This window comes from Larimichthys crocea, chromosome X, assembly GCF_000972845.2.
Source record: "Larimichthys crocea isolate SSNF chromosome X, L_crocea_2.0, whole genome shotgun sequence".
Lineage (NCBI taxonomy): Eukaryota > Metazoa > Chordata > Actinopteri > Sciaenidae > Larimichthys > Larimichthys crocea.
The window spans coordinates 30,550,454-30,838,811 of record NC_040020.1 but is presented as its reverse complement, the minus strand read 5'-3'; the positions used below and the strand labels follow the sequence as shown (position 1 = coordinate 30,838,811).

The 288,358-nt window shown below is 38.9% G+C and overlaps 6 protein-coding genes across 8 annotated transcripts; 1 reads left to right on the top strand and 5 right to left on the bottom strand.

The window, feature by feature from the left end:
* Positions 1–3,045: 3,045 nt before the first annotated feature.
* On the bottom strand, positions 3,046–16,555 carry gtpbp1l (GTP binding protein 1, like). Of its 3 annotated transcripts, none has more exons than XM_019271720.2 (15): positions 16,431–16,555; positions 15,997–16,187; positions 15,445–15,556; positions 13,414–13,594; positions 12,802–12,985; positions 11,529–11,693; positions 11,307–11,430; positions 10,557–10,671; positions 10,157–10,301; positions 8,609–8,791; positions 8,236–8,371; positions 7,943–8,121; positions 7,682–7,819; positions 6,888–6,935; positions 3,046–5,135 (listed from the first exon to the last, which is right to left on the bottom strand). In XM_019271720.2, the coding sequence occupies exons 2-15, from the start codon at positions 16,183–16,185 to the stop codon at positions 5,022–5,024; spliced, it is 2,013 nt and encodes a 670-aa protein (XP_019127265.2). In that variant the 5' UTR covers positions 16,186–16,187; positions 16,431–16,555; the 3' UTR covers positions 3,046–5,021. The 3 variants fall into 3 exon arrangements, with proteins under 3 accessions (XP_019127265.2, XP_027139016.1, XP_019127266.2); XM_027283215.1 differs by having other exon boundaries at positions 16,323–16,447; XM_019271721.2 differs by lacking the exon at positions 6,888–6,935.
* A 1,671-nt stretch (positions 16,556–18,226) lies between these two features.
* lgals2b (lectin, galactoside-binding, soluble, 2b) lies at positions 18,227–22,315 on the top strand. Its single transcript, XM_010737924.3, has 4 exons — positions 18,227–18,259; positions 20,045–20,118; positions 20,579–20,750; positions 21,852–22,315. The coding sequence occupies exons 1-4, from the start codon at positions 18,257–18,259 to the stop codon at positions 21,996–21,998; spliced, it is 396 nt and encodes a 131-aa protein (XP_010736226.3). The 5' UTR covers positions 18,227–18,256; the 3' UTR covers positions 21,999–22,315.
* A 2,098-nt stretch (positions 22,316–24,413) lies between these two features.
* uts2r4 (urotensin-2 receptor 4) lies at positions 24,414–25,484 on the bottom strand. Its single transcript, XM_010738927.3, has one exon. The coding sequence runs from the start codon at positions 25,482–25,484 to the stop codon at positions 24,414–24,416; it is 1,071 nt and encodes a 356-aa protein (XP_010737229.3).
* A 1,867-nt stretch (positions 25,485–27,351) lies between these two features.
* zgc:92360 (arf-GAP with dual PH domain-containing protein 1) lies at positions 27,352–45,140 on the bottom strand. The gene is made up of 11 exons (XM_019271714.2): positions 44,625–45,140; positions 41,428–41,558; positions 40,029–40,120; positions 35,814–35,893; positions 35,620–35,732; positions 33,958–34,104; positions 32,843–32,926; positions 32,503–32,565; positions 30,186–30,257; positions 28,378–28,609; positions 27,352–27,977 (listed from the first exon to the last, which is right to left on the bottom strand). Exons 1-11 carry the CDS (start codon positions 44,710–44,712, stop codon positions 27,949–27,951), a joined length of 1,131 nt encoding a protein of 376 aa, XP_019127259.2. The 5' UTR covers positions 44,713–45,140; the 3' UTR covers positions 27,352–27,948.
* Positions 45,141–75,619: 30,479 nt separating this feature from the next.
* Positions 75,620–204,246, bottom strand: LOC104925983 (voltage-dependent T-type calcium channel subunit alpha-1I). Its single transcript, XM_027282657.1, has 36 exons — positions 204,028–204,246; positions 199,809–199,942; positions 182,819–182,916; positions 173,530–173,689; positions 164,115–164,457; positions 163,319–163,411; positions 155,200–155,539; positions 154,746–155,116; positions 148,000–148,151; positions 146,078–146,263; positions 144,927–145,044; positions 144,355–144,510; positions 142,223–142,310; positions 140,179–140,345; positions 136,618–136,688; positions 135,906–136,404; positions 135,141–135,241; positions 133,293–133,416; positions 132,718–132,786; positions 124,496–124,674; positions 123,318–123,444; positions 121,839–121,964; positions 121,199–121,288; positions 116,504–116,696; positions 115,360–115,511; positions 113,250–113,359; positions 110,519–110,652; positions 106,863–106,933; positions 101,499–101,577; positions 100,725–100,846; positions 99,275–99,724; positions 88,520–88,660; positions 85,108–85,242; positions 83,490–83,664; positions 80,969–81,183; positions 75,620–79,376 (listed from the first exon to the last, which is right to left on the bottom strand). The coding sequence occupies exons 1-36, from the start codon at positions 204,244–204,246 to the stop codon at positions 78,711–78,713; spliced, it is 6,654 nt and encodes a 2,217-aa protein (XP_027138458.1). The 3' UTR covers positions 75,620–78,710.
* A 26,361-nt stretch (positions 204,247–230,607) lies between these two features.
* On the bottom strand, positions 230,608–288,077 carry LOC109137319 (transcription initiation factor TFIID subunit 11-like). Its single transcript, XM_027283393.1, has 2 exons — positions 288,054–288,077; positions 230,608–231,179 (listed from the first exon to the last, which is right to left on the bottom strand). Exon 2 carries the CDS (start codon positions 231,163–231,165, stop codon positions 230,743–230,745), a length of 423 nt encoding a protein of 140 aa, XP_027139194.1. The 5' UTR covers positions 231,166–231,179; positions 288,054–288,077; the 3' UTR covers positions 230,608–230,742.
* Between the last annotated feature and the right edge of the window lie 281 nt (positions 288,078–288,358).

The window sequence follows — 288,358 nt, the reverse complement described above, 5'->3', positions numbered from 1 at the left end:
CAGTGCGACTATCAACAGCCACTGGAGTTTAAACAGTAAATCTCATTTATGTTGCCAACTGCTGGTTCATTTGATGATGATTGCATACCGCAGTGCTATTCCAACGTGTTGGTATGTGACTGACATAGTCTCAGTTTTTATTCAGTTTTAAAGTACTGACCACAGAGGTCAGGACAGGACAGCCTAGCAATAATGCAGATATTAGATTGTTGTACACAGTGTTCTTTATATTAGATTGGTGATAATTCATTTTTAAACAAGGGCATTGCACCCTTTAGATCTTTACTTGTTTTCTAAGAATAAAATTGACAGGGACGATTTGATTCAGACTAAAGTGTAAACCCACCATGATATCACTATTTGGCATTATGGTTTTGGAGCCATAAGTGACCATATTTGGTCAAGAGCATGCAGCCAGTAAACTAACATGTTTCTGTAAACATTTGAGTTGATAAATAGGCAATACAGTAACAGAATAGTTGATCAGTACTGCTTAGTTTAGCAGTTTGATGCAGATGCCAAGTCATACTTGGTTTTCAGACTGGCTGGATTACATTTAAATTTCATTGTTTTGGAGATTTAACTATATACCCTAAAAAAACAGTGGTGGTGAGGGGGTTGGACTTTATTTTACTGGATTTACAGTTTACAGGATGCAGGTGGTTGTGAGGACAGTTAAGAATATGTTTCTGATATGTACCTGCAAACATACAGTATGTGTCCAACAGCAACTTGGATCTATTGGGTTAAACTTCTTATAAAATGGACCAGATATTTGTATGATTCAGTGAAAATTATAAAAACCTATATCAGATATTTCTGTCTCAAAAAAGTGCACACATGAGGAGTTATGGTTGTAAATGTTAAAATGGATTTTTCTTACAAAAACAAAGAAATTTGGAAAATCTTCTAGTGAGGAGTAAATATTATCATTGTCTCTCTGCAGGCAATGTTGTCCACCAACTATCTGGCTTTTTCATGAATAATGGTGTGAACCTCCACGCTTCCACCATGTTGAAGTCAGAGATAAACAAACAATGTCTTGGCCGAAACACTGGGCAGAAAAAACATCCTATTGAGCTAGCATGTTGAGTGTGGTGGAAAAGGACAGGTTTATCTATACTTGAATGCACACAGACACATATTGTCCATTGTTTTAATAAAAGGTTCTCCTGCACTTGCTGAAAACTAGATGGATTAAGATGGTACTAAAATATAGGACCTTTAAAACGGTTGTCTTGGATGCCACCTTGTTACCATTTCCATTGTTTCAATGGCATTTCAATACATGTCAAGGTTTGGTGTTTAGTTACATTTTAACAATTATATTGATTTGACAATATGATATATAGTATGAATCATTTTCATATATTCTCTCTTAAAGAATATTCTGAGATCATAGTATTGACTTACAATGCTATCATCACATGCTTGTATTACACATGTATTACAGATTATTCAGTGTTATTTTTCCATGACACTCGTTGTCCATCACTCTGAGTAAGAGCATTAAATGTATAAAATGAAATGAAAAACAAAGACACTCAAGTTGCTGACAGCTCAGTCTGAGTTTGGCATTATACTCTTTGCCCTTTTAGAATCTCCGGTAAAGAAATAATCAAGTCATTTCGTATCACACTTAAGATGAAACCATGACTTTGCATATTTTGACAGCAAGTCCATTAAGTCCTGCAGACTTGGTAATGGGGCCCTCACACTGCATGGTGTATAAGCCAATAAAATCAGAGGGAGACATGGTGAATAACTGATGCGGTGAAATTCTGTCAGGGGAGAGAAGTTTCAAAAAGCAGTCTGGATAAATCCACAAAAGAAAAAGGGGATCAACAGAACGACACAGTGCTTTTAATACTTTCATAAACTGTTAAATCGTAACCTTGAATTGCCCACACTGATAGCCTATTTCATCAAGTCATTCATTGATCCCAGACTCTGCATCAAAGCCCATTTTTATTTTCATTTTTACACCATCTGGGTGAATACCACCTGAGAAAATGAGTTGATAAGTTCACAGAGGGAGACTTTGATTGAAATGATACTAAAGCAATCCGTTGTTACAGACTACCACATTAAAACCCACAGTGTTGGAAAACAATTGACCGGAAGGCTGATTCTTTGTGAACTGTTGAACAAATTTGTTTGAAACCCATTTCTATCAGTCCATGTTCCAAAGCCATGAAATGTTTGAATCTCACTTTATGATTTCCTGTTGATTGATACCATGTGGGGCAAAACTTATCATAGTCTATTTGCTCTCCTTCTAGCTCCAAATGAACAATGGAGTCGACTCATATTAACTGCGATGGAATTGGAGGGCAACAAGAAGCAAACTGAAACAATGAACAAAGACATCAAGGCATCTTCAAGGTAAAACACGACACTCGTGTAGGCTGTAGTAGGAGGTCAGTGCAGTGCAGCTGTTCTGCATCTGTAACTGGGCAGAGGCCATGAATAATATATTTCTTATTATCCTAGGTGAGGTGTTTTGAAGAAGAAAAAAAAAAACTCAGTAATGTTGGTACACTCAACAAAAAATATAAATGCTCCCAATTTTCATGCATTAAAGTGAAAGCATGAACCACAAGCACATGATGAATTGCTTGTGGTTCCTTTACCCATGAGCTACCCATTTGCATGCGTATGAAAAAGCTTAACTTCTTCCAACTATTATCATTTCCTGTTAGACAAATATTTGCCCCATGAATATCCCTTGTTGATGACGCGACTTTTGATTTGTTGTGAAGTTTGACTTTGTAAACAACCAGCAACATCATCAAGGGGCCCAAACATCATCTATAAGCTAATGTAGAATGCTTGTTGAATAATGATGGCATATAAACATCCAAAGCTATTATGTAATCTTAAAAATAAAGCTGGATTTACATATAAATTTACTCATAAATAATAGTCTTTTATTTCAGATCAGTCCTGTTAGGCTCAATTTGCAATAATCTAAATAGATAATCTAAATAAACTGAATTCTTATCAACTGAATGTCTTGTAATGTGAAAAAGAATCATCCACATGTCGGTTTTCTATAACATCTTTATTTAAAAGGATTTACAACACGAACTGGCAGCACTTAATTTAATGGCATCTTTCTTTTCTTTTTTTAAATCCTCAGTTCTGCACATCTTTGTAGTTTTGTACATACATACACACAAAATGTGTCCCTTCAGAAAACAAAACAATTTGTAGGAAAAAGATGAACAGAATTCAAAAGTAAAAAGGGTGGACATAATCCTGGCAGTTCAGTTCAGTCTGCGTAATAATGCCTAAATGTAAAATGCGTAATTCAGTGGCCTGAAGGCCTCTCAGAGCAAGGTGACCAACATTTACTCATAGAAAGTGTATGAAAGGGCAGATTGGGACTCCTGAATCAGAAAAAAAACACCCTTCAAACTCTGAGAAAGAATAACACCGTTTGGTTACCTTCCTCATATAAACTAAACTAATAAAATGTGGCAACTTGATTACATTTTTAGTTTAGTTCGATGTGATCAGCGGTTTGTGTTAGCTTATTTGAGACAATCTGAGATGACATGCGTTGTTAACTGACACCCGGCTGGTGTCTTGACAAAAACACCATACAGTATCTGTCTCGTGGCTTATCTGGCTGATTGACTATTAGAGTCAAAGCTGATATATAGAAATATCTGTACCAAAAAATATTTTATCTCTGGTCATGTAAGAAATTGAGTTCCCATGTCTGATACAAGTTTAATCTTTGATCTTTGAAGCTCAAAAATGTTTTATTGCAGCCACATTGCGATTTATTTAGAGTAGAAAGAGATAATGTCACAATAGAATAATTTTAAGTGAATTATTAAATCTGTTCTTACTTGGCTTTTAACATTTAAGGTGTGAAACACCACTTGAGTTTTTGCATTAAAGTAGCAAAATAGCTGCTGAGAGAATTCGTCTTTTGGATTTTTGGTGACAAGACTGCATCAAAATGGAAGAAAGTTGTGCTTATACTTGCTTGGTTTTAAGCAAGCTAAGTAGGTGACTTCACAAAGACTTAACACCCGACAAAGCCACTTTGACACTTAACATTACTTTGGGGGGGGGGGAAAGCAAATATTTCAGATCTCTTCTCTCTTGGCTGTGTGAACTGGATCTAGTAGAACTGCAACAGAAGAGCGAACAATGATAACTGATGATTAGACTGTGTGAGGTCAAATGGATGAGACTGTTTGCGTCTTCATCTACAAGGAGATATTCCATGACATGACAGGCGATGACTGGTGAACAACAGGCAAATAACTTGTCGATGAAATTCACCAAACTCTGGCATTTCACACCAGTAAAACAAACGCTCAGAAGGTGATTTCAAAATCAACAACCACCCAACAGAATGGCCTAATGTTACACAAGCCCTTGGTTCTGCCCGTCACAGAACGTGATTAAATGTAAGGATGGCGTAAATTCCCTTTCAATGAAATCCCAATGTGAATTCAAACTGCCAATCGCTCAAAGGTGAGAACGTCACTGTACACAGTCTAATTCCTCAAATGACTGATGTAACAGTAAGTGGACTCCAACTTTAACGCAGTCATGACAAAGCTGCCTGCTTGCTTGAAAGTTAGGTGGATGTGAACCGATTATGTAGATCGAGGAAAAGGAGATGAAGAAGAAGAAGATGAGCAACAGGAAAAAAAAAGTAGATTATGGAGGGCAGGGAAAGTGACAAATGTCTCTGCTGGCTGGGGAACCAAGTTAATGCTATAAAAAAACAAGATGAACACGCTCAAACTTGTATTAAAATAGAAAAAGTTATATCATGAAATCTACAAACTAAATAAAAACTCAACATCACCTTCAGCAGCCCACAAGTAATTACACCAATAAAGTTTTAAACTGACTTAATGTGGGAACGAATTCACTCTTATGATCCAAAATTTGTTGAATTATCATTTTATATTAAAGAACCATGTCCAGTCAGTCACCAGAGGGCCATGGGGTCACTTTCCCTCCCCTGTAAAAGAGACGGGGTCATGTTTTTAGGCTGTGCCTGCTGCTCCTGCAGGCACTGCTGTAGAGATTGCTGCAGGGTTCAGGCCTTTCCCTCGATGTCTTTGACCGCCTCTCCTGCGTCCTCCACCTCCTGACTTGAGCTGCAGACAGACAGGAACACGACAGTGAGCCAGACATTACATGAAATCAGGTCAGAAGAAGACAGCAGGCGAAAATTGGTTGGTCCACAGTGGTTCAGAAATGCATTTCTCACTTGTGTTTTAAAACTCAAAAAAAAGGTTAAAAGGATTAGGTTTTTCCTGGGGAAGAAATGAAATGAAAAAGTAAGTCCCAAAAGTTCAGTTTTTCCTTTAGGAAATGTTTAGTGGAGGTGAAAAGGCCCCTTCAATCGCTTTATTCATTAAATATACGACTTTTTGTGATGTGATGTAGCACCTCTGCTTTTATCTGAAGGTTAAGTCGCCTTTCCATCAAACACTTTCAGTATATTACCCTTGAAACGTGCGCCTAACCCCCAGATCTGTTTCACGTTTCCACTGCGGACGGTACAGCAGGCAGTACTCTTAAATGTACCAGGGCTTTAGGGCAAACACCTTTAACAGCAGTTGGGAATCAACACACCACATATGCAGCATTGCAGCTGCAGCGTTTATTAATGGACACAGTGTAATCTTCACTCTACATTTACTGCCAGATTCACAACTTACTGTTAACCTTTCCTCTGCTCCACTTGCATTTACAGTCACTTTTCGGCCATTCTCTCTCTGCCTCTTTCATTTTCCCCTCACGCTCGCTCACTCTCTACTTACACACAATATGTGGTTGTTTATTACAACAAGGACACGAGCTTTGTTTGAGAGAAAGGCGGCAGGGAGCAAGACAAAAGACAGCACACTGAACCGTCCCAGTTTAGTGTGCTCGGTACCTCGACAGAATGTTAATGAAAAAAATGTGACCGGTGGCCATCCGTAACTTTTGACAATGTAAAAGCATAAGACTCGTACTGAACCGAGCTGTACGGCTTGGTGGAAACATTTAACAGGTGTTAGAATTTCATCTCACATTAGTAGGTGTGCCCACTTCCACTAGAATACACTACAGAGAATCCAGCAACTGCAATTAGTTACAAATACAGTGATTCATTCAAATGCCGTAAAAAGGTCCAGTGTGTGGGATTTAGTGACATCTTGTGGTAAAGTTGCAGATTGCAACTAAATGAATACCACTTCCCTCACGCTCCCTTCTAAGTGTGTATGAGAAACTCGCCAAAAAATGTGAAAGACTCTCTAGAACCAGTTTTATTTGCCAGCTCTGGGCTACTGTGGAAACATCATCAACTTAAAAGAGGACCCACTCCCTCTGTAGATATAAAAGATTCATTCTAAGGTAACAAAAACATAACAATTCTTATTTTCTGATGATAACACACAAATGAAAACATACTTGTGAATATTACATTCAACTTCATGCCATATTCTGCCAGTAGATCTCGTTAAACCTCACACACTGAACCCATCAGGGGAAAAAACAGAGAAAAACATCAAAGCACGAGCTATGTATTTTTCTCTTTTTAAAAAAGGTAAGCACCTCAACTGTTTCCAAATCAAACACTACTGGGATTCAGTTCAATAACTACTTCAGCAATTAAGCATTTAATTGCCAAAAAAGTGAAGCTGCTCAGTGGCCAGCAGCAAAACACTGCAGTTGTACTGGAGTAGCTTCCGGGTGTGAAACTGAATATAAATAAGACTGCACTAAAGTTTGCATGCTAAGAAAACATCAGTTCATGAAGTTTAGAAAGTGAAGGAACCAACAACAAAAGAACAAAACATCCAAGCTTAAGAAGACAAGGACCCCATCACGACTCCCACAGTCTGCAGAAACGGCTTTACCTTGTTTTCTTTACTATCTTTACACAGAGGCTCCTCCTCTGCCACTGTCTTGACGCAGCATGCCAAGACGGGGAGAGAGAGAAAGTAGGAGAGATGGGAGCAGAAAAGCAAAGCGTTAGAGTTGAAGTGAAAGAACATGAACGCCGGATAAGGCAGGGAGAAAGGGGTGAAGAGGTGAGTAAATGAAAAAGAATGATGAGGGACAACTCGTAACCGTAATGGGGGGTGGAAGCAGGATCTTATGGGCAGGGTAACAAGGTCATTGAAAGCAGATATGGGGGGGGGGGGGGGGCGTGAGGCAGAACAATCACATGATTGATGAAGCAGAACAGAAAAGAGAGAGAACAGACAATTGAAAAAAGCAGGGAGAAAAGAAAACGTGCAGCTTCAACAGTGAGGTTGAAAACTGAACACTAGTGTTTTTGTTTTTTTTAAAAATACGAATAGCTTAAGATAAAGAATGCTGCCTTCATGACAGGAGATACTTTTTTGAATTTGTTTGTTTCGGGGCATCTTTCTAGCACTTTTTTTTTTTTTAGCAATCAACGATACAATGAATTGTCCTGCACTATGTAATGATACTGAATCAATAAAAAGAATAAAAATTAAATAAGTAAAACTGAATTAAAGTTCTGGTTTGGAAATGAATTCAAATGTTGGTGCATAAGGTCGACTCTGATGATGAATTTAACTTTGACTAATTACAATCTTGGATACATAAAACATTTTCTAACAAATGTTTGACTTAAACATATTTCACTTTATAAAGGCTCACTGAGCATGGATTTACTTACTGGTAGCTGTGCTGTGCTGGGACTAGGCGGCCGTGCTGTTGATCCAGCCTCCTCTGTGGCTGCTGGGCCCATTTTCTTACTGGCCTGCATCTTCGCCTGCTGGGCTTTAGCTGCCTGAGTGTTCACCGATTGGAGAAGCTGAAATCACAAAACACAGCCAGTGTCAGTTGACCTGCATTAATCAAGAGTTGTTGATATTAACACTTCAGTGACTGCACCCATCTTCACTGAAGTACAGAAGTTAACATAAAGCTCCAGTACCTTTATGATGGTGCCTACAGCTTTGGTGCGTCCCTCCCTGAACACCAGTTTCTGGTCACAGTGCAGGTACTCGGGAGTCTTAATGAAGCGGAAGTGGACTGTGGCCTTGTCTCCTGTTCGTAAGCAGTCTTTGTTCATGGTCAGGATGGTGGCTGTCTGTCTGATGCTGCCACAGTGGACTGGTGAGATGGAAAGAGGGTGTGACCAGTTAATCCTGGTAGAAATTGTTTCAGTGTGACCATGTTGTGTCCGAGTATAAGTGCACCCAGAATAATCTTCTGAAGATCACTAACCCATCGCCTGGTATCTCGGGGATATCGTGGTGGGGTGGTGTAACACCAGAATCTCAGCCTCAAACTCCCAGGTGGCCTGTGGCATCAGCTTTGGCGAGACCATCACCATGCCTTTCCTTATAGATGAACGTTTGATCTGAGACATGGAGAGAACGTATAAATGGAAAACAGCAGGAACAGTATGAGGGTGATGAAGCCACACTAGTATTAGACAGAACAGTGCCTTCACCCATACTTTCGGATTTGCATGCATTATAAAACGGATTACAAAGTTAGAGACCCAATTCATATCACATCCAAAGGTTTCAGAATGACTGTCCTTTGCAGAACATTTTAAAAAACTTTATATCAGGTTGTCTGTTCTGCTACAAACCTTTTTGAGGGCAAAAGACGCCGTCTGTCCACCACGGACCTCTCTAACAGGCATCCTCTTGCGGTGGATGGATTTTACAGCGATGGGGATGAAGGTGCCTAGAGGGTCTGGGCCTAAGAGCAGCGTGTCGTTGAGTCTAATCATCCCACGTAACGTAGTCCCTGAAACTACTGTGCCCACACCCTGCCAAGAGGAGATAAAGAGTGTGTCATACTGGTTCACTGCATTTTTTTTTTTGAGTGAGTAGTTCTCTACAAATCACGTCTGCACACAGAGTATTTTCTACGAGACAGTGTAGATGTAAAAGGTTAAAGCTACTCCACACCTTGTCATGAATTTTCACATTGCACAACACCCACAATCATCTTTTTATATCCAGAAAATAACAGTAAGCATTTTCACCGGTGTCAACTGCCACTGCTTTCACTCAAGCAACATTAAAAGAAAACTTGAAGCTTTTAATCCTGTCAAAGGTGTCGAGGAAGTGTACAGAACAGAACGTGCTGCTAAAAGCAGTGGCAGTCTCGCTGCACTAACATTTGCATACAGGTTTTTGACATTGAAAGCATAGATTCAGTTCATTGTTTTTGCTCAAAGACACTTTCACATGACACACTGCTGCTGAGAGACACACTGGCTTTTGTTATCTGTAGTAAACTGCAACAGCAGAGACTCTCAAACCACGGATGTCTCCCATCAGGACTTGACTTGAACATTTAGACCACTGTCAGCTATTCTCTTTGGTCCAGTTCCGCCTGGTCGGGAACCTTCTTCCATGTGTCTTTCAATCGAGGAAGCAGAAGAGAAAAGAAAGACACTGCTAAAACATCACCTCAACATCTTTGAGTGTGCAGCTGAGAGTGTGTTTGATCTCGTCTGTTTGCAACCACTTTCATATGTTGAAAAGAAAAGTGAGGAAGCAGAACAGAGTGACTGAGCTGAAATGTGTTATCAGGGTCTCTGCAGGTTTCAACAAGGCAAATTTAGGAGTTGTTTTAAGACCCATTTCACATCCTGGCAAAAAAGGACAAAAGATTTGAAGGAAAATCGGAACTCAGAATAAAACAAATATTGGCAAACATCGTAATAAAAAAACTCTACAGCCAATGGCCAATCGTGTGTGTGTGTGTGTGCATTCAATTGATTGTTCTTTGGCCACAAATCGTTGAACTTGCACTTACCCATCTTATACAAGTAATTCGGCTTTGCGGTGGGCTTTCGTTAAGTTTTCTCCGCTGCTATGTTTCGCTTGTGCTCGATAAATTCTGACCGGGCTGCCCAGGAACTTTAGTTCTGTTCTGTAGTTATGTTATAGCGTCCTAAAAAATCCAAACATTTTAAAGCAAGACTGAAGTTTATGCATTTGTTTTGAATAAAAGTAACATTAGTACATTTTTAAAGACCTTTTATAAATCGTATTTAAGACATTTTAGAGAGATTTAAAAGGCCTTAAATTGATATTATTGGATTTTAGACGTTTTAAGACTTTTTAAAGACCCCGAGGATACCCTGGTTATGAGAGTACAGCTGAGTGTGCGTGTTTCATACCGGTACTGAGTATGTGTCGTCTATTTGGAACTCTGCGGGCTCATCGTTGCTGAAGTTGGTCCTAGAAGAGAGGAGGTTGAGGAACATCTTCAGCAGGTCCATGTTCTCCCCCGTCACATTTGAGATCTGAAAGATTGGACACATCCTGCAGAGAAGAAGGGATTGAGAGAAGATAAAAGTATGAACAATGATTACATGACAAAATGGGACAACATGGGACTTAAACCCAGATCAGAAAACATCTGTTCTGCTTGCTCAGGTGTCCTTGAGGACAGCTTCCAAGCTCAATGACACAACTAGTTTAATAAAGGATTAAATAAATTGATCATCTTTCTCTCCATCTTTGGACTTTAGCTCTGTCTTTACTTCCCCTCTGCCCCCTCCTCTTCTTTGCCTTTACCTCTCAGAGCTGAAGTTGGAGGCTGTGACGATGACATCATCCTTGTTCTGGACCAACACAGGGATTTTCCTGCAGCCTGGTGACTTTAATAGCCTCTGTAATAATTTTAGCGTCTCTGCAGATACACACACACACGCAAAGGTAAATCAGCAAAAAAAGACACCACATGAGAAATCCTCAAAATAACCACCGTCGCAGTGTCTGAAGATACTACACAGCTGAACAGACTGCACAAATATTGAACATGAACGCGCTTCAAAAGGAGTACATGCATTACAATAAGAGCACTGAAGAAAAGGGGAGACCTTTAGCAGAGATAGCAATTTATGTCTGCCGTCCCCATTTTAAAAGCATGTTTAATCATATTTTAGTATGAAGACTCTTCTAAACTTCTCCGAAATGCTTTGTTAAAACCTTCCCTTAGAGATTTTATTGTAAGTGTTGAGTTTCATACACGCACTACCCAAACATCATTAAAGTGGTGTACAGAAGGAATTAGTGTTTAATAACATTTTAAAAACAGAATTTAAAGTCAATTCATTTTAAAGTTAATCAATTCCAGAAAGCACGAATTACGTGATGTAACTTCCGCAAGAAGTTACATCACGCAGACAAATGAGAATCGAATCGTTAAGCAGAATCGAAAATGGAATCTGAATCGTTAAAATCTTATCAATTACCATCCCTATTGTTAATAAGATGTATAGACCTAAGATCTACAGTTACTATCACTGTACAATGTTGTTTTACCTTGTAAGATGTTGGCTGGACACATGTCTATTTTAGTAACCACTACAAACACCGGCACATTAAGGGCCAATGCCAGACCCAGATGCTCTTTGGTCATGCCAACGATGCCAGCGTTGCTGCCGACCTGAGATGAGAAAGAAACAGAAGAGGAAATTGAATCCACTGACTAAGCAACAAGGCAAACACACACACTCTTTTCCAATCCTATCCTCTCTCTCTCACCATGAGCATGCAGAAATCAGGCAGGTGTCCCGTCATGCCGAACACAGTGGTTTTGAGGTACTTCTCGTGGCCAGCCAGATCGATGAAGGTGATGACTTTTGAGGATTTCTCACAGATCTTAGTCCAGTCTAGACCGCCGCCGTGGCTATCTGGCTTGTTCACCACCTGGAGAAACAGGCAGAGAGAATAGCAGATGACTTGATAACGTATGTGAGAAAAATGAATACCTGAGTAGAATAAAACTCCAAATGAAAGAAAATAAATACTACGAATGGCCTTTTTGGGACTACGGGGACGCTACATATGAATTTCGTTCATTGTGTAAATTAAACTGGACTTTTACTGTGAAAGGAAAGATCTTTTGTTTCCAGTCGGACCAGGTTACAGCCACAGGAAATAACCTGGTAATGATTCGACTGGAAACACTCTGACCTGGTCAACAAAATTCCAGGTTCTCTCTTTTATCACTCACCCCATGAACACCCCCTCTGAACCTCTGTGTCCTCTGCTGGTTAGCACACCGCTAACCAAGAGTGTAAACAAGTTAGCACCTGCAGCACTTTAAGAAGCAACAACTAGCAGCAAACCAAGCAGCAGAGGACTGCTTCCCTTTTGTCAATATGTATGTAAGTTATTGATGAGGTTTATCGTTGTGATCGCTTCCATGGTTAAACAGGAGGTTACTACCTAACTCTTGTTCTCTGCTACATAGTTGAGCTGATGTTACTTAGGTTATGGAGGTCCACAATAACACAAGGTCTTTGCATGCAAACCGCACAGATTACACACACGCATGCATGTTGAACTGGGACTTGAGCACTAGGTTTGTAGAGTGAATTTAGTCTTTCACCTCACAAGCAGCTCGATACTGTATAACAGTGAGCCATGCGGGGGGCATGTCTGTTTTTGTCTGTTTGGGGCATACTGTTTTGTGCAGAATGTAATAAAGTATTCTGGTTAATTATGCCACACTTAGTAGTATTATTAGGTTATTATTGAGTACTGATAACATTAAATATAAATATACAGTCACCTCTCTCCAAGCACTGTTGTGGATACATGATATTTAGTTTAAGGTCTTCAAAATCAGTAGGAAACTGCATTTGTATTTTTGCAGAAGATTTATCTATTTATTTATTTATTTTGTATCTCTGTTGGCAATAAGGACCCCCTCGAAAATGAGATGGTACATCTCAAGGGGTTATCCTTTGAAAATAAAGTACAAACTGAAAAAAACTCAAACATTAGATCTTGAGCATTAGCAGAAGCTCACCTGTCCCTCCTGGTCAAAACCCAGGATGTCATTGCCCACACTGCTTGTTCTGCCACTCTCCATTTCATGTTTGTGTCTGAAGAGCTTCTGGCGAGCGAAGCCTCTGCCATTGTCAAGCTCACCGTGGGTCAAAACCCCCAGCAGAGTGCTCTTTCCGGCATCAACATTCCCTACCACTGCCACTCTGTAGACAAGAGGAAGAACATGAATAAATGAGAACATGGAGAGTGAGGACTAGACACATCAGTACAAAGAAATATGGTGTTATGTTAGCAGTACGGTGAAGTGAGTACACATCCTCTCTCTGCCTGTAAATGCTTTGAGCCTCTACTTTATTGTCTTTTATTGTGTTTTACTAATCTCTCAGTTCCTGTTCTTGTATCGCTTTATTTCAACAGGCTGTTGCAATAAATCAACATGGATCTGCAGCACGACCTGCTCTGTATCAATACGTCTCTCAAAAATAATTTCCTCCTCAACATAAACGAAACCCCCACAGCACTGAGTGTTGAAAAAAACAGACGTCCAAACAGAATAAACGGCACCAGAAGCAGTAAATGAAAATATTACTTATTTATGTCCCACTGCCAGAACCTTAAATCATAATTTTACCTGACTTCCAGGAAATCCTGCTCACCCACACGCCGGCGGATGAGGTAGTCCTGAATCTTTCCACCAGTGTCTGACCTCTCCCTTAAAAAGATGAGGTCTGCCTCAATCTGTTCGCACAGCAAGCGCACCGTGGCTACCGATGCCTCCATGTCCTTCTCATCCAGACCATAGTCACCTCCATCTAAACAAGGAGAAGGGAAAGAAGGTGGGAGTGAAAGAGGGACCAAAGGAGTTATTTAATGTCTGCTTTCATCAAGCGCACAGAATGGTGAGCATAAACTTTCTGAGCATGTCTGGGAAATGTCAAGACTAACAAAGGCCCCTTGCCCTGAGAATGTCGCTAACTTGCTATATTACTGGGTGGTGACCAGGAGGACAAATACCACACCGGAGGTAGATTTGGTAGAAGAAACAGACCCATAAATACGCTAAAGGACAGGACATTTATGTTAAGGCCCACACAAACACACTCCCACTAACTGGCCACAATGTCTATTTACACTAGACTCAGACACGGAAAGGGCTCGTCAGTCCAGTCAGACAGACATGAACTGGTGAACTAGTGACAGTCCTTGTGCTGAGCAGGGAAAAAATGACACCCTTTCACAGACACATGCACTCTGACCCCCTCCCCAACAAGCCACATGAGTCACACATGTTGCTGTAGCAGGCAAAAAATAACTCTGGTTGCCAACAAAAGCCTTCACATTTGTGTGTGGGGCAGAATGAAAACTAAATAACAGACAAATGGGGGTTAGCTGCCTGGGAGGACACACCAGGCCACAGCTGACAGAGATGATGGCTCTGCTACTACAAACTGGTGGCTTGGCATTGCCCTAATAATATACGAAAAAAGAAAATGACTGGACCTTCCTCAGCTTTGTAAAACAACCTTCCTGTCCTGTACTGATCAATGTGTAAATGTCTTTACTGCTGGTAAAAGTTAAAGTTAGTGAAATACCCTTATGAAAATCTAGCTGGTAAGATGTTAAAAGTCTTTGGTGCCATCTATGGGATATGTTCTCCATACACACCAGATGACTACTAAGATTACTTTCTTAGCATCTTGTACTACCATTTTCCAGGTGCTGACAGAACATTTTTCTTATTCTTTGACTTTGAGGCAAGTCTAGTGCTGATATCAAAGATCCACGTGAGTTTAAATCATTTTAGTCAATAAAATACAAAACCCGTTTCATTGTTCATTCAGCTGTCGTCCAGTCTTTTATATGTGTGTCTGCATTTGGTGCATATTTGTCTTGACGTTTTTTTTAATCAATGATCATTTTTATTTTTTTATTAATACATCATGAAAGCTACTTACAATTTCCATTTGGTAATGAAAACGTATTCTTATAATTTATAAAAAAAAAGTGGTCGATAAATATATTTTGCCACCATGTTCATGAAATTTAAGCACCTCTGCTTCTTTTTTTAAATTATATTTCTAACACACACAGATTATTTGTGACAGTCGAACCACTACCAGCTAGTGAAAGCATCGAGTCCAGTGCAGCATCAGTGAAAGTCTGATCAGAGCTGAGAGCAGAGGAAGCGGTTGTTCTAGGACAAGACACTTTACCGTTGAACCTTCTGACACGACCAAGAGAAACGTTTATATTCAACGTGCATTTCCCTCCTTCTGACTGAGTTTGTCATTTACACTGCCTGCTGCTTTGTTCCAGATTTTCAAGATTTAATATGAGCACAGACGATTTTCGAGGTGCTAACAGAACATTACTAATTTACTTTATTGATCCCTTTATTGATTTACATAAATTTTTACCCTAAACACAAGCACACACACACACACACACACACACACAAAGGGCTCATAGACGTAGGTTGGAGCGTTGCTCAAGGCAGGAGATGAACTAGATCTAGCTACCAGTCCATTTTTCATACTTTTAGTCCATACCAGACAAACCGTGGAAACTATTTCATACTTTAAGGTGTAAAGCAAAACTTTAGCTGCCTTTCTAGTGAACTGTGCCGTTTGGTGGACCGAGTGTTCAATGGAAGTGAAGTTACCTGACCCCATCCCAACAACATAGATCGTCTCTCCACAGCCTTCATCTAATCGCTCCCTTAGATGCCGTAGTAATGAATCATACTGCTCCCCTGTCGGACTCACTAGGACCAGCTGGAAAGATGAGACAACAGAGAGACACGTGGAAAGGTCAAAGGGGACAAACAAGACGTGTTTTTTTTTGGAGTCACAACCTCAACAAGTAATAACAAACTGTGTTTTTTTTTGTTTTGTTTAAAAGATGTGCTCTGCAAATCAGTCGACAAACTGTGGCGATGTGTTTGGACAGCTCAGTCTGATAAAACCTTAAAGCTGTTCCTGCAACGTTTGCACATATAGTAAATAAAGCCTGCCAGCTGGATGCAGTTACACACGTAGTGCAACATACGTGTCACTTCTCTGTTGTTTTTGCACAGCCAGCAAAAAAAAAAAAAAAGCTATGTGAAACTAACCACCAGAGGAATTGTGTAAAGTCACTGCACATCACTCTAAAACAGCTTGTTTGAAAAACAATCTTAAAACGTTACTAGGTTGCAGTTTGCAGTGAGGCCCACCTTGCTGCTTAAGTCTAAATGATCCTCGGACTCGCCGTTTGTAGCCTCGCCGTCTTCAAAGCCCTCTGCGCCGCATGGATCGTCGGCACATCCCCGGTCCGGTGCAAACATACAAGCGGGCACTATGGACTCCGCTGCCGGCATTGCACCCGGGCACATCACTGGTTCTGTCGCCGTTGACGACGCCATTTCTAGAAGAGAGAAATGAAAATAAATAAACTCACCCCTCTTTAGTTAGCTTCACCAGCTAACCTGCAGCTAATAGCATGCACAGAAAGTTAGGTTGATTATCACAGCCGGCTGGCTAATGCTATCAAATATCACACCTGCTGTTGTAATACGTGACACTCGTAAAATAAATAAATTATAAATAAATGCCTATATGGATGATTTATCTATATAACTGGATATATATTTTTGAAATGAAGGCATACCAGAAGTTGCTAACTAGCTGACAAGCTAGCTTGGTTGTTTATTCGGTTTAGCTTCTGGACGCTGACTCGAGGACACGCCCACCACAGAATGGAGACACGGGATTGGTCGACGCACTGAAAGTCACCGCCCACTGTGATGAAGTACAACAGACATCAGCGTGCTGCTGCTCGGGTGACCCACTTCCAGACACACGCGCCTACTCACACACAAACACACACACCTCTTCGTGTGACATAATAATACGACATGAATTAGCATTTTGTATAGGTTTGCGAATAATACAGATAAACAGTGAATGGGTTTATTTGACAAACAGATACATCAGTTTCTATTTTCTTTTCTTAAATCGTGGTTTTATGCACTCCAGGAATGATCAGATTAGATTAGATTAGATATAATTTATTCATCCCACCACGGGGAAATTTACTTGTTACGGCAGCAGAGGAAAGTGTAGCATACTCTACAGAATTAGAAAAAAGTAGAAAAAGGCAAAAAACAAACAAACAAAAAACCCCCACAATTAAACAGACAGAAATATCTATATAACCTACACAATAAACACGAAAAACTTCATATTCATACTCATTTCATACTTGATTCATATTGTTTTATTTTTTTAAATTAATATTCCTATATACTTTTCCATTTAGTTCATAAATAATGCAAATTGTAATTGTAAAAAATAATTGTACCAGGGAATATTAATTTAACTGGTGTGGCTTATATTCTACATTAAATATAAAATACAATAGAATAAAATACTGATGTAGAAAAAATAAATAAACAAAAATAAAACACAGAATGGGACAAGGATACTTAAAAATGTTGTTCTCATTCAAGAAAGTGTTTAAAAAACAGACCAATTTATACTGAAATGAATAAAATGCATCATTTAATAGCTGTGGAAATGCTTATATTAGGTTTGTTTAGGCTAGTTAATGTAAATATGATGCCCATCTCTCATGTACCAATGAACACAAGAAGATTTCCCACAATTTTGAGAACCATGTTCCATAGAACATTTGTTTAAGCCATAACATGAAAATAAAGTGAATAATATAACACACTGCCTGAGCTGCTGCTATTCACCTGTGTCCTGAGGGGCCCCTGAACGAGGATGCACATAAAAATCACGACAGTAGTCCACTGAGTATTTAATAAAACACTCAGATATCTAAAGTGATATTATGGAATATGACATTTTCATAATGAGATGCATTTATCTATAATCATTGCATCTCTTTTACAGTACATTATTTTGCTTCTGGGGTCTTTCCAAATGGGGATTAAATCAACTAAATGTTGTTAAGTTACAGTAAAAAAAATGAGGCAAACCAATAGATAACACACTCTTCTCTCTTAAATCCAACTGTCAACAGTTTCTCATCTGAAATGCAGAACAAACTTGTCAAAAGTAAATCAGTAACCAGTTATTCTAGTTTGTTGTGAGGACACCACTTTCCTTATGGAGGATGACCTTTATAACAAGAAATATTCAATATACGAGGTGAGGTTTATTTTGGCGAAACATATGGATATGCTTTGTCATGTGGTCAATATTACTTTGAGTCAGATTTCCTTTTTAAAATATGTCTTTAACACCAGGAAGTTTATATCCAAAACTGTACTCAACATCCTATGAAACAGAAAAGTGTCAGTGACTGTGTCCTTTCACTGAGGAGGAAATAAGATTAAATATTTGTCTAAAGGCTAACCCCCCCCCCCCCATGGTTGCTTCCTCTCTTGTGTCACCAGGGTTATATAAACCACACACCTACCTGCAGAGTTGTGTTACTCGAGGCACAACCCACTGAAGACAGCCAAGATGGTAAGTGATGTGAAACGCTTAATTCCTAAGATATTTTTTCATTCTCCTGATGGACAAATTCAGTATCTTGTTATTCCTTATTGTAGTAATGTGATTATTCTAAGTTCAAAACAAGAATATTTTCTATTTTCTCCAACTTCTACAGCCATATTCTATAATCTAACTATTCAATGTTTTAATTTAATGTTTAACGTGCCTGAATTTCTAAATACACACAATGGAGAGATTTTCTTTCTGATTGGACCTTAACTAATCATCAATTCAAACATATATTTACTCATTTCAGATTATATAATTAAATATATGTGAGATAGATAGTTTGAAAGAGATTGTGATTAACAGTCATAAACACAGATTTTGTGAATGCGCTAACAGCTTAAGTCGCACCTTTCTAATGTTTTTGTATTTTCTCAACAATCATCACAGGGACACTGAAATATTTCTCACTTTTACAGTGTGATTTGGTTGTTGTAATTTTACATGTGATCAGTACAGAATCTGAGTGACAAATCTAAAATTCCCATTTATTTTTTGTGCAAGAAGTGCTTACCTTAATCTAAGCAAAGTAATAATTCTCAAAATCTCAGAGTCTCAGTGGTCAACTCAGTCACTTCACAGTAGAAAGTCCTAATCCTCTTTGACCCCTCTGAGACATGGATGTATTGTGAGGTATAAAATCATACAATAGGCTGTTAACAGAACACAGGCAATGTGCTGATGTTATACTCGCAGGGAAGTTTAACTTCCAGTCAATAATTAAATCAGTACTGATATGTGATAGGGGTTAAGACATGACTTCAAAGAATATATTGTGAGGTACGGTATCTATGGGTGTGTTACACGTATGTAAGTTCATGTGTAACCATGAGGTGATGCTCATCATATAGATAAGAAGCATAGTAGTGTATGGAATTTATTGCATTATTGATTAGATGAACAGGTGACTGGGAAGAACATTCCTGGTATGCCGTGGTGTTTTTTGGATTTTTTCTTTCCTGGAGTGCAAACTTTAAAATATGGGTGTTTTATTAGTTTGTTTTAGTTGTCTTATAGCCACACATATCCACACCTTTTAGAAAGGTGTGTTAGGGGTACCTATAATGTTTGCAGATCTAACATGGCATAAAGTCCGTGCATGGGCGTCTTTATATGGTTTTATTATCTTCATATGACGACCACATGTCAACGGACAAATACTGTGCCTTCCTGTTTCAGTACTTTTACAGCAGAGGCTACAATGTTCCACCCTGGTTGATCATCAACAGCTAAGATAAGAACACCCATGATCATTACTTCACCCACCAGTGCACAGTGTGCACATGGTCATGATTTGGCTGTGAAATATTCCTAAATTAAAAGCCAAAGCATTTTTTTTCAACCTGTAGATAAAGTGACAAACTAGATAAGATCAATAAACGTGTTCTCATTGCAGAAGGATTAACATGAGGGACAGAGCAGTCAGCAGTTCACATTTATCCCTGCATTTTGTAAAATATTTTTCAAGATTGGTGGTCTGGTCCAAACTTTAGTTGTACTAAACTAAAATAAAAAGACAATCAGTTCTGCAAATATCATTAAAGTATGTTCACTTTTATCCTGTGTGAAGTGAAGTTAGCTCTGAATACTGCTTTAAATCTATGAAAAACTCATTTTAGTTAAGAAGCATTTATCGATCCATCGATCGATCCATCGATCGATCCATCGATCGATCGATCGATCCATCCATCCATCCATCCATCCATCCAAATCAGTTCCCTTTTTCCTCTTTTTCATTTCCCTCTACAGAAAGTCAAGAACATGTCATTCAAGGAGGGGGCTGAGTTAAAAATCCGCATCAAGCCCAAGGATGACTGCAACTCGTAAGTTCTCCTAAGAAAGTTGTCAAGTCAGGAGCGTAGATATAGATTGTGCACACATTATGGTTACAATGGGTAATTCTACATATAAACTATTCAATTCAGTAAATAATTCCTTTAGTATTTTTATACAGATAGGCAGTGATGATGGCTGGGTAATATGCACATTCATGTTGTCCAATGTCATGATCATGTGACGACATACAATATATAGCTAGGGCCCATCATAATAGCCTGCACTGGGGCCTAACTACCTTATGCCACTTGGTCAAATGGTGAAGAACTTTCTGAAATTGTATCAGATCCATTGTCTCTGGTTTAGCCTTTAGATGTCAGTTCGATTACATTGAATTGGAGGAGGAGGACGCTGGCATAGTGTACTGTGAAACAGCTTAATGTTCCATCCACTTCTTTCCTTTTTCATTGCACTCTTTTGACCTCTGTGTTCTTGCCTTCACTGCAGCTTTGCTATCAACATCGGTCATGATGATGAGAACATCGCCATGCACTTCAACCCCCGTTTCGAATGCGGCTGTGACACTAATGTCATTGTCTTTAACTCCTTGTCTGGGGGATGTTGGGGTGACGAGCACCGCGAGGGAGTTTTCCCTTTCTCACGTGGGGAGGAATGCAAGGTGTGTTGGGAGAGTATGATGGTCTTTGTCCATGATCGGTCATGCTTCAAGTCGGTCTGATGCCAAACAGCAGAAAATTGAAGTCTTTTACATACATTTAAATACAAGGTTTAGTCTAAAGGAGGTAACTTTGGAACATTTAATACACATACAGTGTACTCTTTAGCCTTAACTTTAAAGTCAGACAAGGTAACTTTTGCTTAATATTAATCACTGACACCACACGATAACTTAAGTCATATAAATAAGTCACCGTAATCTACTCATGTAAGAACAAGAAAGGTTTTCTCAGCAAAAGATACGATAAGAGTATTTTGACCCGAGACAGGGTGTGTTTTATTGCTCACAATTTCAACCTTTCATTTGGAGAAAGTCCCTTTCATTTGGAGAAAGTCAAGTGCTCTTACTTCATATAGTCTCATTAAGCCTGTTTCCTTTTCACTCTAAATTGATGCTTGCTTAATTCAAGATTTAATTATACATCATCAATAGGATGACATCATAATATTCTTTATTTTTTATATATATATATATAGATATATTATATATATATATATTATATATAATATAATATCTATATATATAATAAAGAATAAAGACTGCTATAAATCAAAATGTTACTTTAAATATTTCACATCACATTGTGCAGCACCTAAAATGGCAAAATAGCTCATTCCACAGGCAAAACTGTCACAGCTTCTTATGATTTTATCGTTGTTTATACAACAAGGGCTCAAAGCTGCTTTTGGTTGTGAGCACAGTTCACACAAAGATCTTTCTGTGTTTGAAAGAATATTGTTGCGGACCACTGGCAAAGTACTTTTGCTGTAATCATTGCAGTCATTTGGCCTAAGTTCAGTTTTCGTAATGTCTTTTGCCATAAGGTTTGGTATATGTGCTGTAACCCTGTTAGGTCAACAGAGTTATACAATCATGAAGGGGTTTATGGGCTCATAAAATTTAATAGCCCCTGAGACAGAGCTTCACCTATCTATCTCAGTCATTCCCTTAACAATCATGTTCTCCTATCCTTTTGTTGCAACCCGTCTGACACGGAAACATTGAATTTTGTGATTTCTCTTCTTCTCTTTCTCTTCTTAGTTTTACATCAACTTCAACAATGAGCAGTTTTACATCAAGCTTCCTGATGGCTCCATGGTGAACTTTCCCAACCGTCTGGGAGACGTCAAGTACAAGTACTTTGATGTCAGTGGTGATGCAAGGATTGTCGGCATCAAGATCAAGTAGAGGCTCAACTCTGCTTAACCTTCTGACTCTTGATGATGGCCCATCCTTTTTTTGTTGGTGAAATAGTCTGTTTTACATTACTGAGCTCAGGCCTGCTTATTCATCTTTGCTCCTGCTAAGAGCTATGGAAAAATAAGCCTAAAAATGTATACCAACATGCATGGCATGCTGCTGATGTAATGAGAGTAATTGGCCTAAAGAGGGAGCCATAGCAGATCTTACCTCATTATGCTTGCTTGACATCTCATCGGTCTTTGGGTTTGTTAATAAATGCTGTGAAAAAGAAACAACAACAATAAAAATACAAGTGTAATCTCTGACTGTTTTCTTTTATTCAACATTCATTAAAACACATACCTTTTAAATAGATTATAAATATTGCATTGAAAACAAAGAAACTATCCAGACTTGTGTCTAAATCAGTTCATTAAAAATATCCCACCTGAAGAGTTGTTTCTGATTTTGGTCACTTTCACATGATCCTAATTCTGACCAGTCAGACTTGTGACAATTTGGCCTCAGTGTGTGCAGTCACATTAAAATTCAGGCATGTTTTAAAGGTGGGGCAAGTGATTTTGGAGAACACCATGATAAACATTTTAATATAGTGCAAATAACAACACAGCAAGTAATATATGTATGTTGTGAGTTTGCAAACTGCCTCTAAAGTTGCTGCTGCTCAGCTGACATGCAAGAAGGATGAGATGATTTCCAGAGGTATAAAGTAACAAATTACAACAAGTAGTTATGACACTATTTAATCTATTTTGTCACTTTTAAAATCATAATATGGAGTAGACCTACAATCTGAATTATATCCAAACTTTTAACCTGCATTTTAGTATCCAATTGCCAGGGACAGACAAGTGGCAAAAGTACTGTGAAGTGTCTGTTCTATTTTTCAGCTTGCCGCAGAAGAGTCTGGCAAGAAGAAGATTCTGTGGGCCAATTAAATTCATGCGTAGCTACTGTAGCTAAAATCACAATAACAGTATATCTTGGCAAACTAGTAAGTAAGCAAGTCATTTCACAATTTCTGACAAACAAATCCTGGCTGAAATAATAAGTTAGTGTTGTTGTGCTGTTTTGTGTGGCACGCCAAGCCACTTTATTATTCCCCATTAACAAAGCCAGGCTCAAGCTGGTGGACTGTAAAAAGATGTTCACTGAATAATAATAAAAAAAAGGTGTATTGTATTGGTTTCAAAGTCGGAATTTTGTGCAGGCACTTAACCAGATATAAACGTCAATACAGTGGAGCTGTAGATTATATTGCTCTTCAAGATTGTAAATGTAAATGTTATGTACTTTATTTATAGAGCCCTTTACAACAGTCTTCAGTGCATGCAAAATATGAAGTAATCAAATCAGTGCATGTTTGAAAAATCTAAAAAGAGATGTCAACACACATCAAAGTGAATTCAAAATCTGATAAGAGCCACAGATTCTGCATAATGAGCACAGATGATGCCTTCATGAAGTCTGTGACACTTATTATTATTTTCTTTAAAAAGGGTGCCCTGTTAAAACTAGACTAAGAAATTAGTAAAATATGTAATATGAACAAAAAAAGAGTTGAGCTATAATTCAGAATTCATCATTAAGGCTTGTAGCGTGAACAGACTGTAAGCATAGAGCAGATAATAGACGATGAAACCGAATAATGCAGAAGGAGGGACAATATACGAGAGAGGTGAGATGAGGCACATTCATATGGAGACAATTTGCAGGAGGACTCAAAGAAGGTAGCCTGAGGCTGAGGAATGTGGCACAATGCAAGCACATTCCCTGAACAGAGATGAAATATCCTTCACAGTACCTGTGTGAGTTTGTGCATGTGTGTAAGGTGTATGGCAAATGGGAGAGCAAAGAAAAAAACAGAAGCAGATAAGTAATTGATTGCACTGAGGAATTCTTGTGACCATTCAAACCTTGTTTAAGTTTGAAAATAAGTCACATTTTAACCTGATTTTCAGGAGCTTAAAGATCTTATCAAATGTGTATTTGTCAGAGTGATATCATTCGTGTCACGAGGGCAGAATGTGAGACTGTCAGAAAGGCATAATTTATACATGTAGGGAATAGGCTTTAGAATATACAAGAAATAACATCATTCAAATACTGTGTCATTTGTGCTGTTTGTCCCCTGAGCAGACCTGCAGCTGTGCTCATTTTCTCTGAATCCTTAACAACTCTAGTTACCCTTCTCAACAGAGCTGAAAATGTGTAGCATTACACATTACATACACATTTTTACACACACATTTTTTTTTTTAAGTGCTACATCAGATTATGACTTAAAAATTCAATTTTCCTGTACAAAACAATTATAGCAAAAATGCCCTCTCTCAGGCTGATGAGGGTATTAATAATTTCTCTATGTATGTCTATGCACTGTAATCATTTTTTCATTAACTAAAGCTCTTGCAGTGGCGTAGTCATAGCTGACCCGGGGTCAGCCCTGCTTGAACCCACTGACTGACCTTTCTGGGCCAAGTAATCTTTATAGTTCCGGGTCAGAAGAGTGTAAAGAAATGGATTGATACAGCTGTTCCCATAGGTTAGACATGTGACAAAGAAATTGACATAATTATGAGCAGCTGGGGACAATGCTTTGAGGGACTCTGGAGAGAACAGTTTGGCTAGTTGCCACCCCCAGAAAGGCAAGAAACAAGCCCAGTAGGCCACTACAATGCTAAAGATCATTGATACAACTTTTTGTTTGAGTCCTCTCCTCCGTGCAGAGCGACCACCACCTCCTAAACTAGCCTGCGCTGCCCAGTAGCGCCTGGCTAGTCCCACATACAGCCCAACGATGACCAATCCAGGAACTAAAACACTTGTAAGAAACAGGACGGTGATATAAGCCTTGAAGGCCTCAGGGGTCCATGTAGGGAAGCAGATCCTCTTGACCAAACCAGATGCAGTAGGTTTGCCCACTCTGAGTCGGATCATCACCATCATGGGAAGGGTTAGCACGAAAGCAACCCCCCAGATAATTCCTGCCATTAGCTTTCGTCTGCGGGATGAGGATCTGTGTGCACTAAAGGGCCTGGCCACGGCACGGTAGCGTTCCAGGCTCATCGCAACCAAAATGAAGACGCTGGCATGCATGGTGAGGAGGTCGAGACTGAGCAGGATGCGACAGCCAGCCTCACCAAACAGCCAGTCATGGGCAAAGTAGGTGCAGACCACGAAGGGAATGGTGGAGAGGTACAGCAGGTCAGCCAGCGCCAAATTGACAATGTAAACGTACATGGAACCTGTCCGACGCAAAGCGGCTGAGCGTGTAATGATGAGCGTGTACGTGTTGCCTGCCACACCCATGGCGCACATGATCATCAGTGTGGCACCAAGGAGGGACGTCACCCAAAGGCCCCCATTGCCTCCACCACCACCACCACCACTCTCCTGGGAACCTCCATCTCCAGCCCCTGGGCTGAGGACCAGCTGTGGAGTGATGGTGACATTAGGAGTGCAGTTCATTGCAGGTTCACAGACCAGAGGTCAAAGGTCAGGCTCTAATCTTTAAGAGCCAGTTTACACAAAGCTATATGATGGTTGGCTCCTGCATGAAATTGGAAAAGGTTTCAAAGTCTTTGTAAACATTTTCTGCTGTGAGGTAAGATGAACTTTTCTTATCACTCTTTTTTGTTCAAACCTTTAAATTGTTGGAGCCAAATCCAAGATATAGCATGAATGGGATGGAGGGATGACAAGGGTATTACTCCACAGAGAGGATATAAATAGATCACTGACATGAGCAGCTTCAGTTACTGCAGAGCTCCCTGCGGCTTGGAGCACTTATCCCTGGATATGAGGTCCTCCACAAAGCCATGATCCCATATTTCTCAAAAATCAAGTGAAAAAGCCTCCAGCAAAGATTTAAGACATCAAGAAGTCTCAGATATGAGAGGTGTTCCCATTACAGAGATTTTTTTCCATTGGGCTTTGAGATGAAGTAAAGCTGACAAAGGTCATTTGGGAGCAGCATAGTGGCACAGTGAGTCAGGACACTGCTTTCCAACTTGACAAACTGTGTTCGAAATCTCTGATAGAAAACTCCTACAGTGCCAACGTCTACTCGAGCAAGACTTCAGTTGCTGACATTTCCGGGAAGAGTCTCTTCATGAGGATTAGTTATCATTTTTAATATGAGAAAGAAAAAAATCCACTCTGCCTTTCTCTCTCCATCTGGCAACCACAACCAGTTTCTTGATTGTACTAAGTTGGCCTGAATCAACGACTAGTACAACATCCAGCCAAAATCTGTCTTGTCTTCTCTCTTCTAGACACCCAAGTAAAACAAACCATTTGCTTTATCCAAATGATCCAAGTTGTTGCCTCACTGATGCTCCTCTGTAAATGTGATGCATGGTAGATGAACCTTGAGTTTCTCCTAGGATCTTCAGTCCCTATTTGATTCCCAGTTTCGATAGAAGACTGTTGTGTCTGTAGTGCTTTGGAGTTCTCCTGGTTGTAGTCCCCTCCCTCCTCTTCTCCTCTCCTCTCTCCTCTGACCTCCCTCCTTCTCACCGAAGTGAAAAACTAGCATGGGCCTATAGATTTATGAGGTATTCCTCTCGGGCCTCAACCTGCTGTCTCTGACACGCAGAAATCACTGGCAGAGGCAGTTTTCCACAACCAGACACACATACCTAAGTAGCCAAACGCATCATATATAAAGGAGCGTATTTAAAATATTAATTTCAGCTTGTTTTCAAGATATAATGTGCCTTCAGAATTTTAAAAAACAGCAAACCTACTTTTTCTGTCAATTATATTAACTATGTAAGAATCTAATCTGATACCATAATATATTACAGAAAAAAAAAAAAAGGGTGGAACCTAGTTTTGGAATAACTCACCTTGAGTCTGAAGGGAGCGATAAATCATTCAATGCTATTAAATCCACACAAAATATGTACAGAGATTCCTTGACAACTTCCAAAGAAAATATTTTTATTTGTGATCATCAAAAAATGAATATGTTGTCAGTCAGCTATGGTCAAGCACAGAAATACTTTTGCTTAGAAAAAACGTTAGACACCAAATAATATGATTGCCTCTTTAACCAAAAACAGAAAAGGAAAACAATGAAAAATATAACTGGCTATTAAAAATGATGGAAAAAAAATAACTTATTATTGGAATTATTGTTTTAACAAAGAGTTAGTATATATATACTGTATGCCACATGGGGGTACTGTTACACCATGTAATGGCTTGCAGTATTTCCAGGTTTTCTACCAATGCATTTGCAAATCTCCATCTCTTTGTGTGTCTTTGACAGATGTATTCACACGTCTCAAAAACTGCTTACAAAATCAACATTTGCTGTGTCTTAAAAGAAAATACAAAATTATAGAAGTCATATTGACTTCATGACATAAACTGTACAAGTAGTGTGCCTGAAGATATTGCTTTGCTTTTGAGCTTTCGGACTGAAACAGCACAGCAAGTAGCATTATGTAGCTCATGCAGCTCATGACCTGGGCTGCAGTACTGTTGCTTAATGTAAATGTGTTAAGTCATAAAAGTAATTACAGCGTTTATGTGAAACAACAAATTAATAAAAATGCTTTTTTAAAATAAAGAAAAATCAAAAGCTATTCTGAATCCACACAAACAATTGTTTTCTATCGGGTGATAAACTGTACTGTTTTTATCCATTTCACTCCCTGTACCTTATTAGCATTAACAAATCATCACAAAATACTTAGATAAAGAATACTTAATAAAAGAGGACCAAGGCACTTGTCACCTTGGAAATGTCAATTAAATCATGCATAGAATGTCTAATGAACCTAAAATTCATCCATAGTGATTAGGTTTTGCAACAGTTTCCAAAAATCACTAAAAGAGTCAGTGGTGGAGGTGATGCTGATGAGCCTGTCAGATTGGTGATGGGTTGAGAGAAGAGGAAATGGTCCCTCAGGCCTCTGCTCCATCAATGCCTGTGCTTGAACAAGGCTTCCACTTGAAAACAAATTAAAGTCCAAAGTTAAAAGAAAACCCCCTTTTTTTTTTTACCCATGTAGACAAATCATTTTGAATGACATATACAACACAGCACTATTTGTGTTTCATTGATCTACAGTGATTTGCCCTCCAACATTAATTCCTGTGATTATTATTACGACATTATCATAAAAAGACAAATGTTGTCTTCCACTCCAGGACTGAAGCCTCTACACACGGGGCGGCCACTTAACCTACTACACTACCGACCGCCCCTGTTCACAAGGTAATTAACCCACAGCCGGAGCTGCCAATAATGGAGCAATAAGTAGTACTTTGAAAAGAAGAAATCTGCAGCTAATTATAGGCTTATAAGGCTAACAGCTAAGTAACTATTAAAAAAGTTTTGAATTCTTACTTGTGTACTCCTGAGGGGACATCAGAGCACTCATGACATCATTGAAGTGTTTTAGCCAATCCTGCTGGTCGCTTTCTGTTTCGCAAGTAAACAGGAAGCAGCGGTCAGGTGTTTCTATGGTGATGCCATATTGCCAGGCACCGTTGCAGTGGGTTCCAGCAGGCAAGCCAGGGGTGGCGCTGTAACCGTGGTCCTTGTTCCCCAAGAACACCTCACCTTTGGCAAAGGCATCCTTTAAACAGAGGGAGAATGACCGAAACAGAGGTCAGCACTAGAGTACAGACTCCTCATCATGTTCATCAACTAACCAACCAATCTCAGAACCCATCGGCTATCGTACGGTTATCAACATCATACACAAGAATGACAAGAAAGACATACTTCTGCTCATCTCTATGAAAAGACATCTGAATATAAATGTATACATTAATATGAATATACCTCTGAATTTAGGTTACTGTGACAAAAAGCACCAATCTTTAGTTTAGAGCTAAAGCTCCAATACAGTTGTTTTTCTTGGCTAGTTGGTCGCTCCACCATTTTGTTCTATATCTCAACAAATACTGAAAGAATTGCCTTTTCTTTTTTTCTTTTTTTTTTACAGATATTCATGGTAGCAAAAGGTTGAATGCTATTATACTGATACTCTAAATTTTCTTCACCAAAGTAGTGACTTTTTTGATTTTTTATTGACATGTCTACTACTGTAATTGACATGAAATGTGGTACAGACATTTAGGGCAGCAATTAAGGTTTGTATTATCACTTAATGTGCAATTATTATCTTGATTCATCTATCAATCATTCGGTCTATAAAAAACTGAAAAATAATCATCACAATTGCAGCAACAGCAAATTGTCTTTCCTTCAAACAGAAATCAACTTGCTATACATGCATATGACTGAAACAATTAATCAATTATTAAAATAGTTACTGATTATGTTATTTCAATTGACTAATACCTGCACTAAGGAACTAAAAGTTGACACAGTTGTGTCATGCATAATTTAGTTAGTATCAAAGTCATCTAATTACACTTGCTTTGAACTTCCTCCACATATTCCCAGTCCACACTCAACTTCATTAGACTTCCTTTTCCTTTCATCTACCAGTTTTTTCTTGTCTAACACTCTTGGGGTATGATGGACATTTCAGTCACTTAACACCTATAATTGTTGCACCTCTCCATTGAACTCTTACATCAGCAAGAAAGCTGAGCTAATCTTGCTTAGCTATCCAATGTGTAGTTAGCCAAGTATTGGGAAATCTAGATGGCAAGTGTCTAAGATAACCCCTGCAGTAAAAACTCCACTCTCATCACTCAATTAATCAGAATCTTTCACAACATCTCTACTTTTCAAGTGCTGATAACAGATACATTAAGTCCAACTTTGTACACAGAGTTCTTTGTCTAGATTACAGGATAGAAGTACTCTACATGCTAGCGTTTCAGTTCAGATTAAGGCAATCAATACTGTCAGTTCATGGCAATGTATGCCATATGTATAATAAAGTTACATACAAATGAAAACTACTTTAAACCATTCTCTGTCCACTGAGTTATGGCTTCATATCCTCAACATTGTCTACGTAATCTAATTTGCTTCATGGTAGGAACCCTCCTGCTCCCACATGGCGCTCATTTATATCTTCTCAGAGCACAAGATTGCCGTCAAGCCAATGCTGTCCGCAGTGATCAAAAAACTCAACCACAGTCACTCAGGCACCAACTAAATGCTTGAAATATAAACCAATGCCGATGCTAAGGTCTTTTTAGTGTGTGTAGGTGTGTGTAAAGATGCCATACCAGCGGATCTTTGAAGTACATGAGTCGTCTGTGGTCCAGAGTGAACCAGCGTTTCTTGAAGCCTTCCGTTTGCTGCAAAGACAAAAAGAGATGACAGTCATTCAGACATGAGGTGAGACAGTGAGACTCACCTTGAGATACAAGGAAACTGTATACAGACATAAAGCGGCATTGTACTTGTACCAAGGGTGGTGTCTGTCTGGTTTTTAATTCAGGAAGTGATTCATATGGTGCTTTTAAATTGGCCCTTTTGTATCAAGACTTTAAACGTCAAACATCTTTCCTGACACATCTATCTATCTGACATCTAGACTATGAATTACTGAAGTGGCGAAGGCTGCAACTCCTGATTATAAGTTATTGTTAAAGTCATTTTTAAATCTGTAATAAAAGAAAAAAATGGCCATCTGATGTTGTCAGAGCCCAAAGTGATTGAAAGTATTTGTTTTGTCCAACTAAAAGTAAAAAACCCAAAGGAAACCCTTCCATTTAAAACTATATAAATCAGAAAACCCCCCAGCAAAACCTCACATTTGAGAAGGTAGAACCAATTTTTCTAGCCAATTTTTTATTTCTGTTAGTGCTTATAATAAAAATGTTTTTTCTCCTTGGCAGACCTGTTTGAATGCTTATTGCATAACTTTCTCAACACTCTTGATACTGAATTGGAAATGTCACGGTTGAACGTTAACATCAGTGCAACAGAAATTCACAGCTGAAAGCAGGTATCTTGAAGCATGGCACCTTTACTGAAGTGCACAAGCAGCTTGAGCTCTTTCCAGAGAGCTGAGCTTCAAATAATGAGGATGCTAAGGTTCCCGACTGCTGCCAAATTGTCCCCATAAAAGTGTTTGATATTCATTGTGGCATAAGCCTGAACAACTGACTGTTACCGTCTCAATTCGTCAGTGACTCCTTCCACAAATATGTCTCGCATGTATGAGAGGGAAATGAATTATGACACCCATTTAGAAAATCAGCCCAACAGAGCAAGTTAGTACGGTAAGTCATTTCATCTGTCAGCCTGACAGACGGAGATTATACTCAGAGTCTGTGTGTGGCTGAATACAGAAGCAGTTGTGTTGCTGAGGATCAGGTTGCTTGGTGTCCCCTATGTCACCTACACAGGGAACAGTCTGAATCCTGTTTGTAAAAACACCTTTAGCTGTGTATATATTCTTATATAAAAGTGTCTGGGCAACAGTGCATGGCTGTATATGTACAAATGTCGCTTTGTGTTATTGCTTAATCCAAACATATGTATTTGAGGTTTTGACATTTAAGGATTAAGTTGGTTCCTCAGCTGAAAGCCATTTATTCCCTCCCAGAGAGTGACTGACAGACAGACGGACGGTGAGGCAGGCAGGTATGACCTCTCGGCTGTCAGTCAGCCTGTCAGGCAGCGGTGGAAAGCAGCCACTCTAACAGCTGGAATGCCCGTTCCATTAAAGCAGGGATTAATCCTGGTTTAGATAGCTATGCCAAAAAAAAGTCTCAGTTGTTTTCAAACCAGTGTACAATATATGATGGATGGGATTCACCACATTTTACTAATAGCTAATCTGTAGATTAATGTTTTTTATGCATAATTAGTACTAGACATTTCTACTCTTTTATATACAGTACAATGGCACAGCATGTGATTCTAAGATGCTGCCCAGCAGAGAAAAGTCAATCAAGCTGTGTCCACCCAATCTCTGTTTTGTGAAATTTTACAGCAGAGTGAAATCTCTGCTGGTTTTAAGGATTTTAGATGTGTCACTTTATAACTAGAACAAAAGAGTTATCACATTGTGAGGCTAAATTATAGTTTAAATAAGTCATGTGATTTAGTGCAGCAGTAGAGTCATATCTTTAACAAAGTATGGTTAGTAATTTGAGCTAAAGTTTGTACTTTATAGATGGTAAACATGGACATTTTTCTTGCAGTTGCAGCTTGCAGCTGATCTCCATAATTATTACAAATCAAAACACCCTCAGGTATTCGTCCCGTGTGAGCTGGGTTGGAAATCGACTTAATTGACAAATATGCTGTGATTAGTTCTGTACTCCGAGGGGAGGTTTGAAGATAGTTAATTGCTGCCTGTTATAATTCAAAGCTTATTATGAATTTAAAAGATCTACATTTACTAATTTACGAAAACATGAACTTGTGTATTTGATGCTGTCATTAGAGTGGACTGCTGCACTGGAAGAAACACACGAGGAAAAAATGAAGAGGGGAAGTATATAAAGGAGGGAAAATAAGAGTTCAAATAAAGGTTTAAGGTGTGTATCCATCTATCTGTATATATCCGTCTGTGTGTGTGATACTTGCCCTGGGACCTGTCTTTTCCATGTATCCTTCCTTCAGAAAGTTCCGGGTAAGTTTGGGTATCAGCTGAAAACAACAAGTAAAGCAAAGGGATAATGAACAACATGACGATACAAAGAGTTTCAGGGCTGAAGATCCATTTTGGAAAAAGGTCTGTCCAACATGTAGAGTAAGTATAAATAACATAAATGGAGTTCTAGTCATCTTGGACTTAGTATGTCACTAGCACAGACATAAAATCAATGTTAATATAATTTCAATCTCAGCAACCAGGTGTCCCTTCTCGATTACTGCAAATATAAAAATGAGAGGAATAAATTGCGTGTGTGCCTTGTGTGCTCACCTCAGCATCCGTCGCCCCAGGAAAGGCCACCTTTAGATAGTGAAGCTGAACTGCACGAATTGAATTAAACCAGTCTACGATCTCCTAATGCACAGAGAGGGAGAGAGAAGAAATGAGTTATTCCTGTTCCTTATTGCTTTTTGCCCTCCCCCTTTATCGTTTGGAGAAGATAACCCCAGAGATTTGTGGAAAGTCTCTGAGGATAATGCAGCTGAGATGCAGCTAAAAGTGTTATCTGATGACTGTTCATCCTAATCTTCACAAATAACTCTAACAGCTCTAACAAGTACAGCGTGTTTTGTGAGCATCTCTTTTGACTGACTGACTGTTTTCTGGCTCACACATAGGCATGCTAACCACAGGTGATGGATTGTAGCCTGCCTGGACGATGGGTCCAGTTTGGCCTTCTAAATGGCGAGTATACCATTCTATGAGATGTGATTGAAAGCCTCAAAAACACAATTGGACTGTGTGTTGGATTATTTATTTTTTTTCAAGCTTTTCTGAGGTCAAGAACAAACCTTCAAGCTACGGTTTGCTCATGAGCAGAAATGTTGTTTGACCAGTTGTTCACTAGTTCTTGTTGTTTACGTCTTCACCCTGAATCCAAATATTAGACAGAGACCAAATAACATTTGATAAAATGAATGTCACCCTTGTGCTTCTGTGATTTGGTAACTTGGTTTCAGTCAGAAGCTGAAATCAGCTGTAATGATGGTTGTGGGATTCCGTCTATTCATTCATTCATATCAGTTGTTGCTGTTTATAATTGCTAATTGCAGCTTTTATTTATAACCTTTGCTTCCACTCCAAGGCAAATAAGAGTTGCAAATAAATCATACCTCTTTCTAATCAAAACCACAGTTCACCTACAGGATTATATTTTCTTTAGTCTGCATTGTGTGAAATGTAAAAAAAAGACAGTGGAGTCTCAAGTCACAGATGCTGGACTGCCACAAATAAATGATGACAACACAGGATGTAAAGCTTGTCGTCACCTGGAAGAGTTGATGATAGATAACAGAAATCTCATGTGGATGGTAACCTGTGCTGAAATTTAGTCCGTTAACATAATTTTTTTTATCTCCTGTTTTGTGCACTAATAGACTGCAGACCTTGCCGTTGTCATGGTAGACAAAGATGTTGCGGGTGCTGTAGTCTTTGAGGTAGGTGATCTGCAGGCCGTTGGGGTTTCCTATCTTCTCAGGCTGGAAGGTTGCGTTCATGGTGTCCACCTTCAGTACTGCTTTGGGCTCCTTAGCCTGCAGGAGAGAGGAAGGGGAAGGAAATGAGGAGAGGTGGGTTGTGTGTGTGTGTTTGTCTGTGATTGTAACTCTGCCCTCTCTTCATCAAAACCAAGAATGGTTCCTGTAAATCTGATGATTTTAGGTTGAAGGTCACTATAAATCAAGCATAACTACCCAACTTAAAACATGTAATAAAAATGTATTTCTACGCTTTGTTTTGATTATTGGAATGAAATGCCTGTTGTCAATAAGCGACAGCTGACTATTTTATTCTATCTATATTTTTTGTACCTCTTTTAATCCTTTCGATTTGACCAACACAGTTTTTTCTTCCACTGCTTGACCAGTTATGGAGCCGCGGTGTGTGTATGGTATCAAGGCTTGGGGCCATAGTTTGTGCTCTTTCTAACCATGAAAATAATATCTAGAGCATTACTGATAACAATCATGTCTCAGACCAACACTAATGCCGACAAACCTGCTTGTGGAAGCTATGCTTTAATCTGACCTGAATTTAAATAAGACCTACCTATGTAACAGAATCTGCTTCTGGGTGTATCTTCTGCCCTTGACTTTAACAGATAACAGACACAGGTATGCTTATGTGACAGCTGATTAGATTTTACACTCTTCTCTCATTGTTAAAAAAAAGTGAGACTTTTACTAAGCAGTGACTCAGACTGTAACTTGTGCCTGAATATTTTAAACAACTCAACACTTTGTCTGAAAGCCAACAGGCTTTAGAAACCTGAAGCACCCGAGCGACAAGCGAGCAACACTTTCATCACCGTTGTGACTCTCTGAGGGTGTTTTTGTTTTACTGTTTTAGTATCATATCACAGTCACCAGAAGCATATATAGAAGCAGCAGTTAAATATTTCACAGGAGTCCTCCTGGAGAACAGGAAGAAACATTCACAAGAATAAAAGACATTTGTACGCCAAGACACATGCTTAAACACACTGTCACTATAATTTTATAATATGTATGTAGACTTTTTCTGGTCTTTTTAAATACATTAGTCCCACTTGACTTGAGCTGGTTAACTGTGACAAACAAAAAGCTCCCAGTGTTTCCGGCCCTAATTGGTGTACAGCTTAGTGAATCAGCCACACTGACAGAGATGACAGGCTGCTGGTTAAGCTTGTCTGAGCATGCTCAGATGCTGCAGAGAGTGCAGGTACAGATACGTCTTGTAGGCTTCTTGGTAGATGTGTATGCTTAGTAAGTTAACTGTGTGTGTATGTAAAAATCCTGCAGCACATAATGTGGGGGTGTTGTCTGCTGAATATTCTATGTCTTTGAAGTGCTCTCTAATTAAGGTATTCGCGTTGTGGTTGCATGTGTGTGTGGGTGTTGAACATGTGCTGGAAGTGAACTACTGCCTTCAAACAACACTAACAAGAAAGCTGTTTAATTACAATAGATTACAGGCATCCTATGTGGTATGGCTTTGTGTAGGGTCTGTGTTGGAAAAGTGTGTTTAACTGCATGTGGGCAATAAAACTCTAATCAAAAGCTGTTGCTTACGTCATATTTGGTGAAATACTTCAGAGTTCCCTCCCTCTCTGAGAGAACAAATCGTCTGCTTAGGAACTGCCCGTTGTCCCGTCCCCTCTTCATCAGCATGCCATCTCTAGTTCCTGCAGAAAACCAGCAAAGGTCAATTATTAGCATGGATGTGTTTTGTTCATGCATGCTTGTGTGTGTGTGTGCGCACTGACCTTCCTCATATGTTAAGTTTCCAGGCTCTGAGAACTCCTTCCTCTCATACTTTGCTCTTATCCACTGCTCCCTTAACACCCTGAAAAAAAACATGCCATCTGTAAGCAGACTAAGCAGACATCTTGCATACTCTGTGGTGGATGAGAAAGAGACTGAGCTGCGTGCATGATGAGCAGAAACCTAAATTGGAAGAGTACTATTTATTTATTCTGCTCAAGTAGATCTGGTAATCTGCCAAATTCACTGCCTAGCTCAATAAAAACAACAACGTTTTTTATATATTTTCTAAGTCTAAAATATGATCTGAATATGTCTACAATATGATGAATATCACTCATGTAATAGGGCTGCAACAAACTAGCAATTATTTTCATTATCAAATAATCTGTTCTGATAATTTTTGATTACTTGATAAGTTGTTTGGTCTATAAAATCAGCCACATGCATGCATGCATGTACTGTCATGCACAAGGAAGGTTAATTCCTAAAAATAAGATTATTTATTGCTGAATCCTGAACAGAACCGGTTCAGGAACCAGATTTAATTTGCTGTTCAAGGGATCCAAACCTGATCCGCACTTCTCTTCCTGATATTTTCTGTTGGAGCCACACTTCCAGTGTTTTTGAACCATTAATGTAACTAGGGCTGCCACAAACGATTATTTTGATAGTCGACTAATCACCGATAATTTTTTAGATTAGTCGAGTAATCGGATCATACGTAAATTCACTGTCCCGGAAAGAGGCCGGTAGGCGTGCGCTGTAAACCTCGCGGACTACTAAATTAGTTGTCGACGATTTTGTTCGTCGACATAATCGTGACTAATCGACTAATCGTGGCAGCCCTAAATGTAACCTCTGCTTACTATCTCATGTCACATTTTAACTAATCATGGTTGTATGTGAGCACTACATGAATGAACGTGTCTATATCAGGCTGATATTGAAACAAGACAATTCAGGGAATGCAAAATGTATTTTAAATTTAATTTTAGTGATGACTAGTTTAATTTAAATCAAAATGTTTCAGATGGTATGATATATTTTAAATGATTTTAAGCATAACATTTCAGAGATTTCTCCAAGTTACACTACGGGAAAGTCAAGTACCACCACTGGTACTCGTACCACAGTTTGAAAACCAGTGAACTAGTTTCATTTGAAACTCTGCTCAAGTGACAGCAAACCTGACTCAGGATTAAAACTCTGTGTGATGAATTCCTCTTCTTTGTCTTCAGTTTACTTCTTTACCCTTGTGTGCCTGTGTGTGTGTAGAGACAGCAGACAGACTCTCTCTCACTTTTAAAGACCTCAGAGAGTCTAATGGATCAAGTTGAATCCAGCTGATTCAGCTCTTTTTATATACTGAACCTGGAAGGAATGAGAGGCCAAGTGTTTCTTCCCTCTCTCTTCTCGCTCACATCCACCTTCTGCTGCACCCGTCTTTATTACTAATGATCAAAGAGCATGTGTGTGTGTGTAAGAGTGGGACAAGGGCGTGGAGAGTTGAGCTGTCCTCGGGCACATTTTTACAGACACAGTGAGTTACTCCTTCCAGACACACACTACATTTTTCATCATCGTACAGGGTGACCATCGCAGCTTATTGTGCTTTTTTTTTTTGCCACATGAGAAGGTTTTCTCATTTCCAAACGTTCCCAGCTTCACATTCATACAATTCCAAGCATTCCTGTCTGGTAGCTGCCCGATGCAACCACAGTAACACACACTATGAAACAGCCATACTGTGTATACAGGTAATCCAGAGGCTACCTGGAGACAGGAGAATGCATCTCTGCAGCAGCGAGACAGTCGACAGTCTGGTTTTAAAAGTGTTCGTATTGTGAACAGTGAAGCACAAATTGCTTTTTTATGTTGTTGCAAATCATAAAGTAGGTAAGCAAAATGATTGTTACAAACAAGGTCCTGTTTGCACTGGTCCTAAACCTTTTTGCAACAACCCAAAGAAGCTCTTAATGTAACAACATACATCTGGCTGTAATTATAAGTGTATATAATAAAAATAACATGTTTCTTATGTGATTGTATGTGGATGCATTTACAGCTAGTATGACAGCAGCAATGTTCAGTAACGGCGTGGCACACTAAAATAATGTTTAAAGAATCATGTCTTCACAAGTTCCAAACATTGGTATTGATTCACACACCCAGTGAAATGCTAACACTCAGGACTGAGTCATTTGGAAGTGTTATTACAAAATAACCAAAGGAAAAAAAAAAAAAACTTGATAATCACTGGGTTTAGTGAGAAATGTATTTCTCTAACTTTGCATGCAGATGGCATATGCTCTCGAGATATATGAATGTATCAAATGAAACAGATTTCAAACACAGAAGATGGAGAGAAACAATGAAAGCTGTTAGAGACCTGTGAGTTATTCCAGCTGTTAGAAGGGTTCAGGCATTGTTCTCTGTCAAGTATAATTAATTCACAGTGGAGACTAAAACATTAAAGCTCCTCAAACTGCACGTCACTGAAGATCAGATTTTGCCAACACAAACACACACACAGATGGTTTCAAACGTATTCACAAGTCATATTCATTCAACTTAGTTTCACTCCATATTTTTTTCACTCTCCATGCCCTACTTGCACGAAATTGGGGACACAGCTTTTGTCTCCGATGTCCCCAAAGGTAGGTAGAAGGTAGAAGTCAGACCCACACCCACACACACAAATAATCCTCCTGATGTACCCTCCTGTCTCACTGTAGATTCACTTTATTAATCATAGTATTGTGGAGTGTATATTAATGAAAGAAATTCCTTCCTGAGGTGAATGCTCAGCAATCCTTGTTTCATTATTCTAACTATTTTGGATGACGGCTACAGTTTAAATGTAGCTAGTGAGCCCTCTGTGTGAGTATACGGTTTATTAAAAATCTATTTAACCCTATTATAAAATCGTGGCACATATTAGCATTTAGCTTTTGCAATGTTTCCGATCATTGTAAATTTCTGGATTTTGGACAAAATAAGACATTTAAAGGTCTTTGTGCTTGTAAAACCATGATCATATTATTGATTACACGATTAATTACACACATCAACATGATGGCGGCCAAAATAACAACATTCAACAAAAAAATCCCAATTATCAGTTTTGCTATCATGGTTTTTGAGCCAAACTGTGTATGTAATGGTAGATTCAAATCTTTAATTCTATTTATAGAATTATTAATCTATAATCTCTGAAATGACTTAAAGAAACAACTTTTTCATATACACATTTGCTCTACAGCTTCAGCAGGCTTAATCAAATCTGTCTGGTAGAAAAGTAGAAGATCCCAAAATAGAGACATATCCAAGAGCCTGTGAATCACTGCCAAGAGGTGCTACAGTACAGTGCTGTCACAGGGGTTGAATACATCTGCATTTCACACGGAAACTGAGCTGAATAGCCTCTAAAGACCCTGCATGTATCTATAAGTAACTAGCTGCTCATAGTGTTAGAAGAACACAGCTTTCAGCCTTGCAACCTGCAAGTATTCTCCTTCTCAGTTAATCACTTAATCTCTTAATTTAAAAGTAGATAAAAAACTAAAATCAGTTGATAATGTCACTAGAATAACAGTGACAAGTATACTATCTTACATTTCTGCATGTCTAAAAATGACTAGACCCTTGTCATTTTGTTGTTTGAGTTGTGTACATTATCCCAAATGTTACCAACAATGTTGAAACCCAGAGGAATGTGTCATTTTCAAGGTTTGTTCGTGTCATATCTCTTTTACTTACACATGGGAGAAGTTTACCCAGTAACCAAATAGTAGTGATTTCTGTAGGTGTGGGAGTTATGATGATTTTATAGATTTTATATCGAGATCTGATCTAAATCAACCACAAAGCCACATTACATTAATGTAGACAAATAGATGGCTATGCTGAGTGCACCAGTTACTTCACATAGCTCTTCCTGGGGTGATATACAGTAAACAATGCAATTGAGTTATAAGTACTTGAGGTGTGTTAGTTAGAAATCTCATTTTATAATTATGTTATCCTTTGACTTCTGTTTATTAAGTACATCAGGAAAGCACACTCATGAATGCAAACAATCACACACTGGTACACATTTGAAAAGTAAAGGTTTAAAATTGTACATTTAGTAGCATATATGTATGTTATTTTACGTGTGTGTGTGCATGTGTGTATGCACACTTGTGTGTGTGTGTGTTGGCATGGGTACTTACTGGCAGTCTTTGTAAGTTGGTTTGTAATAGTAGACCGGGACAGCAGCCTCATATTTACTCTTCATCAGGTCATTTCCATTCTTACCCATGAACTAAAAAAACACACACAGAGACATACCAGAGACCGCTTATTCGACGATTAATGACAGCTTGGCATATTACCTGACAGATTTACAGTTAACATTTCTTTATCTGGTCAAAAGGGAGAAATATGCAACAGGTGTACAACAGTTTCCAATCTTTAATACACTAATAAATCATAGAGCTTTGATGATAAATGCAAGAAATGTTTTTTTTTTAGATAAAGATGTGCAAAGCACCAGTGTACAGTTTCAGGAATGCTGGGAAATGTGCTGGGCAGGAATGTGAATGATATTTGAAATGTTTCCCCATACATGCCTCAAAATGAAAACGTTTTTTTTCTCTCATGGTGCTTCTTAATTCTAAGGATTTCCATAATCCCCACTGCAGTAACATCAATCACAATACTGCATACTGTAGTAAATAAATCACTTTTATAAAGGTATGATACACTGGTATGATAAAGGATTTTTACATTTTCACTTTATTACAGCTATGTTTCACTCTTAGTGAAGTCACAGTAACTGTTGTGGTATGGGCAAAAATCAACTCTGGCATTTTTAAATAAAGGTTAAAAATAATTGAATAAACTGACCAGGTGTTTAAAGGCTATAGCTACACAACATTTCTTTAATGTGGTGTTACCTATATATTATCTTTGATAAGAGCAGATAGATTGAATAATGCGATTATGCAAGTCTTTATTTCAGGCATACTGACCTTCCAACTCTCAAGAAGATTATAAATTATAAATTAATATAAAATTGAATCTGTTTCTCTCAGCTTAGTAAAGATTCATATCATTTGTATTGATTGAAATGAGGCCACTGCTTACAAGCACCTCTGTAGCTCGCAAACCATCATTCATATCTTGCTTGGTAAAGCTGGACAAAAAAGAAATTATATGACAAATCACCATTTTAACATGTTGGGCTATTTCTTGGTTGGTACCATTAACATCCTGAAGTTATTGCTGGCAACTGGTCCCAGTTAAACATAATCCTCTGTAAAACAATGAGTTGTCATGTACATGTATACACTGTTTTTTATTGATGAAACAAAAATGATGTAAAAATCTATTAATTAGTGACATTTAGAGTTCCTACTGGGTAGATTTTATTCCTTTTGGACTGAGCCAAGTTAGTTGTTCCCCCCGTCTTCAACTTTTATGCTAAATTAAGATAATCTGTTTTAAATCATTTGGTAGTTTTTATCCTCTTCTAGTTTTCCTCTTCTATTTCTTTTGTTTTCCCTTATTAATGCCAGTGGAGAACCTGACATGCTGCAAGCAGCGGTTGTGCTGGCTCTGTGCTCTCACCTGCACCTCGTGGTCCTCCCAGTGGGAAAGGCTCAGGGACTTGACCTTGCTCATGTCAGGGATGTTGCGGTGGATGCCAGAGCAGGCCAGACAGATGAACACCCCCAGGGAGCAGGAGCCCCATGCAGGTTCTGCAGGAAAGGAATATGGAAAGAACAAATGTAGTATGGGCTACACATGGACAAAAGGAGCTTTAGGTTGGTGGATATCACCGGACAGAGACACAAATAGACAGAAAGATGGAGGGGCTATGAGCAAGTTTTGTATGGCTAAGAATTTAGGCAACAACTAATGATTAGTTTAGAATTTATTGATTTTTTCAATAAATTCATCAGTAATTTATTTTTAATAATCGCAATGCCCATCAACATGTGGACGTTCCAACTAATAAGTAATAAGCAGTCATAACTAATGATAACGTTAGTACTCACACCCACCTCATAAAGTAAAGTAAGGCAAGGCAAGTTTATTTGTATAGCACAATTCGTACACAAGGCAATTCATAGTGCTTTACAGAGGCAAGGAAAAACATTTGACATTAAGACAACAGAAATAAAAAATTAAAAAGAGATGTAAATTTAATTAAAAACATCAGAATGTCATTTAAAATCACTAAAACAGCAAATTTGAAAACAATTTAAAACAATAAACGAATCACTGGATTATGATTAATAATTCTTTAAAAGTTCTTTAAAGAGCTCAGCCATAAGCACGTGAAAATAGAAAAGTTTTTAACCCGGATTTAAAAGTGCTCAGAGTTGGGGCTGATTTCAGTCCTGCTGGTAGTTTGTTCCAGTTGTGAGCAGCATAACTGCTAAATGCTGCTTCACCGTGTCTGGTTTGAACTCTGTGCTCCACTATCTGACCTGAGTCAGTAGATCTCAGAGCCCTACTGGGTCTATATTCTGCTAACATTTCGTTTATGTATTGTGGGCCTAAACCATTCAGTGATTTGTAAACTAGTAGCAGAACTTTAAAATCTATTCTGTGGCTAACTGGGAGCCAGTGTAAAGACTTAAGAACTGGGGTGATGTGTTCTGATCTCTTTGTTCTGGTCAAAACTCGAGCTGCTGCGTTCTGAATGAGCTGCAGCTGTTTGATACTTTTTTGGGGGAGTCCAGTCAAAAGACCATTACAGTAGTCAAGTCTACCGGAGATGAAAGCATGGATCAGCTTCTCCTGATCTGTTTGGGACATAAAGCCCTTAACTCTGGATATGTTCTTAAGTTGGTAGAAGGCTGTTTTGGTGACTGATTTTATGTGACTGTTGAAAGTCAGATCTGAGTCTATCAACACGCCAAGGTTTCGGACTTGGTCTTTAGTTTCTAGAGACAGTAACTCAAGGTGTTTACTGACAGCAACCCTCTTCTCTTTATTGCCAGTAGTGTGAGAATACACATATTTAACTCATTTCGAACAGTTAAAACCTTAGGACCATTAACAACTAAAGGTAAGACAGCTGTCCATCATGACACAATTACTTTTTATTAATCTGTGAACACCTTTCTATCCAGGGAAGCGTAAGCTACACCGTGTTTTCTACTTCTAGAGTAGTTTGGGGTTTCCTTTCTTCCTTAAAGGTGACTCAAAAGAAATCTTTCAGGTTCGTTTATCTCCTCTTTGAGCCATAATAATACGAGAAATGTTTACTTTGTTTTAACCACACCTACGTCACCTTCCTGAAACACTACATCTTGGCAGTAAATGGAGCCTTTGTGTGAGACTCTGCCTTGCTCTTATCACTACCGATCACGGATGTCTGAGCAGAGAGAACAAGACATTCTTTACCTTCGCAATAGTGAACAAGATACTATTTTCTTTTTTTTTGCCACGTCACTATTTCCCAATTCCAGGGAGATTGCAGAATAAAAATGAACCAGCCTACACGTGCACATGCCAACTTGCCAAAGTCACTGCCGTTTGTCTCGGACCATGAGGAACAAAGGAAATGACAGGAATATAAGCCAGAATGTGACCGGAGGGACTGAATCTTGGAACTTGGCAGAGAAATGTGTCTTTGAGCAAAGTACAGTTCATGTAAGACAGAACGTGTACTGTGCAATCAGTCAGCCTTCTTTGGATAAATAAATACTGAAGAGATCAAGAGATAAAAGCTTGGCAGTGATATTATCTTTGTGGCACTGCTCAACTACAGCAAAACAGCGCCACAGGGCCTGGATTAAGTGATTTGACTGTGATTCACTGTAATGTAAAGTGTAATGTATATACTGAGGGTCTGTACTGCAACAAAGTCAAATACAGTTCTGCATATTATGGAAAAAAAAACTGAGTTAAGACCACAATCTGTCTGTTTGCTGTGTTTAATCTGCCACAGAAATGTAAAATGTCAAAACTAAACAAACAAACAAAACAAAACAAAAAATCCAATTAAAATTACTGAAGTGATTTGGTGAGGTTAAGCTCATTTGAAATCACATAAATGTATTAGTTTGAAGAATAATTCCTGACATTGCTTTAAATATAAATACTACATAAACCCATTTCATTTCCTTAAAAGGAACTACTTGAAAATGTAAAAGACGGCTGCTTGTTGCTTGCTAATTCTGTGAATTCACAAAAGATGAATCATTCTGCATCACAGGTCATGGCAATGATTTGGACAAATGATCCTTAAAGTAAAAAGCAGGCATCATATAAGCCTTTACACAGTTTGTGCTGGTCTGAAAACTACTTTTAACCTCAAATTCACATCTTATACTTGCTGTTGTAGTAGTCACAGTAGTTCTTATAATATGCCCAAAAGTGAACATATAAAAAAAGGGACATAAGACGACTTCTACAGTTGCTAAAAGCACCAGATGAGGGTGTATGCCTACACTCTGCATGTCAAGACTTGCTGCACTATGAAAGTTTTGCTCTCTTGCAGCCTCCAACCACAGAAAAACTGAAAGGCTTCAAACCTGCACTGTTACCTTCAAGTGCACCAGGAGAAGTCATGAGTTCCTAACTCACCTCGCCACGCATTACAAGTTCAGAGGAATAACAATATTCTAGTTTTTTTAACAGTCAAAAAAAAAATAAAAAGTGTATAAGCATTTATGTGATAATGATTAACTGCGAAAAAGCCGCACCTCCCTCCTACACGTCACATCTCAGCAACAGGAGATATGCTGTAAAGTTTGATTTCCCCGTTTGTTTGTTTTTTTACCTCTAATCAACAACATTTGTTTTCTTACCAGGTGCGCCGCAGTCTGCGCAAGTTTCATTTCCAGGCTTTTGCAGGATCTCCCTCAGTGCCCGGATTGCTCTCTCATTTGACGACATTTCAGTGTTCAGATCGGTTATTCCTTCGTTTTCCGAGAGAGAGAGAGAGAGAGGGAGAGAGAGAGAGAGAGAGAGAGAGAGAGAGAGAGAGAGAGAGAGGGTGGGGTAGGGGGGCGCCGTGGAGCCGCAAAAGGCGTGTCTCCTTCAGGATCGACTCCCCCACTTGAGTGTTACCTATACGGACAGGTCCGTACAGGTATGCGCCCTCGGCACACACACACACAAGCGAGGTGTGTGCCTCCCGATGTTTGAAAAATCAGTGTAACTTCATAAAGTTTTTTACGGAAACGTCCATTCTCTCTTCTCTTTTTCTGCTGCGTCCCACAAAACCACCATGGACACCTTTTAGGTAGGACTACGAGGCGTGACGGAGTCTCTAGTCAGGGGCCACAGTCCAGGACTGCTGTGTGTGTGTGTGTGTGTGTGTGGAGAGGAGGATGTTTGAAGTGTCACGAAAATCAACACTAGGAAGTGAGATGATAGGCTGTTCTAACTTGTTTTTCCGCATTATTTGAGGTCAGGCACTGCGCGTTGCTGCGGCGCCAACTGGTGCAGTATGCAAATGCATCCACTTACTTTTGAGTTACACGCGGCAAACAAAAACGTGGGTCAGATGGCCAATATAACATCAGCTGCCATGCATGTAATGAATTTCAGATTGTGATCACGCTAAAAGGGGAGGATGGGATATTATTCATTCAGTAAAACAAACGCTAAACGGCAGTGTTGACATCTCTTATGTAAAGGGATCATGGGTAATCTAAAAGTACTCAGTTACAAATAAGAAATACTACTTTCCAAATAAGACTTGAAGTGAAATTTGATTCATTTAGCTAATTGTATATTCTTATATCTTATGCTGCTGGATTATTTGGTAGTTTAACCAATCTTTTGTGAAAATGAGGGCCCCCCGTTCAAATGATGATGATAATGGGGTTCAAGACATGATTAATGGGATAGGAAAGAAAAAAAATACTACTCAAATCTATAATATATATTACATTTTTTTATATTACATATTTGGGTGTGGCATGGTGGTGCAGGGGTTGGCACCTTTGCCTCACAGCAAGAGGTTTTCTGGTTCGAACCTTAGCTGGGGCCTTTCTGTGTGGAGTTTGCATGTTCTTCCTGTGTCTAATTGGTGACTCTAAATTGTCCGTAGGTGTGAATGGTTGTTTGTCTCTATGTGCCCAATGATGAAATGGTGACTTGTCCAGGCTGTACCCTGTCTATCGCGTAAAGTCAGCCGGGATAGGCTCCAGCCCTACCATGACCCTGATGAGGATAAGGGGTTACATATAATGGATGGATATGATATTTTTGCCCTCTGCAGGCTTTGAACAGTTAATTTATTAAACCCATGTGAGTTTAGAGGGGAAATTTTGTTGTGGAGCTGCTAACAAGTCCAACAAGGAGCCCCAACTAGACAAAGTGGTTACGGTTCAATAACCACTTTATTTATTTATTTTTAAAATGTGTTGTATTTTTTTCATCTGATGAAATGTTTTTGTTTGTAACTAAAATGTTCTGGAGTAAAATGTCCATCTGAAATGTTGTGGAGGAAACGTGTAAAATGTAAATTCTCTTAACGTGATTTCAAAAATTGTACTTAAGTAAATTCACTTTTTGCAGCTGATAGCAATGTATTGTATTATATTAGCTGATCATAAATGAAACAGCCAAAAATATGTGAACAGTCCTGTACTGATCTCATACTTGTTCTGGGGCTATTTTAGTCCCCTTAGTTCCAGTCAAGATAACAGCATATTAATGGCCGTGGTTTTAGACTGGCATGTTCAAAAAACATATATGGGTGTATTGTTTGGTTGTTCATATGCTTTGAGTGGATGTCCACTTACATGGTGTATGATTTCCTTGTTAAATATGAATCTGAAAGTATAACTTTAGGTACAATATTTCCCTCAATGTATAAAGAGTTAATAGATGTATCACTGCATCTTTGGCAGTCTACAGCTCGTTGTAGCTCCATGTTCGGTCAGTAGGTGGAAACAGTTCACCATATTTCTCCCTGTGAATTATGAATATTGGGTTAGGCTCTGTGTGGTACATGTGTGGCTGCCAGTGCTGAATCTTTGTAGCCTGAATATATATATATGTTTTCTGACCAAATATCACTCCTTTCAGCGCCGTTAGAGACTGCTGCACTCTCTAATGGCGGTGCACAATTTGCCTGATATCACTAATAGTAAAAATGAAAATGATTGAAATGAAAGAAAATTGATATTCTGTGGAAATATGAAAGAAAAAAAAAGTTCTCTCTCTTACTGTAAGTAACCTCCTTCCACCCTGGACATTCATTACCACAATTTGGTTGCCTAAGTGAGACAGAAAGCAGTTAGTCTGATTTGACAGTCGGGGAGCAACCAGGGTTTGATGTCATTTTGCAGTACCAGATTTACCCTGTATCAACAAAAGCCTAATGCCCATTACCAAGCTCATTTGTCAACATCAGTCCAGCAGTCAGTGGCTTGTCTATTCTCTCCCACCTTGGTTCCATTTTTCTCTGCCAATTTTGGAGTTGGAAGCAAACAACTGTCAGGCAGTGAGGTAGGTGACACCTAATTGAGTGAGGTTAAAGTCTGTGCGTGTGTTTTAGAGACAGATGAGAAAGTAACCCATCCTTTCTACCCACTCTGGATGTGTTGCATAAGAGCATCAGGCAAGTGATTTTTTACAGACATCTTAAGGGGCACAAGCAAATGAATGAATTTATAGATACTGTACTTATATAATACACTCTTTCTTACCTTCTTGTCAATTGTAATGTCTTTTTGGCTTATAGTGACCCTGGAGTCTACTTATGCATGAAGCCAAAGGCGATTTTTTGTCCACATAGTGTGTGGTTGTATATTCGCCCTTTATTTGTAACAACAATTTGGAGCTAAACATGCACACTGTACCTCCTCTCTGTCTCGCTCCCTGAAGATTTACATGCACGCAGTTGGTGGCATTTTGAAGCTGGCTGGCTATGACAGGGACTAAATGGCAGCAAATTCAGGTCATTAGTATGTGTCTTGCTGGTTCTTCTGACATATCATGCCCTGTCTGTGGCCCTGCCTTTGAGTCTGGATTTCAATCTATTCTGTGGTATATAGTCATAAATTAGACTACAGGAGGAGTTGCCCGACAAAGTTTAAATCAATCCTCTAAACTGGGTGCTAAATGGTTGAAGACTTTTTAAAATTTGAATGGATTCTTTAGTGCTGACGTCAAGTCGCAATAGGAGGGTAAAAATATAACTGACTGGAAGACAAATTAGGATCGAGAGTATGCAGCATGAGACAGAAACAGCATCAACAGACATCAAGGGAAAAGACAAAAGCACATCAAACAGGCTTTGAAAATCTGTGGCTACTGACCTGGCCTTCATTAAAACACATGCCATTTTGTCTACTGCTTGGATATAGTACAAGCAGAACATAAAACTAACAATATGGTGCAAAAAAGTAATGTAATGCAACTGCAGCTGTGCAGGTCATGGGTGTCATTCACTTTGTGTTTACAATAGTCATTATATTCTAACCAGTTTAAACATATTCTGATTAAATTCACAATATGCATTACACTAGCTTTTATGTGATTGATTTCCTCCGGATGTGATTCCTCTCATACCTGTATCTATACACTGATGCTGTCACATTTAGTTTAGACACAACAGCAGTGTATTAGAAATAAAATCAACTCAACTCAACTTTATTTATTTATATAGCAGCTTTCATGCAGAGACGCAGCCCAAAGTGCTTCACAGAGGAGAATAAAAACAGAAATAGACAACAGCGAACAGTTTTTAAGGCAACAGAACAGCTGCATAAAAACTAGAAATTAGAACAAAAATAAAAGCATAAAACTACAACAAAACAAATAAAAGGTAAATTAAAACCTATAAGATAGATTTAAGATTTAAGAACATCTGCATAAAAAATAAAAACCAAAATAACAAAGATAGAAACTGCAACAATAAAATAATAAAAAAAATATATAAATAAAACAATATGATAAACAGGGAACGATCAGTAACTAAAAACTCAGCGGTGAATGGCAAGGCACCTTAAGTAAAAGCCAGGCTAAAACAATGTCATAACTTCTATATTCCTTCTCTTATTTTGTTCTTCTGAAAGGTTTTCTGTCATGAATCAAGTTTGTAATTGAATTTCTGCAAAATCTGCCGAAGAAAATGCAAATGAACGCTCAATATTGGGAGTTGGGTGCCAGTACACCACTGCAGAAAAAGGAGGCATGAGATGATGTAATTAAAAGAGCTCCAGTCAAACCTCAAATGATGAAAGTGCAAACATGATCATTTTAGGAACGTTACAGTTGAGTTGAGTCTCCTCATCATCAACACAGATCCGATGTTTAATTTGTTTTTGCCTCCTCGGTGGAGCTGAAGCTTGAGTAATTCACTTTAATGATTTATTTACTAAGAATGTTTCATTTGCCAATAACCAATCACTGGTTATTCCTCGTGCTCCTGCTCCTGCTTTTTCCTTGGAAAAAAGTGAAGCATAATCTTTGAAAATATGAACATAGAGTCATAAATCAAATGACTGCTGCATGTCAAAAATAATTATTTTCTATGATAAGCATCCAAACAGGGCATTTTATTAAACCAATACCATTTCAATTACATTTAAAACAAAAAATAATACAGTACTTTATACTAGAACTGACTCCACCGACTGCTCTTTCATGTCCATGTCTCCTACACGGATCATTAGCTGATAGGATACTGACTTTTCCCCTAGGACATGTAGCATTGCCTTATTCTTTTAGCCTGGTTCTTTAACATGAAGGGAAAGCTCGACAGGTGTAGAAATAATAATTAAGGGCTTAGTGAACAGTCAATTAGCAACTAAATTGTATATGATTTAGTTAAAAGAAAATGGTTTTACTGTGAACGCTGTAAATGGATTAACTAAACTTCAATCTTAATGTGGTTGCTCACAGTCATCAAGTTAGGTGCGCATGAGTGGACAGAGTTTGTGAGGTAAAGTTAAGAGGAATATGATGAGCGATGCAGGGAAAAACCACAAGAAGTAGAGAGAGGAAGAGGGCAACATTGGGGAATAGAAATTTAGAGGCAAAGGTGAAGAAATGGACAGACATATAAGACACAGGTACACAGAAAAAAGATGATCTAGTAAGAAGAAATGAAAAAAAAAGCAGGGATAAAAAGACTGAGTGAGTGATAAAAAGTGGTGAGAGACACGTATCCTGTGTAAAGGACAGAAAGGATGAAAGAGGCAAGAAGGGAAAGGACCAGAGTGAGACAGAGAAGAGGATATTGGGGGAAAAGACAGACCCAGAGAGGACAGAAAGAAAACGGAACAGAACATATTACTCGTGGCAGACTCTGTCATGGAGTTAATGGGGTTTTGCTACTTCCTATCATCCCAGTGCCTTTTGAACCGTGGCCTTTGCATACAGAAAGATCATTAACTCTCAGATCTAACTCTGCCTCCTTCAGGGGCCTCGTCTCCTCCTCGTCTGCAGGACGACTTGTCAGCAAGAGCCTGGTGCCTGCCTCCCTGTTTCCGTTTAAATGTGCACCACGTACTTGATGTAACAATACACCCATATTAGCAGCCTAGATCATAAATTAGCACTATAACAAGGAAGAGAGCACCATTCTGTCTAATTGAGATGTTGTAGATTCCCTCTTCTTGAAATTAAACTTTTGGATATCCACACAGTAGTGGTTAATATCTTAGGCCAAGAGTTTGAAAGTAACATAAAAACCTTGCTTTTAAATGCAACTATCAAGCATATGATGCATAAACTTCATAGACTGTATGCTCAAGGACTCCTGATCTTATATGATGTGATTTGTAACATCAGTAATCAGCTTCTAGAAGTCTAGTATTTACCTCATTACTGGATTTATTCACCTCAGTACCTGGTGGAGGAGGAAGACCTTGCTTATTACTAGAGAGTAAGCCAGAGCAGTGTCAGCGAGTGAGGAAAATGTAAAATGTTTAATAAGGTAGATTTAACCTTTTTTTTGCACAGTAGTTCGATTATTTAAATTTTTTTATTTTGTTTGACATTTTATGCTCTTTGGAAGTGAATATTGGACTTACATGTGTCACGTTGAGACAAAACAACAATACTAATGTTCCTATGTAGCTGCTGGATCTGTAAATAGCTCACTGTTTGCTTATAAATGATCTGTACTGAGGCGGTCGGTAGCATAGTGGGTTGTGCGGCCGCCCCGTGTGTAGAGGTTACAGTCTTTGTCGGTTTGAATCCCGCATCGGACGGCCATTTACTGCGTGTCATTCCCCCTCTCTCTGCCCCCTCCTTCCTGTCTATCTTCAGCTGTCCTATCATTAAAGGCCAAAAAATAATCTCAAAAAAAAAGTGATACTATATCAATTAATTATCAATTACAACAAATCAGTAGGACATCATTTGTTTGAGCGTCGAAAACCATTGCAAATCACTGCTGAAAAATGTCTATTATGTTATAGAACTGTGGTTAAAGTTTGGTGAAGTTCAGGCACCAAAACCGCTTGGTTGGGTTTAGGGATAATGATTGACAAAACATGTCAGTTGTTGATTTGAACAGGGCAATGAACAGCACTCTCACAAATCAAAGTCTGATTTGTTGATCCATCCTTCCATTCCAACCTCCTTTGTACAGTATGTGGACTTCCTCTACAACAACGTCACCTGACTTCCTCATTTGCTACCATCATAAATCCACTGGAGAGTTTGTCACTTGAACATAAACAAATGTCATTTTGGGACACTTGCTTAATAACCGTTGCTTCTTCGTGGGATAAATTCACCATACCGACTTGAAAGTCTCATCGTGTTTCTCCTGCCCTCAAGTGGCCAAGACAGTCAGTTATTGCAAAATAGCAAAATAGATTTTGTTGAAAACTTTTTCTTCTGTCACTACCACTTAAACCACGTCACACCTTGATTAGAAAGGGTAGTTGTTACGCTAGGGGGTGCAAACACAAAGCTGCTCCTGGGGAAAGTAAGGTCTTAAATGCTTTAAAATTCCAGGATTCCTAATTATAAGCAGCTACTGTTGCAATAAGCTCTGTGTTAAGGACTGAACCCCTGAGCTGTTTATGCTGACTGCGGCAGGGCAGGGATGGGGATAGAAAGGTAGGATACCTACCGGGTAATCAGGTGGATAAATCCTCAGTCAGGTGGTTGAGAGATGAATAAGGCAGAGAAGGAGGACCAGAGCCAGAGGGAGGTCACTGTCATACATCCCCCTCCTTCACCTCTCCTCCTCTAATTCGACAGAGTCACTTAATCCTGCTGCAATCAGAGCCTGAACACAACCCACACAGGTGTGTGTGCACATTTCTGTCTGATTGAACGCCTGATATTTTCTGAGAGAGGAGAGAAGGAAAAACAACTCACTTGCTTCTTATCTAAGCTTGAAATTGATTAAAAAGACACCTTTCACGCTAACACAATTAAACACCTCGCCTTGAGTTAGACGGCAGGTGAAACAAATAAGCAAAACAGTCTGGGATGTGTTACGTTCCTTTGTTGTTTATCTTCTTTCAGGATAAACTTTAACACGTCAGTGATTTTCAAACTTTGTGTTTCAAACTTACACATTCTGCAACTTTTTACTTAAAACACAGTAAATTTCATTGTAAGAGACGGTCGACAAAGTGCAGAAAACATCCTTTCACTTACATTTATTAGTGAGTCCTTATGTACTAATTAGTATTTTGTTATATGAACAACTGATCTATTTACTATGTAACGTGATATGGGTCACTCATGAGGAAAAATAACGGTTACTCACAGTATTTCCAGACTGAAAAATTCACTGTACACTACCTGCACATGCAGCACCAAACAGCTGACAGAGGCAGACCAGACATTTAGCTGCTAAAGAGCCGGGTATTTTAAGTATTTTTGGTGGGGAATAAAAACAGACCTAAAAGAAAAGTGGCATGAGATAATATAATAAGGAGATAATATGTCAATATTCTGTTTTCAGCATATTGCCTCTCAAAAATAAATCAAATTATCTCATAATCTTATAATTATCATCTTTTTTTTTTCTTTTTTTAATTTTATAAATAATGTGGGGAAAAAAACCCTTTTCATATCTAATAAATTCTTGCTCACACTTTATGTATCTTTTCTTTAAAAAGAGAAACACTCTCTCAGCTCCCGTTTCTACAAGATTGGACTGTACTTATTGTGGGTTACTTTAAAACAAAACATCTTTTTTTTTTATTAAACAAATTTAATTTCTCTTTAAGTCATGTGTTTATATAAAGTTGTTATAACAAATTAATTTCAGTGGAAAAAGATTTGTCCCACCAGCAGTTTTGTTGCTAGTAGCAACCACTACTGGCACAGGTCTATAGCAGCTGCTGCTATAGATAAATTATCTCACCTTTATCTGTTGGTACTACTTTTATTGCAGCTATTTTGTGATTGTTCAGTTTCAATGATCTACTTGCTGCTAAGATAGCTACCACTAGATGCCTGGAGCTAATGCAAAATTTTGTTTAACCTAATTTATTGTTGATATAACTGTTTCTTTTACTTACACTCTTGTGGAATCCATATTTATATTTAACATAATTACTGTGTGCTTCCTATGGGGACTTAATGTTCACTTGTGATACTAATTTGACGTCGAGTCTATAGTTTTGTGAATCTAGTTACTTTGTTGATGAACTAATACATTTTTAATACCTTGGGTCTGTTTATGCAATACTGTTTTCTAGTCACATTTTCACTGTGCACCTAAAGGCATAGTAAGGGCAGCAGTGCATGTCTGTGTAGTTTCTATGACACGGTTTGTTTGTGTCATATAGACAATACAGACAAAGATGAAGCAATCCCAACCTCTCCCTCACTTGACAAACCACACGTGACTAGCAGTAAACCACTGCACAAATCCAAATCCATCTCCACACCAGAAACAGCAGAGGCAAATTAGAGCATCTTTGTGGGACACCGGGAGATTATTCACATTCTCCTTTTTCAGCTCAAACCACCCTCTTCACCCCTCATTCATATAGGCTTTCCTGCCATATGTATTGCATTCTATTGTTTACACATCCCCTCTCTTTGCAAACAAGTTGATCATTTCATGTTGATGGAGCGCATGCGGAAGGGGCATGACACATGGATTACATGTTTAAGCTGTGTTTCTGGTTGAAATAATGCATGGCTTCTATTTATGGAGGCGTTGGCAAACGTGCTCATGGTTGTGTACCTTCATGGTGATTGCGATGGTGGAGATAGATCACAGGGGACTATTTATCCAGCCTTGTTTGCCTAGAGTATCTAGGCCAGATCAGCTTCTTAGGAATATCCTGACAGTGCTGATTAATCAACCAAATAAATGATATATATGATGCTTGATGCTTACTACTGCAGTGCACATGAAAGTCAAGGTTAAGCCAAAGGGCTGAAGAGATTAAATCCTAGGCAGGGAAGCGCTGTGAGTACTGTGTTCAGAAATCTTCCTCACATGAGACCATATGTCAATGTCAGCTCCTCACAGTGTGAGGAGTCTTGTGTCAGCACCTGGGAGGACAGACGTGTCAGGTACCATGGCAGGAAACAAGTCACGAGACCATGAGCTGTCCTGTAATTACAATGTGAAGTTAACAAATCTGCTAGGCATGGAGAGATGGGAAGTCAAACACAAAAAAAGTGTACGACAGTTCCAAGATTAATGAAGAAATCAGGTCAATGATTATTATGCTGCACATGGCACCAGCAGTTAATTACCTTGCTGAGAAGTTGGAGGTGTGCAATGTCACTGGCTGCTCCTCCACTGCTGAAAAAAACGACTGTTGTCTTGCTTTATAGACATATTTTTGATGCATTCAGAACTAACCTTGGTGGCAAATCCATTTTTGTTTCCTCTCGCTGCTCCACAATAGAAATCATCTGTATGTTGTCATTCCAATGCTTTTAGTGTGAAGCAGTAGCAGCGGGAAACGTTGGGTTTGCATCAGCAGATATCTGGTGTGGCTGTGGCAGAGTCAACAGTAAACAGAGAGGCTGATATCAATGAGATAAAATTTAAAAAAATAAAGAAAACAGTCATGCTAGATTACATGCATGACTGTTTCTTTGTGAAACCCTTGTGCGTGTAATGGCTGTTTCAATACAGCACTGGAATGGCGGACACTGCCACTAACAATGAAAACTGTGTAGAAAGGTAATTACTGAGTGTAATGTAGGGATTAGTGAGTACGCCATTATCTGAAATTTAATGTATTTAACAAAATAATGAAATTACCTCAAAGAGAAGAACGATATAATAATAACTACTGGCTCACACATTTGAAGATATTCTTTGTTACATACTGTTTGTTAATAATTTTTGAAGCTTGATGAAATGTGTGCTGTATAAATAACACTAAATAGAAACTATCCCAGGAAATAGTCATGAGGAGTAACAGGAATTTAATATGTTGTACTCAGCCTTCTGTGTGTTTTTCAGGCTGTTAGGAAAAAAAAATAAAATAAAGTCACTTTTACCAGGTAGACTAGGACTGTAGGATCAGGAGAGGAGTGTGTGTGCACCCACTCTGTGGAAAATAAAATAATCATTATAGTGTATGGCACTTGCATATTATTATTAGTATTTTTTACATATATTGTTTTTCTGACCTTTTATGCACAATGTTCTACACACACGCTACAGTATATACACTTTATATTATGTTGTTTAAAGGTGGTAGAGGAAATACATACAGTGCCGAAAGCTTCTGAGTCCTGGGTTTGTCACCAGTGATTTGAAAAAAAAGAACGGTCAAACAGATCCAAGTAAAGCCAGCCTTTAGGTCACATGTGAGGCCCAGTGAATATTAACATTAACTTGTGTCAGTTGATATTGTGCTTTAATGGTGAACTTTTCGGGAAAATTCACACATACAAACCAGCTGACACAGTTCTGGGTCCCTGGAGGAGTCGCCCACTCCCTCCCTCACTTTTTCTGATTGGTCCTCCAGTGTTGTATCTAGCTATATGTAAATAATAGGGCACCATGATGTTAGCAGCTATTGATTTTTCTCATCATTTTATTTCCTTAAACATTTAAAATATTTAACATCCAGAGGAAGCAGATGGCATATTATGCTAAATACTGCAACAAGATCCTGAAAAATCCATGACTGCTGTGGTATTGATCTCAGCACAGGCAGAGGAAAGTCATGCACGCGTCTCTTTTTTATTATTTTTTAGAAATATCAGGGGATTAGATTGAAATTAATTACTGGTTGCCATATTATATTTTATGAATTAGAACCTCAGACCTCCAAGAGCCAAACCACAACTCCAGTGACACCCTGTGGAAGCTCTTCATCTGCTGATCTCTGATCTATTTCACAGGTATTTGTTTTCCTGTATATTTTACTCCATTGTGTTGGTTTTAACAAGGATGCAACAGGAACTCAAAAGATATAACTTTCAGTTTACAAATACAGATAATTTAGCCATTACAGACTCTGCTTAAAATTCAGCACCAATTATATCATCATCATGGTCGAGAAATGCACAGCTAAATGCTTCCCTGAATAATAGGGTGCTTTTTAAACTAGCCTGCATACAGCAATGATCCTCTACGGCTCTAATCAACTATGGAATTTTCCTCCTCTTAACAATTTCTTCTCTGCTTCACTGCTTCCCATTTAGCAAATATCTCTGTTTTCTCTCCCTTTCATAGTTTGTTCCTTTGTCGTACTGTCATCATCACGCTGTGTGCAGCAAATATTTGCTGAATGGTAATTAAAAGTCAGTCTAATATGTGTTCGTGTGTCCTTGTGTTTTTTTGTTTTTTTATTATTCTTCTGCAAGGAGTGTGTGGACAAGACGGTTGAGCAGTTGGCAGTAAGATTGAATGAATGATAAATCTTTTTATCTGTTCAATTTCATTGCAGGTGTCAGTGTGAGTGCATGTGTGCGTGTGTTCTGTATACTTGCAACAGTTTGACATTTGGGCGTGGGAAAGGAAGATCAAACTGTGCTCTGCTTGGGTAGCATCTGTTTCCTCCATCTACTGGCAGCACGTCTTTTACTGTGCGTGTGTGAGAGAGAGTGTATGTGTGTGTGTGTGCATTCCCTCTCTGTGCAGGAAGATACAAACTCACAAAAAGACATCTTGATGTTGTCCTTCATTACTTCATTATGTACTTGTGCTGAAGCGTAACTAAAAAAACACATTCTTCACCTGTAGTTACACTTCAGCACAAGTATACCTCACCTTAGAAAAATGGTCTGTTACACATGACCTTTACAGACCTCAAAAATACTTTATTTTACATTCCACTGACTGTGAATGAAGCCATCATAATCAATAAACAAACTATGCAGTACTGACCATTCAATAAAGCCCACAGTAAGTGAGGAGCACGTGGCTATACGTGACAAGCTTTATGTTTTTGCATGGCACATAATGCATTTTACAATGATAACAGTGACAAGTTTACTACCTAGAATTTATAATCATTTTTTAAACAAAATAGGTCCTAGGTTGGCAGAGATCAATGACATCAGGGTGGGATTGATTGATCTTAGTACGTAAGTGTATTTCTCAAAATGCTAAACTCTTCCTTCAAGGTTTTTGTTGTACATTCTGCCATGCATTGTATCTGGATTACATTTTGGCGGAATGACACCCTTAAACATATTAGCTATTAGCCATATAAATCTCACACTAAAATCATGTGAATTCATCTTTTTGAATAGTATATAAAAGTTGTAAAATAAACACGCTTCTGTCTGGCAGTCTGAAGGCAGGAAATAACAGTGTTTGAAGAGAATAGAGCTGTAAAAAAAAAAAAAAAAAATCCATATGTGAGAAAACTCAAGGGCAAGCAGCTGGCATAAAAACAACTTCATCAGCACAGCTAAGCATGAAGCCGGCGCCCTTGAAATATTGATGCCAGTATTTTCAGTGCGTTGAGTTGTGCATGGTGTGTTGATGCTGTGGGTCCATGTACGGTGAGCTATAGGAGAGCTTGGAGGCTAGGGTGGACAGGGGCATTTCCAAGATAAACGTTAGGGAGCTTTTTTTTTTTTTTCAATATCACACTGGTGATATGTCTGAAAAAGGAGCAGAGGGAAAAAAGAGCTTTAAAGCAGAATGCAACAGGTTTTCAGTGTTGTTTGGGTTTATTGCTGTTGTCAGATTCTACTCGACTCAAGATTGTTTTGTTGTTTTCAAAAATATTTCTGAGCTGTGAAAAAAATGTTATTTTTTGTTTCGTTTTCTTGCCAAAGAATGACCAGAAACTGAATGTACAGACAGCTATAACTGGATTACTTTGATACTCAGGCCTATTCTTTGTACTGTCATTGGTTGATCTCCTCTCAGACAATCATAGCTCTTAAGACGCAGCTCCTACATACTCTCTTCTTCTTTGCATACAGGAGTAATTAACCGTCAAGACCTCAAACACTCCTCACTCTCTGTTTTTGGTGTGTATACATGTCTGTTGTGTGTTTACAGAAAACGCAGCAAGGGTTTCATTGAGTACATTGAGATTTCTAATCAGTCTGAAGATGAAGTGAACAAAAATGACTCCCTCCCTTCCTCCCTCCCTCCTCTATTCATTGCTCTATCCCTCTCTCTACCTCATCATTTAGATAACAAGATTACAGTGACACTGCGTAAGGCGCCCCCTAACATTACTTTACATCAGCTAAATAATTACTTTGCCCCTTCCTCGTACGTTTGTCATCGCAGAGACCCCACCGACAGAGCTTTTTTTTTTTTTTTTGCAACAATAGCTTTCACAATTGATGACAGAGAGAATTCACCACTACAGCAAGCAGCTTCATCAAGCTTCAGTCTATTTTTACTGAAGTGTGCATGTGTGAGTGAGACAGGGAAAGACAGACAGTGTACATTATCATGCTTCCTTTTATAGGACAGAATGGATTATGCGTTTTACTGTAGTGGGATAGTGAGAGAAAGAAAGACAATATATTATCATACTCCCACTTTTAGAACATAATTATTAACAATCTTGCTTTGCTGAATTTATCCATTTTCTCTCTTGTGCACGCATGGCTGTGGGGGTGCACACTGTATGTGGGCATAGGCCTGGAATATGTGCGTGCATGTGTGTAATTCCACTCCTTTAGACATTTCTGCAACATTGCTTTAATATGATATTAATGGCGTTTGAAGTGGTTGTCTCAACCACTTCAAATCTGTAGAATGAAGAGAGAAATAAGGCATAAAGGATAAAAAAAAATTGTGTCTGGAGTTTATTATGATAACAGGAGAGAGAAATCATCCAGAGAGGAGGACACAAAAGAAACAAAACACCCAGTTTAATTGGGTTCAATCTGCTAAGATTCTAACTTCCTAACAAGTCTGTAATTCAACAAAACCTTGTCTTCTGTTTTGTCTACACAAACTGTCACCAAAATATATATATGAAAAAACACAACTTAACTCCCTTTGAAGTTTGTAAGATAGCAGCTACTGCTGAAACCCAAGGGCAGCTAGATGAAATGCACCAATATGCAGCACCCTAAGGCACTTTGGATAAAAGTGTCCACCACTGTTAAAATGTTAACTGTTATTGAAAATTAAACTGGCTAATGTCTGCCACCCGGGCATCCACAAGGATTAGCAATTTTCACACTGAGAGGCATTGCAATTTTAAGAGGTTTATCCAAGTTACGTAACGTGGATGGAAAATTATTGCCCATCAACATGACAGGGGGAGATAGTGAGCCTCTGTATATATTTGCTCTCACGGGCTTTGGTTTATAGCAATATATGCATTTTGAAATGGAGAGAAGAGCCGAAGTGTGGGCTGAGGCTTAAACCCCACATGATATATTGCAAATTACTTATGGTAAAAGGGGAGGAGGAAAATTTCTGTATATACTCTACACTACACACGTATGTGTTTGCCACACTGTATGTGTCAGTGTGTTTGTGAGTCTTTTCATTTTTACATGAGGGAATGCTGGAAGGAAAACTGGGAAAAGGAAAATCCTAAGTAGTGAGGACAGCTTGTCTCCCTCCACTTTTTATGGCGTTAAAAAGGAAGCATTTTTTTGACAATGAGACCTAAAGGTGCTGTATACAACTTCCAAAACAGTTTCAGATATTAGGCTATTAGTTCAATTGCAGGATGATGCATCAGTGAGACACAAACTGTAGGTGTCTTACTGTATAAAAAAAAGGGAAAAGTATATTAAATTGTAGGCCTACCTGGATTTTATCTAGAATATAGTGAATGAACTGTCTGTTATGTTTCATCTGCCCTCTAGTTTCCTCTGTTGAAAATCCAATCACCTGTATTTCATCAGCAATCAGTCTATATAGAGCATGGTGTACAGCATAGCTCTTTCTTTGAAATGGAAAGGCCCCACAGGTCTGGTCAGTAACATTTGCAGATTGCCAACAGCCAACATAAGAGTAAACAATGATTGTTGCCTGTGGTATTACCTGGATAGTCCAACACATCAGCAAATGTGAATCTATTGTTGAAATCACCTATGAAACTTATAATAAAACTTTATGATATATTACTCTCTTCTCTGTTCTCTCTCTGGCTGTGCCCTGTTCTGGGCTCTTCTGTCCCTAGTCAGGTTTGGTTTGGTTTGGTTTAGTTCAGTTTGATATTTTAGGTTGTCCTTTGCTTTTGTTTCACACTACCAACACATGCACACTCACACTTGTCACTCACGTGCACCCTACACCACTGATACCACTGCTTCTACACACTCCATAACTTTAAATCCTTTAGGATTGTTTAATTTGGTTAAATTTGATTCATAAAGTATTGTTTAAACAAACGTACATGGTGTGAACTCCCTTTTTGCCATGACTCTCAGAGCCACATCATGACAATAGTTTGCTCCTTCTGGGGCATCCTGTCTAAAACTGGCATTTGACTGTGAATGCAGATTAAGGAAGGCCCTCAGACTTAAAAGTATCCTTTAATGCTGTAGGTCATGTGACATGCAGGGTTGAAGCCTGAGATCATTGTACTTACTGGGATTTCTCACTTAAATCACCCTGATGCGTGAAATGAATGCTGATATATGTGGTGAATCCACATACAGTACTACCTTCTCTTTCTATAGGTCGAGCTATAAAGCTGCATGGTGGACCCACCGACTGTGTTCAGCAGCTAAGGCTTTCTGACTAATGTGATGTCATGGGCTCACATTCACCATCCAGCTATTGGAGAAATGTGAATATCATTCATATTATTTCACACAACCATTTCAACAGTGGTGTATATATATATATAATATATATATATATATATATAATATATATATATATATAGATATATATAATAATATATATATATATATTATATTAAATATATATTTTTTTAATATTAAAAATATATGGTATTTCTTAAAATTTGACAGGAAATCATCACAGATCTCACGAAATGGAGTCCCACATCTCAAAGAAGCTCAGAACCTCGACCTCCAGAAATGAATCTAGCTCACTGAATTAAAAAGGTTACAGTCTCAAGGTCCACATTTCTGATTTGTGCTGTTCATGCTTTCTATTTCTTGTCTCTGGGGTAGCAGATCTGCAAGCTGCTGGTCTACAACAAGCTACTACAACACTTTAACCTGTTTTGATATCATGCTTTGCAGCTGTTTTGTTTCACATGTAGTAAGCTACTAAAACCCAATTGGTTGCATCCATTAACAAGATGAAGAAAACTGATTTCTCATACTGCTAACATTTTTGGTGCCTTTCAGCTGGAAATAAAGTGCTAGTGGCTTTAATCCAACCACCAATTTCATCTTTTTCTAGTTGCAAAACCAGGACTATGGAATGGAAAAACCTGATTGGCTTGATTTGGCAACCATTTAGAGCAATAATTTGACATGCTGACAGTCTTATTCCTCATCTGAACGTCAAATAAAACATTACAGAGGAAACTCACAGGTGGTGAAGTGTAAGATGTCAGAGACGCAAGAAGGCCCTCACTTCAGAGGATACAAGCATACCCTGGGACATGCTCGGTCAGTATAGGTAACACAAACACAGCCAGCCACCTTTACTCTTACTGGTCTCACACCTATCTGTCCAATAAAATGTCACAAAAATAAATAAAAAATGCACAATGGACATATAACATATAAACAACCTTGGAGCAGACCAAGGGACTGAGGTGACCTGTAGTCCTTGAGTCAATCAGCTGATATTACACAGAAATAGAGGTGGGGGGTGGTGAAGTCATGGTTCACTGATCTGATTGGTTCAAAGAGAGAAGCTGTCCACTCTCATCCGACAATATCACGTTCACTGGTCTGAGCACAAATTTCGCCTGATTGAGGTTGGACCTCTCCCTCTCTCGGTTTCCCTTTTTTCATGATTTTGTCATTCACAAGCTTGGTCAAATCTCTCTGAAAAATCAATGCGTATTCAGTGAGGCTGCCAGCTTGATCATATATATAAGTTAATACATTCAAATAGCTGTTCTAAAGTGAAACAGAACACAGGAAATTAAATAACTGTCTTTAAGCTTGCATCAGATTTTGTTTTGACAAAAAAGAATCAGGATCCAAGGCAGTCAGTAGAGTAGCAGTAGTATCAGTGTGTGCACACACGCCTCATCATGTCATATACGGATTTTATTGGCCTGATGACAGTGGGAATCAAATCACAAACCTAACAATTTGAATGCTTCTCCAGAACACCACACACCTACTACCTTCCATATACAGTTGTCCCTCACTATAACGCGGTTCACCTTTCGCGGCCTCGCTGTTTCGCTGATTTTTTTAGTATAATTTTGCATGTTTGTTTTTTTTTCAGCGTACTGTACAGTATGAACGCCCATTGTGTTCGGCGTCCTGATTGGCTAAGGGAGTACTGTACAAAATGTGTTCGGCTCGCCAGATTTACATAAATGTTCAATCTCTAGCAGTGTGACTCTGAAGTGCTGTATGTTTGCAGTCAGAGGGACTGTGAAATACGTGCGAGTTACTGGTAATAATTTCTTATGTGTCAAACCTTGTAGAATGATCATTATAATTACATTTGTTAAAAATGTTTTGATCTTTGGTTTCTTTTACTAATACAGTATAGTACTTATTTTTGTTAAATCTGCGAAAGTTTGAACTTTAAGAGTTTAAATAAGAGAGAAATGTGAGAAGATGTTAATGCCTGTCTGAGAAAAGTGTATAAAAAGTGTATATAAAAGTGAGTGGTTAGGGGTTTTATGGCCATAAAACATGTATAATAATTGCAAAAAATAAAGCTGATTTACTTTGCGGATTTTGTTTATTGCGGGTTATTTTTAGAACGTATCCCCCGCGATAAACAAGGGACCACTGTATCCGAGTTACCAATTCAGTCAACCACCTTTAAGACCTGGTTCCATATATAGTTCACAGCAAAATCCTTCCACGCAATTTTCTCAAAGTATATGGTTGCAGAAGGTGAAATAGTGACTTGTCACAGGGCTAGTTGGTAAACTACTGGGACTGGCATGGTAGCCAGCAACACACCCAGATAGAGACAGAGAGACAGAGTGGACATACAAAGGGAGAGCAAAGCAGCAGAAAACATTGGGAAGAGGGGAGGCAAAAGCCCCATTATAACATAGTGACACATAGTGCATTTAGATATAATTAAGTACTAATTAAGTACTACTAAGTAAGTACCACTTTGTCTTCCAGAGGAATACTGTACTATGTAAACTATTTTTTCCAATCAACATATCACTTTCATGTTAACCCGGAGCCTACAGTAATCATTTTATATGAAGAAAGTAATTACATGGAGCATTAAGACTTCAAGAAAATCCATACATTATTATCTATACATCTCTACTGCCCCTCCACTCATTAATGTTTGGGTACTGGAGTGTTCAGTGGAGGACTCTGATCCATCTGTCTGTTGAGGGAGTTCAGAGCTCTGGGTTAATTCCTTAACTCTGAGGCTCTCTCCTCTGCAGATTCACACTCCTCACTCCTCACTCCTCTCCAACTCGACCAGCAGATGTTTGCTTTTAATTAACAAGCTGATGTGGCAGATGCTGAGGTCGAGAGCTTGATGGTGTTCACGGCTGTCATCTTGCTGGGTACCAGATGAAAAAAAAAAGTTAGAGGGCTCAGTGTTGTGGACCCTGAGGGATTAGTGCATGGGAAATGCACCTGTCCATACTGGAGAGGGTCAGGCCAAAACACCGTGGCCAATTAGCGGCTCAACAAGAGATAAACCTATTTGTTGCCCTTTTCGAATACAGTCTGTGACATGTGACACAATGTGCACCAAAACATGAAGAATTACGGGTGAAAAACAAGTGCATGACAGATGAGCTAAACCTCTTTTTTTTCAAAGGAGTCCAGGTCAGTCTAAACAGTCACTGCTCTCAAGCTCTCAACCTCCTCACATTCTCACTGCCGCTCTCCATCCCCCCATCTGACGACAATGTGGCTTTCTCATTATAGACCCATTCATCTGTCACACCAGGCTCAACACAGGAGGTCCAGTTAGTTTTACTGTCACTCTCCCTGTTCAGCCTGCACGCCTCAGATTTGGGTCACATGGCACCAAATTTCACTTGAAAACATCACTTGCAATTTGAGATTTTACTGTGAGGTAAGATGATTGAATTCATTTACCTTCTACACAGGGAGAGGGTAGACATAAGACTTTTACCTGTCATGTGGGTAAATCTGAAAAAACAAAAAAAACAAAAAGCTAAGCATTCAAAAAAGCATTCATAAATGATTGAAATATAATAGTTCTTGCCAGGATTAAATGCATCCTTCTCTTCAGGACATAATCTTTACTGCTCCCAAATATAGACAAGACCAAAGGGGGTGAGTGAAAATAACCTCTCACATGGCCTGTCCCCTGTGATAACAGCAGCTGAGGTTACATCAAAATTACACAGACATTAGCTGACAGTGATAAAAAAGCTGCCTTTATGGGTGAGTGAGATGCATTAATGAGAGCCTGTGAAAAAGATACAACTCAAAATCCTTTTTCTTGTGTTATTTTGTTTCAATATCAGCCTGGTTTCTAGTAACCTTCATGCATGTAGTGCATGCATACATCTATGATTTGTTGGCAGAATATGACAGAAAGTAGATGAAAGTAGAATTAATGATCGAACACTGCAACTGCAACATGGCTTCAAACTACTTTAACTACACTCTAAATTAGCTCTGGTTCCATTCAGGATTCAACAACAGTCAACAGAATAATCTTTTTATTAGGAATAAAACTACGCTATGGCTATGCTACATCTAATCTATGTCTATGTTACTGTTTTTTAATGTTTCTGGGAAAGTCTGAGCAGTTCTGAGCTAACTGTTATATATTTTTTTTACTGTTATTGAAGCTATTCTTCTTCTGGCATTTTTGTTGGTTACTAAACAGCTTGCATTACCACCACTGGGGACTGGAGTCAGACTGATTTGCATGCAGCCCAGTGATGCATTGGTTGACCTACAACCCACAGGTCCCTGTCTCTCTTCCATACAAACACACACACACACACACACACACACACAATACCAGTTTCATTTGGTTATGGCAATTAAATATCACATTCTTTTATCTCTTTCTCATTCAGAAGATTTTTCGGACGGGAAAAGCCAATGAAAATGGAACAAAGAGGAGAAGATGTAAGAGAGACAGATACAAGGTGGGAGGAAAGAAGAAGAAGAAACCCAAACCAGAATCCATCTTTTCTTTCCATCTAATCACACTTCTATAAGGCTTGGAGATTAAATAAAGTTAAAGGCTTTCTCCACCAGTTTAAAACCAAACAGTTTACTACGCAACAGCCTGATTACATACTGTAGCATAAATAACATGCATGAGCAAAGGGGGGGAGATTTGGGTTAAGATAAATTTAACATAAGTAGAACATGTATGTAAGAGCCACTTAAGCCATATACCTTTATTTTGTTAATGCTGTCATGCAACTCTCAGTGTGCATGAGTGCCAGAAAATATGTGGTTAATTGGTTAAATAATTACACTATGAAGACTGCTGAGGTTTGGTTCGATATAAGTTTTTGACCGTCAGCACTGTTGTCATCGTCGTCTGTCTCACATTAAGGACTGCATCGAGTCGTAGTAGTGGAACGGTTTAAGATGTGTATTTTTGTACCATAATAAGTTGTCCATTTTCAAATAAATCAACGTTCAAGATCACCTTCATCTCTCTTCGTGACTGCAGTGGGTTTTTCGTAAGAGGATTGCGTTAGGTTCATGGACATGCATCAAAAATAAGATTCCTCAGTTGACTAATTGGCCTAGGCACCTGGGCCTTTGGTAAATGGCCACTGAGATGTAAGAGTTTTGTTTACTTGACCATATTTTCACCTAAATATTTTGTCACCATGTCTTAGCCTGTGGCTAAATTGAATTCCCGTTTGGGTAGTTAAATGTCAAATTATTCCCCTTCCAGATACAGCGTAGACCAATGTGGCATCAGCAATCTGTAGAGGCCTGAGGGCGTATTTTTAAAGGGTCCAGTAGGAACAGATTTTGGGGCGCTGAAATATTTTAATAACATAACCATTTCAGTAGCATCTTTGAGCAAATACAGTCTTACTTATCTCTTGTGACATCAAATGGTCTTGAAAAATATTCACGTTATATTATTATTTTTCCCTTCCAAAGTATATTTTTGGCCTGTGGTTCACACTGTTCACATGCATACTCACCTGCATACAAACATTTAGACAGTTTGTTCATACAGGTGTGAAATGTGACACAGAAAATTAATGATTGCACTGTAATGATGAGTGCCTCCTCCCCCCCCTTACACAAACACACACACATACATAAACATATCCAATTTGTCAAGTGACAGGTATGTCAAGATGGTATCATCCTGTTCTGTGGAAGTCATTACCATGTAAATAGGAGGAGAGGCCAAACAGAAAACCAGCCTAGTGACCCTTTTTCTCATTTAGCTCCAGTGGGCTAGACTCCTCAGATTGATGCTTTTGTCCTTTCTATTAAAATGCAACAAGGTTATTACGACACTGACCAATGAGCGCTCTCCTCCTCCTCCTCCTCTTATTCCTCTGTCAAACCATTTAGCCTGGGAATTGCCGTTTAGCTGGAATTACAAATGCTGTGATAGAATTTACACAGCGATGCCTTCAACTCTTAATCACACTGACGTGCACAGGCAGGTCTGCACATACACACGCACACACACACACACACACACACACACACACACACACACACCTCCAGTCATTCCACTTGAGAGCCAATAAAGTCATTGCAGTAATAACATGCTTCAATTTCAATCTCCCTCTACCCCTCTCCAGACTGCTCACACCTACATACAGGCTTCCATATACAGCCACATTGGCACTCAACACCTGCACATGATTAGCATTTGACAGCAAACTTTGCACCAAATTGAATGAATGAAATTGACTGGAAGTGTCGCAAAGGGGAATAAAGCAAATCTTTGCGTTGAATAAATTGTTATGAAACGTGTTTGCGTCACTGACCTGTCAGCAAATGTCAATAGTGTGGAGGTCTGTGCAAGTCCAAAACGGAGGCGGCTTGTTTCAGCTAATGCCATTGTTACTGCCAGACCAGTATCCCCTGCCAGTACTGTGCATGTGCAACCTTTAACAGAGATGAGAAGGAAGCGAGATGGCTCCCCTGTTAATACTTCAAACATCAGCTTAATGAAGAATGTTATTGATTAAGACCTTTTGCCTTGATTGCCTTCTGGATGGGTCTGAGCACCTCACACCAAGAAGGTTTCTGGTTCAGCAAAAGGTTCATGGTTTGGCTGGAGCCTTTCTGTGTGGAGTTTGCATGGGTTCTGTCCAGGCACTCTGGCTTCCTCTTTGGATTGTGTGGTGCATGTCTGTGGACAGACAAGATTAATTGGCAACTCTAATTGCCCATAATAGTGAATGTGAGTGTGTTTGTCAGCCCTGGCAACTTGTCCAGGATGTACCCCATCTCTCACCCAATGCCAGCTGGGATTGGCTTCAGCACCCTGTGACCTTGCTAAGGATCAGCGGTGACAGAATGGATGTAGTCTAGTTTCTGACGATGGAGGCGTAGTCTAGGCCTGGTTTTAGTTGTGTGGTAGCCAGCTTGCACAGCTAGTTACCTGTAACCAACTGTAGTTTGCTGTTTTGCTTGGATCTTGGTAAGCTTACCATTTCTCAGTCTCCTGAAATGGAAATTATAAGGTCATATTTTACTACATGGGAAGTTTGAGAATGTTTCACATTCAAATGATTTACTTGGAGTTTGAAAATAAAAGAGACTTAGTAAAACACATTTATGTTCTTGGTGAGAGACTAAAACATCCACATAATAAATTAAAAAGTAACACAAAACTTGTCAATGGACCACTTCTGCTATCATGGCACTTTACACTTTCAAAGTAGTGAATCAGTATACAGTACAGTGTTGCTCACATGGACTCTTGTGAACACTGCAAACACATCCACTTAACACACTAATAATTGCAATATTGCAGTTGGTGTAATTTTGCTGTTTTCACACTTTGTGGTGCGACCTGAACCTCACAGAACTGAATGTATCTGCCCACATAGTGTCGACATGTACGTGTTGACAAGCAGTGAAACAGATGCTTGAGGTGGAAAATTATGAATTACTTGCAGGCTCATATCATTTCATTCAATAAAGTTCAAAGACTCATAGTCACTGATTATGTAGTTCTACATTGTAATATGGTACTGACTCAGTCAGTGACAATAAGGATTCAGAGAGTTTTTTATTTAAATAAATAAATAAATAAAAAACACATAAGAGCAAAACTGTTGGTTTGTGTGATGGCCCGTGTATATATGAGCACAATTCAGTGTGGTCATATGTGCAAGAGTCAGTGCATCTTTCTCTGCCAGCTCCTATACAGAGGCCATCACTCTTTCATTGTCTCCCAGTGTTCGTTGGCTGCAGTAAGAAGACGACAATGTGCCAGACTGCGCACATGCTTGGCACCTCCACACAACTCCTCTTTAAACACTTTCTCCCATTGTTCCCCCCCCCCGTTCTGTGCTGAACGTAGCATTGGAGTATGAGCTTAATGTTAAGTCTGAGTCAGAGACTGGGGAGGTAGGGATGGTAATTGCATGTCGTGCTGCTCAGCTTCCCCCTTTTTTTTTTTTTTTGCCCTCGATGGCCCCTTATTGTGCAGCACAGAGCAGACAGAGAGGAAACACACATATGGCGATTTCTCTGATTAATTGGCTATCTGCGGCCCACCAGTTCACCCTCTGTGGCCTAATCACGTTTTTTTAATGGGAATACGAATTAAATTGAGAGAGCTCTTATCTTGTTATTGCACTGTAAATTCTATCAAGTGGTCACACGTGGTTTGTCAAGGATGTGTGACTGTGTATGTGTGTTTCGTCCAATTCCACCATGACTAAAACTACTTTTAGTATTTCGTCAAAGAAAGTATAGGAATTAGTACCATTCCTGACCCTGTGGTTACTTCTCAATATAGCACTGCCATGTCAAATTGAAGACTTTGAAATCAAATTTCTGATTATACCCTCGCTACTAAACTATGTGTAGGGCCAGCACATTTCTCTAAAGGGAGCCATTTTATGGTTATCATATTCTGTTTAATCCACTGTTGGAGCTACAAAGGCACAGATGGTTTGATGGGAGCTTGTTTTGTAAGTGGTCTTTTGGTAGTAGGATTCTTTATTTTAAATTATTCTTAAAAGGAAAATATTTTTGAGAGGCATTAAGGCAATTAATTAGGCAGCCTGAGTCTTTTAGAAGTTAAGCTGTCTCCACAAGTGGCCAGTGAAGTCAGTGAAGAGGGAGATTTATGTTTGTGTCAGAGTGTCACACAGCTTCAGACTTGTTACTGAAGCTGTGTGACACTTAACTTTTAAGTGACAACAGCTGATTGAACATCTCCTTGTTAAAGTTACCATTTAGGCGGTGTCGAAGCTGACTGCAGGTGGGCATTCCTGAAGTGGCAGGTACAAAGACTTCAATATGTCACTGCTGATGGAGACTTTCAGCATATGCTGTGAAGTCTGCAAACACATACGCACACACACACATACAGCAGTGAGGAGCAGATGTGGAGCAACAGTCAGAACAAGATGAAGCTCCTGGAGACCTCACAGCTGGTAAACATCTGATAACCTGCGACAGCTGGTGACTGGCTTCTATCTCTCTCTCTGTCAGTGACACAGTTTGAGAGGTCTGTTTGAGCGTTTAGAGGGATGACTCGATGAGTTAGGGCGGGATGTGATTCCACAGGTGTTTATTTTGGACTGAAATATGGATCAAAAAAAAGTATTGTCCATGTGTTGATTAAATGTTTGCCTAGTCTGTCTAAGATCTTGATCATCATGATGAAGGAAACAAATCCTTCTCTCTTTATTTTTTTATTTTTATTTCTGGAGTTTAAAGTTGTAATCCTGAGGACATTTGTACTTGTGCCCCTAGTTCCAATATATAAACTATAAATATCTCTGTGTGTTTGTCATAGTTAACGAGTCAATAACTTTGCTAACAGCTAAACAGCAGGTGCAACAACACAACAAGTGAGCTAGATCTTACTCAGAGCACATAGTAACACAGTGCAAGAACAAGTGTACAGGGTGACACGTGGGAATGACAGAGGCACTATTTACCTGATTACATATCAATGTAGCATAGTTACATACAGTAGGTGTTTTTTTTTAGTTGTTTGACTCCTGTTCTAACTTTTTTGGCACGTGTTGCGGGCATCAAATTCAGAATGAGTGTATTTATAGAAAATAAATAAAGTTAATCAGTTTGAACACTAAATATTTTGTCCTGTACTTTATTAAAGTAAATATAAGTTGGAAAAAAAATGCAAAAAAATGCATTGTGTTTTTATTTATTTAGTTTTAGTTAGTTTTGCACAGCATCCCAACTGTTTTGGAATCAAGGGTAGTAGTTTCTCTTTATTATCTGTCTGTTGTGTTCTGGTGACTCATTTAGGGAACACAGAAAGCAGTAAAATCAAACCCTGTATCGTTTTTCTCATTGTGGTTTATATAGTTGCTATGGAAACAAAGCATTGTTGCTGCCACTGACAGCCACACACTTTCTGAAAGCACTGTATAACAATGAAATAAAGCTACATAAAGAGGTGAATGTGAATGAACAAAAAAAAAAGGCCAGTCATGTCTTTTTAATTCTAGAGATCTACAGTACGAAGTCAATAGGTGTGTGTGCTTTTCCTTTAGCTCCCAATTATGTTGAAAAATCTTCAAATTATCAAGTTGGAATGATCAAAAAACAACTTAATGGTAAAAAAGAAAAAAAATACACTATTAGAAAACACTTGTTTTCAACACTTTTTCAATTGTTTCCTCGGTTGCTTTAAAGGACCACTGATTACTCTAGCAGTAGAAAAACTATGGTGGTCTCTGCTTTTTATTTTCAGGTGATTGTAAACCAACATAAAAAGACATAGTTATATGTTGCATGTTATATTCTATTTATGTTTTTTTTAAAAATGGAGCACCTTAAATGAGACACAATGGAAATACAACTTTATATAAAATAAAAAATGAATTGTTAATCTTGGTCCAGATTGGTCCAGAAGTTTGTGTTTAAGCACTATTGATATAAAGTTATTACCACCTGTTACACCCATTTTACATCCATACATTTATGTGTTCATCTGTCAATGAATAGCAATGACTTGACAGGATCATTCCACCCACCTTCATCTATCAGCCACCTCTCTTTGGCAGATTTATTTCTACACATGCATATTCCTCTCTCAGATGTTGGATTACTCTGCATGTGGGCCTCACTCTGATTCCTGGTCATTTCCAATTAATCAGGCTCTCATTAAAGACTGCTAAATTAGTTTGGACACCTAAACCTGTGAGCCTGCTGTTTGTTCACATGGAGCCTTTGATTAGAGTGTAGGTGTCCCAGGAGATGCACAGGTGCATGAATCTCAAGTGTGAGGTCTGCTTTATGCTAATTCTGAGCTGGAAAAAATCTGAGCTGTAGGATGTCTTGGCACAAATTCAAGCAGTTGCTTAAAGCGCGTGTTTGTGTATGTGTGTGTCTGCAGAAGCTTGCCCTCCATACATAACAGGATTGGCTTTGCTGGCAGAATTTTTTAAGTGACTTTAGCGAACCAGAGTCTTTTCATGTCTTACTTCCTGGGAAATGTTTGGCAGTGTCAACCGTGTTGTGGTGGTGTGTGTGGTGTTCACACTGTTGTCAGTGCACGGCAGCTGGTTTGCTGGTGAACTTCCATCACCTGTTAATCACATCACCTATTATCCATGTCAAAAACCCCACCTGTCGCTGCACCAGTATTGGCAGAACACCTAGTGCTTATTTTGAAAATACCACTCTCCTTTCACATCATATTTACTCTGCTTATTCCAGAGAAGGCCAACCCAATTTCACTTTCCAATAGAATAAAAAAAAACATGCTCAGAGCTGAGATGTCAGAGGTTTTTCATCATAAGTCCGTAGTTTGTTAACTTTACTAGTTGTTGCAAATGGCATGCTTACATCTGCAGAGTTAGTTTGCTAAGTGCTTGTAAAACAAAGAACTGTTTCTGTCCATCCCTGGGTATTAGCACTGGCCTCAACATAATATCTTGCTTTACAGCATATCATGTAAGCAGCATGGTTCAAGGGGTGGCAATGTTGGTCTGTCCACCAATCAACCACTGTGGTCCAGACTGATATATGTCAACTAGTGGATATAGTTAGAAACTTTCCATGGGACTTTAAGGGAATAAATGGGAATAAACCGTGAATTTACAAAATTGAAAGTTGGCCCTTAACAGGGAACTGAAATATAATTGGGGAAATATATATATTAGCATAATCTTGACTAAAACAACCTGATATCATGCAAGTACACTTGAATATCTGCTATTCCTCAATCACATTCACATAGCACACTGCTTACTGCAGGACTATTGAGGCCACATCCTCTACATGCACTGTGCATTCCTCCATCACATGCACAGAGGATTTCTACAACCCCTGGACCAGACTATTGAAGCCACACATTTGAGCCTGTGGACGACATAAAGTGAAGTAACTCATACAGTAGATAACTAGCTGATAAGTTAGATGCTAAATAAGCTATATCGAGCATCATTTCATTGACAATTTATGATGCTAGCATACCCACAATTACTAAATTACCCCAAATTTCCATCATTTCTATTCAAATGTTCATAAATTTCCATAATTCCCATGGAAAGTTTCAGGTTTGGTATATTTCCAAAATCCCCCCTCACTCTCTGGGAATTTACCAGGCATTTTCCACCCCTTTGCAACCTTATACAGGATTACTGTTTAGTTTCTGGAGCTTTAGGCCAAATATAATCAATGTGCATCAAGTGCATTGTGTTCTCTGCTGTAAGCACTGCACTTGATGGGCACTTGAAGGTAACAGAAATATACACAAAGAGCATCGAGGGATTGCACAGCTCATTTTTTCCTCAAGGCTGCGACTGATTTAATCCAGTCACACTTACAAATGTACATATCTTTTCATTCATACCGAAGGCAAAAACTTTACAGGTGTGACTGCATCTTTTAGTTTGCAGATGTGGTTTGTCTGCATACTCTGTACACTCGGTGCCACATGTCTACTGGAGGATTTATAAGAAAAGTGTAATCCAGCCCCGGGAAATCAGCAGAAAATAGAGTTAGAATTCATTTCTATTGAGGTTTATATGCTAGTGAAGCTGTGTCAAATATATTTCACTAATGACGTTTCTTTCAGAGTTGGCAGCGTCTCACTGTAATGGCCCAGGCCTGGGTGAGATCAGACAGGAATATAAGAGATGAAAGGGAGCGAGTGGCATCAGAGGAGTGAGTGGAGGCGCTTAGAGTGGATTTGAATGTAACTGAGGATGGATAGGGTGGTGAGGGTAAATGAGAAAAAATAAGAAAAGAGAGAATCATGTGTCAGTTACACCGGAGGAAGAGCGGTGACATGACTTTGTGTTCTAATGCTACCAACATGATTTTAAAAAAAGCTGAGTGAGTGCAACAGTCTGATTGTGATATGAGAGAGAATAATCAGAACCAGAAAGAATAACATTTTGTGTTTTAAATTTTCTGATAACAGCTCCATCAAAGACTAATCAAGTGACTAGTGTTACTATAACCACACCCACAGCCCCCTTTTTGATTAACAATGCCTCAGTCAAAGCTTTTGTTTTTCTAGAAGAAAATGATTCAGAATGTTTCTAAAAACAGTAAAACAGTGGACTCCCCTTCATCCCACACTGCCAGCAACCAAAACAAGCTGCAGGGTTTTTTAAAAATCCAGCACAGTTTCCAAAGCGACAGGCTTTTTTCTGGGTGGAAAAAAAAACAAAAACAGATTAAATATGAAGCAGTAATAGCAGAGCCTACATCTATTGTTTACAATGTACAAATATTTGTCAAGGAGATTATTTGCCAGGATCCCCAGCGACTAAGTACAGCACAAAAGAGTGCAGAGATTTCTTATTGTGTGTGGATGCTGGGATTGCAAGATGCCAGCTGAGGAATCCGTTTATTGGGCTGAAACTGAATAATGCCAGAGGTAGAACAGAATTTTTTTATGTAGTGAGAGAGAAATATTCTATCAACCAATCAAAATCCTGTGTGACTTATTGCACAACATCTATAAATGCCTCAACAGTTACAAATCACACTTTTAAAATAGATAGTTAACTGAAGTGCTATCAATGCTTTAATCCAACCCAGAGAGAAAACAACAAACGTTATCAGTAGTCTGCAGTTGACAATATTACACTGTGTCCCCAAAACGCAAACAGAACAAAACACTATTGCTAGTTAAAAGTATTTCCCATGGTGAATGGAAAGTTAGTGTTTAGTTAGTCTGCAGTGCAATCACAATGTAATTGAGAATGCTGGCTGGCAAACTTTTATACATATATGTATATAAACTGAAATAATCTGTCAGTTAATCACTTTGATAATGTATTAATTGTGAGTGATTTTAATGCAAACTGTGTATAGTTTCTACTTTTCTCTTTTGATAACGAACTGAACATTTTTGAGTTTTCATTTGAAGGTGTCATTTTTTTCTAGAGCTGTGACTGAAATTGACTCATCCAGAAAACAACTGACAAATGAATTGATAATAAAGGAAACAAAGGCAGGGACAACTGCAACTGCATTCATATTAGCTTCTGCTGGGTAAATCATGCCCTTTACCTTTCACCACATGCTGTGTCTTAGTGCAACAATGTCTTCATTCGAGGTGCCTCCTCAATAACTGGGTATAAAGAAGCCGGACAAATCGTCTGGGTGCAACCTGACATTTAGGACAACAATTATAATACTGCACCACATCATTTGTGTGCAGCAATTGAAATGGAAACAACAATAAATAAGAAATGATGCATCTCTAAATGTATAAATAAATCTGTACCATTATTTGTCAATGCAATGCCAGTGCAGTTAAAAATAAAGTACAAAGTAAAAAGTGTTTTTCCTCAGTACCTTTGTTAGCTGTATGAATGTTAGTCAGTTGAGGGCTAAGCTGCTGCTTCAAGGTAGGAAACTTATCAAAATGAATACAAGTTCTTACCTGTTTGAAATTATGGTTAAGTTATTACTGAATAACTGAATTTTCTCTAAGATAAATGCATGCACAATAAAAATATTCAGGCCTATTTAGCTTAATTTAATATAGCAACATATATATATAACAACCAATTATTTTTGATATTTTGCATCCAGTCATTCTACTAGGGACAGTGCTTAATAAGATAAATCACCTTTTTGTATTGTGAATAAAGAAGAAGCTGAGACCAACAACTCTGACACAACCTTGAAGAACAAAACAAACAGAAAAAAAAATGTAGCAACCTTCATTTAGAAAGAAAAACGTCAGGAGTCAGAGGTTGAAAAGCTATCTCACTTTTATATGACACTAGAATGACATTTAAGAAAACAGAAAAAAACAAAAAAATCCGACATGCATCTTGGAGAAATAAAATCTGTTTGGGGAGATGGAGGGTAAAAAAGAGAAAACATACTCTCCAACACGCTGGAATACATGAATACATCATCATCCTTTCAGTGACCTTTGAATTTCAGTGACATTTTATTCTAATACATGAATTCATAAATATAATCCTCTCTCACCATATACTCTATCTATACGAGTCTCATACATCTAACTGTACATCTAACTGTAGCATATTGCATATCTTGAATAGGGGGCTGGGGGTAGTCAATAGTCATTAAATATTTAATTTTATACTCCAACTTCTTTGCGGAAGGGAGATAATAGAATTGTATGGGAATAAGGAGGGAATGAAGACAAAGTGGAGAAACAGATAAGCACTGTCTCATCTCAAACTACAGAAACATCCTGCAGCGATGTGACAGTGACATCTTTGTATGATATGTATGACTGTTTATGTATGTGTACTTGTACTTTATGTATGTGCTTCAATGTGTGGTGTATATGCTGTGTGTGAGTGCATATATGTCCACCTGAGGTCTACCTGTTCTGGATTTCAAATATGACACAGCTATATATTATATGACGGGTCATTACAATTTGTCAAAAATGTCTGACAAACAACTGCTAAAAGTTGCAAGTTATACTAATTTAGATCTCATTGCTTTCCTTAATATAGGGTGTTTTCTAAACTCTTGCTACACTCAAGCAGACCTGAGTCAAATAACCATTTGGGTTTAACGCAGCAAACACAAACTGGGAATCCCATCTTTGGAATTCCTGGAAATCTGAAACCACAGAACATTCAAGAACTCTGTCCAGTGTTTAACACACACGTGCTGGGAAACCTTGAGTGTATTATCAGCTGTTAAAGTGTATTCTGTGTTATGGAGGCAGTTTAATGTCATTCAGTTTGCCTTGAATCTCCAAACTGGTCCCACAGAGCAATGCATGTCCAGTATATACTGGCATTAGTGCTTCCTTATATGACTCAAATGAACAACTGCACTGGGTGGACTAGACTGACTGATACTAAATCAGAGCCAACTTTGTTCAAAATACAAGTTAGCTGGCAACAGTGGATTTATCTTTATTGTTTGTTTGTGTGGCTCTTGGAGTTTGATTTAAAATCCCAGTGTGTTGTGGTGGCAACAGGTTGGAAGAAGGAAACAAGACAACTCCTATCTACAGTCAGGCTAGCATCTCTGTAAAGATGCCTGTGCTTTGTCAACAGCTGTGCTTTGAGATAAATACTAATGATAATGTTAAGCAGTAATAAAGGTTTTTTAATGTTCTATCATCTTAGTTTCACATGCGAGCATGCTAACGTGCCTTATTAAGGAAGATGGAAGTGTCATTAGTATATAAACAAACTGAAATTTTGACATGATTTTAAAATAATTTAAAAGGGGCAAAAGTTATTGAAATACGTGTTTATGGGGAACATGAATATCTGTGCAAGCTTTTGTGCCACTCCATGTATTGTATGAGATATTTCTAATACACGATATATAGCGCCACCTGTTGGTGATGCTGCATAAGTAATTAGCGTTCATCTTCTGGACACCATGAATCTTTCATGGAAAACCATCAAATAGTTAAGATCTTTCAGTCTGGACCATGTGGCATACCAATCGATAGGTCGACGATCATCTGTGGTTCACTGAGTCTATTAGCTCTAAGGTTTCAAGCTAAGCTACAAGTACATATTAAAATATCAGACAGCAACGACTGCATGAAGCAGAGACACTGTTGATGTGTTGCACAGAAGGATAACTTGGGGAAAAGTGGATGACATCAAACTGTCTTCTTCAGTTTATTAAGACTTTCATGTTCATATTATATATTTTAAGGATATTTTGTTCACCCCCTGCCTTGCAAAGTACATCTTTGACCTGTAGGAATCACTACGACCCATTTAACATGCAAATAAATGGTGTAGTTGTTAGGAAAGTCTTTATGTGTTACATATGATTTTTTAAAATTGATTTGTGTGTAAATCTATAAAATACAGTTTTCCAGTATTCCAAACTACAGTTTTACAAGTCAATGATTATTTCAGTGACATGTGCCTTAGCCTACATGTACATATTTTTTAGAATCGAAAGAATCGAAAGTAATGGATGTACCTTAAAGACACTTTCAAACAGTATGTTAGGTAGCAAAAGATTATTTGCCAATTTGGCCCAGGTCTGCACTCTGCACATTTTAGCCCTTTCATGGGTATGTAGAAAGCAAAGAGTCCACTCTGAAAGTGGCCAATGTTTCCACTAACAACCCACATGTATTCTCAGCAGCAGTCACATATCCATTTTACTATTTCAAGAGGCCGTCGTCATTTTTCAGACTAGCCAAGCTCCTTTTGCGTTCCTTGGTCTCCCTCTCTTTCACAAACGGAGACAAACGTGTCTACATTCACACAACTTCAACACAATGAAGCTGCAAAAGAACACACAAAATATACAGCCTCTCGATTTCCTTACCCACTGAATCTGCTAAAGAGGAAAAAAGGTTGGTAGATGCTACTGTCAGCGATGGTTATTACAAAAAAAAAAAAAAAAATCAAAGAAAAAAAAAAGCTGTACAAAGTTCAGTTCTTCCTCAAAAGAAGCTTCAGAGTTGCCATCTGTCCAATGTTGATGACACTGTTTTTGCACAAAGGGTTGAGGGCACGTTGGGTCAAGCAAGTCTGAAGTTCATCAATCTCTAATTTTCGGGCCTTTCCAAAAATTCTGTATTTCAGGATGGCTAAAATCTAAAGCCCAGAACTGCCACAGCTTTTAAGGCTGAATCCTGGTTAGGCTTAAAATCTAAACCCCTTGTCATTAAGTCCTTTGGAAAAACGACTACATATCCGGTGGAAAAGAAAGGATGTCAAAACTCAGAAGCGATTGTGATCTTTTGAGAAATGACTGATCCCAAGCAGCCAGATCCAAGGAGGAAAGAGACAGAACAGACGATTCAAAGACGAGAGAATTTCAGAATCAGGTTCACAGGACATGTACTGTAATAAAAGTCTCTCCCTGTTCTGTTCAAGGACCAGAAATGCAAATGTTACAGTGTTTCATCTATTTTTCCTCGAGCTTGTGTCTGTGGGCCGGCTGCTGCTTTTCAAGTTGAATCCTGTGATATCACTGTCCTCCTCACCTCTCGCCCTTCCATCCACCCAGGGATTGGACAAGTAACCATGGGCATCTATACCATACAAGTGCCGTCCATCTTTACTCCGGGCAGATAGATTGGTTTGGTCCAGTGAGCCTGTGCTGTTACATTTCTTCACCAATGGAGATGCCAGAGAGCTCGGGGTGAGCAGTGATGTCAGTGAGAGGCTATTCAGTGTTTCTGACAAGTGTTCGCTGTTGAGGGTCTGCCGGCAGCCATCCCCACCCGCCCCTGTGCCCATGTCCTCATCTGAAGGGTCCATGGAGTCCTGCCGTGGGCAGCCAGGGCTGGTGCTGCCACCACCGCAGCTGCTTTGACTCCTCTGGTGCCCCCTGGTGGCTTGGAGTTTAAAAGTAGTACTGCATCTCTTTAGTGAATGGTTTTCCTGGTCTCCTGTGTCCGGTCCCTGGGGGTGTAAGGGATGACTGGGGAGGGGGCAGAGGAGAGGCATGGGGAGGTCCAGATCTCGAGGTGGGGATACGCTGAAGCTGAGTCCTTCCTCTAAAGTGGTCTGTAGGCTGCCCTCTGAACTACCTGTGGCCAGGGAGGAGTCACTGTGGGACGGATGCTGCACACAGAGGAGGTGAAAGAAAATTAAACAAGCCATCATTGTTTAGTAGACAAAAAATATATATATTGATGGATTGAACCAACAGGAAATTCTACCGAAGATTAGGATTAAACTGTATTTAAAGTGATTGTCAACATCGCACCCATATCCAATCTCTGTTTAGGATGAAATGGATGGAGATATTCTGCTTACTCCATATACCAATAAGAATGATCAAGGTGTAAGTTTAGTAGCAAGTGGTTTACTTGCATGTGTGAGTAAACCACAAGACTGTCTGTCTGATGTACTGTCAAGCTTACATAAAAATAACAGTTTAAAGTTAAACAGAACAAGATTTTAAATTGCTATTTGAAAATGTGGACCATATGGCAGATTTGAATCATAACTGAGATACAAAATGTTTCAAAATTAAAACTTTTAATCAATTTAGAACTAGGTTTAAAGTAGTGCAACAGATGTGTAAAAGTTCATCCTGATTGGTGCAACACACCCATTGTGTCTTATAGTATAACATTTGTTTCACTGAAAATATAACATGGGAAGGAGGGTGTCAGTCGGTGGAGCGCAAGAGATTGGGAGAAATTGAGAGATTGTCAGAAAAAGAACCAGACGACAGAGGGCATTTCAGAGAAAGACTTAACAAGATGAAGGTAATACAAGAAAAGGGACAAGAGAGAATGTTGAATCACATGAGCCAAGAACAACAGTGTGCACAGAGTCGGTATCAGGCTCAGGGCTGGCCGGGCTAATTAGCTGAGTGCCGCAGAGCATTACTGTAGCAGCTGAGGATCACAGATGCACTCAGACATGAGCTAAACAAACCAAACAGGTAGAGGGGAAAGAAGAAGAAGAAGAAAAAAAATCTGTCTCCATGGTAACACAGGAACAAGAACTAAAATAAGGGCCTTTTCACTCTTGTTTGTTTCATGCAGGAGCCAGCAGAGGAAGGTGTTAGATTCAATAGGAATGAGATCCTAGCTTTAATTATAACTAAATAACTTCACCAGAGTTTCACACTACAGTGGGACATCAATGGAGGGTGGTAGGTGTCTCATTTTAGTAATACAACAAGTTGTGTATGCTCAGCTGTAATTAGCTACTGAAACCATTCGTACGTCTTTAGTTTCTGAATGATAAACCCCACAAGTTGCTTTTTCACATCTGATCATATCACTTTTTCTTGTTGTAATGTTGATTTCTGACAAAACTGATGTCTGTTGAAGCTCAGATACTATAGACAAATTGTAATAAAGTCATTTTAAATCAATACTTTCTATAAATATTTAGACTTTTGTCACTGTGTGTGCCCATATATTAAGGCATGTTACAGTATCAAGCTGCCAGATCACTGTATTTGGGCTGAAAAGCTCATTCTTATACCTCATTTGGCAACTCCCATCTGAATACCTGAAGTGTTTTTGATGCATGACAACTTTGGTTCACTGAACGTTCTCGTAGGAATTGTCTATTTACACTGCTCCATTATGTCTCTAATATTTTTGCACAGAGAGACTGATGTCAGGTCCTTATTTGTCTATTCACCCATCCATCCATTCAGACACACAAGTTCATCCATCTGTCCATAATACCTGAGAGCTCAGGGGCCTGCTGTTCGCTCCAGGCGAGCGAAGGGAGGCCCAGGAGGCTGGGGAAGCCAACCTGGACGGCCTTCTGTCTCCTGGGCCAACATTGTTCCCAGAACTGCCTGGATGAGCCGCGGCAGCAGGGTGGAAGAAGTCTGCTGGTAGATGAAAGACAGGTGAAAACTCACCACCACCTCCACTGCAACCTCCACCATCTCCATCTGAAAAGAAAAGGTATCATTTTCAATATAACAATGTCCACGCTAATGTTCATAATTTCGTTATATGCCAAGTGTCAAGACATTTGACACTTTCATATAGAGCCAATAGAGCCTCAATGCAAGACTACTGTATTGCCCTTGAGGAGTTCTGTTTAAAAAGAGTAAATATTTTTGTGGTGTGCCTCAAGGTTGAGACCTGGGCCTCATTGTTTTCTGTCTCTACATGCTGCCATTAGGTTCTTTCATCTGCAAACATAAAATTGGTTTCTATTACTACGCAGATGACACACAAATCAATATCCCTGCTTCTCCTGATGATATGACTCCTGTTGGCAATCTTAGTCATATCAATTACTGTAATGCATTAATGCACAGAATTATTACTATAGTGATGTGCACAATGTTGACTCCTTTTCGTTGCCTGAGCTGTTCCTCTGTGAAGGACTAAAACATAAGTCATAAATGCGTATAAAATGCCTTGTATGAATAACGTTTTCATATTATAATCAATAAGACAGACTGCAGAGACGTGTCCATATTATTAGAAGTGCACACTGAGTAGTAGAAAATGCACGGACAGTGCTAGATGGAAATTGCATTCTAAGTCACCAAAAAGTGGGCCAACATCATACCTCAGCGGTTTAACATTTTTGCCCCCAAAATATTTTGAAATAGCGATCTTAATATTGTTCACACTTGCACAGCTCACAGGAGACACATTAAAAGTACTAACATATCCTAAATCTTGCATATTTAAGAGACATAAAAGGTCAGTTTTAAAGCAAATATTTCATCCACAAACCTGATAGAATTTAGGTTATAGATATTCATTTATCAAATAATCATATTTTTTAAAGGTCGCTGAGTGAAGTAATATTTTTTGTTGCCATTAAACACACCTACTCTACGTCTTTAGTGACATCCTGTCTGCAACATTCTGTGATGTTGGAACAGTCCCCCTGAATTGACTTTGACTTGTGTTGCTCCATCTGTTCCAGTGATGACGGTCATGTTACGGAGGGTGGTGAGCCATCAGCATACCATAACATGTCATTCATCAACATCTCTGTGTCTGCATTGTCGCTGGCCTCATCTATCATTGCTTTAATTGCAGTGGAAGTCAATCAACTGTAAAGAATATGAGACACGTCCTTGTGTGTCTGCCGGCTCCAGAGCCATTCAGAAAAAAAGCCTCATCCTATTTAAATGATACTATCAATGTCGCGTCAAAGTCATGGCTTAATGAAATCGTGATGGTTAAATACCAGTAAGGGTCATAAAGAACACTGATAAGGATAATAAGAAACGCTGATGAAAGGTAACCCTTAGAGGGATTATTGTAATATCATTGGGTGAAAGATTGAACTGAACCATTTTGCTGCTGTTTGGATTAAAATAATGCAGGTTTTACCCGAAGGAAAAATGATTTTATTATTCAAATTATTCGACCCTTGACTGCAAATATTTTTGTATTCGAAAATGCATGAAGCACATGGGAGAAGTTTGCCTTCAGGGTATTTTGGCAGAAAGGCTTTCTGCCCTGAGGGTTAACTTCTTCTACGTGCTTATTACTAACTAACTAACTAACTAACCTTGAAGGGATTTCTTGTGAAAAAAATAAAAATAAAAAAACAAACTCATGTTTATGTTCCATGTATAATGTATGTATACAAAATTTCATTGTGTGTGTCTCTTCGATGTCTATCGAACGCTTTGAGATAGCTTTAAACTATTTGAAAAACTGGCAGCAGGACAGTGCATGCATTGCTACGCTACTCTAAATGCATGTGTTTTCTTGTGAGTTCACATGGGATACAAACAAATCAGGCATTTACTCATAAAACATTGAGTCATGCTGGTACGAATGGTCAGAAACCTAACAAATGTGTCACATCTCAAGTATCATTTCATGTATCATGAAATGATACTTGCTATTTGAAACTTTTTTTTTTAATTGTTTCTGTATACTGTTATATTATGTTGAACATTTGTGCTCATATAATATAAAATGCTATACAGTATAAAGGTCTGTCTGAGTTAAACATACACCAGTAACCTTGCAGACATCTGGTGTTCACTGGTTTATTTCAAAGATACTTTCCTCACCAGACAAACAAGACCATTTGTCGTCTCTTCAAACAACTCAAATAAGACTATGCTCATTTTAGGTTGAATAAAACAAACAAAAAAAATACTTATTTTGTTATTAAGGTGTGACAACTTAAGTATGTCACAGATTCATTCACTCTGTATGACAGCACTAACCAAATACAGTATCTCAGATGCTGTACTTTCATCATGTGTACCTGTGCAATGTGACGGACTTGGCTGCTCCAGCGAGGGAGTATTCAGCTGAGGATGGACGCCCACCTCAAATAACTCCTGGACCCCTTCCTCACTTCCTGATCTGGAGGGCTGAAGCCCTTTGTAGCCACCCTGGGTGGGCAACTCCTCCGAACTGTGGGAGTCACTGCTGCCCCTCTGACAGTGTCATCCATGATATGAAAAGGGAAGACAGAAATTGAAGATAAGAGAAGCCGGTGAAAGAGAGACAAAGAGACACGGGGAGAATACGCATGATATCCAGGTGCACGAATGTTTACTGGAGCAATCATGATATCAAACTGAATCCTTTCATTTCCCCTTGTCATAATGGAAATCTGAGTACAATTTGATTCCAATTTCAAAAAGCTCCCTTTTCATGTCCCTTCCATTATCCATCTATACGAGTCTGATTAAAACTGGATGTGGTAAAAAGAAAGTAACAGCAGGCTTCAAAGCTTCAAATTGCTCGGCTGTTGTTGTCAGTTGTGAACTGGATCAAATGAACTGGCCTTCAATAACGTAGTGATGAAACAGGCCAGGTGGAACCGCTGTGAGCTGAGAGAGAAGTGTTCATGGTAAGATATGAAAGTGTGTGTGTGTGTGTGTGTTCACACACATGCAGACACACACAACAGTATCCCAGCATGCCCATATCAAGAGCACGGAGGGAGGCAGGTGTTTTAATCAGGCAGTAAGGCATGTAAATAGTAATTAATGATGATTAGCAAGATGGAAGCAGTGTGATGACAAGAGCCCTGACTCCCCAAAGCCCGAAAGACACGTACGCATGTGTGTGTGAGTGATTATTACAGTTATGTACATATCAGGGGTTTAATCTTACAAAAATGGCTCCATGCCTCACTAGTTTTAATAAAGGTACATATTCATTGTTTGATTGTTGATTTTTAGAGCAGGCATATTTTGCCTCCCTGCACATTTCAAAAAGTATATAGGCGTTTATATACTGCTACTGTGTCACAGCCTCCACTCTTCCAGGCTTTCCATGTGATCTCTCAATCTGGCTGCAGGGATTTGCTCCCTTTCAGCCACAAGGGCACTAGTGAGGTTCAACACTGATGCTGGGAGATACGGTCTGTCTCACAGTCAGTGTTCAAGTTAATCCCAAAGGTTCGATGGGGATGAGATCGGGGATCTATACAGGCCAGATGAGTTTTTCCACGCCAAACTGGGAAAACCGTTGCTTTATGGACCTGGCTTTGTGCATTTGGGGACATTGCCATGCTGAAAGATGAAAAAGGACGTCCCCAAACTGTTGCCACATAGCTTGGGACACAGACACAGAATTGCCTAAAATATCATTGTATGGTGTAGATTTGTTACGCCCAAATCTTTTTGGCCATATGGCATACGTTTGTAAGATCAAATCTAGAATAATAAAATTGATGTGTAAACCTAAATAAAAAAAATAAAATAAAAAAAAGTAATTGTCTAAGTTTTTAATTGCAGTTTGCTTCATATCATTATTTTGGACAATTGTATGTTGTAAAACAATAACACAATGCGTGTGAGTGTAAAATCCATACGCGTGAAACAACAATACATGTTTGTGTGCGTTTCGATGTGTGTATGTGTGAGTACCTTGCTGTCTCTTACCAGCAGCTGGTAGCTGCTGTGTTCGTCCAGGCTGAGGTCATCAGGTAGCGCCAGAGAAGATGACTTGTCTGACAGCTGCTCTGACATCAGAGATGCCTGCTCCACCTCCGCCAGTTGTATCTGTCAGACCAACAACAAAGGACACACAGGCAAGTAACATCCATGGTATAATTTGTCAACAGGTAGTGATGCCACCACACAGCAGTATTAGACATTGACTGAGAGAGAAACAGCAAGGTATACCATAAAAGGTACATTATATTGAAACAATAATTTCGGTGGTATTTCTATTGCACAGTTTTAAAGGAAATTTGTTTTTAACAAAGTTATTAATATCAAAACAATTCTAACATACATACAACAGATATGATAGAAATGATTGCTTGTATGAGATTGCTATATGTGAAAAAGGTTTCTTTTTCTTATTTACTTAGGGTTAGGGGTCTATATTGATGACATATTGCCCGGTTAATTTTAATATTCTAGAAACCTTTAAAATCAAGGAAATTACTGTCACCAACCAACACTGACTACAGAACATAGGAAATAAATCCATAGCATAGAAAGCAAAGCAAAATGGATGTGTAGTATTTTAAAGATAATTCGTTACATTTTCATCTCACTGAAGATCAAATAAATATGAGATAAAACTTTGAGGGTTGAGAAAAAAGGAATACAAAAAAAAGAGAGCAAAAGATGAATGTACTGTATAAGAAATGAATACCACATTCGATTATGATAGCACATTTATCATTCATGTCAATACTTTTAGTAAGTAATTTAATGTGAGAAGAAAAGGAGCTGCCCAGGTGGGTCACACTTTTACATATGCAACTTAGTATCTAGAACACGTTAACAGTCAGCTGCTGTGACTCATACAGTGACCCCCCACTCACAAAGCTACAGATTGAAATATGCAATCTGCACATATATCAGGTCGAAATCATGGAAGCACCTCTGGTCTTGGCTGAAATTGGTTTTGCTTGTTATGTGTGACTGATGTCCTCACATGTCTGTGTGCGTCACGGCTGAATGTACTTGTTGAGCAACCAAGTTTAGAGGTCGTTTGGTAGTGAAACGCATGATTGGACCTTTGAGAGGGACATTGCGTGATTGTACAGGGCAGAGAAAAATGTCTGAGCATTATTACCAACTACAGAAATATGGAGCAGATTTTGACAGCTTAGCCCTCCAATATTGGATATAGGTATTTCAATCCTTGTAGGAAATAAAATCTGCGTATTACCGTATCTGATTTAATTCAAATGAAATGAAATCTTGCAAAATAGGGTGGTCAGATTATAAAAATACCACCTAAAGTGCATATATCATGAAACCTTACCTCTTTTGATGAGTTTTTGAACGTTAAAATGATTTTGTCAGTTAGTCATCAGCACCTTTTACTCGATACTGTCATGTTTTTCATGTTTTTCGTGATGGTAGCACATATTGCACAGTCCCTGAAAGTAAGAACACTCGTTTTTTTTTCAATTTGCTCAAAAAACACCAGAATGCCACATCTATGAAAATACTATTACAGTACTGTACAGTGCCTTGATTGCAATGCAGTGCTAATCTGCATATCTATTACCAGGATATCAAAGCGACCTTCTTCTTACACTGATGGGATTTTACTGGCGAAAATGGTTTGAAGGGATATTTTACTTTAATCTGAAGAAGCTGCATCGCCATCTTGGGTGTTACGTATTGCACAAGAAAGATTTTTGCTGCAAACCTCCTTTTAAAACAATGATATCTTATAATACGATAACTCATTTGAATAATTTATTTGGGTTTTAATAATTGTGCAGCTGAAATTAACTCAGCAGGAGTATCACTTTGCTCAGAGAAAAAAAAAAGAAAAGAAAAAAGTATATACTTGGTATCAGGTTAGGTTACAGGAAATCCCAGAGCATCGGAACGTGTGTAGAATTATTTACAGCTCATGTGTTATTTGAGTACACTGACTTTCTGTCTAGGGATAGATAAACAAATATATAAATAGATATCATTTTCTAGTGAACTGAACCGTACATGAAGAACCTGGGGAAATGGAGGACGATGTAGATTCACTGCGATATTTGATCTTATATTGACTGGGGGATACAGATATTTGCATCTGTGTGATTGCCACACACAGTTGTTTGTGATGTGGTTTGGTAGAGCTCTGCACATTCATGAGATTTAATCATGTGAGAATTTTCCTTCCATCCACTCACACACAGACACCATGGCTAATGTGATAGCTGCATATATTTATGGGAGAGACACACATTCCTCCATATACACTACAGTCTATATTTCAAACACAAACAGGCTGGATTATTTTTTTTTATTTCTGCAGACATGGTTTGTGTGAAGAATCAAACAGCTTTGATCCTGGACTGCACAAAATGGTGGACCACTTATTTTGCCATACAAAGGCTTGTCACTTGGGCAGTAACCTAGCACACTAGTACCCCTTGTTTATTAAAGTTGTTTACTTTTAAACTGTGGTGTTTACGTTAGTTCTGCAGAATATAGGCAATATCAAATATCCATATATGTCCAATTTATTAATGTCCTGTCCTGTCTGAAAGAGACAGTGCTGACAGATCAATCCCTAATGCTGCAGCAAGGATGTGATCCCTCACTGGCTTCCCATTAGCAAAGGCATTTTTTTTTGTGACCAGAAATTCAGAGTTCAACAGAGCAGAAACACTGCAGCCAGGCATTTAAACCAGGTCTCTGGACAAGTAATTACTGTGCTACAGTATTTACAGTAATGACACACTTAAAAAACTGCCCATTTAGTTTAGACTGAATTGGTACAAGGATTAAGCTATTAAATACTTATTTGCACCTTGTATGGTGGGCATATTCTGGGTCTATTATACTGTGTTTACAATACCTGGGAAAAACTTCGAAAAAATCGGACGATAGCCAATAGACAACAAAAGGTGGAATGTAAATAAACTGCAAATATGGGCCTTAAATATCGCTGTGCTTGGATCAGTCTACATGTGTATTAGCATACACAGAAATTATTACACTTGCTCTAGATGATGAAATTTTGTATGACGTATCACTCTCTGAGCACTGTGAACTACAAAGTGAAAAACAAAACAAAACACATATGTGATAAAAGGAGAAAATGAGAGAAGAGGAAAGAAAGTGCAATAGAGAGATCTGGACAGTTAAAAATACAATTGGCTTAACACTACTTAGTAAAAATAAATCTACATCTGATGCATGTGCGAATAATGTTAAAAAAAAGGCAAGTTTAAGCACAGTGCCCATTGGTATTTAAAGGCCTTTATAAACATGACTAATAACAAGAGCTTTCCAGCAAGAATGAACGAGACAGAAGGGATGTGTGTGTGTGTGTATGTGTGTTTGTGTGTACAACACCACTAACCTCTTGTGGGTGGCCCTTACAGTCCTTACAGACGGGAGCAGAGCAGTAGTGGTGGAAAACTGAACCGGAGAGGTTGTCAATCATGTCCCCTTCCAACGAGTCCTTAATAAGCAGAGACACACTGTCCAGCCACTGGCTCTCCTGCAAGACACAAGAACATGCACAGACACTGTCTTAACCTTTTGCTTTGTTTGTAATTAGCAGAAAGGATAATATTATTAATGTTAAAAAACATACCATGAACACATTATTTCAAATAATAGTTTAACATTTGGGGGAATTGGCAGACTCACTTTCTTTCAGAGAGTGAGATGAGAAAATGTATGTGTCTGCCCATAAAACTACAAATATAAATTCATTTTGTAGTTAATTAGTGGTCTTCAGAGGCGTTGGTAGACATATGCTCTCACCGGGCTAGTTGTTTCCCCCTGCTTCCAGTCTTTATGCTAAGCTAGGCTAATCTTGTCCTGGCACCAGCCTTGTACTTTAATGCACACAAATGACACTGCTATTGATCTTCACATTTCACTCTCAGGTGCAAATGCAAATATGTGTATAATGTTGAACTGGTCCTTTAAAATTTCTTGTAATCAGGGAATATCAGTTGCATGCAACCATCCAGAATTAAATGTTTTCTGGGGGTATGTCTTGGCAAGCATTGCCAGGAGTCCAATAAGTTACTGGTCCAGGCCAATAAATTTGGATACTAATTGTCTGTACAGACTAAACAAACCAGATACTGTATAATAATAATGTGTTAAGACTTTATTGCTAAGCTAAGCTGTCGCTTAGCAATCGCTTGTTGTCACCACTGCTGTGTATATGTAGAACACAGGCTGGGAAATTCAAGTACAATTTCTTGTTGCGGCCAATATCAAAAATATTATACATGTTTTACATCAAACACTTTCACACACTCAATGTCTTATCCATCTTTCTCATCTGCTCCAAATCTCGCCCTGTTCTCTTCTTTCTGGCTCTTCATCTCACTCTTTCTTCTTCTTTCTTTTTATACAACATCTGTAATTCAGACTAAAGCTTGTGTTGTTTAATTAACCACAATCCGTTGGAGCTGGTTTTATTTTCAGCTGCTTCAAGACAGATATCGATGACTACTGCCTGCTTTAAGCCATACCAAAGGAGCAGCAGATGAATGTCATTGTTGTAAGATTAATTGCATGGGGAAAAAAAAAAAAACTACACTGGTCTACTTTAGCTGAAGATGGCTTTGAATTCCCACTGAGTGGCACTGGAGAAAGATTCCTGTGAAGAATATTTTACAAAGTCAGCAGGATGTGTTGAGGAAATCTGATGAGAATTCAGTTATAATGTTGAATCTGGACAATAAATGAACAGAAGGATAGCTTTTTGAAGCTGCTTGTTTGTTCTTTTTCTTGGTTTACACTCAGGCTCCTTTGTGCTAGACCATCAGCCATCCTGGGACCCTCATCTCTTCCTTTTCCCTAGCTGTTGGCGCCTCATTCCAGATGTCTTGGCTCTGGATCTTCGGTCTCTAGGAGATTCATCCTCTCCTCATGTCTCTCTCTCTCCCTTGAGTACATGTTGTCCTTGTCTCTCTGTCTCCCTCTGTGTGTTTGTTTCCTCTCTCATCTCTGTGTGAATGGTGCTCTTTATATATGTTTACATTCTATCTATAATCTTGTTATCCTGATTGTCTGTACTGTGGTTTTCCTACTCAGTACATGTGACATATATTCTACTGCAAGAGGGATGCATCCTCATGTGCTCCCCTTGGGGTTCTTCCATTCCTTTTCCCGTTAAAGGCTTTTGTTCTGGGGATGGGTTTTCCCTTATCTGAAACAAGGTTGTAAAGTCCCTTGTGGCGATATTGAGCGTCATACAAAATAAACTTGACTTTACTGCTTAGATTTTCTATCGAGCACACTCAACCTTGGTTAGACCGAATCTGTGTGTAGTGAGCTTCAAAAACCATCATGACCAATCATCTGTCAGTGACTATGTAGCAGTTATGAACAAGGCGAAACATCCAACGATCAATGCATGAAAACATTCAGGTAAAAATGCTCCCATTTGTAGCCTGTATATATGTATAAACTCAGCTATTGTCATCAAGATGAACAAAGGCCTCAGCTGCATGTTCTAACCCTCAAGCATGCGAATTTACAAGGGCTGACCGTCCATCTATGAATGAGTGAGTAACCACAGTTTAAGTCTGACAGCCAGCAGTGGTAACCTGTAGCGTTGTAAAGTAATACACCAGCAGAACATAACAGCCAAAAACTAGAGAAAACAAACACTTTATTTTGAGGTTAATACTTTATCTGGCAAGGAACCATATACGGTAACTGTAAAAATGGTGACTCCACGTCTCTCAATGAAGTAGCAGAATCACGTGACTTTCTCCAGCCAATCAGTGAAGGTCAGGCTATGAGCCTTGAGCCTTTTGTACAATATTTCCTACACATATTTTTGTGACTTGAATTTGCAGCCTAAAACTGAAACGTTTTAAAAAATTAAAAAAGAAAAAAATGTCTTTTCACATTCACCAATAACATTTGAAATTTTAAATTTCCAGTATAAATGATTAAACTTTAAAGAAAAGCACCTGAATCTCTGAAAACACCTTTATAAGAACATTGTGTTTGCATAACCACTGTAATAAAATAAATCATAATTTAACTACAAAGTTTGTCTGTAAATCTTAATAGGTGTTTTGAATGGATGGTTAATGTAATAATCAAACTGTTAATTAACACTGCTCAAGTTTCTTTTCCAATCAGACAGTGGCTTCTCTGCTGTTCAAGATCTCAGCAATAAACTTGATTTGTAATGTTATCATAGCTATAGAATGAATAACAAAAATTACTCAACTGTTGTAATAAACTGGAATTATCCTTGCGGGCTATCAAGTGGTGAAAGATTATATTCTCGCTTTAAAATCCTAAAATCAGTTGTGAGAAGCTGAACATGTTGTTTGTCCATATTTTATACTTTTTGTAGAATATTAAAAATTTGATTCATGTTGGTACAAAATATTGTATACTCTCTATTCGGATTAGTTAATATTTTTCATGGTGTTCGCATTATTTATTTCTTGAAATGTAGTTGCGTACAAATATCTTTATTTTCTGTTGACTTTCACTTTAAAGCCTTGGATCCACATGAAGCTGGAGGCCTTTTCTTGGTCAGTCGGGGTTCCCAATTAACTATTCTCTTTCTTTCTCGTTCAAGTTGAATGTCAACTCTCATTTTCCTGCTGCCATGTCAAAAGTTTAAACTGCCTGTTCCTTCCAGTTGCTGCACTTTCCTGTTGTTTCTCTCTATCCTAAGAGTTTCTGCTGCGGGTGTGAGGTGAAGAGGGCAACCACAGTTGATAGCCAGACCTTGGCAGCACCCACTGATGTACTGTACACACACACACACATACACATTGTTTCAAGTGCAGGGAGATGCACAGAGAGGGGTGAGGCAGCCTGATTGATTGGCTAAGCTGGGGGCCTTGGTTGTGGTAAATGGTGCCTATGACCCTGTTTGATTCACTGCACTTCAATCTGGTTTCTATCATCCTGAATGCTCTGAACCTCCACACTGTGGATCTTCTCTCTTTAGTTATATGTTTATTCATCAATTCTTTACATTTTATTGTATATCTGTATATCTGTTTGTTGGTCATAATAGCCACTGCTGGGGTGGAGGTGGGTCCAATTATATCTGCTCAGTTATATGAACAGCAGCTGTAGCAGTTAGTGATTGCAACAATAGGCAGCAAAAGGGTGAGAACGATTTAAGAACACTATCCTAATGAGAAAACTACATTGGATATGTTGTAGTTCTAGTTTGAAGGCATCGCTTCATGTATGCACCACTTTTATATGCAGGACACAGAGGGACATGCCAGCAGCACAAAAGCAGCAGCTGCAGTCCTCCATCAGTGTCCACACTGAACCTGTGTGGACTACTGCTGTACTCTGAAGCACCGCATTTATTTTTACCACTCTATAAAAGAGTTTCTCTCTCTTGGTGTGTCTAACTTTCACTCTCCGGTGCCCTGCGAGCTTCATACAAACTAATTATGACAAGTGAGTGTCTGCTCAACTACATTTGATTGGCTTTTTCGATTCATCTTTTGTTCATAAATCACTATGATCATCTACTGCCGGAATCATTAGCAAGTTAAGTGTTTCCAAGTGCATGAACCATTAAATGGTACATGTTTTGTTAGGGATCAACTTATTCCAGATATTACACTGGATGCTTTATATTCTGCAGGGGTTCTACACCTGCATTTTAACTTCATCGTTAGAATAACAGAGCACAGAAAAAGGGAAGAAATTCACATTTTGACAATGGATAGATTCTTTTTATGAACTCTGGATTCTGCATGTGAGCTGTGCATTAATGTCTGAAAAGGCCAGCTTGTCTCCACAGGGAGAAGGAAGGAGCCACAGAAAGGTATATAACTCTGATTACTGCTTGATTTGTGCTTGTGTTGAAACGACTTTAAACTTTTTGATCAACGAATTTGTGACATGTAGAAGAAGATGTAATTCCTCTGTTGTATTCATTAAGTTGGACTTCTGTATGTTTAGATACTTTTATACAAAGTTTAACATAATTACTAACTCGCTCTTAGTTACTGCATGTATTTTATCTTGTATACTTATTTTCCTTCATCTATCTGAAGTGTTTCTAAATCTCAGTATAGATGCTCATAAAAATAGGCAGAACATTGCGCTTATAGCCTAACAAAGCCATTTGCTGGCTAATCAGAATATAGATTTAAAGCGCAGTGCATATAGGAAGACATATAAAGAGTCCCTCCTCTTTCTCATCTCTCTTATGCTCTTCTGGTTAAAAATACCAGTAGGCTGACAGACAATGAGCTATAAGCACAATGAGACTGTGGCGGAGCCTGCCACCCACTCACAATCTCCCTCTGTCTTCCAAGCCTTCCACAGTCAGCCTCTCTCTCTGTTCTCTCCTCCCTTCCCTCTCACCCATTGATTCAGTGTCATTCTTTAAGATGGATGACAGTATTAATTTCCCTTGGTCTGAACCAAAGTACAAAAGATTACTTAGGTTCATTAGGTTCACATACACAGTTCTAAACATAACAAGGCTTAATGGTACAAAATAAAAAAATAACAGAAGAAAAACGGACTCAAGTCCAGATAACTTCAGCTAAAATGGTGAACACACGTTATGCTTGTTGGGCCGATTATAGTCATGACAGTATGACAAGTGATCAGACAACATTTTGAGTCTATTTCAGTCTGTGCCAGATGGTGTTGTTGGTAGGGAGATAAATTCCTACAGTATGTCTGACAGTGATGTATTTTTTAGCCACTTGGAGGTAGCAGAACAAGCTGTAAAAACAAGACAAATCACAAAAGTTATTATAGCAAAAATGTTGGCAAACTGTTGCCTATTCACACATCGAGTACACAAGCGGCAACATGAACTTTAATTTAGAGTCATGTTTTTGGCACCTCAAGAATAATCCCAAAATGTTTGCTGCAGCTGGAGCAAATATCAAAACAATTATCAAAAATAGCCTGAATAGATCAGTCGAGCTGATGAGGACTGCAAAAAAACAATGTGCAATTATACTTCGGCTACACTGATTATACAATGCGTGCATACCATATGTGCAGCGCATGTTATACAGGTGTGTCATCAGCATGCACAAAGCCTTTGTTGTCGTGTCACATTGACTCTTGTTCCACCAAGCTGCCCCGAGTCTTTGCTCTCTCTCCATGTGAGCCATGTTTGAAAAGGCAGCGAGCAGCACGAGGCCGGAGCGACTGTGTCCGCTCATGTCACATGGCTCTTTAGACGGTATAAATTAAACTGGATGTAGTCTCTGTGGCGTCACCCACAGGTTTCTAAAGAGCCATTTTAGAACTCAGTGTGGTGGCTCTGGCCATAGTCATTTTGGCAGACATGACTCCACCGGCTCACGGCTAATCCAAAGATGTAGAGCGTGGGTGGAGCCAAATCGGGTTGAAAGAAGCGTGGCTAAAACCAGCCTTCTGTGACAGTGCCCGCCTGTCACTCAAAGTAGACATGCTCTGGAAATGATGCATAATATTAAGCTTTAATAAAATGTGAACAGGAAAATTGGCTATTGAGACTAAGACAGTTTTTCATACCAGGCTGTAAACATATTTATTTCTGCTGTGAAGTTTGCCATTTTAACATATGGAGTTATGACTCGTTTTGAAGCCAACCTTTAGTGGCCACTTGGGGAACTGCAGTTTTTTGGCACTACCGTGTTGGATTCATTTCACAGCTACGGAGGTTCCAGCTTGTATCTTTTTTTCCTGGCTACATGTGTTGTGCATTTATTGTGTAGGTTTGTGTGAACATGAGTGAGGTAGGAGTGCGGAAACACTCCCTAAAACCAGGCATAAAAATCATCAGATGATAAAAAAAAGTGTGAGCAGCAGAGAGAGACGGACGTGAATATCGGCAGAATGTGATCGATTTGACATACTTTATAACTTTCTTCGATCCATCAAGTCTAATGTTACTCTACAATTCAGCTGTTTATCAGTGAAGTGAACAACACTGCAGACTGAAGTCTCTGCTTACAGTTACAGACAGATGTGTGCTATATAGACTCATCTTCTATAAGATGCATCTGCATCCTCACTGCACTGCTTATTATATTCTACAGTGTGATGAACTGGTCGTGGGTCATGTCTCTTGCCTACTTCCAAATGCTGTCTCTCCCACTTCACAACTCCTGTAGTTCTCATGCATTAGTTGTCTTGTTGATTGTGTAGTTGCGGTGGCTACTTTGACTTAGTTGTCTTGTTGATTGTGTAGTTGCGGTGGCTACTTTGACAGGTATTCACGTTAAATGCCCACTGTGGTGCAAAACACTCTCAAATTGTTTTATCACCATTTGATATGTTATCCCAAGTTAATACAAAAAAAAAAAAATAATAATAATAATATAGTTGACCTTCTCTTAGCACGCACAACTTTGAGTGACTTCCAGTGTCCATGTGTGTGAGTCATAGGCAAAACAAGATGAAATGAGTTTTCATTTCTGGGAGTGTGTGGGATCGTGTCTACAGTTTTTGGACCTAGCACAGCGCTGTCACACTTCAACTTTTTCATAGAGTTTGTGTAATATGGGTATGTTAACATCTACACACTACAGCTGACTATTTAAAGGATAAAGTTACTAAGCAAACAATCATTCAGTCTGCTATTTCAGTCTGTCTCTCCTGACAGAAACAATAAATAATAATAGAAATCAAAACCAAACTTCCAATAAGCTAGAGACATATTCTGTACACTGGTAGTTTAATGTATATGCATATAAACACAGTTCTGTGTGAATGCCAGTGTTGCACCAGCTACTTTTTGAACAGTCCACATATGATATATGTTACTGACTACAAATGAAATATAGCAACTGATATGAAACTGTTTGCTATAAAGTTTGGGACATCAACATATATTACAGCTTATTAACAAAACATCAGTTACTGCTACTTATAAGTAGTAGGCAAGATCAGAACCAGACATCAGCTATACATTAAAAAAATAAAAATAAATAAAAAAGCTTTAAAAGCTTTATTACATAACTGAGGTACCAACACACGCACGGTGTTCTCAGGTACCAGTTCAGACTGTCACAGCGATAGTTAACGCTTGCAAAAGTAACAAATAAACAAAGCAGTTTTCTTTCTATATATGTTAAAAAATGGGAGCCTCTGATGGCAACCAAGGGCCAAGAATTGGACGTCAACTTCTCAAGAAATGATTGCTAATACCAACCTGGCGACCATTACTGTCAAGCCCTGATCATTTAGCACATTTCTTTGAATTTTGCCCAAATTGATTGAAATTGTTCTTGCTGGATTTGGGAAATTGTCTCTACTCGTTCAATCATTAGTGTTCCATTCATTCAATATATGTTCCTTCCTCTGCAAGTTGGTGGCAATGTTCAAGATATAAGACTGTTCCCAGCTTTAAAATGACAAATCAAATGTGTCGACTGAAAAATTCAGAAGTTATGAAGAAATAATGAGTATTAGTCCAGACTACCTTTTTGTTGTTATGGATTTCTAGGTATTCTAGGCCCAGTTGGCAATCAGATGCCAACACCCAGCTCCTTCTACTTCTACTAATAAGTGTTTGTGTTTACGGGATCATTTCTAATGAGCCACCTAGCAGTTTACTTGGCGCTGCTGTCACCTGCCCAAACACATTAAAGTTAAGGAGTAAACACTTGTAGCGTAGAGTCACTCCTTGCAAACACACCTTTAGTCACTCCGCACAATCATTCAGTCAGTCACTGACTCAAACACACTCATTTGTCACTCATTCAGCCACTTGCTCATTGACTTCCTACAGCAATTAGTCACTTGCTCTCCTCTCATTTTCTCTCTCCTGTTGCTCTCAACCGTCATCTATATTTGTGTTAATGTCTCTCGCCGTTTCCCAATTTGCTTGTTTCCCCCATCTCTCCTTTGTTTCAGCCTTTGTTTGTTTATTTACTTGTTTCTTTCGTTCTGCCTCAGCGAGCGTGCTCCTAAAAATACCTGTTCTCATCTGCAGGTGCTATAATTTTATGTAAGTGTGATTATAGATGAAGCTTGTACTGACTTGCTGTTTGAGATGCAGCAATCAGGGAGCTGACGAATGAAAGCCACCACTGTTACTGCTCCCACTTGTGGTATTTTTAGAATGGTGGAGACAGCGGCCATTTAATATCTTTTGCATCTTTGTGTGTATGTGCGCATGTGCACGTGGGTTCTCTGCAGAAGATTTAGAGTTCTGTGTGTTCTTAGCATGTTCATCATCAACACTTTGTATTTGCACAAGTGGAGCTGCAATATTTCATGAATACATACAACTCTAGCTGCTGTGCAGACGCACAACTGTTAATAAAGTTGATGACATCTTAAAATGATCAAGATTAACATACAAATCATGTATTGTTTAGTTTATTATCACAATCAGCATGTTAGCACATTAGGAAATTAAACAAATACTTTTGTTTTCTCATTTGAAATTTCTCTCCTTTTTTCAGCTATGCTACTGTTCCACGTTGAATTGACCAAACTCTCTTAACTGCACAAACTTGTTAGGAATAACTCATTTCAACCTGATGAATGGCACCTCTTCATGAGGAGGTGAATGCTCGTGAATTGTGATCATTTTCATAACTGCCCTTACCTTCAAACTGCTATAGGAAGCTAAGTCTTCTGCTCTGTTTGTGGTTAAGTTTCATTGACACAAATCAAAGTCTTGCTTTCAGAAATCAGGAGATGAAAACATAGCAGATGTACTCATGTTAGTATCTGTATCATCGGACTTGAAACAATTAGAAAATATTAATACTTAGGCTAACGATGTGTCGTCAGAGCAGCATTGGTGTCCAAATCAATGGTTTGACAAGATAAGTTAATCCTATAAAATGTTCCTCTGCACCTAAAATGGCCCATGACTTAGTTGAGAGGTGGTTGCAATACCACAACTTTGTCAGTATCTCTATGTGATGTACAAGACTGAAAATGCCAATCAGAAGTTCTGGGAGCCCAAGCTGACATTGCAAAATGTTTGTTTTGACTGACCAGCAGTCACAAACAATACATTTCCAAATTTGAGAACCATTGGATTCATTTTTAGTCAATTGACCGACTGGTTAATCAATGACCATTTTCAGGGCTCAGTTACTGATTTTCTAGAGTCCACTCACTCTGGGTGAGACCAGTGTCTGTTGGATCTAAAATGCTTACAAATGTGTAAATATGCTAAATAATTAAACTGCTTCCCTTTTGGCTGTTTTTAAGACCGAAAATTTGCACGGGGGGTTTTATTTTTAAATTCCACCAGATTCTCTATGCTGTTTCTGTGTCTGACTTCTGGCCAGCTTGAGCTGCTCTATGCAGATTGATGCGGGTTGCTGGTCCGTCAAAAATAGAACAGCCACATATTCTCCACAGAGGAGAGTGGAGATCCACTTCAGGGACGCTTCTCAAATGAACCGCGGCAGGGCCGGTGGGGTTTGAAACATTGACTAGAACCAGTGCCAGGTGGAATTTGGGGTTTAGATGTGCATGTGCAACCTTGAATAACACTGAATATTAACATCCATTGACAGGATCCCAGGGGTGTTAACCTAATCAGTGCTGTCTGGGAGAGATTTTGAGATTTAGATGATCACCATGTTAATGAATAATGAACATTTTAGATGATTGCAGTAAGCACTTTTGTACTCATTTCTTGTAGTAGCCCTGAACATACAAACCAAACACTGATCTACATAAGGTCTTTTGCTTTTAATGTGAATTTGGCAGCCAGAGTTTTTCTTACATGCTTGGAAGGATAGAGTTGAGGCGTGGGAGTATTCACTTAGGAGTCACTAAACTCTACACACTGGACCCTTAAACACAGATACAGTAATGCTAAATAAAATTAAAAAACGTTAAACATGTCACAAATAAATCTGACAGACAGCTGTTGTATAGAGGTTATATTTCTGTTCACTGACTGATCTTAATATGGTTGAATTGAAAAAAAAGGCCGGGGAAAGGGGAATGTCAGATCTGATAAAGAAATACCAATCAAACTCATTCCAATTTGATCAACATGGGAAGTAAGTGTATCTAAAATAATTGGGATTTGTATATTGGCATCATATAGAAACAAGAGCGCTGTATTGCACAGATCTTGCCTGCATCATCAAAGGTAGAAGTATGGACTGTGTCAGCAGTAATTACTCTCCTGAACGTGTGAAAGTGCTCTTACCTGGGTGGGAGAGAAGAGCCGACATCGATGATGCGAGTGTCCCTCATGAGCTGCACCGCCTCCTCCTCCATCTCGAAGCGGTGCAATCACCCCACCACTTGGACCCCCGACTGTCCCTGCTGTAATTGCACCAGACGCTCCTCCACCCACACCGGCCCCGCTTGCAGCACCACCTGTGGCCCCCGCGATGGCGCCGATGCCCCCCATCATGCAACAGAGGCCTCCCTGAGCCAGCTCCAGCTCGATCTCAGCATCCATCTCAGCGTCCTCCTGTGCCTCCTTGTTGGAGTCATCCAGATGCTTCATCAGCACGGCCACCACCACGTTTATCAGAACAAACTGAGCCGTAAGCACAAAGGAAACAAAATACAACGGAGAGATAAACTGCAGTCCAGCGTGGCAGCCGTAGTCGCTGCCTGGACCATCCGGTGGGCACTCCCTCAGTGTGTCCTAGTGGGTGATGGGGTATTGGGAGAGTTTAGGGGTGAGGAAGAGTGAGACAGAAGAAGAAGAGGAGAATAAAGTGAAAGAATAGTAGGATTTCAGTGAGATGACCAGAGAAAACAAAAGGGAAAAATTAAATCATACATTAAACTAATTGTTTCCGAACTAATGAGAGAAATAAGAAAGCAGTGATCAATGAGTGAAATGGTTGAAACCTTTAGCCTGTTTCTTTTACAAGAATTGTACTCTAAGGGAACAATCAAATGGGTAATACTTTTATGTCCAATAAAAAAGACGAATTCACAAATTTGAGCACTGAAGCAATTTGTAATGTCGTTACAGAACACACTGTCAAGCTCTCACAATCCGGCTCGAGGTCTGACAAAGTTTCCCATCTGTCTTCCTTTCATCAACAGTCAATCACTTTTTTTAAAAGCCTAATCAGCCCGTCCTGATTAACTTTCTCTCAGAAATAGGCTGTGATAAAAAAAAAAATTTAAGACCTCAAGGTACTTGGGTGTGATTAGTGAGTGAGAGATTAGAGAAAGATGAGGGGAATCGCATACTCAGATTTCGTTAGTGGAAATTTTAATCTTTATTCATCCGTAGGAGATTTCCGTTGAGTGCACATTTACGTTTTCAGCCCCATCTTTGCTAAAGCTCATTACTATTACTCATTACTAAATATTGTCTAATCCTGGGTTCCAAACTGAAGACCTTCAATTACAGTTCTGCCTGTTCACTTGCGTCTGTGTGGAGATTCAGGTACCAGCTCAGAAAAAACAAAACAAAACAAAACCAAATTATGCTTGTGCATATGTCTAGACTCTAAAGTAGAACAGCTTTAGACTTCTGCATGACCCTCATCTCAGAAAATGTGTGCTGTCTCCACTGGAGATGAGGTGACGGTGAGGAAAGTGAAAACCGATAAGCTTACTCGATTACATAGCCCAATCCAAATGTCTATAGACAAGAGTGATATGAACTCATTGTAATGCAGAAGTACCTTCATAATGCCATTCCAGTTGTCACCAGTAGAGACCTGGAAGAGTGTGAGGAAGGCCATCCCAAAGTTTTCAAAGGTGGCGTGTCGACTCATTCCTTCACAGGGGTAGTCAGCATTACACACTGAGAGAAGACATGATGAGAAAAGAAAGAGAACAAGGGAAATAAAGAGTTCAGAGAGTGAAAGCCTGGTAACGTCAAACTTTTATGAAGGTTATTTGAGAGATCAGAACTTTAAATTGGTTCCCTTGGTCAAAAGAGTTGCGGAAAAACATCTGTTATATCTGTTCTGAATTAGAAATGAGGCAGAATTTAGAAAACAAAATTCACACAGAAGAACAAAGGACACACAGTGACTCACAGCCTGTAATACAGACAAACATGTCTTCATCAAAGTCAAAATAGACAAAAACAGTGGTTAACCAAGAATGGGTGTACATTTGTCATCGGATGGTGGGTTGAACAAAAAATCCAATCTATGCCACATCTGCTGAAAGCCAGCACAATGGGAACCTGTTTGCCCGTTTTGTCCACAATGTACAATTTAAAGGATTTCTAGAAATGACTTGGGTAGTCTTTAAGAAAGGGATGACCAATAAACACAAATATTTCATTCTGTGAAGGAAATGTGGCAGTGGACATAATTCTTGTCCTTTAATTTGGCTAGTCAAAAACAAACTGAAAAGTTAATTTCCGATTTAGACAGCATCACCCACTTGTATACCCACTGACAGAGAAGCCTGTTAAGGCTTAAGTTGGTGTAGAGCACACTCACCCAGCTCTCCAAACAGCTCCACACCCAGAGCTGCGTAGATGAAAAACAGCAACATGAAGAGCAGACCAAGGTTTCCCACCTGCCACACAAAAAGGAACGGTCACATATTATATGAACAGTGATAACTCATGTATTTGTTTTTTACGATATTTAATTGGTTAATTTAGCATTCATGCAGTTGATCCCACTGCGATTTCTAAGTGTTAGTTAAACAGTACAAAGTAAACTCTTGTGAACTGTGAAACACAATCTCAACATTTGTTATTGTCCTTCAAACCCAAAATAAAGAGATTCCCTATTGGTTCATTGTCTTTTCAAGGTCCTAACAGCATTTACTAAAGCTCTAACACAACACAAGAGACACATTTCATCGAAACTACAACCATTGAAGCTGCTAAACTATTTAGGGTTTGTAAGATCTTCTGTCCTGCCCACCCAGCTGGATAAACAACACTCTGGACAGAAAGCCCTAACATTTCATGAAAAATGAAAACAGGCTTATGATGGTCATGCATTTTTGAAATGCTACATTAGGTTATGAAAGTTATTTTCGTGCTTAAAGATCATCAAAAAGGCACATCCTGCAAACATTCCGTCTAATCAGAATTAGTTTCAGAAATTGACAGGCTAACATAATGCAACCACAACAAAAGCACCCCCCTGCCTCAAACAGAGATAATCATTCTATTAAATGCTTTGGGGAAACTTTTACTTGATGACTCCTTAACAGCCATGAATCCATCTGTGTAGAGACCCAAACCATTCAGGAATAGAGATATGTAATGCAAATGAGAAAAGGACTCCCTGGGGTGCGATAGTAAGAAATAAGCAGAATGCCATTAGGTAAGTCACCTCACAGGGAAGGCAATGAGGTGCATTTGAATACATAGAATTTCATTAGATGGGCAAATAAACTGGAAGAGTAGATTGGGAAAGAATCAGACATATAGTTTTTATTGGAGGAGAAGCTGACATAGTAGACAGAGTGGAAATAATGACAGGATTTTGGGGAGGTAAGCAAAGCCTGAGGATAACTATCTTTCTCTCCCCAGTTGTGCATGTTGATGTTTCCTCGTGGGTATTGAAAGCAGTGATTTAGCCTGAAGCAGTTTGCAGCTTGTAACTTCAGCCCATCTGATGTCTTTAGATCCCTCAAGCAGAGAACTAAAGCACACTGCAGGGATGAGGATGCTGTGGTATATAAAACAGATTGTTAGATGCTATGGAAGCATTAGAGCTGGCAACTAGGCAACAGAAGCCTGCGTGAACTTTGATATTTATACATTTGGTTTCCATAGAGAACAAACCTGTACTGATCTGCAAACTTTTAAGACTATTTACTGAACATGTTCTTTTCTGCATTTAGACTAATGAGACCTTGACTCAGTCATCTGGGCATAGACATGGTGGGACCCATTTTTGTTTCAATTATGTTGGAAATTTGGCACACAATTTGACACATCACGTTGACATACAAAAGTCATTATCCCGACTTCAAACTCCAGTGACAATAGAGACCCTTTGAATAGAGGGGATAAGATGTTCTCAGGGGAAGTGGGGTCGTGATGTTTTTTTTCCAGATAGAGAACAATAGAAACTGACAGACCATAAATGTTGCACTCTTCTCAGAAAGACAATCTTCATACAGCATGTATGAAATTTAGAATATACATCATGAATCCATCAGTGGAAAGGATTATGGTGACCATGGGTAATTTAGATCTCAAAATGTCAATGTGTCCTGTATAATTTTCACATTTTTGAGGAGTGATACTTTAAGTCCTTAACAATAGTTTTAGTTTTGAGAAATTCTGACTGAACTTACTCACAGTCCAGTGGTAATTCTTTACACCTTTATGGAGAATCTACTTTACAAAAATGGAAAAGCTTGTGATTTAGTCAAACGTGTATTTGTGGCTTTACAAGGGGAAGTAGCCAGGAGAAAAAGTCAAGTGTTAATGAAAAGTCAATAAAGCCAAAACTTATCCAAGAGTGTACTAAGCTTTCTTCAGATTGCCAGCTCAAATCCATTTTTTGACATGAAATGCGATTTTTCAACTTGGATCCGAAGTACATTTGGAGTTGGTTTCCAAACGGGTTTCTAGAACATCTAGAACTATGGCTACTCATAGGACAGGATTTGATTTTAAGTGTCTTTTGAATCACTTGAACCACACAGCTGAGCAGGATCTTCCTGTTACTGGCAGAGTGGTATGGAGGACAACACAGAGACAAGGGCTTAGACAGACACTGAAATAACCTGTCTGATGCTACTTTAGGTGATGCTTCTGTATCTTCTGTACAGGTAAAGCCAACATCGCAATCCTTTCTAGTTACTGCCACCTAGGTTACCACAGCAACCCATGCAGATAGACTGGTGATGTCTGGACATGCAAATCACATCTAATCACTTCCAAATAACCTGATTTAAGAAACAAATCTGATTTGCCTGCAGGTTAAACAAAAATCTAAGCTGAAAAACATTACAAGGAAACAATAAGCAGTTCTGGTGCAATACATTTCTGTGAGGAAGGAAATTACTGGAGGATTGTTTGGTTGCAATCAATACTCTGATGATTCTCATGTTACTAACAAACAACAACAACAACAAAAATTCAAACAAACAAAAACACATTTTTCAGTGTTATTTAAGAATCAAAGGGAGGATTTTGGCAAGACTGCTGCTGCACTGTTTTCAAAGCACAACAGGTAATTTACACTCTTCTTTGATATCTATGTTCAAATGTTCAACATTTTTCTTTTTTTAAAGATTTTCTTTTGGCCTTTTCAAGCTCTACTTCTGATAGAGACAGCTGAAGCGCGACAGGAACGCGGAGAAAGAGCCACAGGTTGGACCAGAACCCCGGGCCTCCGTAGCAAGGACCGAGCCCCCACGCATGGGGCGGCCGCTCCACCAACCGAGCCACCCCCAAATGTTCAACATTTTTCACTTCCTATTGACCTGTGAGTGTGCGTTGTGTTTGTGTTTGCTAATGTTCACAACACACTAGGACAACAGTACAGTACTGTACCTCCAGCAACCCCTGATTAAATTTATGTGTATTTCTGTTGTGGCTTAAGCTTCCATAGCAGGAAACAAGAACAACAAAACCAATGAAATCTGGCCAAATGAGAGAGCAGGGACTGAGGAAAACAAGTTAAAGTGAATGGAAAAAGAAGACTATTGATTTTGAGGTACAACTGTAGTGATGGAGATTTCTGTCACTGTACATTATCCACGTGTGAGCCTGCATCTATTTGTGTGAATGTCTATACCTGTGTGTCTGTGTTGTCTCGGTGTATACATGTTTCTCTACCTGAGCATTATGGAGACAATTATTCTCCCAGAGGGGTCGATTCAGGACATTGATAAGGCAGCAGAACTGAAGAAATAAACCTCTGACTGCACACTGACTCACTTCTTTACAAATGTCTTTAATAAAGAGCTGTTTTAAAGAGAACAGCCAGTCCAGATCCATTAGTGTATTTCTCTCTGGTTTCTTCATGTTAAAGAAAGACACAAAGAAAGAAAGAGTCATAGAAGTTCTATGAAAATGCAGAGGATGAATAATGACGTCATTTTATCTTGGTATTGTAAAAAAGTTGTGAAGTGGCTTTTGCAGAATTCGGCCCTGAGACCTTGTAATCTCAGAAAATACATTTTCAAGCTAAAACATCTATAGCTTATTTGCAGCTTGACAAGGCTCATTATAATCAGAGAGAAAACTCCTTAATTGGCAATACATCTAGAAACTATTTGACAAAATATTTGACAGAAGACTTGCATCAAATGTGCAGTTTGTCATCTTTGTCTGCTCACATGTATGGTTTCTATTCCCCGGAGAAGTCCCAGTGGGCAAGTTGCTTTGTAGGCCGCTTGAGCAGAGCGTTATACAAAAACGAGCAACAGAGGCGGTCCACCACCCACTTTGATTATGCACCAACCCACATCGTCCTCAGCATTCCCAATACCAGTTCAACTGTTAGTCAGAGTTTTTCAGCAGAGGCCATAAGATAGAAGACAGTAAGGCTTCGATTACTTATCTTAGCTATAGACCTTCACTATTGTCTGAATGCAGTCATTGTAGTCGATCCTACTTGCAGGATCTGAGAGCATCATACAATAGTCCCAAATGAATTTCCTATATTCCTATTTACTATCCACTCCTAAGATATACACTGCCCAAATGTTTTAACTTCTTTTAAAAGAAAAAAACAAAAAAACATAAAGTATCTATTTGTGTCCCATTCTTAAGGATGAATGTCTTCAGGAGGAACTAATGGGCTTAAAACAGAAAGGGGAGTCAAAAGCAGCAGACTGATGGTTTGCTGATGTTAGTGTTTTTATGGGATCCGTTGACAATAACAGACAAATATTGCCAGACTTATCCTTCAATGCACCGTCTAAAAGCAGCACATCACCATTTGTACATATTAATGACAGAGTATATGTCATCTCTGGTAGGTTCTACTGGACAAATGTTTTCTTATTACAGAACATCCAAAGCCACTTATGATTAGTTGGGCAATTTGTCAAAGCAAATGTGCCAAAGATACATCATCATTTATCTGACAAAAATCCTTTCTGCCACTAACTGCTCTGTGCTTAATCTGTCTTCATCATTAAATACAGTGTCTGCTTCAGGCGTAGGAAACACAACTAATTAATAACTGAACTTATGGAGGCAGACAAAGCGACAGTGATGGAAAGATGTCCAGCTACAGAGACAGAACACAGAGTAAGGAGACTTAAAAGAACAAAAAGAGATAAAGTGAGAAAATAAAGCAAATGAGGCTTTTGAGGTTTTGTAAAACTCCAGTAAGGTTTCTCATTTCACACAAATTCAAAAAGTGACAAGTTTGGTTTCCAGTCCAGTAAAATCAATCTACACGGACCATCTAAAACAACTAATGTATGCAATTCCTGGCTGGTAGCTGCTCTTTAAAAAATCCTCAGTATGTCATTAATTATAGGACAAGCAAACACTGAATATATGAATCTGAGCAATGGCCAAAGTATAAAAAAATCTATCTTTTTGTGTACCAAGGGAGTAGAACTGTTTAACATGCTCTTTTCTCATCAACAGCCATGGGAATTAAAGCTTAAATTAATGCCATTAAGGTCTTTTTATTTCCTTAATAAATGAGTGGAATGATGTAACGTTAGCAAAGTGTCGTAACATTAGGGGCAAAAACTTTAGTTATAACCCGACTTCCTGAAAGTCGTAATTCTCAGGGACCTTCTATCGACACTGATCGTTTATCATTTCACAAATGTTAATTAACTCCTGTGTGTCCTTGTGATAAGCTAAAGGAGGATGTCTGTGTCTGTGTGTGTGTGTGTGTGTGTGTGATGACACATACCTGAGGCAGAGCCTGGACCACTGTGTCTAGCAGGGCTCTCATCCCGGTTGCCATTTTCAACAACTTCAACACTGGAGAGAGATCATAGGGTGAGATAACTATAGCATCCACACACACAGTGTGTGTATGTGCATGTGTGTGTCTGTGTGATACTTTGGACACAAGTGTTTGGGTGATAAACAACAGACACACACCTACAGAGTGAGAGAAAGTGAACAAAGGACACCACAGAGACAGAAGGGAACGATCAAGATAGATAAGAGGTAGGCAGAGAAAGAGGAGGATAGGGATAACAAATTGTCAATAGATGGAAAAGGTTTCAGGCTCTCCATTAGAGACCCTACATTATACCCAGTGGTCCAATTTCTGGAGGACCATGGTTGACTATGCGGCACAGTCAAACGCCGATGGCTGCTCAAAAAATCAAGCCTCCTGGGAGACTTCTGTCAGGATGGTTGGTGGTGGTTATACAGTAATTGTGTGTGTATGTGTGTGAGAGAGAAAAAGTGCATGGAGTTGTGGTTTTGGTGGTATGGCCACAGCAACTCTAAATCATTAGTCAGGTCTGTAAAGCCTCTGAAGGAACCTTCTCTCCAAACTCCTACACAATAGCATCACTTAGAAATGCTTTTTTGATGCAAAGTTTGTGTGTTGCACCCTCACATCTCGCCGACTGTTGTTCTTTAGATTTACTGTTGGTAAAAAACACAAAGTAGCGAACTTTTCAGAACAGTTTGAAGATCTTAGGATTTAACCTGGTTCCAAATTTGGTTTCTGGGCTGAATGTAAAGTTAGTTAGGTAAAGTAAAGTTGGGTTAGGGATGGATCAATGTACTATCAAGGTGGGGTCTGCAGGACAATACTTGTCATAAATTATAATAGCATATACCCCTCTGAAACTGATCCTATGTCTGAACATTGTGTCTCACATTTGTCAAAATTGTAAAAAGCCTAATCTCACAAATCTGAAGGGTTGTTGAGATGCTGTAGAAAAGCAAACATGTATGTGCTAATTGAACTGCAGTTCTTAGATTTAGTTCTTTGAGCTCCTTCCCTATCACAAAGATCTCATTTGAGTTTGGGTAAATGACTTGTTCCCCACTTATACCCTTGTCCTTGTACCTCATTAGCAACTGTTGCTAAGGCAGTCAAGCTTTCCATTCTAGCATGGCAGATAATGCAGGGCGACAAATTTATCACAAGAAAATTGCAGTAATTTTTGAACCTACGGGATTTCTATCTTTGATTTTTCACAGAAGTAAACAAAGGCAGAATGAAGATTAGCAGCAAAGAAGATTAGAGGTCCTGCAGAGATGCAAAGAGGAGAAGCACAGTGTGACCAGAAAGATTCTTGAATTTTTAAAATTTTAACATTTTAATATTCTTTCCCAGTGCTACACAAGTTATTTAACATTCAGGCAGAGTGGTAAAAATATTATAAGAGGAGCAGAAATACTATAAGTCACCGGTAACCCTCACACTCATCATCAAATACCCCACTTGCTTGTTAATTACCATCGGCTGCTGTTTAATTAGCATATTACCCATGGGTCTACTCAGCAGCCCCTGGGCAGTATTAAAGAGGGCAGAGGGCGATGGTAAGAGGGCGAGGCTTAACTGAGATTGATGTAATTAGCCTTTATCCTCCTCAGTGTGAAGTTAAGAGGAATTGGTGCAGCCCAGAGAGCAGTCATTTCCTCTGAATAATAAGAACAAAGGTGCTGAATAAGATTCCAATTAAAAAGCAGAGAGATTGAAGCTTTACCGTTATACACGGACAACAACAGGACTATAAACGACATGTGTATATGCCAAAGTAATCGATACAACTACAAATAGTTTCAATTTAAAATGAAGGTTGATGTGGCAAATGTTTTTGCTTTTAGAGAAATTAGTAATTTGTCTTACATTAGCATGCCTAGGGGCTTAGAAAGGTATTTAAATGTCTTAAAATAATAAAATAATAGAACATCCATCCATCCATTATCTGTAATCACTTATCCTCATCAGGGTCACAGTGGGGCTGGAGCCTATCCCAGCTCACTGGACGAAAGGCGTGGTACACCCTGGACAAGTCGGCATTCACATAGCCAATTTACAGTCACCAATTAACCTATTAAGTGCATGTCTTTGGACTGTGGGAGGAAGCCAGAGTACCCGGAGAGAACTCACCCAACCTTCTTGTTATGAGGCGACAGTGCTGCACCACCTTGCCACCCAATAGTAGAACAATTATAGTGAAATGTATCATGAACTCCAACTATACATTCTTGATTAACCTAAATAAAGTAATAATATGTAATAAGTAATAATAATGGTATGATATGGTAAGGAATCACAGGAATAAATAGTCCTAGTCCTCATTTATTTGAGTGGCTTGAGGTTAGTCCTAACCTGGTGTATCCAGAACATTCTTCCTGATAACAAGGACAAAAGGCTATTATCTGTGTGGCTGGGATCTCCGTTTTCCAGCATCTGTTATAGATGTCGTTTAAGCAGGATAGAGCACACAGGGCTAAATGAACCACTCTTTGTTCAGTACTGTTTCCATACCAAACAGTAATATTTCCTGTCAGGATGGTGCAGGAGGAGTAGAGATTCCTTAGTCGTTGAGAGGATATATGGAATATCCTCAAGCACCTGAGGTAAAACAGTTCATGCCTTGCCTTTCTCACCTATGCAGCGTCCAGCCCTCAGTGATGTGGACACCAAGGTACTTGAAGCTGTCTACTCTGTCAGAGGACCTGTTGATATTGCTGGAGAGTGTAATTCCTTCTCTTCTTATTCCCAAGATCTTGGGAGGACATTTTTTCAAGTTTTCTACTTCTTTTAGATAGTCCTTTTTATTGTTTTCAGTGATCAGGCCCATCACAGCAAGTGTGTACAGGGAGTAAAGAAGGGGACTCAAAACACAGCCCTGGGGTGCTCCAATGTTAAGGATAAAGGTGGATAAGGTATTTCCCATACCTTGCTCTCCGGGACAGAGTTCTATTGGAATTCCACTTTTTTTCCCTGTGGTCTCTTTTGTCACCTTTATTGCTGTTCTTAAATTGTAGATTGTTGCTTTACAATTGTCTATGTTGTCACTAGATTAAATGGCGCTGTCCATTATTCCAGGATTCAGCCAAGCTGCAGTGGTACAAAAGTGATTACAGTTCCTGATATCCCGTTGAAAACTGATACTCGAAAATTCTCCCGGCATGAAGGTTATCTAGTTACTATGTTGGCAAGCGGGATGCTTGGCAGAGAAGCTCTGTGTGCCAGTTTCCTTGGCTGGTGTTTAACCCCTCCACATTTTCCTTGGCGTTTCTTCTGAGCTTGATGCAGGAATAGACATAGAGATGGACGGCTTGTCTGTGTGGTCAGGATCATAGCTGGTCTTTATTTCATCCACTTTTTCCTTCTTTTCCACAATGTTTACTCTGATGTTTACATTTAAAAACCTCATCTCAACAGATAGCAGAGACAGCAGGAGGAGAGTTCACAAAGCAGGGAGTTGTTCATTTCCCTATTCTGATGATTGTACCTCTGTATTAAACTGTCTGAGGAGAGTGACTGAAACGGCTGTTTGTTTTCACAACAGAGAATGAATATGAACATGCATACTATGTATGTGTTTGAAATGTGTGTGTGTGTGTGTGTGTGTGTGTGTATACCTCGTGCTATCCTGAGTACTCTCATGATCCTGATAATGGTGGGATTGATGGGAAGGGAGGCGTTGATCTCAATCTCTTCCAGGGTGATGCCCATCACTGACAGCAGCACAATGGCTAGGTCCAACTGATTCCACCTATACATACAGGCACAAACAAACACACACTGAGTTTTTGACCTACCATACATTGTAGGGTTTGGCCAGAGTGAGGATAAGCCATGAACAGGAGAATCAGCATGAATTTAGTGTCTTGGCTCAGTGCGTGGCTCAATATATTAATACATATAACTATGAATATACATGATCTTAATGAATCATTTGCATGATTATACCATAGCTGAATGGGCAACAGCCTACTATTACCTGTAGGCCTACTTAATACTAGAACTCCTTCAACGCTATACAAACCTTTCAGGGCTGAACAACAAGCTATATGTTGAAATGTGATCTTGTTTTGATCAATATCAGATGCAGCTACATTTGTGAATATAATGGTCAATAATACATTTGTTTCATTGGTATGTTTGTATTTGACCACTGCAAAACTTCCAGTCCCTTCAGAAAATACAGGCTATACCAATACCAATGCTATCTGACATTTAAGCATCTAAAGAGCACGCAAACAAGCCATGAATCAATCTCAAATACCTTTTTTTTTTCTCTTTGTCAGTAAATATTTTCGGCCCAAATGCACACACATAGACAAAAAACTAGAGGACATTCTTCAGATGCAAAAAATAAATAATATAGATATCCAAAAGATGAAGTATGCAAGAATGTAGAGAGTAATGACCGTTAACAGTGGTTACTTTTCTTGGATTTTATATATTTAAAAGAAAGGTCATTTTCACATCTGAAGAGTGTCTTTTGATGTTTTGTTACTCTGTGGGCCATTTTATTTTTTTGTGATAGGACTGTTAATTTCAGCTACACAGATACATGTAGTATGTACAGTATACAGGTATGTACTGGTGTCTTGGAAGGACATTTATTGCAATACCATGAAAATTACAACTACCCTTCTCCAGTAGACTATGTATTCACCTCACAAAATGTGTTTGGTGGCGCTCTGATGAATGGTAAGATACATCATGTGTTTTCATGGGCTGCTTGGAAGCTCACTGTGTGTGTTTGCAGAGTAAGGAAAATTCAGTCAATATTTTGTGTTACTCCCATTTTTTGTATGTGTTTAAGTGGGTCATGTCTTATAATATGTACCTTTTTAGTTACTTTTTAACATTTGACAAGGGGAGGCCCACTGACATATTATATAACTAATGACATTAATCCAGCTGAGTAATAGACAGAATGCTATACTCATACTCCTGCTCTTGTCCACTGTATTTTGTAGGTATCATAGGCATCTATAAATTCTATGCCAAGCACTTCACAAAAAATAAAAAATAAATTAAGTACAAAAACTTGGATTTTGCCTAGCCCAAAGCTAGTTCAAGAGAGTGAGAAAAGCAAGCAAGGGAAACCTGTCCAACTGTCAAATCTACCCTTAGTCAAACCATCATCTAAGCCATACCGTAGTGTAACGTCTTGGTTACGAAGACAGTTGCACTTCTTTAAATCCATATTTTTAGTCTAGTGAAGTTACATTTTTACCTTATTTCAATGCAAAATTGCTGCCTGTGGTATATTCCTCCATACATAATGTGTCGTGTCCCAGATAATAATTCGAAAACAGCACAACTGTCACACAACTGGCTCACAGGGTGTAAAACACATGCAAAATGGGGAAAGGGAGAGAAATGGAAAGACACAAATTACAATGAAGAACAGAAGGAATAATATGACTAAAAATGTTTCCGTTTACATAAAGAGAGAGAGACGAAGAGGAGGATACAAAGAAACAGTGGGACAGGCAAAGAGCATTAAGATAGCTCGGAAGAAATAATTTTGCAAAGAAAAGAGGGCAGAAATATCCAACAGCAATTTCCTCGAGCACATCCACAATTCTAAAAATGGATCGGAAGATGCAATAATAAAATCTACATTGTAGGGTCCCTCAAATAATATTCACCAACAGCATCACAGCTGCTCCACATGGCTGTACACATGGATAGAGGACCCCTGGTTTGTGGGATTATTAAGGTGTTGGGTGGAGATATTGAAATCTATTAAAAATGAAAGTGTTTCTGCACCTGCACAGCCTTAATGTGAGTCATTTATTTAGTCTAGAACCAGTGTTTATATAAACTGTTCTACATATAACTCTGTGATTAACATCATCACCAATTTTTAGGCCTAGCAGACAGAGAGGACATCATATATTGGTCAGAAAATTAATCAGACCCTAGTGTGTACTCCGCCTCTCGCCCAATGCCAGCTGGGATTGGCTTCAGCCCCCTGTAAACTTGATATGGATATGAGGTTATGGAAAATGCATCAATTCTGAAAGAAACTTAATGCCATAGAGATTACATTTTCTGTCAACATAAGGATAGTCACATGCCTGAAGCCAATAAATTCCCCCCAAGAAAATGTACCTCAACCGTCACTGGAAAAAAAAACAGTAGTTCTACTCTCACTGGCTAGATGTCCCTATTCCCTATTAGTCAAATGTGTACAACTACTGCTATAAAATATTTCAGAATGTTGTGTATACCAAATACTAGGTTAAATGTTGGGAGACAGAGCTAGTATATTTGGTATTAGCAGTTTCATAAACCTCATCAGTACAAATCTAAACAGTCTTAACACAACATGGCGTGTCCCCGTTGTACCTGTCCTTGAAGAAGCGTCGGAAACCAAAGGCTACCAGCTTCAGTGACGCCTCAATCACAAAGGTGGAGGTGAAGAAGTAGTTGCAGTACTTCAGTGTAGTCTCCAGAGACTGACATAGAGACAAACAAGGGACAGAGATTGACAAAAAAGAACATAAAGCAGAAGTAATAGATTTCCTCTGTCTCCATCTCTGATCTTAATAAACTAATGAATTAATTTATGTTCTACTACAATTTAGAGGATAGCCCCTTCTTCAAAATAAGATATTTTAAACTGTTTTCTTTAGTTAATTGTTTTGTCACGCCAAAGAACATGAACCTTTGTATGAATTGAGAGAAAATGACATACCAAGGATTAGAGGTGTTGTTCAGTGAATCGTTTCTCTTCAGTGTAAGAAAAGTATCTTGCCAGTGAATCTCTTTTAATAGAAGTGAGCTTAATTGAGACAGACAACTAAAGCATGTCAGACTCTGGGGAGGAACAGAGAACATTTTTCTACAACACAAGCACTAATGAATCAGACAGAAAATGACTATCAAAAGCTTGTAATGTTTAAGGCACATATTAAACCTTATTATCACAACTAGTGCAGCCTGATTAAGGAAGAATATATATATATATATATATATATATATATATTCTATATATATATATATATATATATACACATTAAATGCGTGACAAGTTTTCACATAGTCTACTGATGTTGTTCAGTCCCTGTCATTAAATATGAAGTCAATGGCAGCATGGCTTAAATTTGCTTGTAGCACAGACAGATTTCATTTTTTGTACAATTAAACAAGATCCAAGATGAGATATAACACGTTCATTAGTGAGCTTCAAAAGGACTCAACCATGTGAGAGTGGCATTGATCTTCTCAGCTAAATCATCTCATTCATGCCATGTATTAGCTGAATAAAGTACAACTACTATAACTACTACAACTTTAGCATTTCCATAACTATACAAAAGTATAAAGTATAGTGTACTATATATTTGTAATAATGCGGGGAAAACATAGAAATCATCAGAAGGAGAAATATGATGTTTACAGTAGTTTACATTAATCTAATGTCAGATTGGTAAAAGCTGGCATAAACACACCGAAAAAGGTGAAACCAACCGAAAATAATGAGCTTTGTAAATTATCTGTTTGCAGCCAGCCAAAGCAGCTGCTACTATTTTATTTTATTTCATTTTATATTTTGTATCTTCAGCAGGTCAACAACCTAACAGCCTTACTGACAAAAAAAAAAGAAAAAAAGAAAAAAACATTTAGAGGACATCAAGAGCATATCTACAGTATTTCCTACAGAGGCATATTCAAGCAATTCAATTTCCTGCTGTGGGGGGCAACTGTGGCTCAGGAGGTAGAGTGGGTCGTCCACTAATCAGATGATTGGTGGTTCAATCCCCAGCTCCTCCAGTCTGCATGAAGTGTCCTTGGGAAAGATACTGAACCCCAAATTGCTCCCTGTCAGTCACTTCGGATGTTATAGTTCATTCTATTTCAGTGTTGACAGTGTGTAATGTATTCTGTTATTCAACACGTCTAAATGGAAAATGTCATTTTACTTATCTTTACTAGTCTGAAGTTTTAACATATTACTGTCATTCAACTAGATATCTATCCATCCATCCATAATGCAAAGAAAAGGACGCGGGCTCATGCAAAGCTTAAGACACATTTTCCCAAGAGGACAATAAAATATCAGAATGAGAATATAGCAGTATTGTTTACTGCCATTAAACTACAGGCCTGCTTTTTTTTCTTTTTTTCTTGGTTTGAATCAAAATTATTTTTTGTCACCCTCAAGAGCATCTCTGCCTCTGAGAAACATTTGACATAATGAATACCCCAATCTGCCAGATTGTTTGTAATCCAGCACGTGGATAAATGTTTTAGTTGTTGGCTGTTTTTGCTGCTGATTCAGAGCAGCAGGTTGGCAGCCTGCCTCTGGGAGTGCCCACTTAAAAAAAAAAAATAAATCTGCCCAGATGGTGTATCAACACCTACTCAGAAGCCCTTAAAAAAGACTGCAGTATCTGTCTCACTCCAACACCCACACCCAGACTGCCCTTCCATCACCAGCGAGAAGTGTGGTCACCTGTGGCTGGTTGTAGTGCTCCAGAGACATGGTGATGACATTGATGCAAATGATAAAGGTGATGACCAAGTCCAGATAGTGGCTGGTGCACAGGGTGTGGATAGCAAGCCGAGCTGGACCATATGACGCATAGTAGGGCAGCTTTTGGGCCTCTGGAGAGAATAAAAGTAAATAAAAGAAAAAAATCAGATAAATAAAAGAGGAAAAAAACAAGAGAAGGAGGGTTTCAAATCAGTGAGAAGGCAGGAAAACATCTTAGAGACAGAAAGATTGGAAAAGGGAGTTTCAATGTGGAGGGGAAGGAGGTTGGACAAGACGAATGTCAAAATGAAAGCACACAATCAAAGAATAAACAGAGGAAACACAAAAGACAGGAATAACAGAAAAAGAGCAAAAGAAAATGAGTTATAGAAGAGAGAAACAGATATTTGGTTTAAAATATGAAAAGAGTGTGGAGAAAGTGATGTAAAGTGCAAACAGAATGATTTATGTGGGCAAAAAGGGGTTAAACCTGAGGGGAAGAGACACTAAAAAAAAGCAGGGAGGGACGGATATAAAAAAAACAAAAATAATATGAGATAATATGAGAATAAAACGTGGAGGGAGGTTAAGTAGTTTTAAATGAGTTGATATAATGACTCATTCAAAGTATTTTTATTGAGTATAATAAAAAATATCAAGTTAGAAGTCTTGATCATGCCATTTGCATTGTAACCAGGGTTACAGTCTTTCCAAAGCTAAGTATAATTCTTGTTTTACATATTAACTAACTTTCTGGATTACATTTTATTCTGAAGTGGTAAACAGACATTTATTAATATATTTGTATATTATAAGCTATTTTCTTAATTTACTAATTCCCTCTATGCCCCATGAAGCTATTCCTCTTTTTCAAAAGGACTCCCATCCCTTCATCGCCCATTCCTCCCTCTACTCAGCCCTTTGTCTCCTCCTTCCCTCCCAGGAGATTTATGTGTCCATCTGTCCTTTCAGCTCTCCTTTCTTTCCCCTTGACCTCCTCTTCTCTGTATATTTCATCTCTTCTTTCTGTGTTCCAAAGCCTTTTCTTACTTATTTTCTCCAAACAACATTTTAATTCATCTCTCTTCCCTCTGCTTTTATTCCCCTTTTCCCTAGGTCTTACTTCTCCTCTTCTTCTCCATGCGACGCTGGCGTTTCTCCTCTCGTCTCCTAGCCTCCTCCACCTCCTGGTGCTGGCGGCACTTGTGGAAGTTCTCCACCACTACGCCCACAAACATGTTGAGGACAAAGAAGCTGACGATCAGGAGGAAGGAGATAAAGTAGAGCAGCATCCATGGGTTGTTGTTGATCATCGGCTGGAGGAGTGGAAGAGAGAGAGGAAGGAACAGAGCAAAAGAGGTGAGACAACAAACTTGTCTGGGAGTGAAAGTCAGAAAGACAAAATGGAGGACTGGCAGGAAAGAAAGAGAAGACAGAGTGGTGAACGGGAGGTTATTGGGGGGAGAATACCACAAATAAAAATGAAAGAAAAAAGGATAACAGATAGAAACAAAAGGGAAAAAGAAGATATATTATAGTAAATCCCATCTTACACAATAGATGTATAAGATGGGAAAGTGGCAGAGTGGTTGAGAAGCATTGATGGAGTCTGGAGGGAGCTCAAGGTAGCAACAGCCACCACTTATAATCTCCAAGCCAACAACAGCATGTTTGTCTTAATCAATGGCACTCAGCGGAGGGTGAATGAGACGGCAGAATTTATTTGAGTTATTTATATGCGTAATTTAATTCACAGAAGTTAAATAATATTAGACGAGAAAAAGAACATAAGAACTTGGAATAACAAGCAGCAAAGGTCCATGGCCAAACCAGAGACAGAACAAAAGCACTGTGAGAGATCTGACATTTCGCTCTGTTGTAAAATGTGTGTTTCCACTAATTTGCTTGCTTTATATTATTTTGTTATTGTACAATAACTTGTTTCAGGATGGTATGGTGGTTCAGTGGTAAAGATAGTCCTGGGTTAAAATCCAGAATGGTGTGTGCATGAAGTGTAAACCCACTGTGATGCCACACACTGGTTGTCGACAACCATTTTGAAGCCTCGAGTTCATTACGGCTCTTTGTTCATTGGAGCCACAAGTGACTGTATTTGGACTCATACTGTGAGTTGGGCTGCGCTTTGTTTTGACTTCATTTTCAAGGAGGAAGAAAGGTCCGCCCGCCGTTTCACATGTGTGTTTTGTGAGCCTGGTGTGTTGCACTGGATGGACTCACTGAGAAGGAGGTAACCATGGCATAAAGCACACTCTTGTTCATAACCATATTGTGTGGAAGAAAACAAGAAACTAGTAGTTGAGACCATAAACTTGCGAGTTTCCTGAGATATAAAATCATTTGGGGAAGTAGGGTAATTTCTCCATAAGAATCCATACAATTGGACCTTACTGTTGCAGATTTAAGCGCTTGCTTCACCTTACAGTCCCGGAAGCTTTGTTCACTAATTATATACTGTCAACGCATTACATTGACTGCCTCGACTTCATCCCACAGTGCAGACATATACAGATTAGGTGAATTGTAAATGTTTAATTGCCTGTAAGTGTTGGTATGTGAGAGTCATTGTTGGTCTGATTATATGTTAGCCCTGTAATAGATCAGTGACATGTACAAGATCTATCCAATGTAAACTGGGATTGGCACCAGCTCCTTGCGACCATGAACAGGATAAACACAGGATAAGGATGGAGCTATTTATACGATTAAATGCAGGATATACAAAGGAAGAAGTATGTAGACTTACATCTTCTTGTGCTATGATGTGCTATAATGTATTATATAATAATACATTTAATGATGTCTGAATGGTGCTGATTGCATATGTTGTGGAAATTTCTTTGCTGCTAATGAAGTATGAAATAGAGACTTCTGCCGGCCGACAAGGTTTTTATTTTCTTTGCAAAGAAAAGGTCAATCAACACGCGAGCGGTCAAAGGTGAAGAAACGCCCCGAGCATGGGGAGACCTAAACATTTATACTTGAGTATGTTTCACACCCATTTGTCTATTGCATGTATTGGCGCCAACCCCCCCGTGGGTGTGTCTTACACCTGGGATGTCCTGCAGGAACTTGTATTTAGGTACACAGTTGAGTCTAGACATAACACAAAAGAACCTGGTATGTTGTGTTAGAAAGGGGGAAGGTTGGGCACCTCAAGCAGTTGAAACAAAGAAATTGTAATTACCATTACACATATCAGTTTATTCTCTGAAAAATTCTGGATTCATTTATCATTGTCTTAAAAGGAACAAGCAGTGACTGAGTGGTACTCATCTATATTTGCCCAGTCTTGAGATACATTTTACCAAGCCAGTTCTCAACCAGTACAGTCCAAAAATTCTTTGAGCTGCCACTTATAAGAAAGGATTACAGGGGAAAGGGCAGGAAAGAGAGACAATGTGAAGAAACAATGAGGATGATTGGGTGTCAGTGTAGTCATTGCAGGAAGTCATTACAAAACAAAAATCAAGTTCAGGTGCAGTAAAACCGGAGATGAGCATCAGATTTTCAATTTGGAGGAGCGCTGAGTGTTGAAAGTGCATGGTGGAGTGCAAATGGGACTAGTCATTCAGAGCCATGCTGAAGTGCAGTGTGGCTTTGTCCCCCTGAGGTGGGGAAACTGAATCATCCAGAATGATGCCCTCGCTTTACCTTCGTTCATTCAACAGAATAAAACAAATACTAAAGGTAATCTCTTCACTTTGGAGATACGTCAGAAAACTGATTTGCATCGCAACATTCATGGACTTTGACATTATGCGTGTGAATGTGTGCTGTGCATGATTTGTGTTGTTAAAGGGAAGTTTACTTCTCTGAACTAGTGCATTATACACTGGGGTGACAATACTCTGATCTCTGAGACTCTTTTTTCATATGATACATTGATTTTGGGTAAATTAATGTATTATATGTGATGGATGAAAATAAAATAAGTTAAGTAAGTGCACTGAGGCCATTGCCTCCATCTGTTGACCATCTGGCAATGCAAGACATCTATCCCCCTTTTCTTGCAGGTGCTGAGCCTGCACAGAGGCAGTTTGGGCTGATTCTGGTCATGTGTTCAACCCTGGCTACCACCTGCAAGTTTTCCTTCCAAGCCTTGTCCGAGGAGGTGACCACACTATTTTTAATCTGGACATGGTAGCTCTGTCCTTGGTAGCTCCATGGTAGCTCTGTCCTTGGTAGCGTTTTAAAATCTGTCTTCTCTCCAGTGAGTTGATATACGCAAATATAAGAGTTTAGGGTATAATGCAACATACCCTGGGGTGTCTGTGGCTCAGAGGCAGAGCGGGTCGTCCACTAATCAGATGATCGGTGGTTCGATCCGGTCCGCATGTCGAAGTGTCCTTGGGCAAGATACTGAACCCCAAATTGCTTGCAAATTGCAATTGAACTCACCCCCAAAACACACGCACTCAAACATTCTCCCACCCAGCCATACTGAACCCCCAAATACCCCATAAATAACACAGAACATAGTATGCTCAATGAAGATCATGTTGTACATGTCTACACCTTATAAAACTTTGAAAACAGTCTACAGCACTGATTTGAGCTACAGTGCAGACAACTAACTTTGAACATGTAGGGGCGGTGTTTAGCTCGGTAGCTTAAGCAGCTGCTCCATATGCGAAGGCTCGCTGTGGAGGCACCCTTTTACCACATTTTAACTTGGATTTTCTTTGCTCCTCCTTTCCTCTTTTTAGAACCTCTGTCGTCCATAATTTATTGTAATTAATATTCGTGTAACATACAGTATGAAGTTTATCTATAGACTGTATATGAGTCTATCCCTGTTTCGGTTTCACATAAACCTAGTGGCTGCATGGACGCATCCATTTGAGGGGACAGGGGAGGTGAGGCGTAAATCGTAACTTCTGAACCTGTCATGAAGAGGCAAATATTAACTGATATTAGCCAGTGCAACCCAAAGCCTATTCCAAATGGATGCAAATGGGCGCAAGTTAATTTTGGGCTGCTGGGCAAATGTTGCAAAGGCTACAAAATAACAAATACATACATACAAAAAAAACATCGGAGGCCACTGGCCCAAATGTGGCCGAGATGGACCGGCCCATCTGGAATTTGCCTGGTAGCACAGACTGCCAGTCCGAGCCTGTCTGAAAGGCTGAGTGAAAAGCCAGTCATCACAGAGAGAGGATATTTAAGGTTACCATAACAAAAGGTAGTTTCAGTCTGTCCTGGAAGGAGTTCATAGTTGCACTCAACAGTTCGCATAAACAGTGCCAGAAACAGTTTTTATCAAAGAATAAAAAGAGAGCCAGAGAGAGAAATTCAAACCCAGGCTGATTTCACACCTCCGCTTTGCTGACCAATCACAGCATTAAGTGGGTGTGAATGTCGGTTTTTGGAAAGTTACAGAAATTGTGAGTGATTCAGCTGTATGCTGACAGCTCAAAGGTGACGACATGCATCAAAGATTCCACAGCAAAAATCCTGTTTGAGGTCAACTCTAAGAATGAGATAAAGAGTGAACTTTATTCTTTTGGGGCAAGTTGAGTCGGTTTGGTAATCGGAGCAGGATGCCTCTGTGTAAAAGATTTGTGGGCACATCCAAATGGGTGGAGATCCCAGGGTGAACAGACGGACGGATTCATATCCCATCTGGGTAGGATGCGTGGGATTCCCCAGAAAGATCTGGATATCTAGGCACATGGGCTAGTTTTTTTACACTGCAAACTGGACCCATATAAGTGGTGGAAAATGGTAGTACCAGCCTTAATGTATGTATGTACTATATATAATTACACACAAGATGTACAAGTGCAGTTATTACCTGCTTGTCTATTCCCACTGCATCCAGTCCATGGTACATGATGTTGACCCACCCATCTTTTGAGGCCAGCACAAACAGAGACATTAAAGCCTGGAGGAGACACACACAAACAAAACATACACACATCCACAAAACTTTATTTAGATTTAAACCGGTTATTATAGTGAGATGAAGTGCTTACAATAACACTGACTGAAAAGCTGCGAATTTGTAAAATTACTTTATACCCAAAACTAATACTACTAATTGCGATGTTGTGCATTCATCTACAGTATGATTCTATTTCTTTGTCTGTTTGTTTGTTCAATTTATTGTAGTGACAAAGTTGGTGCAAACTGTTCATTGCCGTCGTGTTCAGCCATGACAGCACTGCAGTTCTTTGTTTATTTGTTCCAAACAAGCAGCTGAACTTCAAACCCTTCCTGTGTGCCGGAGGACATTTACCTACCTATACCTTCCCTCATTAGATTTAGAAGCACTCCTTTTGTAATAGCCTATGTGTGCTTTACTATTGGTTATATGTCCTTTATTCATGTTATAGGAGAAAAGCTGTCCTATACAGTGTGGTAAAGAATTATTATTATTTTGTATGTGCACAGAATTAATAAGTTCAACACTATGCATCTTTTCTCTCCTGTACCTGTCCAAGGTTGTCAAAGTTGTATTTGTGATGAACCCATCGATAGTTGGCAGCCAGGCATTCGGACTTGTTAGTGATATTCTTCACATCGAAACCCACACAGTAGTAGAACTTTCCTTTAAAGAGCTAGGGAGCAAAAACACACACACACACACGCACAGAGAAGGACATGAGAGAGAGAGGCCCACAAAGATACATTTTGATGAAGTCATGACAACGTTTGTGTGTAACCATTTCTTTCATGCAGCTTTTGAAGTAATTTCCTAATTAGTGTCTGTAACTAGTGTGTGGACGAAGACTAACTGGAGCCCCTTAACAGCACTTGATATCAGCAGTGTGGTTTTCCTCCGGAGAGAAGATGTTTTTAATTCTCAATCATACTGAGCACATCAAAGAGGGGACTGAGTAAAATAACGCATAACGGTGGATCCAGGGAGAACAATAACGTGAAATGATATGGGGAAGATCATGGTGGGACTGACAACTAGATGCAATAAAAACTACGGGACTGCACTGATGAAAAAAAAATGGGAAAAGTTAGTGAGCTGTATGTTTGGAAGACTTATGGACTTGCCTGTGAACAGGATAAATTGCTAATGATGTCGGCTGTAGTGCAGATACTGTTAATATTGAGGACATATTGTGTAGTTTTATGAGCCATTTCTAACAATACAGCAAAGGAGACTTGAGTTGTTAAGGAGACATTTAAATTGGTTTCTTTTTGTATACATTCACTGTAATATACTGATTGATAGAGTGTATCTTGTTGGTTCTTTCTGTATCTTTAGAATGTTTGTCGTTTGAATATTTTGTTTGCACACTTTTTGACATTTAGGGTTATTTCTGTCTGTGTTCTTGAGTCCCGCAATTCATGTTAATTCCAAGATGTACATCAAACATGTCAGTTTTTGTCTGTAAAGGATGGATAGGGTTGTGGATAATTATATGACCATGTTTGGAGAGCAAAATTTGGTCCTTTAAAATCAGCCTGTTCTTTGTTTTGGCATGAAAATAACCCATGATTGTTGGATTTTTGCAGGTTGTTGTATTACCATTATGCCTCTTCCTGGTAGATTCTGCTCTAATTAGCCATCCTAGCCAAGCTGTGAGAACGAGATTTCTTTGTGGGTGCAAATAGGGCTACACAGTCTCGTCTCATTTTCTCCACCGTTCATGTTTCATCATCTGTTTCTTTGTTTTAGTTTTGGTTCTAGATGGAAGTGTAAGAACATAATTATGGCCCAGGTAGCATATTTTGACTCACTTTAGCTTTCATGAGCATACAAACTTAATAGTGCCATGGTGAGCATAGGGGTTGCAATGTTAGGTCATATTATATTTACAATAGTTTGAACATCTAAGGTCTAATTAAAAATCTTTCAGAGAGGTTTCATAAATTGTCAAAGGCTTGTGAGATCCCCTAACTAAAAAAAAATAGAATGATATAAAACAATGAAATCCATATCTGATGGTGTTTACCTGAACACCAAGAATACCAAAGATGATGAAGAAGGCACAGCAGATAAGGACGATGTTGCCAATGGGCTTGAGGGATGTGATGAGGGTCTCGACTACGAGCTTCAGCCCTGGAGCCCTGCTGATCACCCTGTAGGACCAAAGGGAAGATACAGAGAGAGAAAGACAGAGAGAATGAAACATGAAGAGACTTGAAGTCAAACCAGTTCAAATATTTAAACTTTTAGATCTGCTTTTATATCAAGAAATGGGATTCATCATGGAAAGGTGAACAGTTTCCCCTTTATTTCACTTTTATATGGGGTAAAGTAACAATATAGTATCAACGCATGTGTAATAGTTTGAACAAAGAGAGAGATACATCTGTAGAAGATAAACACTGTGTCTGGTCCCATTTGTGGCAATGATATGCAGCACTGACTGAATTCATCCAGACCTAAAATGACCTTAGTTGTATGTAATTTCAGCTCCCTGCTTTGTAGTTCACCAGCTGTAGCCATTTCAGCTATTCACTTAACTGCTCTGTCTGGTAATGTTTGGCACTAAATGGTTATAAAAATATCATAAAACAGTGGGAGTTGGAACTCCCATGAAGTGATGAATGGGACTTTTTTTTCTGATCTTTGCTTTTCATCTTGTGAAGTTAGTTATTCAAGTTATTCAAATAACAGGATACGGGAGTGAAAATTCAGTCTTTATTTGAATTGGACAACTCATAAACATACTTTTGAATGGCTGTATGGACTACTTTTCAATATACTGCATGACTGACACTACATAAAGTAATAATTTGACATTTTGGGAAATATGCTTGCTGAAAAATGGCAAGTAAGTATCTAGTAAGTATGAAGCTACTGCAAGTAGTAGTAGTAACTCAAAGACTGGAAACAACAGTAACAATAACAGTAACAAAATCTGTCTATCGGCATCCCAATATCACTAATGAATACATTATATCTTGTAAGTTTAATCAACCAAAATGTAAAAATGACACACAATACCTTTTAAGGAGATTTGTGTAATAGAGTCTCAACTGAACTGCTAAGAAAGCAGGCGAGCTGCTGCTCCTCAGATTTCATTACATTTGAAGAGTCAGACTAGTTGTTTGGCCCAGTGTCCAGTCTTTATGATAAATGGCCAATGGTGTTGTAACAGAAAACATGACAGTTTTTCCTCCTAACCTGAGGGGGCGTAACGTCCTGAGCAACCTGAGAACACGGAGAACCCCCAGGATCTTAGCCCCGCCCGCCATTGACACCACAATATCGATCAGAGACACGAACACGAGGAAACCATCTAAAATGTTCCAGCTGCTCCTTAGATAGGCTTTCTCCCCCAGGTACAGACCCATGGACACCACCTGGAGAGATGAAGGGAGAGAGAGATGCAGTATCCCACACAGGTAATGCAAAAGTGGCCAGATGCACACATACACATTCAGGCTTTGATATTTAGATTTCGCATTTATCTTCTCAAACAGGTAAGAGGAGAGGAGAGAGACAAGCAACTGTTCTTTAACTCCAATGAAAAAGAGTGAATACTCAAAAGAAAGAGGAAATAACAGACAAGAATAGGAATCAAGGAAACTAAGGGAATAGGGAAAAGGAAAGGAAATTAAAAGGTTAATTAAAAGTCTGCTACAATTTTAGGCAGCAGTGGAAATCTGGATAATCTACCAACACATCCACATTCAGATTTCATGGTCTCTGTGTGATGACTTTGCAGAAAAATCAAAGCGCTATGGTTTTGTTTGTGTAGTTAACCAGCTTTTATGATGACACTGATTTTTCGCTGACTCCGCTGTAACTGAGGGACATATCTATGATTAAAACAAGAATCCTTAAAGGAAATTTCAGTTAAGACGGTACTGTTTGACTGCTGACATCGCACCCAGCCACCCAGCGACTGCGGCTGCAAAAATTACAGCTGAGGAGGTTTCACTCATTCACTCAGACAAGACCTAATGGGGATTGAACCAGAGAGGGTAAAAGGAAGAGAATATTCTGGAAAAATATCAGTGAGGTGGGAGCAATCAACAACAGTAAGACGAGGAAGATGTGTGAGGAATAAGAGGCAGAAGTTAGGGGCGGAGGAGAAAGACAGAAGCAGCTCAAGAGAAAGTTTCTTGAAATCAAGACTTGGTGGTGAGGTTGGAGGAAAAGTTGCATGGCGGATGTTTCAACATCATTTGACACCTGCCAGCTACATTCATAGAAATAACAACTCGGTGTGTCTGTCATGTCGAAACAGCACTTCAAAGGCGCAACGGGGGTTTCGCCTTCCTTGTTTGGCAGAAAATGCCGCCAGAGAGATTTTTTTGGAATGATGAAAAATTCTGGAGAAGGTGGGATAAGCTACAGTGTTTGTGTGTCTGCACAAGCATTATGATGGCACACTGCTACAACATAAGCCACAGACAATAGATCTTTGAAGAATCAAGTTAGCTCCCAATGGCTTGAAAGGAGGCTATCAAATTGTGTAGTCGGATTCCAGTGTCAAACATCCATTGAGACTTCTGAAATCACACCTGCAACATAACCCAGTTCTCTGCAGCTGCTCCTTATCTGCCGCGTCTTCTTCCAGTTTTGAAGCTTACTGAGCTCTGTTGTAGAGAGTTTCTGGAATATTATATATAATAGCAGAGACGAATTGGGCTTGTAAGGAATGGTTCTAGAAGTTTCTATAGACCTTTTGATGCCATTTGGTTATATCAGTGGATCACTGCCGTGTCTTGAGTTGTCTTAAGAAATAAACTTTTCAGATCCAACTTTCAAGCCTCACACAGCGGGAGTTTGGTTTTTAAAAGATTGATTTTCACTTGTGTATTTTTTAAGGGAACAAGCGAAATTAATCTTAATGACCTCACTATACCGCCTCATAACTATGTGTCACCACTGTGAAAACAGCTCTGTCCTAAAATATCATGTTAGCAGTCCTACAGTATGTCATGATCACATCATAGTATTCAGACAATATTCATGAGCAACTCAGTAGGATAAACTCTTTAGGGCAGCTTCCTACTTGCAGTTCCAAGTTAGCAATATCAGAATTTTTTAACAGCGATGACACCTCTAACTTGGTGAAAAGAAGTACAGATAGGTCAGTAAAGTTTGTTTCCATTTGGTTTCCCTTGTTTATGAATCACCACATATACATAAGACAACAAAAGTAGATAGTTCAGGCTATATTTAAACAACGTGACTAAAGGCCAAGCAATGGGAGTGACACAATAACAGGACATGTTCCTGTACACTCTCATGTAGACATTCTTATTAGGTTTCAGAAAAAAAATAAAAAATAAATAAAAAAAAGACTGTCTGCCTTCTAGAAATACTTGTTGTAAACCGCCCTACCTCTGAAAAAAAAAACACCATGACTGTCACCACAGTGAGTGATGGTAGCAGCAGCAGCAGTGGAAGCATGATAGCAGGCACTGCCATGCCAACTGTTGTCAGGGCATCTTAACTATAGAAATAATGTGGAGGTTGAGGCGTCAGGGGGTGTGACAAAAAAAGAAAATGGAGAGTAATAAAGAAATGGGACAAAATGAAGACAAAGTGGAAGACAGGCAGATAAAGAGAGAAAGATGAGGAAAGAAAATGACACCTATGCATCAGAAAAGTAACCTAAGTAGTCAGTACAGCTCTGTTTAGGAACAGACAATCTTTCCACCTTGTTTTGACAACTAACATGATCCAAAACTCTCACTGTAAGAAAATGTTCCATCTGTCTTCACTTGTGAGATCTGCACAGCAGCGAGTCACTGTCATAACCTATAAGATAGGTCTTTTGTCATGTTTTGACAGGCTGGATAGCGAGTTACAATACATCTGCTCTGTTATTAATAGAAGCCGGCTATACTGAAGCCCCTTCGGGACTACTTGAGTGCTGTGGGGCCTCCATTAAGCAGATCAAATATCACCATGATAAAACATGATGCATGGGAAATCTATAGCTGCTTGGTGCCAGCGCAATCATCAAAGCCTGCTCTTTTCCTCTCACACTACCAGCCTGTCCTTTGGCTGACGGTGCAAGTATGTCACATTAAATTCCAATTTAAATTACATTTAAACTCCATTTGCAATATCACTTTGCGGAAAATATGGCAATTACTGTACTTGTCGCTTCAGCGTTATTTTTGTAATCTGATGTTTAAAATGAGATTTTGTGAGATCACATTGCTGCACATTGATTTGATCCTCTATACTATATTCTTTATAGTACTTTGTAGCCAGAATGTTATAATACTATAAAGACTTTTGGGTGATTAAGTCTGACTGGGTCTGATTATTCAAGTATCTGTCATATATCAGCCAATTTGTATCTGTACGAATTGACCACTGAATGTGTGTGTGTGTGTGTGTGTGTGTGTGTGTGTGTGTGTGTGTGTGTGTGTGTGTTTTGTTATTTTTAACCAAGTGGCCAAAGTAGTCGAGTGGGGTTAACTGTGGCCTAGCAACAGAAAGTTACACATGAGTTATCTCTGGCCTGTATATAGCTACACTTTGGGGTAGCTGACATGGGCTGGGAATCAGCTCAGTTTACCAAGCGCTTACAAATTACAACTGGATAATGTTCAATGGCAAAACACAATCAACATGAGGAAAAAAACTGCAAGGAGGTCGTCAATGACGCACCAGTACAGGGATTTGCATCAATGTATTTAGATTTGGACAACAAAGTTACTTTGGTTTTGGTTAAATGATGATAAGTAATGTCCTGTCTCATGCATCAAAGCACTATTTTGACTTTTTGTTAATATTTAACCAAGGTGACAGTCTTTGCATATGTGGTTAGCAACACATGTTGAGGTTAACACAACATGCTGATTGGTGTACCAGTCAGTCGCAGTATGGCACATAAAACACAACAGCTGGAAGACCCAACTACATCCTTTAAATCAGGTTTTTCGGAAACAATTCAGATTCCTGGTCAGTTCCACCAGGAATGGCGATAAAGTTTTCGATAAGACAAGTTCAGTGTGTTGACATTAGTCCACCGCTGTAGGATATGTGAAACAGTGGAAATGCAGTGCAATACATAAATAGTTGGGTGCTTGAATGTTTAAATATAGCCATGGGGGAAAGAACTGAAACACTTTTTAATTATCATTATGACCGCTTGCTTTTTGTGAAATGTTTTAAATGTTAAAAACTGAAGTGGAAAAAAAAAAAAAAAGCTCAGTCCCCAGGAAAAGGGCTTTGTCTGTCTTTGACACTGTCAAAATAAATGAAAAGAAATGTATCCATATGCATGTTTTTGTTTTCCTCACTGTGCTTGACTCACTGGAGTATGAACCGAACCCTGACTTCTGTGTTCTGTTATGCAGCTAAGTGAACATTTGGTTCGTTGTGCTCTGTGTGATGGTTTTAGGCATGCTATTTAAACTATTTTGACCATCTGGTAAGTATTAAGTGTGAATACAAACATGTTTGTTCTGCATGAGTCAGTAGTGATTAACATTCATACTTTATTTAATTATTAATTTGAAATTGATTCATCAGCTTGCTCATTAAAAAGCTAAATATTTTGTATTTCTTAGTGGTACACACTAATTACAAATCTAGTATTATCCTTCCTCCTGTAGCAGATATCAGCTGCATAGTGCAATCATAGATTTTGCAGAGCAACACCAAACAGGTCCAGTGGAGTAGTATGGAAATGTAGTATCTTGCTCAAGAGTTCTGATTTAAACAAGTAAAGAACCAAATTATTCATTTTCACTGGTTAGACCATCTCAGTCTGATGTAAAGAGTCTCAATGCAAGAGTTCTTACCAGGCAACACTTTCTGTGCTGCTGGAATGCACTTTAGGAAATGGCATTCATCGTGCTCATGTCTGAAGCCTGAAAAAGTTGCTTGGTAATGCTACTTAGAGCTAAAAATCCAGTCTGACTGCATTTCTTTTAGCTTCTGTCACTAAGCTGCTCAGTAAGTGATACGAAGCTGTTTTGAAGAAGAAGAAAACATAATTTATTGCTCTCTACTCAGCTCCACATATTTGAAGCTGTACAGCCTCAAGCGAATTGCTGTTTCATGACAGCCTCAGGGTTGAATGACTGAGAACCAACTGAGATGGGGGAAAAGAACAAATAGAAAAGAAGCTGCATACTGGAACTTTAAATTTGGCATGATGACAGTATAAACACAAATAGTGCAAATGAATGGCTGCTAAAATGCTTTAGTCTGTCAGGCCTGCTTCAGTTTATAACACTCTGATCACTTTTAGTAGGCAAAAGATGCAGTGTCACAAGAACAAGTCAACTCGGTACAAGTTAGTGTGAGAAAGACAGAGATAGACAGAGAGAGAGAGAGAGAGAGAGAGAGAGAGAGAGAGAGAGATGGGAAGACAGCAAAATCTACACTCCCCTTTTTGCCTCTAATTAGAGACTGATGTTCAAGGTCAGACTCACTGTGTGCAGGTAACACTGTTTACACTGATCACTACTGCTCATGTTTGTGTGTGTATGTGCATTTGTGTGCATGGACAGGAAATGAGAACAGGCCGTCTCTGTGATGGAGTGCATGTCGAGGAGGAAACTCTGTTTAATTAGTGCTCCTCAGAGAGAGATCAGACTGACCAGCCTGGTAGCGCAGATTAAGAGCAACAGCCAGAGAGAGAGAAGGATAGGAGGGAAGGAGGGTGCGATACAGTGAGAATAAAATCTAGTTGTTTTAGTCCTGTATTGACACAAATATGAGAGAACAAAAGGCACTCGAGAACATTACCTCAAGTGTCCATGAATTAATTCATTAGTGTTTTGTTCAAAGAAAATGTCTTACATTGCTTATCCGCACGATACATTTACTGTATAAACGGCATAATTACTTTTTTCCCCCATGGCAATGTTCCCAAGCACACAGCTCAACACGTGAATGCGTGTAGCATTTACTTAACAGATATAACAGAGACATGAAATGAAAGTAATTTGCCATGCATTTGTTTTGTACAGGGTGGCACAACAGTGTTGCAGTGGTTAGTGCTGTTGCCTCACAGTAAGAAGGTCCCTGGTTTGAACCTCAGCTGGAGCCAGTTTGCATGTTCTCCCTGTGTCTGCGTGGGTTCTCTCCAGGTAGTCTATATTGGGTAGGTATGGATTAGAGTTGCATGATACCCACGGTACCCTGCAGTGTCAAATCGTGACAGTTCCTACTATAGGCTACTAGAAATTCTACACGATGGTACTACCGTGGATTACTATACTACCGGTGCCAGTTGTAAGTCAGCAAGCCCCACTGTGACCCTGAGGAGAATAAGCAGTTACAGACAATAGATAGGATGGGATTTGTACATTACATAACTGGATCACGTTTGCTGGTGAAGACATTTAGCAAGATACCCAAACAACATATCCATTCATGTGGTATTTTGGTAATGTCAGTGAGTAAGCAAGCAGAATTAGCCGACATCCTCCGATCAAGACAGTATTCTGTCAACAGTTCATCTGCATGAGCAAGCTAACGTTAGCTAATAGGTGAACCAGCTTAAAACACATAATCACAATATATTTTGACATGCTTTGCTGCAATGTTAGTTTTGATTTTGGACTCGATGTTGTGGTGGCTGCTGGTGTTGCACAATGTTGACACCATAGGGAAGCAAAGAGTACAGAGGAAGTGAAAAAACACAACATCCATTTTGCTGGGAAAATTGTCCCACGTCCCTACATACAAAGCTATGTTACAACCTGTTTAGACACCAGCTATAATAAAGTGAATAAAACATAAAATTCATACATAAAATGCCCCAGAACCTTACATATAACATATGACATATACATACCTTACATACACATAAAATTACGTAGGTTAATAATTAAGTCACTAAGCTGGAAAATAATTAGAGGTAAATAATTAAGTAAGTAAATAGTTCAGCAAGCAAATTAGTTAGTAAGTTAATAATTAAGTAATTCATCAAGTAAGTTAGTAAGTAATTATGTAGGTACAGCAGTGTGTAAACAAGTAATGAAACCAACAAGTAGCCAGTTAATCTAAGGGTGTCATTGCTAAATGAGGCTTTTTCAGCTGCCTTGATAAAACTGATGTGTATGTTAAAATAATAAATGCTGACACAAATATATTAAGACAAATGAGTGTGTACTTGTGTACGTGTGGTGGGATTTTGACAGCTCTGATAATATTAATGTGCAAATACAAGTGGATTCTGTGGCAGTTCAATCACAGGACAATTACCTAATTATTGAGTAAGTGCGGTGGCCACACCTTTGATTCCACAGTGAGTGGAAGTTAATGCCACAGTACAGAAGTTGATATACTATTTGAGATAAGGACAAAGAGCAGCAGGAGTGTTCAGGGACCATATTTGAGTATGCAAATGAAGCAGGGCACAGATAACAATGGAGCTCGACTGATTAAATTACAAATGGAGGGACAAAAGAGCAGAGAGAATGATAAGAGACGGATGAATATGAAATTAATCAAATGAGCGGCGCAGAGAAGATAAGGCAAGTGAAAATGTGAGTGATCGGAAGACTGATCGAAGGAATGGAAGCAAATAAAGATACGAAGAGGAAAATACAGAAGAGAATAAATAAACCGAGCCAAGTTCAACCTGAGGCCAGAGGCATATATGTGCATATATGTGAACTCTGCACCACCACAGCGCTGAGCTGATCGACATGTCATTGTGCTACACATGTCTTCATTATCCCTGGCCATAAATAAATCACTATAAGGTTTCCACCAATGCAGAAAATGTCTGGAGACACAAGGTCCTTAAATAATGGATGATGCCCTGTCTTCTGGATAGCAGATTAGTGGATTAAAATGTGAATGTGTGTTTGTATGCGTGCATGTGTGTGCGTATGTTTATCGATGGGAGGTCCAGGGGTAGCTAAAGGCCAGCTGAAGAGAGATAGCCTTCTAATTAACTGCATTATCTAGCTGCCCATCGCTAATGGGACATGTGCATGTGATTAAACTGCAAGTTGCAGAGTTGTCAAGAAATAAGGAGGAGGGAGTGGAAAGGGATGGGAGGATAGACTGCAACAACTGGAGAATAGAGATAAGAAAGAAGACAAGGAGAGGAAAGAAGGGAAAAAGGATGGAGAGAGAGAGAGAGAAGTGAGAGTGAAGAATAAAGCAGATAGGAAATTAGGAGAGGAAAGAAGTGGGCAGGATAAGAGAAAGAGAAAAAGAATGTACAAAAAGACAAGTGTTTTGAAACGGAGAAGAAACAATACAAGCAGAGGAATGAAGATAAGAAGCAAAGAGGAAAGAGGAAGATGAGATGAGATACAAGGTCAACATGGGAGGGCAAAGAGGAAAAGAATAATGGAGGAGAGAGGAAAGGGATAGGGATGCATTGCAGGGTAAGGAAAGGAGACTGGAGAATGTAAAGAAAGTAGAACAGACCAACAAGAAAAAGGAAAGGAGAATTTTACCTTGACAGTCATCTCTGCAACAAAGATGGCAGTAAAGATGTAGTTGGAAATTGTGAGAAACACCCGTTCCTGTAACAAAAGAAGAAAGGGAGAGTTTTAAACGAGATGTGGAGGATGAAATGAGACAGAAAGAAGTGGCAGAAACACTGTAAAGTACGGAGAAGAAAAGCCCTTGACTCTACTCTTCAAAGCAGGATATCAGAATCACAATTAGTTCGGGTCAGATCACATCGCTTTGAATGTTTTGGTGATGCTTGATTGCAGAAAAGTGGTTTGATGTCAAAATCCAGTGAGATTGGAAGGAAAGAAGGAAGGCGAGATAACATTTTGAAGTACATTCATTGTATTAAATAACTACTGGTTTATAAGTCATTTGTAGAATTGTTTGTTTATAAAAAAATAGAATACATAACATACACAAATGTAAGAATATATATAAAAACATTGTTATAAGATCAATATTTCTAATGACAGCAGATTTCCAAACATAATAACATATTGGAGCAAAACTGCACTGTGTGTCCAACACATGTACTTAGTAGTAACCACGATCAGTACATGATGATAGTTCTTACCAGACTGCCTTGCAGTATTTTTGGCCTCTCCAAAGCCACAGTGATGCAGTTGAGAAAGATGAAGGCCAGGACCACGTAGTCAAAGAGCTTATGGGCGATAATGGACTGGCAGAGCAGTCTGAACCTGACAAGACAGAAAGATGGGGGGTTAGAGGGAAGCAGCAGATACGAGGAGGATTTAAGATTTATCCAAGAACTGTGCTTAAGGATATGCGTTCATGTGTAACTTCATTAAATATAGATGAAGATTTTTCAGTCCTCCTCCGAGAACAGTTTATTTAAGATATCCCTAAAATACACGCTCTCATGGGTTAAAGGGCATTCTTCTACTGTGATATTCTGCAGTGTTTCATCTGTTGAAAGCCACATGATTAAATGAACCAAAGGCATAAACAACTCCATCACACCGGGATGTTATCTCAGGACACTTTTTATATACAGCAGGTCTAGATCATACTCTCATAATATTATATACAGAGACTCAACAATGTTTGCATGCTGTGACCTGAACCACTGGTGTGGGGACAATAACACCCATAGACCCCTTGCAGGTTTGTTTTCAAATTGTCAGCTCCAGAGCCAGTAAAGGCAGTAAGCAGCTCTTGAGTGAAGCCCTCAACCGTCTCAGCTCATCTGCCAGCTATAAAAGGGAATAGAATATACCTACTGCTGCACCTGTTCTCCCCGGGTGAGGAAATCAATGTGCTAATCTGACTGCTTTTCCTCTAGACCTGGCAACTATGTCCCTTTATCTATTGATTCAAATCTGGCAACCCTGTCCCCTGATATCGATCGTGACCGGCGGCATCGCTGGCGTAGGCGCTTATCCCACCTGAGACCCAACTTCTGTTCTTGGCTTGTTTCTCGTTTTGTTTTGTTTGTTTGTCTTCTTACCTCACTTTAATTCTGCTTTAGGTACACTTGTTAGAGCAAACACACACATATGCCTACACACACACTGAGGCATATATAGTACACTGAGGCATAAACGCGCACATATGCTCACACGTTCCCACAAGCACATATGCAAAGTCCTCCACAAACGAACGAATGCATGAACACTACCAAAGATATGGCCTAATGCTAGTACACACACCACCAACACACACAGCCCTTGCTTGACAGATGGCACCTGCCAGGATGCCAAAACACAGCCCTGGGGCCTGGCTTCCCTTAAGTGGCTATCAGCAAGTAGGGAATCGGGTGAGTAAGCGAATGGATGAGTGATTTTTCTTTCATGTTGCTTTCAGGGGCGTTTCTACCAGCAATGCATTGACGGCTGGGAGAAAAACATAATGACACAAACACACACACACACACACAACTTGGAGCCTATAGTCAATAACACCATCTAGAACAAAAAAAAATAAAATGCTTTGGAGAAAGCGCACAGCGACATCACTTTAACAAGACATTTGTGAAACCAGAAAACAACTGTTTTTTGTGTGTGAACAGACAAATGGTTTGACTATGCAGCTCCCTGTTCTTCTGCATTATCAGGACAGCGCTGGTAAGGTTTTCTAACATTTGTTTTCTGGAGCATTAGTCTCGCTTGTCTCGCTAATCTTTCCACATTTGGCTTCTCTGCGCTTGAGCACAGCTCAGTAGTTTGGCCAAAGCAAACTATCACAAGTACTGACACATTCATCAAACACATTCATTAATCACATTTTTTGTTCAGACCATTTCCCACTGACCACTGTCAGGTTATCACCTGAAAATAAAATCTCTAAATCGAGGGTCTAAGGATAAAGGGTGTCATTTGCTGTATTCATATCATAAAGCCTCTTGAGACAAATATTATCTTCTTTTCCGGTGCTAATTTTCAGTTGCTTTGACTAAACTCACTTGTTCTGTGGGGAGAACAGGTAGACGGACCACTCCTCTCTGCTTTCACACCAGTCTGGCTTGTACACCTCCATCATCTTCTGGATACGGAAACACAAACTCTGGAGGAAAGAGGAGGGAAATGGGGATAGATATGAGAAGTGGGGGCACGTGAAAAGATCAAATTATTGAGCAAATCAATAAGAAATCTCAAATCATTTATAAACTGTATATCATTACTGTTTTTCTGTATTTCGGCTCATTGGAGCATCATTTTCTCTTAACTTGAGCAGTATCATACTTCTTGCTAAAAGTGCCACATGGATCAACACCCAGCACTACAGTGTATTCTCTCCATAACGCAAATACTATTAAGATGATGATTCATGATTCACCCGGATGAAATTAGAAGATCTCTGGCATGCTTGGAAATTTCATAAAGTGACTACCAACTCACTGCAGAGGTTAGATAAACCAATAGTGCTGCCTCATTTCTACTTTCTAACTCCCAGAGTGATTATGTTTTTATCAGTTATTATCTCGAAAAATCTGGGAACCAATAAAGAATTCCCCATTCATCCACTGCTAGCAGCTTCCCTGAGTGATGCCCTGAAGCTACTCTCTCATTTGGACACATATACAACAATAAAAAGATATACAACTGCTGTTTTAGCATCTAAAGTATCTAGTTTAGCACCTAGTTCATATAGAATTAAAGGAAGTGGCACCATATCACCTTAGGAGGTAATAATCATTTATTTATGTATTCTTTATTGAGTGACTTACATAATCTGTCTCTTCATCAAGGTCTGCTCTGTCCTTGCGAGCACTGACATGAGGAAAAACCTCAGCCATCAGTTGCGTGTGGGGACCCGGTGTCTTGCCATTACAGTCCCGGTGGTCCACTCCTAAACCACTACCAGCTCCAGACCCCCCAGTGATGGATCCCCCTGCCCCAGACCCACTCCTCCTCCCGGAGTCTAGGTGAACGGGGGGCAGGCCCGGGGGCTGTCCACCTGCCCGATGCAGCTCTGGGAGCTCTAGAGAAAGAGCCCGTCGATCCCTCCTCACAGCAAAGTGTCTGGAGAAGAACGATGGAGGTGGAGGTGGATGATGAGGGTGTAAAGGATGATGAGAGTGGGATGGGTGTGAGAGAAGAGACTCCTGCTCAGCGGCATAGGGGTAGGAGTGGGGGGAGCGGGTGCTGTGTACACGGAGGCTCCCTCCTACTATAGGAGCCCCACCAAATCCATAGCTCCTCCTGCCCAGACTGTTTGAGCTTGACCTGCAGAGGAGAAAAGATCATACAATTAAGAGGAATTTAATATTGATGAACAATTCATAATGCATTAATAAAGAGGTACTCAACACTGTTCTACAGGGTTTAGTCAGGAAGTTAATGATGTTAAGTTTTGATGTTGGTAACTAAGGTTCAAATAAGGTATTGAGAATTCATTAAGGCAATAACTGAACTCAAAAAGTAAATATTTTTGTCTACCTGCGGCTCCATGCAGACTGTGGAGGGAAAGGACGCCCCCAGTTGTGGTAGTTTGGACTGCGGCCATGACGCTAGAAAAGACAGCAGTGAAGACCCAATGAATATGTGCTCTAAACATGTATGGGCTAAGAAAAAAAGAAGCTATTGTGAAACCCCCGTATTGCCTTTATATGGCAAGATTTTTTTATCTTCTGTCTAAGCTTTTAAAAGACTGGACATGTGGCTAATTTGTCATATTTACATCATAATAATGTGAATGTGAAGCATAATTGCACCCTATTTTTGTGGCCACACCTCAAAGAATTTTGATGACAGATACAGGTGAGATTATCAGACTGTTGTAAACAAAGTCGCAGGTCAACCAAACCAATGGGAAAGAACAAACAAAAGCAAATAATTAAATTCATACCCAAACTGTAAACATTCAACCCAATTTGCAGGCAAACTTCCTGGTTCAGATTTGACCCATAAAATCTACCTTAGTTGTACAAGCAAATTTTTCAAGTACCATGAGAGATTACTACCAATAATATGGGTACACTAACTTCTTTGAATAAAGTCTGTGTAATAGCAAATCTGAGATTTATTTTAAATATGTTGGAAAATAGTTGCTGAAAACATGTGAAAAGACTTTAAACAACATATTACTCAAAGGTGGAGTTAGAGGTTTTTTACTGGATTTTCACCAGTTTTCAGTCCAGGATTTTTTTGGGCGGTCCTAAACGGCGGCTCAATGATACACTGGGACCACCCTGAGCATACCCCTGCACCCTTAGCAGAGAGATAGAGATGAATTCATCTCGCTCAGAGTGTTTTAAAGTTAGTCATGTCATTTTCTGAACTCATCTGACACATTCTAGTCTCAAAGTTTTAAAAATTGTTGCTTGACTGCTCCCACGAGTGGGCATGGCTTCAGCACATTCAGCGGACACGCCCCCACAGTCCTGGAGCTGAAAATACTGCTCATTTTCTGACACCTAATTTCATAAAATTGTTGATATGTTTAATCATTCAAATTTGGCTGGTTGGTTAATAACACTTTCTTTTTTGGTGTGACAAATTCAGAACACATATTTATTCTTCCTTTGCAGTGAATTAATATTGTACTTTTTGATGGTGTTAACGTATTTATTTATTTTGATAGTGAACTTTTGCTGGGTTTCTCCCTTTTACTTTTCACTTTTAAACTCATTAAAAGTTCTTAACTTGTCAGCCAGAAATACTCTTAAGCAAGTATCTCCCACCTCCTCCAATGGAAGTGCTTAGTGGCTGCCAGTATATAAAAAAAATGGATGTAGAGGGCATGACAGTGTGTTAATATGGAGCTATAGGGATAATTGGAAAAGAGCACGACTGCTACTGGTCAATCATTTATGAACAAATAAGTAAATGACTGAACAAATGAAATATAAACTGGGCTTTTCAAATGAGATTGCCGTTCACTCAGCAGGCTGTCATCACGTTTAATATGCAAACCCCTGAGTGCCAGTTCCACTTAGAGGAACATAACCAGTTGTGTTTGTTTCCGCGTGTCTAATCCTTTCAGCATGATAGGCCTAATTATACGTTTTACCCTTGGAAACGTACATGTCACCAATCACAGCCTGAGTCAGTGCCATATACCAGAGAATCTATGCATCCGTCTCTATAGAAACTGCAGTGAAGGGTGCACGCTTGCTATTAAATAACACCTTGGTCCTCACAGACCTGCACTGCGGCTCATTCAAGAGGAACATTAAGAGAGTGTGTGTGTGTGTGTTTGAGACAGCAAATATTACTGTCAAGGCAAGTTGTTTCACACTATATAGCAATTTGTTCCACACTATACGGCATAAAACCCCAGACAACATCTGATACTAATGTACTGCATATAATATAAGTCAGTCTGCTCGTTTGCTGCCAAACATACTGTAACTACAGCAACTTTTTCTTTTAGAAAAGGCAAGTGAATGTTACAAATTACCATTACATCAAATAAACCAACAGTTTATATCAAGATATACTGTATACCTCTGCATCAATGCAGTGTGTTGCTGAGCACAGGTTGTTTTCCAGTCAGTGAATGCTGCTTATTGTGTTATACTGTCTATTGATTTCTGTCAAAGTACAATTTTGCTGACACTGAACTGAGGTCAACTATGATACTCAAAACGGATTCTGCTGATCTAGGTTGTGTGGTCATTAAATATAAGTGAAGTGAAAAGAAAATCAAACTTTTTTTTAAATGTTTACAACACCATTCTTACTCTATGTATACATACTCTGTATATACATACTCTTTTATAGTGCTTTATTGAGAGCACCCTTTCTTTTTGCATTCTTTACTGTTCTGGAAACGCTACAGCTATTCACAGAAACAAGAAAGGAAAAATTTTAGATATTAACAATTGCTTTTTGACTAGTTGTAATTCCAAAACAACATCATTGGTAGCAATAATTACAAATATCTAGAACTTCTCACTACTGAAAATGCTTATTTTAGATTCATGCAACATAATTACAGCTAGTCAACTTTTACCACTGACTTGACTATTCAAACTCAATTACAGATATCTATAATTCCATATTGACATGTTATAATTCCAAGTCAACATATCCATAAGGTAATATTGACTAGTTTCAATTCTAATTGATATCTTAGCAAATGATAATTATTGATGTCAACAATTAAACATGTGTTGATATCAATAGTTCTATATTACTTCTTAGTAGTGGCAATGTTTATTGTAGATATCTAGGATTGTTCTTACATTATAGGTACCATGAATTCAATTTTTACATTGTCAAAATTAAATTAAAATCTATTTTGCGGCTTGATATTGCAACTAGTAAGAGTGCAATAGCAGATATCTAGGCAAATCCTTATGCAAACAAATTCTCAAGACAGAGCAGCACACCCATGACACTGATTGTTGTGATGCAGCACAATCAAGTCACAGAGTGATGAATCATCGGCTAATCAACAGTGGCTGATATACTGTGTAAGACAGTAAAACAAACAAACCACCCAACAAAGATGGAACTGATTCATACTGTAGTTTGAAATGATTTCATCAAAGAGGATCAAAGGCCCTTGGAGCTGCTGATAAAACTATTATAGGCATCTTTCTGAATGCTTATCATTGCAGTATTTGCTCAGAGTGATGTAAATGGTATCTTCTGATTTCAATTGACCTGAAGCACTACGAGAGAGGAGGAGGAGACTTCACAGTGAAGTGGATCTTCCACACGCACTGTGTATAACATTATAACCTTAGATTATCATCTCTGTAGCTTCCCATCTCTTTCCTTTACCATCTCTCTCTTCTGTTTTCCCCTCTCTACTTCTCTCTCACTTTTTCTGTGACTGAATAGAAGAGGGGGGCAGTCAATTAATATAAGTTGCCATGGCAACTGGATGCTGAGCCAAACCTTATAGTTTAACTGTTAGTTTAATTTTATCCCCCATAAGAATGCACACACCCTGGCATCATTGCTGTGTGATTTCAAGTGTTTGGTGTTGGTTCTGTAAAAGGTATTTGTTCATTTTCTCTCTCTGTCTACAAATGCATCTGTGCTTACCAGAGAGAGGGAGCGTCTCTCAAGGCTACTCTTGCCCAGGCTCATCACACTGCTCTTTCTGGACTCGATGGTGAAGCTCCGCCTCTCTGAGGAATAGGATCCTCTGGACCCTGAAAGACCACCCAGTTCCAGATGGCCATTGGGTGTCAGTGTGCAGATCCTTGGGTCTATAGGTAGTTGAAAGAGAGCAGTTAAGAGTATTTTCAATATTTTGTTTTTTGGCCATGCAATGTAAGCTGATTTATGACTTTAGTTAATTCCTGAAGTTATCTTGTGACAACCCTGTGTTACTCAATCTTTCTATTAGGCTCTCTTGTCTGTCTCTTTTTCCCCTTTTTTCCAGAATGACATTTGCCAATTGCTATACATGCAGCAATGCATATACAGCAACTAAGAAAGCTAGACAAAGCTCATGAATATCTGGAGAAAGTCAAAATGAATCTGGAAATCACAAACTTAAAAAAAAAAAATGGTTGCAAGTTTTGTAACTAAGGGAACTATCAGTGGTAAAAGTTCAATAAAAAAGAAAATCTCATTTTGTTTTGTTCACTAAATTATAAAAAATGAAAAAAGCTTTAATTGAATATCCTTCTCAAATGAAAAAAATATATATAGTTGGTTCAATTTTTAAGATTCCTACGAGAAACTGAGATTAAAAAAAAAAAATAGAGAGGCGAAGAACAAAAACTGACCCACATAAAATAAAGAAAATCCAAACTACCAAAATCAATCGCTCTGTGCTGTGTAAGTGGACAGACAGCAAAACACTTGTATTGTTGTATTCCCATCTACTGCAGAGTTTCATCTTTTGCTTACACTGCACTGCAGAGATCACATCTCCTCTGCAGCAGTAGCCCACTCGCACTATATAGAAGTGGTTCTCCCAGTCTCTGAACTCGTGTTTAATCCTCTCTCAACTGCATTTACTGGGTCTGTTGAGGAAGGCTGCATAGCTGGAACAGGTTGATTGTGGGCTCTGGATAAAGATAAAGCTCATTCATATTTAAAGTCGGCTGGATATTCTCTGAGTTTATGCAAGTTCAAAGCTTTTGGCACATACGTAGTTCGTAGGTCTTACTTTTTTGGGTTGAGCACATCTAACATCTTGAATCATCAGTGGGAAACAAAGATTGCTGGCTTGAAAGTGAGATTCAAACAGATTGTTGGTTGTGTTGTTCGGTTTTTTACAAGAATGGCAACATCTCTGATTGTGATATTAGTGAGGGAATTAAATTTGAGACATAACTCACAGAAACCAGGGATTTAGTTTTAAAATCTTAAAAGCACAGATTTAAAATAGAATTGCTTTCTAAATAATTGCCAGCAAACTGTGCTTTTAACTGTACACACAGCAAGCTTGATAGTATCAAAGGAACCAATGGTGCAAATAAAATACATGAATGTTACAGATAGCATTGCCATTGTAAATATCATTTAAATTTATTGTTCAGCATTCAGGAGCTTAGGCAAAACTTTTGACAGTTAATCCGCATTCAAATGAGCTTTGGGTAGTGTCCTGAAGTATCGTCACTGGCTGAAATTCAGTCAGAAAATGTGGTTGGGAGTTTGGGATGAATGCTTTTGAGGCAGCAATCATATAAACCGATTGCTGACACACATTGTATTTGCTTACTAACAGATAGCGACGTACAGCATATAGCTTTAGCAAGACAGAGAGTGAAAGACAGTGACGTCTTTTCTTTTGAAAAGAAAAAATAAAATGAGCAATTTATGATTATGAGCAATTCAATTATAATAACTTCATAAAAACTGGACTTTGGGGTATAATCAGAATATGCTGGAGAGATTATATATGTCACCTGGCATGGGAATAACAAAGCATCCCTAAGGAGAAGCTGAAAATGATGTCTGGACTATCTTGCCTTGCCTGCTGCTGTGACCTGGCTTTAGAGACACACCAACTAGCTAACGTATATTAAGTCACAGCCTGCAGTCAGATATTTTAAATTATGTTAAGGCACTGACGGATAAACCTCAAATCAAAATATACTTTAATAATGAGGATGAGAAGGAAACAGCTCACCAGACAACTTTATAGAGTCGTGTTTCTCGCTCTCGTCAAAGTTGGAAGAGGAGCGGTCATCATCCGAATAAGAACGATTGGCATCACCCTGGAGATAAAAAGAGGGTGAGAGACAGATAGGAGAAAAAAAGAGGAAAAAGAAAGTGTGAATTACACAGGGCCCATGCTAGAGGAGACTCTCAAAGTGCACTGTAACAGATTTTGACTTAGGACCTCTAATCTCCTGTGCGACATCAGTCAAACCAACAGACTCTGCTGTCTCTCTCCCAGCAACTGTCAGACATATTTAAGGTTATCAGAGTGGCTCAGATCTGTGTTACATCAGTGTTAAATTGGTAAAACCTTCAAACTGCTGACACACTACTCCAGTAACCCTACGGATTTGGTTTAAAAGACAATAGGATTTCTTTGTCACACTGGGAAAATCTGGAGTAAATTGTGTCAATAATCCTGAGTGTGTGGAAGAAGCAGACAGAGTGCGGAGAAGCAGCAAGGTGAGAACGCCACAGGGGGAAAGACCAACAGTGAGGGAAGGAGAGAGAGAGAGAGACAGAATGAAAGACTGATGGTTGCTTTTTGTTTTGGCATTTCCAAAAGATCAGTCAAAAGCCTTGTCACTCGTGTCAGCGCTTCGACTCACACATCATAGCCACATGACGTGAATATGATAATGCTTTGATCTATGTATGAAAACAACTGGATTACTCAACCACACTACAATTTTTCCAGTGATACATCTGAGAGTTTGACAGTTGACGGCTGACTGACGGCATTTTTTTTCCAGTGTTTTCCACCGAGATTGATGGCTTCCTAGGACACTATTGTGTTTAATACACCATTATTATGTTTTGACTGTTGATACAGCCTCTGACAAATATATGTAATTATTCTTTCTACAGTATAAAATTGATTTCATACCCTTTGCCTGCATAGCCACAGGACTTACCATACAACATGTATTTAAAATAGACAGTAGCCATGTTTCCATTTAAATTTATCAACGTTAACCACTGCTGACTGGTTCACATGATTACAGTAGCAGGAGATGATGCCATTCTGCTTTGACTGAGTTATGACTCTGAGAACAATTTAGCACAACTCATTGCTGTGAAAACAAATCTCCGTCTGGGACAATCTGGAACGATCAACATAATTGTTATACTGAATGTTTTTTTTACCAATTGGGTAACATGTTTTACTATGTCCTTGAAATTACAGATTCATGCCATAATACATTATCTATCAAGATAATATAGTACATTATGTCTATGGCTAATAGGGACTATTGATAAACTTAATCTATGCAACTTTTAACTTCTTTATTGTATCCCTCACAATAAATCCCACCTATACAAGACTATTTCTTACTTAACAGTGAGGGATAATAACAGTTGCAAGTACTGGTGGTTCAGTCTATAAGCTATATGAGAGTGTTTCATTATTAGAGACTCCGTGCATGTCAATCTGCCCAGTTCTGTGATTATGAAAATCAGCAGGAAACAAAAGCCTGGGTTTATTTTGGCTGTGAAGGTTGCTGACAAAGGTTAAAGTCTTTAGTCTTTGAAAAGCACAGACAGATGGATGTCAGCTGCTCATGGGGGAGGATGCTGTTCATCGAATAAACGAATGGATGGATGGAGATAAGCTAAACATAGAAGAGCTGTCAAAGTTTGAAGGTTTATGTAAATCAGAGACATCTTCAAATTAGAGGCCACGTTTTGCTAAATACCAATTCATCTCCACAATATTAGAAATGTGGCATTCATTTCGAATAGATTCTACTCCATCAATTTATAAGCCAAGGTTTGGTAAATTAAGATTAATTTGGACAACGTTAGAAACTTGACACTGGTTTAGAGTAAATAATTCAATAATTGTGAGGTAAGCGGTTGTTTATTTGCTGCACGTCCTTAGTTCTTTCCAAGCTCCTTGTTAAAGGACAGTAATACTTTGAAATATATCACCTCTTCTGGTGCAGGTTAAACCTATCAATCTTCTTAAAAGGATGAATAATGAATAAGATGAGAAATCTGGTCCCGGCACCTCAATCATTAATAACTAAATTATAATGTGGGCTAATGAAACAAGCTGACATCCCGCAGTTTAAGCCCATGTGGCATGTGTGTCCTTACCTCTGCCTGAAAACCTTCAACCAAGATGGCCACCAACAGGTTGAAGAGGACATAGTTTCCAAAGGTCATGAGGGCCACAAAGTAGAGAGCGGCAATTGGTGAAGTGGCTGCCATACCATTGTACAAAACCACATTCCAGTCCTCCTGGGTCAAAATCTGAGATAATTACGTATACAAACACAAACAGGGTGTTAATAGCACACAAGTAAACCACTTTAAAAAAGTTAGCAATTAAATATCAGTAGAAACAACAACATTTACAGAAAGTATCCCCATGCTATCTCAGAGTTATAGGATGCTTTAAAGACTTTTTGGTGTATTACTAAAAATATGGATCACTGCAAGCTTGAAAAACTTGGAAAATTTGATTCATAACTAATATGCAAAGGTTTACATCATTAGAGTTCTAGGTGGTTAGATATACAGGTTAAGGTATGTATGAAATATGCCGAAATGCATTTTAAAAAATAAGTGCAAGTCATCTGCATATATAGAGAAACGTAGATCATAGGCAGAGCAGTTATGTAGAGATATGTGCTAGCATGTTTGTGTGCCAGTGACATGTTGATTACCTGGAAAACAGTGACAATGGCCCAGAGCAGGGAGTCAAAGTTCTTCCTGTCTGGTACTGTGTCACCGGTCTCTGTCCTGAGACTGAATTTACAGCCAAAGATGTGCATTCCCAGGATACTGAAACACAACAGTAGATCCTCTGATGATGTTAACATACTGACTAACACTGAAAATATATCATCTGCTTTACCAGGCCGATAATGGAATGCAGATCTTTGCAGATTTAGGTAAGCATGATGAATGCAAGACCTACTTGTCTTTGAGAGGCTTTCAGTGATTAAAGCTTCTGTTTGTTCTCAACTGCATCTTGTTTTTCCCATGGCCTCTTTGCAGCTGTAACCTCCGTAAACATTTCAAAGTAACAGAATGGGTGTTTTTATAGATAATAGTTATAGATAATGATCTCTCACAGGGTATCCAGCAGCATTTGTACAAACTGTGGATATAAACTGCATATGAACTGTGACCAGCACCTGAGAACAGTCCAGCAATGTATAATATTTAAAAGAAAATTGTGTCATCAACCTTACAGTTTACATGGAGATAAATGGACAAAGCAAACATGTCATGAGCAAATGTTAATGGCAATGTTGCTGGGATGTGACATCGGAAACCTCATTATGGCAGTTCAGTTATAATAGCAGCTCAGTATCGAAGATGAGGAAGAAGTATATAGTTTTTGTAGTTTGTATTGTGGTTAGGTTGGGGTCAATTCCTCTCACATCATCTTTGAAAGCAAACTAGTTCAAGTGGAATGTGAAGCTGTAAGGGAGGAAAATAATAAAGACTGCAGCCATTGATTGTCCCCTTAAAGGTCTTTTAGGCCTTCAAAGCACTGCTGTAGCAGTGCTTCAGAGACAAGTAGACATTCAACAAATGTCTACTTGTTATCTTGATCCAGTTCTTTAAGTGACACTTGTTAAATTCTAACCACATTTTCAAGTGTCTCCTTGTTATTTTCCACCTAGGGTTAATAGCTGCTCAGGAACACCGTGACCTTCTGCTCTTCAATGACAGCTTTTAAGCAGGTACACAGGGCTTGGGGGGAAAAAAGACAGAAACCATCACAATACAACCATGCATAAAAGCAGAGGACGAAACAATAATCTAAACTAAAAAACACCGTTAAAAGTTGTGAGCATGACTTTACCTGAAGATGAAGATGAAGAGCATGAGCAGCATGCAGAAGGTGGCCACATTGTCCATGGTCTTCATGAGGACCACCAGCTGTCTCCTCAAAGCTGGCATGAACCTAACCAGCTTTAGCACCCTCAGCAGTCTGAATGTCCTCAGCACAGACAAACCACCGTCAGACTGGCCAACAATCTCACATACACTGAGAAGAGAAACAGACCACACAGACAACCACAAAAAAGAAAGCGTCTTTAAATTTGCTTTTTAACGGTAGGTATTATGATTCCCAATGATATCGGGAGATCCAGTGCATTATGTACATTTTATATCCAATGCTGATGTTTTTAACAATCTTGCTTTCGTAATTCGAATGCAAACTCTAGTATGGCTAGGGAAAGTGATTATAATGAATAAAATAAGGTTCATTTTTGGCAGATAAACATAAACATAAACTCCAGTCTCATGCATGAAAATCAGCAACATACCCATCCACAACCCTGACCTCTACACACTGCATTACTACACTTGAGGTTCACTACTTGATGTGTTGGCACTGGACAGAAGGTAGGTGCCTGAGCAGCAACAGCCCAAATGACTGAGTGCATGCGGCACTGACCACAAAAAAAACCTGCCTCATCAATTGGCCAGGACCGAAAATGAAAATCCATGCTTGTTTGCAACAAAAGCAAACTTCCTGTCTTTGGTTCGCTGGATAGTCCATTTGTATTCCAATTGTAAGCGAGCTGCACCAGGATTCACTTGCAAGCGAACCAGGAAACGCTTTTTTAGGCGGACCGGCATTCACTTGTTTGGTCCACACCAGAGTTTTGATGAGCTTTCATGCCTGCCCAAATGAAGCGGACTATGTGGGGAAATGAACTCTGGTCCATTTAAAGCGGACCAAACTGCTCTATTGTGAAAGCCCAGAAATGCCCATAATGTCACATTTACAGCTTACAAGGGTTCTTTTTATACCAAACAAATTAAGAAAACAAAAAGAAATAAACTAAATTTATCACAAATTCTAGGGCAACAAAAATAATTCTTTCTTTATCTTATCTTGCAGTAATGTGGTCCACTTAAGAAGTTACTAAAGTTTTGGACATTACAAATCAAGCTCTTGCTTAAATACTTAATGACTTTCTTAATTGCTGTTTGCTGCCACAGAACAACCACAAAAGGAGGGTAACAAAGGTTTTATCTATTCTTTGGGTTCTTGATCATGAGCAGAGAACTATTTCCTAGTATAAAATCTGGCTTTAAAGAAATTTGTCCTCTAATGGTGGTGCTTATCAAAGGCTTTACTCAGCACATCAAAATAGCATCGGCTCTGCATTGGCAAAGATTGAATAGGGGCACTTTTACAGAGCACCTCTGGATGAATAGCTGACTACATTCAGATAGATGAAGAGAGGGAAATTGGTAGTGGAGCGAGAGATAAGAAGACAGATGTAGATATGTTCAATCGACATGTATCTTTCTGTGACGGGCTGCACATTTGATCTTCTTCAGTTTTAGCTGCTTTGATGTGTATTTGATCTCTGGATTATAATGGGGATCACAGACAAAGGCGCTCAGCCAGATGAATTGGAAAAAAAATCGCTATCAGATCAAACACAGAGCCATTTACCTGAAGCTCTAGGCACAAATACAACAAAAGACAAAACCTGGTTACTGACGCTTTGGCATCCAAATACATACAGGTGGTACATTTGTAGCAATGTAAAACGCAGATGACAATTTGACAAAGCGTGACATGAATAATTTAACTGATCTCTTTCCAGAACAGTCTGGCAGACCAAAAAAAGTATACCTCAATTACACTATTCAATATTTCAGAAACATTATATTTTTGTCCTCCAAAAGCTGCGTCTTTCTTTTTTCCCACTCCATCTGCCAAAATTCTGTATACGCTGGATATTTATATCATGTAATTACCTTATGATGACAATGATTCCATCAAAGACATTGTAGGGGTTTCTCAGGTAGCTGAAGGAGCCAAACGCAGTGATTTTGAGGATCATCTCCAAGGAGAACATGCTGGTGAAGACGATGTTGCAGATCTCCAGAACATTAGTGAGCTCCTCTGGCTGACAGAGGACAAAGAATTGGACAATGAAAAGAAGATATAAGGGTGAAGCAAGAGGAGAAAGGGAAGAGAAAGCAGAGAGAAAGTTTAAGCAGAACAATTTGAAAGTGCGCTAAAACCACATCGGCTCACATACCAACAATTAAACATTGCCGGAGGACGAAAAGATATATAGATATAGCATATACAGAGATAATCTTGCTTCCTCACAGCTCCGTTTGGGAAAATACAAACTTTAGCACCAAAAGAACAGAACAGGTCAGGTCATGTCAGTTCATGTTTACATGGTTAAACTTTGACTCAACTTTCCTCTGTCTAAGCTGTACTTTGGCAACCTCAGCTGTGCTTTTAGCTGAAATGTATGAAATGTGAAATGTAAAGTTATCATGCTATGTTACCATCATTCATTCTATGTTCACATTAAACTCTTAGCTGATGCTTGTTAAAGGCTATTTAGTACAGTATGTTAACAAATTCTAACATATTAACTAACATGTAAAATGCTACTAAGAGTTTGTGTGGTAACATATCATCATATTTGACTAAGACATTTGTATAATTAGCCTTTTTTTTTTTTTTGATGACCCACCCTACTCTGCCTCTGGTATTGTTACCAACCCTACCAACAAATGCAACGACTGCCAGTCAGAGGCAGAATAGGACAGGTGATGACTTCGCCATCCTGAGATAAAACATTTGAAATATAGTTTAGCATGCTGGAGGGGATTTAGTCAAAGTTTTCAATGCAACTTATTGTGTTGTGACACAATAGGTATGACTTGTTGGTGGTGCAGTATGAAAAGTCACTAGTGTTGGACAAATAGACCAGCCTACCAGTACCTACCAGTTGACCTTCCTATACAAGCATGTTTTAAGCAGTAGCATAGCTTATAATAATTAAATTAAATTTAAGGCAGAAGGTTGACAGAAGAAACTGAATGGAAAGCTGGTGAAGGAAAGGGAAATGAGCAGTAACAGGGTAATACGTGAGGAAATGAGAAGCAGTACAACAAATACAGGGGGAAATAAAATGCAAGTGTAGACATCTGCGGGAACATTGTGGTCCCTTTTGTCATACAGCCACAAATAAGCAGTCTCAGTCAATCAATACTTTGAGGAAATGAAAGGCAATCATCTAGTGTCACTCTCTCTCAAACACACACACTGAGTGTACTATACACACTTGCAGCAAGGCTAGAATGTTCAACTATATTTCTGGTAAAGAAATAAATAAAATAAAAATGAAAAACGCTACAGGCTTCACACAATTTAGTTCATACAGTAGTTTATCTCCATCTATCACTTGGTCTGTTCACCATAGATCCAATGTTGGAAAGGGCAAGAAGGAGGACATCAGTAGTAGAAAACTGTATTGGTTAGGTGCCATTTTAGAACAGTACTGACAAATACAATGACATGCAGTAAAATAGCTGGTACATTGTTCAAATGTGTCTGCTTTTCTAGTGCAGCAGCAGGTAGCAGGCAAACAAAACTCAACACATTTCCCCATCAATTATGGATGTTGCATATGCTGCAATTAAAAAGGTCCAACATTTTACTCCTGCTCCCTTGGAGACAACATTTTTGCTCCTTAGGTTAGTCTGGGGAGCTGTGATGTTATACTGTATACTCATTCAGTTCTGGAAGTTACAACATCAAAGCAATTATTCATTTACTGTGAGAATGATAAAATTAGCACCCAAACACGCTGCCAGTAAGTCCACTTATTCTTGTTACCACATGAACATTGGCAGGAACTGTTGGATACATTTCTTTTTTTGCCTCCCACCGTATGCCTTTACAATACATTTCATTTTCTTTTACTTGCTGTCAGTCTCACGTCGTTAATGTGCATCAATGTCTGTCTTTTCAGCAACTCTGACACTGTTTGAGTTCGTCTGTCTCTTTGTCTTTCTGTTTCTGTCGGGCTTTGCTCAATATAAAGAAGACCACACACATGCACACACACACACAAAGAGCTAAATTTGGCACAATCATGATTTCCAGCACATCACTATTCCACAGAGCTCCTCTGTAACTGCGATGACGCTTCTGACATTTCACCGCCCCAGAATCAATGAGCACTGTGTGTTTTACATTTACACGTCTGTCTGTGTGCATGTGTGTATTTGTTTGTACTGCTATATGTGTGTGTGTGTGTTTGTCAGCACTAATGAGTGTTTAGCTGTGTGAAAACATGGGCTAATGATGCATGCCCACCAGTGTCAGTAACAATATGATGGCTGACCGCTGTTTGCAGACCAGCCAAACAATGCTGGCAGCCCCTGGAGATCCATTACTGCAGTCTCATTACTGCAGACCTGTGAACAGATCTAAAGACTTTGTTTCATCGTCAGCTGATGTACGGAATAAAATAAGAAGTGTGGGGATATAATATCACCCTGAGGACTCATATTTGGTTTAGGAAAGTGAGCAATATGTGACTTTTAAAAACTCTTAAAGCAATATCACTTCCCTGATTTCAAACAGATCCTAAAAACAAACAATATTGTGAGCAAAAACTGCTATAGGTTTCAACATCTTCAGTGTTTACCATACGATACTGTATGCCCTTAAATGCTTATTAATAGTAATTTGGGTCACACAAAATTAGCATTGGCATGGTTTCTAAAATGCAAATGCAAACAGGTAATTCTGCCTACCAGGTAGCTTGTACTGTCCTTGTTTAAAATCTAAAACACTGCAGACTCGTTGTTTTCTATAAATCTGACACTCTTCGGACAATAAGCACTTTTATTTGTCGGATACTTACTGTATTCTACTGTACTTTACTTCTGCTCTATAAATGACAAGTCTGTTTTGTGCTGCAGGCATTATTTGTTGCTCTAAGACTTACACAGGAGGTGGTGTGGTGGGTGTACATATTGACTTTGACACCAGATCCCGTTGTTTGCATCTGTGTCCTACCAACAGCTAATGCAGATTCATTTTAACCATGTGATCTTTCCCTAACTATAACCAAGTAGTATTTGTTGCTTAAACTAGGGCATTCCTGTGATGTGTGGTCATTTTTATTTTTACTTAACTTTTAGCACCAAGCTCAACATTTTTAACCTTTTCACTGCTCTAATGCTTTTAGCATCTGATGCACAGTGAGTCTGACCTCTGTTAGTGCCACACAATTTTCACCTGTCTCATGTAATATTCCTGTTATAGTGAATAACCCAAAGCCATTGCTGTAGTATCATACATATATGTCAGTAATGTGATAATGGAAATCATAACAAACCTAAATCTTCTAATGCATCCCCTTGTGTCAATCCTAATACAGTCAGATACAGTTTCCTGTACAGAGCGTGAAACAAATGTTTCTTATTGAATCTCTTCAATAAGAGCTTTTTATGTTTCATCAGCAACTTTGGTTAATGTAGATTATAACGTCATTTAATAATCCTTAAATAGGGTCGGATGGTTATCTACAACATACATTTTAGAAGCAGGATTTCAGTAACTGCTCTTGGTATTTGCTCTCATTTTCAATTCTAAGACATCCACCTGTTTTCTGTTAATTCATTCATTGTCCCCTAATACCCATTTATGATTATAATCTTTTATTCATAATTACGATAATCATGATGGCTGTCGCTGCAACATCAATCTGGTCATCGTGTTCTGCTTCCACCTTAGCATCTAATTTCCAATCTAAGACAAATTGTTTGAACAAAGAATAAGTCTTGGGAAGTCAAAACAATATTACGAGATAATTATATAATGTAAAAAAGAAACAAATCACACTGCACATTTTTCTTGATCATTTTGAAAGAAGAATCTTGAAAAAATGGTTCCTAAATATGCAAATAATGACCACACACTTGACTTTTGGCAAAGGTTTTTGACTAAGAATGCAGCCAAAGTTATACATGTCGCTACTGAGATCAGTCAGAAATTGAAAGAACATATCTGTTTGGCTGCTTTAGCTGAAAAAACAACTTTCAAATTGTATGTTTTCACTTTTAACATGACAAGAGTTAAAGTTTTTAGGATGAAGACAAGGACTAAAGAATGTGTTTCACAAACCTGACACTATCTCAGGTCATGTTGGTCAGGGTTGCTCTAGTCTAACTTTCCATATGCAACAAAGAGCAGGACAGGTGTGCTAATATTACCCTAAACTCTGATCTGATCACACAAAAGAGCATCCAGGACCGGCTTCTGAACAAAGAGGAAATACAACACAGTGTATATAGAGATTTTCTGATTAATAATCTTAGTTAGCATGGCATGTAAAGATTGCAGCTTATGTTAGAGCAAAAAAAACAAAAAAAAAAAACAAACAACATATAGAACATAATGCATTCCTTACTCTTCCTACACACCACATGTAATGAGAGAAGGTAGAGAAATATTGTTTTTGAGGTGCTCTGCTATAGATCTAATTTAATTGATATGAAATGTGTCAATGTGGGGGCCATCCTAAAACATCTAACACTCTTTCAAATAAACACACTTTATAAATTATGTCTGGTTGCCTGCCAAAGTGCTTGGTGGCCTACATCATATCTGCTACAGCCCAGAAACTTAAAAAAAAAAGCATTTGGCTGGCATTTTGGCTCACATTGGTCATCTGTTGTTCCTATAACAGACCTATAGAGCACAGGTGTCGTAGGACAGATGGAAGCACCTCACAACGGGCTGAGGATTGGAGAGATGATACAGATTAGGCCTCTGATACCACTGTTCAAACAGAGGGAGGCATGACTCCAGTTTGCTAAACAGACGGTGGAACCTCAGACATTCCAGCTAGCTATTTCCTCCCCATTAAAGGAGCAAAGTCTCTGTCTGCCTCTCTCGTTCTGTCTCTCTCTATTTTTAGCCGCCCCTGAGATGAGAGACGACCCACCACTGCGGCGATGGCAGGCGTGAGTGGGCGATGGTATAGCAAGAGCGAGAAATATTGATATAAAGACAAAGAGTGTAGAAGGCAGAGCGACAGCAGGGACAGGAAATAGAAGGCGAAAAAAAGGGGGGTTAAAAGAAAGTATGAGGCATCTTTTTTTTTATATATCACTAAGAGATTTTGGTGAGTGTGATAGGAACCAAAAGTTTGTTAAGTAGCCCTGCCTATATACTGCTCTGAGCAGAAACACATTATACCGGAATTATGAAGGGAGAGAATAACATAAGACAGAGAGATAGATATACAGGAAAAAGAATATAGTGAGGTTTACATTGCGAAAAGGTGACAACGAGTGACAGGGAGAGACACTAAAAGAGACTTGGATTGCAAACAACATGGTTGTCAGTTCACTCTCAAACAATTGTAGGAAGAAAGAGTGACAGCAAGTCATGTTTCTGCAGGCGAATCCTTTGTTTAATTACTTTGTCATAAATCTATATTGTTAGTTTGTTAGTACATGCTAATTGGGTGGCAAAAAACTTAAGATAAACACGCATATAGTAAATAAACAACAAGACAACAACTACAATACATTAACTCCAGCATTATCACTAATGGATGAAACATCCCTCCAGGCATTGCTAGATTGTTTTGTTCCTGTTCCCATTCAGCTACAAGTTGTAAAAGCCAGAGAAGCTAAGAATGTTTCTAATTGGGTCTCATTATTTTTCCTCTTGGCAGCCTGAGGAGTTGTTGATAGAATAAAAGCATGTGATTGATGACTATGAAAAGTTAGGACTGAATGTTTCATGGTTTTCAAAGAGTCTGGTAATATTCATCCATTTTCTGTAACCACTATCCTTATCAGGGTCGTCGGGGGGCCACTGGATGATACACCCTGGAAAGGTTGCCAGTTCGTCACAGGGCTGACACAAAGAGACAAACAACCATTCACACTCACATACCTACTTTAGAATGACCAATTAACCTGAATGTTTTTGGACAAAGAAAGGCCCAAGCCATGATTTGAACCAGGAACCTTCATGTTGCCATGTGCTAATATTCTATGTGGAAATAAAAAGTCCAAATTCAACAAAAAAGCAAAAAGGAAACTTTTGTGTGTGTGTGTGTGGGTGTGTGTGGGTGTGTGTGTGTGTGTGTGTGTGTGTGTGTGTGTGTGTGAGTAGCCTAACCTTTCAATAACACTTAGGCCTAAAAGCTTTTTATTTAAAAAAAAAAAAAAAGAAAGAAAGAAAGAAAAAAAAATCACAGCTGAACTTTTAATTCTCTTCTCTTTTGCTCCTCAAACAGTGTGAGTCTTCCATCTTTGGCATTCTGTTTCGAGTGATGATTGTCTTTTGACTCCTTTATGCCGTGGTAATGGCTAGAATTTTGGTTTTTGGAACATTTTGTCCTTTAATTAAAACACAAAAGCAACTTGGACATTTCTGTGCTGGATAACTTTTTATGACCATTAAAACAGCTAGCTTTGATTTGCTGTTAAGTCCTCGTCTGTGCCATGATGTCATAATTGACAACAATTTGTCAACAGATGTGTGAAAAACACATCTGTGATGCTGAAAACAGACAGCTGTGGAAAAGAAACAGATAGACAAAGAATGGCAGAGGTGACGCAAAAATGAAAGAGGTTATGTCAAAGAAAAGTGTGACTTAAAGACCAAAAGCATTTCAAACTTTTCTGCAACACAGAAGAAAAAAAGCGGCAGCTGTATGTACCTGCTCGTGGTGCTCAATGCCCATGCTGATGGTGTTGATCAGGATGGCAATCATAATGCCTCGATTGAAGTACTTGCTCTCCACGATTCCCCACAGCTTCATCCTTATGTCGTGCCACACATCCTTGCAACTTTTCTTCTGATTCTTCTGACCTTTCTTGTCCTTCTCCTTACTACTGCAATGTTCCCCCTCCCTGTCCGTTTCCTCCACAGCTCCCTCCTCTGCTTCATCGTTTGTACTGTGAACTGGTCCTACCCCATCGGTAAGTGACAAGGCTGCGGCACACTGAGGACAGCCGGCGGTGGCAGAGGCGGTGGTGAGGGCCATGGGTGAGGCGTGGTCTGGTTTATTATGGTGGGGACAGGGGGCTCCTAAAATGGTGCAAAGGTCAAAGAGTCAGTGTTTAAAGCATGCATCTGAATACTACTGTCTCAAGATTTTCACAGTTACATACCGTGCCTCCTCATTGCTCTCCTCTCACGTCCTCCTCTTCCATTGGCTTTTCTCTCCCTCCCTTCTCCTCCTCCTCTACCTCTACCGACACCCCGGAAGCCACGAGGTTTACCCCTCAGGGTGTTAAAAAGGGCAACAGTTTTCCTCCTGGCCTTGCGGAGGACGTGGCAGACCAGCTGGAAGAGCTCTTCATAGCAGTCCCCGGGTTCACTGGCCATGGTAGAGTTGGACGAACACTCTGCTCGCTGCTTCTGCATCAGCTGGTGCTCCCTTTGCTTGGTCTCTGAGAACTGGGTGGCGATGACCACGAGGCACAGGTTGATCATAAAGAAGGAACCCACCTGGGAGGATGAGAGCCATACATTGAAATACAGTTTTTTTTAAGACCCACGTGTTTGTGATCCCACCATATGTAAAATGTTTTTGAGTGTTACATTTGTAAACACTGGCATGAAATAGTCCTACAGTCATAATCTGAGCTATTAGCGGTCAGTTTCTGCCAACTAATATCACTGAATAAAGAACTCACAGCAAGATGGCTTGAGGCCAGTGGAGTTTAGCTGTTGCTACCTCTAGACTATTAGTCCACACATAACACATTGTACAATATGGTTGCAAACAAAACTGCTGTGTTTTCAGTGTATCCCCTGTCTTTTCTTTAGGAGTATGATGAGAATGTGCTTCCACAATCAGCGAGTTTAAGAACAACCAATGTTAACCTATGAGGAGATAAGCACAAACACCTACTATATACCTCGATACTGTTGCTGTTGTAATAACATTTTCTTTATTCATTTTCTTCTATTTTCATCATAACTTAAATCTTAGATTAAAGAATTACCCTGAAATATCATATGATTTTGAGAAATAACCCACAAGTGTCAAGGATTATGTTTTAATATTGAAACTTAACATATTCTAACCTAGGTTGGTACTAGTACGAGTTTCCAAGTAGAGGAAGCTATTTGGATCAGAGTTAAAAGTCGCATTCATTTTCTCCACAGTGCAGATGTTGCATGATTCACTGTTGGAGTACTTCCACAGATTGGATGGACATGAAACCCCTGTTTGAGTCATCCACCAGGAGAGAAAGGGCTTTACAAGAGGGGAATGATAATGAGGATAGAAGTGAAAAATGTACTCATGTCTAATCTACTGAACCTTGTGTTTAATTGTGAATGTATGCTTATTTAAGTGTTTGCTCTCTGGTGTGAAGTATTTGTATGTTCTGTATATCTGGGAAACATGTATATGAAGAACCAAAATCACAATCTCCCCCTAAGCCTAAGAGATAGCCAAATTAAAAGCTATGCTAAACTGACACTACAATCAATTTACTTTTAGTTTCAACTATGGCCTTGTGTTGGATATCAAACTGCAACAATTAATTATTTGGAATACGCTACAGCTCTGATTTGTGCCTCTAAAACTAATGATCATGATCATATAGGATTGTTACATTCAGTGTCCAGCATCCTCTTGTTTCAATGTTTGAGAATGTTATTAAAAGGAAAACAGGAGGAATGTACATGCTAAGAAAAACAGAAAGATACTTTCTTAATAAACAATTTAAAGGTCCAGTGTGTACGATTGCAGGCCTCATGCATGTTTGTCATGCATGTACAATCACCTTAAATCTCTTTGTTTTTGTTTCTTCATCATCTATTTATATCTACAGTGGGAGCGGGTCCTCTTCCATGGAGACTGCCATGTTGAAACACAGTGTTTCTATGGTAGCCCTGAACAAACAAACTAAATACTCACTCTAGACAGTTCCTTTCAAGTGTTGTTTCTCCTCTACACTAAGTAGGCGAGGGTGATGTGAGGAGATTGCAATGCAACAGATACGGCACTAGATACGACTAAATCCTACACATTGGGCCTTAAATAATTAATGCTGGTTTACACAGGAATAATGCTATCAGCATATTGTTATAATAACAATAAAGCGTGTGTGTGTGTGTGTGTGTGTGTGTGTGTGTGTGTGTGCGTGCGTGCGTGCGTGCGTGTGTGTGTGTGTGTGTGTGTGTGTGTGTGAATCCAAATTAGGCAAATAGTCATGTGTGAATGAGTGTTTGCATCATGGCATCACATGCTGAGACGTACACAACTTACATAGTTAGATGTGTATGTCACTGTCGTGATTGAGGAAAACACAGTTTTCACAGACTACAGTATATACAAGTAATATTTAAAAGACAAGAAAAGTCAGTGGAAAAAAAGAAGTCATCATATTCACCCCATTGTCTTACTCATCATCTATTTCTATTACTGCTGAACTCACACTAGGATTTCTTTAACTAAAAGCCGATCTCTGATCTACGCTACTTTGTCAAATTTAACCAAGTTCAATTCTATTGCAGTCATTGTTCAAACTTTAATATGTGAATAAAATATTGTGTTTTTTGTGTCAGAAAGCTGTAAGGTATGTGTGTTGCATGTTTTGGTCTCACTCTCTTTACAGGAGATAGCAGGTGAGACGAATATAGAAGGAGAGAGAAAAGAGGAGAAGAAAAAGGGCAAGGTCACCCAGAGAAGCAGAGCTAATGTGGACAAAAAAAGAGGAGGAGAGAGAAAGAGAGAGGGAGGGGGAAGATGGGAAGTCTAACGCTCTCTAGGCTGTGATCAATAGTGATTGTGAAGCCTGATAACCCCCTTCTGCTCTCCATCTGAACCACTGTGACAGAGACCATGGAAGAGCTGGATAAAACGTGTGTGCAAGCAGACTTATGTGTGTGTGTGTGTGTGTGTGTGTGTGTGTCAATGTGTGTTTTGTGTGTAACGCTGCTCTTCATTGATCCAAAGCAGAGATTTGTGGTCAGACTGGCTGGTTTTTAATGCCACCTCTACGGACTCGCGGGCTGAAAGGGAGGCACTGGGTCCCAGCACCCGTTCAGCACCCTCGCTGATCCCATCAAATATTTATACTCACACTCTGCTGGAGCCGCTGAAATACAATTAGATTAGTGTGTGGGTCTGTGTGTGTGTGTATGTCTGCAGCAAAGTGACATTAATGACTATGTGTGAGATGCAATGAGTATGTGTGGATGACAGTGAATGCATGCACTGTGTGTGAGAGTTTGTCACTGAGCAAGCCCCCATTTTTTAAAAGAATTACAATGAGTCATCTGTTATTTATATGTTTTATGGTCAAATAAGTTGGTGCATCTTTTATCTTGACTTTGCCTTATTATTATTATTCTTTTTTTTGTATTTTTTTTTTACTACTATTTATTTTTATTATTTATTAAATTGTGAATTATTTATTTTTCTTGGTGTTGTTCTTCCAATGTTCTATTAGTTTAATCTTGTAAAATGTGAAACTCAATAAAAAAGGTGAATCATAAAAAAAAATTACAATGACTCCTGAATATTAAACTCTACTAATCAATATTTCTTAACAAGGAATGTGAAAGGCAGATCTACAGAACTTTTTAGCCTCTTATTATCTTGTTTTTAGGCGGTTTTGCGTGGTTAGACACTCAGTTATTCTCACTTTGTTTTCTGTAATGTTTTTACTAAAACTGACTTTGATAAGCCAACAAGGATACAAGGATCAATCTAATGGTAAGTTGATGAAGAAATTCTGACATCAAGCTGCTAAACATTAAGATATATCTTTCTCAGGAGTTAATACAGATCGAACCATTGCTAAAAGAAGAATCAGTGTAGGACTTACATTCATCAAATGAACAGAAACATGACAAATGTTGCAGTGTGTTAGCTGGTATTGTAACCACACCACTGTTTGCTACTCAGAAACTTTATCAGCATATGTTGGATCATCTGTGTCTCTGCACCTTATTTGGTTGTGCCAAAAGTAGTAAGCTATTCGCATGGACAATCAGAATACCTTAGAGACCTGGAACAACCAAGATTATGTTCTCACTGTGAAATCAGTTTGAGTAAAACATTTGTGATTTTAACAGTTCCACCTGCAGTACAACCGGCACAAAACAGGGTTACATAAGAGTGCGGTAATTTATTATTCAGGTATGAAATGTGGACACTGACAGTGCATGAGAAATAAGTAATAAAACACACTGTTCCTGCCACGGTAAAAGAGCTCCAACAAAAGCTGAATCTGTGCATCACCTCCACCATGAACAGACATAAACAGTGCACTTTAATAAAACACAGAACATGGAAACACTACTTTTCTAGCAACCCTTTAAGAGCCACCGGAAACCCAACTCCAACTATAACTATGTAATTTAGGGTCTTATGCACATATTAGTATTAGTATTAGACAGTACTTTTAATCCAAATACAAAATACTGTCATTAAACTTGAATACTTTCTAGGCTACATTGCTTACCTTCCAAAATAAGTTCTTTTTTGAACTGGGTTTTCTAAAAGTGGATGTTTATTTTCACCCTTAATGAGGTTTAATGAGACACCCAGTGTGTCATGATATGCACTTTTACCATGTAAAGTCAAATTTACAGAGGCTTTAAACGTAAAGTGCCTTTATACAACAACTATTGTAGTGATTCCAGTCAGGTTTTGTTTATGGCTTACAAATGTAGCAAATGTAATTTAGATTAATTTCAAATATGGACCATACGTTTCTAAAACATATACCAGAGTATGTACGTCACATTACAGGTTCTCACAAATCAGAATAGTCTTTGTAGTAAAGGTAGAAATGGTTATATATCAACTAAACCATAGACAAATTTGCTGTTGTGCGTCCATAAACCACATGCACAGTAACAGGTGGGGGTATTACATGAGTTCAATGAACAGGTGTTTGTGTCCATATCCATGTATGGGCTGATGTTAATACCAGGGGTTAGGGAGGGCAAATAGAGGGCTTGCACAGCGTCAAATCAAAAGGCTTATCGCACTGTGTGGCTTTGTAACAAAACAGGATGAGGCTGGCATTTCTGGATGTTAAACCTTAATTCCACAGGGCCAAGCTATTTTCTATGGAAAGCCTTTAATTCCACTGACTCCTCTTGTGTAAACTGCCCTACATGAGGGTAATCAGTACACACCATCTCTCAAACCCTCTCCATCTTCATATCGCTTTTTTCATCTGTCTCTCCATCTGTCACACTCTCTCTCTTTTCGTCTCTCTCATCAATGTGTTCATCTCCCTTCTAGCGCCCTGGTATCACTCACTCTTCATCACACCCTTACCTCTCTCTCGCGGTTCAATTCGATTTTAACATGCTTAATCTGCATGAGCGTTGCGTGAGTGGAATTGTCAAAGCATCCAGACGCAAACTGAACTCCTCTCTCCGCCTATATCTCTCCTTCTGTCGCTCACTCGCTTCCGTCTCGCCATGCTTAGTGTCATGCACTATTAAAGGAAATATAATTAAAAGTCTCTTCATCTGTCTGCTAGTGAGATGAGGACAAGCTGGGATATGAACAGAACTTTTAACATGCGAATAGTAATGCTCAAATTGCATTCCTCCACTTGGTCTGTTTGTGAGACAAGCCTTGAGAGTTGCTGCAGCATCAAAACGAACAAGTGTCAGACTGTCAAATCATGTTTCTGTGGGGGGGAAAGGACAGACATGCAAATCCTACTATCGTTTAGATAATGTTCAGGCCTTTGTGTGTAAGTGGAACATTTTTCTTTGAATTCCAACAATTGAATTGGTTTTGTTCCTGAATCTGTAGAATGGTTCGAGTTAATGATTTAATTTGTGAAATACTTTACACATACCATAGAGGTTTTACACAAACATCATGACAAGACACTCACAGCTCCTGAGCATAAGAATAAAGTAAAAACAGAGAGAAACTGTGGTACATTTCTGGTCTTTTTAGTATTCTAAAGATGTTTTCTTAGGTGATCTGGAAGTGGTCTGCTAACCATTCCCGGAGTTTGCTTTGACTTAACTAAAAGACTTTATTCAAGTCTTTAATTTCTTTTAAAAGTGGTTTCTGCCCTCTTTATTTGTATTTTAATATCTTATGCTGTCTGCTACTGAATATTTTAATGCATCATGTGAAGAGCAGCTTTTCTTTCTGAAATGTACTGTATGCACAAACCTGCCTTCCCTTATTGCAAAAGCATTTTTATTCTAAAGGCTGGGGGACAGAAAGACATACTGTATGACACACTGATAAACTCGATGCTGTGATCAGTGGGCCTGCTCCGACCATGTGAGCCCAGGGGACATGCTGAGGGATTCACTCTAATTGATAACATTTAAGATCAAAGAGGGAGACCAACATGTGTGCACTTTCCCTCTCCCGTTCTCTAATCCTCCCTCTGATTTCATGCAGACACTCGAGTCCATCATCACCACCTCCTGGTTTCTTCTCTTTTATCGACCCATCCACCACCCATCCCTAGTTCACTTCTTCCCTTTTCATCAGCTTCACTCTTAAGCTCGCTCGCCATCTTCCTCCTCGCTTTCCCTCTCTCCTCCATTTTCCTTCCATCCATTTATTTTCATCATCCATCCTCCCTTTGATCTTTGATACTCTCCACCAACCCTTACTCCTGTCCCCAGTAATTTCCTTGTCCTTTCCTCCTCCCTCCACCACCCTGCCTCAGTGATGTTTACACATCAAATGGAACTACTATATCACAAATTGTCTGTAGCAAGGCAATTTCTGGTTGATGGAGAGATGAGAGAGTGAATAGTGTCCCAACAGTGAATCTAGGAAAAATGTGGGAAAAGGCCTTTTTCCATGCATGTGTGTCAATAAATGTGTTATATAACTGATAACTATTTTTAAGACTTGTGGAGCTAGATAAGTAGGAATGACAGCTGGATTACCGAGTGGACCATGACATTAAAAATTCTGCTGAGCCAGTGGGGTCAGTCACGGCAGTTTAGTATAAGCAGATACAATATGAGTCGCTGAGTATCTGCTCTTTGCTTGGGTGAGAGTGGGAGTTAAAGGCGGCTTAAAGGTAAGTTAGGTCAGGGCAAGAGAACGGTGTCGTCTGTCACGGGGCTCAGTAGATTAATGACGGCACAGCCCGATACCCACTGCTGGGCTTAGTGATAGGTCAAAACATCATTTAAAAAGAATACTTGGTTTCCAGAGGAATTGCTCACTAAACTTTTGGCACCTTTTACTGTGTATTAATAACAGGTGTGTGTGCCTCCTTTGAAAGGTTATGTGTGTGTTTCCGCGTGACTGGGAATAATGAGTAGAGTGACAGATACATGAATGATGCTCAGCGAGGATGGGGAGATGAAATGAAGGTGGATAAGGGGAGCCGGGAGGTGGCAGAGATGAAAGGGAAGAGACGGAAGGAGGCAGGGACGGAAGTGTTGGCAGAGGCAAGGGTTGATAGATGGCAGGAAAAGGTAAGAAAGGTGGGGTGGCAAAGAGCAGAGATTGACAGATTTATGGTGATGAAGAGAGTAATGGAAGAAAGAATGGAGGTGTAAGAAATGAAGGGAGTGCTGGTGAGACAAGAGGAGAGAGGAGAGGCAGAGCTTGCGTCTGAATCTGAAGGCAGGCAATTAAAAGTGTAATAAAAAGACAAGACAGCCTCTGGCTTGAGGAAGTAACCAGGACTGGCAGTCACACTGCATTATGATAACACTTTTGCATGCACACATCCTCTCCGACAGGATAAAAAAAGAAATATACTGAGGAGAACACGCATCAACAGTCACACACAAGAGCAATACACACCCAGTGTGGCACACACTTGAATTAATAAGTGTTTTATAAAAACAAAAGAGGGGAGAGGGGGGATTCTTCTGGGATTTCAGCTTAGCTTTCACTCTGACACTGACAGCCTGTAGTGTGTATTTGCTTACGTATGTGTGTCCGCATTGGTACTACAGTACGTGAGTGGGCTGACTACTACAACTTCACTGCATGTCTGTGTATTAATAAGTGTGTATCTGTGTGTATTATAACTCAATATTAGCTTTTTTCCAAAGTGGGATTGGACTCTAATGATATCGTTTCATCATATAAATTGTGAAATTAAATGAATGATTCCAAGCATGTTTTAATTAAAAACCAACAACATTAGTTTTTTTTTTTTTTTGGTTTGCTTTTTTTCTAATTTAATGCGAACTGAACACAATTTCATAGGTTATTTCATGTATGCTTTTGAATTTACCATATCCTGAACATCTCTGTGTTGACATGAATTTCAATGTTTGTGTATGAGTGTGACTTACAATAATCAGCAAAATGAAGTAGATGAAGTTGTAGAAGGAATGGGCATCCATCACATAGTACATGATCTCCACCCAGCCCTCCAGAGTGATCACCTACAGTCGAGACGGAAGATGTAGTGAGCAAACGATAACTGTATCCACGGGAAGTCTCCTGTTATAGAAATACTCTCATGTTTGTCCATTAAAAATAAGGATACAGCCAGTAACCAGTAAGCCTAACTTAGCATAAAGATGGGATACAGAGGAAAAAAGCTAGCCTGCTCTGTCTGAATGCAACAACATCATGTTCTAAACATGTCATATCTCATTTCTCAAAATCTGTTCAAGTGAAAATGAGGATTTTGCATCTTATGGGCACTTGTGTGTCTATTTCTTGGCTGGGAACAGAAATTTACTGAAGTCTCTTCTAGTTAAGTCAAGAACCCCTTGCAAAAAAGCAACCTGTTGTTTTCGCTGCTTGATTGATGCATGGGGGTTCAGTATCTTGCCCAAGGACACTTTGACATGCAGACTGGAAGGGATCGAACCGCCGATCTTCTGATTGGTGGATGACCTGCTCTACTGCCGAGCCACAGCCGCCCCAACTTTGGTTATATCACCATTTAAAGCTGTCTTGATATGAACTTTTGTTTTGTCAAGACTGTGCTGTGTATTTAACCTACACATTTAAGTTGCTATTGTCTGTGAAAAGATTGCTGATTATACTGCAAATATAGAAAATTAATTAAAAGTTGAAACAAATAGAGATCTAGTTGATGGTCTGCTTATATAGTACCACTTTCACCAAAATTCCCACCTGGAAGATGACAATCCAGGCGTAGGCAATGTTGTCAAAGTTGATAGCTCCTTTGTGAGGGTTGCTGTACCCTGTATGACACCGGGTGTAGTACCGGTTCCAGTTGACACAGAGGCCTGCGACACGGTCGGTCCCATTGGCCAAAGGCTCAGGACTCAGGCCCAGCGACTGGCGGTACAGGGCGTCGTCTTTGTCCAAGCAGCACATCCTCCCTCCCTCACGGCGGGCTGGGACGTCGGAGCAGGACATGATGCCGTTGTCGACTGGCAAGGAGCAAATGAAGGGTCGCTCATCATCCTCGTCAGCCATGTAGTAGGGCCGAGGGAGCCTGATACCTGTGTCCCTGGAAGTATAAAGGGAGGAGGTGGTGAGTATAAAGTAAAAATTATTTGTAACTCCTTCTTACAAACATGCGGCTAAAATTCTTAAAACAACACAGACAAAAATTAGAAACAAAAAGAATGATAATTTTCCAACACTAAAAATTAATAAAATCCTATAAAATGTAAAAAGTCAAATATTAAAATTATGAAGATAGTTTGAATTTCCTTTTAAAAAACAGATACAATCTCACTGACACATTTACATGGCCCTTCTACCATGTATAATAAAATTTGCTTTGAAATACAAACACAGTATGCAATATACTTATGAAATCTGAAAAGCATAAACAAAAAAAGAAAATAAGAAATGGTGACAATGAGAACAATTAGAAAAATCACAAGGTAAATACAAAGCGTCACATTAAAGCCAGTCTATTAAAATGAACATTTGTAACATTCAATATGACACCAAATGGGCAAAATAATTCTGAGATTATAAAAAAAAACTAAGTTGCCAGCAGGTGAAAAGTAGGACCTTCACAAGCTGCTGCATTGGTATCAACAAAAAAAAATATTTCTAAATACAAATACGTGTGTGGCTGCATCACTTCCAAAAGTTTCGAGTACACTTGTATTATGTTTGTGTCAATGAAAAGCTATGACATATTTAGTTGGCCTGTGTCATATAATAGGAACTGGGGTAACATTGGTATAACATCCAAACTAAAAAAGTTTTCTTTTAAGTACATTTGGAAAGCTACAAGATTTCCATTATGAAATTCAGACATCTTACTTCTTTGTCTAAACAGTAAGTCATATTGAAGAATGTGTAAAGGTCTGTCATATACTGCAAGTTGAAGCTGTGCATGATGAGTAATCAGTAAAATCTTCTGATCCCAGAATAAAAAAGATCATAAATCAATAGGAATATAGAGGTTTGTAGTAAAACATGCCATCAAAGGTAATGTGAGTTTGTATGTGTCTGTGTGTGTGTATGTGCATACATGCGATGGGAATTTTAGACAGGACAAAAATTACTTGTCCTTCGTGGCTATTTCCAACATTTGCGTGGTGTGAGATCGGAACTGAAAGTATAATAACTGCAGACATACTGTAGACATGAGTGGATGAAAGGATGGCGAGAAAGAGGGAAATGGATATAGAGAGTGACGATTATGCTTGTAATGGTAAAACTGAAAGAAAGTGACAGAAAGGTAGTGATGGAGACACGTTAACATTGACACCAAACTGATAGTCAGCTCTTTGATAGAGTTTTCCACCAGCATATGTTCGACCATATCCTGTAGATTTTGTGCTGTGTCAGACATCACTGGCTGTATTCTACACATATTCGCTGTGATCATTTTGACTGTGTTGAACTGGCAATGACAGAAGTCTGTAAGAGCTGTCTGACTGACTGTGACGAATCACTGACTTCACCCTTTTAATGTGACGTCTTCTTATTTTACACTTCTACCCTTTTGCCCATCGTACTGTAGGCAGAAACACAGCAGTGCAAAGCACAACTTCAGGATCTCTCTCAAGCATGAACTGTTAAATCAAATTCACAGCAGCGTGAAAACGGTTTCTTACAGTAGTTTGTTTTGTTTGCCTTCCTTTGATATCCTTTGGACTGTGAATATCAAGTACGGATACGCTCACAATGGTGTGCAGAACGTATATGCAGATCAGTGGCTGTTAAACCTTTACACTACGTGCAGTGTTTGAACAGATGCCCTTTGTCAGCGTTTTTTTTTATTTTTTATTTCCTTTTCTTTGCAGTGTCATGGCTTTTAGAGAGAAACAGACAGGAATAGGCTAAAAGCATTGTATGACTCTACTCCATTAAATGAGCTACAGCGAGTGTTGCAAGTTCAATGTTTGTGTTAAAAGAAGTTGGAAGTGAAATAGATGGAAACAAGGAGCAGAAGAGAGGGACAGTAGGGAAAGGCTAAATAAAATGTAAGACAGGAACACTGAAAAGAAAGTGAAAGATGGAAAGAAAGAAGGAAGGAATGATATAAAAGAGAATGATACATGTTAAAAAGAGAGAGCCATGACAAAGACAGAGGGAAGAAGGTGTAGAAAAATGAAAAAAAAACAAAACTGAATCAATAACTGAAAGACAGGGAGGGGAAAAACAAGAATATTATGTGTGAGGGAAAAAAAGAAAGAAAGAAAAAAGAGCAAGAGGGTCAGTTTGCCTTGGCATTACAAAAAGAGCAAGGTAGACACTAAAGACAGAGAAAGGCAAAGCTCTGTGTGATCTCACTTTAATCCAAGGGTGGGTTGCTATTTAAAGGGCAGACCGGAGATACAGATGAATGCAGGCTGTGGTTAGCAATTACATCTGACCTGGTATTTGAGAAGGCTCGATGTAAGCAGCATTGTGAGTACTACCCTGCTTCTCACTCAGTCTGTCTTAGACACGCTCTTTCTATGTCTGTCACTGACTCTGCCTGTCTGTATTGTACTTCACTGAAAAGAAGCTATTAGAGCAGACTTGCAGGATTTTTTTGTTTTGTTTGTTTCTTTTTTGTAGTGTATCCCTGGATATTTTCTGTCCACAGCTCTATTTTCTCATCTTTCTTTTTCTTTCTTCCATCATGTCAATCCTCACATCCATCACATCTCATCTTAGTTGCAACTATATTGGCTCACAGGGCCAATAAAAAACTAATCTAAATGTGCCACAAGCATATATATATATGTATATATATATACTCTACTATAAGTAAAATACCTGCATTCAAAGCTGACTAAAGACAATGTATTTTTTAGCTAATACATTAACCCATCTTAATCCTTCAGATTAACAGAAAAACACACATTCAAAATCTAAATTTCAAAATTCTCTGCATCTGAAGAGTATGGAAAATTGTCACCTGAAAGGTTACTAGTAACTGAAGCTCTTAGACTGAAGCTGTGGAGTAAAAAAGTACAATATTTTCTCTCAGATGCAGTAAAGTAGAAGTATAAATTTGAGTAAAATGGAAATGCTCAGTACAGTGCTTGAGTCGATGCACTGCTGAAAGTCAGCAAAGTTAGGTGAAGAAGGTCAAACATCTATCAGTCATAATAACTTGGAACAAATTTGAAGGCAGGGTTTTGGGTTTGTCAGCTTGCTGTGGAGTTCACAAAAAATCTGTCACTGCAGCTTTAGGTTGAACCTCTAAGTAATCAGTACAACATTTAGTGCAGTCTGTGCGCCCTGGCACACTATTAAAATCACACTCAACAGGTCTGAAGCAAGATGTTTCAGATACTTGGACTGGACGATTTCTTACACAACCTTCAATACGAATAATTAAATTTCCCTATTTTCAACCCAACAGTTATTTCCAGTTTTTAATCCATGACACTGTTCTCTTCTTCTCTTTCTACAGTAAATGCTGACGTCTTGTCTTACTGTGTTTAACTGTGCACGATTCATTAAAAGTGCTGATGTCTGGTCCTGTGTCTCATTATTTTGCACTCTGTTAAACAAGACTGTTTTTGTGTGATCACTTTCTATTTGTTTGTTGTTGTTGTTTTTTTTTGTTTTTAGTTCTTTAATCCTGAGGGTGCAATTACTGTCCTGGCCAAGCAAAAGCTGGCTACAAAAAACTGAAGACCTGCCCACGGCAGCTATAGGAGAATATGTTTCTCACTTTATTCAGAACCTTAATAACAAAAATGTGTTTTTTGTACAGTATGTATAAATTAGTAGCATACTTCCAATTAAAAACTTGAATACTTGAACAACAGATAATTATGTGAGTTGTGCTACAGTATGTTCTTTTGAGACTGTCTGTTGTCACATGGACCTCAAGGGGCTGAAACATTCTGTTTATCATACTAAGTAAAAGGAAATGATAATATCTAATTGTCTAATTGAATACTGATTCCTTTCTGTAAACATTTATGAATCTTCTTCACTGGACATCCCACACGCAAGAGTGCAAATACAAACTCATAAACAAATGGACAAAACTGTGGGCTGCAATACACCAGTATACAGAGCAGGGGATTTTAGTCTGTGGAAAAAGTAAGAATTTTTATAACAGACCACCAACCAGCGTGGTGAAATTACTTTTTTTATTCAACTCATAATGCTAGGTGGGAGATATGTCATACTGTAGTTATGATTACCACTCACAGACACTATTTGTTTTATCAACTAGCAGATGATTTGATCTAATATGAACCCAGCCTTAATAAAGAAAAAAGAAAACTCAAATACATCTGTATTAATTAAAAAAAAAATCCTGGCTGTGTTCACCTGTTGAGCCCATCTGCTCGGTATTCTCATATCAAAGACATCTGCTCAGCAAAGTTGAGCCATGTGTTTTCCACATGGCACAAAGAACCTGCATTACCCCTCGTGTCTGCATGAACAAACCTCTGCTCTCAGAAATGATTTCCTGTTGATCTTTTGTACTTTGGTCTTATTGCTAACCAGCAGACTGGGAACAGCAAATATATATCAGGAAAAACGTGACCATCCACCCACTTGTTCTACTCATCTTCTCATCGCACACCCCGCGCACTTAATCCACCTCCACGCGTGACCGAGGGATGGCAGACATCAGGGCCCTGCTCATTATCAGATTGGACATCAGTTTTGTGTCGCTGTATACTGAGGTGATTACGTTTACCACCAGACAGTGTCAGACAGACAGCAGTCATTTCACACATGAGGAGACGTTGGACTCCTGACAGCGGAGGCACCAGCCAAAGGTGTGTGTGTGTGTGTGTGCATGTGTTTTATACCTCCTGCTCTTGTTCCAGGAAACACTGATTTACAACCGTCACACATGGTTTGCATCAGCTCGGTGGCACAAGAGAAAAATCTGCTTGTGTGCATATTTTACTAACATTGGATGACACTACTGAAATTAACTCAGGTGGGTCAGGACATCCTATGATTACATCCCCTCTTCATCTCTGAATCGGTTACCATGGTGATAGCCTCCCCCAAAGCCTCTCATCAGATCATTATTTTCTCTCTGGACTCAGCAGCGCAGACCGTCGTCCAGCCTACTCCTCCGTGCAGCCAAACTGCCCTAATCAAACGCTTGGCCATGGATTTGGTCTCCCCGGGCTCTCGCTCACCACCGACCTGAATCTCAGTTATTGTCTGAGTTCTGTGTTTTCACAGCGGTATTAGCTGTACTCTTAATCATAGATGTGTTTGGGGACAAACAACACCTGTTAAGGTTCCAGATCCTAATTTGGCATTTGCTGTTACCAGGGGACATGAATGAGATGATGATGATGATCAATCTTTTTTTTTTTTTTTTTATCACCCTGCTGTCACACGTTTAACTAAACAGTTACCCTGCACAACAAATGTATTCCTGGATACTCGGAGGAGAACATTAACACACATACACATGCATCAATAAATATAATTATAACTTGTTTTTTCAACTCAAGTTGTCTGATTTCTTCCAAGGTGGTGTGGTACACTAGGTGTGAGAGTGTGATCAAAACCAAATGCATGACGGGAACCACTGAGATGAGACAGGTTTCCAGGAAAGTAAGTGCTATTTAAATTTAGGAACTTTTCAACATGTCCAGGCCCAATTCCCTCAATCAATCTAGTGAGGGTCCAACATGACATATTTTGAGACATGGATCAAGGTTAATTACTGTTACAACATGGAATTTTATATATATAATCAGAACTACCAGGGTTTACAGAAGCTCAAAGACAAAAAAACAAGAGAGGGCTGCTAGAATGTGTGAGCACTTCTCAATTAGGCTGTTCATAAATCATAAAATATATAAATCCAAGGACAAACTACCCTAAAATAATCAAATAATTGTCTCTATTATCCCAGTTATTTGTACCAAATTAATCTATTTCCAGGAAACTTCCAGGGAAATTATTATGAAATTACAGATAAGTAAGTATAATCCAGTTGAAGTAAATGAAACGTAGAGTATTAAAATAAAATACCTTCTATTTTTAAATTAAATAAATTAATATTAGTTAATACAAATTAACTAATATTCCATAATTTAACTCTTGGATTAGGGGTCTGTGTACTGTATCATAAACAAAATATGTAACAAAGTGCAACCTAAATATTTACTTTTTGAGAGCTTGGGTAATGGGTAAGCTAATTTGTCTTGTCCTTTCTGTTATGAAGGTGAAAGGACACCATTTTCCAATGTTTGTGCTTAGAGGTGGAGTGAAAACAGTGAAAGATCCATCTTTGACTGAGCACTTCTGATGGTTTAGAAAATGTGCACTTAATCGTCACAGAAACTCAGTTGTTCCATCTCCATTAAGATTTTATACATCAGCAGTTGATTGCTGTGTTGATGAAGCCTCACGTGGTCACAGAGCACTTTATACGATTTACATGGGCTGTACAGTAATACCGTTTACTGTTGAACATGCAATATTATAGTACAATGTATAATACTTAGATGTAATATTCTGGCTTTATTGGTTTTAGTGGTTGTATTGGTTTTACTGTTTTGTAACTGGTTTTAATGCTTTTATTGGTCTATTGGTTTTATTGTTGAATGTGTGAACACAGCTTTTTCATTCCATGTATTTTAATGAATGATTGTACGGATTCTACTAAATGTGTCTGTGAATGAATGTCATGTAATGGAGAGATGCTGAATCCAATTCAAATTTCCCCAGGGTGGACAATAAAACATATTGTATTTTACCTGAAGAATGTCATTTTGTAGTTTCAGAAACTTTTCTCAAAAGCTTGCTATGTCATTTTTAATAATACTGATTTTAAAATTGGACTTTTTCAAATTGCAGTTTTGGTATTAAAACAAAAAAGCACACTGTCATCTCATCTATTAAATTATCTTGCAAGGGAACTGTGATGTGGTGTGAAAATGTAATCAAAACCAGCTGTATGAAATCACCAAAAGATGCCCGATTTTATGGGCAGAAGTTGGAAGAAGGAGATTGACAGCTGTTGCTGCAAACAAAAACACACAAGTGTGATCCCTATGCTACTGAAAAACACAAGCAGAGAGTGTATCAGTGGCTGCCCTAAATCAAACAATAGCATTTGCACTCTTCTGATTTTGAAAAGACATGACAGAAGAGTAATTGAATTTTTGACACTTCCAACAAAATAAACAGCCCACAGCCATGGAGATACATAAGATTAATCCTGGAAATACCACTCAATATTATACAACAATAACGCTCTCAGACGTGCACCAAACCTTCACCAAAGAAATGGAAAGAGGACAAGTGAAAAGGTGAAAACTATAAAGGTTAGAGGTAATAGGAAGATAAAGGTTCAAAATGAGCCTGGTACATAGCTTTTCCAAAACCCCAGATACTCTGCTGTGTGTATCAGTGATTGTGTTTGTGTGCATCCTTGCAAGTGTGTGTCTTTTAGCAGAGTGTGTGTAGCAAGGGCATGTGTGTGTGCACAGCAGGGGATGTTTTGCCACATACAGTTATGGTAACTGCTAATCTGTGTGATATTGAGGAAATGATCCAAAGTAAAAGTTAAGCCAGTTAAGAACAGCAGAGAAGGGGAAAAAAAAGTTTTTATTTTATTTTTTCCTTAGAAGAACACAGGAAAAGAGGTCAGTGTGTCCAGCTTCTCTTCTAAAATGAGACAACAGGAGCGAGTTCAGTGAAACAAGTATTTTTTCTATACACAGTTTTGTGTCCAGACCCTCTAGAGACACTTTTTTCTATACACAGTTTTGTGTCCAGACCCTCTAGAGACACCTGAAAGTAGTGCTGCAGCTTGTGATAATCACTAAAACTTGTAGAAATAATAACTGTTATATTCTGAAAGACAAACTGATACACACAAAACATGTACAGAATACTTCAATGAATAGCTTAACTCAGAGTGTAATTATGGGAATCAATAAACCCCATACTAGGACTACTTTTTGTTTTTCATTTTTTCACTCACAAGCACCTCTAGTGCCCATTATATGAATGATCATTTTTGGAAGTATTACATTTTTACTGGCCAATCTTGAAGAGGTCAGGATGGATGGATGGTCAACAAAGTGTTGGACTAGACTTTTCTATCAGTAGTTAAGCGGTCACCTAATCTACAAAGTAGTTTTTGTTTAAACCTAACCAAACCTCCAAGTGGTGCAAAGCAAGGGGACAGGAATATAAATAATAATCTAGTGGACGATGGAGGACATTAACGATGTACTAATGCATTTCAAGGTTTAGAGAGAGAACATTACAAAATGTTCTTTGTTCTTTATTAGAAAACGACAAAGCACCTCTATCCTCGCTCTACACTGAGAACAGGATTATTGCATTTTAAACTGAGGGCCATATGAGCAATTTAACAAAGGAATGTTCAACCTACTGTACACACAAATAATAAACCACTCCAAAACATTGCTGAAAAGATGTGTTCACTGACCTTTCTATCGAGGTAATCTTCATATTGCTTTCTTTCTCGCTCTGATCTTGCCAATTTTTTTTTTCCTGCAAAGTTTCTACTGTATATCTTATTGCATTTATGCTAAAATAACATTAGTGATTTGACAGCAGAGGTTTGCGATTGGGGTGGGGGTAAAATAAAAAGAGCGTCAGTTTTTAATTAAGTGGCAGAATTGACTCTGAGTTAATGATATTTGCTTTGTGCAAATTTTGGTTTGCAATCACCCTCATTATATTAACACATGAGCAAGAGAGCGAGAGCAGAGACAGAGAGAAAGAGAGAGAGAGAGACAGAGAGAGAGAGTCTTCATCTCACTTTATGGTAATATCAGTGTATTGAGTAGATGGTGTAATTAATCTTCTAGAGTCACACTAAGGGAGGGCAGGTAATAAGAGGAGAGGTGATAGATCTGTGTACTAAACACACAAACACATATGTAAAAGCACATGCTGTGGCCACAGTGTGTTCTTGTGCATACTGTATACACTTTTCAATAACTAGTACACATTCACACCATTACACAATGGACAGTATGCCGGAAACAACAGAGCTGAAATATTACACCGACTCAGACAGGCAGATAAACTTTGAAGCTGACAGACAGACCAACATGTCACAGATCCTTGAGCATCAAAATGTTCCACGCTACTCTCTCGCAGTTTCTTGTTTACACCCTGACTGGAGGTGACTCACCGTGTGAAGTTCTCCTCCGGGTAGCAGCGGTTCCTCAGCAGCCCCGCCCACAGCTGCACCCCGATGATGCCGAAAATGAAGAAGACGAAGAAGCAGAGGAGTAGGACATTACCCAGCATGGGCAGAGTGTCCAGCAGCAGGTTCACAAGGATACGCATGCCTGAGGAGACAAACACGAAAACATTAATATTGTGACGCGTGTCACATAAGCTTCACGTACTTACCCTCCAAAACTAAATGTGACCCATCTCAAATCTGAACTTTAAAGCAGGAGGTGGACTGACTATTTGACACATTTCCCAACAGATGCCAAACTGCCCATATCCACTTTCCTCTAAGAACGTGTCCTACAAGAATGCAACCATGCCACCTAAACAGAATGGTTTGCTTCACAATAGCATCTTAATGAATTCAGGGGTCCAAGCAGCATCTACTTGGTCAACTTCCAAACTTATCCTTGCATCAAACAGTCAACAAAGTCATTGATATGAGTGGCCCATTTGGACAAGTTCTGTAATATATAAACATAAATGTACATAAACGAACATTTTAGAAAGTAGCGAAACTAATAAAAATAAAAATAATGAGTCTGACAGCTGTTGGAATGAAGGACCTGCAGTACCACTCCTTCCTACATTGCGGGAGTAGCAATGTTGCTGAAGGAGCTGCTTAAGGCCAACAATGTGTGGATCCGCCTTAATAAGAAATGGTCATCTCGGGGTATGGAGTATGCTAAAGGTTAAAGTATTCCTCCGAATTCACGTGAACGATAACCCCACTTCTCTTGCACATTTCAAGGAGCTGTTGTGATGACACAGCCTTGTTGACCTTTTAATGTGCAACGCATCAGACCATTAGTCTTTAAGGCAGCCTGAACAGGAACACAGCTTTTCTACACTCACACAAGCAGACGAGTCATAATTTTTCCTCTTGGGAAACCAGTTAGCCACAATTTAGCTGTCATTCACTGAGATAAAAATGACATGCTGTGTGTGAGAGACACCCAATAATTCATACTGCTGCCTTAAGGTGTCAGTCAGGTATTAAACTGATTTAGTTAAGCAGTGGGCCAACAACAGGTTTCTTCTATACTTGATGAATTCAGGAACAAACACAAAGATGCTTGTGTTTAATCTGTACACTCGTACACACACTTTCAGAATTATATCTTTTCCACCTGACTACCGTTTTCTCTTACACAAACACATTCTTGCTCACCCCTCTGCTCTTTTGCTCATGCTGGAATTAACACATTATGCTGCCATTTCCATATAAGCCATCGTATTATCATAATTAGCTAATCAATCCCTAATCTTCACACTAATTGGGATCCCATGGCCCATTACTTTGGCTCTGATCTGCAGAGGGAATATAAACCAGGGGTTAAATTCTATCCGTAAAATAGATCGAGAATTGATACAGCATTTAGCTGACTAATCAAGGGTAAGTGGGCAGGAAGTCCTCAGATTTTTTTCCCAGGGGTCCTGCCAAATAACATAATGATTTAAGGAGTTTTAGTCTGATGAATCAGAAGACAAGGAAGCTGGAAAACCTTAAAAAAATCCTTTAAGGATACCTAAATACTTGTTGATGAATGTAGTTCAAAAGCGAAGCATCAGACATGAAACATCAAACAAGTTCATGAAAAAGTACAGCAACATTTTTTTAGCATCCACATATAAATCATTTTGAGTTTAGATCTAAGCCAACCAACTAGAAGATGAGTCATGGCTATAAAAAAAAAAGTTGATTTAAAAAAGCCAAAAAAGCCAAAGAGGAAATCTTTACATATTTAATTTACTAGAGAAGAAACTGTTTATCCCATAAACCATTGCATGTACTTTCTCAATGATTTCCAACCTAATGATAGCATCTTCTTTCTTCTTGAATTTAACCTTTTTAATATTGATATTGTTAATAATAGTGCCGTCATATCTTGTAGGTTGTGTTGTGTGTGTGCTCAACTTCACTGTGTGTGCTCAACAATGAAGAATCCTCCTTTTAGCAATGGATGGAAGTTTTTAGGTTGATGTTTTCTTGTGGGGAATATTTTTCAGCTCTGCAGGAGGCGGCTAATCCAAACTGGGAAATACACATTAGAATTAAATTCCCCTAAAGGGAAGAGATTTCGGTTTTGTTGGGAAAAATATGATTTTTTTTTTCCTCTCTCATCCTCCTAGTTTAAACACAGACATACAACAACATGACCTTGGTTGAACTGTATGCTGAGTTTAGTTTGGATTTTTGATGTAAAATTGTAAAAAAAAATCATGATTTGTGGGCACTGAATTCCTCAAACTTCAAACACTTTAGTCTCAAAGCCAGTCAGGGCAAAACAATTATCAGTTTCTAAGATTGCCCTTGTTTTAATTAGTGTGATTATTGGCTTCAACTACATAACATGCCATTCAAATCATTCCAATTAAATGACACTAAACTCTGCTGGAACACTGGCAGTGTTTGCCAGATATTACACAGAGTCTGATTTCCTTTGAGAAAGTTGGAACTGCACTAATTACAGTAAGTCTGTTTGAAGGCAGCAGCAGCTTATAATGCAGCAATATCTCTCAAGTCACCATTATTAATCAACAGTAATAACAGTTAACTTTATGTCACAAAGAAGGAAACCAGACAAAAAAAAGACAAATAAAAATAAAATAGGTATAAAATAGCACATAAAAAGACAGGCTGTGTTTTAAGTGTCTTAAAACTGTGTTGTTGAGACACTTAAAAACACAGTTTTTAAGTTTGAAATGTAATTAAAACATGAAAAAGATTGTTCCCTTTAGGAAGTAAAATTAAAGTCACAGTTAATCACATTAGCCTGGCTATTTGATTGTGGGGTATTGCCAAGTGCTGACTAAATAGAACAACAAATGTTTGTTTTATATAAAAAGCAACTTTAATCATTTTAATCATTTACAACACACTGCTGATGGAGGGAGGAAAACATTAGGCGTGAAGAAAGGGGAAATAAGCAGAGCGAAAATGCAATTCAAAGTGAGAATAAACAGAATATAAATTGAAAGAGAAGTAGCAGAAGAGCATGTGCTGATGACTGTTACCTTGGCTGCTAATACAGCATTCTCCCAGGGGGAGGGTTGTGGGTAATGTAGTAAACAAACCTAGTCCTTTAAGCTGTGGCCAGTGGGAACCAGGCCTGGATAATTTCCATTAGTGTCCCATTAACTGCCCCTATGTTCACTTCACACATCATTCACAGAGTGTGTGTGTGCGCGCATTCAGTCAATGAGTGCCTACAACTGCCTGTATGCAAGTGTTTGTTGCTTTGCATGAGATATTGCCTGTGTGGTGTGTGTGCATATTCTGGTGTGTCTGTGTTTGTGTCTCTCCCACAGCATGGAGATTGAATTACCCCTGAGATGAGCTCTATGGTAAATTGTCTTTAATAAAGCAGAGTATTGCTTCTTTATTCATCCAACAAATAAAGACGGGTGAAATAACTGGCTTTTGGCAGCTGGTGCTGGCGCTGAGCATGACTGTGTTTGTTATAAAATGACCTTTTCATCCTGCGGCCACAGCGGCTTGAGGTTTACAAAATAACTTGACACTTTTATATTTATGCTTGTGATTGTCCCGTCAAGACTTGATGAAGCATAAATGAGCTATTTCATAACAGTTCAAGAAAGCTTTTATGCTTTCCTGGAACACTAATTTTGGAATGATTCAACATTAAATGAGGACATTTGTTAAGGTTCAGTTCTAAATTCAGGGAGATATTGATGATGTAAAGTCCTGTTTCACAGAGCACACAGTAAGAAAAGAGCAGGTTTAAATAATAAAAGGAATGATGGCTAAATTCCATTTTGTTTTGGGGTCCTACCATTGCCCATGCTGGCTCGCAGTCACACTAACATAGCTTACTGAGACACTCGAATAAAACAGAACCATGGTGATTAGCAAAACTTGTCTTTTACTTATCATCAAAACGTCTGCTGTGAGAAATACCATTATTAAGGTTAGGCAACGGAAAAAACATGGTAAAAAGTTAGGAAAACACTTTAACAAATAAGGCATCGTTGTCATTGCCATGTTTCCGAAAGGGAGTTTGTGCAAAAAGAAAGCGCAGAAAGTTTTAGTTCATGATTTTAAATATATATTTTTAAATGCTTTATCACCACTACAAAAACCTTAGATAAATGTACAAGTATGATGACAATTTGTCTGATGTTGACTGCTGTATGTTTGATTAATGGTTTACTGATGTGTGTATTGATTACTGCTGACAGTGGCTGATCAGGCTATTTATCAGCTATTGTACTTGATACCTGTCCTAATAGCAGTATGCTTTTTTCCAAGTCACATTAACATTTATTCACCCAGAAAAAGCTAATAATTCTCTACATAATATGATCTCCTCCTTCTGTCAGCTGTTGTGTCTCTGCTGTGTTACCGATTTTTCCACTCATGAATTCAGTTAAACCTGTGACTTCCTTATTGGTGTATTCATATATATGATGCTCCAAAATATAAGCGTTACACTCGATAGTGAGTCACAGTGAGCAAACAGCTTTATTGGTCATTTCTGAAGGCTCTGTTGAAGGAAATGGCACATTCAGGTGTTATTTGAATTCAACATTTCATGACAAACCTCTCCTTGCATGCCACTAATCTTGCACTCTTGCCTTCAGTGGTGCTTTGAGGAAAATAGTATAGTAGTAGACTGTTATGGAATTTTCTATCCTTAGGTTACACGAGGTCACGTGTGGGCCTTGAGGTCCTCGCCAGTATTAGCTTTGGTTGGGAACAGTAGGTGCCAGTCTATCTCAACACTGTGGTGGCAGGGGTCGAAGAGACCTACTGCCGCCTTCCCAGACATAATAGATAGCTTGCTGTTGACGTTCCAATCTGCGTAAACAGACATCTGTGTCTCCAGACTAGAATATGCTGACAATAGCACCTCCATGGGTCAAGACATTCTCTTTGACTAATTCTGGGTGTATGGTATTTGTGGTGTTATCTTGGGGTTTAAAGTCTATCCACCAGGATGAGTTTGGCAGAATGTGAGGCTGACTCAGGCACTTCTGATGAACTTTGAGAGTGTCTCTAATCCTCCTTGATCAAGTGTCAATAAATAATACAGCATAAGACATCAGAGGCTCCTGAACACTTTCTTCCTTCATGACCTCACCATTGACCTTTGACTTCAGCAATTTCTCCACAACAGTAGACAACATACAATTAATCTGGCAATGGTAATCCATCTAATAGTTGTTGACCCATTTCAGTTTGGACTAGAGTGGCAGACCAATCAACTGATTGACACTGCCAACCCTTGAGCTACATTACTATGATGGATTTAAAAGAAATCCAACATTAACTGTTGGTCTGTGACTGAAAACAAAGTCCTCTCTACAGCATTAAAGTTGAACTTGTCGATCCACCACCACAATTTAGCTTTTTGCCTCATTATATGAAGAAAACACTGCTCACATTGTGAATTGTGCACTGAAGAACCCAGCAATATCCTTTCACGCACAGGACGTAGCACATTTGGTTTTGTTTCTTCTAGGAACAGCTGTGGAAGCATCTGCCTTGTTAGTTTAGTTATGAAATAATCATCATGGATAAATAAGAAATGGATCATCAACCTAAAATGATGTTTTTAATAATCCGGTATCAACTTTTCTCCAGGGTCTCAATCATGACCCTCATATATGTCTGCATAGTAACACCATTGCTGTTACAAAGGTACAGAACATGAGAACATGAAAGCTTCAAGCGGTGTTTGTGTGTGAGTGTGTGTGTTTGTGTGTGTCGTTATCTCTCTTTCAAGGTCTGAAGAAAATTGCAACATTGAGATTTATGCCTCAATCTACCGCAGTTCATTTAAGTTGAGGAAAATTTATTACACTCGTGTGTGTGTGTGTGTGTGTGTGTGAGAGAGAGAGAGCATTTGTGTATGAAGTATGTATGAAGTGTTGTGATACTGCTCCTTGTCAATTCAGTTACATATTGTCAAGAAACTGAAAAAACAAAACCAAAATGAGTGCCTCTTCTTTCACTCTAATCGTCTCCCTTTTCTCATCTGGTCTTGCACTCTCCCGTTCTCCGTCCTCACTCTCCCTCGCTCATTTCATCTCTATTCATCCGTTGATTCCCACCATCCCTTGCACTTGTCTCCTCAGCTCGATCTATCATCGTAATAGCCTGCTCATCCGAGTCCCCCCACATCTCTCCTCTCATCATCCCTCTAGTCCGCTCGTCCATCTTTGCCTATCCTTCATGGAGCTGGATAATCCCTTTTTCCCTCCCTAGTTTGTCTCTCTTTGTATCTCTTTTTTTTCTCCTTTCTCACCTGCTTCTACTTCGCTTTTATCCTCCCTTAACCCAAATGCTGTGTCCTTATTGAAATGTTGCTGAATAGACAACAAAAAAAGCATCAATATAGTGTGACCAGAGGTGTTTGGTGACTTTCTTATACTGCCTCTTTACTTGCTCTGTTACATATGGGCTGATACAAGACACATTCACATTTCTAATGTCAAAAAGGAGAATTAGTGTTTAGACTGCCACCACTGCTCATAGAATTGCAGCTGTAAGTCTGTACTTTAATGACTTATTGTTTGCGTTTCCTCCCAACAGAGAGCTGTACAAAATAACAATTTAGTGGCAAATTAAGTCCACCTTGCATGTAAACATCGACAGCCATTAGGGACGTAATGAAACACAAACCTCTGTGTAATGCAAAACCTGCAGTGTGCAACATTTTATGTAATGTTGGGTAGTGTTTGGCATTTTCTTTGTTACACCAAGGAGTACAAAGTTAACAAAGATTAGTTTTGTTATGTTATGACAACCTCTCACACTCGGAATCAAAACTTGTTTGTCTCTCAGTGCCTTCCAAAGTGAACCATATGACTGATCATTCATTCAAGTTTTGTCATAATTACTGAATAAAATGGCAGAGCAGGCAGTCATTATTTCTGTGACAACAACAAACCTATAAAGCAAACAAAAACTGATAAAAAATGATGTGTGTGAACAAAACATGGCTGAGTCTTGCATGCAAGGGTTAGGTTTGGTGAGGTTTAGATACAAAAACAACTCGGTTCAGGAGATTTGGGTTAAAAAAAAAATACTGCAACTAGTTAGGAGGATGGTCTTGACTGAAAAAGCAACTTTATATAAAAAAGAGGCAATGCAGTAAATGTAAAAGGATAGAGGAGATCTGCTATGTCCCTTACAGAAATAATAAAAATGGACCAGGAAATGTGAAAGACTTGCTCTATTTTCATTATCGAACCAGGCAGAGGGGTAGAATGGACAGAAATTGGCAACAGACAGGCGGATGACATTGACAGAATTGACAAAGTTGTCCTCGACTCTAGATTCCCATTTCCCTGTGACCAACCAGATTTGCTACAATTCTTTGCAGAGAAGAAAAAAAAAAGAAAAGAAAAGTAAACTGCTCAGATAGTTTGTGCTGCAGATTTATGAGCAGTGGCAGGTTTGCAATTATGCTTATAATGAAAGCAAAACAACATTAACTTCAAGCACCAGCATATCCGACTTAGAGAGTACTCATAGCTTCTTAAAATGATTGCCTGCTAGGCACAATTTAGACACATAAAGGACAAAAGCAGCTAGAAGCAAGCTCTGGTTATTCTCATCAAAAAGTACAGAGACTAAGCAGCAGTCTCAGAGTTGAAGTGACAGGCTTGAGGTGCTCAAAACACTCATGTAGTGATTTCCTGCATTGCTCCAGTGATGGATTTGGAGTGCCGAGGAGATTTTGTAAAAAAAAATAAAACAGTTCAGCATGGATGAAATTACTTGTAAGGAGTTTTAACCCATATAATTACAGCCAAAACATCAAGGGATTTGGGCTGTATTTGGCAGTCAGGTTGGTGTTGACATTTATGGTGCAGTAGTTGACGGTGAAAAATTTCATGTGGCCAGTCACAATGAACAATGGACTGAAACAAAATCAGTGTCAATGAGAATAAAGGGAATTATGTGCGAGCAAGGTTACGCTGTGATCAAAAATAATATTAATCACTATTAAATCATTATCCAATCAGTGTCAATTCCTTGTGAGGAAAAGACACTTAAAATACAGCAATACAATTAAACAATACAAATAAAACAGGTGGTGAATTCTCAGACTGTTTTTAGCTACTGTTGAGAGATAAAATGTCTTCTCAGTCATCCCTGTGGCCCCCTCGAAGATCTATGTGAAATCAAACTAAAAATACAGTAGCGTATTCTTAGATGTCTCTCTCTAATTACTGCAGGATGACAGCCCACCCGGCTAATACTTTACTAAGGTGCTGAAAGCAGCAATGAGCCCAGACTGATAGAAAAGATATGCGTACACCGAGCTGCAAGCAGTGTTTCACTTTATTTGAGCTTTCGGTCCATCAGACTTTCATCAGAGCATACACTCTCTCTAATTATTAAAAATATTTTAATCTTACGAATCAGTCACTGACTGCAGTCTCCTCCTCACTCTCCCTTAGTATCAAAAGAAGACAGGATGTGACTGTTTTACTTCTGACGGGCCTAAAAATTATTCCAGTTCTGTGCAAGCCTTTAAAAGCTTTCTAAATAAACTTCAATTTTACATACATTACTACAAATTCTTGCTTTTGATTTCAGTCCAAAGTATAGAGAGTGGCCTCCTGTGGTTAACTGCGTGACCAAACTATGTGATAATATACTTCTGATACTTTTGGTAATTCTGCACACACGCCTGTAACTTGGAATCTCTACTGCAGATGCCTGGAAGAAAAAAAAACAGAAATCTTAAAGCCTAGCCTCCACAGGCACATTGAAGTAAGCTGCACAAAGTGTAGGTAGTCGGCTATGGGGCGCCAGTTAGCTCAGTAGGCAGTGTGTGCGGCCCATGTACAGAGGCTCAGTCCCTGCAGTGGCCCAGGGTTCAAATCCAACCTGTGGCCAGTTACTGCCTGTCATTTCCATGAACTTCAGGCAACCCCCGCTCCAATCAAAGCCAAATCCTTCTGCCTTCAAGTAATAAGTATAGCTTGTTGTCATCTAATCTGAACTTGAGGTATTCCTGGCTCAGCGACTCATATTCAGGACCTCGGACAGCAACCAGGCTGCTCTCGCAGGCAGCTGTCCATGGTTCTGAATGACATAGAGTGCATTATATGAATGAACATCTTTTTATCTCTCAGTTTTAAGGATGATCAGGCCATTTATTAGCATGTGTAGGCCTTCAAGGTTCACGTTTCTCCATTATAAAACATTGAATTCAATATGATAACAGCACAACCTAGTCTCAAGTTGAGATGTAACTTACTTGGCACCCTGTTGATTGCTCTGAGAGGCCGCAGTACCCTCACTGTTCTGATGGCCGTGAAGTTGACATTCTGTAGATCCAGCGAGTATTCAACCATCCTGGAAAACACACACAAAACATAGAGGAAGACTTGTTAACAACACAAATGCCTCCAGATGTCTCCGGTTTACGAGGGAATGAAAAGCAAGACCAACACAAAAAGAACAATTTGATTATTTGATTCAATATACTCATCCCTCCATGTTTGTTCATATTAGAAAAAAGCTTAAACACAAGCTCACACACCCTCACACAGTCAAGATCCTGCTGTGCTGATTCTAATATGAATTAATGAGCTGGAATTTGTGCACCTAATAAAGCGAGACATTCAAAGAAACAGGTCAGTGGCAAACTTCATAGCTTACTGCGCTTGCAAAAAGAAACTGTTTTCTCTGTGGGACAACACATCGAGTGAAGAAGTACAGTAGACCTCCCGCATCCTTGAAACTGGATATACCTTTTATAACGTGCATTGAAAGCATCAAAGCATGATGTCTGTTCGCAGGCGTGCTGAAGCATGAGAGGCGTGAGATTAAACCTGCAACCATCTGAGATCAAAGTGGGGCTTAGAAAGGAGCGGCAATTGGAGGTGGAGGGAATAAACAAGCTTGAAGTAAAACTAGGAGTGGGATAATGGAGACAGAGAAGGGAAACAGTGAGTGAGGATTTTGTTATTTGACCTATTTCTGAAAAAAAAAAAAATCATGACATGGAAAACACACTTTGCCTGTAGAATGGCAAAGAAAGAGAGAGCAGAGAAGGAGGGATAAAAACAGATAGGAAGAGAAAGAGAGGAGAAGAAACAGAGGGATCAGAAAGCAAAGCAAGTAAAGCACCAAGGGATGATTAAGTGCAATATAACGATGGCAATAAAGCGAGATTGAGAAAGGAAGAGGGAGAGAGCCTGAGGGTTTTATCAAGTGTTGGAGATAATTACAACGTTAGGAACAGAGAGACAGACAGAGGAGAGCAATATGCATATACCTGGCTGAACAGAATAAAGCTGTTCTCAGACTGGGAGTAGAAGGGTGGTGGGGGGTAGAGAGTTGTCAAGATATGGGAAAAAGAAGTACTGAGGCAAGTTTCAGGTATTTTACAGATTTTTAGATTTTCCAGCCTTTCATAATAACAAGCTCATTTCAGCGAGAGGCTGGAACACCTACCGGGTGATTTTTCAAGAGTTTAAAAAGCCCCAGGCAATTATTTCCTTTCAATCTTTTGACCTACACATTCGGAGAGGAGTCTTCAAAAAGTTTTTGATAGCAAAATAACGGTGAAACAGACAACATAAAAATCCTCCAATTCCCTGATGTTCCAGAGGGAGTTTCACAGCTTGAATAAATTAATAAATTGAATAAATTGAATCCTGCGAGGTTTCAAAGTTTGAAAACATGAATTTATCTTGTGTAAAGAAGTAACTCAAAAATGGTAAATGGACTGTACTTATACAGCGCCTTTCTAGTCTTCCGACCACTCAAAGCACTTTACAGTACGTATCTCATTCACCCATTTACACACATACAATGATGGCATCGGCTGCCATGCAAGGTGCCAACTGCTCATCAGTTTTTAGGAGCTAACCATTCATACACATTCTCACACCGATGGCACAGCCTTCAGGAGCAATTCGGGATTCAGTATCTTGCCCAAGGACACTTCAACATGCAGACTGGAGGGGATTGAACCGGGGATCGAACGGCCGATCTTCGTATTAGTGGATGACCCGCTCTACATCCAAACCACAGCCGCCCTACAAAAAAAAAAAAAAATCTGCCCATGTGAAAATTCTATCAGGATTTGATAAAATATAGGCACTGCCAACTTCAATTAAATGTCAAGTTACAAGAGCATAGGTCTTCCCAGATTCAGAAGTTGAAAAAACTTGATCAGGACAAAGTTTCAAAGTTGAAATATGCAGCTGCACTATAATATAACCAAACATCACTTTGAAAAAGCATCTTTAAGTTGTGGATCTAACTCAGTGAGCCATAACATATGAATCTCTCCTATTACCGGCGTATTACTGTAACCTTGGCTGTGACAGACGCCGACAAAGCTCTGATTCTGCTACAGCTCCCCCACAAATCACACCAAACTGTGCTAGTAAAACACACTGACCATGAAAAGTGAGGTCAGAGTTCGCAGAGTACCTGCATGTGGCCATATCTGTGTGAGATCACAGAGGTTGATTCTCAGAGTGTGGCCATGATCTAATCTGACAGGCCATTTTCTATGGAGGGAGAAAAGAAAAGAGCATACACATCATCCACTTACACAGTGAGAGGAAGAAAAAAAGGACATTGCATTTTTGGTGTGCAAGCCAGAGCACAGGGAGGAAAGGGAGCTGGAATAATACCAAAGCAAAACATTAAAAACCTTAAAGGTCCAGTGTGAAAGAATTAGGGGGCAGTATTTACAAAATAACAATGATTTCACTTAGGGTATATTGACGTGAAAATAAGCACCGCTGTGTTTATGACCTTAGAATGCATCCTCCATGTCAAACAACCATGTTTCTATGGTAGCCCAGAAAGGACAGATCTCTAAATAGGACCTTTTGTGTTTTTTTCTTGAGTTTCGTGACCATTGTACTTTCTCCTTGACACTAGGAAGGAGAGGGTTAGGCAAGTGGGTTGTATTTAGATGCCACTAAATCCCACACACTGGACCTTTAACAAAATCATATGTTTAAATGTAAAAAACATAAACATTTTAGTATCATTTTTTTAAAGGAGGAAAAGGACAAAATAAACTGGACTGGGAGTAAGTACAATAGTTTTGTGTACTATAGCTGCTATTTCAATAACTGTGTTGTGTTGTGTGTGTGTGTGTGTGTGGGTAGTGGTGAATATAATGGGGATTTGTCATTTTGAGTAATTTTCTGCAGCAATTTTAGATAAGACAGCCCATTTCGGCCACACATACACACACGATTGCACAAATGCAACGCACACGTACGCAAACAGACATGTGCACACAATAATATGCACAAACGCACACACACACACATGCAAAGAAACAGTATATTGTACACACACAGGCACAATGACACACAGAAAATACAGATAACCTCAGCATGACACCCAAATACAAACGCACACATCCACATCCACACAAACACTCTTGAGTAGAGAAAATGCTTGGGGCCGACTCCGGGCTCAATGCTGTTTCAAATCAGAAGACAAAGGTCACACACTTGCAGAAAAGCACAACCACACATCCGCACACACACTTTGTCTTTCTAACACTAACAAATACACACATGCACACTCCTAAAGAGTGTAATTATGTAAGCCATGAACCCACACACGAACTAACAGTACACACACATGCACCCACACACACACACACACACACATGCAGGCAATCACTCTCAGACACACACCGACACTATTGTACACAAGTAAAACTAAATTTAGTATCTGTCTGTGTTTGAGTAAGCGTTGCTCTCCAAACAAACAACTTCATTAATATTTGAGGGGAACTAGATTACTTTTGTTGCTAAGCCATGTTAGAGTTGGTGTGGATATCTAACTATTTCTTAAACATCGTCTTTCTGTAGCTTTTCTTGAGAGAGCTTCTCTGTCCCAACAGTTTACTTTACCCCCTGAAAAGTGCTGTCACAAGTTGGCACTGTGAAAATCTTACCATCAGAGAAGAACAGTGGGAGAGCTTTTCTCCAGGGATGCTTAGCTGGTTGGAGGGGGAAGCTTTGAATGTTGAAGATAATGCAGGTGTAGCCTTTGAAACCCTACACAGCATTCATAGGTATAGCAGTGTTGGGTGAAAAAATCCATATTGAAAGTGGAATTATTATCATTATTCTAATTTTTGTGAATTACATTTTAGAAACTTTATTAATATCGTTGAATGTGAAATTACTTCTCCACATTTAACAAATCCAGGCTGGCACCTGTTGGAACACACACATGCACAAGGTCGCACACACTCAGTGGATTCACTGGAGCGGGGAGCACCTCAGCCGTGACAATCTTTTTTGAGCAGAGGGGTATTGAATGACCGACTCTACCACTGAGCCATAGTCGCCTCCTAATTATCATTTTAATATGGCTTATACTATTACAGTATACTATAACTTATATAGTTGTGGACACAAGAGAGTATCCAAAGTACAGCAAAACCACCATCAGTGTCAAAGTCCAAAAATAAATACCAATTCACATAACTCTTAAAAGGTCTACAGTATTCCTAAAATTATAACTGCTATCAAATTGCAAAATCATTCAATATTGAAATTTCTGCCTTCCAAATTCATCTTCATGATGCCTCAAACTCAACCAGAAGAGGAGTCTAGAGGTTTTTCTTATTTAAAGTTTAATTTACCTTGGGACAAAAACTATACATCCACTTGGAGAATCTCTTCACAGCACACTCATTTTCCTTTGAATTCAGTCAAAACATGGTGTTCCCCACAGGTTTAATTATTTTGCTATAGCGCAGTGATCTTCAAAGGCAGCACTCACATCAGTCTGTGTTAAACACTGCACTTCGTCATCAGGGTGTGATACAAATAAAACCTGTATTTTTTTAAATATATACAATCATACAATAAAGAATAGAACTAATCTGCTTTTTTTCACAAATTGTATTAGTTATGCATTTCATTTCAGTGATTACCCCTACTTTATAGGCCCTGTGTTAGTATATAGAGCAGCACATTTGTTTAGGGACAGCAGCTAAATGCTAATGTCAGCATTTCCATTGTTTTAGTTTAGAATGTCTAGCCTTTCATCATTTTGATCACTTGCCAGTTTTTCAGGTATCTGATCAATACAGAAGATATTGGACAAATTAGAACTTTGACCTGATTCACCAGATGAAAAGTGAAGTGATACCCTAGACCCACAACGCTAGGATGGCAAACATGAGCAGTGGACTTCATATGCCGCTTTTCTGGTCTGCCGACCTCTGAAAACAGATTTATATACTTACGGCTGCCATGCAAGGTGCAAACTGTTCATCAGGAGCAATATTACAATATGACTCTTGATTAGCAATCAAAAGCTATTCAAGATCACAATAATACTAAACTTACCCATACACGCACACCAACCACCTTCACTAATATGCCATAGACGTTTATGTTTAGTTGACAGTGAAGTGAAGGCAACTAACTAGCTAATACTGAAACAAAACTGACTATTGATGGTGAACCCTGAAAGATCAACAGCTCTTTACTGGCCATATTAACTCATAATAGCTCTGAAGCATAGTTGTTTATCTGCCACAGTGGCCAAGACATGCATCCATACATTTACGGCACTTCCACAAGGTTAGGTTCACAAGCATTAACAGCAAAAGTCAGTCACATTAGGTGTGACATAAATTAACAAAAATTGGTGATCCAGGCTGTGGATGGCCTTGTAAAGCAAGATAAAGCAGCTAAATATATAGTGCACATTTAGGCGATTTTGCCGGCTGTACACTGACCTAACAGGCGTGAATAAACTAATATGGCAATTACGAGAGAGCAGTAAATGTCTCATTTTATGCCAACAGTCCAGGCCAAGCTCCATCTGGAGAAGACTGCATCAATTATTAAAACGTGATTAATGGATGCAGTAGATCTTCTGTCCCAGAAGAGGTTTGCAAGTCAGAGAAGATAGAGGGCCACACACAGGCATGCAGGCAAGTGAGCATGTTAAGACACACACTCATTTACAACAACTCGGAAGTACTTGTCTCCTGTCTCCATACCTTCTCCCTCCTCCCTTCCTCTTTTATCCTTTCTACCAAACTCCCAAACTTAAATATCTTCCTTTACTGCTTCATTCGTTCCCCACTTTTTTATTTTTTTTATTTTAGCTCTTCATCTGTTTTGTTTTGTCCACTCTCTCTCTCTCTGTATGCGTTATCTTCCATTCTCACATTCCTACCACTGTGTTGTTTGGTGTCAGAGTTCTAATGAGGTACTGTTACACCTCCAGCTGGGTACAGATGCTCATACACATGTCAATATATGAGGGTTTGTGTGTGTGTGTGTGTGTGTGTGATGCACTGAATATCTCGTCAAAGATGAAAGCCAGCTGTCCGCTGGAGGTGATGTCGTCACATGACCCATCTCTCTTCCTGTATAGTGTCCCAATCTCTTCCTGATTGACATGTCACACATGTCATCATCAAGCCTCTGAATTTATAATATTATGACTATAAAATAAAATGGGAGAGTTAATGATTCATATGTCACGATGGCAGTCGTGACTGTGGTTGTTTCTCTGTGTTTCCCCTTGTTTCCCTATCCTTGTGTTGTGTTTACTTACGTCTGTCTGTGTTGTGGGCGTGGCACTTTTCCCTGGGCCTCCTGGATAATCATCAAATGAAGCACACCTGCCGTTCCTCACCTCACCTGCCTTCCATCAACTCATCACTCCACCTGCATATTAACCCTGGCCTTCCTCCCACTCCTTGTCAGATTGTTTGTTCAGCCTCCTTGGTAAATCACAATCGGACCATCTTTAACTACCTGTTCCTTGTTGTTTTCCTGAACTCTAACCTCTGATCTCTTGTGCTCAGGTCCACCACCATTGTCACCTGCTTGCCTGCTCTCCATCCACCACCTTCAAACAGTCCGGCCTCCTCCATCCATTCCCACCACTGCATCACCTCAGCCATTCCCTCCACCTCGTATCGGGCCCTCTCCTTCCCCTCTCATCCCACACCTCAATAAATCCCATTCTCTCTTTGGTCCGAAGCCTGCATTCAGGGTCAACCTGTGCAACCATGACATCATAGGTATCTTTCCCAGTAAAACTGGAAGTGCATCAAAATCCAGCACATGTGACTAATTTTTACCTTTGAGGAGAAATAAGTGAAATACAACACCGTCGAAATGAAGTCATTTACATTTTTGTGATGGTGGGCTTTATTTTATGCATGTTTTTAATAAATATGGGTGTCCTAATGATTAACTGAACCTTTCACTCTTTCCGTGCAACCTTCCAGTTCTGTCATTCATTTGATTTTTAAACACAATGCCAGGTTTATCTTGACTGGCACTTTGATAACATATGAAACTTCAGACAAAGAAACATCACCTACAAGAATAGGACTGCATATCTGAGGAGTCACAGTACTGACCAAAGGGAAACCAGTATGTATATACAGTATATTCTCTACTAGTTATATGACAGTACAACTTATTAATCAGCTGTGAATGCATACACATCTGTTTAGACAGTTGGTGCTATGCCAGAATGATTCCCAGGCATCATTTACTATAACTCAAAAACTTTTCAGGGTCATTAACTCAATAACGTCATGCCTCATCTTTCAGTTAAAGTAATTACAATATGTGCATATGGCAACATGTGCCCCCATACACACACACACAACACAAACATATATACGATGATGGACGTATATTCAAAAGACTGAGCTTTAGTGAATCAAACATTCCTCATACTGTGTGTCCATCATTTGCAGTGCAAATGAGAGTAGCCTTTCATCATACGTTAACTCGGTTATTGACAACACACTTACAAGCACAAGCCAGATTGCTGCCGCATGCTTATGAACATGTGACACCATATGATGTTTATCTCAGATGGTGTCATTGTGGTAGTATCACATTTGCTTCAGTCAGCTTGTGTGTTTTTTTCTTGTGTTTTGCCCATAGATTATATGGACTGTAGGAAAAGCACTGGGACACACACAATGTGACTTTTAAAGTCCTCATCAGCTACTCACTTTCTATTTAGTACTTGCTGCTCACTTGATCAGTGATGGTGCTAAAGAGCGAGCAAGAAAGTCCACATTTGGTGAAAGTGAGCTGGATGGATGGTTTAATTTTTTTTTTCTTTTGTTTGCTTGTTGACCAAACAGCCATGCATCTAGAAAAAAACTAGACAGGTACCTACAGTGTCATAATTTGAAGTATAGGGCCACAGACCAAGCAGAATTTGACAAGTTAGGTTGATATACAATATTTGTTTGCAGGGTTTTATTGTTTACATAATTTTACACTTTAAATTATGTATATTGTTATCTTATGTATAGTCTTACATAATCATGTCCTCATATTTAGTTCATTAGTTTTGGCAATAATCTTGTCACAAGAACTGATTGCCCAGTTTCACCAGATGCTTCTTTCTGCAGATGTCAGAGTGACTTTTGAACTAACAACTCACAAATACAACCGCAAACATCCAAAGAAACCATCAGGGATTTGAGATGAGACATTGATGAAACACTCAAAAACCGCTTTGCCAACTGATGTTTTGATGCCAATAAAAGATTTTCTGGCATAGGTCCTTCTCAATAAGGTTGCAGACTTTTCCTTTTTTTTTTTTTTTTTTTTTACTGAGTAATGACTAGATGATATAGTGCCTGATTCAGCAGTACAGCAGCACAAGTTCTCTCTCTTCAGAGCTGATTCAGCAGTACAGCAGCACAAGTTCTCTCTCTTCAGAGCTGACAGAATGGTAGATTCACTAAAAACAATGAGGTTGCAGCATATGCGATGTGAATGGTCTACTGACTCAAGGTTCAAATCAGTGTGAGAGTTTCACAGTACAATCAAATGCAAAGCCTTTTATCCACCAAGAGAATTCACCTCTATTATATTTGTAGCCACCTTGGTCCCATAACTGGAGAATTCATTGATTTTGATAATGGGAGATTTTAGTCATATTAGATTGGAAAGGACGCCACTGAAGAAAAAACAGCAAGTGAAGGTCAACACCAGAATAAACAAAACTCAAACATTGCTACAGCTCGATAACACAGGCAGACTACACATTAGCTGGAATTCCTCTTAGGCAGTCAGATCACTAGTTGTCTTTAATCTCATCTCATCAATCAAAACGATTATCAGAGAAACATTTGGTTAGCAATTCAATCCAGTATCTAATATGCAAATGCAAAATACAGAAACATCTTCAAATAAAATAGATTTTGTCTTATCCACTATTTTATTTAAATTCTAAACAGTACTACTCTGTTTCAAAATCAGGACATTTGGAGACGACATTGTGCGTTATTGTTAGTGTGATCTTGTTACTTTTAACTTCAAGAACCGTAACTGATCCAATATTTCAAAAATCTATAAAAGCAGACAGCACTTATTTCTGTCAATAGGTAGAGGGAGAACATTTATACATGTGTAAATATAGTTCTTCCAACGCAGATCGGGATCAATTATGGTCTTCCATCTGCTCTCTTTACCAGTACAATGTTTGGCAGCTCAGAATATAAGAGGAAGACAGTTAAGAGATATACTCAAAGCCGACCAGAACAGAGAGACATAGACAAAAATCTAAACACAACAAACAAAAAAATATTAAATGGTTTAGACACAAATTTGACATGATATGATTGTTCAACTCTGATTGTTAAAAGTGAGACTCACTGAACTCATCAAGGAGATGACCTTGACCAACTTTCAACTTTGTTTTACTATCAAATATCCATAAACCAAATTTCTACATAAATTTTGATAAATGTTTTAGAAACAAATAAAACCAACATTTGGGGAGACAATATTATGTGCTGGACCCTGGAAAAGACAAACTAATAAATCATATAACTAAAACCAGTGATATTCACTAAAGAGGAAGCAATGTAAGTTATGCAGTCCGTATTTTGAATACCACTGACATGAGATAGATGCTACAGATTATCTTGTCTTTGGTCTATAGGAATCTTACAAAGGAACTGCAAAATGCTTTGGCTTAATCATTTTAGAATATCTACATCCATGTTAATATCTATTTCATAGTCATATTCTGGGTTATTTAAAGTATAAAGAACTGAATGTCTACAAATGTGTCTGTGTAGAAAGAATAAATATGACTTTATTGTCATTATTATTTAAAATCATCTGATAATATTCAAGGTGGCTGGAAAAGTGATAAATCCTTCCTGGCATGAAGGAAAAAAAAAAAAGAAAAAAACTTTTCTAGCCGAGCAAGAAATAAATTATGCGTGGAACACGGGATCATTTGCCACTGTGGTGACTAAGGCAAGCAGTTGGCTGGTTCAGATTGCCCATTGAACAGTGCTGCTTCTGCTCAGATGTGTAATACTCTAAGCCACTGAGGACACAGTCCTGGTTGTCATTCTTACAATAGGTTTGATAAGAATGCATTTAAATGTGTAAATTTATGAGCCCTGACATTTCTCCAATCATACGCTTTGATGTCCCTTCCTTTCTCCGTTATACTGCTAGTATTTTTCATTCATGCTCTCTCAACACATCAGCCTGTCTTTACCGCCTCCTCTGCTGAGTGTTGGAGACAGATAGAGGGCGTGAGGGGAGAGAGGAGGAGCAAATGAATGCATCCTGGGAGGGGAGATGTAAAGCTGGGTCTGTGCTCGCAGATAGCCTCTCCGACATTACCCTTAGATGACAGACTATCACAAAGGCACATACACAATAGTTTAAATATACAGTAGGCAAACATACACACTCCCATACAAACAATACATGAAGATAATGACGGGGCAGATTTAGTGATACAAACATTTCCGACACAAGAGATGCTTTAAGGGATAAAACATAGGAAAAAGAGGGTTAGAGAGTGAAGCGAAGTCTGTGTAGAAAAGGGGGCAGGGAGTAGGAAAAACAAGCTTTACTTGGTCTATATTAGGTGTGATGAAGCTGACCTTCAAAAGCATAGCTAACATAGGTAAGATATTTAAGACTGTCACATAAAACATGTATCTTTGGTAATTTGTAAAAGTCATTTCTGCATTTCAGACATTGTAGACTCTGTAAAACTGGTTCTTGCACTTTTCACAGCATTGTAGACTCTGTAAAACTGGTTCTTGCACTTTTCACAGGTGTTACGGCTTCCGCCGTTTCGCCCCACGCATATGTGTTTTTTCGCCCATAGGTAAATACAGGTGTGTGGTTCCCGGTCTCTGTTTGGCCCCAAACTGGAGGAGGCGGGGACAACATTTCGTCAGCTGCAGGGCCAGGATTGGTGCGGCATCTTTCCCACGCCGCCAATGAGAGCGCCCCCGCAGCAGCATCACCGGGCATTTAAACCGCAGCCGCCCGAGCATCGTGGTGGCTTCACTTGTTTGTGAGCTTGCCTCGTTTGTTGGTATTGGTAACTGTGGAGGATAGTGTATTGAATTGTTGGGACTGGGCAGGGATTAGTTTAGATATATATACTGATCACACTAGAGTGTATTTCTGTTAGCCCCATTAGTCTAGAGGTGCTGTTTTGATGTGTTTTTGTTATTTAGAGTTGGACTACGTTAGTGAGGTTTTTCTTTCTCGTTTTGATTTTCTAGTTAGATAATAGGCTCTGTTTAGAGTTCTTCTTTTGTTATATTGGTTTGTTCGTTTAACAGCACTTGCTCGCCCTTAGTTCCCTTTTGCCTCACCTCCTTTTGTTAAAACGATCTTATAAACTTTCATTTAATAAACTACTTTTGTTTAATAACCTTTAAAATCTGGTTCTTATGTTACTACTTTCATACCCTTTCATATGGTCGTAACAACAGGAAAGTTAATCCAAACCAGGATTTTCTTGACTTCCATTGCAGTTTCACATCCATAAGTGTACCCGCCAATCTCCTCATGCGGGCAAGGCAACAGTCCCAATGCTGAGCAATAGCAGGTGCCAACAGTAAAAGACTAAAGGCAGAAAAGACAAAACACCATCCGTCTCTTGCCTTTCCTTGCTTCACTTCCCTTTCTTTCCTGTCCACTCTGCTGCAGGCAGACACAGTGGTGCGGCGCACCAACAAATTAGCATCAGCGTCACTCATTAGAAGTAATGCTATTACTGTGACCAAGAGCCAAGAGCAGCTGTATATATAATCACCACGCAGAAGATCTGAACACAGAGAGACAGATATCTTATGGCACTAGTTTTGTTGTGCATAATGGAATTGCCATCATTACCTGAGCTGTAAGAGACCTCAGAGAAGAAAAAACTGATTATGAATATGTAAATGTATTCACTATAGTTAAATGTTCAATAAGAAAAAGACAAATGACTTCTTAGGTTTTACTGGGTTATGCACCAATTTGTAATGCATGTGGAATAAGGTAAACTAGAGTTTAAAAAATAAAATAAAATAATAAATAAATGTTTTAGTGTGTTTTTTTTTGTTGTAAAATGTGTGTCAAGATGCATGCCTTGTCTGCTGCAATCCAAATCTACCTACAGGTACAAATAAACTGACCTGAACCTGAAGTGTGTGTTAATGAGGGGTGAAAGAAGATGTATGCATGCGACAGTGCATGTATGCATGCATGCGCACATACAGACGCACTAAATCATCATCAGCTTGCAAAACACACACACACTGTGTCATTCAAGGACTCCCTGAGGGTTTTGCAGCATGTTGTCTTTTTACACATTAACATTGCGGAAAGGTTTGCACTTTTGACTCCAGGCCACGAAAGGAATGAGATCCCTTTTTGAATGTGAAGAGGTTCTTTTGTCATATCAGAGTCATTTTTTTTTTTTTTCATAACATTCCGTGCTGGACCTTTGTGACAAGTATGAACCCACAAGGGAGTGAAGCGGGAAACAGTGTCAGTAAAAGAATGCCCTTTATTTTTCAATGAAAAGATGAATACCTGCAGGCTGAATGCAGAAATTGTGTTTGAATAGGCAATAGACAGGTTTCCTGAAGTGTAGAATAAATCTTGATTCAACTAATGGTTTCTGCTAACACAATGGGTCAACATAAGACACTTGGTTCATGCTTTTATCTACATTTCTGAATTCAGTTGGACTGATTTGTATTTGGATGTTTAATATCACCAAATACTACAATTTAGCACACATTAGTAAAGGTCAGAAAATCTAGTAAAGATAAAAAAATTAGGACATTTTGTTTGTCAGAATTAAAAATGCCTAACACTCAGTGGGAGGGTTGAAGGGTGAAGGAGAATTTACACAAAAAAGCAAGCTTTTGGTTTAATGCTGGACGCCTGCCTTCTCCACGCCAGTCCACACACACACACACATCATGCTCACAGATTTCTCTATACAATCTAACTGTGTGCAGGGGTCTGGTTCAGCTGAACAGGCAAGCTAAGTAGAGCCTAGTGTGGAACTCATGCTGCTCCTAATCCCTTCCCTGCAGCTCGCCTACTGTTTGTGTTTGCAGCACACTTGTTCCCAGGGGTGCAACGTTTTATCACACCCACCCTCCTTGCAGCTACACGCGCTGCATGTGGTGGATGTAAGACTGGGGAGTAATTGGTGGTGGTGGCGGTATCTCTCTGGAACGCAAGCTCTGAGCATTGGGGTTTGGCACGTAGAGGCGAGGCAACAGATCTTTGTGGCTGCTGCTTAAAGGATGATGACGAGAGGAAAAGACGTGGAGAAGAAGGGTGAGGAAAGACATATGAGCCGAAACTGTGGAATCAGAGTCGAGGAAACGGACCAGATAAAACATTGTGAGAAAGCAAGATGGTGGCAGCAGTAGCTTTTCTAGCCTAGGGGCTGGAAGAATGCACTGGTGACTGTTGAAATGTATGGAAAATCAAGAGAAACCAGGGAAGTAAAACGTGAATGAAAAACCTTCCCTTGAGGGAAAAATAAGAAGAGAAGGAAAAGCCAGAGGAAGGGGAAGTGTGTAAGAAAAAAAAAACTTCAGAGGGGAAATCTTCATAAGAAAGATAGAAAAGAAATATATAAATCTTACATGCATACATTTTCTTTTGACGCAATATTTAAAGCTATTATTTGAATAAAGAATTAACACCCTGAAATGTTACTGAGGACATTGTGGGAAGAGAAAGGAGATGCACTTGTTGTATCATGCTGTGTGGTTTATAGTGTAGTTTGTAGTGTGGACTTTTTCCAAGCAGATTTGTTTTGGCAACCATAACAGTGTACAGAAGTAAAGGTAAGAGCAATCATGCACTCCAGCATTGTGCTGGTATGAGGGCACAGAGCTATAGCAGCTTAACTGTAGTGGCAACCAGTACAATAATATAAAGTTACAACCTTTGTGTTTTCATATTTGTCCTTGGAATTCATTTTTATGAATCCACCAACATGATACAGGGATATTTTATTCCATTGTTTACACACTTTATGCAACATCATGTAGCTGTTTAATTACAAAATCCAGTAATTGTACTACAATGAAAACTGCTTTAATAGTCATGGAAAGTTGAAAACAGTTACTATTTTCATAGTATAAAAGAATAATTAATTCACTGAGCTTTGTATACATAGTTTCATATTGGCCTGTACACCTTTAATCTGTATTGTATAGTTTAGTAAGGTGATATATGATGGCAAGTTTCCATTTAGGGCTTCATAACAACCAAAATCGAACATGCCATTCATGCTGAAGTGAATCAACAGCTCTGCGCCTGAAGTTACAACATGTCTGCAGACTAAAAAACACATAGTACGATACATTTCCATTTGAATTCAGCAACTACAGGATATCTGAAATGTCTGTTCTAACACTTGCAAGTTGGAATATGACTAAATTAAAGCTATCCACAGCATGTCCACTACTAACAAGAAATTATATCTTGTTTATATATAGTATGGATTTCACCCACTTGTTGAGTTTCTAAAAGAAATAGATTTGGCATTTGGAAAGTGTCCGACATGATGGGGAATGTCTCTTTAAAAAAGCTTCAGCCAACGGCAGACACAGATATGAGATATTTACACGGCATGCCGAGACAACCTGCTGGTGTCATCTCCTGTAAAGGGGTTTGTTTACTGATCACTGGGGGGGCTTCTACTCTGCGTGCTAATGATCACTTAACAAAAATCTTGAGAACATCAATGATGTGATACAACTTGATTGTTTTTCATCCATCAAATCATGTTAATTACTTTAATTCTTGTGTGCCAAGAGATAATGTAGTACCCCAGCTTTGGGAATGTCTGCTTCTTGCCAGAGCTTTTTCGGTTGTGTTTCTTATTCTGTCATAATCACTCTGACTATCTTATTTACTGATTTATTTATTTTGTTTTCAATCAAGTTAAAATCGCAAATTAAATTGAAAGCCAAATAGGCCTCAGTGATTATAAAAATGCAGAGTGCTTCCTGAATTCCTGAGATCAAATTGAGAGATACACACATACCTGTACTAGAATTACGTTAAGGAAGAACATAACTACCGCAGTTAAGATGATCTAATTTAGTGCTGTCAAGTACTGTAGTGTGATGTTGTATTTTGTGGCAATATAAAAAATAAAACATCTGTATTGGATTCTGTGTGTAAAGAAATAAGCTTACAATTTGACTTAGAATCATAATTCTGGCACTGAAGCACACCCAGGTTCATTCATTCATCATTAAGTTACTCATTCTGTCGCACTTGGCTATGAATTGGTAGTGATGTGTCTTTCAAACCTGACCTGTGGGCAATCAGTCTCATTGTTGAGCTCTGACATTATTCATTATTCATATCATATGAGGTCCGGTTGCAGTCTTTTCTTTGTGATCCATTTGTGACTCCAGAGAAAATAAAATAAACACATGAAGCAGAATAAAATGCACACATTTTGAGTTGTTTGTAATAAAAACAACAATCAGAACTACAAGGCAACGTAGTATTGGTATTTGGACAGTCTGCAGTATTTGTAACATTTGTAACAGCTCATTGGTTGAGATTCAACAAACATTTTTCTGATATTACAACACTGCGGTTAAAGTTTGGTTAGGGATATGCACTCAAATATCTTAGGTTAGGATGTCCATGAATTGTCAAATATACTATAATATTATGTTAAAGATGTCCCCATAAAAGGATCCAGTTGAAATGTTAAATATATATCAAATAAATGGTTACCTTTGTTTTCCCTCTTAGGCTGGACCAACTGAACTGAACTACAAAGTGTGGATGCTACATCAATGGGTTTTGGCAGAAGTTACAATACTACAATCACAGACTGTAACTTCCAAATAAACATCTCCAACTTTTGAAATCCTATCTTGCAGATAGAAAGAGAGATTTCTGGTCCTCATTGATAGATAAAACATCAAATGATTTAAAAAAGACAGAGCTTCTCTTGTCTCTCTGGTAGAACATCACTCCAGGAAGTCAAAGATGTTCAAAGGAAACTGAAAGCAGTACGAGTGTCCCACTGTCATAAATACAGATTGCAACAGGTGGATAACAAGGGCTCTGAACTAGATGGTAAAAAAGAAACTGAGACCTACAATGTATGAGATTAATGAACAAAATTGCATAGCTGAAATCATATTGCTTTATAAACAGGATGGGCTTAAGGTTAGGGTCATAGTGCAACATATTGAAGGGTTGATCTGATAGCTTACCGTTTCACATATATGACAGATTTTAAAGACCTAATTTAAAAAGGGTTATAGACCCATTTGTGATTAAAAAAAAAAAAAAAAAAGGGAATGCTACAGTCTTTATGAGTCCAATCAATCAGTTAAGTGCTTTCATTTTGCCAGCCAAAGGTTTTGGCTCATATTCGTGAAGTCAGCAGTAACGGTATGAGTGTGTGTGAAAACGATGACAGGGTAATTTCAGCTCATTCATTAAATTACATCGCAGTGATTAGCTCAGCTGAATTACATTATTGTTATGTTATTGTCCAGGCATGTCCCAGGTGAACATGTTAATATTTAATGTCATGTTACATATTTAATTCTGACATGATTGGCCATGCATGGTAGCACAATGGATCATGAAGTGTCAGGAAGACAAAAAAAGCAGAGCGGACAAATTATATTTGGTGGCTGGCCTTTAAATAGATGTATGATAAATCATAATTAAACATTTGAATGTTTAACTAATTCAAACATGCTATATATGGAAGCTGTAGGAATATAGAAAAATACATTGCTGTGAATCTGTTCCTATTTAAGTCCAACATGAGTTTTACAAATATGATATTGCCCATTATGTTTTACTTTGTTCTGAATTGTTGTAAAGCTTTTTTGTTTTTAACAAAACCTCACGTCAAGTCCTCTGACACACAAAAGAGTTTAAATAAAGTGAACAAGAGAACCTTACCCGGCCATGACAATAAAGAAATCCAGTCGGTTCCACGTGTCCCCGAGGTAACAGCGTTGACCAAAGATTCCCCGGGCGACCATCTTTATAACCATCTCCAGAGCGAAGAAGATGTAGATGAATGCATCAAAAGCCTGACAGAAAGACATAAAGAGACAATGTGTCAAGAATGAAAAAAGGATGTCATTAATCAAGATCAAGCTAAGGGGAAAGAAAGAAAAAAACAAAACCCTCTGCATTACTTTTCTCAGATTTTTCTCTAGTCTTTGTTTTTTAAATTACTGTTGACCATCTATTGGCTTCAAAATACGATTCAGATTGTCTGAGAAAGGAAAATCATTTGCTTTGAGAACAGCTCATAACTCATTGGCATGCACCCTGTGATGAGAGGGCGTTTCTGTGTATTACAGGAATCACTGAAATGTTTGATTTGATGTGATTGTTTATGCCGTTTCAAACAAAGCTTTTCCATGAAATAGAAAATCCTGTAATACAAATTATGTCAATGGTTTCATCGTGCCAGCTGTCAAAAAGGATGGAAGAAATGCTCTTTACTCATCTTCATCAAATAAGCATCACACCAAAATGTGCATACTAGATCATTTCAGGATTGCTGCAGCGATATGAACATCCCTGAATCCAAATTTCAGGACTTATAGACTTGCAAACTTAATAAGCTAGGTATGGTAGATACACTAGGTAAGTTTGTAAGGAGACTCAAGTGGACTTCCTTGAGTTGGTTTGTTTTATTTGACTTCTTGTTTAACTGGCCAGCTACATGTAACTTGGACAACTTTAAATATAAAATACAAACATTTATTTACAAAACCTTTAAGATACACTGTACATTCATAAATGTCATTGGTCAGTTCATAAATCTAATGCTTGATATTGCACACAAGCAAACAAGTTGATTGATTAATGATTACTTTTACAGCATGACCTTTTATGCATGTGATTAATCATATCAAAAACATTTACAGTTTCCAGCATCTCAAATGGGATCATTTGACCACCATGGTAGAGAGGAAGAAACAGTCCAAAACATTTTCTTTACATGAAGAAAGATGACAACAGGGCTAGCTGTAATGTTGATAAAATGATTATGAAGTCTACACAACATGGGGTTAAATTCTACAAATGCCATGCATTAGAAACTTGTTTTCCTCACAATAATTTGATCCAAGGGAATCGTTCCTGTAGACTTGAATCTATAATGGAATTGCCATTGGTATCAATAAAGTCTAAAGCAATTACTATCCCTACCATTTAATGATTTTCTTTGATTTTACAGACCAAAAACTAGATGATACAGCTGAGAAAATACAGCAAGTAGAGACAGTCAGCACTTCTGTATAAAAAGAAAGTGTCAAGGCAGCAACTTTAGACGGTGGAGGTTTGGATTCAGTCAATGACCTTAGCTCAGTTTTTAAGCCATTAACCCGGTGGCACCTCAGAGATGAGGTGGGTGATACCCTGGAGTGATTCCAGCACAAATTCCAATTGCAGTGAGGTAAACTGTGATCCTATCTGCCACCAAGATACGCATATAAGGAATAATGAACCGAGACAGGTTTCAGTAACATTTTCTCTTTCCTCTCCTTATTTCCTAGCCCTGTCTCCCACCCTGGCTTCTCTCAATCATCGTCTTCCATTTCCTTCCACAACTCCCCGCTGATCTCTTACTTTCATCTCCCTACCTACAACCGTTTTACTTATTTTCTTTCTCCTCTTTCCCTTTTTTTTCATACCCATCTCCCTCCTAACCTCCTTCTCTCTATTAAACCCAGTTTGAAACCTCAACTCAACTCACCTAACCTCCTCCCTCTCCCCAGTTGAGCAGTTTGCCCTAAACGATGGGGTAATGGAAAATAATTTGTTTCAGCATCAATCAGAGATAAGCCCCACATTGACACCCCCACCCCACCTCACTCACAGCTTTAATCAAGCACCTAATTAAAAGAAGAGAAAAAAAAATCCAAATAAATCAAAGATCTCAGCTTGCTAATGCGTGTTATTGCTGTTGTGAGCAAAAAGCCTAGATTAGCTGGTGTTCCTTTCTATGTATACAGGGGGATTAGAGATGAACTGACACGCTTGGCGTTGCCTATAATTTGATTTTCAGAGAGAAGTACTGTAGGCAACATGATCTGAAGCTGAACCATCGATGTGAATCTTTGTTTTGTCACTACCTTGCCCCTGAAAAGAAGCACCTACTCAGCAGTCCTGGAGGAGTGTAGAGATGCTAGACAGGCCTACTAATGTGGGGGAACGGCCAAAGCTTGCAACCTTGACCTTTGTCAAACGGGAAAGATGGACGAGGTGCTACCTTCTGTAAAGTTTGCTGAACCAAGGGAGAGCAAAACTCTACCAAATGTCAAAAAATATTCCTCCTCTGACATTTCCACAGCTTTCTTTCTTACACCTTTCACTTTCTCTTCTTTCTTCTTCTTTTTTTTTTTTTTTACATCTCTGCCTCTAAATGTCGGTCGTTATCCATTTCACTTCTTTCGCCGCTTGTTTCTTGTTTAGCTCTCAATCGTCAATCTGTTCATACTTTGGTAAAATTATCTCATATTATATTATGTCTTTGATAATTCTGCCATCATCTACATCATCACCCTATTAGAAAACACACTTTAGGGCACAAGTGTGTCAGCGATAGTCGGCTCGAACACTTATGTAACTGTAACTTGTGATGAAGGACGCAACCTTGATTTGGTCGTCTTTCTAAGGGCTTATTGTCAATTCTCTTACATTTCCTATTCCGTAAGATGAAAACACTGTTGTCTCTACAACATGTGATCTATAAAGATTCTCACCCATCCAGGTCATAGGATAGCTAGAAGGAAGTCAAATGCAAATGAGATTTCTATCTGGTCCTGCTTGTTGTTGCCTTCAGTGATAATCCAAACCATCTATTTTTCCCCATCTCATCCACTCACCCAACCATATACAAGTGGATACTAGCTGACTAAATAACTAGATAAGCCTCCAGAGGTCTTTAAGTCCACATTTGTTCGAGTTTAAAGATTGTGCTGCTGAGGCACCATTGAGATCATGGTATTGAACAACGGATTTTCTGAGTGGAGTGTATTGACTGTGGCGCTGTAGCCCACTAAATCCATGCTGATATTGAATAGGGTCTATAGATACTTGGAGGAGAAATTCTATTAGGTCCACCTCACCAGCCACCCCCCTCAGGGAACCAAATCAATCTACTGTGTTGTGTTGGCTGTTATATGATGAGTGTGGTGCCTTGAGTGAGAATGTGAAAAACAGGACGCCGGGGTGATTCAACAAGCACTTCACACCGACAGACTGAAGACATACGTGCACACTCTCGCACGCAGATGTTACACCCACTCGGGGCCCACCTTTGACATAAGTGAGAAGGAATTCTGCATCTTGCCAGATGACGGGGGGGGGGAAGCGGCCGAGGTGCTGTGCGTGAGAAAGTCATGCTCGCTGCACCATAAAGACCACATGCTAGCAATGAGTCACTGAGTGGAGTTACAGGGCCCAGCATGGGAGGTAGAGCGCGAGGGGAGATCGAGACAAGGAAGGATTGAAAGGAAGGGAGGTAGCATGTGTGTGTGTGTGTGTGAATTAGTGTTTGCTTTACGTGTCAACACCAGAATGTAGGAAAAAACGCATACATATGCACAGAAGCACACTCTTTGCTCTCTATTTCTAGGAATATGAGTGTATGTCTGTCTGTATGTGTCTGTTCCTACATGTTGGGAAGTGCTCACTTTATGTCCTTATGTGAATTCAGTATGTCTGCCTTTGTTGGTGTTGCACACTGTATAAAATATGTATGGCTGAGTGTGCATGTGCGCAGATTTGTTAACACATGGTTGTGAGTGCTTTCGTAAAGCACAAATGTATTTGGAGCCTCTGATTAAATATGCATGATATTGTGTAACTAAGTAAACTTTATTTATAGAGCACTGTCAAAAAAATAAAAAATAAATGGACCAGAGAAGAGAAAAGGAAGAGTCTCCAACCACACTAGTGGCTCTGTGAAGCTGTGGTGCTCGCTGTAAAGTAGGCAAAATTGTAATATGGATAAAAGTTGATGATTTTTTTTTGTTTGGCTTTTGATACATTTTGTGGGAGGCTCCTGTAAATCTGAGTGGTAACAATGGCAACAGTATGATCACACAAAAAAACAAACAAACAAAAAAACTGTGTGTATGTGTGTGTTGGCATCTACCTGTAGTATTTGGCATCGGTCTGAGGAGCAGTCGATGTTCTCACACGGCTGGTACATCCCCAGGGTCACGCAGTTCAACAAGATCACCATAATACTCACACGTTCGAACCACGTAAAAACATGGACTGTTAAGGAGAACACCTCATTGAGCGATACAGATGAGGACACAGTGGATAGAGAACAGAGGACCAAGGACTTTTCATTAATTTTCGATTTCATAATTGTGTGAAAGTGATGAATGATGACAAATAAATGTGGTTTTGACTCTCACTCTGTGCACATAACGATGACAGAAAGTGGACCCATTCAAAATCTATAGTGCCGCAATTAGCGTGACGGATCATCAAACATCATCAGACATCAAGGTGAGTGACAAGAGCAACTTCAAATATTATAGTATGCATAAGTTTTTAACAGCACTGGCCTCACATGATTGACACCCAGTTCATCTACTTTTGTTGGGGTCAGATTGTAACAAAACTAGTGCAATCCTGGAGCCTGCCATGATTCTTCTTAGACTACTAATGTCTAAATGTTGCTATTAAAGTTCAGGCCTTCAGAGCAGTTATAACAGAGGATGTATTATTTGCAGTAGCAATTAAAATAAAATGTGATGTTCACATTGTGGATTAAACTATTCATTTCCTGGTTAACTGTATCACTCCCCTGACATTCACACATACATCTCTGCAGAAATCTAAATTATGAAGCTAAAGGAGCTCTAGTACATTTCACCTACCATTTCTACCACCATTTACTGTCAGTGTAGTTCAGTGGTTTCAGGAAAATCTCAATGACTAGAGGGATGCTGCAGAACAAATGTCAGACAATGTCTGCGGTGCTGCTAAATGTTTTGAGAGTACAACGGCATGGACAACACTTATTCAAAGGAGCAGAACATGCAAAACCAAGCTGCATGCCGGAGAAAAAACGGCGGAAACAAAGCAGCAGAGTGTGACGGAGTGATTCAATATGCATTTTCCGTGTGTTGAGGGAGTGAATGTGCTGCTTGGCTAACAAGCGTGTGAAGGAGGATGTGCTGTAATAGTCCAGGTCCGATCCCTCCCCGAGGCTATACAGCACAGGATGCTAAAAATCTTCCCCAGCAGCCTACAATACAGAAGAAGAGCTGCTTCAGCAAGAAATAAGAAAGAAAAAACGAAGAACCTGTTCTTCTCTGAGCAAACTACACCGCGTGTTTGAACAGACAGAAGTCCCAGAAAAGATTAAATCCTCAACATGTTTCTCTTGGCCCTGCCTGAACCCTCCTAGAAAGACATGGACTATTGTAGATATCACAGCATGGATAAAGATAGGCTGTGAGTGGGCAAAACACATGCATACACATAAACACACAGACAGGGCCTGCACACAAACACCCACTCGCCAACAACACACGAGTAGGAAAGCACACATACGCAGATATTGCACGTGCAAACCAACCAACATGTTCAAAAACATAAACGCTCACACTCACCCACCCACACGTGAGCACACATTCACACGCTATCTCTCTCACACACACACAGACACACACGCGCACACACAGACACCCGCACATTAAGTCTCATATCAAATCAAACATTAAATCAATGTGTGTCAGCTGATAAGGATCATTTAAAGAGAAATATCCATCGCAGCAGGCAGACATGCTTAATATTGATGCCCCGCAGGCTAATATCTGTAAAATAGACATATGCTACAAGGTAAAAAGAAGCATAACTTATAATTTAATACGAGTTCTTTCGACCTCACATACAGCGCTGCCAAACTGACATCACATACAGTAATTAATACACATCAGATACATTTTAATTGGATTATATCTTTTAAATATTGCTTATGAAACCAGGCTCTGCTTGTTATATGTAAAAACACGGTGGGTGGTACATGGAAGCTACAGCAGTGAGACAAATGGACACACAAACAAATGCACACCTAATGCTATCTTTCATTTGCATTACTGATATGGAAATGACATAAACTATAGGAAAGCTTCGAATCATATGTACATAAATATCACAAGAAGGGTTGTCAGGGAAAGCTTGGCTCCCCTTAAGACATGTTATCTCTGCCATGCTTTTAGATTTTTCTGTACGCATTAAATTAGGCTAATATTGATGCATCATTCATGCATGAGGATGATTCATAACTAATTAATTTTAATAAAGATGCCGGCATGCATGGCATTCTTGCTATTGACGGGCAAGTGAAAAATTGAGCTCCACAGAGACTTGTCGTATAGTATAGTGGACATCTCAGAATCTATGGAATATAATCAAAATGATCATTGATTGACGAACTGGCTAAAATGGGTGTATTCAGCAGAGATGAACTGTGTATGAGGACTTGGTTTTGAGGTTTTGAGAGTCATGAGAGTAAAAATATTTGTACATTTTATGCTCACTGGGGCAGCAGCACTTAAAATAATCAAGACAAAACAGGTAAACAGATGAAATGAAGGATGTTTTGAGTGAAACAGCAAATTAGAACAGATCAAATCTTAACAACAGCAGAAATCAGAAATAAGGGCGTCTGTGCAGATGAGCTAAATATTGCTATTATCTGTGAATTTAAGGTATACTATTTGATTCAAGTTTAGATAAACGTGTGTATGTATATTTATTACCTGAATAAGGTATAAAAATGTAAAGGTTAAGCTATGATTTGTGTGGGATTAGATGAGTTTGCCTGATTCTTCTGTTAAGTAGGCAATAGTAAGTATATGATGTGGGCCAACATACATTTTGGAAATCAAAATATAATGATTTCCTTTTAAATGGATGTGTCATAAAATCATATATGCTGCATATGACATAAATATTCAAATGATGTCTTCATTCCTCAGGGAGGCCCAGCCTGCACACATACAAACTTTTGCCACTTCAGCTATTCTCTGTAGCTAGCCCTTCCTAATAAGCAAAGATATCATCCGCAGGTGTCACTGAGCTCGTGATGAGACCCTCCAGGCAGCGTCGGTGAACACACCACCTAAAAAAGCGAAATCTTTCCAGGCAGATACACTTTAATGTGAATAGCATGGCTGGATAAACCTGCAGGTCAGCGCTTTCTTACTTCCCCATTCTAAGTAATGATGATAGCCTTTGGGTTAATGCTATAAGGATTATCTCTGGGTTATTTCCACTGCCAAATGCATTCTTTAAAAACAGCTTCTGTGAGTTGCCCAGCTCTTCAGTTTAGCTTCTCATGCACGCTGCCATTACATGAGCTGCCTTTAACAATGCGCAAGTGTCTGTCTGCCTCTCTCTCCACTTCTGAAAAATGAGTCAATTAGTGTAGGTGCCTCGGAGGAGGTTCTGTATCTTTTTTTTTTTTTTTCCCTCCCTCACGCAGACACATGCACACATACTGCACATCAACACTGCAGCTAGATGGAGAGTGAGGTGGAATTCAAAGCACAAAGCTCTATTACAGACAGGGTGTTCAAAGAAGATTAACTCAGAAATTGTTTTATAGAACTGTTTCACCTCCGGAAACCTTTTTTTTTTTTTTTTTTTTTTTGCAAAGTAGGTTTCTGTTTTTCAGCACGCACAACTTCACATTCATTCAGCGGCTGTCACTCACTTGTGGAAGCTGCCAGGGAACACCTACAGTATTTTCAATGTGGGCCACTGTGCTGCTCCATTATGATGGCTGGAAGTACAGTTTGACTGATAGGTTCATTCTGAAAGCTTTATGATGGATGTGAACACTTTTCTGTCAAAATGGACAGTATTTAGGGTTTTGACTAATAGATGTTTTGTCATTGGCAAGGTGAAAAGCTTCTAAAGGTGGACTTAAGCAACACTGGGACACATAAAATCTCCAGTAATGTCCATAAAAACAAAAAATATGAGAGTGAGGCAGGTGTTAAAGGTTTTACTTAAGTGCAGATTGTAGTGAGGCAGGTGTTAAAGGTTTTACTTAAGTGCAGATTGTAGAATTAATAAAGACTTTAAAGACACTTTTATATTGTTTGTTATGAGAGGCAAAACATTTTAGGGATGCATCCTTAGATTTGTCACCACTGATACTTTTATAAATCTTAATTCATTCATTTAGATGATTGAAACCTCTGAAAAGGGGCAACCACCATCTCTGGAGGTTGATGTTTAAATTATCATTTTAACAACAAAAGACTTAAAAAAACATTGAGTTTTAGTTTAATTAATTAAGTAAATTGACTCATTTCCACTCTGAAACAGTCTACATTCATTGGCATTATGGGGTTTTCCTGGCAACCCAGTGTCCTCGCCTGCAGAGTAAAGGTATGACAGAGTTTGATCCAAAGCTCCAGGAGATGATTCAGTTACATAATACAGCTGCCAGGAAACACATCCAAGGTTTTAAAAGGCCAGATAGAATTCTGTGGCACTGGAGACCATTACCCAAAAGATCTGGACGTGCCGAAAGCATGAGCGTGACAGAGCTGGAAAGAGCTGGGAGGCTGAAAGTATGTGGCAGCGGGGGCTAAATGAATTCTTAATACCTCACTGCATGGCATCACTCTTTCTAACCCTTCCTCAATGTCTCTCTGCCTTTTCTCTCTCTTCTTCCCTCTCTTGTTTTTATTGTATCCAAAGAGACACGCAGGAGGCAAACGACCTCCGGTTTCCACAGCAACCAATCGACTATCAAATGAAGTAAATAGTCACAAAGAGCGGGGAGCGGGATAGAGAGAGATAGAAAGAGAATTGGGGAATAGGGGGAAGTTATTTTGGTTTGGGGCTTGTGGAGTCTGTAAGTGAGACCCCATCATGTCATTAGGAATCACAGATTGCATCAATGGTTCTACCACTGTTAATGGCACAGGAGGAACAGTATTTGTGACTTAAGATAGAAACATTCTCAGTCTCAAATATCTTGAGGGGGGGAAACATGAGGAAATGCTCTCCTACATTTCTTCAACAACTACTGTGCAATGCACTTAACCTGCTAACTGAGTGTAGCTGTCGCAGGTCTGTTTGAATGTGAAGGAGGGAAACTTTATCTTAAACTGCCTGCCTTTAAATCTACAGTCTGGTTGTTCAGTAGAGTATGGATTTAGACTGGTTTGAAATATAGGAAATATGATCCTGCGAGATGCGTTACCACAACATGCTGCAACATAAAGACTTGATGTGGGTGTGTGTGTGTGTGTGTGATGGGAGGTGGGTTCAAAATTTTGTTGACAAACTAACATTATATCTTGATTCTTTAAAAAAAAAGAAAAGCCCAGCATGTAACTTGTCATTTTTACATTTCTGCTGATGTACACATTAAACAAATATACACTGTCTAGCAAAGACAGCTTTCGAGTTTCACTGTAGAGCCAATGGTTTGGTTGGTGTGTCTGTGGAAGTCTGTAGAGCCTCCTAAATCTTATACACTACACATTTAATACAGAAACATGAAATTGACATGGAGCTCCTTATCTGAGCTTTTGTCAAAATGTTGAACTATCCCTTTAAACTAATTTAAAGCAAAGACAAACTAGTTCAAGTTTCTCATTCCTAAGTAAGAAATTGTACAACCCAGTTATAAACTAGCCCGAGGATTTGTTATTTTTCTTTTCATTTCTTTTCATCTTCTCTATTGCTTGCTAAGCATAGAGCTTTAGTAATTTACTTTGTTGTCAAAGCAAAACTCTTGGCTGAAAGTTTAGACTCAATGTCATTTACTGTGCTGCTCTCAGCACATTCGATATATAACCATTTATTCTAACAACATTTACTGCTTTAGTCTTCCTTTTTGGTACTTTTCTCTATTCTTCAGACATTTATCTCACCTCAAACTGTTCTTACATGCCATCTAGCTTCATTTGCTCACTCTATCCACAACCCCTCCTCTTCCTCTTCCACCATCTATCTTCTCCTCTATCCCTGTATGGTGTTCAGAGACGCTGGCAGGTCTTTTTCTTTCCTGGAATTTTCCATCAGGGGTTCTTCGATCCAGTACAGCTGACTGGATAAAGGGAGGATGGAGTGTGTGAGTGCGTGGGGAGTGATGGTGTGTGCATTTGTGTGTGCTGGACAGCAGTAAATGTCATGGGATATCACACGGTAATGCTTCACAGCGTCTCATGTCAGCTCCTCTTTTTCCTAAGCTGTCAGGTCAGAAGAGTGCACACTGACACATACACACGCTTAGAAACACTCAGGCACATGGATGGTAAAGGTTATGTGGATAATTGTCAAGATGACAGTAACAAAATAAGCTATTACTATGAATCTCTCAATACTCATCAGGCTGCTGCCTGACAGTCATTTTTGACTTCTGTCTTCACTATTACTAACATGGAAAGTGATGATTAGTTAAAGGCGCTATGTGGGGCGTTTAAACTATGTACCGTTAACACAATAACTCGATTCCTTTAGTATGATGACTAGAGATACCGAGATACCCAACATTGCTACTGATACCATTTTAGGCTGTATTGGAGGCATTTCTAATATTGGTATCGGACCAACTCTAATAATTACTATTAACAAGTTACAAATGTTTGTATAGGCTACCCCATACAGTAGGGTTAGGGTTAGGGTTAGTAGCCTCCGTGCATTGGTCAGGATTTTAAATGTATATTTCAATAGATTTAGGGTCATATATTTGATCGTACCATGAACTGCCCATGTCAAAAATGTCCTACAGTAAAAAAAATAAAAAATAAAGAGGAAATAAATAAACAGGGGTGCAAATGCCAATAGTTATCTTTTTGATGACAGATGACTGACATGCTACATGATGATTTCATGATGCCTTAATAACAATAACACAAAGACAGATACATAAATCACGATTAATTACAAATTAAATAACATCCAACAAAGGACATAGAAACCTCATTATGTGCATCTCTCCTGACAAGCTAAAGGAAGATTTGGTCCAATAATCAGGGACTAAACTACCCCATTTCTTAATCTTGCTAACTAAGCACTGATTTGTCAATGGACTGGTTCCACAGCAGACATTTTAACAGCAGGGCACTTACATGCGTATTAACAATCGTTGCATTTCAATTAGGGGGTGGTCTTGCTATTGCACACGCTGGTTCAATGTCACTGTTACTGAGAAAATTAATGGAAATGGACTGTTGTTGCTGTGATAAAGTCCACCTGTGTTTTTTCTTGCTGTGGCAAGTCAAAATATCTGCTGTCCAACCAGTCCATTGCTTCACCAACCAACAACAACAGCTGTCAGTGGACACAACACCCGGACCTATCTGAATCACTGAATAAATCAAAGATGTCGGCACAGATCCAGAAGTCTGGAACAAGGGTACGACTCAGACTGACTGCAAAGCAAACGTAGAGGCAGTGTTATTGCATACATATACAAGTGGAATGCAAATAGATGTGCGATTGCTCTCGACAGAGTACATTATGGTGTAATCCTGAGCGTGAAAGTTGTATAGGTTTCAGAAGAGCGAGAAACTGGGGATACTGAGTTTAAAATCATTCTCTATTTTTTCAACTCCGACCTTATTTTCTCATCTTTTTGTTTCAAAGTGACTAATGGAGTTGTCAAGTTTTGAATTTGGTCCAGTGTTGAGTTAGAGTGCTGCAACTGGGAACTACGAAAGAGGCTACGATCAGTCAGGAGGAGTTTGTTGTATTGAAGTCCTGAAACTGTAGCTTAGTGTTATGTAAAAGACTTTCAATGTAATGGATGACTTTTTAGGTTATTTCAACAATGTGGATGAACACTTTTCATATTTATTTGATCCAGAGTATACAGATTAGACTACAAATTAAAGAGCCAACGGAAAGGAGGGTGAACCAGCTGCCGCAGGGCTCTGAAGCTGGGGAGAGTAGTTGTGTTTCTGTGGGTGCTGTGATTTTATGCTCCAGATTTCACAGACCAGATCGAGACAAAAGGCAAAATCTCTCTGTAGAGTTCTTTCCATAATGTTGTCAGACACTTATAATAACAATGTAAGCTGGTCAGTGACAAAAACATGCAATTTAATTGATGTATTTGTACAGAGCGCATTTGCCCACAAGAATTACATTGTAGCCTATTTCACGGCTGCAGGCTGCAGCACTCTCACTCAATACTGGACCAAATTTAAAACTTGCTGTCCCCATTTGTCACTTTGGCACAAAAACATGGGAAAATAAGTTTGAAGATTGGAAAAATAACCTCACAAATATACACTCTCAAGTCTCTATCACCTTTTATGCTGCAGTTTACAGTGTGTGCCAACAAGCTATATTTGTATTTAGAATTATTCTTGACTCATTTAGGAGGCCCAAACTGTTTATTCTTGCTATATAATGTAGATTAAAATTAATGTTAGCTTGTCCGAATGCTCAGTTGGCTGTGAAGTGATGTTATTGTCTCTTATTATTCCTTCATGGATTGGTGGAAAGTTTTGTCTTAATGGAAGGTCAGAGGTCAGAATTCAGCTGCAGGCCAGTAGCTGTGCAGGTGGTGAAAGTTTTGTCTTTTAATGATTCTGTGAAACTGGTTCTTTGAATTGAGGAAGAACTCTAATAGGGCCATTCTGCAACCAGATATAAACTGTTTTACTGGCTTTTCCTAACTATCTTAACTTTCACACATCCTCAAAAGGACATAACACGATTAAATGAATCATAAAGTTTTGGTCACGAATTTTACTATTTTTTTTTTTTTTTTTAGAATTACTCAACTTTCCACCTCCTCAACTCTCTGACTTCTCTTTCTGTCTGTCTCCCCCTCTATTTCTCTCCCAGATGGCCAGTGCACAGCTGCCATAGGATTCCTCAAGCTCTACCCTGTTGCTGTGGCAACCAGCGCTGACAAAAAAATATTAGGAATCCTCTGTCGTGTGCATGCTGCGTTTGGTTCTTAGGTGTGTGTGTGTGTGTTTGTAATGTGAATAAATTCACATTTTGGCTGATTAAATCATAAGTTCATCTGTTGATACCTTGATTGATTCATCCAACAAGACCAGGATTTGGTTTAATAACGTGTTATCAATCTTTTTTGTGGAAGAAGACGCCACTTAACTTATCAGTGTGTTATGAGTTCATTTAGCAGTCCAACGCCTGCTGGAAATAGACTGAGGTAGATTAGTTGCAGCAACACGGAGGACTGAAGGCATGGGAAGATAGATTAACTTCTACTGGTTTACTAACAGCTGCCAACTCTGGTGTCTTTTAGCAGTGATGGAGAGATACGAGGAATGGAGGCTTTTTCCAATTACAGACAGAAGCCTGCTTGTAAGACGGGAAGAGACACAACCATGCACCTCCTTTAGACCATCTGGTGGGATTTTCTGTGCTTTCCGTCTTGCTGTCTTTTTTTTTTTTTTTTTTTTTTGCCTCGTGCCTCTTTTTCTGTGATGTAGCATGGTGGTAATATGATGCGGATGTTAAGTGTGTAGGTTTCCTCTCCTGCCCACGGCCACTGTTACATGCTATTTTCATCCTCCAGCGTTGCCAGGCTTGTGTAACTGAGAGCAAAATCCAGAGGAACAGACTGACCACCCGTTACACAATACAACTACTGATAGAGCTAAAAATACCGTGACCAGTGAAAAAAAGTACATAACAAAACACAACACCATAAAAAGTCACACTAAGGTTTGCTATATGTACCTGTTACAAGAATAATATGGAATTATTATAATGGCTTTGAAAGGATAAAGGATTTTATTGTTAGTGCTTCTCGGTAGCCTTTCACAACATATTGCTTTCATTTTTCATGCAGTCATGCTGTTTATTATATTACACACCAGCTTAATGAAAGCTTTGTGCATAATCAATAACACATTTTATGTTTAGGTTTCATATTTAGAATTGGAATTTTAATAAGATCTTAATGAAATGGCAGATGGTGTAGTGGTAACTTATTTTGGGATAACGGAGGGTGTGTATCTCTTCAGATTTCTGTCAGCAGCTGCAGATACGGCAGAGACATTAGTTAATCTGGCGGCAGATGAGCTGAAGTTCACAGATGAGGATCGGTTAAACTGTGGCGGGTTAAGATATACTTTACTTGTGTTATCGCTGCCATTGCACTGACTGCCACTGTAAAACTAGAGGCCTCTTTTTTCTCAAGGAGAGACAAATCGCTGCTCGTCCACGTTGAGAAATAATGAGCGAGTTAAAAGAAAGAAAAGTACTATTTGTTCTAATGGTGTAATTCTCATGAAAGTTGGTAAAAAGATGTAACTTGGGAGAAGGAAGAGCCCATTAATCTCTGCAACAGATGTGAATCATGGAGCAGATGCACAAGATATTTTTCACGTTCATTGACATTGCAAAATCAACTGTAATACACACAGACTCTATATAGTGTGCTTACAGATTTGCATATTTTAGAGGTCTGTGCTCTCCCACTGCTCTTCTAGTCTCTTATTATTCTGGTATTTTATCAAGTCCAAAATTTAAAGGGCCAGGCTGTAAGATTTAGTGGCATCTAGCAGTATAGTTGCAGATTGTAAGGCCCTCCACCCACGCTCCTGTTCCAACTGTAAAGGAGAAACTTCGATGACTGCAGTACATTTGAAAAGATGCAAAAGGTTTAGTTTGTCCATTCTAGGACACTGTAGTAACATAGTGGTGCAACATTGTTGTCTGTACATATGGGGTAGACTCATTTTAAAGTGAAAACAGGTGATTATACGATAATAAAAACACTGTTATGCATACTGTGTTCCATTTCTGTCCTACTCTATAAAAAGAGCGCCCTAAATCTCAACACTGGACGTTTAGGTCTTGAAATAATCACAAGGAAGTCAAGTCTTACAGTACTGTAGTCAAGTCCTCACCTCAATTCTGCAGGTCCCTCTCTTCCTATTATCTTCCTCTCACCTTATCCCCAAAACTCTTCACATCCTCAGTTCACTCCTTCGGCTACTCTACATCTCACTGATCTACTTTTTGTAACATTCTTTCCTCATTTGTTACACATTTATTCCCTTTTAAGCCTTGTTGTTGTTGTTTTTTTTTCCTCCTGCCCCTCTTTTTGCATGGTTCTAACATCTATCTCTGTGTAGGGAGGTCAATCAGCCCTGAGTGCTTCAGTATGCTCTGGTCTCTGCATTTTTCTATTGTTTGGTATCATCATAATTTGGCAGAGACTTAACAAGGTGACATTAATATTCATGATCCTAACAACAGGAACAAAGTGTGGTATCTGCAGGGACAAGTACATTCAGCAGGGACTAGATGCTTCCTAAATTGAGACGCTAATTTGGGTTCACAGAACAAAGGTACACAAACATGCACTTGTACACACACACACACACACACACACAACACATTAACGCGTGCCAGTCAGCAGTTCCCAAGATAACACCATGCAGATAGCAATCATTGGAGGCGAGTGTTAATGACAGAATAATGACTGTCATTTACCAAACTTGGGAGAATGTCTTCATTTGGACTGTCTCAGTTTTTCATTCTTCGTCTATGTGCAAGTTTATCACCAACATCCTATGTTAAACTATATTGATAAAATTAATGTTTAAAAATTGAACTAATTCTATTTTGATTATTATACTATTATGAAACTCATCAATCATATGTGCAGTTTAAAGACTTACCATGTGTGCTGCAGTGCTTTTTCAGTTTGGAAAATTGAGTGTGGTGCCAGTTTTAGGTTTAAATTGCAACAAATGATAAATGGACTGTACTTATACAGCACATCACCTTTCTAGTCGTCTTTGGTCTTCAAGTGCATTTAGACTACATATCTCATTCACCCATTCACACACACACACACTACACTGATCGCATTGGCTGCTCATCAATTCTTGCATAAGAATTCACACACCGATGGCACAGCCTTCAGGAGAAATTTGGGGTTTAGTATCTTGCCCAAGGACACTTCAACATGCAGTCCGGAGTATGAATCAAACCCCTAATCATCTGATTGAATGACTTGTTCTACCTGAGCCACAGACACCACCAAAAAAAAGCTAGTTTGTAGTAGCCAAATCAGTTATCAGGTAGTCGGGGCAACAGGAACCTGGGGCAGAGCAGAGGTCACGAAATATCGCGCATATCCACACAGTCCAGGTAGCGTGGTTAGAAATGTGGTTATGATAAATATAATATGGTTAAGGTCAGGCAACAAAATCACTTGGTTAAGAGCAGGGAAAGACTGTGGTCTTGATAAAATATTGAATGCAGTTCTGACACTGAACTGAAAGAACTGATCTCTTTCTTTTGTTTATTATAATTTGCACACTTGCACACGATTGTTCCTGCACTATCCTTTGTACCTTGTACTGTGTTGTATCACAAGTACATACAAATTTCCCCTGAGGATAAATAGAGTATCTGGGACACATATTTTAGTCCCCCATGTCAAATGAAGTATTTAGTTCTATGTAGATCTATGCACCGTGTACTGACACATAGTGCACAGATCTACAGGAGGAGACAGGGTTGGACAATAAGCTGGATTGAACTGTATGTAGTTTTATCATCTACCTAATGCAATGTTTATAAGGAGCATTACTGATCAAGTAACAGTTTACATGAAACGCAAATGTGTCTATCAGAGCTTTGCGATAAACAGACAGACTGACTGCAAAATGTCAGGCTGTTTTTACGGACTGCTTACTATCTACATGTTGAATTCTTCCTCTCCTCTGATATTTATTACTCTTTTGCTGCAATCTGTTGTTCCTCCAACATGGAAAAATACAATTAACGGTCATTCAAATTGGAATTCATAGACAGAAACTAGACAATATCCCAAGTTCACCGACATAAACACATCTGGTGTCACAGTAATATAGTGGCACACACAGCGAACAGTGAACAGCTTGAATGACTCATCTGTGAGCATGCGGTACTAGCGTACTCCTCTTGTCTCTTTTAAAATGTGTTAAGTAGATGCTTAAGCAGTTCAGATACCCGCCATACAAAATTCAGTTTTCCTAGCACAAGCACTGCGGCACATTTAGATTGAAAGTTATGAATACCCACTCGGAGCCATTGACTTCTGACTTGCAATGGATTGCAGCATCAGTTCCGGCATACATATATAAAACTTATATCACTCATCAGCCATCATCAATTGTACTCTGAGACTTATTTATAAATATTATAAGCATTGCTACAGTAAAGCATTTTGACTATAGTTTAACAGTACTAGATAAAGTTACAAAAACTGCTTTAGGCAAAAATCTTTCTGCTGAGTTATCGGAAAAGTTCCATGACATAGTTTGGTCCTCTGAGGATCGCCTGACAGGCTATTATAAATAACAGACACACACACACACAAACACAAGTCTGAGGAAACTCACAACCAGCGCAGGGTCAGAACATCTGACTTCTATACATCACCGTGGCAACACAGACAGCTGTGAGGTGTGGGAAAGCAAAAGAAAGGGATGAAAGGATTGAGGGGAGGCAGAGGAGAAAGGGAACAGAGGAGAAAAACAAAAGAGGAGTCCTAGCGATGGTGACACACACACACACACACACAAACATCCAACCCCATGTTAGGGAACCTGCTGTGCTAATTACTGGGTCTGCGGTTCTCTGAAGGCTGCTGCTCACATCGGATGACCTCTTACCTATTCACTCACACATACACACACACAGGTGTTGTACACCCTCTAACCATCTCTACAGGATCCAGTGTGTTATTTCAGCACCCGCAGGCTCAGTAGGCGATGCCAAGCTGACAATAATATGTACTGGCAGCAACCAGCATGAAAGCGGAGCAGCAATACAGTACATGGCATCAACAGCATGGGGCTGTCTGGAACAGGAGGGGGTAAATGCAAAGAGGATAGAGGACACACAGGTAGGAGTTATAAATTAAATATGTGGGATCAACTGTGTGATGCTTAATTGTTAAACTTTGTTATCAACAATTTAGTTAAATGAGATATCAGTGTATTTCTTTCATTCACAAGATATTCGTGGGACTTGCAACCTCCAAACTGCGATTTCTGATTTTTGGTACTGGGTTTGGTCTTGGCATAGAACTGGATAAAGTTTGTTGTTTGGAGTGCAAACGTAGCTTCATTTTCAGAGGTTGTACTAATTTCAGAGGGTCAAAGCAATAAAGTGTTAAACATCTTAAACATCTTGTGTTTTAAAATAACTCTAGCACACCAGAACAACAGAAAAAAATGGTGTAGCATAGCAGTATGTTCTTTACATCAGAAGGGTTTAGGCTCATGGCCCTAATTTTGTAAGATACATTGCAAATGCCAGTAATGTAAAACTGCTACTGAGAAACTTGGAGGTGTAAAGTGAGTCACTAAATCATGCACCCCTATAAAGTGGGGTAGATGTCAAAAGTGCAGACAAAACGTCCCACACAAACTGTGGTAAATTTAGGCCTCCAAAATCAGATAACCAATATAGGCTACCCACCCATGTCCCAAGTATTTTGACAACCAATAATGAACATTTCTTTCCCATATGTGTCCGATATAATTCATCACAGCAGGAGAGGAGATGTTCCCTGAAGAGTTAACTAAGGCAAAGTATTACCAGATAGCGATAGCAATAGCTCAATGACAGAATCCCAAAGGAACAGAAAAAAATCCAGTCAAGCCACTTCTATTCATTTTCAATCAATACTATCCAACTGACGGTGTAGAGAACTATTGATGTTCTTATTGAATCGGTTTGCAAAAAACTGATTCGTGAAATTGTAATGAGTTGTTTTAAGATGGGGTGAAAAAAGGGGGATTTAAGGGTAAGTACAGAGGGGTCATGAGCAACAGAATTCATAGAGGATCATCTATTTGAGCTGAATAATTTGCAGATGATGTGGTACAGGAAAAGACTGTAATATTGCTGAAGAACAGCAACTTTTAAATGTTTGGTGTCATTAGCATATAAACAGATACCCCAACAAATCCAAATCCAAGCCACTTATAAGGAATGCAAAATGCAATAGAGAACAGGTTGCATCAAAATGAAAGCAAGGCTAAAAGTAGCAACATTGCTTTGAAATAATTCACAGAGAGAATTATATACCCTAGGTTATCCATTTCAAGTACTTTTTTTTCCCTCTCTACCTTTCTGTCTCTCTCCAGCCCACTCCTACATGAGCTTCCCCCCCTCACCTATGAGAGTCAGCGAATTATACTAAAAAGTACTTGTGCTCTGTTCCATGGCCCTCTAAAATTTTATTAAGCAATCTCATTTGTCTGTGCCATCGCCAATGCCAGCTCTAACTGCTGTAGGAAGTGAAACTTAAAGATGTAACACAACGGTTAACTAGGAAAGGTTGGCCATTAAAATGAATTGCAGCTTCTGCCAAAGAAGAAATTGTCTATTTAGTGAAAGTGGATCTGCCAATGCTGTGATAAAAGATGGTGTAGAGCCTGTGGGATATATTGTATGAAGGTGTTCATACCCAAACATCTTATCTCCATTCTGGAAAGACATTGATGATTGTAATTCGGCAGGTTTCCTTTAAAAGCTGGATTTTTCTTCCCACAAATACACACATCTGTTTTGTAGGAACATCATCACATATTGTTGTACGTGTCACCAACCTTTGGTTGTTTTTTACGGACGTGATATATTTTTATATGTTGAAAGATTGCTGTTATTTTTGTTTGGTAATTATAGTTTAAATGCAGTTATATCACAGCTTAAGGGCATTCACATGCGAAAATTTGCTTCTTTTCTGAACTTTGGCCGGCAAAGTTGCAGCCCTAACCAAAAGCAAAGATGGACTGTGTGTTCACCATGGCAGGCAATGGTGACTCTCCTGCATTCATATCCTAAGGCAAAAATAAAAGCTGTAAAGGTTCACAGTTTAAGATTAATATAACAATAAAGCAGAGGCCCTGGGCATGTGGGTCCTGCATAAATGAATAAATGATCATATCTCAGTGTACATAGGTCTCTTACAAAGCAGGAGTTTTAATTTTCCATTGGTTACATTCTATAATTGGTTATAATACATTTAACAGTCCAAAATTGGATGAGTTAGAACACTTAATTCTAGTGTATTATGGCTGAACAAAATACCAGTGTAATTCTGCGGCCTTAATGCCTAATAACAGCCCGTTATCTCAGAACGCAAACAAAGGCTACTGACACTCATGGACACAAACAAAACACCAACGGGGAGAAAGAAGGACTGTGTTTCTGAAAATGAGGGTGTGGGAGGTCTGACCAACACGCTGATGCAATAATAGATTTTTTTTTTAGTGTATGTGACATTGATCACAGGCAATTTAAACTGATGGAACATGAGCGTTTTGTCAATTTTGTTTCTCTTTTGCCAGCAGACACTTAACTCAGTAATGGTAATAGCAACAAATGGATATAAAAAAGTGTCATTTACACCGTGTCATTGGGAATATTCATGGTAAAAAGATATTATTGCACTGGACTGACTGGTAGACAATCATTTTCAGTGCAAAAACACACAGCACGACACTGACCTGAGAAGACCGAAAGAAGAGGTCATCAACTGATAGAGTTAATAATACTAAATTTATTGAGTGTAATATAAATAAGAATTAAGTATATGAATATATCATGTTTCTGTGTTCTATACATGTGGCAACCCCTATGGCTGTGAAGAGAAGCTTAAGTGACAAAAACTGCAATTCCTCAAATGGCCACAGCCTGGTACAAAAGAAAAAAATGTTTGGGTCTCTTTAGCTAGAGCTCTTAAGCTCTGAATTTTTCAATAACTCACCCATTCAAATTACATTAAGGCTTAAAGTTATGTATAATTAACAGCATGCCCGAATATGACGTCCATTCTTTACTGTCTAAACCAGACATGGGCAAACTTTTGGGGCTACTCGGCCTGCAAACGTCTGATGAGTGAACATGTTTAAAAAATCAGCTGAAAAGTTAAATTGTGTGAAGTTGAAAAGTTAAGATTTTTTAAAATATATTCAAATGTGTTTAAAAACACTATGAGGTCCTGGCCTGGCCCCTCTGTCAAATTTTAGAACCCAATGTGGCCCGCAAGTCACAAAGTTTGCCCACCCCTGGTCTAAACTGAGGAGAAGCCTGTCTTCCTGCAGCAAAAAAAAAGAGCTTTCATGAATGGAGATGATATTCTACTGAAAATAAGTTTAGGCAGTGAGCTTTGTTTCTGACTGGTGTCTAGCAATCACTTGTACCACACACATTCATACACACTCACTCTTTTTTCCCCAGACAGACACACATACATATAAACATGCATGACTGCATGAACTGGCACACATGAATGCTCTTATTGTTTCTGTCTCTCACACATAACTGAATATCCAGGCATTAAAGAAGCCAAGCTTTTGCTACACAATCTGATTCACACATACACACACATACTGCCACACGCGGCATCAGTGGGATTTCCTCGTGGATGCCTACAGTATTCTCTGTCTGCGTCTGAAAGAGACTGCCTGGTGAAGAGGTTAAAATATCACATTTTTGGCTTGAATGATGCTTTTTAATATTTTGGCAGCATTGTTAGCTTCTCAGCGCTGTCGTGTCTTTTCAATCAGGGTGAAATTGAAAACAAAAGTAATAAAAAAAAGAAAAAGACAATAAACGGGGGAGACGGTGGCAAGAAATTGTCCAGTGGGAGAAAGGATAAAGGGAGGAAGGGAGGGAGAAGGAGGTATAAAAAATGAATCTAATGAATAAAACTGAATTGAATACATGAAGGGATAGAGGGAGTAAAGGAGAAGAGGAAAGGACTGATCCTCATATGCAGCCTTTCCACCAGTTTGACAGGTAGGTACAGTGACATTAGCATAGTGATTAACAGTCACATTAGCATAATGATTAATACCAGCATTAGCATAAGAACCACAGCTGGTGAAACATGGGAGAGAGCCAAAGAAAGACAGAGCGAGGCTGCAATGCAAAGATGGAGTATAAAATATATAGAATAGCAGAAGAAACTGGAGATAGAAAAAATGTATAGGTTATGTAGAGAGAACAAAATGGATGAAGACAGAGGTTGTCTTTTTTTTTCTCCCATCACGGCTGTTGACATGTCTTCATGAATAAGTTTTCTCTTCATTCATGCTCCATGTCCAGTTAAGAGGAAGGAATGTCCCAAAGAGGGAGACGAGCTGTCAGTACTATTCCCCTCGGCACATACCCTTATACAGTTCTATAGGTAGAATCACTGACCTCTGCATACAGACACTGAAAAAGCTGACATACAGCCAAACAATCTTATGGTGAACCTGCAGGTCCAGGTCTTTAATCAGCACATGGGTTCTGATACTGCTTTGTACATAAACTGTTTTTAGGATAGAATTAAGTTGTCAATATTAGCCAAATAACTACCTCTCTAGTATCTTATCAGACCGAATAAAAACACTCTATAGTTAAGATTTTTGTATACATCAGCATGTGAATTACTCAGTTTACTGCGACTGAATAATGTAGGTTATCTTCATGTTTTTCAGATTATTTAAGGTAAATATGTTTTGAACCGTTAATGGAAATAATTCTGTATTACTATTAACAGAAAATGCTTTTATTTTGAAGTGCAACTAAATAACCTGTTTTGTGGTTCCATGTCTAGCTTTAGGGATGATATGAACACAAATAAAAATATATGTTTTGTTCACGGTTTTCTAATTTTCTCTGTAAAACTGCAGAACTTTGAAAAGTAAAATGTTCATTTGAATCTTCCACTATGACAGTCAGGAGTTCAGCAAGAAAACAATATTAAGACACCATTCATCAGTCAGTCAGACCCATCTGACTAAGGAACATCTTGTCTGGGTCAGTTGATTAGAAATAATAAATTTCAGGCAGAAATTGTAGTTACCCCGGGGATTTCAAACAGTGCACAGGTTAACTAATGCTGCACCACTAGCCAGTAAGTGTCACTGCCTATATGTTTTTTGTAATTGAAATGCCAGATAGAGCAATGCCGCACATCTTCACTAAGATTGAGATCAGTGGATCAGGTTTTTATGACCTGAATCTGGCTTATCGTAATTAAGTATAAAGTACATCTCCTCATCAAGACCTTAAAGACACATTCATTTCACCTCTGTGTGGATTTACTGTTTACAGTAAAAAGAGACAGCAAGACATTGTACATCTCCTGCTACAGCAAATGGATATCCCAGTCATGACTTGCAGAAAACATTATAAGCTTGAGGTGAGGTGATTTCGCCTCCGTTGTCTTTTAATGTAAACTCTCGGCTCTTCATGAACGCACACAGCTCTTTGCCGCTGCATCTGGAGTTTATGTTGGTTCAACTTTTTTTCAGCCCCCTTACTGCGTGACCATGGTAACCACAGAAACTACAGCGAGGGAAACGACACAGGAGCTGATTTACTTTCTGTATGTGAGTTATACGCCTCTTCACCAGCAACATGAGCCTCAAAGTCTTTAAAATTCCATCACGGACAATAAATTACCTTTACGATATAGTTAGCTATGATATCTGTATAATCAATGTTACACTACAATCTGTTCTATTTAGGTTTGTGTTGAGCTTAAATTAGGTGGATTTTAGTAGCCTGTATATGGTACAAGAGGATAGGATCACGGGTAACTGGGAGCAGTGGTGGCTTTTCATCTTGCTTTAAAATACAGAACACCACGACAACCAGTCGCTGTCTAAAAGCACTTTTACAGTCCTCCAAAGATACATATAAGGGTCTCTGTGGGTCTATATGGTGAAGGGTGTTATGGGAAACCATAGGTCACTGAGGCTCAAAGATGAGATGTACACACATCTCTAATCAACAATGGATTTTATGAGCCTTAATGTTAAGTAAGATGGTTGGGTGATTGAATTTCTGTCAGGCAAGTTTGAAAGAGTAAAACATGCCAATACTACACTACAAAACATCCAAGTACAACGGCTACATGGACATCTCCAAATAGACGTCAGACACACACTACTTCTATGCAACCTCGAGGTCCCCAGTTTGAATTAAAAGTCCTTCGGGATACACCAAAAACCAAAACATCAAACCAAAGCACATGGAGGCTACACAGACTTCTGCTGAGAGCAGCAGTACATGTCATCCTGCCAGAATTAGTCAGGTCCTGTCAAGGATTTTGCATTTATGGTACATACGCCATGGCCTGGACTTAGTTTATTATGCAAGTTTTTGTCCTTTCTTGTACTTTTTCTTGTTTGAGCCTCTGTACTTTACATTTCTCAGGATCATAGGGATTGTTCGCTTTGTTTAGATTACGCTACCATCATTACCCTCATTCCACACCACTCCTCTGTAACAATAAATCTGATATCGGCTGGCCTATGGTCTGTGTTTGCGTTTGGGTTCACCTGTTCTGCCTTAACAGAGAAAATTAACAACTCTTCAAAAAGAAGACATCATCTATTCTATATGCCAAGTTGGCAATTTATCAAAACACCACTTTAGCCAGGCTGCTGCTCTTTCAAATTATGTGGTGCTGGTTCCTACTGAGACATACCCATTGGAAATGGGGCAGAACCCTTCGCCTGCAAAGCATTGTTCAGCAAAAAAATTTACTTTTTAGGCATCATTAAAGGTGACACCTGTACTTACTGTCAGGAAATTAATTTACCAATTAAACTTAATTTGTTGAGCAGACATCTTATATGAGATAGTCCTGTTCAGCTGCATTAATCCAATCATCATCCAGTCAAATAACCTCAGTGGGTATTTTACAGCAATCCCCTTGTGCTTAATGATCAGCCTAGAACTGACAATTTATATTAAATGTAGCGGAATCCCATTTTCTTGATGCAGGGCACTGAAAAAAGCCAACATGTTATACCCAACCTGATCTATACAACCACTCCACCACACATAGACCCCGTTCATTAAAATGTAGTTATCATGATGTAATGTATGCATCCTATACTTGAAACTCATATAATTTTAGTAGTAAAAGCATATCCAAATGGCCCATTACAGGCATCAAATGTTGTTAAACTGTTTGCTCAGAGCCAAGCCAATCAGCAGCCAGACCTGGAATCAAGTGGGCTTAATAGGAGAATACAAATTATGTAAGTATCACTCCATGAAAGCAGATGGGTAAAGGGGTAAAGGTAGAATGGTAAAATATCAAACATCTGTCTTGACTTTTTTAATTTATTTTTTCTATGAATTAATTTCTTTAATTTAAGAAAATACTCTCATATTTACAAACGAGGTGCAAACTGATAAAGCCTGTATATACACACTAAATATGGCAGTGTGTATCTGCAGATATCTGTAAATGTCAGAGTTTTTGCGAGAGAGTTTGTGAATGTGCAGTAATGCCAGTGGCACTGAGGGCCACATGTGTTGGTCCAGAGAAGACTGAAAGTGAATTGGAAGCTATTAATCTGACCTTCCCTTGCTATCAAATTTGGTCTGGAGCAGAATATATATTTTGTCCACATGCTCTGTTTGTCTTTTCACAGTATGTTTCTCTTTTCATTATATCTCTATCTCTTCTTGTATCTCTATCCTGACCTTCCTTCTTTTCAATCCGCAGGTACAGGTTTAGATGTGGAGAGCAGCATTTTACATTTCAGCCTTTGAAATGATCTCTATTATTCTCTCCACCCATGCTGCTCTGATTATACCTCCTCTATGTGAATGAACTCGGCTGTGTCTACGCCCGAGAGCTGGTTAACGTGATATTTGCAGCTTCACACTCGCTTTCAGCTCAGCATCAGCGGAAACACACAGATGTGGATACAATGATGGTACTCTCTGTTGGAAACAGCTTCGTTGTACAAAGTAGGGAAGAGAAAGCACAGACTGTGACAAGTCTGCCTTGATGTTGCATTTCTTATGTAACTTTGCAGTCTATTCAGCAAGGGAAATGTACAATTAAGCAAAAACAAATGGGAAATTGTACATAAAAAGACATAGTGGCAGGGCCTCAGTTTGAATTATATTGTGTACAACCAGAAAACGTTATTTCTTTTTTTGGTTCTTCAATACATAGTTTGTTTGAGTTTACTTATAGGTGCTCTCCAACCACCACTTTATATATATATAATGCAACTGAGATGAGAGCCTTTGGGTAGCGATATGGTTATGGTTTAATAAGATAAAGTTTTTTGTTGTATCCACATAAAGCATACTGCTGGAAATTGTGACCGGAGGAAAAAATCTGGCCCCCTTTTCTCTGATAACAGTTTAATTAATGCTACTTCTCCTCGGGTCTACCCATCTAAAAAAAAGAAAAGAAAAACAGGTTCTAAGAATAAAGAAAGAGTCTTTAAAATTGCATTACATTAACTGCATTTTTTTTTATCTTAAAACTGAATCAAATGACTCAATTTGACCGAATGAATCACCGTGTTACATATTGCAGATCCCACTGTCAATCAACACCCCAGTTGGCAGTTACTTGCAGTAACTTACCTCATAAAATCTAAATGTGAATCATTGCAAAGCACTGAATGACCAAGAGGCAAAGTATAATGGTGGTTGGTGAAGAAAGTTAAAATATCTAGAAAGCCAAGAAATCCAAATATATGTTCTGGGAGCTGACAAAACGAAAAAAAAAAATCAATTCTTGACAAGTTGTTTTGTATTTCTTTTCTCACGAACACAGAATGAAACAACTCTGAACTGTGACATTTTTGGTGTGCGTTAGTGTGAACTGACGAACCCAAAAAAAGACCTGTGCTGTGCAACGAAATGATACACAAATGAAAGACAGGGGAATTTTGGAATAGGTGAAGAGTGACAAAAGTTTAATTTGCCTATCACTGCAGATAGCTAGAGGCATTGACTGCCAACTGTCCCACTCTGCCTCACTGACGGCCTCTCTCTACCTCTGCAAAGGTAGAGAGGGGGAGGAGGGGGAGCTGAGCCAGCAGGTACAGCAGAACTCCAAATAACCGGCTAAAAACTCCATAAAACTCTGAGCCTGCTTTAAGACCGTCCTCCAAACCACATTCTTCCTGTCTTATTTCTATTAGCTCTTCAACTTAGAGTATGCCCATATAGCTTTCACTTAATAAAATACTCCCTCTTTCAAGTCGCACTTGATTTTGTTAGAGGGTAACATTTTATTCCAGGTTCACTACCCAGGTTCTCTCAAGTGTAAAGTTACATTTTCAGTATTCACCGATATCACTACAGCTACATTTACAGCTCTTAATATCACACGTTTGACTGTTAGTGACGAGAAACTGAAAAACAGGATATATGTTTAAAAATGTACTGTTTTCACAATTACCTGCAGTAAAAATGCCTCTAATACTCATTATCTTACCAAGATACCAGTCGGTTAAGCTTTGCAATTTAATATAAAGTATAAGGGACATGTAGTGTACATACATAAGTTAATAAATTATGTGACTGCTGGCTGTAGCAGAGTTGCTGCATCACCTGGATTATATTTGAACCATACCTTATCATAAGCTCAGGCTGGAAAAGTACAGTACTTAAAACACTTTGAAGACGTATGCTTTCTTTAAAACATGCCAGACAATTCAGTTGCATATATCTTAATTCCTTCTTTTTTTTTCATTCTCTATCACTTTACACATTTGCTATGTATTTTTTGTTCATAGGATTTCTATTTATTTTATTTTTTTCAGTTAAGTTTCACTGATGCAATCTGTCTCCACACAATTGTTGCTAAAATAAAGCACACACATGCAGACAAGTTCCGGTAGTGGACTGAATGTATTCATACACACAAAGAGGATTTCAAATGTGGATCAATCCACAGCACCACTCAATCTCAACTCACAATGCAAGAAAGTGGACCTGGTCAATACAAGCCCTTTCATTTTAGGGAAGTAACAGGGACACACACACACATACACACAGGCACGCACTCACACAAGCACATACTGGTATATTCACTCATATTTCCTTTTTCAGTCACAGTGATTTAATTGAATGCTGAGAGGTGGTGAAACCAGCAGCTGTGTCAAAGACAGACTTAGAGGTTATTTTCACTCTGTATGACACAGTCAGTCATACATTTTAGGACCTCCTGGAGCAAATAAACTAGAGCAAAAGCCCATGGCCAAACACTATTAGTAGCACAAAGCTACAACACTCACAATAAAACACATCAACTAACTGTTGGATGGATGAAAAACAAACAGAGACAGTTGTTGCTATTTGCAGATCCCTATTAGTAGTTGGACTATGAAATGCAAAGCTTGGCCTGAGGGGTATGCTCTGAACCAGTGGTTTTCAATTTGGGCTTGAGAGGTCGTCACATTTTTTATTTTTTTTTTGCCAGAATTAAATGAGTTGTGCTCTATGTAGGCAAAGAAGGAGGAGAGTTGTGAACACCAGCCATGCTATAAAATATATTGAATATGTATGTTTAATATAAATTAAACAAATGAACATGTATACCCCTTTATATTTATATTCAATGTTGAGTCCTGCAATCAAATTGTGACTTGTGAATTGTGAATCTATAGTATTTAACTCGGGACCAATAAATATAATCTGAAAATTCCCAAGAAACAATGGTGTCGGAGTAAAAATCCTCTGAGCCAAAGTAATGGCATGAGGTTTTGAAGCAAAAGGGAAAAGGCCTTGAACTGAGGCACTGCAGGCTTATGAGAAGTTTCGAATCAGGCCCCATGGCGCCGATAACAGCATAAGGAGGAAATCTCCCTCTGAGAGTGGAGACTGAGATTATAAATGATGGTGCGTGTGGAGCAAGATGGGTATATAAAAACGATGTTGAGCTGCTTTGTCTTTAGTTTGGCTCCAGAGTCAACTCAGGTTTATTTCTTATGGAAGAATAAACTCCCAAGCTTTATTCATGCTTAGGGAATTTTTTGACTCTTCTTTGAATCTTTTTAAGGAGTTTTAGAGACTTCCATAGCTCTGTACCTTGACTGTAGTTACACTCCTTGTCCAGAGGTCCAGATTTACAATCTGGCTCAGACTCTGACTTATTTGGTTGAGAACCACTGCTCTAAAGAGTCAGTTTGGTTAATTAAAATTAGTAAGGCTACCAGCACTGGGTTAAGAAAAACAACAACCTAGTCCATGCAAAAATTAGATTTTCTGATCACATTAGATGACATAATATCCACAGCTTGTGAAACAGCATCAACAGCAGCAGTGAAGCCTCAAACACCATAAAGCACTTTGGGAGCAAGCATAGCACTATGTCAATATGACATCACAAAGCTTTAATGCTATATAAATACCTTTATATGAGTTAGCTGAGTCCAGAACAACAACCCTCTGTTGAGATCATACTCTTAGATCTGTGACGACATATATCTCTGACTCATCACAATAATTGCACCACACGACTGTAAGAAAACTTGTGTTTGTCCCTGGCAGTCTTTTCAAGACACATGAGATTAGTTAGTGGGCAAAAATATACTTAAGTCACTTATGATCTTTCTCAAGGTAACACGGGAGACGGGACTGGAATACTTATAACGGAGACATAAGAGACAGCAGGAGAGAGAGACTGAGAGGGGAAAGAGAATTAAAGACAGGATCAAAACACAGACAAAGCCAAGTGTTAACTTAAGAGATTGTCCTTAGGAAGTCCATTCAACCCTTTGTCACCCTCTCTCAGTCCCAAACAGAAGCTGATGTAATGCTCACTTAATGGAAAGGTAAGCACAGCATCTGCAAACAGAACATTTATTCTAATGTTATTCTTTCTATCACAGGAATCACAACTGGATTCATGACTCAGGAAAAAATAAATAAAAATCTCCCTTATTTATGGGACAAAACGATAAATTAGAGACTCTGATGCATTCAAGAAAGCGACACACACACGCATCCATGTTACATTTGCAGCGTTCCTTCTCTCTCTTACACACTATCTAGTGAAAGCCTCTCTCTTTCTACCACCCTTCTGTATGTCTTTCCAGGAATCAGTATACCCTTCACTGCATCTTTTTTTTCTACCTTTATTTGCCTGTCTCTGCTGTTTCCCTTATTATTTTTCTTCTTTCTCCATCTCTGCTGTAAAGAACTTCAACCAGTCAGTCATATCTGCTTTTCCACGCAATCATTCTCACTCTTTACACCCAGCGGGGTTACTACTTGCAGACATAAAAAAAAAAATCAGTGTTTGGGGAATTTGTGTATACGTGCGTGAGTCACACATAACTTCACTATTAGTGTTGCTGTTAAGAATCTTGATAAGTGTATGCTGAACATTGGGGCTGTCTTTGTGTGATAGAATAACCAAACACTAAACAAACATAAGAAAGATAACAAAGCAAACCTTTTGAACAAGAACCTATTTTCTATGAGATCGCCAAATGTAGAAAACATGTGGTAAGATAGTGATCTAGTCACCATGTTTGATTTAAGTTAAATCTAAGTTAAGGAGGGTTATTGATCATAAAATTATTCATGACTAGTTTCGTAATTAATCCAATATGACTGATTTAGTGTAGTTCTTTGGATATTTGGAACTCTACATCTAACACTACATAGCAATTCAGTAATTAGTGGACATAAGGAGGAAACCTCATGTTAACATCTGTTTGTTGAATGCAGCATGTTTCTGGTGCAGAATGTGTCAGATCTGCAGCAGCAAAAAATAGGCACAAAAGTAACAGTAAATCTGACGTTGTTGATGTTACTTAAATCATCTTAAATACCTTAAATACCTGGACTTGGATGTAGCCTCCAATGCACCACACATACATCAAAAAAACACAGAACAGTGCTCCTTCACCATGCGAGGTAAGTTAAACTGAATTAAACAAATTCAGCTTTGATCTGGGGCTGCGGTGAACTTGTCAAGTGAGGTAAAAACATCCAAAAGCCAGAGTTTTTTGTTAATTTACAGCATAATACCTATGATAAATGATGAAATGAAGACGGATTTGGATATTAAAAGCAGCACATTTTTGCTGATAATCCATAATCTCTAAAAAGGATATGGGCTGGAGACCATGCGGATGCACCAGCTGCGAGGACAAGTTGTCTGCTTGAGGCAGAAGAAGACCACAGGGACCATGTCAGGGTAGGGCACAACTAACACACTGGTATCACTGCTGGCATCGTCATCATCATCATCTTCATCATCCCCCTCACACTCCTCCACCTCATCCTCCTTCTCAATCCTCTCTTCCTGAATTATCCCTTCCTCCTCTATTTCCTCTTCTTTCTCTTTCGCTTCCTCGGGACATGGGAGGTGGTACGAAGAGGGCCTGTGGGGGGAGGAGGAAGTGACGGTATCATTGCTATTGCCCCTGGCTGTCGCTGTTGTTATCCTGGAGTTTGCTGCCGCTGACGGTGTCGTTGCTGTTGATGTTGCAACACTGGGGCCCTCCTCCTCCTCGCTCGTCATGGCAACGCAACGTTCTGAGGTGAGACAGAGAAGACACAGAGAGAGTGGGAAGAAGAAGAATTTAAATTTCAAAACCACTTGATCGCCTTCAGATTAGAAATAAATTCACAAAGTGGCATGTCACAGATCAGGATAAACAAAACCCAGCTTGCATTACTATGGAGAAGCTTTGAGGGAACATAAAGTCCCTTTTAAAGGGTAATCTTGGTATTTTTCACCCTGAGAATGCTGCAGCCTGCAGCTGTGATGGGCTACAATGTAATCCATATAGATAATTGCGCACTGTGAGTACATCCATTAAAAGTTTTTGCCACTGATTGGGTCGAATTGTTCTGTGTCTGATAACATGACCCGACAAAGGCCAGCTTACATCATTGTAAAAGGTCTGTTTTTCCTCCAGTGCTTTAAGATTTACACAGTCTGGAAACCATCTTGGAAAAGCTCAGTTTTTGCGTGAGAAAAATGCTGCTTCAGTCTGGACGGAGGGAAAAAATATGCATTTGCTAATTTAACCAACTTAGCGTGGACGTGGACTTTTACGGTGTAAACATAAAAATAAAGAGACTCTGCCTTCACACAAATTACCACAGTAAAGTAGATGTCAGACTGGTTTAATGACATGGATTATACCATCATATTAAAAGACAACCCAGTCTCTTTCATTTGATTTATTTTATTTTACTTAAAGACAGTTAAACAAGGCACCCAAGTGACATTCATTATTTCTCAAAGTTTGATCACTTGCAGAAAAGACAGAGATAGAAAGGGTGCACAATTGAGAGGTTGTAGAAAAAAAAAGAGAAGAAAGGAAAGCACTGAAAGGCTGGAGGCAGAGACAAAGGAGGGATGAAAGAGAGTGTTAGGCAAGAGAGTTCAGCGGTTTAGTCAGAGGCTTAGTGTTGAGAGGAATCAATACTGTATAGCAGGAGAGAGAATAGAAGGAGCAGGAGTCCTGATATGACTGAGTGGCACCTGCCCATGGATTTCCAATGACTGAGCTGAGCGCACAAAGCTACTCAAAGCTCACGTTCACTTCAGTCATAAAAGAGAGCCTCCAGAGGCCCTTCAAGTGTAAAGTAGACTGTGTTCATTTAAGTTACAAGGTGTTTTTTTTAGATCATTGTTATGACTACAAATAAAGGGAAAATTACTTAGACAAAGCAAAATACTTTTGTCTTCCCTTATTTACATGGTCAATATTGAATTAATTTATCAATGGCCAAAGAAGCATAAGATCAAATCTAGCAAAGCTTCTCAAGGAAGCCAGTTAACTACAAGGAATACAAGATACAACTACTACAAGATACAAGGGAGATATCTTGTGAAGAGGAATACAGTATTCCAACAATCAAGCACTGAGTTATGTTCCTAAATCACAGCAGGGACTGAAAGGGGAGTTTTTAATGAAAGAACTCTCAGCATCTGGCAGAGTAATTATCAACTAATTGCTAAGATAACATAAAACTTTATAGAACCCTGTGGAGAAATTTGGTTGTTGCAGTAACAACAGACTAATAGGATCTCTGCAAGTAAAGTAAAAGAATAAAACAACTAGAACATAAAATCCAGCGATTAGTGGAGTGGATATTAAAACAAATGACTACATACAAAAACAGATTGTTAACAGTTGTATGTTTATATAACCACATGTTGCTAATTAAAGTCGTGGGATAGTCCGAAGTCAGGAATGGGTTGGCATTTTGGGGATATGTTCATTTGCTTGTGTTAGTTTTATATAAGAAGATTGATACTTTTCCATTCTGGGCTACTGTAAAAACATTGCAGCACCCATGGCATTTCTATCATATTGTTTGAATAGAGCTCCCTAAATTTGACACACCAGACCATATCCACCTTTTTTGATCCCATGCAAGATTGTATGGGGTGTAAAAACGTTTTAGTTATTAGTGTATGTTTTGGATTCTGCATTATGGATTTTTTAACTTTTGTCTTCTACTCGTGTCTTAGAAATACTTACTTGCATAATAATATTTCACCTATCAAAAGGAAAAGGCATTGCAACAGGTGGTGTTGATGCAGGATTGATAAGTGATGCACCCATCGGTGGTGCCCATACAGTTTGATAAAGTGGACAGATATTGAAAATATAGACTTGTAGATTAACTATAAGCAGCAGCTTGGAATATTTCACAACAATAGTGGGTGTATGTACACTTTCCTAAAACACAGTTCACAAATCAGTCCATTAAACTTAATAGAGTCTATTGAAAAATCATGATGGTGCATATTGTCTTCCTTACTAATCAATTGAACTGCACTCCTGGGGTAACTAGGCCCAAGCCAATTGGGAAATTGCAGCAAGAAAGCAAGGAAGCACATTTTCCCAAAATATTGAACAGGTGTATATTATTTGTGGAAAAAGACCACTAAAGCCTCCTAATTTCCCCATTCAGTTCATGGATCCTTCCTGACTGCAGTGATGCACAGCAGCAATATGCTTAGTGCTGCCACTGGTAACCACAAGCTATATTGCATCAAAACATCAGTATCAGTAGCATTCAGGAGCATTAAATGCAATTAAATGCTTAGTGTCACAAGCGACAGCAGCTATTTGATTATCTGCTAATGCCAGCTGGTGGAGAAAACTAAAATCACCACGACATGGCATGGTATTTATGTGCTGTTTGTCCTAAAACCTTTCCAAACTAACCAAATGGTGCAATAAGTCACAGGAAAGATGATGACTGACTCCAAAGAGTCAAAAGGCTGCAAATCCAATGGCTTTGCAGGATAATTTAACATTCACCACATAAAATGAAAGTGATCTACCGCAGACAGGAGAATGGCAGACAATAAAGCTCAAGTACAAAGACAGTCCACTTAGGCAGCCATTTCTTGTAAAAAAAAAATACTTTTCCAATTAAAATGCAAAGTGCTGGATTTGGTGATACATTACTGCTCATCAGGGCCAGTGAGGCAGGCTAGCTGCTGTTCACTGTTTGTAGCAACACACTGCTTTAGCTTCACTGCTATGTTTGAAGCTGTTGTTAACAGTCCTTTACAGCAAAAACAAGTAGTTGTCCAGACACTTTAAACCGATGTGGCTTTGTTAAGCAGTTTGCTTTTGGGATGTAGAGGAACACGTGTGATCGCTCTGTGCATTCTTAGTCTCTGGACCATTAGTACACTGCATAATGTACTCTTTTTACACCATTGATTTCAGACTTGTGTTCAATGGGGTCAAAAATCCCCGAACACCCCTGAAGGGTGGTTTGGCTAACTGGATCACCATCTATTCTCAATGCATCTTGGGTGAATTTACATGTATACTGTCATGAGTTCAAGCACTATCCAATTGCAATCTGATCATCCAAAACACATTTTAATGCAAGGTGGAGAGTCAGTGGCTTCCATGTACCTAAAAAGGTAATAAACCTAAAAGTAATGCCCCTTGTTCTGACCTCACCCACAGCTGCGGTGGCTCCCAACCCAAAGTTCTAGGATTATATCCTCTTGAGCATAGATTAACATCTAACATATAAAAGAATACTTAGAAATCAAGGGACCTTACCGAAGCCTTGTTTAAGTAGACTTGGATGAGTAGATTGATGAAATCAGATGAAAAAAGCATAGAAATGTTCCTTTCAACAGATCAAATGATCTACTTGGTATTATTCAGCACAGTGAGCACAAAAAAACCTAAAAAAATGTGAAAATAAATCCATTGCAAAATTTCATATGCTTGATTTAACAAGGTAAAAAGAAAACAATGTCAGATAAAACTTAAATAACAAGAATTACGATGAAATAAAGCTTCAAAGAGAGATTTCAGAAGTTAAGGATGTTTGCAATGTCTGTCCTATGGTAAAAAACATTGGGGTATGCAAACAGGATATACAGTACATCAGCTTTAAAAATAAACCCACCAAAAAAACAAATATTATTGGGTAAAAGAGTGTACATGCACTGATCATGCATGATCTACCCAGACAACTAAACTCAAAAAGCTTCTTATTGGTTATAGAGGGCATGCATGCACAGAGCATGCATGATCATGGGCGGGATGTGGTTTCTGTGGTTTCTGTCTCTTTGCAAAGGGACCTTTCACAGCACTAATTGTACAGTTTAGTTGAATATAGTAAAACAATTCCAGTGGTAGACAGGATCATTAAGAGGGTGATTAATGAAGTCAAAAGACAGTCAAGTCAAAAGCGCATTCAAATCAAACTCAGCTAATCCTGATCAAAACCAGTCCTGCATCAAATACTATTACTTTTGTTAATAATGTGCATTGCAATGAGTTCCAAAATAGCACTACAGCACAGACAACCGCAACAAAATTAGAACATCAAGCAACACATATTTCAAACAAGCTCATCAGTCTCTCAGTCTCTTTAGACACTCTCACAGGTAGGGAACACTTAAGCAGAATGCCTTCAGTGTCTGTGTGAGCAAAAGTCAGAATCATTTTATGCATCATCCAGTCATACCCAATCACAATTTGATCATCATTTATACTTGAAGAAAACTCAGAAAGAGAAGTTCAAGTTGGTGTCTCATCTAGTTGATAATCCAGTAGTAACTTAGAGAAAGAGAGAAAAAAAAGTCACAAAGTTCAAGTGGTATTCAATTTCCATCCAATATAATCACACATCTATGTGCTGTAGCTCCAAGGGTGCTTGAAATAACTAATGTGGTATCTCTGGGAACAAAAAAGTGATACTTCTGAGCAGCAGTGAACCCACAGCACAAAAGAAAAAAAAACCTAATGGTCAGTCTAACGCTAATGATCAAATCCCCCAATCATTAACCCTGAGGTGAGGTTCACTAAAGACGTAAAGTATGATGGGGCATGGCTCCCATTAATCTGTCAGAGACATAATAGGAACACAGGCTCTATTGTAATCCTAATGATTTCAGCCTTGGAAACAAAAACAAAGTCTAAATGAGGTTAGACTGGACTTTACTTTTGAACAGTTTTGCCAGTGGTTAGAAGAACATGAGCAATAATGTCCCAGCATTATCACAGCATAATCACATCCGCTCGGTGTCTACTGGTTTATTCAAAATAAATGCCCAAAAGTCAAAGGCCACCCAAAACTATTTTATTATTAAATCATGAAGAGAAAGAGAACACACACATCAATATTACTGCCACTGACCTGAAGAACTACTAATTAATTTTGAAGAACGTCATGGTCTACGTGCATCTGTCTGCCACCTTGTTAAATCTGAACTAATGATCCATGCTACTGAATCACACTGCTGAATAATAGCAGTGATTTCACTAGGACACCAAGCAGTGGCTGTTAGACAGTGTTTTATTCTACCTTTTTAAAACAAAAACAAAAAAACAACGTGAACAGCCAAGGAAATTACATGTTATTGCAAAGGTGGGACAAAATAATTGTTTTTCCAAGTTAAAAATAAATCCTAAATTTTGGGGGTTGTATTTACAGAATACAGAAGAAATTGAACATAATAATATAAGTATATCTCCTATCATATATATAATTATCGACTATACTATAATATAACCTGAAAATAACAATCATTTGTGTTATTATGTGTTTGTTACCTTAGAATAAGCCTTCTATATCTACAGATGCCAGTGGTATACCATGTTGAATTACCATGTTTCTATAGGTACCCAGAATGGGCAAACCAAGCATTGACTCGACAACATGTGCCTTGTTCTCTCTCATTTCATGGTCACGATAGTTTCTCCTGCATGCTTGGAAAGGGAGAGTGTGTCAAGGCATTTGCAATCAGCAAACTGCTTTTTGCCACTAAATATGACACACTGCTTTAGTTTTGAGGGCTAAACAAGTCATGATTCAGTAATTATAAACCCATTTAAAAAAAAATAATAACAATAACTAGGCAAGAAAAAAGAAAAGTGACAAAAAATGTTTTTGTTTGTCTCCCCCCTCCAAGCATGATGACTACATTTTGATTTTCACTGATACACTCTTGATTTATGGCCACTAAGCGACGACAACAAAGCTAATTTTCTGCTTTGAATGCGTTGGACTGCTACTCAGCTAAAAGGCAATAAAACAACACAGTCATCTCCTAGATGGGGTTGTTAGGTCTCAATGGCATATATGAGTGATTAATGACATGTGTCAGGCAAGGATTGACCTTTACTGATCACCTGTCAGCAGCTGGCTCATATATCAGTCTTGTGCAAAGCTAAGGGTCACGATGGACACTATTGCCACAATAGCACATGGAGGGAGGTCACGATGGACACTATTGCCACAATAGCACATGGAGGGAGGGGAATTTGAAACACACACACACACACAGAAGTCTGTGCAGTGAATTTTTTGTTAGAAAATGAAAAGACAGATTGACTTTTCCTTTATATAATTTTGATTCATTTTAATTTGAGCACCAATCAGGCTAATGTATAAGAGGTACAGCATCTACTGTATACTGCACAACCACTCATGCAGCTTACTGACAAAGCTCAGAAGAATTGAGATAATTTGCTTAATATTTTATAAACGTATCCAATATTTTACAACAATCACGATTTTTTTTTCTTTTTAGGTTGAAATTGGTTTCTTTGAACACACATCCACACACGTACATCAAGTGAGCAATTCAATTTCGAATTTTTTTTTCAATTGAATTTTATTTATATAGCGCCATATCATACAACTAAATATAACAAAAGTTATCTTATGACACAGAGCAGGACCGTACTCTTCATAATATTATTTACAGAGACCCTACAGTTCCACCATGAGCAAGCACTTGGTGACAGTGGCAAGGAAAAACTTCCTTTTATAATAGGGGCCCATTTTTTAACCCAGTACCTACAGTAGTTCTTCTTAATACATCGATGATACTAACTACCAAATCCTTCCATTCATGCACCACACACAGCTATTAATTGATGACTCAAAGTTAATCCTTTATCTTGAGAAAGACCTTTCCAACACAATAAAACACTAATAATGTAAATGCTGAGTCACCCTTGTGTTAAGTCAGTTAGCATAAAGTATATTTTGAGGTGCCTATTCCTTGCTTTATTTTTGTGGATCTTCAAAAGACAATCATCTGCTACATCCAATGCCGTTGAAAATTGAACTTCACCTGGTCGGTTGCAACCTTAATTAGCCCAGCAGGAAGTCTTATTCACCTAGGACTATAGTATGTCTATGTGGTCCTAAAAGCTGAACAGCTCACAGCACTTAAGTGACTCAATGGGCTGGAGAAGATGAGACATACACACGGCAAAGAGCTGATGGTAAAAGGACAGAACATAAAATGCATATATAAGTGCTATGTTCCGAATCATTTACTTTTTATTTTTATTTTTGTACTTCAGCTGCCCTTCAAAGTAAATACTGTAAATACTGTTGACATTAAACTTAACTTGTACCTTCCACTGCGCATACAGTATCATACAGTATGGTAGTATGGATCTTAAAAATGCGCACATAGTTATGCGGTATAGCATCGAGGCTTATACCTAGCTAATGAGGCCTGGTTATAACGCGATGCATTATCAGAAAAATCACAAAGAAACAGCTACAGAAAACCACATTAATGGCAGCAGTATAGGTCCCATGTTAGCAGATGGTAAAGTACTCCAAATATATTTTTCCCAAAGGTTTCTGTTATTTTAGGTATTTCTTATTCCAAGGATGTATGTTTATTTTTTCTGACTAGTTTTTTGATTCTATAAAAATGCAGTTTCAAGTCAAGACAGCTCACAATTGAGTCTGCAGATGTACGGGAAGGACCTCACCGCGCCAACCCAGCACAAACTCTGGCTCCAAATGATGTCACCAGTGCAAGATGACAGCACTTTTTGACTTAATTTTTGTACTGTGGTAGGGAGTGGGGATCTTTCATCGTCAATCTTTAAGTATGATTTACACATATACATTTAGAGAGTGTCAGAAGCTAAGAGGTAGCTAACTAGGTCTGGTGTTGATATGTTTTGATGTGACAAAGATCCTCATTAGCAAGCTCTAGACCGCGTTTACGGCTTAATGGCCTGTGCACTCACTTAGACACAGGCAACACACATAACTATACTCAAACTCATCAAGACCGAATTAAAACCGTAACACATACATGGGTAGAAAGGTAAGCATGGACAATCTCAAACAGGCCCATACATGCTCATTAAGATGGTGGCTCATTCCCACACAGCCTCAGACAAGCACACAGATCCAATTGTAGGCACCAAAAAGCAAACATGGCAAGCTCTTAATGATGTTGGCTAACTCAGATGAAAGGCTTTAGCAGGCCCCGTAGAGCCTATTGCTGCTCCCACTATCCCCCATTGACATTTCCTTCAGCTAACAACACAAGCCGTTTGCTCATCGACTTTCCCGTAGAGAAACCAACGCTGACAAAAGAGTGCTTATCCCCATTCACACCAAACATGCACACTTGCTCGTTTCAGAAATTGATTTTTAAGCGGCAGAAGAAGGAGCAGAGCAAGAGAGGAGCACTGACAGTTAGGGGTTCAATTCCATGTGGAGTTCTATGGGTGGAGTACTAAGATTCGCATTAGCATTATACAAAATAGAGTACATTTGGATCAGGTGGCGTTCTTTCTGCAACATTTCCATTTCTCCTCTGTATTTAACAGTAATAAGAAGCTGGCGAGGACATGAAATTGAACTTGATTTGTTGTTTGCCATGACTGACATGATTTGCCCTGGTGAGTGAATATGCACTGATTTCTTCTATTCCTAACAGCGGATTTATCATTCTTGTTGAAACTTGAATGTGAAACCATTAATTAACCAAACCACATGAAGGTTCTACTACACAAAGAGTTTTGTGGCATAGTCAAACACATTCGTCATGCTCCAAGGAAATCATTACTTGTTTACAAAATGCATACTCAAGTCCCATTTGAAATATAAAAGCTAAGTGCCAGTGCGCATAAATACTCACATTTCAGGCAATTGTCAACCTAATTAGACTCTATTTTACCTAACAAATGAGGGCCAATGAATGACTACTGGAGATTGCTTGTTAATGCTAATAATGCTTGTTAATTTGTTTTCAGACAGGAAAAAGGCCATGTGAATGCTTGGCTCACATATTCAAAATACTGAATTCTTTCAATCTTAATTGGAATACACAATTTGTCCTGTATCATCAATAGTCTATTGATTCATCTTATTGTTTTCTACCTTTTGTTTCTCTTTCTAAACTGTGGGTGAAATATATTTCAGGGTGCCACAACTGATACATCATGAGGCTTTAAAAAAACAAACAAAAAACATAAATTGTTATTGGGAGGCTTAAAAACTGAGTTTTTTTAAAGTTGCAATGTTGCTCAAGGTCAGATCGATGTTGGGCTGAAGCAAGGATGCAATGGGGGAATGGAAGATGGCATGGCATGGGTTTAAGGTGTATGATTGGTGTATTTCTGGTTCTACTTTTGGTCTACAGTGTTCTCCATCTTTGTGCACTTGTGCTCTGTGTATGAACCCTCTCCTTAACTGAACAAAAAACACTGACTATCTTATGTTGCAGGTCAGCTTTGCTGTAGTATGAACAACATCATTAAACAACACGGCCTACATAAGCCTTCAGAGGATTAAAGGCTGAACAAATAAGACAGATTCACTATAGCATCATTCCAACTGCAAATCTACCAGTACAATTGTGATTAAATGGTTTAGAAAACTTCTTTTCATATTGTGGGTTCACAATTTAGATCTTTACAGGAAATCTACTGTACTTCAAATGGTACACTGTACAAATGAAAATGACTTTGAGGCAACATAAAACCGTTTTACAGTTAATTGTAAAACAACAAGCAAAACAACAAGATAGAGGATACTAGGGAATACGAAATCTTGATTCTGAAACAGAAAAGACCCAATAACTTGTTAAAATGAAGAGTTTTTGCAAGATGCAACCCTGATGTACCCTGTGGTTTTACCACAAGAAGAAGAAGAGTTCCACAGCTTTTCATTATAGCTGCTAACAAAAGGGATGTGAAATGTTTTCGATAAAACAAAAAGTTTGAATCACCTAGATAGTGTGTAAATTTGTAAAGATGTACCCCCCAAAAAAAGTTATTGTATTCACAGATTCTGCACTCACTTGCACCATTTGTGGCGGAATTAGCGGCTGTGCATCAATATATCTGTTGTGGGTCATATCTCTTGTCTGCTGACTATAACTAGATTCCACACGAGCCAGCTGGCTCCCATCCATGAACTGCAATCAGCTCATCTCTCTGTCTTTCCACAGATTTAAACAGAAGACATTCTGCTGAGTTCTAAGCAGTTGTTTGGCTACAGTGTCTGCGCTGGTAAGAAATCATTTCTGTGCTCACTCTACCTCAGCAATATTTCCTACTTAGATGGCCTCTGGGCTTATGCTTTTCAGGCAGTAACAACGGGTTGGTCATTCGCCCAAAGCATTTTGACTGTTGAAGACAAGGGTGCTTTGTGCTTAAGTGTGGAAACACGTGTGCAGGTATGCCAACTCTGGAGGTGTTGATGAGTCTGCAGTTGGCAAGACTCTATGCAACTACATGTGCTTTTATTTGTGTGGTGAAATTTTAGTCCTTGACAATTTTAACATCAGTAAGTCTACTCTCTTCTGTCTGAGTTCATCTGTAACCAGCTTCACAAGGACAAAAAAAACTCTCTTTTGGGGCCTTACAGTTGCCTCCAATCCCCTCTCAATGCCCTCAAATTGCAAGAGGGATGTAACACATTTGGTCCATTTTAATGTACTTTTCACAGTCCATAACTTTAGCACCTCAGTTTCCACCAACTGTCAAGTAATTGGTACTAGGAGTCAAGTAAATTATGAGGTATTACAACAAAAATTATGTACATATATTATGCAAACAGTGTACATTATGGTACACACAACAGACTAAAAGCATGGCAGCTTTATCAGACAATACTTTGTAAGCCCAGGGACCCAGAAACTTTATAATGGAATAATACATTCCAGCTCACAGTTTTCTGCATATCAAATGTCTACGGTACTTTTATTAAACTGACCTTAATTTAAGGATATGGACCATGTCAGTATAATAATGGTCAACAAGAACTCACTACCAGACAAGGCCACAAATTATGCATTGTCTGTCATATATTGTACTTTAGTGCAGCAAATTACATTACAACACTTACTAATAACCACTGATATAAAGTGAACCTGGGGCTTTGGGGTCTTTAGGGGTTAGAAGCAGTTGCCAGCAGTGAACCGAGGACATTTGGGACTACTGTATGTCTAGATGAGCTTTCTTGCTTATTTTATTCTATGTATTTATTCATCCATTTAGAGCATATTTTGGTGAGGTTATGACACTGATATCTGAGGTATTTTTGTCTTCTAAAAATCAAGAAACCCTACATGCAACACAGCACATGTATCTGTAACTGTAACACTGTTTATGTAAAACATTCATGTGAACTATTAATTTGAAATACTGCACATCAAAAGTATTGCGACTGAAAAGTCACCAATCAATTACTTTCAATCTAAATAGCATGTGGGCAGCATTTTACATTAGTGTATTAGTGTATTAGTGTATTAGCACTGACACAGAACAAAGGTTTACGGGTTACAATCATCTGGCTTTAAAGATGCACCCAAATGTTTCCACCTGCTTAATCTCTTTAATATTTGCTATACATAATATATCCTCCTTCAAAGTCTCAAATTGTGTGAGTAGTATTAGTATTGAGACCACCTTTAAAAGGGCTGGCATTTTCATAAGCTGAGGAAATACCCTAGTGCTCCATACATGACAGCTAACAGAATGAGCCTTTAATTGATAGGGGAGTTATTCTATAAACCTGACACTGAAGAAGGCCAACAAGGGTTGAGGGGGGATTCATTTGTGGAAATAATGTTATTTACTTCCACTGTATAAAGAGAAGGAACCAGAGAGAGGGAGAGATAAGAAATATTTCATCATTTAAAATGTTATTTTTTCTGAATAGCTGAAGCCCACTGAAAAAGAAAGATAAGATATAAAGACGTACTTACTGTATGGCTAAGTCATATGGTTACGTTACGGTTAAGGTTAGAAGTGTCAAAATCACACATTGGTAACAAGTCAAATGAAATAGCATCCTTTTTGTATATACTATTGAACATATCTGCAAACTGTTTATACTCAATGCAGAATATACACTCCTGGAAACAAAGGCATGTGCATAGTTATGTTTAGGAAATTCAAATGACTTGTTTAAGGTTGAGGAAAGATAATGGTATTGGTTAAATTTGGTTAGTGTCACAACTCCTGCTTCAGTGGTGAATTTGTCCTCTAACTATACCTGCCATGATAACTACTTTTGTTGGACTATACATTGTCCCAGTAATAATCGCACTAAACAATATTACAATAATTTATAGTACTGTAATATCATTTACTATCAAGAGCATTTATTTGCAAATGAATCATTTATATAAAGCATCGGGTTTGTGTCGGCTGTAGCAAAGGTAAGATAAGGTAGATAGATAAATCTGTAGCCAAATAATCCCAAACTCATGACAAGAACATTATATATATGCAGCATTATTTTGAAATTTACAAAAAGAGGGAACAGATCAAACAAACTATATAATTATTTTTCAAAATGTCTAAGGTTGTAGCTTTTTAGAAATAATGTTGCTATATCTAGTGAAAAGGTTACTAAGTAGGCACTTTTTTTTTCAGTTTATTTGGCCAAAGTCTCATAACAGTAAGGAAATCCCTGCTATTTATTCTGGCATCATGTTGGCTCAACTGTGTTCTGACATTCTTATAAACAAAAATGTAAATAAGCAATATGCAATTATTGTGAAAGGCCTACACCTGGCCTTCTACCTACACCTCATTTGCTGAGATTTAACTTAACTATTGAGATTATTTTATTATTATTTTGGTCCACAGAGGAGTTGTGCTCCAGTAAATGTACTGTCTATATAAAACTTATTAAATTATAAAACTATAAATTATTATAAATTATATTATCTTACAGTATGCTGATTGATGTTTAAACCGCACCTGTTTATATAATTTACCATTCATGCTATTTTGATTACACTAATGCTTCTATCTGTAACACATTTGTTTTTGTCCACAATAAAAAGGAAGACTATTTATCTTTGAGCGCTGAAATTCCTTTTGTTGCTACGACACTGCACTCAATACAGTATTGTGCACACTGCTACTTTTCACTGTCTGCAAAATCACAAGAAAAGAAATGCTTTCTATGCTGTCTTTCTGATGTTCTCCTCTTGTATGTACACACACAGTGGTCTGCGACACTTGAACATGTCATTATTCCCCAAAATTAGACAATTGTGTCAGTACATTACTGCTCATATCTCAATTCTTTCTGACAATGTCTCTCTGTACTATACATCCTAACAGCTGCTGTGCAGCTGATGTGAAGTGGTTTGGTCAGGTTTCTTCTTGTTAAAGCAGATAGCAATGATTGATTAGAAATCAATGACATGTATTTCCCAACCAGACCATCTCACAAATTCTTTATGCATCAGACTACCAACCAGCCTCTGCATTTCCTGCTGTCCACTTGTCACATTCACTCTTTCTCTATTGCAGACTTCCTTTTTGTGTATCTTTGCTTCTTTTTCTCCCCTGTTCTCTTGGGCATGTGTACTCCACTGTGCAGTAGATAATATATACACCTTTACACCTTGACAATAGGCTTAGACAATACACAGTGAAGTACACATGGACAAACAAGAATCCAATCTGCCACGCCACACTGCACACGAAACACATGCTGTCTTGCTGTAACTCTCCTTATTGCCCTCTACCTCCTGTCTCATATACAGATGGGTGACAAATCAAAGGAAAAAAGAATATAAAGTGTGTTACTATGGTGTTGCTCCACTATAAGCCTCCAGAACACCTTTAGTGCTCCTTGTCAGAGGTTCTTCAAGTGTGTTGAACTCTACAGAAAGGCTGAACATTGTTCTTCTATTTGATGCATTGATGGCGGAGAAGAACAGTATCTAAAATGTTGGTCCAAAACCCAACACTGATTCAAACACCACCATAAGAAAAATCCTCTAAAGGCCCACTAAAACATCCCAAAGGTCCACTAGAAAAGACCTCCTTGAAACCTCTTCAGTGACCACTGGAACGTTTTAAAGAACAACTAAAACACCCCTATAACCTATTGAGTGACTCCTAGAACCTCTTTAATGTTCAGTAGAATCTTTTAAATGGCCCTTAAACTCCTAAATTACCACTAGACCTTCTACAGGAACCCTAGGACCTTCTCAGTGACCACTAGAGCCCTCAACAACACAAGCTCTTCAAAGGACCTAGAACCTTCTTTAGATTCTCAGAATAATGTACATATGAGTGCAACAAAACCCAACAAGTGTGCTAGTAACCCATGACCCTGGTTCTTCCTTTAATCTGTCACTTGTCTGTTGTAATGCAAAGAGCAGTGCACACACACACACACACACTTTACTTCCCCAATGTTTGTAATGGTCTATTCTGTTCTGAAACAAAAACAAAACAAAATCATTGTAAACAGATTGGGCAATCCATTTAGCATAATAAAAAATGATAAATGATAAATCAACTGTACTTGTATAGTGCCTTTCTGGTCTTCCAACCATTCAAAGCACTTTGACACTGGAAGCAAACCAGTCATACACATTGAGGATCATCAGATTAGTGAACGACCTGCTCTACCTCCTGAGCCACAACTTAATTAGCTATAGACTAAAAGCATTGATTTATGAGTCTGTTGTTGCAGAAGCATTACTCATGTTGTACTCAACAACTCTATTTGCAATGGGTAGTAGTTACCTATTACTACAGATGCCTATAAACATGCTAAGTATGCCTGATTGAAGGCTGCAATTATTACTTTCATTTTCAATGTATCTAACAATTACTTTCAGTTAATCAATTAATTGATAAAGGGTTTATATAATGTCAGGAAATAGCTAAAAATACCCATTGCAAGTTTGCAAAACCCCAAATCTATCTATCTATCTATCTATCTATCTATCTATCTATCTATCTATCTATCTATCTATCTATCTATCTATCTAAAAGCAATTGATAGGACCCCAGAGATCTAAGTACTTAAGAGCTAAGTACTGCAAAAGTCACCAGTCTGGCTTTAAGTGGTGTAGCACCGGAGTTAGAAAATTGAGTTTGAGGGAAAAAGTCAATTTTGAAGGTAACATATTGTAAATGTGATGCAATATATTACATTCCACTGACAGACGCTTTTGCCCCAAGCAATTTACAAATAGAATGAGAGCTCGATGTCAATAGAAATGTACATATACATCTCACGAGACAAGAGTACATTTAATGCTATAGCTGTTTTTTATACCCAAAGAAACATATTTACCACTGCACCCAATAGAAAATTCATAATTCAGGCCAAAAGAGAACAACAATAACAAGGTCCAACAATGAGACCATTATAGTGGTCTTAAATCCAGCTGACAAAATCCATTACTGACCACCCAGGAATATTAAATATTTTGCCAAATAACTTTATCTAAAAGGGCAACAAAGGGAGTTATTAATAAAGCAAATTCTGCACTTCAAAAATTGACATTCTGTCTAATTACAGACACTGAGAGGGATTTTCCCAGACACTCATCTATACGGTTCTTCTTTATTTAATTTACATTATGCACTGCAGTCTCTTATCCACAAACCAGCAGTCCTTCCCCATCTACTGTGTAATAATCTCCACAGTCGTCACCACCCACCCATTCTCTGTAATTAACCTCCCCTGCTTTCACATCCTAACCCTTACCAACATGAATCTGACTGTGCGGAGTGCATCTGTGTGACACAGAGCATCTGTAAAACTGCAATTCAACACTGTGATGAACATAATTGTATTGCGTATGCAATGCAATTACACACACACACATACATGCACGAATTGATACCTCAACTGTACATCAGATCACCAAGCTATCATTAGCCTGCACTTTCAAGCAAAATAAATAAATACATAAACACAAATGATCATTATAACAAATCAGTGTTAAATCAAACTGTTTCTTCAGTTGATGATATCATTGTCACATTGCTTTGCAGACAGCTCAGCTCAGGTACCCAAAGAAAAACAATAAAATAAAAAAAAAGTTTGTATGGCATGCAACTCATTTGATCATTGTTGCTAGGTAGTTTATGTATTGTTGTGTTTCTGTACTACAATTCCCAGTTTTAGATGCTGCTGTCTTTTTTGTCTGTATAACCATGATATCCCTGTTCATATTAACTACACAGTCTTCCTTCTGTTTATTCCAAACAAAGTGCTGTAGCTGCTCTTGGAAACATAAAACACGTCCATCCCTGTGTCCTAAAGACACATAAAACAGACTCTGAATATTTAATACAGCAAATTACAAAGCATGTAGAAAGGAATCTGTAGCAAGGAATAGCTAACAAAGAGCAGCAAATGGACATTTATGTAAAGAATATACAGATCATTGCCTCAAATTAGTTTTTACAATGGACTCAACCCACTCTCTTGCTCTCTTTATAGCTTCTGTAATTAACAGATTCATTCAGCAGGTAGCTTTCATTCAGTTAGCCAGACATTATTAAACACAGTGGTGCACTACGACTATCCTGTAGAGAGAGAAAGAGACAAGACTGAAGCTTTTCAAAGTTAGAGCAATGAAGAGGAAAGGAGTGTCATGAATAAAGAAAGTGGTAAAGATGGAAAAAGAAGTAGAGAAACCGAGAGACAGAGGACGGAAGAGACCAAAACACCTTCTGGTCTCTTCCGTCGGAGGGAAACGGTGTGAATGGGGAGAGGAAAAAGATGCCCTGTCAAATCAGGGTGTACTAACATGGTAAAAACTACAGGGAGCTGACATAAGCACCAGTCTGCTCAAGGGGCAAACAGTGGGGCTTCCACAATAACAGAGAACTGTGCTGAATGAGGTGACTGGCTGAGAGCCTGTTGAATTATTCAGGTCCTTCTTCAACTTTTCAACTGTACTGTTTTAGACTGTGTCCTCTTTTGACTGGGACAGACACCTGGATGTGTGTGAATGTGTGTGTGTTTGCAATGTCATTTACTAAGAAAAAGTCAACCTGGAAGGTCTTAATATATATATATATATATATAAATAGATATATATATATATATAAATATATATATATATATATATATATATATATATATATATATATATATACATATAAACATTTCCACTACAGCCACCACCAGCCACTAATTAACAGAGCAGCTCCACTGGAACATATGTAAAGTGCCTTGCTCAAGGGCAAAATCTACCTTGTTGTTTGGCCATGAAGCAGGGATATTTACTTGAGCTTCTATCCTTGAATAAGCAGCCCTGTTTATGTGTATTTCCAATGTCCTGGGTTCCCTTCGGGGGCCATCTCTCCATGCCTTAAGCAGATTGGCTATTCACTGATTCAGTCGTCTCGTAATGACAGCACTGACAAGTCAAACAAATGCTCAGCTGGACTTACTGAGTCCATTAAAGATAGAGGGAGAAAGAGAGGGGGAATTAAAGTGGAACAGGGCAAGAGGGAGAGACGTGAAAGATTGAATTCAAGAGGAGAGAAAAAAATGAAAAAGCCACAGGGCATGAAGAGAGAGAGAAATAGAAAGAATGGGATGGAGTTCAAGGCATGTTTTAATAAAGGTTTTACTGCAAAATCAGCTTTTTAAGGTGTATATATATATACATATATACATATGTAGTGGAAAATGGGTGGGTTCAAACAAAACAATACACAATGACAATGTTAACAGTCCGGAGATATGCATTTAATAGGTTAATTAATGACTCTAAATTGCCCACAGGTGTGAATGTGAGTGTGTACTGTATGCTTGTTTGTCTCTATGTGCCCTGTGATGAACTGGTGACTTGTCCAGGGTGGTGTACCCCACCTCTCGACAAAAGTCAGCTAGGATAGGCTCCAGCCCCACTGTGACCCTGATGAAGTTTAGCATGCTAGCATGTTAATATTTGCTATGTAGCACTACTCAAAAAGTGCATCTGTGCCTCAGGGAAGGGTCATTAGTTCTGTATAGTCAGTTATAAGTCATAAACTTATGGACCTAACCTGTCCATAATGTGGAGTTTTGCTCGATGAAAGGTCAGGGGATCACCAAAGTTATTACAGTTCATTCTGAGTGGGGCCTGGATGTGTCTACCACTTTTCATGGTAATACATCCAATAGTTATTGAGACATTTCACTCAAAACCATGTCAGGGAGCATGAATGTATGCACAAAACTTGCAGCCAATCTATGTATTAGATGTTGATACTGCTTTGAACTGCTGGTGCCACAAGAACACTAAAATCAATGGGCTTCATCCTCTGGGGACCATAAATGTCTGTACAAAATGTCATGGTTATCCATGCAATAGTTTTTAAAACAGTCTGAACCAAAGCTCTAGACTGAACGACTAACACAGAAACAAATTTGTGGATTTCAACCACATAAATCCACACATAATATATTTCAGCATAAATTTCATTTTAGTTCTTTTGTAAACTGATAGATACAGAGAGAGGAACAGAATATTATTTTTAAGTTTCACAGAGAGCAGCACTTTCAACAAAGGTCTATTAAGCAGAAGTATTTCTTGGATAGTTTGCCGTTCAGTAGGTGTATGTGACAGTTATATATAACTAGGCTTTTATAGCTTTAATACGTTAGATTAAAAATCATTTGGCCAAAGGGAACAGAAGGAAATGGAACCATGACTTAGATTAAACAAAAAAAAAGGTGCACAGATCCAGTTTTTTTCCCTTTTTTGATAATTTAATTGCAGATATCTTCCAGTACCAAGTTCTGATCTCTCTGATGACCAGGGCTTTAATTTCCCAAAATTTAAGATGTGTAAATTGAGATTGGATTGTGGTAACACAATGCCATGGATTCCTGTGGCACCCCAATCATGGGACCTGACATGACTAAATAAATGAATGTACTTTTTAATGACAATGATCAGACTTGCCATGACCGCTATGCAAATGGCTTGATAAGGTCAGAATCAACACTGATACCAATCCACCATATCAGATTGGTGCATCCCTACAGAAAACTATCAGAGAACTGTATAATAATAACACTATATTGAAAAAAGAAAGTGCTCAGGACAGAATATTCAGACAACAACAACAGGAATTAGTTTTACAGACAACATTATCCTGGGTGGAATTAACAATTACAACAGTTACATGAAGGTGGGTTCAAGAGATAAGTTCACAGCAATAAATCGGTTTGTTCCTTGTGGGAGACTAATGTATAATCACAACTCAGGGCTCAAGATTGATGGTGTGGTGACAGAGCAAATCATGAAAAATCATGCCGAACCATCCATGCTCAATGGTACACAATCTAAATTTGGAAGTGATTATATGCTGCAGATATCAATTAGATTTTCTCAGCTTTATTGAAGAAAGACTAATAGCACATTTGAAACATGCAAAAACAATCAAATGGGTGGTAACGTAAAGTCAGTTTTATTCTATTCTGAATTTCATGAGCTCTTTATGACAATTGCAAAACATAAATAAACCTTATAACTACAACGTGGCTTGGTGTCAGTCATTAGACTTAACTTTTCCCTTACAATCTGTGTGGATATAATAAAGACAAATGACAGCTTCCAGTATAATCAACACTCATTAATTGGTTTAGTTTTGGCTAATTTGTCATTGTTTGGAGATCTAAGCCCCAATACAATGGGTAGCATTTAAGAATTACACTTGAAAGCTCTTCACAATACAATGGGTAGCATTTAAGAATTACACTTGAAAGCTCTTCACATCTCAAAATGCCTTTAACACAGGATAATAGATCATGCTGTCAAGTGTTTTCTTGGATAGAAAGTATCTCAAATGAAAACACTGAGGTCTGCACATTGTCCAGAATAACAGGAACATTGCTGTTGAGTTTGTTTAAATATTTTTCCAATGCTGTGAGCATCTCCTCCATGGTATTAGGGTGGAGACAGAAATCTCAGATACAGATCAAAACCAACACTAGATAACAACTGAAGAAAATATATTTTGTCCATCTGTAAATTAGATAAACCATCCCTTTAAATAATCACCTAGGTTATGTGAAGTATATGAAAATGTACAAATATTGTCCCTGACAATGTTTGCTGACATATTTTTGCAATAGTGTGTCTGGTGGTTCTAAAACAATGGTGAAAATCATGCAGTATTCTGTGGTGGTACACAATGTGACAATTTGTGAAAGATTAGGTGCTGCAGATGTCATTCAGCATTTCCTGAGCTTTGTTCAAGAAAGGCTGATGACATATTCATTAAAATGAGCTGAGAAGATGAAAATGGTGTTGCAAACTCACACACTTTGGGGACTTGTGAATTTCATGAATACATATATACATATTGTACAAATCCGGAAGTACATACAGCAGGTGTATGTTATGTTATGTTATGTTATGTTATGTTATGTTATGTTATGTATCTGTTGGCGTGTGTGTGTGTAAAGTATCATCAGTGTGGTTCGCAGTGTGTCCTCCATTACTCTAGATGTGAGGGTCTGACAGTACCAGACCACTAGGATCTATGGCTGGTAAAAATAGACTGAAGCAGCTGTAGCGCTCTGTAGGCTGGTACTAATACAGTCTGTCTGAAGTCACACTATCTACCTGCAGTGCTGAGGGACATAGAAAGCCATGTCCATAAATCACCCCTTTTACTTCCTGGGTTAAAGGATCCACAGATACAAGAGAGCTGTTAGGGGGAGTGTAAATATACACAACCTAGTTAGTGTGAGTGATGTGTCACTGTCACTGACCGGGAGAACTGGGAGGTGAGCAGTATGTTATGGCTCCAATTTGTAAAGTTTGCTTTAAGCGACATGTTTTCTAAAAATGTCATGTCACTAAAATATAATTTTAGAAAGTTAGCAAAAACCAGTTACCCGAGCATATATTTAATATATTTGAATTGCATACACATTTGGCTTAATAAACACTTGGGAAATAACCTCTGCCCTTGATCTGGAAGCCTGATTAATCTCAGGATAGGAAAATAAAATGTATTATTTGTTAGTTAGCAAGCCCCCTGTAGCTGGTGCGGTACCACCGAAGGTAGCTTCAGCTAACCGTCCCCCGACAGTTCCCGAGAGACTGGGTGACTGTCCGAAAGAGGCACAGCCCCAAACTGAAGCCCATGGTACACCACCAACCGCTCCGCATTTCAAACAGATATTCCCCACTCATCGACACACCCACTAAGAGGCCAACTCTGGTCACTGGCCGCTCCATTTTACGAAACGTGAAGTTATCGACACCAGGAGCCATAGTTAAATGCATCCAAGGCAAGGCAGTAATGACACTTGGTTACGCCAATCGGAGGTCACTAAAATTAATGTTTCATCAGTGTGTGCATACACCAAAACCATGTCAGATACCATGCATAGTTCTCTCTGGACCCCTGCCCAATGTGACCAGTGATGACATGTATCATTTCGCTGCTGGCTGTCAAGGTGGTGAGCAAACAATGTGGGCTTCATAGATAACTGGACACCTTTCTGGGGAAAACCTGGTCTGATTAGGAGAGACAGCATCCATCCCACTTTGGATGGAGCAGCTCTCATATCTAGACATATGGCCAAGTTTATTAGTCGACCAAAACTGTGACAACCCAGAGTTGAGACCAGGAAACAGAGCTGCAGTCTTACACGCTTCTCTGCGCCTCCATTAAAGCAATTGCCCACCCAGTCCTTTAGTATAGAGACTGTGTCTGTCCCCCGTCCACCTACATTATTTAAAGATACAACAAAAAGAAGAGAATCACAGCTCTACTGAGCCATCTATTCCTTTAGGTTTAAGTAGTAATGACTTCATGAGCTTCTTTAATGATGCAATTATAACTATTAGAGACAAAATCCATCACCTCTTGCCCTCAACAGGCACTGATCTGCATTCTGATACAGCAAGTTTGGAAACAGCTGTAAAACCTGATATATATTTAGACTCTTTTTTTTCCCATCAACCTTCATTAAATAACTTTCTTTATCTAAGCCGTCAACCTGTCTCTTAGACCCAATCCCAACCAGGCTGTTCAAGGATGTTTTACCTCTAGTTAGCCCTTCTTTATTGGATATGATTATTCTGTCTTTATTATCGGGACCACAGTCCTTTAAAGTAGCTGTAAGTAAACCGCTTCTTAAAAAAGCCCACTGTAGACCCAGAGTTTAACTCAGTTAACTAAACCCAAGCATGCCTTAAGAATTTAAAAAGTTGGATGACCTACAATTTTCTGATGTAAATTCAGACAAAACTGAAGTTCTTGTAATTGGACCCAAACACCTCAGAAACTCTCTTTCTAGAGACTTAGTTACTTTAGATGGGATCACCCTGGCCTCCAGCTCCACCGTAAATAATCTTAAAGTTGTTTTTGACCAAGATTTGTCCTTTAACATCCACATAAACCAAATTTCGAGGACTGCATTCTTCCACTTACGTAACATCGCCAAAATCAGATGCATCGTGTCTCAAGTGGATGCAGGAAAAACTAGTCCACACATTTGTTACTTCTAGGCTGGACTATGGTAACTCTTTGTTATCAGGCTACTCCAATAAGTTTCTTAAGACTTTGCAGCTAATTTAGAATGCTGCTGCACGTGTTTCCAAAAGTAGATTGGGAGCCAGAGCTTTCAGCTATCAAGCTCCTCTTCTGTGGAACAAACTACCTTTCTGGGTTCGGGAGGCAGACACGGTCAACACTTTTAAAGTAGACTTAAGACTTTCCTTTTTTAAGAGCTTATAGTTAGGACTGGCTCAGGTCATCCCTTAGTTATGCTGCCATAGGACTAGACTGCCAGGGGACTCTCCCTCCCTTCTCTCCCTCTCTCTCTCTCTATAAACATACATGCCTCATTATTGCATGTTAATGCATGTTACTAACTAAACTTCTTCCCTCATCCAGCAGGTTCTCATGGATCGTGGCTGCTGCTGTGGTCCTGCACAACGCCCACTACATATTATTACTGTCATTATTGCTACCATATCTCCATTACAGTTTATGGTTAGTTTATGATTTACTGCCGCTGTGCATCTGTGTCTCTCTATCTCTATCACAGGTTCCACTGCTACTGTAATCATTTTATCATTCATTGTCATTTTATCATGTTGATTTGTTCTGTACACGTGACACCTATTGTCTGTCCGTCCTGGGAGAGGGATCCCTCCTCTGTGGCTCTTCCTGAGGTTTCTTCCACCTTTTTTCCCTGTTAAAAGGTTTTTGTGTGGGCAAGTTTTTCCTCACTCGAACTGAGGGTCTAAGGACAGAGGGTGTCACTCCCTGTACAGATTGTAATTTGCATCCTCAGATTGTTTAATTTTCTCCCTTCATGTAATAATTTGTGTCCTCTAATTACATAAATTATGCCCGCACATCACTTGATCCATTGCCTAAAAGTGATACTAATAAATTAAGGGATAGAGGTTGGAACTGAAGTTAAAGGTTATTGTGTCTGCTCTAGTAAGCTAAAGAGGAACAGCCAGAGTAATAGAAGCAGCTGTGTTTTAGTGTTAAGGTGCAGACAGACATTTTATTATGTCATTTTAGATTGACGTTTCAGCACTCATTGTTTACCATTTGCTGGAGGTATGGCATGTTTGTCTCTGTCCATGCATGTGTGTCTTTGTCTGTGACCAACATCATGTACATTATATCCTCTAATGCAACACTTACATAGCAACAGTGACTGTAGCAACACAATAAGGCCACTCAGTGATGAATTAGTCATGCTGATGTTGCACATTTATGCTCCCAAGTGAATGAAACCAGTGACACTGGTAACCCTGTAACGCCAAACTACCCTGCATGCAGTAGACTACTTCAAGTCACCTATACTGCCATCTATTACACGTGTGTAGACTACATCAACAGTAACATAGCAAAGATAGGGCCAAGACATGTCATCTGAACAAGTCAGTGTTTAAAATGAATATTAAGCCTACAGACTTTCATGGAGGTATCCAATGACAATCACTTCAGTGAGTAAAAAAAAAAAAAAAATGTTTCGATGCACACACTGCATCAAAGCAAGAAATAAATAAATAAATGAATGAAACATGGCAAGATAATGATTCATTTGCGTGATCTATTGATTGTTTATCATTTTAATATGATGCAAATGCATTCCAGTTTTTGGGTCATTACACACGTTTAACACGTGCCATACAATTTTGTATGTTGATTGCAAGAATGAACATTAATTAGGAAACATGAGGTTTGTAAATGACATGAGAATCTTTACAGTATTTGTTTCTTTCTCAGCTATAAGTGGAAAAAAAACAACCCCTTTAAATTACCTTTTAAGAATTGTACACTGAAATTATCACTGCATTGGAGAAACAAGCAAGTATTCAGCAGAACTCACAAAATATTTGCTGAAATGAGGCCAAATGAAAATACATTAGCATTTCAAATTAATTATGCAAATGATTTTTTGATCTAAGATATAATTTGAACTGTTAATTCTACTGAGAACATCATTTCCAATGGCCTGTTTGCTGTTTGTTTTCTCGCCAGTGATGTAAAAAGGCAACATTTTGAAAAATACATCTAATTATTTATTTATAGTTGATTTAGAAGTTTTGTCTGAAGATAAACTGGGTCCATAAGTAGACATAATGAACACATGTATAGTCGGCTGCTAACTATATATATACTGCTATATAATACAGAAAAGAGGCTACAATAAGACATCTACTATGTTAAAAAGAGATCAGGAAGACAGACAGATTATTAACTTCAGCAAGAAAGCAGTGTAACAAGACTAAGAGGCTTCAACAAAGCAGTGCTTTGACTGCTAATAACTGCTAATGTCAGGGTACTAATATTATAATATACTAATATATTCACAATGACCATGCTAACAAGCTAATGTTTGGCAGGTACAATGTTTACCACGTTTATCATCGCTTTTGGCATACTCACATTTACTAATTAGCAAAAGCTGCATACACAAAGTGAAGCTGTTGGAAATGTAATTAATTTTACAAACCAAGGATCTGTACATAAATAAATAAATAAATAATAAATAAACTCACTAGTATTTTACCTTTGGGCACTATGGATATCTGAACCAAATTTCAGTCACTAAGCAGTTGTTGAGATATTTGAATCCAAAGTGGTGGACCAACAGACAGCAAACAATAAAAATAAAACATCAGAAGATTCTTTGAGAAACTACCTGACCTCACCTGGGATGAAAAAACATAAGTAATTACTGGTTTCTTGTTCTTTTATTTTAAAATATTATCCCTTCAGGGTTTTAACTCAACAAGAAGGCCATCCTCAGCTATAACAAATGGCAGCTCGTCACATCAGTGAGTCACCATCCCCATCAGGGCTCCTTAATGGCTTGGATTGGATCCCTAACACACATACAGACGCACACATGCACACACACACACACACACACACAAACACAGCAGTGACATCAATAGCTTTTGATTCCAAATCAGTCACACGGAACAAAAGGGGATGCCGTTCACACCTTACAGCCACAGCTTTCAGCTTCCAGACTAATGAATCAGCAGCTACTGAATATCGACAGAATATTGACAGAAGGACATGCAAGCACAATGTGATGATTAGAAATATGCTTGATGAGGAAGGTCAGAGGGCAAAGCAGGAGGTGTGGAAGGTCAGGGTATATGGGGGATCACAAGAGATGGTGGTGAGGTTAAGACTGAGAGTAGGAGAAGAGAGGAATGAAATATAAGGGGGTGGGATTGTGCATGAGATAGATAGATAGATAGATAGATAGATAGATAGATAGATAGATAGATAGATAGATAGATAGATAGATAGATAGATAGATAGATAGATAGATAGATAGAGAGAGAGAGAGCAGAGAGAGAGGAGCGAGTGTGGGGGTGTGAGATGATGGATGTGAAGAGATGGGAGGGTGCGTGGGGTGATATGACAGATACCAGTGAGTAACGGCAGGCTTGGGGCAAAATAACTCCTCGCTACAATTACACAGGGGGGCTCTGACTGTGGATTGTGTGTGTGTGTGTGTGTGTGTGTGTGTGTGTGTGTGTGTGTGTGTGTGAGTGTGCGTGAGTGAGGTTACATTACAGTAGCAGTAGCATATACAGTGCATGCGTGCATGTACATTCTGTACATTACTGTACATGTACATTGAGAGCGAGGTGTAACCGGAGTCAAATTCCTTGTGTGTGCACATATAATTATGTAGAGTTTGTGTGGGGGTCCTATGTGTGTAAGATGTGTATCAGTGCAAGGAACCACGCAGAGGGAAGCAGCACCAGCCAACAGAGGTAAAAGAAAGGATGACAATCACACTCCTGAGAGACACACGGTAAGAAGAAGATGAAGAGGGCTAAAATAACTGCAAAGAGATAAAGAGGTGTCCCAAGGTGAGTTATAAAGAGAAAAACCAACAAGAACGAGGAAAAAAAAGGCACGCACAATGCAGCTGAGCTGACGGATAACGATGTATTGACACAAGTGGCCTGCAGTTGAGATTCTTTGCACCTTGGCTACAGCAACTAATCCTTCAACATACTCAGACACATAGGGTCATCATCATACTACATCACTGGACTAAAGAGAGGGAGGAACGCAAGGGATGGAGGAAGAAAGGGGATTAGATTGGTGGCTCAATGTGTGCACAAAGAAGGAGAAAAAGGCTGTGAAAGGAGTACAGTCATACTAACTAGACTGAGTGAAGGAAGGTGTTAAGCCTGCATGCCAAAAAGAAAAAAAAAATAAGGTGAAAGAAGCGAGAACAATTATTTACAGGTATTAAATTAAACTGCATGTCTTATCCTGATTTTTATATTTGACATATGAAGTTTACGGCTGCCTGTACTTCTCCTGATAACAACCAGATCAGGAAAAAATAAAAATAAATAAATAAAAAGTCTGTCCGATTGACTGACAGCTTGATTGACTGATGTCTGATTGTCTGTGTTAGAGGATGTCTAGCAATCATTCATTGGCAAGAATTGTGTCGATAAGAAACTTTTCAACAGCTAACATAACTTTGTGCCAGGCAGCACTTCATTTTTGTTTATCGGTAACCCCTGAGGCAAGGGTCATATAAAAAGAGGAATGTCAAAAACTGCTATTACAGTGTGCTCCTGCACAGACATACAGCAAGGGAAATAGTCCACACAGACAAGTCACTGCATAGCTTCAAGGAGAATTTTACTCTTTTGTGCAGAAAGTTGGCAATGTTTAACTTTGACTCTTTCTTATGTCACTGGTCAATCCTGCATCACTTGCTATCCAACAATAGTATGAAACCAGTGTTAACCACTAGTGAAATAGTAGTGTACAAAAAAAGAGAAAAAAAAATAATTGTACTTGTGACTTGAAAGGATGTGGGTGAATATTCACAAGATGAAAAAAGGAAAAGAAGGAAGCGAGCAAGGAAGGCGAGATAGGGAGGACAGTTGGTAGGAGTACAAAGGAAAGTCAGCAAGAGAACTTTGTTAGGAAGCAAGAAAACTGGGGGAAAAAAGGAGGCCAGGAAGGCAGACAAGTGAGCAAATGGGGAGGGAATGAAGGAATGGGGTGAGAAAGAATAAGCAAGAAGTAAGGCAGGAGGAAGCCAGGTGATTGGGAAGTTGATTAGTAAGGAAGAAGTCAGCTAGACAGGAAGCTAGACCATCATTACGGAGGAGAAGATGGCAAACTGAACCATCATCATATTCAACACGAAGACATCCTCTGCTTGCTCTCTCTCCTGCTTCTGAATGGGCAGAATGAATGATTGTTGTGCGGCTGTCAATCGACTATGCAGTGCAGGAAAGTGTGTTTGTCAGTTCAGAGAGAATGTGTACAGCAGAGTTTATTAAGAAAACACCCGGTTTGATATGAGGATTAGGATTCATGCTCTATACACACTTAAATAGGCTACAGAGTACTCAGGCATGAAGTAAAGAAAGCATTGCAGATAAATGCACACAGCACTGCACATGAACACAAACCCACTCACATTCATTGGCTCTATCCCTTTATATTAGACTATGTCAAGAATTTAGCCCCACGTCCCAGGTAGGCAACATGGAAACATGTTTTCATGTGTAAGCACACAAATACACAGAGCATTAAAATTGTGTAACATGCTGTTTTTATGTAAGTGTAAGCACACCCACTCCCTGGGAGTTGACATCAGAGCACTGAGGTAAAGAGGAGGGAGAAATGGAGAGAAAGAGATGAAGGGAAACCATGACAGAGGGAGGCATAAAAAGTGGGAAGATTGAGAAATGTAGTCAGCAAAACAAATTCATCAAGACGATGACTGCGAAACTTTTAGTTCATTAGTCAATTAGCTGGTATAAAATTCAGAAGCAGAACATTTGCCAGTTGTCATCAATATTTTGTGTTTTCCAATCTGCTATTGAGACAGTCAACGCAACTTCAGCTTCAGTAATGTAAAGAATAGAACAGGCAGGTGGACGAGAAACTCCAAGAGGGATTTGATTTCATTACTAAAAAGTCATTGTGACTGCAAGCATGGAGTGTCTGGAGAGCCACAGCAGTTCAAAACTTAAATGGCTACAGAGAACTGCTCATGTCTAACCATGCATCCTTAACCAGCATTGTCCAAAAGATCAGTGCGACTTTATGTGAGATAATCACAGTTGATGGGTCACAACAAATCCCATTTAAGTATCAAAATTCAACAGAAGAAAAGTGATTTTGATAAACAAAACTTTTTATTTAACATATTCGATTAATCTTAAAAGTGGTTTCACACCTAATCCATTTAGTCTGGTTCAAACAAACAATGCAATGTCTGTTTGGTTTAGGTGGACGTAAAAGTTCAATTCAACTGGTCCAAACAACAGAACAACACTGCTTGGTCTTGGTCCATTTCCAATCAAACTACACTGAGCCAGGATTGTTCAAACCTGTAGTTAGTGTCCTATGGTCGATATCAGTGGATGACTTGGTAAACTTGCGTTTTCCTTGGTCTTCTCACATAGAAAAGATTCCAAGTGAAACAAAATGCATCTCTGAAAGTCATGTGAGAACAACACTCATTGGATAGATGTGTCTGGGGCAGGAGCAAGAAGGCAAGCATAAGTAGAAGGATCCTCCAAATATCAAGAAGGTAATCTAAGAAGGCAATGTTTACCAACATCATCGCGATTCAAGGTCAGACCTTGATTCATTCCCCCAAGTAGCTGCAAGAAACTGATTTTAGCTTTTTGTGATTTTTGATTACAAACACTGTGTTCAGATTTGTCCAAATAATTCATACTGGACTGGATTTTTGATTTGAACCAGACCAAACAACACAAGTTTGAAACCTCAAAATAAAATAGAAAATAATTATTGTTTGCAGGTGTAAATTAGTCTACTGTTATGTGTATATTCATACTATCCTGTTCTTTGTATTTGTATTTGTTTATACAACTAGGTGCTGAATTGTATAGCCTCACAGCAGGAAGGTTCCTTTTTTAGTGGAGATTGCATGTTTTCCTTGTGTTCATAGAGGTTTCCTGGGTTGCCTGTGCATGGATTTCCGTTCATTATCTGGAGACTTTAAATTGCCTTAAGGCGTGTGCATGATTGTTTGTCTGCGTACGTGTTAGCCGTGTTAAGAGTTCTTCCCTGCCTTCCTCCCATCACAGCACGGGAAGCTGAATAAATGAATGTACTACACTCTGATCCGTCTAACACCAAAAGGCATATTCAAAAGCTTCCTTCAGTTTGATGGAGCAGAAAATGTGAGGCGATTGCATCATCCATTTCCCACCAAGCAGGGTGTTGCATTTCCTCCCATCTGCTCCCAGTGAAATATGTGATGTTCCACCATCTATCATCACAGATTCTCATTTAGCTGGGAAGCTCCTGCTCAAGCTGTGTGACAATGTGCCCAGAAAAGGCGTCTAAGGTACCACAACATGTGTAAACAATTATAAAACATGCTCAGTGTCTGAGATCTCCCTTACTGAGTGGAAATTCAAAAGGAACATGTCAGATTTTAGCTAGGACTTTGTGTCTTCACTTCCAGGCAATTATTGTATTTCCCAAGAGGGTTCAGAGAAGCAGGAAGGTGAAACATCCCTGGAGTAGATTGAGCATCTTACTTAGAAACCTCAACACACTTGTTTTGGAGGGGTATTAAACTTTTGATCTTCCAGTTACAAAGAAAGATTTCTCTCACTTCTACAGTATGTTTCTAGACTTTGCGTTTAATAGAACTTGTTCTGGTTTCTGATCAAAGTTAATGATTGACCTTTGGTTTCCCTTGTGTCCTATGAGTTTTACAAGAACTTTAGTGTCCAAGTCTTCAAAGTATTTATATTTCACATTAGCTGTCTTGATTGACACTTTTCGGCCACATTCAAACTGCGTGTAAAAAAGTAGCCACATTTAAATGGAGTCAGTCCATCAGTGAAGCAGGGGTACTAACACAGGCACATCTGAAAAAAGCAATTCTGGGTCGTCGCTGCATGCTACTGCCATTAAAACCACCAGCTCGCCATGATTTCAAGGAACTAATTCATGCAAATAAAAATGCTACCGTTGTTTAAAAGGTCAGAGCCTTGTTCACCGCAAACATGCATGCAATGACGATATAAAATGGATGCCTTCTTAAAATGTATTTGTGTTTTCTTTAGATGTCATACGGATTTTTTTTTTACATAGCAGGACACAAAGCCAGCACCAATCTGTTGCCGTCACTTTACCTTTCAATCTCGCAAGATTGTGTGAATTCATGAATACTGGCAAACGATGTAGCACAACCCATGTTAAAGACAGACTGACAAAGAGACATATTTACAGGGTTATAAAGAGGAATGGCATTAAGAAGTGAAAAAAAAAACATACAATATTGTAGATGCATGTGTTTGTCTGGCTATGTCTCAATTAGAATGCTGCCTAGTGAATAAAGAGTGCAACATATTCACTTGCTCTCTTTCAAAGCCATCCCCTTCTCATCACTCCCCTTATTCCATCATTTCCCAATTTCTCTCTGTGCTTCCCATTTTCTCTGTTCCTGTTCACCTGTATTGCTCTCTGAAGCTGCAGTACAATGGCTCCTCGGTCTTCTTTCAATTTTGTTTCCCTGCCTTTCATTTCACTGGCTGTCTTTCCGTTTTTTCATTTTCTTTTTTTATTATTATTTTGATGTGTTTATCCTCTATCACTTTTTGCTTCTTTTCTTCTGCTTTCAATAACTGCCCACAGTTTTTGTATAGTCTATCTTTTAAAGCCTGCCCAATGTTTAGGACACCAAAGCAAGCAGAACATTACATATATATATATATATTTTTTTTTTTTGTTTGTTTGTTTGTTTGTTTGTCAGGTTGTTTTTCCAAGTCCCTCAAAACCTGGGTTGTGGATCAAACAAGACATGTGAGGACATGAACTTGATGATCAAAATCTTGCATCGTTTTCTGACATTTTATGGGCCAAACAACAAATAATGAATTGAGAAAATGATTGACAAATTGATTCATTAATAATAAAAAACACAACCTGGTGCGGCCAAAGACACAAGGGTGACAAAGCCACCGACAAGATTAAAGGCCCTACCTTTGACAAAACACAACGTCTGACCAATCCATTAACAGCTCCCTCTCTTAAATTACACTGGTGGCCATAACTTAAGACAGGCTAACGATCCTTTTCTAAAAGTCTAAAAGCTCTGTAAAGCCAAAGAAAGATGCAGACTCAGGTCATACTTCTCTGTAGTTCCATCACAGCAACCAACCCCTTCCACATTGTCACATTGCCATTTGATACATTTTTTGATAAAATATTGATTATAAGCACTTTAAAGATTGTTATTGTAAGTCAGAGTAGCAAGCCATTATTGACATTTTTTTGTTATGTTTACAGTAACCAGGAGACACATGTGCACATTCTCACCATACACATCTGTCATCCCTCTTTGTCTCAAGGGAATCTTGATGGGAGTCTGATTTTTTCTGGTACTTCAGAAGCCCTTCTTACTTACAGTACCAGCTGTCCACTTAAAGAGTGATAGCTGCAGTATCTCTCTCCGCTCTTTCCTCGCCTCTAGTAGCACATATGTTCAAGTTTCCGTAACTATGTGATTTTCCCTTTTTTTCTTGACATCAATAAAAACTGAAATGATTTAGATTCACAGTAGCTTCGTGTTAGCTCAACTGCTGAGGGTAATTCCCAATGGTTTTCCATTACCTTTTGTGTGGTGCTGCTTTCAGATCAAATGTCACATTGCACATAGCTCCACTGTAGGTTTACTCTCATGTCAAAATAAACATTTCCTTTGGGCACAAGACTTTTGTTTAATAATTTGATGTTGTAAAATGTAAATGGTCTAAAATGCGCAGAGCACATTGATTCTCTCGGCACCTTTTTGACTTAATGATCCAGTTGTCCTCAACATTACAATTCTAAACAGTGTTAATCTCATGATTCAACTCTTTTGTTTGTTTTGTTTGACAAAGATGGGCTAAAAGTAGATCTTTGATAATAAAACCTGTGGTTTGTTTTTGGTGATGAGTCTGACCTAAAATGTAAGTGGTGGGCTGCCAGACATAGAAGAATGAAGAAAAGAAGAAACAAGGTATAGTGATGTGCAGGTCTGGGTTTTACCGGAACAGCAAAAATATCCATTAATTAACGACCTGAACCCAACCTGACAATGGTCAGCACTATGTAGCACTCTCCAAGGGGCAGGTCCTGCTGTTTGGAGCAGCTCGAAGCTGTACATAGTGCTGTCTTTTCTTTTCAACCCTGGCCACAGTAACAGTAGGCAAATAATTGTTCCTGATGTGTTCTATTGAATAGCAGTAAAAAAAAGTAACCTATCATTAAAGACATGTCTATTTTCCCCTTTCTGTTTTCAGTGTTGTACTGAGCTGAAACATTCAAAAAAATATACTTGTTCATTTATTGCTTGCAGTCATTTTCTTTTTAAACTCAGCCAATCAGCTCTAGCTTGTTCCTTTCAAATCAATGGTGTAAATCATCTTTCTGCTGCTTTTATATGGCTGTTTATTGTTGTAATAAATAAATAAATAAAATAACACCTTGGCAATGTTTAGTCATGTTGAACTGCACTGCCAATAAAACATTGTTGAATTTGCCAGAGAATGACAGGGATAAGAGAGGAGGTAGATGTGAAGGGTACGAACAGATGGAGATTACTCAGGCTGAGCAAGAATAAAAAAGAAAAAAAAAGAAACCAACAATCACGGTAAAAAAAATAAAAAATAAAACAAAAAAAAGGTTGAATTTCATTCAGATGAGAAAATAAAAATAAATACTGCGTACATCTGGTTATATGACACGTTCTGCTCCAAAGCATTTGCATGAGCCTTACTTCCCTTGTTTTGTGAAATAATAAAATGTCTCACACCACAGACCTTTGACTACAATGACATTTACTTGTTGTTCCATTTAGTGAGTGTCAGCGATCGCAGCAGGTGAGTCAACTATTTGATTGACGATTGTAATGAGAAGAATACAAATTACTTTTTATTGTGAAAGAGAAACCACGGTGGCTACAACAATGCAAAAAGCCCTATAGAGGCGAACTGAGATGCTGCTGTGGTCATCATGTCTGTGACTTTTTGGTTGCGTAAGATCTGTATTTGTTAAAGTAAGTTTTACAAATGTTCAATATTGAATTGGTTGTCTAAAGCCTGATGCAGCCTGATCCTGTTGTTTATTCGAACTTAACCAGCTTTTCTACTATTTTCCAACAGAATATCCGAATAAGAGAGTTGCTTTGTCTTATCCTTTTACAGTACAATGACCAGGCCTCTACATGTAGATTGCCGCTGTTGGTTGAAAAACTGCATTTTAACATCTGTATTTGGTTGATGAAAAGTCCTGTAGATGAAAATACACTGTCCACATCCTGACAAACTGTGCTGACACAACAGTCCTAGACTAAAAGCAATTTCTCCAAGGACATAAATCTAAATGTGTATGATGAAGGGACAAGTATTGGAAAAAGCATATAAGTGTCAAAATCTGGTTGCGTGCTTGGTTGACTGATGCGCAACCTCAAATCTGGACCAATTTCTGTGTCTGTAATGTTTTTGTAAAGGTTTTGGACCACTATAAACACATGACATTATAAAAATGTGAAATGAATAACCACTACTACATGTCACAAATGAATAATGTGCATGAGCTGTTGAGACCCGTCTCAAGATCCCTTTTGGAAAGTCTCAGTTTTGTCTCAGAAGTGACTGCATTTAACTCCCTTTTGTTTAGATCTTGGACAAAGAGGTCTCAGGATTTTATTTCAAGATTTGTCAAGACCTATACGGGGATATTACTTGTTCTATTATTAACTTCATAATGTCTATTTTGTCTTGCCATGGTTTCATAATTGACTGAAAATACTTTAGGTGGAACACTAGTTTCACTTTTACTTTACGGTGGAATGAAGTTAGCGCACACTAAAGAGAGTAAAACAAATGACAGTGAAAGCAGCTGAGAAACAGTTCAAAAAGTTGTTATATGGCCTTTAGAGTAAACACCTGCATGGCACAGAAAACAGGAGAGGTCAGGTCAAGGTTTAACCACAAGGCCACAAGCTAAAAAGCTCTTCCAACGAATCAAACTCAGTATTTTATAGTGACTACCTTTTAAAAAAATAATGTTAACTGGTTCAGTTTTGGGACTGTGAACTAGAAATAATAAAAAAAAAAAAACACCCTCCTCTCTTGTTACTCCGTCCTTCTGTGGGAAATGCTTTACGTTGTTAAACTCCAGTTGCTCCTAAAAAACAGCTGTAGGCTGCTCTCGTTCAAGTTGTCTCTAAGAGAGAGAGAGCTGCACATGTTACCTGCTGAGAAATAAACTGTTGTCAATTCAGGATACCTTATCATTTCCTAATAAATGAATAAAATAAAGAGTAGTTAAATGAATAATGCTACACAATAAATAGCAGGCTTCAAATAGACCCTGTGATCAGTGATCAGTATTGTCCAATACAGCTGCCAGCGATAAGAGAACGACCCCAAAAATCCTGACCAGAGCACTTCTTATATTAACCATCAAGAATTCAGCCAAGCCATTGTAAACACAGTATTTTATCTATGAAAATGTATGTAAAGAAATCTGGTCCATGTCATAACCATGTATACCTTTGCAATCAGTGGGTTTATGATGAAAGTGCACTATATTCATGCATTTAACTTTGAAATGTGCAACATTTTCTTTGGGGCAACAACCCCTAGACACCACTAGTAGGTTTGAGGTCCATCCACTGCAGCCTCACAAAATCCTTGCAAATAAAACTAACAAGAACTTAACTAATAACTAACTAATGTTTGTTACCGTGAACCACTGTTAGCCATTGCTGCCCTTCTTCACACGTACTCCTAGAAAGTGATTGTATCAGACGTCAGCCAAACCTTCTGTAATCACAAAGTTCACGTGTAAAACAGTGTCCAAAAGAAAACACACAACAGTGTATAAATTCTACAATACGCTAATTGAGAAGGGTGGGAGGCATCACCCAAAGAGATTTGGCGAATATTAACTATGTTAGGTACCTCAGTAGACTATGTACACTCTGGTCTTGGCCTTTACTAGGTTTCGCCCTACCTTGGTCTCAGGTTAGGTGGTCTTACAACACATTTAAAGTTGCAAAGTCTGTTTTATACTTCTTCCTCTTCCACTGCTATGTTATACTTTTTTAGCCATGCATCCCTGTTTAACCACTGTGTAAATGACTCAAATCAAATCCAGTATAACTGAAAGAAGAATGCAGCAAAAGAAACAAAATAAGTATAGTTTTAGCTTAATCTACTGCAATTAAACTGTAGATATATTTTTACAATGATGATGACAACCATTTAACCTTTAGACAGATCTGATGTCAGTGATGAGCCATCAGCAGCCGAGTCCCTGCGCTGGATGATATCGGATCATATCTGACATTCAAACGCCTCTGCAAGAGTTAGATGCAACTGTCTGTGGGAGTAGAACTACGCAGGAGCCATTGATTACCCTGTGGGTGTGATAACAACCATATTTTGCTTCAGAGAAAAAAAAAAAAAACATGTAATAGGTCTTTACTGCTACACTGGTGCATCTCAGCAGTCTACCACTGATGTAAAAATTTGGTCACAAATCAGCAACAAAAAACTGAACAATGAGAAATAAACACACGCAGAATGAAATATTTTATCCCTTTTGCAATTAAGACAAGAGCAGCAGAAGCCTTTAGAGTGCTGCGATCATTATTTTTTGTGAACTTCACCAATTTTATTCAACAAAGCAAGAACAAGTGAGCATTTGTCAGCATATTCCGGTGTCAGCACCAAGGATGCTTTGCATACCACATCTAATTAGCCACACACCATTCCACATATCCATATGTCAGTGGTTTAGAAATTAATGAAATTGTACTTTATTGAGTGGTTATTATCACTCTGGTTGGCAACTGTGACAACGGGCAAAAAAAAAACAGGTGGCCCCACAGGCCAATCACAAATACAGTTCTTGGAGCCATTTTTGACATCCTTCTATATAAATACTATAAATACTCATCTTAATGAGCCATGTCAGTTGCTTGCTGTATTTAGAACAACATTTTGTTGTAATGCTCCATTCATCTTGCAGCTAGTTAGCCCTGGTGATTAACCATTTTGCAAATGAGGCTTAACCTTCTGCAACATTATTGTTAAAGACAAAAGAAGCATGCCGGACTGGAGCTACAGTTTGACGATTAGGAAAGTTACAAACAGAAACCTATTTGTATACCCCTACACAAGACTCTATACCTAGTTTACATTGTCTCCAGTTATTCTACAGTATATGAATGCTACTAATTTGTTTTGCCAATTATAAGAACAGGACTTTGACTATGAGACGACTCTGGGGCTTAATCTCTTGAGTCCCATCTGTTGTTAGGTTTAGGCTACTATAACACTTGGTTAAGGATTAGGATTGCAGTTTTGGTTACATATACATGAATGTTATGTTGACTTTTTTGATATTTAACTCTCTTAGCCTATGTAGTCTGATTCGTAAAATAACACCAGTAGTGTATTTGACTAATCTGAATAAAAAAAGATGAAATATGAATATAGAGGCATAATTCCCAGTGTGAAATGAACCCATGGAAAGATTCATTGCTTTGATTCATCTTATTACTCTTCTACTACTACCGCCACTAGTATTTTTGTCATCTGCATTTCGTCATCCCTCAAGCTTTAATTAACACAACAAAGGGCTCCATGTCCCCCGATGACGGCACTCAGAGGAGAATTTCCTTCTCAGCTAAGTCAATGAAGCCATGTAATGGGCAGTACACATAAAAGGCACTTCAAAGATGAAGTTTAAATTCTCATGGAGCCATGAAGAAAAGGTAGAAAATATTGAACCCTGGCCAACATATTCATAGAGATTGCATAAAGTTTCATAGATCAGTTACACTGAAATCTGTAGATATTGCAGTTTTGTTTTATTTGATATATGTATTTGTTTATTTCAGTTTGTGGACATCAATAAAAAGAAAAACCACAGACACATTTTTTGATGTTTTGCTATAAAAAGATGAATATCCAGGTATCACAGATGTTGGGTTGAGACATTTTTTTAAGATAACATCATGACAAAATCACATATAGAGACATATCTTACTGGTTAAAAAGCATATTACGCTTCACCAATACCAACAATTCCCCAGGCTCCCTCCATAGATTCAATTGTTTTAATGACAACAATGTAAGAAACTAAAATGACTGTGACAAAAATGGTAACAAAAATACAGTTGCAAACAGCAGCAATTATAGCAGAATGAAAGAAAGAAAAGCAGGCTAGCGTCGTTAATTATGATCCTCCACACTGTCCAGTTTTGAATAGGCTAAAGAACAGAGGGAAAATCACCTCCTACTTCAGGCCAAAGCCATTATAACAGCTGGATCCAATGAGCCAGAACCAACCAAACTCTTTAACCGATGGGGACCTAGATCTGTTGTGTGTCTCTGTGTGCCTCCTTCTGGCCTGGCTGCTGAACTCCCCGTGGCCAATTTCCTTGTAATGTTCCCTTTTCCAACCACTGCTTATTAGGCCAGCTGCCAGCTATTATAACTGCACTCAGGGGGACAAAAAAGCAACAAGAACATTGCCTTACAAAACTAGTGCACTTGCCAGAGCACAGAGAGGTACACGAGAAGGAGTTTAGCTGATAGAAATTTTCCAGAAGGGGGGTTTGATTTGATGGTCAGCAGTCCCTGGTGAGGTTAAGTTAGAGAACAGAGGCTTGAAGAAAGAAAGCTGTGGAATTTGAATCTGCCCTCACTCAAACATGTGCGTGCGTGTTTTAGATGATATGTGGGGATGGGTGTGTGCATACCGCATACATGAGGACATCCAAGCGTGAGTAAAACCAAAGCACAATGACAGCAGTTGAATCTGTCCTCGGTGTCGTGTGTGTACATCATGGATGTGTGTGTGTATGTGCATGATGGATCATAGGGAGAGACCTCAAAGAGGTCAAGGGGGTCAACCTCCTCCATCTGGAGTGTGACATCCTCCCTCATTCCAGCCCCCTCCTCTTCATTTTGCTCTGTGCTACCATTCATCCAGATCACAGTCACTTTCTCACTCACTCACAACAGAGAAGCAGCTCTCTCTTTATGTCTTTGCTTTCCAACTGCCTGGCAGCCAGAGCACCTTGGGACTAAAGTGACTGTTGGCAGTTTTTAAAGCGACTTTCCTCTCAGGAAGCTTGATATTTGCTCAACTGTACCCCAATGCTGTCATTTTTTCTCTAACAGCCCGACAGTTTGGCTTATTAGGGAGCCACATAAGGCAAACCAAACAAAACACAAGTGATGTTTTCGCACAGCTTTCTTCTGCAAGTCTTCTTTAGGTCAACAGCCTCCTTCTTTGACTACAGCCACTCAAAACATCTTCAGAAGGTTTACAGGACTTTCATATAGGACAATTCTGTATATCTTACATGTTAAAGTGACATCACACAGGAGTTTTGAGAAATGCTACAAAGAGAGAAAAGAGGACTTTGCTAGGGTCACAATTAAGTTGCACCATGGTCTTAAAAGTTAAAAACAGTGGCAAGGATGGCAACAGTGACACCGCAGAAAAGACTAAGACATTATTTGCTAAACCTTTGCAGATGCATTAAGCCACTACACAGATGTAACCAGAGCTCCTCACACCACCAATTATCAGTCAGTACCTGAGTCACTCTCTGCTCTCCAGGGCCACTGTGGCAAGGCCACACAGCTTACCAAAAATAACAACCCCAACAAACACACTGCATAGCATTCCCTGCTCTTTTCTTCTTTTTTTTCCCCCATTTCATTTGTATTTTTGCTTCATCCACTTGGGAAATGTGAGAATACACTTGTTTGATCGTGTATCCATACTTAATAAAGATGTAAAAACAGAACAGAGAGATAACCAATATAATATCTGATTTATTTATTAGGCTGGAATGAATATCTTTATGTTGTCAGGGATCCCATTCATGAAATTATTTGATTGTCTATGAAAACATAGATTTAAGAATACTACTCATGGCATTTAATAATGTGTGATAAATGTTAAGATGACTGCAAATGGACGGTGCAGGGTACTCTAACATTGTTACGGCAAAGCGGTGCATAAATCTAGCTTATGTGTTTTCTTGGAAGACAAAAGAAACGTTGGATTTATCATCATGAGTCATCAGGATCTTGCTGCCTTTTAAATGTCAAACAAACAGCACCAAGTAAACAAAGCCACGGTTTCTCATAATGACCAGAAAATAGGTGCAATGTATATGATTTTCTAATGGAGTGAATAGCAGTGACAGTGACAGATGTCACATGCGTTAGAGAGAACTCCTTCCCCCCGTCAATCTGTTTTTCGCTGTAAATCGTGAGCTACAGTATCACTCTGCCTGTGCGCTAGATCCATTTACCGACAAAGAAGTGATAAGGGAGAGATCTATAATCACTGACTGACACAGGTTATCGCAGTGCCACAGAGGGCAAAGGGATAATACAGAGAAGAGAGAGAGGATGCGAGGATGAGTGAAACGGTGCAGCAGGTGATGAATGGGAGGGGAGATGGTACGTTAGTAGCAGGATTATGGAGGCAGGGAGTGAGGAAGAAACTGCACGGAAACAGAGATGCACTGTGAGGTTATAGTAATAATTCACTCGATTTTCTCATGAAAAGAGAAAAAAGTCTGTTTTTGCCACTCAGACAGATGTAATAAATTTGTAAATACTTTTACTTCTGCTGTTCGGAGTGCACAAGCCATTCTCAGAAAACAACCTCTGTCACCCAATAAGTGATGCCATGAACTGAGCAGCAAAAAGTGAGTTTAGTGTCTCTGTAGTATGCCAATACAGCCAGCTGTAGATGAACATTACAGTGTGTGGCTTCTAAAATGTACTACACAAATGGTCGTGCCCTGTTTTGATCTTTCCAAGGAGATTTCCTCATGTTTCCCAGTGTCCTTGTCATCACACTGGACATCAGCAGTAATTTCTCCCACTCTCCCAAATAATCAGCCCAAAGCACCTGTTCAGAAATTCAAAACTGTGAGCATCTTTGGTGTAACAATTTATTTATTAGTCACCACAATACTGAAAGGCTGTGTTTTATGTTATCACAAGAATAAAACAGAATATTCCTGTTTATGTAACACACTAGCATCTTTTGTACTCTTCACAGCAGCTGGTGAAAAACTAGCTAGTTCATAGCATGAGTCAGGCTAAATACAGTTAAAATAGCCTAAAACCAGAAGTGTCTCGAACATACTCATAAGCTGCAGAGCTGGAAAACTCTATCTGAATGAGCATATGATCACATGAATGATCACCTGCCATATACATACACAGGTTACCCAAAAGCTACATGGGGAAGGCTCAGCCGGGAACGCACAGGTGGAGTAAGGCTGCGGGTGTGCTAAGTTGTCAGAAGGTGACCATTGTCATTAATGGTTCATAGTTTCGCATAGTTTGTCTCCACATCTACAAACATAAATTAAGACTCTACCATGCAAACAGAAAGTCATATATCAACAGTATCCACCAAAATCTTAAAAAGCCGGAACTCATCTGAGATGGACTTACAGTAAGTGGAAAAGAGTGCCGGGGTGAGACGTCTACAGTTTTTTGAAATTATGAAAATGTAAGCTTTATGTTGGACCATTATGGCCTGGTTGCCCTACATTTTTGGCTGTGATGCCCTTAATACATTTGTATTTGTAAAAGTCCAAGGTGGCCCTGTGCTAAAAATGAATTAATTCCAGGACTGCAATACCACTGACCCTGTTGAGATGGACACAAGAAAGCGGGTTACTAGGAGAGATCAGGTTACAGCAGGAAATCATAGTACAACCTCTGCAGTAACCTGGTTACACCTCTGTTTACATATAGCTACTCACTAATCACATTACTCACCTAAATATAGCCATATTTTGGTGCTACTTACAATACAGAAAGAAAAAAAAAACAGGCACTAGTGAGAGTGCATAGTTTGGAAATGTGTGTGGATTTCACTATATTTTCATGTGCATTTCAAATGTATTATTCTTCATTTCATTGCCATTCCCTGCTTTAATCAGAGTTTTTGTTCAACTTTCCTTACTTTAGATACAACACAACGCTGCTACCATTGATTAGTGCGAAGAGAAATGATTGCTCAGTCAATAATAATTGATATCTACTTTCCTTTTAGAAAAGTAAGATTCTGTAACCCTGAGATGACGTGACTTGTTTTGTTAATCTGTACCAGTTTTTCAAAATTGAAATACTTTTGGATGTGGGAGAAAGACATCAGAAATTCTGTTGCTTAAAGGACAATTTCAGTTAATGACAACTTGGGTCTGCTTTTTGTAATTCTGTCATCTTTCCATGGGTTATGATGACACAAAAACACCAACACCACCTACCAGACAATAAGCCAACAGCCAGATTATCTTTATTTAGAGGTAAAACTGAACGTCTTTGCACTTGAAATGTCAGAAATAATCCAAGAAGTCAGTCTGGATATTTACATTTGCATTTAGTTTTGCAGTTTTCTTTGCTACTCTACAGCATTTTGGCTGACATGAAGCTGTCTTTTAAAGTGGATGATCATCTGAGTGCTTGTGCTTGTCGCTCCACCAGAAAGTTTTTTTTTTTGGAGTTATGTCATCACACTCCAAGGCGTCAGCCATTAACTTAGTGAGAAGAATCTTATTTTATCAAATGGAATGATGGCCAAAAAAAAAAAAACTACCAAAACAAACCAAGGCCGTTGCTTTATAAGCATGTAAAAAAACCTCTATTTGAGCCCACGCTGTAACGAGAAGAATCTATGTTCCCGCTAATAAATGGAATTCCTATAACTTAAATTAGAGATAGAAAGGTTGCAGATGGTGTGCAGGTGAAGTAATGCAACAGCTTTACAGATGGTTCAGAAGCAGAAGCAAAAATAACAGGATACAGTGTGCCAGTAGAGGTGGGTGGATCTGGTTTGGTTGCAAAAGGCAGAGAGAGACACCAGGAGAGAGAGAGAGAGAGAGCGAGAAATAACGTAGAAAGAAAAAAAGTGTTTTGAAGGGCACAAATTACATGGTTCCAATAAGAAATTACTAAATATAATTAAAACCACAGGCATTTAGACTCAAACATGCACTTGCTCTCTCTCTTTCTCTGTGTCTCTGAAGGCCATGTGTCTCTTTTGCTTCATGGCTCCCTTGTTTCCTCTCGTTGCTCATCCCTCTCTTCTGTCTGTCTTTCTGTGCTCGGCTTTGCTTTAATTATCAGCTGACTGCCACACACACTGAGTAACCACTTCTGACAACCAGGTGTGGAATGACAGGGACGCACACACACATTCTTGCAGCCAGACACACACACACATACACATTTTAACAGCATGCATGCAATTATGTGACAACATAAACAGTGGAAGACGGCAGCAGATATGAACAATAAGACTGTCGCGCACATGTGAACACACCATGGTCCCTCGAAAAGAAGCAGCAAACAATGATGGCGATATTGCAGTCTGGTTGGAAACGAGGGTGGGGGCGAGAGAGGATTAATTACAGGTACGAAGGAAAAAGAGAGAAGATAGGACAGGAAGAAAATATGAAGATGAGAGGAGGTGTGTGAAAGGGACACAGAGATATGAAAAAAAAGAGCTGAGAAAAAGACAGCAAGGAAACAGTACAGTGTAAGTTGAGGAGAAAAAGGAAGAGAAGTGTGAAAGAAGTAGTGTGGCAATGTTTGAGGGATGCAAGGGACTCCCCCATGCTAAGTAAAAGTACATTAGAGAGATTGTTGTGTTTTCCTAACAAGGAATCTCTCGTGGTTATACAAAGATACAACTGTTTAATCAGAAAACGGTCATATAAATCTTGGTCATTGAGAAGAGATTTGGGCGGCAAAGACAAGGGATGTTGTCCTGCTGCTAAATTATGAAACAATGTAAGTTTTTCATGTGTAAGGTCACAGCATAATCTACTCACAAAGAATATGACAGATGATCATTTGTACTGTAGATCATTTTGGAGTTCCAAACTTCTACCCTGTGATTGAACCTTCACCATTGTTGGTGCCTTTACATGCGGCATAAGAGAAAAGAGAGAGAAGTGGCTTCAGTATCACTGCAGACATACTGCAACCAGAGCTGAGTAGATCTCACATTCACTAGAGGGCCTGCGGTTGTGAATTTGCAACAGCAAAAATTGAGTTTGAGAACTCTCTCGCTTTATTTAGATCCCTGCTTAGGCAAAATGTAGCTTCCTGTGTGACATTTTTGGATTTTTTCCCAAAATATTTGGGCCACTTGCAGATGCAGATACTGATATATGCACATATTTTTTCCGCCTCATTACAAAGAACATCAGCTCTCCTGTATTGGAATTAACATATCATTATGCCTGATCTTCTCCTGATAGCTAACTCGTAGATGCAAACATTAAATACAATGCTTTTCAACATGTTCACATTCACTGGGCAGGAAAGAATATGACAGCAGGTTTTTTCTTCACTTGCACTTTCTCTTCACAAATTCGTCGTAATGATCATGATGAAGTCAAATTAATTTGCAGCCTTGAATGAATGGAATTGAATTGGCTCCTCCTTGTGTGACCGACGTTAAGCAGTCATTGCAGCTTTCCTCTCAGGTTCCGACACACTGTGGACACAGCAGACATTTTCAAAATGTGAGTATTGTTACACCTACAATCCAGGCTAATGTATTTTTCTCAACTAGTACACTAACTGTTGCACTGAGACCAACTTGCCTCACTGTAAATCTGTGCTTCACATTGTGAAGTTGTGTTGGGTTGTGTTGCATTTTTGTTACACTCTGTCCATGTTGCATTGTGTTCTCATTGCGTTGCATCATATGGAAGAGCCAAACTTCAAAGAAAATCTGTAACACTATTCTTCAAGTTATTCACATTAAAATAATGAGCAGTAACTTTTATATTGGTTGTTTTCTGGAGTAATGACTCATGTAAAAATTACAAAATGACACACCATACCATGAAGTTATAATTCCAAAAGAACTTATTATGCAATCGGGTCAAATATCATTATTTTGCATATGACTGTAACCTTCGATGCTTGTATCTGGCTGCTATTTGTAGGTGTACTGTAGGTTTTCTCAGCTCAGGTTTTGTTTACACTTTGGCACAAATGACAAACAAAAGCACAAGAGCAACAATGTAGTCCAAGTAACTTCTTGCCTGACTGAGCAAAAGACAGAGGATGTAGAGGAAGTGTGGATGTAGAAATGTACATGTTATTAACAAGTGATATATCTGTGCACTGTACTCAAGAGTCTCATGTGTCCCATGATCCCCCAATGCTATGGAATTCTCTACCAATTAGCCTAGAGCAATATTCAAGAGGCACACACACACACACACACGCAAAGGTCTAATCAATCCAGTTGATTAAGGCGCTGGTCTGAGACAACTAGTCAATTATTTGTGTGAGTATCTGTGTGTGTGTGTGTGATTACTGCTGCATTCTAGCAGCGTAAATGTCAGGCTTTCTCTTAATTTAATCACTTTTGCATGACATGTCATTTTATCTCATTCCATGCACAAAATATAACATTCAGCACAAGCGCACACATCTCGCAGAGCTGCAGGATCAGTGTGTGTCTATGTGTGATCCACCCCTCAGAGGAACACAGTTCAGCTCCTGCTGCTGCATTATTATCCAAAGTCTCGAAGCACAAAGGGACACATGAAACAAAGACAAATCACCTCTGTCTTCTAAGGTTTATGTAATGACATTAACCACAAAAAAAAATAAACCTGCATTGCTCCCACATCAAGTAATAAGCTTCACTTTCCGTTCTAGAGTAGGGCAAATGTAGATTTTTCCCGGCAGCACTTCAAACACTGTAATGTTTTATTTCACAACTAGTTATGTACTATTCAGTATGACGCACAGACTCATGCATGCTGAAACACGTTTGATAAACAGTACTTATTTTATCACTCTGGGGTGATGTTTCTCATTTTGTGGCATTACTTCAGACGATGTCATGCCCTTATATTAGTGCCGCAGCAAGGCTATTTAGAATATCTGTGCTTCTCAGACTGAATTCAATTTAACTGGAGTTCAGATGTAACTTCCATTTCTGGAAATCTTGCCTTTAGTCCTAAATCACCCCTTCATACAGATGTCTCACCTGAGATTGGGACTCCAATAATCTAACGCCCCCAAATGAACCCTAATCTCTTATTTTCTTCTTTTTCTTCCAATAGTGGATTTTTAAAGAGGAGCAAATCAGCTCATTCAACATTTATTTTCCTTGCTGCAACAAGACACAGTACCCTAGAGTTTACAGTAATCAAAGTACTCTTGGTTTGAAGAATGTTACAGGAATTTTTAAAGAAAAACCCTTGAATAAGGAAGACTGGATTCAAAGTATCAAAGTTTAAGTTGAATTTATTATTCTTGTACAAGAAGGAGCGTTTAACAGTGCAACACACAAGAGAGTTACAGAGAAAAGGCTCCCTGAGGAGCTCTACCAGTTGGTTCTTATTCATTTTATAAAAAATGGGCTGTCTTGGACACCTCCCACCTGATACAGATAATATCATAACATTCCTTTTTGGTTTTCTGTTCAGTAATGAACATTATGTATAAAACTGACACTTCTCAGGCCTGTTTCTCACGTCCTTGTCTCTCCTGTCCTTGAACTACTGATATCTCTCCCTGCCAGCCTCAGCAAAACACAGTCCAAATAAGGGAAGTGCACGAGACATGCAAATAACAGGAAACACACACACATTATATGAGTTAAAACATCTGAACCCCAGTATAAATATTAATTTTTATAACAAACAGAGTGTGCTTTCAGTAGTAATAAATGAAAAAAAAGCTAAAATACTAATAAGCTGCAAATTATGCAGCAATATACATAAAAAACAGGGGCTATTTGTATAGCAGTATAATTACATCGATATCCTGAAGCTACAACACGAAGTTAACAAAAATACCCAAAAGAAAAAGTTGGTAAGGCAACACATTTTAAGACACGGATTCCTTTTTTCCCCACTCACTCTCATCGTTGCCTTTTTTGTGTATTAGCATTCTGTTGAAAATGTTCTCATGCGTGCAAAGATTCATCATTCATTGAAATGGCTAAGTTTTGTCCCTACTTGGCAATTTTGCGGGAAGTGCTGGCTCAGCTGTTGAAGAAGTGTTGAAAAGGGACCGCTAAAATCGCATTTGAAGACCGGACAGGGAAATTTATACCAAATGCCAGAGAATAAATTAAAATTTGGACTGTGCCTGGAAAATTTACTCAGGACAAAATGATATGTTAAAAAAGAAACACTTTATGTGAAAATACTCCTGCTGGACAAGGATCCGTGTATACAAACTGAACTGCAGCTCCACACAATCAAACTGTCTCTGCATGCTCCTATGAAACCAGTGGAGTAAGAATATCATGTGGGCCTACTTAATTAATACATGCAGTTTTGGCATTAACAAGCAGTTGAGCCGTACAATCCACCAGTCATGTGAATGAAGATGAATTTAAGTTAATCCCCTACCCTGTTGACTCTGAATTTTGGCTCCAAATGACAAAGCACCTCTGAGCTGTTTGAGTGCTCTGCTGGTGTCATCTCGTCATAACCATTTGTGTGTCCAAGGAGCTCAGCCTCCATAAATGAAGGAGACAGGAGCCTATATATAGATATGATGGAGGAAGAGGCACAAACACTCCACGACAAACACTATTAAGGCTGGGTCAGAGACAGGACAGGAATAGTACTTCACACAACCAACCTGAAATGCAGGAAAGAAAGAAAAATACATACATACAGACAGACAGTACAAATTATGAAAATTATGTACTGCCACCTGCAGAAAGCTTATTGTTGGATCGGGTTGCACGTTCAGTAGTGGTCTCATGAGGTCAATGAATTAATCAACATTAAATGAACTGATATAGATTAACTGAGGAAGACTGAATAATCAAGCATTTTTCCCTGCTGTACGTTGCTGTATACAAAAGATTTAGTTTTGAGCTAAATTCTAATGTCCGCATGCAAAATGCTCTTAATGACATTGCTAACATCCTGATGTGGACCAGAATCACAACACGCAAAGTGCAGCTGAGGATGAAAATGCCATTAACATTGCAAGTATTTTGTCATTAACCAGATATATTTCACACAAAATCTTCCAAAGGTAAAGTCGGGGGATAACGATTTAGTGATTGTTGAGATTTTTCATCTGGACCAAACTGGTAGACCGAGTGACAGACAAATATTACCAGCATTTACTGGAAAAAAAATTATTTTCAAGCATTTAGTTTTTCTCCCGTTACCTGAAGTTTTGGCTGGAGACGTTCAGACTTACTGGCTGTACTTAAAAGATAATTTATCATAAACCTCAACGTTTTCCTTTGATTTAGTCAGCACACATTTTAACAATGTGTTGAATAGGGATAAAGTAAGGGAAGCGATGTGTGTAAATCTCATTGAAACTTTATTATATCATAAAGTTGTTGGCCTGTGTCTTCTTTATTTATGTGTCAAATGAAAGTCTGGACCCTATGTGTTTTTTTTTACAGTATTCTACTCATAAAATCTGTCATAATGGTGGTAATGAGAACAATAAAAAATAAAATAATAAAAAATGTGAAGAAATAATATTCACAGTAAGGGAGTCCCTTGTCTCCTTGTCATTTGCTCTGTTCGTCAGCTGCATTCCCTGACTGCATCTCCTCTACCTGTCAGCCCCCTGGCACTCAATTCTTCTTGCACCATTGGACAGCACTGAGTGTGTGTCTGTGTGTGCACAGTGTGTGTATAAGTGTGTGTATGTGTGTGTCCAAAACCTTCCCTCTGAGGATGTTGAAGCCTTTTGGGATGGTTGGCAGGATAGCAGAGACAACACCTGTGTGTTTGTGTGTGTGTGTGTGTGCATGCATGTGTGTGTGTGTGTGTCTGTCAGACTTGTCTCCTGAGGGCAATAATGATCTGCGGTCAGGGTCAGGGGCCCTGAATTATGAGAACATATTGATCCCAGTGAGCCTTGCAGTGATTGAGGGTTGTTTGTGTGGAGAGTAGCTCCCATTACCAAGCTCAGAGTGCTACAGAGTGGACGCAAGGAGAAACCTCACAATTCGTCTTCCACAGGTGATGCGAAACACAATGTCATCCGTAAGTGCATCCACTCTAGTGGCACATGGTCTTGTGAACAACCTGGATTATCCATAAAGACAGCACAACACATCGTTTCATCAAGGGTTCCCCCTGGGAAATTGGTTGGCGGAGGTGTACTGCTCTAAATAATTACTGCAAAGCAAATAGAAGGTGTGATTAATCCATCAATCACCTGCTGAGCTGAAGCAAACAGATCCTGATGCATCTCATCTTGTTATCAATGTACAGTAGTTACGACATGATGATTTCAACAGTCGCCTCGCTTATTGAACACATAGCCTTTGCTGTGTAATGTAGCACCACTGCTCATTTTCCCTGAAGCTTATTAGGGCTGATATTAAATTATATTATTATATTTCATAAAGAATTATGCTGGCAAAGGTGCTCTTTATTTCAGGTGTGGCGCCTTGACAATAACACACTGTGGGAATCTGAAGTATGCAACTAACAATTATTTTCAATATTAAAGAATTTCTAGATTCAATGATGTCGTTTCACACCTAGAGGTCATGTCTTCAGATTCCTTGTTTTGTCCGAACAACAGGGCCAAACACAACAACTACTGTATTTTCTTCTCTGTTTTGTCTATACAGCATGACGTGGAGGTTTGAGAGGCATCCTCTGTAAACTTTTGTGACCCCATGGTTGCCCATAACGCCCTTCCCTGCTTCATTTCCGAAGAAACTTTAGTTTAGTTAGCCTGCCTTTGATAAAGTCTGAGAGTCACCACCTTTCTGCAAAATTTCTCATAAGACCTTGAGGCAACTGAGGTCGAAAAAAAAAAAAAGCTAAATAGTTGGTACTCAAACTGAAGGTGCATCTGTCACAAAAACTGCTAAATTATTTAACATGGCACAGAAGTAAACAGTCTTTGGCAAAGAGGAAAAGGGAGTTATAAGTCAAAGCTCGCTGACAGGGACAGATGGAGATCAAACCGAAAAGTTGCTAAAACCGTGAATTTACAGCCTGAAGAACTGAACGCCACCTCTCTGGCACAGTCCTGACACAAAATTATATAATTCTATTTAATCCTTTTCCTACTGAACAGGTTTACATTTAGAAAAAGTAAAAAAACAGAGTCGACAGTGAACTGTTTAACAATGTGGTGTGTGCATTATGGTAGAGCCAGCATTCTCCCAGGGGACATTAGGTCAAAAGATTTATGCAGAGTCATATACAGTATAATATAAGACATAAAGGGTTAACACAGTTTCCCAATGCCATATTTCAAGATAAAGCTTCTTTCATGACCTCCATGATGAGGAGATCTTACTACCTTATAAGCAGATCTAAACATCATTAAATCTTTATAGGAATTTCTCAGGTCAAGAAAGCCAAAAAGATCTCCATCTCCCGCAATCCCCCAAAAGAACTGGAGCAGAACTGGAGAACTGAAGCATGCCACAGTGAGGAATGATCTGATATGTTCTGACATAGTTCAGTACAGGTATGACAGCCTTCTGAGGAGGATTGACACTGTTCTGAAGAGAGTGGTCCATCTCCCGAGGATTTCTTTTCACTCAGCATGCTACAGCAAGATAATGGTATGTGTATTCAATGCACTGTGTATCTGTTGCCGAAAAACCGCAGCACATTGCTCCTGAATGTTGATAAGAAGTGTTTTCTACTCTATTATGTTTTGTATTTCTACTTGTCAGCATTTAGTTACTGTATGTAAGCATTTATGCCAATAAGCTCCTACATAAATGACCCCAAGATGGTAACCTAAAGAAAATATGCCTCATACATAAATAGTTTTCTTATAAAAAGTTAGTTTAACATTCAGTGTTTGTCACAAAAATGCAACATGTCTATTCTTGAGGCAAGCTGAATGCATCATTTTCCTTCTAAAACACTGGTATATGTGCACTCTTTTTCTCTCTTGCTTTTTGCTTCCATATTACTATGTTTCTTGGCACTTTAACACCACCAACTGGAGGTGTGTAAAAGTAAGGAATCTCACAGTCTTTTATTTGATTGACATGGCCAATGTTTTAAGGCAATTCTTGTATAATTTACCTTTACACTGGGTGATTTGTTCTGTTCTGTTTCTTCTGGTTTGATTGTTGGCAAGCACTAAATTTTCCACTTTGCCGGCCTCTGCATTTGAAAAAGTGTCATCATTGTGCTTGTTTTTCTACATATACCCTGTATATAGCCAAAGACACAAACTAAATGGAGACCTAGTCATTAAAACATTGCTCCATAGCACCAGTAGTGGTGGTACCATCACATACAAAGCAAGTAATCCATGTACCAGCACTCTGGATACACAACCACACACACAATGGCACAACAAACGCGCCCTGCAACAACTGCTGTGACCAATTACTAGAAAAAAAAGAAAGAAAAAACACATGCACAGGCACTAAGAATCCCAAGGCGACCCTGTTTACCCTTCCTCCAAGACAATATATAGTCTGCCCTGTAGGTCACACACACCCCATAGGCCACTAACTGCGATTGGCTCATGATCATTGGCCTGGGACACCCACAACACTGGCCAGAAAAATTATGTCTGACCAAGATGATTCAGTGGATAAGGGGATTAGATGGGGAGAAGAATGCTTGGTTAACCTTGAGTGAATGTCAGTTTGTTCTGGTACTTGCTCAAATGTTTATTCTCCATCTGTATTGTGATATTATATACCGTCCTCTGCATATTGTATTATATAGGTTGTACTATTCCACTAGCTGCATATGGGAGGTCCTGCTGTTCCTGCTGCAAGCCAGTCACAGTATCAGAATGCAATGTGCTTTTCTGGTCTCCACAACAATACCAACAGTTTCCATCACACTTTGTTCTGCTTTTCCAGAATGATTAATATTTCCTACTGTTACTCACACACATGAACAAACCTGCTCAATGTCAGCTTGTTTAAGGCACTGCAGCCAGCGGTAAAGACTACATAAACATTGTGCACATTTTTGCAATGTATCTAGGCAATGTTCCCTGCAACCAAAAACAAAACAACATCCAGAGACAAAGCAGTGCTTAGTTGTCTCTTGGCAACAACAATCCTTAAGTAATAATTGAAATCATACTCAAGGATGTCTTGGTACTGCCCAAAAGGGTGTCCCTTGTTTACAGTCATCAAACAGCCATGGATATACTAGACACCAAAGGCAGTGCAAGCAATGTAACTCAAGCTGAATGTGTTCACTGGTTGTGTCTTTGGCCCTCGCACACAAAACCTTGCTTGTTGTTGTTGATACAACAAGTATCTCTCCCTCAGCAGCCGTGACATCCAGTCATCCAAAGATCCAGTTAAAGAGAGTACAGCCAGGATAGGCTATGCATTGCTTCACATGAATGAGCTAAGCCACTTTCTTTTTTTAAGCCAGATGTTGGGGGTTTCCAGCAAACATATCTGGAGAGCTGTGGTCATTTATTCCTGCTACATAGTATAGTTCAATACATATACGGAGTGACATTGAGTTGGAATCTACTTTTAAATGTTTAAAGACTTAAACCCTAACCCTAACCCTAACCCTTTAAAGTAGATAGTACACTGCAAATTAAATAAGAAATGAAACAATGTAATATAAAATTCAGCAGGTTTGCAAAAAGTGCTCCCATTGCACCATCACTGAAGTCTTCGAATTGTGACCCATCTTTGGTATGTGATTAGGGTTACTTCGCCATGTCCTTCATTGCAACTCGTAAATTCAACCCTCACATGTAGGGTTAGGATTCCTGTTCCAGTGAGTGCGTTTGCAGTTGCACAAAGAGCTTTATTTGAGATCCCTTCTCAAGATCCCTTGTGAATAAACAGCAAATTTGATTTCAAATTGAGTATAGTGTGGTTGTTAAGAGTTCCTACATCCATTTCTTTAGGGACCATTTCTACAAAAACCATTAGGCAATGATTGGGCCCACAGGTCTCTGGCATCAGTGGCCCTTCCCATCTGCATAAGAAAATGCACATAGGATGTTTAATTTATGAGGTGGCATCCCCTGCTTTGTGTGCTCATAGAGAGGTGAATTATAAAGAAAAAGTAGTGAGCGAGGAAAAGGAAAAGTACTGCAGCACCACTGGGACAAATAGGTATATTGCCCCATCTGTATTTATGTATAGCAATATTTTTTTATATTACAACAGCCAAAGGAATTTCTTGCGAGGAAGATCTCATTCCTCTAGAATGAATTAGCAATTTCTAATTTCTTCATAAATATATACATATTAATGCAGGCAACACTGCTGTTGGGGCGATGGGGCACAAGACATTTTTTTAAAGGATGTGCACACACTGGTGTACTCCTTGGAGTAAAATAAATCCTGAGAAAGGTGAGGTAGCATTAACATATGGAGGTATCAACATCTTTTGGGATTTAGAAACCAGATGCTGTAATGATCAATCAAGTGACTTTAGACCAATGGTTTAACTCCCTGCACTGGCTGGCAGAATCAAGAGAAATGGGTAATTAAATTATATTACAGTTCCTTGATCGGTGCAGTTGATTAATACAGCCAAGCCTCAGAATGCTCAGTGGCCAGACAGCATTTACACTGGGGAAACTGCCATGTGTGAACAAGGAAAACTACATGCTTAATGTGGCTTTTTTTCCAGAAAAAGTAATAATGGTTGGTAGTTTTTATTGGTATCTGTGGTTCTTCCACTAATTCATTCTTAATTGTTTCAACACATTCACAACTAGGAGATAACCAGGACAATGTGGTTACTGCTGAATAGCTGCAGAAGCCTTTGAGAATTCAGTGGCTTGCTTGAGGCCTCTGTAACAGTGGTAACATGACATCCTTAGCCCTTTTCCCACAAATCACAAATCTCTCTTGGGGTTTGCACTGGCAGCCTTGTGGTCACAATCTTACTCCTCTAACATGCAAACTACAAAACCGCTTGAATGTGAAGCAAGATCTTGAGTTTTCAGCAAAACCCAATATTTTTTTGATAGAGATGTCAAGTTACTGTCACAAATACTGCCCCTGTTTGATAGGCCAAGCATACACAGGGGAACAAGTAATGAGCCAATTACACCCCTGCTTCTGATTATTCTTAATGATGAGATAAAATGTCATCCTCTGGGATTAAATTGCCTTCCTTCTCTTGCATCTTTACTCTTTAATCGGTTTTCTCCAGCGGCAATGATACGTAAAGTGTTTTGTTTATTAGGAAGCATACTGCAGTCACTATCTATCTATCTTTCCATCTCTTCCTTCCTCCCTCCTCCATACGAAGCACTTCCATCAATGCACAAATGAATGCATCATCAAGTTCATTTGAATCCATACAGCAACTGAATACATTGTAAAGATCACATAAAATACTATTCCTCATACGTGCATTTATTCTGTTGTTAGTTTTAACTCAATACAAAAATACCTTGTAGAAATGATCTCATATCTAACCTGCAGCAATAAATCTTTTGGATCTGAGAGAAAGCAGTAGGTGACTTGAAATCAGTTGAAAGAGCGTCCTCTGTTGCCTGTTTGATTGCCTTACTCTTGAAAATCAATACAGACAGGACTGCTAAGATTTGCTTAAACAACCATGTCAGTAGTGCACTAATCCAAAAGGAATCCAAAGGAATCAGGATCAATACTTTCTCAGGTATTCATTTCATGTGTTTTTTTAAGAGTATGCATGTACAAAGAGAGAGAGAGAGAGAGAGAGAGAGAGAGAGAGAGAGAGAGGACCTGTTGACCCAGAGCCATATAAAAAAAAGAGAAATTCATTATCCACTGCGCGTATGGAGCGACCTGCATGGGCGTCGCGTAATTGAAAAGCCCTTTTAATTTTTTTTTTCCCTCCATTCTGTTCAATTCGAAAACCAACAGAGGCTTGAAACCTTGAAAGAGGCTTTTGCACAACGAATAATTACCGATCTTAATTATACGAGCTCAAAATAAACACAATGTTGTTTTGTGTCTTTGGGTATCAGTTATCTTGTTTTTGCAGTGCGTAGCCCTATTATTTTATTATCTTCTCTTTTTTGTCACCTAAAGGCGCGTCATGATTTTTTTTTTCATAGCTGATAGAAAACAAGGTGTCAAACTGATGTTGAAAAGTGAAAATATATTGCATATAAACAACCAGAAATTAACGTCTCTATGAGAAAAAAATATATCATTCATTTTTACTTATAATTATGGTAATATACCATATCATCGACTTCAGAATACATTTAACCAACGCTTTTACAGTTGTAATGCTTGTTCTGGGAACATAAGCAACAGGAAATATGGAGATAATTGTTGCTTTACCTTTTCAGACATCAAAGAAGAGCGCGTCTACAGTTGTTCTGGAGAAGAAAAAGGCTGGTAATCCGTAAATGTAAGATCTACTTTCCAAATTCTTCTTCCATGCTCTCTGTAACTCCAGAGCCTCTTCTGTGTCACCGCTGGAGAGGTTTGATATCCGAGCGATTTCCCCCTTAAACCCAAAGCAAATATCCGACCAGGAGCATTCCTGTGTTCAAAGCACTCCCATGAACGACTTCCTCTTGAACATTTTCAGTTTTGCGCAGAAGATAGATGTTCATGCAGAGAGAGAGAAGGGGGAGAGAGAACGATGATGATGAATTGGACACCTGCGCGCATCAAAACCAGATTCGACGGTGCGCCTCGGGAATCCACGTGTCTTTCCCGTCCTCCCTCCTTTCACGTCTTTTCTCTTCTCATATGTTCACCGACACAGGTGGACTAATATTGACGAGGGGCCCAGGGACTGTATCCAAGTTGAGATAGGGAGTAATCGCTTCATCAGCGCAGACTGATGCGCTGCGCACCGGTGTTTGGAGAGGTTAGAAGCGGCTCTATATGATCGGTGTCGTTGAACCCGTCAATGAGAGAAAGAAGAAGAAGAGACACAGGAGCGTCTCTTAGCAAGCCTCCTGTGCCCTCCGTCATTCCACTTTGAATCAATCTCCCCACGACCCCGGCAGGGTTCTCCAAAGCGGTTTCCACTGATGAATTTCGGGCAAGGCAGATAAACTGATGGTTATCGTCCACCGAACCCAGCCGACAGTACGCGGCTCATTGTTCCAAACTCCGGGAATTCCTCAACTCAGGCTCCAGTGCGACTTATTGTGTCATAAACTGTGAAGTTAACCCGGGAGGAGATTGAAAAAAAAAACAGGCAGGGGAGACTACACCTGCCTGTTGCGGTTGTTCGGTGAGTCCCCGGAGCATTTCCAAGCGGGGAGGGTGAAAGCTGGGGGTGGGGGTATCAACAGTTTGCCTAGTCGTCGCTTGAGCATACGCACAAAACATCGACGAGCTCCGCGGGTGATTTCATCTCAGCGACAAAAGAAAAGAAGAAGCTGTAAGGGGTCTAACCGTGAGCCACCGACCGTCCTCCTGTGACTCAACCACGATTTCTTTCCAAACAATAAGATGATGCAAAGTCATCAATGAACCTGCTAGGATTACATTGTATCTATATTATTTATATGGTATGTCTTTGCCTTTATTTCCACATGTCATGGGCTCCGTGTCGCCACCGTAGCAATGCAAGTGGGAGGCAAAAAGGCCTTTGAGGTGTTGGAAATTAATATTTTAACAGAGGCGCGTGCGTGTGTGACACAAACAGAGAAAGATAGAGAGATAGATAGAGAGAGAGAGAGAGAGAGAGAGAGATCTGTGAGCAATGCGTGTGTGCGCAAAGTGAGAGGAGGAGAGAGAAATGGGAAGCAATAAACAAGTGAGTGAGATAAAACACTATAAAAAAAGAGTCAGAATTAAAATCAGAAAGTGTGTGATGGAAGAAGAGATGGAAACAGAGAAGCAGATTGACTGTGTGGGCAGAAAACAGATTCTTAGATCAGCACCACGGACAGCGACCGGGCAGACTAATGGCGCTCCGGTGGCACCGGTTCACTTTCCTTCCCATAGCCAGAAGTGAGCGTACTAATCCGGCCCTTATTAAGTAGTATGGCAGGTCGTTACCAGTTCTGGGTCGAACCCATACCGGCATGCTGCTAGAAACGCAATGCCTCCACCCCCACATCTACATCACATCACATATGACAGTACAAATATTACTAATCAATAAGATTCTGGCATGAAACTCTATAAAGAAAGTATAATAGTACAGAGGCTCTATTCACACTTGCAAATCTGATTATCAATGCTATATATACGCTGTATTTGTTCTTACATTGAACACATATTGTACCTCATTTGTGGCAATATAATATTAAAGTGATGTTACTCCCATTCTGGCAGTCTCTAGGAGAACACAATGTTTTATCTGGCAGAACTAGAGGAGAGGTGGAAGCCAGCAAACATGGAGGTGTTCAGCAGTGGAGTCCTAGTGTAACAGACATATTTGTGTTGTACTCACCCTCAATCAGAGGTTTTCTTCTTTTGGCTCTTTCAAAGAGAAACAAAACAACAATTTCAATGATTGCGCTTCACACTGAAAGACGTTTTGCTCTCTTAACTTTGTACTCAGTTTCAGCAACTTTGCTTCCAGATCCAGTTCAGTTAAGTTCATCCAACTTTCACACCATCTATGTAACAAACTTCTTCAGCTATAAACATGTGAGATGTGAAATCTGGAGCGCTCTCATTGGAAATCTAGCACAGTAAACCAACAAAATGCAAGATTTGTTTGGAAATCTAGCACAGTAAACCAACAAAATGCAA

What these genes read in the sequence shown, in the direction of transcription:
- gtpbp1l (XM_019271720.2), bottom strand. Translation starts at nt 16,185, where the DNA reads ATGGCGTCGTCAACGGCGACAGAACCAGTGATGTGCCCGGGTGCAATG. An exon ending in ACGACACATACTCAGTACCG is followed by an intron (nt 8,792 to 10,156) that starts GTATGAAACACG and finishes TCCTCTTGGCAG; the next exon opens with GGTGTGGGCACAGTAGTTTC. An exon ending in CCAGCACAGCACAGCTACCA is followed by an intron (nt 6,936 to 7,681) that starts GTAAGTAAATCC and finishes TGCTGCGTCAAG; the next exon opens with ACAGTGGCAGAGGAGGAGCC.
- LOC109137319 (XM_027283393.1), bottom strand. Translation starts at nt 231,165, where the DNA reads ATGACGAGCGAGGAGGAGGAGGGCCCCAGTGTTGCAACATCAACAGCA.
- LOC104925983 (XM_027282657.1), bottom strand. Translation starts at nt 204,246, where the DNA reads ATGAAATCGAAAATTAATGAAAAGTCCTTGGTCCTCTGTTCTCTATCC. An exon ending in CGACGCTTCTTCAAGGACAG is followed by an intron (nt 110,653 to 113,249) that starts GTACAACGGGGA and finishes CTGTATGTATAG; the next exon opens with GTGGAATCAGTTGGACCTAG. An exon ending in TGCTGGTAAGAGACAGCAAG is followed by an intron (nt 83,665 to 85,107) that starts GTACTCACACAT and finishes TGACACTGTCAG; the next exon opens with AGGGGCAGCAGTGACTCCCA.
- lgals2b (XM_010737924.3), top strand. An exon ending in CCCAAGGATGACTGCAACTC is followed by an intron (nt 20,119 to 20,578) that starts GTAAGTTCTCCT and finishes CCTTCACTGCAG; the next exon opens with CTTTGCTATCAACATCGGTC. An exon ending in CACGTGGGGAGGAATGCAAG is followed by an intron (nt 20,751 to 21,851) that starts GTGTGTTGGGAG and finishes TTCTCTTCTTAG; the next exon opens with TTTTACATCAACTTCAACAA.
- zgc:92360 (XM_019271714.2), bottom strand. Translation starts at nt 44,712, where the DNA reads ATGTCGTCAAATGAGAGAGCAATCCGGGCACTGAGGGAGATCCTGCAA. An exon ending in TCTACCATGACAACGGCAAG is followed by an intron (nt 32,927 to 33,957) that starts GTCTGCAGTCTA and finishes TCTGTGCATTAG; the next exon opens with GAGATCGTAGACTGGTTTAA. An exon ending in CTGGGGCGACGGATGCTGAG is followed by an intron (nt 32,566 to 32,842) that starts GTGAGCACACAA and finishes TGTTGTTTTCAG; the next exon opens with CTGATACCCAAACTTACCCG.
- uts2r4 (XM_010738927.3), bottom strand. Translation starts at nt 25,484, where the DNA reads ATGAACTGCACTCCTAATGTCACCATCACTCCACAGCTGGTCCTCAGC.